At 40.3% G+C, this 278662-nt stretch overlaps 3 protein-coding genes and 1 non-coding gene across 6 annotated transcripts; 2 read left to right on the top strand and 2 right to left on the bottom strand.

Annotated features, from left to right (window-relative positions):
- The first annotated feature begins 1255 nt into the window (after positions 1-1255).
- Positions 1256-197350, top strand: Znf609 (zinc finger protein 609). Of its 2 annotated transcripts, none has more exons than XM_026384807.2 (10): positions 1256-1340; positions 24512-25385; positions 144804-145029; positions 181586-181673; positions 184901-187238; positions 188946-189312; positions 191518-191693; positions 191916-192132; positions 192616-192694; positions 192977-197350. In XM_026384807.2, exons 2-9 carry the CDS (start codon positions 24639-24641, stop codon positions 192687-192689), a joined length of 4233 nt encoding a protein of 1410 aa, XP_026240592.1. In that variant the 5' UTR covers positions 1256-1340; positions 24512-24638; the 3' UTR covers positions 192690-192694; positions 192977-197350. The 2 variants fall into 2 exon arrangements, with proteins under 2 accessions (XP_026240592.1, XP_026240593.1); XM_026384808.2 differs by lacking the exon at positions 1256-1340 and adding an exon at positions 1543-1587.
- On the top strand, positions 112932-113069 carry LOC144255595 (small nucleolar RNA SNORA42/SNORA80 family). The gene has a single exon (XR_013343862.1). It is a non-coding gene; the product is annotated as a small nucleolar RNA SNORA42/SNORA80 family (small nucleolar RNA).
- Positions 197351-198387: 1037 nt separating the features above from the next.
- On the bottom strand, positions 198388-210873 carry Oaz2 (ornithine decarboxylase antizyme 2). Its single transcript, XM_026384798.2, is given in 6 exon segments — positions 198388-199614; positions 200023-200108; positions 200859-201034; positions 201832-201912; positions 201914-201989; positions 210656-210873. Coding segments are annotated over 6 exon segments (570 nt in total). The 5' UTR covers positions 210676-210873; the 3' UTR covers positions 198388-199483.
- A 22901-nt stretch (positions 210874-233774) lies between these two features.
- Rbpms2 (RNA binding protein, mRNA processing factor 2) lies at positions 233775-258393 on the bottom strand. Of its 2 annotated transcripts, XM_026384836.2 has the most exons (8): positions 258050-258393; positions 242803-242880; positions 242185-242223; positions 241294-241356; positions 240826-240976; positions 240175-240326; positions 235108-235177; positions 233775-234846 (listed from the first exon to the last, which is right to left on the bottom strand). In XM_026384836.2, exons 1-7 carry the CDS (start codon positions 258122-258124, stop codon positions 235115-235117), a joined length of 621 nt encoding a protein of 206 aa, XP_026240621.2. In that variant the 5' UTR covers positions 258125-258393; the 3' UTR covers positions 233775-234846; positions 235108-235114. The 2 variants fall into 2 exon arrangements, with proteins under 2 accessions (XP_026240621.2, XP_077655918.1); XM_077799792.1 differs by lacking the exon at positions 242803-242880.
- Between the last annotated feature and the right edge of the window lie 20269 nt (positions 258394-278662).

A 278662-nucleotide genomic window follows, 5' to 3' on the forward strand; every position in this document is an offset into this window, starting at 1 on the left:
TCGATCCTCAGCACCACATAAAATAAATAAATAAAATAAAGATACTGTGTTCAACAACAACTAAAAAATAAATATATATTTTTTAAAAAATATTTACTGTGTACTAGTGTGCTGGGCGATATGAATGGCAGATAAATAAAGACAAAAGTTATAATCTATAGCAATAAAAAGGTCTGTTGGATGAGGACAGAGTAAGATATAGAATATAAGGGCTAGGGATGTTGCTCGGTTGGTAGAGCGCTTGCCTAGCATGTGCCCAGTAAGGGGGGAAAAATCTGAAAATAAAAAACAAAATTTATGATACAGGATGGTGAACTGAGCCAGGCTCAATGGCGCTAATCTGTAATTCCAGAGGCTTGGGAGGTTGTGGGGAGTTCAAAGCCAGCCTTAGCAAAAGCGAGACCCTAAGCAATTCAATGAAACCCTGTCTCCAAATAAAATACAAAATAGGGCTGGGGATGTGGCTCAGTGGTTGAGTTCAATCCCCAGTAACCCCCCACACCCTCCAAAAAGTATGGTATACTGAAAGAGATATTGAAGGGTTAGAAATGGGTACTCTGTAGAGGAAAACAAGTAATAAACCTAAAGAAACCTAGGAGAACAAAGGATTAAAAGTGAGGGGTTTTGCTGAATGAAGGTGTAAAATGATTGAAGCCAACATGAGCTCTGGTTGCCCTTTGTTGATGTTTATGTTCAGACATGAGGCCCTTTTCCTCCCCACGGCTGAAGGACATCTACCGAACTGCTCTTATGTACTTATGATACAGTACTTCTTCAGAGATACCTCTGCGAGAAGTCTGGTTCAGCAAGAGTTCTCCCTTCCAGGAGAAGAGAGCAAGAAGGGAGCGTTAGGTTGGAACTCTTCAACCCAGATTTCTTCGAGTTTATCTCTGCTGCAACTGGCTCGCCGGGTTTTCCAAATTCCCGGAACTCGACTTTAATCCGGGCTCCCAGTAGCAGCTCATTCCGAGACCTAGGATTTGGCTCATTCATCCAGGTTCCGGGTTTCCCCTGCGCTCACCCGCTCCAGACTCCACACCAGCACGGAGTCCAGATCCGAAGGCCCGACAGTCCAGTATCCGGGTCTTCCAGGCGGCCCTGCTTGTCCCGGATCGCGGCGGTGGTGGCGGCGGCGGCTGAGGGACCCGCGGCCCCGGACACAGCGGCACCGGCCGGGCGGGGCGGAGCGGCGCGGGGAGGGGGCGGAGAGCCGAAGCCGGGGTGGGGTGGGGGGGAGGGGCCGCGGGAACGGATGGAGGCCTGGGCCCCATAGCAGCGGCGGCTCTACGGCCCGGGGCCCCGGGCGGGCGGAGGTGGCGGCTCCCGGGACCGGCCGCGCGGTGAGTCCGGAGCTTTGTGTGGAGCCGGGGCTGGGGTAGGAGAGAGGCGGCGGTGCTGAGGAGGCCGGGGGCTGAGGGGGGCTGCGGGCAGTGGCGCCTGACGGAGGAAGTGGGGGTTGGGGGCCCGGGGCGGAGCGAGGGGAAGGTGTGTTAGGGCTGGAAGGGGGGTCGTTGCGTGGTGGGGGAGGGGACCTCGAGAGGCGCGAGGTGAAGTTCAAAGCGTGGCCGGGGCCGGTTCTGGCTGAGGGTAGGGGTGCCCAGGAGGGAATTAGGGTTTGGCAAGGTTGTGAGGGCAGGCCAGAGAGTTTCTGAGGCGAATCTGGATATGTTGAGGGGGCCCCGGGCGACTGGGGCCAGTCAGGGAGTAGGGGAGGGGGCTTCAGAGCCAAGGGTTGGAAGCAGGATGTGTGCGCGGCCCAGGAGGGGGGAGCAAGGTGGCTGGGAGCGCGCTGTAAGTAGGTAATGGGTGTGTGCCCCTTCCACTCTTCAGGTCACATTTACTCCTGTTCTTTTCTTCAAGATGGAGGGATCCCTGGGCCTGGACTTTAACTGCTTATCCTTGTACCCCCGGGAGGATTTGTGACCCTGTCCTGTTTGGAAAACCCACGCTGCTCTCTTTCCCCTTTATGTGTAATTACGGTTGGATCATCTCTAGTGCTTTGCTCAGATTCTCCTTCCTCCCTCTGGGGTTGAGGAGGAGGAGACACATCTGACCAATTAATGTGTGTTTGTGAAACAGGCAGCAGCAAACAGTCATTTCAGCTTCTAGGAATTAGGCTCACACAGGGTGGAGAGATCAGAGCCCTTCAGGGGGAATATTTCTGAACAAATCACAGATGATTAAATTCTCTAAGAAGCAGCTTCCTACCTAAATGAGAGTGGGAAAGATGGGGGAGAAAAGCCTGTCTGTTTCTAGCCATGTGTCCAGAACTCCAGGGGTGAAGGAGAGTCCCCAAACCCCCACAGGCCTCTCTTTTCTGTATTAGGCTTTGGTCTGCAGCCTTGAGTTAATTTCACCCCTGCTGCTTTGTCTTGGGGGAGGAGAGCTGGTTTAGGCTGTTGTGAGGAGATGACTGTTCTGCTGCCACACACAATAGTCGTGTCATTTTATCGGGAGTGCTACCCCAGGGCTGAGAACTGCTGCAGCAGAGATAAACCGGTCCCTCTCACCCGCCTATTGTGTACACAGTGAAGGTCATAGGTTCAAGTCTTGTCTGAGAGCTTTGGATATGCTCCATCTCCCAAGCTCCTCAGTGCCATTTTCTTCCTTTTCCAGACTGGGGCTTGCCATTGGAGGAGGCCAGACAGAAAGGCTCTTCTTTTTGAGTGAGAAACAATGCAGAGCTCATTGGCACACATTTTTCAGAAGAATAGGGAATGCCAGCCATGTTTTGCCTGCCTCTTTGGTTAGCCTTACTAAGTTGTGGAAAAATAGTGTCTGGGACACTGAAACCTAATGTTTGTGTGAGACCTTTAAAGAAGAAAACTGCAAGGGAGGTTTCTATTTGTACTTTAACCATCATATTACATTTCTTCCATATATATATGTGTATGTATATATATATATGTATATGTGTATATATATATATATATATATATAAGGGATACTCATGCAGTGATTTTTGTTTGTTGATTTAGGAGTACCACTAAAAACCTGTGCAGTGTTAAGATAGGGAGTCAAGGACCAAGTATTGTTTATAGTGGTGACTTCCTGGTCAATAATAATTGCACAACAAAAAAGCCACACAATTTGCCTGTAGAAACAGAACAACTTTATTTTATAATTTCTTTCAACTCTAATGAAAGGATATGACTTGCTCATTGTGTAGGAAGTTCATATCTGCCTCTCTATCAATGAGATGAACATTAAAATATCATTTAGGTCTTAGGAATTATTAATGAAAACAGCCTAGTAGTGATCCTATCCTTGTACGTATCTTATAGAAGTGTACAAATAGTATTTAGGTATTATTTTGTAAAAATTTATTGGGGTTAGAAAACATGTTTCTATTTAGAACATTAAAGAAACTGCAGAAAGAGATTAGATATAAAACTCATTGTGAGAGGGGAATTGTATTCAGTATATTATGTATACAGTAGCCAACCACCATTTCGAATAGGATGTTTTGAATAAGACTTTAGTAGTCTTTGGTTTTGGTAAAGGTCTTTCTAGGGCAGTGATTCTGATTATGTTGCCTCATCCCCTTATATCAGTGAGTCCTACAATGATGGCCCATTACTTAGTAGTTGGGCTTTTGAAAGGAGGGAAGAGTTTGTTCTGACCATCTTATTTATACACACACTGGGGATGTGGCTCAAGTGGTAGCGCACTCGCCTGGCATGCGGGCGACCCGGGTTCAATCCTCAGCACCACATACAAACAAAGATGTTGTGTCCACCGAGAACTAAAATATAAATATTAAAAAAAAATTCTCTCTCTATACACACACACATACATTTTTTTCCATTGGTGCTGGAGTTTGAATCCAGGGCCTCATGCTTGCTAGGCAAACCACTGAGCTACATCCCTAGCCCTGACCATTATATTTTTGGATAACAGAAATGTATATCTTAAGGCCTTTCTGGAGGTATCTGTCTAGTCTATTTCCAACTATACACTCTAGGTCTGTGAGTAAAACCTCAGCTAAACTAAGCCCAAAGCTTTTTGTTCTTGGCTGTTGGTATTTATTTCTGAATGTTGTTAGATGATTGACACAGAAGCCTCAGATTAAATTTTCCATGATTAGATACAGTAGTTTCAGAGTTGGACCCTTGCTACAGGACTCTTAGATGTCTTCTGATTGTGACCATCTTTCACACAGTACTTGATGTTCCCCCTAGCTTCTTGGTAGGAAATATTTCCTTGTGAGAGGTCTAGATAGCTGAATAGACTAGTGCTTATTTTTGTAGGAGGATAAGGAAGCATAATTTTGGTTCCTGGTAGTAATTATGTTGCAATTAGCATATAGCAACTAAATGACTGAAACAGGATAATTTATTGAGGGGTTTACTGATTGCTCTGTCTAGTGGAAGTGCCACTCCTTATTTATTTGACCCAACAGTACTGAGCTCTGATATGGAGACTTTTTACAGGATTGATATTTATTCTCCAGAAATTCCCAGTCTTCCTTCTGTCTCTGGTTTTTCTCTGCCAGATACTTAGTACTTGTACAGTCACTTTATCCTGCTTCAAAGGTAACTGAGCGATTATTATTTCCACTGTGGAAAACCTGGCATGGATGGGAATGCTGGCAGGCAGATGGGGCTACTCTGAGATAGTCTTATATTTATGGCAAATTTTATTTTCAGTAACTTAATTTTCACTTCTGCTTGATTTTCAAAAATCGGTTTCCTTTAGAAACAGAAGATCCAAAAAGTGTACAAAATACAAAACCACTTAGTATATTAAACATACCTTCATTATAACTGTGATAAACATCTGTGACAGACAAAATACAGATAGGTAATACTGATTGGCAGGTTCTGGGTCCACTAAGTGTCAGTGAAGGACTCTTTTCACTAGAGAACAGGTAATTCACCAAAGCACCTGCCTAGCAAAGCATGTGGAATTGGCAGCAGCTGTGCAGCTGAACAGGGATTATTGAGCAGGTGGTTGAAGAGTCACATGCCACAGTGACAAGAAAATACTTGGTCCTCTGTGGTTAAGGTTCAGTTCATATGTGTGAAATTGTACTTTGTTTCACATTTCTTAATGCCTGTTGTTGATTTGTTAGTGAGATGATAATGGAATAGAGAAGAGAGATTCTTATGTCACTTAGATTATTGAGAACCAGGCCCTAGACATGGTCCTACTTGATCCTATTGTATATCTTGGAGTTTTGGTTTTACCTTCTATGAATGGGAAGGAAATAGTGGTAATTCAGTGGTTTTAGTACTTGTTTATTAGAGGGGGAAAAAGGAAACAAAAGATCTTATGCTTTCAGCGTGGTAAAAATTATCTAGCTCACTAGGAGAATACCCAGTAGGTTTTATGCAAAGAATGTAATTGACTTTTTGTGGTAGATCTACCTGACATGCCTTACTCAAGAAATTTGCATGTGTTTTTATTTTATGATTGTAATTCTATACATGACATTTGCATCTCTTCATTTGTTTGTTTTATTCAATTTTCAGTTTTCCCCAACACTTTTGTAACTCTTTCCTGACATTTAGATCAACCTCACTTGTTAGAACCAAATCTCAACAGAGGACCAAATGATGTTAAAGAAATATGTTTACTAGAGCTGGGGTTGTGGCTCAGTGGTAGAGTGCTTCCCTCGCATGCATGGGGCACTGGGTTCGATCCTCAGCACCACATAAATAAATAAAGGTATCACGTTCACCTTCAACTAAAAATTTAAAAAAGAAATGAAAGAAAAAAGAAATATATCTACTAAATATTTATCCTAAAAACAAGTAGTAGCATTTCCTATAACTTGAAAAAAACCCTAAGTCTAAGGTTTTCTGAAAATTCCCAGACTTTTTTTTTATAGGTAATCATCATCTTTGGTTAATAGTTTATTTATTTGGTTATTAGGGATTGAACCGAGGGGCGCTCTAAATAGCTGAGGCTATCCTCAAACTTGCCATCCTCCTTTCTTAGCCTCCCAAGTTGCTGGGATTACACTGCCACTGTAGTAGGCAGTATAGAGCCTAAAATTTATAAACAAGTAACTTTTTTTTTTTTTTAAAGAGGAGAGAGAGAGAGAATTTTTTAAATATTTATTTTCTAGTTCTCGGCGGACACAACATCTTTGTTGGTATGTGGTGCTGAGGATCGAACCCGGGACGCACGCATGCCAGGCGAGCGCGCTACCGCTTGAGCCACATCCCCAGCCCAAAACAAGTAACTTGATGGCTATTTTCTGGACTTTTCAGTTCCCTGTAGTCATTTTCTGCATTAGGCCACAGAATATGTGCTTCTTCTTTTGAAACACACACACAATCTAAAGGAATTTACTAATTAAGAATAGATTAAAGGGAAAAATGTACATATGTATATATACACACATGTGTAATAAAATTGTTCACTAATCCCCCCCCCCCCTAAGTGGAGTGAAGGCTCTGACTTGTTTGTCAAAGATGGAGAGATTTTAGGGAAAAGGTGGCAAACTGTGGCTCTGAGGTCAGGACCCTTGGTCCACTGCATATATTAGGACATTTGTAAGCATCTGCTTAAATCTAATGAGTAACCTGGCTGTAAGTTGTAGCCTAATAATAGTAAATTATTTAGTATTGACTTCTGGGAAAGCTTATAAACTTCTTGATGTTCCATATAAAGCTATCATAGTTTTTTGTTTTGTTTTATTTAAATTGTTCACAAACCACCATGTCCTTTTGTAGCATTCTCAATAGTTTGCTTCCTTGTGTTTCCCCCCCCCCCCAACTCTCATCCCATTTCTTTGCTCTGAAGACTTCTCTAGCAGCTTGGAAACACTCTAATTACTGTAGCTATTATAGTCACAACCCATATCCTCCACCTCCTTCCCTCACCTCTTTCTATCTTCCCTCCCCCCTTTCTATAGCAGCAGGAGTTGACTGCAGTTTCATGAGCACAGTCAGATCTATGAATGAGCTTTATATCTTGTCAAGGCAGAACTCCAGATCCAACAGGGCTGATTTTTCATGGTTCTCTTGCTGTTTGTTCTTGGATCAGAGTCCCAGAAATAAGAGGTGGCAAATACCTATTAGGTCATATTTAGTCCGTCACTCAAGTACAAACCTAGGATTTTTCTCTTGTCTCTGTGAGAGTTTTTTCTTCTTTCTTTTGCAGTTGAGAGCTTTCTGATGCCAAGCAAGCTCTGAAATTGCCTTCTTTTTATTGTGCTCTTTGGCCAACTTCTTCCTTGGATTTTTATTCTTATTCCATTTTCAGAATTACTTGCTCTTAGCAAATAGCTCTACCCCTTCCACTTCAGCCCTTTCTTTTTGGTTGTTGGCATCACATTTGTGGGTTTCTTTGGGGCCATCAGTTATCTATCTATACCAGATAGCTAATAACCCTTTTTTTGCTGATAATCATCACTTTTCAGACTTTTCAGCCTCAAGGTTCATGTGGCCTCCTCTTAGGGAATTACATTTGATGAAAACACAGAACATATATTCTAGCAGCTGGTAATTAATAAAATGCCTCAGAAAATATATGCCACATTGTACCCCTAAACCTTTGTACTTTTGTATGTCGTGCTAGGGATTGAACCCAGGGCCTTGTACATGTTAGGCAAGAACTCTACCATTGAGCTACATCCCTTCCCACCCACCCACCCACCCTCCCTTCATCTATTTATTTATTTATTTGCTTGTTTGTTTATTTATTTATTTATTTCAGACAGGGTCTTGCTGAATTGCCCAGGCTGGCCCCAAACTTGTGATCTTCCTGACTTAGTCTCCCATTTGGCTGGGATTACATGCACCACCACACCCAGCTCGGGGGATTAATTTTTAGTTATTTATTTTGCCATGCTGGTAATCAAACCCCAGCTCGGGGGATTAATTTTTAGTTATTTATTTTGCCATGCTGGTAATCAAACCCATGGTCTTATTTATGCTAGTAGGAAGTACTCTAACTACTGAACTATAACCAAGTCCAAAATGAATTTTATTTTTGTGTAGTTTAGTATCAGTTAAGATATCATCTTTGGGCTGGGGGTGTGGCTTAGCAGTAGAGCACTCACCTAGCGCATGCGAGGCCCGGGGTTCGATCCTCAGCACCACATAAAAAGAAATAAATAAAAATAAAGGTATTGTGTTCAACTACAACAAAAGATATCATCTGAGCTAATAATGTCGTGTTTTCATTACTAGTTTAACTTTTCAGAGCATAGAGATAAAAACATAATTGGGAGTCATAAAATTCAGGTTCTGATCATAAGTATGCCTCTAACTAGCCACGTGACTTCGTGAAAGCCACTTCTCTTGTTTTTACTTTCCTGATCTGTAAAATGGCATATTAGACCAGATGATCTCTTAATGAAATGAAAATGATGATGGAAGAACTGTGCAAGATGGCTGACATTAACAAATGTCAAAAACAATCAGTATTCAGAATAGCTAGTGTATGCAGCTTTAGTTCCCTGGGGCTTGACCCTTACTTTGATATGTTTGGAAAGCTGTATTTTTTATTGAGCAGCCTTTTTTTTTTTTTTTAAGAATGTTATACCTTCATTTTGTAGGTTTACCAGCTTGCCACATATTCTTTTTCTAGTTAATGCTTAAGACAAAAGAGTGGGAACCAGAAAGCTACAAAAAAGGAACCTCAGCCTGAGGGAAGGAAATCATCTAGAAGGATGTGGCAGGTTTATCAGTAAGAAGTGACGTCAAACCAGGTTCAGTGGTGCACGCCTGTAATCCCAGCAATTTGGGAGGCTGAGGCAGAAATACTGCTTTTTTGTTTTTGTTGTTACTTGGGATTGAACTCAGGGACACTCAACCACTCAGCCAGATCCACAGGTCTGTATTATATTTTATTTAGAGACAGGGTCTTACCACGTTGCTTAGCACCTCACTTTTGTGGAGGCTGGCTTTAAACTCTCCATCCTCCTGTCTCAGCCTTGTGCCACTATGCCTGGCTGAGTATTGCAAATTTGAGGCCAGCCTTAGCAATTTAGTAAGATCCCATCTCAAAATTTAAAAAAAGATCTGGGGATATAACTCATAGTAGGGCTCTTGCCTAGCATGTATGAGGTTCTGAATTCAATCACCTGTACCACCACCACAAAATAAAAAGTGAATCTGACAAGAATCGAATAATCTTATCTTTGAGCTTTATGGAACTGATTGTTGAAACTCTTGGACGTTTTCCCAATTTTGGCCAGTCAGTGGAAATCCTGCTTTGAATTAACTTCTTAAAATTGAATATGAATTGCCACAATAGTTTGTTTGAAGACACATTTATGGTTTTTATTTGTTTCTTTGTTTTGGTGCTGAGGATCAAACCCAAGGCCTCAAGAATTCCAAGCAAACACTCTGCTGGTTGAGCTACATCCCTGGCCTCCAGGCAGGTTGTTTTTGTTTTTGTTTTTGGTAGTACCTAGAGGCAATCTACCACTGAGCTACAGCCCAAACCCTTTTTTGTGACTGGATCTTGTTAAATTGCCCAGACTGGCCTTGAACTTGCACTCCTTCCTTAGCTTCCCAATATCCTGAAATTACAGGTATTTATCACCAAGCCTGGCTCCTCAAGCAATTTTAAGGAAATAAAGTCGCACAACCAATTTTTTTTATTTTTCCCTTCCTTTTTCCTTTTGTTGTTATTGGAGATTGAACACTGGGGGACTTTACCACTGAGATACATTCTCAGACGTTTTTATTTTATTTTTTTCTATATTGCTAGGATTGGCTTTGAACTTGCCATCCTCCTACCTCAACTTCCTGAATCATTGGGATTACATTCCAGGCTCAACCAAGTTTTAAATTCTGAATTAGGATTTTTATCAGCATTTCCAGACTTTGGATTTGCAATAGCAGATATTGGGCTTGAACCCAGGGACCCCCACATTAAGAAAGTGCCCTGCCAATAAGCTGTATCCCCAGCCCTTTTTATTTTGAGACAAGCTCTAAATTACCCAGACTGACCTCAAAATTGTCAGCCTTCTGCCTCAGCTTTTTAAGTAGCTGGATTTACAGGCATGTACCACCATGCCTGGTTATGTAGCAGCTATTTATTAAATATTAAGGGGATGATGGTATTCTAATTGTTGTTAATATAGAGAAATCACATGTTTACTTTACCTTTGAACACTGGAAAATAGAATTCACTATTTTTAAATTTGTACTCAAAACATCCATTGGTCTGTAATAGGAAATTTGGGTGGAACTGTTTGTTTTGGATTTACAAGAAGTCTTGGGAGTTCTTTTCTTTATTTCCAGCCATCTGTAGCACATCAGGTAATCTAAAGGTTATTTTGGGAAGTGTTCCACTTGAATGCAAGATTTTAGAAAGATTTTTTTTTTTAAAGAGAGAATTTTTTTAATATTTATTTATTTATTTTTTTTAGTTTTTAGTGGACACAACATCTTTATTTTTATGTGGTGCTGAGGATCGAACCCAGCACCCTGCACATGCCAGGCGAGCATGTTACTGCTTGAGCCACATCCTCAGCCCTAGAAAGATTTATATTAGAAATAGCTTTTGAGGCTTAGTTTAAAAAAAAAGTGTCAAATGGAACATGGGTGATTGGATTGGCAAGTGTCCATTGTAGGTACCACATAATCTTTGGAAATCAGACTACAACATGAAATTGAGATCCTGATAGTTAGGCCACATTGCATACTGGTACCACCTTGCTTGCTGATACCTATAGTCTACTGTAGTTAAGTATTTGTAGAGGAAGGCAATGTCTGTTCCATCCTCTGTACATAGTGTACTAATGGACTTTTGCTATATTATCAGCAACATTTCTAGGTGGGGCACTTTGAGTCTGGTTTTGTTTGTTTATTTGTTTGAGTTTGATTTTGAAGAACTTTCATTCATTTGAGCTGAAGTGGTTCAGTATAAAACTCTGGTATTTATCTTTGTTCTAGGACTGATAACTTCAACAACAGAAAAAAAAAAGAAAGAAAATAGAACTGATGCTTCTAGAGTAGGGTCTTAAAGAATGGTATAAGAAATCAAACTATAAGAAGAGAAATGGAATTATTAACCTTATGGGGTATATAAGTCTGAAAGGTACACAAGAAAGGGGGAAACTTTTTTCTCCTTGGCACCTGCTTTCATATTTACTTCCAGTCCATAGCTTCTGAAACTTTCCTACTCTATTCTCCCCTGAGTATTACTATTTAAGTTGCTGTGGCTCAAAACTTTGACTCTTATTTGGTTCTTTTTTCTTTCTCACAACTTCAGTTAGTTGTCCACTAAATTGAATATCTTGCTGTTTTACCTCACTTTTCCATCTGCTCTAGTTCAGGTCTTCATCTTTTATACATTATAACATGCTCATGGTTAATGTTCTTTTTATATTCCATACTACATGCAGCTGCTATATTATAATTTTTATTTATTCACTTAACTAATAGTTATTGAGTATTTCATGTACTAGCCCAGTCATGATCCCTGTCCTATTAGGGCTTATAGTCTATCTAGTGAGGGTGATAGCCAACTAATGAATATATGATTATGAGCTGAAGAAAAGAATTTTATTCTAGAATAGTATGTAACAAAGAAACTCAGCAAGACTTTTACAATTGCTATTCTAAACATTTCTTTGCTGAAGAATCACTAATGACCCATGTCACTAATAGTGTTCAAGATATATGTCCTGACCAAACCTAGCCTTCCTCAGCCTTATTTCATGTATGTCTCTATCTGCACGTTTTCACCGCTATTCCTCCAACTTACCCCCCCCCTTTTTTTTTTCAGTTTTTATATTTTAGTGGGATTTTTTTTCCCCACCCTTTTCTCTCTTATTGGAATACCCTTTCTTGCTCCCAAGGCATTTACCTTTCAAAACTAGCCCTTACCCAGCAAAAAAGCTATCTCTGTCCTGAAGACTTTTACACCCACTTTTTCCCACTAGCCTCTCATCAGAATTAATTTCACCTTCCTCTCTATTCTTTAATTTTCTTGCTAGGGTCTTTGTTACAACACTTTATCACATGGTTTTCTTAAATCATAATTATTTATGATTATATATTTTTTCCTCATTCCAAGCTCCATAAGAAATCTGTTTCCTCTGTTCTTTGTCTCCCTATAACTCCTAGCCCAATGTGTTGAATATAACTTTATCTTTAATTAATGCTTGCTGAATTAAATTAGAATTTGTTTTTTGAAAAAAGAAACTTCTTGTGGATTTTGTTTTCCAGACTCTTTTTATGCAAAAGTAAACTCTTTCAACACATTTTATCCCAAATTGAATAAACTAGGAAAAAGGCAAACTGTGCAAATCTTGAGAAATCCTTCAAATTCAAGGACAAATTTTGTCACTTTTATTGCTTAAAATAGTACATGGTTCTGTATATCCTAAGAGATGTAAGACTTGCGTAAGTGGGTGGGGGTGGTACATGGCAGGTGGAAGAAAGGTGGGTTAGTCACAGTAACCATTCTGGTTCTGTTAGAGGAATGGAGTCATTATTGGGCCCTTGGGGTATTGTTGACCTCTGAAATTTTTTTTAAGCTTTTCTTACTTCTTTTATTCTATACATGGATATTGAATACCTACTATATGTGAAACTGTTGTAGCTGCTGAAGATCTGCCAGTGAATAAAATAGACAAAAGGAAAAAAAAAGTGCAGTCTATTAGTAGAAGGATATAGAGATAAGCATAATAAATAAATATATAATAAATGATGTAGGGGAAAACAGAGCAGAGTTGGGGGATTGGGAGTATGGAGGAGGGTCAAGTGGGAGAATTGCAGCTTTCAATAAGACAATTCATGTTACTGCATTACTATACTGTGAGGTACTTTCCTGAGGTTGGTGGATATACTTTTGTGACGAGCAGAAAGAGGCAGTGTCTGCAGTTATTGAGTCCAGCTGACACTGAGGGGAAATAACTACTTGATATGTTCTTTTCTCCTGGCTGCTTCTCTGGCTGGCATTCCTGGAAGTTAATCAGGGTGAAAATTGCAGTAGGTTATGTCTGGAAGACACCAGGGGTGGAACTGGAGGCCTTATAACCAGTTCCCTGAGGGGTGAAATATACTTTTCTGCTTACTGGGCCCTGGGTGCCTCTGGTAATAGGTGAGTTAAACCTTTGAGTTCTCTCCTTCCACAAAGGAAAAAGCCCTAAATCGTGATTTTTTTCCTCTTTCTAGTAAGGCCTCAGCTATTTTGAGGTAGCTCTTTAAGCTTTCAAAGAGTATGCACTGTGCTCCCAACTTTAGTGTTATTTTCAGGTTTGTGGTACTTTATGACTTCCTCTCAACACATAAGCTATGTTTTAGAAATCTCAGTACCTAATTCAGCAGCTTGAGAATGAAGATGTCATATGATGTCCAGATTCTTCTGTTTGACTTGTGTATTATAAATCTTGTTATAATATTTTTACTTGTCCTTTCCTTGTCCTACTTCTTCATTATTTTTCCTGTTATCTCTTCACTCTTTTCCATATGTGAAAGTGATAGGAAACAGAGGTCTCTTAGGTTAGACTGCTGTTTTTGTAACTGCTTAGAAGCTAAAATTCCTACATAATTAAGAGATGGAGTGTCTTATTTCTGTCCTTGTAGACATCAAATTCAGCTTGTTTATTGTATATCATTTGAGGTAGCTGAGGTGCAGGTCATACTGGGATCTGTTTACTATGTTAAATTATTTATACCACCAGATTGTGCAGTTGCAATGAGCAAGAAGTCATTAAGCATTTTGCTTTAGCCATTTTGTAAAAGTGTGATCTTTTTTATTTTAGAGTGAAAAAAAATTTTTTTCTTTTTTTGTAGTGCTGGGGATGGAACATAGGACTTTGCATTCATGAACTCAGATCCATGTTAAGGAAAATCTTTTACTTTTAGGCAACATTTGGGATCTAAAATTGAATAGACTTCTAGGCAAGTTTTACATTATGTATTTTTGTATATGAAACTTGATGTAATATATTCTCATTATATATGCTTAAATGGTACAACAACATTGCAGTATTGTGAACTTAATTTTTTGGTATTTATTTATTTATTCATTTATTTCTGTGGTGCTGGCATTGAACCCAGGGCCTTGTACATGTGAGGCAAGTGCTCTACCAACTGAGTTATATCCCCAACCCCTAATTTTTTTTTCATTTTTAAAAGTATTTATTTATTTGTTTTTGTAGTTGTAAATGGATAGAATGCCTTTATTTTATTTGTTTATTTTTCTGAAGTACTAAGGATTGAATCCAGTGCCTCACATATGCTAGGCAAGCACTGTGCCACTGGGCTACAGCTCCAGCCCTGTTATTGAGAACTTTAAAGCCAGCAAGTATATGCTTTTTTTTTTTTTTCTTTAGTGGTTATTTTGAGGGTTTTTTTTTCCCCTCCTGTAATGTTTGAAAGAATCAAAATGTAGATCATTTTACTGATTTTTAAGTTGTATTGCTCTTATTAGTAAAAGAGCATTAGCATAGCTTAGTTTGCTACTGTTTTCATTGTAGTAATGTTTCTGTGGTTTGTATTAGTAGGCCCTTTCAGTCCTAGCAGAGTTACAGATCCAGGCAATGTTGATTTCAGATGAGTTCCTTAACATCATCTGACAGACCAAGAAGTACAGGGCCATGTCTGGCAATATTCTCTCTTATGGATCCTTTCCATAAGAAAGAAATTTAGTTTTAACAAGGTCACATTTGGGTTAGCAACATAATGGTAAAGTGACATTTTATTCCTACAACAAATCTGTTATAGCTGATTGTATGATCTTAAGCATTAGATTTATTTCAGAGAGTTGCAAATATAAACATTATTAGTGTCATTTTCTCACCCTTATATAATATTATAATGTGTTTTCTAATTTCTGTATAGGAAAAATAATGTTATAATGATTTAATGCACATCACAGATACTTGTTGGAGGGATACTTACCATTGAGATGTTGTATTGCTCAGAGGAATGATAGAGGCAGCGAGGAATCTTATTTTTATATGGAATAACAAACTGTTGATATTTAAAAATCTTTGATGGGCATGGTGGCATGTACCATTAGTCCTAGCCATTCAGGAGAGTTAGACAAGAAGATCACTTAGCCCAAGAGTTTGGGCCGTATCCTGTGAATAGACACTGCATTCCAGCTTGGGCAGCATAGCCAGACTCTGTCTTTTTTTTTTTTTTTTTTTAAAGAGAGAGTGAGAGAGAGAGAGAGAGAATTTTTTTTTAATTTATTTTTTAGTTCTCGGCGGACACAACATCTTTGTTGGTATGTGGTGCTGAGGATCGAACCCGGGCCGCACGCATGCCAGGCGAGCGTGCTACCACTTGAGCCACATCCCCTGCCCCCAGACTCTGTCTTTTAAAAGGGGGGGGGGAGAGTTAAATAATTAAAAAACTTTTTTCCTATATCAAAGTAAGGGGTATGGAAGCTTGAAGGGTTGAAATTCTTGCTTAAATAAACATGTCATAGTTCTAATCAAAATAGGGTGACTGAGCTGGAAATGTTAACTGAGACTGGAAAAGTTGGAAAATTAAGCAACTAATGAGGGGCTTGTTTGTTTGTACATAGATTGGTTAAATCATCTAGAGCAAATGTGAAGATGTGATTTTGAGGTTTTGATTAACATAAATTACTCCCTCCTATTGACAGTTTTAGAAGCTACAAAGCAAAGAACCTGCATTTTACCTTGACAAACAGCAAGAATGATGTAGTCAAGCATTCTAATAGTAATCATGTCAATTAAGTTCAGCATTCTTCAGTGAGAGGAAGAACAAAATCTGTCATAGGGATTCAGTTTTAAGGAACTTGAGCTGTGATCGAATATCTACTTTAGGATGTAGGAAAACTAGAAAGATTTTTAAAAGTAAATACCTACTAGAAATTAAAAGACTTAAGAACTACCATATTTGAATTTTATTTTATAAGAAAGCAAAAAATCAAAAGGACCACACCAAAACAGTGGTTATTTGAAGTTGTGATACCACCACACCTGGCTTATTTGACATTTAAATAAATGTTTTACATAAGTGAAATATTTAGGTTTTCCCATCACATTAAGCTCTTTCAGGTAGTTAGGTATCCAAATTGTTCAGACTGCACTTATGGAATATCTTGACTATATGAGAAAGATGAAAAATAGATGAACACAGTGTGGACAAGAATGCATTTAAAAATAGGCAGAAAGTTCAAACCACTTTCTAAGAATGGGTAACTTCTAGCTAACAATTGCAGGCCCCAAAGGAAATTAGGAATCTTGATATGCCATTTATTAAAAAATTAACTCAGTGTGCTGCCAGAGAAATGCTGGGTGCTATTAGGAAGGGAAACATAACTAAATAAAGTCCCCTCTATCAGGTGCAGTGACATATACCTGACCTATATCACTTAGAGGCTGAGGCAGAAGGATTGAAAATTTGAGGATAGACTCAACATCTTAGCAAGACCCAGTATCAATCAGTCAGTAGACTGGGGCTGAGGATATAGCTCAGTGGTAAGGTACTCCTGGGCTCGGTCCTTGGATGGATGGATAGATAGATAGAAAAAAAGAAAGAAGTCCCCTCTATGTAAAACCAAGGTTTGTCTAATATTTGTGTTACTATGCATTTTGGTGACACTAAGAAATACATTTCAGAGCAGATAACCAAAGGATATGAAGACTTTAATGTAGACATGTTTAAAAAAAAAAACAACTTTCAACTTTTTTTTTCCCATGATGGTGCTAGGGATGGAACCGAGAGCATCTTGAATGCTGGGCAAGTGCTCTACCATCAAGCTATATACCCTGAAGTCCAACATGGTTTTTTTTTTTGTTGTTTTTTTCCCCCTTAAGTGCTAGAGATTGAACCCAGGGACTCATGTATGATTTGCATGCCCTCTACCACTAAGGTAAACCCTTCCAGCCCCATAGCTTCTAAAAAACAGAGAATATTGTCAAACCCTGTCTAGTGATGAACCAAATCTATAGACTTGATCACCTGTTCTTAGCGTTCTGTTTTAGAACTCTTTCAAGTTAGAAATAAATTTTATCTTACTTATTGGGCTACTCTTATGAATAGTAAGTAAACAAGATGTATTAACCCTACAGGTGGAAAAAATTTTTAAAATAATGTCATTTTGTATTTTTTAATTAAACTTTTGTTTTGAGCACTTCATGCAGTTGTAAAAATAATGCAGAGGGATCCCTTGTATCCTTTATCTAGTTTCCTCCAGTATCATAACACTGACATTGATTAAAATTCACTTATCTTCTTTAGATTTCCATTTTACTAAGATTCATTTACATGTGCTTATGTTCATATACATGATCTTACGCAATTTCTTTTCTTTTTTATGGTACTGGGGATTGAATCCAGATATACTCTACTCCTGAGCTCCACCCCCACCCCTTTTTATTTTTAATTTTGAGACAAGGTCCTCAGAGTTATCTAGGTTGGCCTCAAAGTTGCTATCTTCCTGCATTAGCCTTCTGAGTAGCTGAGTTTATAAGCATGCACCACTTCCCGCAGGACTTAATATTATTTATGTCATTTTTTTGTCTGTGATATCCTTATCACTAGTTTTCCAGACTGCAACAGATCCATAATTCTCATAATAGTCAAATATGGAAATCTATTGTTTGTTAGTTTTCTTTCTCTCTTCCTTTCTTTCTCCTGTCCTTCCTGTCATCCTAATATCCTAATCATGATGTCATGATTCCCTTTTCATAAAATGCTACTTTAAGGAGGATATAGTTCAGTGGTACATATAGTGCTTGCATAACATACAAGGCCTGGGATCAATCTCCAGCACTGCAAAATAAATAGATAAAATTAATAAAATACTATTTTAGGACCAGGAGTGATCTAGGTCAGCAGGTGTTCACAGGTATTTACTCCTTTACTTAAAAAAAGAAAGTATACTGTGCATATATTAACGTACAGTAAGTATGTAAGTGTTGTGTACAAGTCCAGTTTTATATATGTATATAGCCATATACACGATCCAGTTTCAGAAACAGAACATTTGTAACACTCTTTAAGACTCCCTCATTTCATCTCAGTCAGCTTTCCCCTTTCAGGCATTACCTCTTTGTGTGTGTGTGGTGGGGGTACTAGAGATTGAACCCAGGGGTGTTCTATGGCCGAACTACATTTCCAACCCTTTTCTTTTTTTAGACAGGTTCTCTACATTGCCACAGCTGTCCTCAAACTTGTGATCCTTCTGCTTCAGCCTCCCTAGTTGCTTCAATTATAGGCTCCATTACACCTGGAACATGATGTCACTTTTCATAACCTTTGAATTATAGATGTTTAATGTGACAGGTGGATGGTTTAAGTTTGGTAGAACCTTTTCATTTATTATACATTTAAGTATGTACAGATGATCCCTGATTTCTGATGGTTCAACTTATAATTTTTCAACTTCACGATCATGCAAAAGTGATATGCATTCAGTAGAAATTATACTTCAAATTTTGAATTTTGGTGTTTATGCAGGCTATACCTCTGTGTAGCATAATATTCTCAGTAGGATATGTGGTATGGTGCTGGACCACTGCAGCTCCCAGTCAGCTATGCAATCACAAGGATAAACAACCAATGTTCTACAGTGTAGAAAGTTTCAAAACTAGAAAGCTCAGTTGGTAGATTAGGCATATTAAATACATTTTGGAGCTGAGTGTGGTAGCACATAACAGTAATCCCAACTTCTTGGGAGGCTAAGGCAGGAGGATTCCAGATTTGAGCCAACCTGGACAATTAAGGAGACTTTGTTTAAAAAAAAAAAAAAGCTGGGGGGGGCATGGCTAGGGGGTGTAGCTCAGTGCTAGAATGTCCCTTGATTCAATCCCTAGCAATGCATGCGTGCGCATGTACACACAGATCAAATAAATGTATATTGGACTTAGGATATTTTCAGTTTATGGGTTTATTGGCACATAACCCTATTATAAGTCACAGGTCATCTGTACATGGAGGCTACCAGGAATTGGGTATATTTAGAATACCTGACTTGTGGACTAGCCCTGTTTTGGAATCAACTGTGCAATAATGAGAATGAAGTTAAAACAATACTCTGGAGCAGTTGGCATTTTAATTGTGAGGACTGCTCTGTTTTCTAACCTCCCTTAACCTTTTTATAGCTGGTGGAGAGGGGGCAGAACCAAGGATTGAACTCAGGGCCTTATGTGTACTTGGCAAGTGCCCTCTCAGCCTTTTTTTTTTTTTTTTTTTTTTTTTGAGGCAGGGTTTCATTAAGTTTCCCAACTGGCCTCAAACTTGCAATCCTATTGCCTCAGCCTCTTAAGTAGCTGGAATTAGGAGGTGTGCACTGCCACACATAGACCCACTGTTCACTTTTTTCTTGAGAATTTTTCATTGCCTTCTCTTTACTACAGAAAATTTTTACCTTTGGGAATAAGAACCAGATTATAAAGGCCTGTGTAGCCTCTGATTATAAGAGGAAGAGAGATGGCATTTAAAAAAAATTTTTACTTTAGACAATCTTTGCCTTCTATTTCTTCACCTCCATATACACAGGTCTTAGAAAAAGTTTCTTGAGTGGATCAGTTTCACTAAGTGAATCCCTCTGGAGTTGAGGCTGAATTATTTACAGATTCAGTATGCTGTTCAACCTATTGAGTTTTATATGCTGACACAGAACAGTATTGACAAACATCAAGGATCTAAACCTGAATCCTGTTGAGTAGCTTCGTCCTGATGAAAGTGTCAGCTGTTTATGTGAAATGAAACAGGTCAAACCTCATAATCTTTGTCTGAGACTAGCAGCCTGTGAGGACCATATGAGCTGTAGTATATAAAGACTTGGAGCCAGAGATGCTACAATTTTATTCTTCTGTCCTTATGTGACATGTGATCAGATGAGCTCTGTTGAATTGGATGTCTTCTCAAATTGGCACTGTTTGTTCTTTATCTAATCTCCATTGGAGCTATAGGCTGAGAGCTATGGTACTTGAGATGACACAGTTCCTTTGTTACAGTAATTAATGTAATAAATTAAGGGGAGGCCCAAAGGGAAGTTGATTGTTTCTCGTTAGAGCCTAGGTGGAAATTCAGTTGATTAGTGAGCTCCCTTGAAGTGTGGCAGGTGGAGAGGAAGATTCCTGTTCTTCCAGCTGGGTAAGCTCAGAGTCATTTAGGATGGTTTACATCTTGTACTACCTCTACCTGAGGTGGGCTAAATATGAAGTGATTTCAGGACAGCATCTGGAATTCAGGGAAGATGATATAATAGAGCTCTTTTAGCAACTTTGTTGTATCCCATGGTTTATTGACAGCAACCCCTTCACACAATTGATTTGAAGGCTTAGCTGGTTGGTGGGGTCAATGACCTAGTAGGTTAGTAAGAAAGATATTCTGAATGTAAAAATGTGAGTCTTGAGATTGGTACCTTAGCCCTGAGACAAGTTTTATTTTGTTTGTTTTTTTTTTTCCTGTTCTGGTGATCAAACCCAGAGCCTTGGGCATGCTTGTTGGCAAGAGCTACTACTGAGTTATACCTGCTCCCCACAGCCTGATCCTGAGAGATTTTTGAAGCAAAATGCAGTCATTCTTGTCAGTGTTAAGTGTTACGAAACATATCTGAGGGAGGAGTAGTCTAAAAGGAAAGCCCATAACACAGAGTTCATGGAAAAAGAAAGAATTGTTATTTCCCTTTATAGAACTCAAATAAGTATCAATACAACCTGTAATATAATTTATAAAACAATTTTAAAACACTTTCTTTAAAATTTTTAATACTGTTGATGTCTGTGAAAGGTAAATGACTCTTTTTTTTTTAAAGAGAGAGTGAGAGAGGAGAGAGAGAGAGAGAGAGAATTTTTAATATTTTATTTTTTAGTTCTCGGCAGACACAACATCTTTGTTGGTATGTGGTGCTGAGGATCGAACCCGGGCCGCACGCATGCCAGACGAGCGCGCTACCGCCTGAGCCACATTCCCAGCCCATAAATGACTCTTAAGTTGTCCTTTAAGTTCAGACATCAGAACTTTGTAAGAATATTTGTCATCTTATATTTTTTGAGTTGTCTTACATTTTTCAGTTTTGTATCCTTATAATATGCTTTAGAAATGATGGATTCTCCCTTTGTTGTTTTGTTTTGTTGGCTGGGAATTGAACCCATGGGCACTCAACCACTGAGCCGCATCCCCAACCTCTTTTTTTTTTTTAATCTTCTGCATCTTTATTTTTATGTATTTCTATATGGTACTGAGGATTGAATCTAATGCCTCACATGTGCCAGGCAAGCACTCTGCCACTGAGCTACAACCCCAGCCCTTTTAAAAAATATTTTACTAGAAAAAGGGTCTTGCTGAGTGCCTCAGCCTTCCAAGCTGCTGGAATTACAGGCATGAGCCACCATACCCAACTATATATTTGTTCTTACATAATTGAAAATATGTTGTTTTTCCACAAGACAAATAACTTGTCTTATTGTAAGTTGCTTAACATTTTCTCCTCAAAATTCTGTAACTTTTCGTTGTCTTTTAACATTTAATATTGTTGAGTATTCTGAGAGCAGTCCAAGTTTTGTCCTTTGTAATTTAAAATTTTTCCAGAATGTGTGCACATTTGTCTTTTTTAATTGATTTTGCCAAAAATATAGTGAACTTTTCCAGTCTGCAAGATTTCTTCTGCTCAAGGTGTTATTCATGTATTGTTCTAATCTCTTATTTTACTTTAGTGGTAGGAAATGTTCTCTCTCAGTTTCTTTCTTTCCTTCTTTCTTTTTCTCTTCACTGTCCATTTCCCTTGAATTCTGGAAAAAATTTCTTTGTTTTCTTATATTTCAACAGATCTCTTTGTACTTTTCTGATTTCTGTATGAATTTTAATTGAGTCTGCATTTTTGTTTACTTGCATTTTTTTTTTTTTTAATGGTGCTGGGGAGTAAACTTGTGGCTATTAAAGTGTACTACCAATGAGCTCTACCTCTAGCTCCCATAACTTTTTTTTTAAATGTCATATCTTTTTGTCCTTTCAAGTAAATTGTATCTTTTCATTTCAGCATGTTTTTGTTGTTGTTGTTGTTATTGTTGTTGTTGTTTCTTTTATTTTTGATACTGGGGATTGAACCCAGGGATGCTTTACCACTCAGCTATATCCCCAGTACTTTTTATTTTGAGATAGGATCTCATTAAGTTGTTGAATCCTCAAACTTGAGATCCTCCTGCCTCATTCTCCCAAGTCACTAGGATTACACAAGTGCACCATCTTGCCCAGCTAGTTTGTTACCTTCTTAATATTTTCTCTCCCTTAGTGGCATAATTTGTTCTGTCCCATAGAAACAGGTCAACTAATATAATAGTATAAGAATTGTCAAAAATTCAGTGAATACTAACATTTTTGAATGTTTATACTTTTCCTTTATATACTACTCCAGAGTCTCTCTTCTTTGCCATCCTGTTTTCTAAAGTCTTGAATCTATTGGAAGTTTTACTGTTTTTCCAAAGATAAAACAACATTTTAGTGGTTAAATTCACACTGATGATAGTGCAGTTCTGGAGGACAGTGGATAGATCTTAGATTAATGTGGATTATATGCTAAACCCAGCCACAGTTAGAAAAATTATAGAGGTGATGAATTATTATTTTGGAAAGAAGTTTGCACTAATAATCTTTTTAGTGAAGATTCAGTTTAGCATTCCCTTTTCTAGAAATGCCCACAGCCACTAATGTTTTCAATACCATATTCCATTGTCTTCTTCACTATTTTATTCACTGCTGTTTTCCCAGCACCTCGTTTAATGCCTAGCATTTCGTAGGCATTATGAATTTTTTAAAAAACTTGAAATGAATGAACAAATTAGCTACTACATTATTCTTCCACAGAGGCCAATTCTTGTGTAGTATTGAGAATTTCAAACTAAACTATTTACTAAAAATTTCTTAAGAGTTCTTGATCATTTTTGAAAGTATCATCTCTCACTCTTTTTAGGGATCATGTTTCCTTTACCGTGTGCATGACTTTTTTTTTCATAATTTCTACATCTTATCCAGTGCCTGTCCCACTCCCCTTTTTGTTCATCTTTTCTGAAGGAAGATCCAGACAGTCTTCACATTTGCTAATAAATAGTAATTGGGGCTGTTAACATAAGTTTTCTAGTTGAGTAATCCATATATTTTCATATGGGTCTATAACTAAAAACAGATTAATGTACATACCACTCTCTCTCTCAAATCCCATTTAGTAGGCATTCATCTGGTACAACTTAGCTTTCCTGGGATTCATCTTTTTTTTGCTCGTGCACTCTGGTTCTTTGACATTGTTTTGAGGGAGTAGGTGAAAAGACACAGTTTGTCTTTTCTTTATCCTATCTATAGCATTTGTCTGTTAGATAGCCATTTTATAGGATACACTGTGACAGTACTGATTTGCTCTTTCTATTCAGTTATCTTAGAAAAATTATTTTCTAAATGGATATGGAAAGATAATGCACAAAGGAATAAGCAAGAACAGAATTCCTTGGCTTTATCATTAAGTAATATTTGAATGGTATCTGTTAACTGCTGAGTTTTCTAAATGATATACTCTCCAGATCTCATGAGTCAGGACATTAGAGATAAATTATCCTTTTAATAATCTCTCACCCCCTTTTAAGCCAATCTGTCTCTCTCTTTTTTTAAAAAAATATTTTTTAGACGTTGATGGGCCTTTATTTTGTTCATTTATTTATATGTATGTGGTGCTGAGAATTGAACCCAGTGCCTCATACATGCTAGGCAAGTGCTCCACCACTGAGTCACAACCCCAGCTCCAAGCCAGTCTCATAAAACCCTCTGTTTATCAATACAGTGCCATCAATCTTATATAAGAAAGTAAAAGTTATTCTACATCTTGGTGTTAGGTTTTTAGTAGTGGCCAACTTTGACAGGGTAAGAACACATTTCTGGTTTTTTTGTTTGTTTGTTTGTTTTTTTATCTTGGGAAGTGGGAAAGGCCACATTGAACCCTACTTTTCAGACATGATTTGAAATCTGTAGTTTGATAAGGCTGATATAATTTAATTTCTCTGGATTTAAGTGACTAATTGATAGATAATCTTCTCAAAATTATTTCCTATGGTTGCAGTCTTTGCCCCTATCCTGAAATTGCATTTTCTCTTACTCTGCTTGTTTTTCTTTTCCTTAACCATAATAAGGCCTTTTCTCCCAATGGTAGAATGGTTTTTAGTAAGTACTGGCCTATAAGTAGAATGTTAAAGCTTCAGTTAAATCGTTTTCTGAGTCTCTGATAAATCAAGGAGGAGGAGAAAGGGGGTTTGAATAAAGTTGTGCTGGAGCTTGAATCTGTGTTATGATAGGGCCTGTACTGATTGAAGGAGAATTGCCAGCTAGTTGTGATTGTAGAAATAAGTCTCAGGAAGGGGAAACTAACTAATAGTTAAGACTTACTATAGAATCTCTGGGTAATTGAAGATATTGCATTATCCCCATGAGGAGATGGAATGGGAATTAACTTTTCTCTAGGTCCAGTATGACTTGGTTAGAAATACAGTTGAATCTGTTTGGTCCATTGTGATATGATAGTCACACAGGAAGGGTCTGTTTTATGTGGGAGTCTATTTCAGGCTGTTTCCTTGCCTGTATTGTTTCTTTTAACAGCTTTTTAAATTTTCTTTTTCCAGCAATGATGTTGTCCACTGGGCATGTACTGACCAATGTGGCAGGTCTGAGAACATAGCTGAAGCTGAAAATAGGAAAGCTGGGGGCAAGGAAGAGCCTTGAATCTTGAGGTGGGACGTTGACTCTAAGATGTCCTTGAGCAGTGGAGCCTCCGGAGGGAAAGGAGTGGATGCAAACCCTGTTGAGACATACGACAGTGGGGATGAATGGGACATTGGAGTAGGGAATCTCATCATTGACCTGGACGCCGATCTGGAAAAGGACCAGCAGAAACTGGAAATGTCAGGCTCAAAGGAGGTGGGGATACCAGCTCCCAATGCTGTGGCCACACTACCAGACAACATCAAGTTTGTGACCCCAGTGCCAGGTCCTCAAGGGAAGGAAGGCAAATCAAAATCCAAAAGGAATAAGAGTGGAAAAGACACTAGCAAACCCACTCCAGGGACTTCCTTGTTCACTCCAAGTGAGGGGGCAGCTAGCAAGAAAGAGGTGCAGGGGCGCTCAGGAGATGGTGCCAATGCAGGAGGCCTGGTTGCTGCTATTGCTCCCAAGGGCTCAGAGAAGGCCGGTAAGGCATCCCGCAGTGTAGCCGGCTCCAAAAAGGAGAAGGAGAACAGCTCGTCTAAGAGCAAGAAGGAGAGAAGCGAAGGAGTGGGGACTTGTTCAGAAAAGGATCCTGGGGTCCTCCAGCCGGTTCCCTTGGGAGGACGGGGTGGTCAGTATGATGGAAGTACAGGGGTGGATACAGGAGCTGTGGAGCCACTTGGGAGTATAGCTCTTGAGCCTGGGGCAGCACTCAATCCTTTGGGAACTAAACCGGAGCCAGAGGAAGGGGAGAATGAGTGTCGCCCGCTAAAGAAAGTCAAGTCTGAAAAGGTAAGAGGTGGCCGGATCTGGCTGCCCACTCACTGCCAGTCAAAACTGCCCTGGACTAACTGCCAAATGCTGTATACACTCTGTTGGAGGTTTATTAGTTTGTGGGTAATGACCAATTACAAGGTCAGAGCAGCTGGTAATGATAATGTGGTTTTGTTCCAAATTAGCGGATTCCCTATAGGCTCATTTACAGCAAGAGAAACATTTTGGAATAGGATATCTTAGAATTCTACTTGGTAGAATGAGTTTTCTCACACCTTGTTATTGTTCCATCTTGGACACTTGTTGCTAGAGGCTGGCACCAAACTTTTATGTGGTTTCCAGCTTGAATGATATTTTATTATTAGATTCATAATAATTGATAAACTTAATTAGCTTTTGTTTACATGTATAGGGCTGTTCTTAATGGAATAATTGATGGTGTTGTATTTCTGGAAGAACTAAAAGATTGATTAAATTTCATGGCTTATCCACCAAGTGTTCTATTGGTGGCTACCAAAGAGCATTAAGGACACAGTTGCTGGTCTGGTAAACAAGGGGGCAGGAGGTCCTGACTATACTATGAAATACTTAATCAGGCTTTATGAGTTACTGTTGTAGCTTGGAAGTTTGCTGGTGCCCCTTCGGCTGTGGCTCTCAACAGTTGTAGCTATGAAAGTTTGGCCTAGGAAGAATTTTTGGCCACTGAAAGGGTATCTCTTTGCCAGGTACCTTCTGCAATTATTGGGAATCAGTATCCTGGTGGTTTTGTAGCTGCCTAATAGCATAATGATACCTTGTCTTTTGCTTGACTTAAAAAGATAGGTGCCTGCAGCCCCAGGATGGGTTAAGATTGCGTCGCTCCTCTGAGAAGATGATCTTAGTTTATATCTCAGTAAATGTCTGAATGTCTCTCAGTGCTAGAGAAGAATAGGTGTGCATCTGGGGCCAATTCAGGCTGCCTTAAATTTGAGCAGCTTACAAGTTTCCTATGAAGCAGCTGGACTGGTGATGAAGCATTCATTGGCTCTTGATTTTCTGCTCTGTGTTCTGCTCACCCTGTGCTTTTAGCTGATCCCAGCAGATGCAGTATAAATTAATTTCTCTGTAATTAATCAGCTACAGCGGGAATATCTATTTCCATATGTAAGTGTTAGTAAATAAAGGCTAGATGTGCATGTGTGGGTGGTGGTGCCCTCTTGGTGCCTAGATTTTAGTGGTAGCTTGTGCTTTCTTTGCTCTAGGTACATTGGTCTTTTACTCTGGCACATCTGTAGCTTTTAGCAACATCTGGGTTTTTCTGGTTAAGAGAGCTATGAATTTCTTTCACTAAACAATGGCTCATTCCTTTTTACAAATGACAGCTGCCAGAGAGCCTGCCTGCTTTAGGTGGCAGATTCCATAGTCCACCTTAGTAGAGTCAAGTTCCAGCTGGCTATAGGCATTGCTCATCTTGCATTGGCTGTGATTTGCCATTTTCTCAGGGGTATAGATGGATAATACTGTTTTAAAGAGGCCTTGGAGTACCAGGAGTTCTTGCTTCTGTTCCAGGCCTATTAGATTGTTCCCTACATCTGGCTTCAAGAAACTTTTACCATGTATCCATATTCATAATTTTTGTTCTTCCTGTACCCAAAAGTACTTTTGAGGGTGGCTTTCATTTTTTTAAAATTTACTTATGTTGTAATCTTCTAAGCCCAGTTGTAATCTATGAGTGAAAGGATGAATATTGCTTATTGTTTAGCTTTATACTGGATTTAAATCTAAATGTCCGTGGTTGTCTCCAATAGAAAAGCAAATGGAACCCATTTTCTCTCATTGGTGTATGGACTGGTGGATAACTGACCTTCAGATTAAAATTGCTGAAAGATGCAATCCATTCAGCTAAGAATATATCTTGGTCTGGCATGTACGAATATGTAACAACAACTCCCACCATTATGTACAACTATAATGCACCAAGAAAAACGTTGGGGGGCGGAGATCAACTCTTAAAAATAATAAAAAGAATACACCTTGGTGCCAGGAAAATTTGACCTTTAATAATATAGCTTTGCTATTAAGCTTTGCCTCTCAGACTGTAAGAATGGGGCAGTGGAATGAAAGACAAAAAGGAGACAGACAGCATCCGTTTTTGGGAAGAAATGTAAAATTGCTGGGAAGTACTTTTAGAAGGAGAAAATTTACTGTGCAGTTTTATGTTACCATAAGCAAGAGCCTGTTTTCACCATTCCTTCCTGTTCCTTAACCAGTTTTAGACATACTGGTTTTGAGGGTGCTTTACCATATTGCCTTTGGCCAATAAGATAATTATTTAAATAAATGTTTGGAAGTTGCTAAGAGATAGAAACGCATGATTCAGGAAGAGAGCATTTCTGGGACCAGAGCAGGGAAAGAAGAGTTGGGTGTAGCTCTTAGTGGGAGAGTGCTTACCTAGAAAGCAGGAGTCCCAGGGTTCAAAACTCAGGATTTTGGGCATCATAGGTACTCAGCCAGCATTTGATGATTAGTATTATGTTTTAAAGCAAAGTCTGTGTAAACCTTTTAAGAATTTTTCTCTGGGGCTGGGGATGTGGCTCAAGCGGTAGCGCGCTTGCCTGGCATGCGTGCAGCCAGGGTTCGATCCTCAGCACCACATACCAACAAAGATGTTGTGTCCGCCGAGAACTAAAAAATAAATATTAAAAAAAAAAGAATTTTTCTCTAAAATGAAGGCCTAGCAAGATATGGCAATGCACTTCTGTAACCCCAGCTACTCAGGAGGCTGAGGCCAGAGGATCAGGAGTTCAAGGCTAGCCTCAGCAATTTAGAGATCCTGTCTCAAAATAAAAAATGGCGGGATGGGGATATAGCTCAGTTGGTAGAGTGCTTGCTTTGCATGCACAAGGCTCTGGATTTGATCCCCAGCACCTAAATAAATAAATAAATAAATAAAGGCTTGGTATAGCTCAGTGATGTTAAAACATCCCAGCGTTCAATCCTCAGGATCCTTAAAAGAAGTGGAGGTTAGGTTAGGTTTGTTGCCAGGTAGCAAGGTGCACATCTGTAATACTAGGCTAGCTTGGGCAATTTAGGAAGACCTTGTTTCAAAAAATAAAAAGGGCTTGGGATGTAACTCAGTGGTACAGCACCCCTGGGTTCATTTCCAAGTACCAAAAAAAGAAAATAAAAAGAAAGAAAGGCGGGCTTGTCTATGGCCTAACTGGTTTGGAATGTTCTTTCTTTGTAGGAGCAACCAGCAGAACCAAAACAGCAAAACAGATGTTTTGATGTAATCTGAAATTGCATATCCTTAAGCTGGGAACTGTCAAGAAAAAGAGAAACTCATAAAATTCAGAGCTTGTTGACTGGAGTTCCTTTCACATATCACCCGCTGCCCCTTGGAAATAGGAAAGAAAACAGTAGATTCTGTGGTGCAGGGTAAAATTGTCAAGACATTGACTACTATCTAATGAGGCAGATTTGAATATTCAAATTACTACCTCAGGACTTTCTCTCTCATCAAAGTAGATATCTCAGGGTGTGGCCAAGGATATTTTCTATCAGTCTGGGACGCAGATTCCCCTTAATGGCATCCACTTTTACTCCATTACACCTTTCTGTCAGGTGGCTCATTGTGTTGTTTCCCAGGGTTCTAGGAGATAACCTGAGATGGCTCAGCAACTACTGTTGCCCTGAATTGTTGTTGAACACACCTGCCTCATACTTCTTGCCAACTGAAGAGACTGGGAGAGGGAATGTTGAGGAATAAAAAGATAGAACCTTCTGGCTCCTGCCTGCTTCCTTGTGTTTGGTTTGATTGATAGGTTGTTACAAGTTTAGGGATGGAAAAGAAGGTAGGCAGGAGGGAGGGTGTCTGTCTGAGTGTTCTGAGCTTAGTGCACATGTGGCCACTCTGACAAACAAGGAAAAAGGAATTTACAAACCACAGACAGCAGTGATCTGTCTGTGCTGTCAGAGCTTATGTCCAAGAGTTTAAGGTGAGACCTCTTTCCTTTTTTTCCCCCCTCCAAATGATATGAGTTTTACTCAGAGGCTCTAGTGCATGAAGAGTTTTTTGCAACCAGGAGATCCCTGACCTTTTCTTGGCAGCTGCTTTTGATCTTGCAGGGTAGGAATACTTCACTGTGCTTTCCCCATGTTTGTATGTCAGATTCTGCTTATTTCAGAATGATGCATACGTTTGCCACTTTACCCATTCATTTAGAATATAAAGAAAATGACATAGTATGACTTTTAGTCTTTTGTATTCTGATCATGTGTGCTATCATATCCATGTTGTAACAGCATCTTCCTTTGCCCTTGGTTTTGTATTCCTGCCCTAGTTTATGCCTTCCAGTTCATTTCTCTCTCATTGCAATCACTCATTGCCCAGTCAAGGTCAGATCTCTTATTCCTTCTGATCCAAGGCTTTCTCACTTAACACCTTCCTCCACTTTGTACAGCTGTTGACAAGCATAGCAGTCAGCCTTGCTTCCTGAAGTCCAGTGCCCTCAAGTGTTTACCTTCATGGAAAAAATAAAGAAGTTGATATTTTTATGGTACAGAGTTGCAATCTTGAACTACAAGCTTAAATTATCTTTTCAGCAGTTCTGTTTTCCTTCTAGGTATTGTAATTTAGGGAGAGCCCCAGAGAAAGATTATCTTGCCCAATTTCTTCACTTTATAGAAGAGTAAATTAAGACCAGGGAGATCATTACCTGGATCTCACAGATAATTACTGGCAAAACCAGGCACGGGAGCCAGATTTTTGGACACCAAATTCTTAGGGCATGTTGCTATTCTGGATTTCTTTTTTTTTTTTTTAATTTTTTTTTTTAAGAGAGAGAGAATTTTTTAATATTTATTTTTTAGTTATCGGCGGATACAACATCTTTGTTTGTATGTGGTGCTGAGGATCGAACCCGGGCCACACGCATGCCAGGAGAGCGCGCTACCACTTGAGCCACATCCCCAGCCCTATTCTGGATTTCTTAACAAATCTTTAACTGGCATGAAGTCTCCAAGACTACCTTTAGAAACATTGGATGTAAATGCCCAAGTATTCCAAGACCATTTTCACTTTGTTTTCATAGAAACTTCAACATTATAGACACTCAGTAAACAAATGATCTTTCAAATTAAAGGTACTTAGGTGAGGTGATGATATTTGCAATGAATAACCATTTACAGCTAGGAGAGAATCTATATCCTGTTGGATATAAAGAGGAAAAGTTGCTTTTAAAATGTCTTTGAAGCCAGGCTTTGTGCTACCTGTCTGTAATCCTAACAGTTGGGAGGCTTAGGGAGGCCCTAAACGACTTAGACTCTGTCTCAAAATAAAATATAAAAAGAGCTGGGGATGTGATAAGTGGTTAAGCACCCCTGGGTTCAGTTCCAGCAAACCCTACTTCTCCAACCACCCCACACCAAAAAAAAAAAAAATAGAAAAAAAAAGCTTTGAGCTTAACTCATTAATGGGGGACGGAGGGATTTTGTGTCTTCTGGAATATTTTTTGTAATTATTTGAGGCATTGCTAGTTCTAAACTGACATAATAATTATACCTCTTTATGGAATACAGTGTGATAATTGAATACATACATACAGTGTGCAATGATCAGGTTAGGTCCATCTCCTTAAACGTGTCGGGCTAGGGTTGTGGTTCAGTGGTAGAGCAGTTCCCTGGCATATGTGTGGCCCTGGGTTCCATCCTCAGCACCATAAATAAACAAATAAACAAACAAACATACAAATAAATAAAAGGTCTATTGACAATTAAAAAATATTTTTTAAAAAGTGTCTTTTCTTTTTATTAGAAACCTTACTCAACTCTTCTGGTTCTTTATAAAATATATAATAAATTGTGAATTATAGTCATCCTGCTATGCTTTAAAACATTAGAACTTATTCCTCCTATATAACTATATCAATACCAATTATGTAATGCTAGTTTTTTCTTTATTTGGCAATTGCAGATAAGGAAAAAAATTATCCTGTTCTGGTGCTTCTTACTTGAACACATCAGTGATAGGCAGATCCTCAAATGATTGTGATTATTATTAAGTGAGTCTTTCTTTTTACCTTTTTCATTGCTGGGGATCAAACCTAGAGCTTTGCACATGTGAAGCAAGCTGGTTCCAGTGAGCTACATTCCAATCCTTATTGTTTATAAAGAGAAGATACATTATGGATACTCTTGTCACTTTCATTCAATACAGTAAACTACATTTTATTTATTTTACTTTATTGGGTAGTGGGGATTTAATCCAGAGGCACTTGTTATTTATTTTTTTTGAGACAGAATCTTGCTAAATTACTTCAGGCCTCACTAAATTACTGAGGCTGACCTTGAACTTTTGATCCTCCTGCCTCAGCCTCTGGAATTGATGGGATTATAGACATGCCCCACCTCCCATCCAACCAGCAAATAAGTGCATTTAGGTTTTAGGTGTTGTACTAGGTGATGGGTTATACACACTGGTGAATAAAACAGAGATGGTCCCTGTTTTTTGAAAGCTTACAGTATACCAACTACAATGGAGTATCTAAAAGGGTATTCCATAAAACCATGTATATCAATCACATTCCTTGAATTTAAAGAATGCAGATTTCTGGGCCCTACTCCAGATCTGATAAATGTACTTTGGGGATAAGAACCCAGAAATCTGCACTTCCATAAGTCTCTATTTTTCCAGAGCCTCACGTATGCTAGGCAAGTACTCTACCACTGAGCTACATCACCAGCCCCAAATAATTGCTTTCTACATTATAGTTTGAGTGTCTTTGCAAATTTTCTTATAAGGTAGGTTCTGGAGCCACCTCTAATTTTAAATGCCATTCTTCAAAATTTAAATTTCACATCAACTCATATATGACTTAGTACTTAAGACTACCTGAGTTTGTATTCTAGCTCTGCCACTTATTACCTCAGTGATCTTGACCAAATTACTTAATTGCTCTGACTCATTCTTTTCATCTGCAAAATGAAGAAAATTATGAACATAAGGTTGTTGCAAGATTAAATTAATTAATTCAGAACAGGAAACATTCAATAAGTATTAGAATACACAGGTTGAATTAAAATATGGTTTCATCTATCCTAAGCAATAATGGACTAAAATATAACAACATTCCACTATACAGGAAGCCCAGAATAAAAAAATAAAACATGTTGGATAAGATTTTCCGTACTGTGCTTACAGGTTCCAAAACTGGGTTGGGAAATTTGCATGTTGGTGATGTTCTAAAGTTCCTGGTATTTATAGTTGGAAAGGGGGGAAAGACCAAAAATAGGCTTCAGAGGATATTGAAGTGGTCTTGTTGAATTTCAGATGTCACATGAATTAAGTTTACTTTTTGGCTCCATCCCTGGAGTGGGTTAGATGGGCTGTTACTGTGGGTTTGCCAGCATATGCAATCTTATGGAAACTGAAAGAGCACTAAATGTTTTTGTTTTTACACAAGAGTACATGGAAAATCTTAAGTCTTAGATCTTAATTTTGCTCCCCCGTGTGCACTTGTATATTTTCCATTTGGGTATAAGAGCTTTTGCCAGCTGAGCTTATCCAGACAGGCAGCAGGACTTGGGCTTTCAGGCTAGAGGTGACAGTAACATACGCAGCTGAGATCCTGCCACTTGCTGGCTATCTGAGCCCTCCTCTCTGTGGTTTGCACTCTTCAAGCTATGCTTGAGTAACCTACCTCCAGAGCTGCTGACAGGGCCGTGTTCAGAGGCCTTGGAAATTACACTGTTCATTTCCTTATCATCCCCTGACCTACAGTGCAGAGCCTTCTGGTGCAGGAACAAGGCAGCAAAACTCCAGACGGCTCCTAGCCAGCATGTGTCAAGAGCTACAAAGAAGGAAATTGGACTTGCTCACTTAAAAACCATGGGGTTAGACTTTGATTTTGAGTTCCTGCAGAGAGTTATTTGTGTGTGAGAGCATGTTTTATCTCTGTATATCTATAGAAGGAGTCTGCATAGCAAAGCTAGCTAGGGAGGAGGGACATCTGAAAGTAGAGAGCAGAGGGAAGATTGCTTTTCTCTTCAGTTAATTTCCCAGTTGTGCCATTAGGATGGGCCTGGAAGCATTAGCATCAGGAAGGTGCCAGACCATATTAATATTTTAAAATATATTTCTCTCAGTACAATTTAGTCATGGTTGAGAGCACCTACACAAGAAGCCTTCTTGGATGGCTGAGGAGACATCTTTAACAAATTCTTTTCCCTGAAGTCATTCATCCTAGATGACATTGGCATAATCAATACTTAAGCTATCTAAAAAAGAATAGACTTTGGTCACTCTTGAGTAAGAGGAACAGTTCTTTTGAGATAAGAGGACGTGTGACAAAAGAGAAACAGGAATTTTTAGAGCATTTTGAGATTTTTCTATTTATAGAGCAAAATTCTATTTATTTTGAGAACCTGTCTTCATTTGGGGGATTGGTATTATAAAACAATCTACTTCCTTTTTCTTTTGGCTTCTCTCTTGCCCTAGAAGTTCAAAGGAAAGACTTCTCAGGTTAAAGAAGAAAAGCATGAATGATAAAAGGCTTGGGCATATTTTATACATATTTTGTCCTTATTTTTTCTTTGCCTGAATTTATACTGCCTTAATGGTCACTGGTGCTATTATAGCCTTTGCAAAGTTAGAAAAAAGAAAGAAAAAGAAATCTTAGCATTTAGGTCTTGGAGGTATTTTTAAACCTTAAGTGGGTTTTTGTTGTTGTTGAGAATACTGTAGAGAAGTGTTTTCACATGAGGTGATAGCTAAGGTGAGAGTGATGTACTTCCTTTTCCTATCTAATAAAGCAATAGGTTATGTAAGAATATCAACAGTGTCTGAGAATTTGTTGAAATTTCAAATGTAGGGTTGGCAGAATGCTTGCCTGGGTTCAATGCCCAGCACCAAAAAAAAAAAAAAAAAAAAAATCTAATCTAAAAGAAAATAAATAAACCATATGCTACATTTTTAAAAAAATTCAAATTTAAGACCTCATCCCAGGCCCTCAAAATAGAAACTTTAGACTTGAGACCCAGCAATTTACATTATAACATTAGCTTTCTTGTTGTTTGTGACACTGAAATTTCATATCCAGTATTGTAGAGCACCTTGCTGTCTTAAAAGTGATAATAAAAATTACCAGGAATTTTAAGGAATGAAAAGTAACTCTGGACAGTAGGAGGGGTTCTTTTTCTTTAATGGTCAGATATATTTTTATTCTTTATGACTAACTCACAGAAATTGGAAGGAATATCTAAGGGTTTGGGACTTTGAAGGTAGAAGAGATATTTAAATTATTTACCCTAAGCTTCACATTTTTTATCTGTAATGTGGAAGTAATAACACTGACCTTTTATGGATATTGTGAGGGTTAAATGAGACAAAGAAGGTTAGGAAGGCTGGGATTGTGTGGCTCAGTGGTAGAGCGCACACCTAAGGCCCTGGGTTTGATCCTCAGCACCACATAAAAATAAATAATACACATTTGTTTGTTTGTTTATTTGTGTCCAACTATAACTAAAAACAAAACAAAAGGTTAAGCACTCAGCATGGTGCATAGATACTTCAGAATAGTGCAGTCCCAGCTACCTGGGAGGCTGAGACATGGGGATCTCTTGAGCCTAATGAGGTGCAAGGTCATTGTGAAATTAAGGGGAAAAAAATTCTTAAGAGAGTTTATTTTGAAAAAGTCTTCATTTTACTTCATTTTGAATTCTTTGGCAAATATGAATTTATGATAATATTCCAACTCCTACTGATTTTTAGGAACACTTGAAGGAGAGATGGATTCAGAGCATTTAGAGCCGCTGAGGTTTGAGATTTTATTATTTAATTGAATTGTTAGTATGGAAGTGTTTGTTGGACTCTTTTGTTTCTCTGTTAATCCTTGAATAGAACAGATTTAAGCCTTTTGATGGGATTAGCACAGGTAGCCTGGAGAAGAATGAGGATTGGGATTGTGTGTGTGTGTGTGTGTGTGTGTGTGTGTGTGTTACTGGAGACTGAACCCAGGGTCACTTTACCACTGAGCTACATCCCCAATCCTTTTTATTTTTGAGACAGGGTTTCTCTACGTTGCCCACACTGGCCTCAAACTTGTGATCTTCTTGCCTCAGTTTCCTAAATTGCTGGGATTACAGGGGAGTACCATCACAGCTGATGTCATGTCCCAATGTTTTATAGCATGCTCAAGGATCTTTTCGAATCTCTTTTTTTCATTGTTCAAACTTCAGGATCAGTCATTTAGAAATAGAGCTATAATGAACCTGACTTCTGAATTTCCTCTTAATTAGGAAAACTAATTATTGAATTTCTGAGAGTTATAAATCCTTTAAGGTATAGCCATCTATATTAGCATTAATGATTTAGTTTTAAAATATCATTTCAGAATTTTTAAGGCAAATTTGAGGAAAATTCTCATATTACAAGATATATTTATTATATATATAGGCAATTTTGGTTGCCCCACCCCCATCTCTGCCGTGTAGTTTAGTGGAGCAGAAGACAGATTTGGATAATCAAAATTTATTGCTAATCCAAAAGTAGTATCTTTTCTTGTTGTTTATTTGTTGTTGTGGTGATAGTGTTTTGCCACGTATACTGGGGATTGAACCCAAGAGTGCTCTACCACTAAACTACATCTTCACCACCTTTATTTTTTGTTTTGAATTAGGGTCTCACTGATTTTCCCAGGTTGGCCTCAAACTTTGAATCATCCTGCCTTAGCCTCCCAAGTTGCTGGGATTATAGTGTGTGCCACCACACCTATTTCTGATTGGTTTATGAATGTATTTTTGTGTTTATGTTGACAAAGGCATTTCTACTTTTCTGAAAATTTGTGACATTCCAAAGTAAAATAATGTTGCTATGCATAAAAGACCTTATTCCCGAGTCCACTGCTAGACACATTCAAATGAAACATGCTCTTTAACTCATAGAAACATTATCTTACAGAAATAGCAGAAAACCCTGTCTCTTAGTTCTTTATTGTTGTTTGAAGTCAAGAAGAGAATTAAAAGTTTGGGGGTATAAAGTATTCTCTGCTGATATTTTAAGTCGAATACATAAGGAAAAGTATTCATAATGCTAATTGTTATTAGAGATGAACACATACTTTTGAATATACTATGAACAGTCTTAAAAGCATTGTAGTCAATTTTTGGCCAAAATTATTATTCTCATAATGAAACTTAAAACTTGATTTTTAGTACTAGTACACATATTACCTTTACTCTCAGAATTTATATTAATCTATACTTTACATTTTTTTTAGGTTTTGGAGTATCTCCAATGTATATACTACTGAGTAGGATGAAAAATTGGCAAATGTAGGGGGGAAAGTAATCATACAAAGTGACTACACATTTATATAAACCATATTAGACTACATCTTAACTCAGTCCCTATGAAGATTCCTAAACATCTGGTAGAGTGTCTATTTTAGAAAAAATATGCCATAAGGCAGTTTTCATTTTGCTTATACATATGAGCTTGTATTTAGGGTGTAGGGATTTGAAATCAAACAAGCTGACTGCTTATTTCAATTTCAGAAAGAGACTGAGAAATTTTATTTTGTTATGCTGTTATCTCTCCTGTCCTTTCCTGACTTTCACACAGATCACATTTTAAAGTCAGAGTGCGAAGTTCTCAATCAAGAAACTACTCTTCAGAATTAACTTAGATTGACACCATGTTGGCTATAAATTTAACACAACTGATTCTTTTCTCTGGCACTGAAATTATTTCTTAAGTTGAAGTCTTCACATAAAAGTGGGATTGTGTTTAAGAACTGTATTAATGAGGGCTGGAATTTTAGTTTAATGGTAGAGCCCTTGCCTAGCACATGTGAGGCACTGTGTTCCAGCCTCAGCACCACATAAAAGTAAATAATTAAATAACAGTATTGTGTCCATCTTAAACAAAATTAATGAAAAATAAGTATTTACTTTTTCAATTTCAGACATCATGTTCTTCAGTACCTACAAATTCCTTCTCTTTAGGTTCCCTTGGTCACTGAAGAAATAAAATCATTTATTTGTGATAATATCAGGTTTTGTCCTTGAGTCGTACTCCAAGACCTAAAAAAAAGATGTAAAGTATAGATTAATATAAATTCTGAGAGTAAAGGTAATATGTGTACTAGTACTAAAAATCAAGTTTTAAATTTCATTATGAGAATAATAATTTTGGCCAAAAATTGACTACAATGCTTTTAAGACTGTTCACAGTATATTCAAGTATGTGTTCATCTCTGATAACAATTAGCATTATGAATACTTTTCCTTATGTATTCGACTTAAAATATCAGCAGAGAATACTTCATACCCCCAAACTTTTAATTCTCTTCTTGACTTCAAACAACAATAAAGAACTAAGAGACAGGGTTTTCTGCTATTTCTGTAAGATAATGTTTCTATGAGTTAAAGAACATGTTTCATTTGAATGTGTCTAGCAGTGGACTCAGGAATAAGGTCTTTTAATGAACAACATAAAGATTCCTGAGCCCAGTGCCTTTGGTAGCTCCTTTGAGGCGGCTCCCCTCACTTTCTTTCTTTTCTTTTTTTAAAACCGTGTTACCAGGATTGAACTCAGAAGCCCTGTTTTAGTCAGCTTTTTCACCACTCCACCTAAAAGATCTTACCAGAACAATTTTAGGAAAGAAAAGTTTATTTGAGGGCTCAGGGTTTCAGAGAAAGCTGGCTCCATTCTTCCGGGCTCTAGGTGAAGTGGGACATCATGGTGGAAGAGTGTGGCAGAGGGAAACACTCATGGTGATCAGAAAGCAGAGAGAGAGAGGTCTCTACTTGCCAGATAAAAATATATGCAACAAAGTCACACCATACCACTTCAGATACCCCTCATGTAATCCCTACAGGGGATTAATCCATTGATTGGGTTGACTCTTACAACCCAGTCATTTCTTCTTCAAACCTTCTTGCATTGTGTCACACAGGAGCTTTTGGGGGACATCACATCTAAACCATAACAGGTGTTTAACCATGGTGTAACATCCCCATTCCTTTTTAGTTTTTATTTGGAGACAGGGTCTGGTTAAATTGCTTAAGCCCTCACTAAGTTGCTGAAGCTGGCTTTGAATGTGCAATTCTCCTGCCTCAGCCTCTTGCGCAGCTAGGATTATAGGCATGCACCACCACACCTGGCTTCACTTTCTAATTTTCTCTTTCACTAGAATCTAAACCATGCTTTTTTATCTTGAAAGTATTTAAGAAAAAGCATTTGTTTTTGTTTTACTTTTGGCATTTGTTACATTCTGGGCAAAACATTGTCAAGACCACTGTTTTGTTTTGTTTTGTTTCTGTGGTGCTGAAGTTTGAATTCAGGAGCAGGGTGCTCTACCACTGAGCTACAAACACAGCCCTTTTAACTTTTTATTTTGAAACAGGGTCTTCCTAAGTAGTAACCAGAGCTGGCCTCAAATTTGCAATCCTCCTGTCTCAAATTTGCAAGCTAGGATTGCAGTCATCTGCCACCATGCCAGGCTTACTTTTATTTATTGATTCTGGAGATTGAACCCATAGGCGCTTTATCATTGAGCTCCATCCCCAGCCATTTTTATTTTTTATTTTGGCTAGCCTCCAATTTGCTATCTTCCTGCCTCAGCCTCCCAAGTTGTTGGGATTACAGGCATGTACCACTATGCCCAGCTACTTTTAAAAAATAGTTATGAGCTGGGATTGTGGCTCATCCGTAGAGCCACTCGCCCAGCATGCATGGGTTCCATCCTCAGCACCACATAAAAATAAATGAATGGAATAAAGGTATTGTGTCCATATACAATTAAAAAAATATTTAAAAAAGTTATGAACTCATTTTTATAATTGTTGTTGGTCCTATATATTTATAATTACCTATATATTTTATATATAGCTATATATTTATATATAATTAAAGAGAGGGGGGATGGACTCCTCCCTCTGCCCCGTTGAAAGTATTTAAGAAAAAAGCACTTGTTTTTATGTTTTACTTTGGCATTTATTACATTCTGGGTAAAACATTATCAAGACTACTGTACTACTTTTGACAATGAGGGTTTACCCATAGTCGAGAATTGCTGCTAGCTACTACTTGGAGATGACACATCAGTGGATTGTGTGTTGTATCTGAAGGCTTCTTGCCACTACTATACTTTTGGCTGTGTATTACTGGCTATTCTTGGACAAGATGCTGCATTTGCCTAATAGGACTGGAGAGACAGAGGTTTTCGTGGTGAAGGACTGCTTTCCTTGGCTTTGTTATTGTTGTTTGGTGCCAAAGATTAAACTCAGAGCCTTATGTGTGCTAAGCAAGTGTGGCCACTACTGAGTTATAACCCTAACCTCTGTGTTGAAGAACTGAGTAAAAATGACTCTGGATATAGGCCAATATAGCATCACTGAGGGAAAATAAATGTACAGTTTGCCTCTCCCTGGAAAGCAGTTTAGCTAGGACAAAAGCTCCCAGAAATAGAAATTCTGAGCTTATTGAGTCGAGAAGCTCTTGGTGTTTGCCTCTCAGCCTTTGTGAAATAGAGCTTCTTTTCAAAAGTGGTGGGGACAGGAGAGGTAGAATAGAGGAGACTTGACAACTTAAAATAATGTCACCTCCCAGCCCTCTCCTGATATCACAGAGGCTAAGACTGACTATTGTTTAGAAGCTAAATTAGGACTGGCTCCAATTTGTGCTCAGCTACCTGAGGCAGCATTCATGATAGAAAAAAGTATAGAAAATAGTGGGGAAATAATGCCAAATGACATTTTCATATCTGACTAAAATTTTCAGATTTCTTCTTGGCTATTGTTCCCTAGTCATATTCCACTCTCCTTCCTATTTTATATCTAATAACCCAAAGCAAGAGAAAAGGACCAGGCAAATCTCACTTTAATCTTTCCCATAGAGCTTTGATACTGATAAAAGCTTATTGAATTGCAACTGGTAAGCAGCCTGAGAGGTATTCAGAAGGTAGTGGTAAGAGGTTGGGCTTTGTGATGGTGAGGGATGAATGCTTGAATATAATTTTTGATGGTTTGTTTTTAAGAACAAACAAATCTTAGCTTTTTTCCTTACCACCTACTTGCTTCCTGTTGGGTCAGAAAAATAACAAATGTCTGGTTAACACCCACTAAAGGTGATTTTGGCTAGATTTTGTGATCAGTATAGTTCAGGTGCTGATAGCAAGAGATAATGGAAACTTAGATTTCGTTATAGATGGCCCCAATACTTTTATTTTATTTATTTATTTTTGTGGTGTTTGAGGATCGGACCCAGTGCCTCACACATGCTAAGAAAGTGTTTTACCACTGGAAACTTAGATTTTAATGTGGTATCTAGTATAAGCAGGCTCCACAGTAAAATTAAATTACCTTAGCCAGGCACATTGGTGCATGCCTGTAATCTCAGTGGCTTGGGAGGCTGAGGCAGGAGGATTGCAAGTTCAAAAGCCAGTCTCAGCAACAGCAAGGCTTTGAACAACCCAGTGAAATCCTGTCTCTAAATAAAACACGAAATAGGGCTGGGAGTATGGATCAATGGTTGAGTGGCCCCTAGTTCAATCCCTGCTACCAAAAAAGGGAAAAAAATTACCTGTATTTTTCTTTTCTTTTGAATGTCACCCATGCTAGGCACTGACCTAAATCCCGAGCCCTCTAAAAATATATATTTTTTGGGCTGGAGATGTGGCTCAAGCGGTAGCGCGCTCGCCTGGCATGCGTGCGGCCCAGGTTCGATCCTCAGCACCACATACAAACAAAGATGTTGTGTCTGCCAAATACTAAAAAAAAAAAAGAAAAAGAAAAATATATATATGTATATTTTTTGATATGTGATCTTGCTAAAGTTGCCTAGGTTGACCTTGAACTTTCAATCCTGCCTCAGCCCCCCTAGTAGCTGGAATTACAGGTGTGTGCCTGTAATTAAATTTATCTTGGCTTAAGACCTGGCTTAAATTATCTTTTTAAACATATTCTTGTATTGACCTTTTCTTAGATATGGTTCCTTATAATTGCATGTATTGTGCTTATATGCTTCTGTGTCTTTTAGAAGTGTTTCCAAAGTTCATTTTATAGGTACTGAATAATAAGTCTAACCTTTCAACTGTCAGGATGATTGTTATGGTATTGTTCCAGGTTCCAACAGTCTCCTTCCTCTCTACTCTGGAAACATTCATTTATTGTTTATATATTTGTTTTTGTGGTGCTGGATTGAACCCAGGGCTTTATGTGTATTAGGCAAGCACTCTACCACTGAGCTTCAGCCCCAACACCACTTATTTTTTATTTATTTTTGGTACCAGGGATTAAACCCAGAGCCATTTAACCACTGAGACATATCTCCAGCCTGTTTTTACTTTTTATTTTGAGACAGGCTCTCACTAAGTTGCTGAGACTTTGAAATTGCTGTTCTCCTGCCTCAGCATTCTGAGCAGCTGAGATTATAGGCCTGCACTCCTGGCCTTATTTATTTATTTGTTTATTTTTGGTAGCAGGGGTTGAACCCAGGGATACTCAACCACTGAGCCACATCCCCCACCTTTTTTTAAGAATTTTTTTAATATTTATTTTTCAGTTTTCGGAGGACACAACATCTTTATTTTATTTTTATATGGTGCTGAGGATCGAACCCAGCGCCGCGCGCATGCCAGGCAAGCACATTACCACTTGAGCCACATCCCTAGCCCCCCACCCTTTTTATTTTCTATTTTGAGATAGACTTTCACCAAGTTGCTTAGGGCCTTGCTAAATTTCTGAGGCTGGCCTGGAACTTGTGATCCTCCTGACTCTGCTTCCTGAGTCATTGGGATACACATGTGCACCTCTGCACCCAATTTAAGCTTCTTGTTTTAATAATTAGCATCAGCTGATTTTAAAATTCCCTATGCGGGGCTGGGGTTGTAGCTCAGTGGTAGAGCACTTGCCTCTCATATGTGAGGCACTGGGTTAGATCCTCAGCACCATATAAAATAAATAAATAAAGGTATTGTTTGTACATCTACAACTAAAGAAAAATATTTTTTTAAAAATTCCTCTAGGTGCAGTGGCACATACCTATAATCCTAGCGGCCCTGGAGGCTGAGGCAGGAGGATTTCGAGTGCAAAGCCAGCCAACTCAGTGACACCCTGTCTCTAAATAAAATATAAAATAGGGGCTAGGGATGTGATATCAAGTACCCCTGAGTTCAATTCTTGGTAACCCCACCAAAAAACAATTTCCTTTGGTTCAACAAATCCTACTTAGGATGCTTTATAACTAAATTATTGATTATTCTCAACTTAAACTCAAAGAGATAAGCACGAGTTCAACAGATCAATAGAGAGGGCAGAAGATGGGTTTCAGGCAGAGAGGAGCATAATCAAATGCTCAGTGGTGGGCGGGAGTTGTGGCTCAGTGGTAGAGCACCTGCCTGGCATGCGTGGTCCCTAGGTTCGATCCTCAGCACTGCATATAAAAAAATAGAAAAACAAATAAATAAAAGATCCATTTACAACTATATATATATATATATATATATATATATATATATATATATATATATATATATTTTTTTTTTTTTTTTTTTTTTAAAGGCTCAATGGTAAAACTACTCTTGGATACTCTTGGAGCATAGAAGAACTGTAAGTTTACTACCACTAGAGAATGAGGAATAGAATGGTAAAGAGATGAGACTGGAGTGCTAGAGGTCCAAAGTAGAGAGCCTTGAAACTTCATTAGTTTGGTTTTTATCCTAACATCTATAGAAAATTATTTTTGACTTTTTAGTGGATTGAAGTGATTGATTTTTTTTTTTTAAGAGGACTTCTTTGCCAGGTGTGGTGATATTTATTTGTAATCCCAGCAATTTAGGAGGCTGAGACATGATCCTGAGTTCAAAATCAGCCTAGGAAACATAGTGAGACCTTCATTTAAAAAAAATAATAATAACTTTTTTTTAAACTCACCTTTTTCTTTCTTTTTTGGGGGGTGGTGCTGGGGATTGAATTCAGGGCCTTGTGCATGTGAGGCAAGCACTCTACCAACTGAGCTATATCCCCAGCCAAAGGATCACTCTTGATGCCGTCTGCAGAGTAGTTTGCAGAGCAAGACAGAAGTAATTAGGAATCTGTTCACAAAAGCCAGTTGAGATTAATGGATCCCTGAATTGGAATAGTTATTAATAGGAAAGGATCAAAGTGGATGATTTAAGAGATTTTGAGTTCAAAATATCTTGATAGTATCTTGGTTACTGTTGGGATGAGACTAAAGAAGAAAGAAGTCAGGAGTTTATGTTTAGGTATAGCCACATTTTTGTTGGAACAGTTTACTAATAGAGTAAAAAGGCTAGTTTGTAGGAAAGGATAAGGAGTTTAACTTGCAACTTGTTTCAGATACCTACACCATATATGCTGAGGATGTGATGGTAAGCTAAACAGATTTGATTGCATCCTCCTTGGAACATACATTCTAGTAGAAGAGGCAGAATGAATCATAATCACATGGACATATATAATTATACACTATTAAGATTATAAGAAGCAAAAGTTACAGGGTGCTAAGGGCCCATAAATTGGGAGCTGACCCATTCTGAAAGGAGAAGAAGGATCAGTGAAAATATCCATGAAGAAGTTTGAGTAAATATCTGACGGATGAATAGAGTTAACTTGAAGGAGAGAATGAATGAACCAAATAAAAATCTCCTTTCAGAGCTGTGTATTGTATATTTCAGTAAACTGCAAATCTAATGTTTAGCTATAAGAGGTAATCAATGCCATGGAAGTGGGTGAGCTTACCCAAAAGGACTGTCTGTGCTGAATGAACAGGACCCTAGGATAAAACACTGAAGAATACCAAGGAGGAAGCTAACTTAGATAATTTATTAGAATGTACTGGAGGGCACATGAAACGCATAACTAGGGACATATGTCTTCACAAACATTTTATTATCCTCTGAAAGATCTTATAGAACTTGTTTGGTTTGGTAGTTTTATTGGATCTTAATAAAGACATATTAATAAGGCATATTTTAAGGAAGTTTCTTTTCCTTTTTTTAATCTTTATTTTATTTATTTATTTTTGTATGTGATGCTGAGGATCGAACACAGTGCCTTACACATTCTAGGCAAGTGCTCTGTCACTGAGCCACAACCCCAGCCCAAGGAAAAGTTTCTTTCCCATGTGATTTGTGAATAGTGAAAGAATAGTCTTTGCTTTTACTTCAGTCACTTTCCATATATTTTCTTTTTACTGCCAAGTCTCTAAATCACTCTCAACTTCCATAATAATATTAAAACAAAAAAAAGCATAGTCATTGTAATCAGACCTGTGTTTTAATCTCATCACTACCACTTACAGATGAAGCATCTTTTATAAATTAACTCTTTGTATCTCATTTTCCTTAAATTTTGTATGGATTAAAGTAGAGCCAAAATGCACTGAAAATACACAGTATATGAGAATCTAATAGATGTAGGCCAGCAAAAAATGTTTGTTCTGTTTTTCTTTTGCCTTGAAGCCTTCCTTTGTTTTTCAGATATATGGGTTTCATCTGTGATCATTTATGCTTTGTACCACCTCTTCATGTGATAACTCTTATATCTAAATTTGCAGTTTTCTGGAATATACAATACACATATCTCAAGAGACATTTTTATTTGGTTCATTCATTCTCTCCAGCTTTTATGCCAGAACAAAGTTGTATTGCATTTTAGTGGTAAAAGTTCTTTCTGGAGAGGAAGTACAGGGAGATTTCTGGGTAATTGTAATCCAGGATTTTTCAGCAACAGCACTATTAATATTTGGGGCTGGATAATTATTTGGTGTGGGGATGGTCCTGTGTATTACAGGATGTTTAGCAGCATTTATTTCTTTACCCACTAAAGTGTCAGTAGCATCTCCCTCACATGCTCAGAGTTGAGATAATCAGAAATGTCCCACACATTGCCAGATGTCCCCTGGAGGGCAAAATCTCTGGTTGATAACCATTTGCTAAAATATTCTGTTTCTTAATGTGGATGCTATTTACATAGCTGTGTTCAGCTTATGAAAATGCAGACTTCTACATAAATGATAGGCACAGTTTTCTGTTGTAAATGTTGTATTTCTATAGAAAGAAAATAAACATGCTCCCTAATATATAACTATACCTAAATACTAAATTCCTAAAATTTGGCAAGGTGGAAATAAGTGGGGAGAGAAGTTCATGGTAGGATAGAAAGACAGCAAAAAGTAGTCTTAAGACTCTTGACTTTTCAGGTTTTATTTTGTTTCATCCTTTAGCCAATAGGGTATGGAATTCAACCTAGAAAAATTCCTATTAGAAGATTTCAAAGTAAGTTCTGGGTGTAAGACAGATTGAATTATTATTTTTTCCAATTCTGTGTGTCAGCAAAAGAGAGAATCACCTGATTTTAGTCTTTTACTGATGACCACTAACGTTACTTCTGAAAGGGTTTGCTTTTTACTTTTAATATAAAATCTTTTCAATTTGTCTTTACTTTGTATGGATGGGTAGAAATTCCTTTGATATTAGATGATGTTGACGCTCCCTTAAGAGTTTAGTCCCTAGAGACATTTTTAGGTAGGGCCCAGCTGAAAGCAATAGACTAAGTAACCCACCTCAGTGTCTTGAGAGGAGTCCAAGAAGATTCTATTTTGAAGTTTGAAAGATCCTGTAAAGAGAGAGCAGGCCTTGGGCCAAGTATCCCTTGAGGTGGAAACTAGCTCATAAACAAGAGCTGGCATGTGCCAGCAAAGTTTCTCATCCTGACTCAGAATTGGCTGAAGAGAGAAATGTGTGGAAGGCTCTGTAAGTGGAATTGTTAATGGCTTTAGCTGTTGTGTGGCTGGAAATGAAGCAGGGAGAGTTTAGACCTAGTCTCTGGGGTCTGGGCATTGCCCTAAGAGGAATTTTTTTTTTTCATTTCTTCTTCCTTGTTTTATTTTTTTCTTCCCCTACCCTTTAGTATTAACATTTCAAGGTACAGGAAATAGTTGAATATTGAGTGTTTTATAGCTCTCCTATATGCCAAGACTAAAGCCAGAAGAGGTTTAACTCGGTAAAATCAAGGCTCATAACCTTTATGAAAATACCCAACACAGGATCCTCAATTTATTTGGAAGTTTTGAATTTTCCTAAAATCCCATCATTTCCAGCTTTTTTGTTTGTTTGTTTTTTAAGGGTATAGGCAGTCATGGTAGCTAAGGCAAGGAGACCAGTAAGAACTGGAGCTGGCAAACAGGGTAAGCCATCTGGGGAAAAAGGGAAGTGGGGAAGGTGGGAGCAATGTTGTGGGAAAAAGAAGTGTAATTATGCCTATGGACCCCTGTCCCCTCATTATTCTTTTATTGGCTCTGGCAGCTCCTGAAGTTTGCTCAATAGAGTTGTGGGCTGGAGATTGTTTCTTAATGCCTGTGTAAGAATACCATGCTCCAGCTGTGTTATCTAGGTTCTGGGCCTCTGGCATTTGGCTAACACTGAGACATCTGGTAACTTTAGACAAAAGGTTATTGTCAAAAAGAAGACTGGGGCAAAGTGTAAGCATTGCTATCTCTGATGCCCTCAGGGTCAACTGTCTACTTGGCAAGTGGGAATGCCTTGACCTTGTCAGTTTACAGCTTCTTGTCCACTTGATTTTGTGTTTCTTTGAGGATGTTCTCTACTAATGAGATTTCAGCATTCGGGCATGGCAACCAACATTTAATGTCTTCTAAAAAGTTTTAGTTGGGCACAGTGGCATTCACCTGCAATCCCAGCTACTCTGAAAGCTGAGGCAGGAAGATTGCCAGTCTGAGTCCAGCCTGGGTAACTCAGTGAGACCTTGTCTAAAAATTTTAAAAAGTTTGAAAAGAGCTGGGATTGTAGCTCAGTGGTAGCGCACTTCTGGGTTTGATCTCCAGTACCACCAAAAAGGAAAAGAAAAATCGTACTTAATTCTATTTTACTCCCACCAACCCATGCTGAGGAAATCATGCATGCTATGCAGGCACTCTACCACTGAACTATATCTGCAACCCTTTTTTAATTTTTTATTTTGAGACAGTCTCACTCAGTTACCCACACTGGGCTTAGACTTGGAAACCTAGCTTAGCCTCCTGAGTAGCTGGGGTTACCATTATGACCACCTGCCCAGCTCCATATTTTTTCTTAACAGAAGAAAACAATAATGGCAGACATTATTGGTTTTGGACTGACTTGGGCATGTTCTATATCTCATGGGCATGTTCTATATCTCAATTTGTTTCTTAAAGCATCTTTAATTTTTCTCATTAGAGAACTGAACTGATTTGGCCCTGCTTGGCTAGATTTTATTACATTTGCTGAGATCATACCCTGGAGTAGGAAATTCATCTTCTGTATTTTGAGTTTTTATTTAGTTTTCTTTTCTTTTCTTTCCTTCTTTCCTTCCTTTCTTTCTTCTTTCCTTCTTTCTTTCTTTCCTTCTTTCCTTCTTCCTTTCTTTCTTTCTGCTGGGGATTGAACCCAGTGCCTCTCACATGCTAGCAAGCATTCTATCACTGAACCATGACCCCAGCCCTGAGTTTGTTGTTGTTGTTGTTTTCCAAAAATAGTTTTAGTTATACATGGACACAATGTCTTTATTTTTTAAATTTCTTTTTATGTGGTGCTGAGGATCAAACCCATTGCCTCACATGTGCGAGCCAAGTGCTCTGCCACTGAGACACAACCCCAGCCCAGCCCTGAGTTTTTATAATTTGTCTCAAAACAAGTTTTTTTTATCTTCATTGATGATTGCCTTTAGAAGTCTGGGTATTTGATTTTAAATTGATGGTGGTAAGTGAGTGTGTAGGGAATAGTAGTTTTGTTATTTTAAAGGCTTAATGTTGATCTGGTATCCCTCTTTGGAAAGAGGTGTCAGTGGTATCAGTTAATGTAATAATTTGCTTTCATCAATGAGTTTGGTCAAGAAACAAGCTTATGATATTTCTTGTTTTATAAAAAAGAAAAAATCTGACTTTCATGGAATTTTTTTAATCTTTATTTATTTTATTAATGTGATACTGAGATCAAACCCAGTACCTCACACATGTGAGGCAAGTGTTCTACCATTGAGCCACAACCCTAGGAAACTTTCATGGATCCACAAATAATCCACAGGGACATTTTCTTTTCTCTTACAGAACATTTTAGTTAATGAAGCTACCCAGAAACAAGTTCATTTTTTTTCCTATATTATTTTCTGGGAGGATTTATATGTTGACCAGTCTAGAGGTTCTACTTTTTAGATGCTTACATAGATATATAGATTTATGTTTATAGATTCAGAGTGTGTAGGGGTAGGGGTTCTAGGGATCAAATCCAGAGCCTCACACATACCAGGCTATATTCCACCACTAAGCTAGATCCCTAGCCCTATGTTCATTCTTTTACATGTAAATATCTAATTTTCCAAGCACCATTTGTTGACAAAAGATTTTTTCCCTGTTGCATTGTCTTATCATCTTCATTGCAGATCAGTTGACAATAAATGTATAGGTTTTTTGTTTGTTTGTTTGTTTGTTTTTATGGATTCTCAGTTCTGTTCCATGAATCTGTATATCTATCTTATACCAGTATTATAGTCTTTTTTTTTTTTTTTTTTTTTTGCAATACTGGGAATTGAACCCAGAGGCGCTGTATCATTAAGCTACATCCCTAGTCTTTTATTTATTTAATTTTAATTTTTATTTATGAATTTTTAAAAATTTATTTTATTTAGTTAGAGTCTCGTTGAGTTGCTGAGGCTGTCCTCAAATTTTCAATCCTTTTGGCTCATCCTCCTGAGTATCTGGGATTACAGGCATGCACCACTGCACCCAGCTACAATTTTTTTTTTTTTAGAGAGAGTGAGAGAGGAGAGAGAGAGATAATTTTTAATATTTATTTCTTTTTTTTTTTTTTTAGTTCTCGGCAGACACAACATCTTTGTTGGTATGTGGTGCTGAGGATTGAACCCGGGCCGCACGCATGCCAGGCGAGCGTGCTACCGCTTGAGCCACATCCCCAGCCCCAACAATCTTGATCACTGTGTCATTGCAGTGAAGTTTTGAAATTGAGAATTATGAATCTTCAAACTTTGTTCATCTTTTCAAAATTGTTTTTTAGCTATTCTAAGTGCTTTCTGTTTTCATATGAGTTTTAAAATCAGTTTTCCCATTTTTTGCAGAAAAGCCAGTTGAAATTTTGATAGACATTTTGTTGACTCTGTCACTTAGTTTGGAGTACACTATAATTTAGCAATATAAAGTCATCCAATCCATTGTCTTTCCATTATGTAGGACTTACTTAATTTCTTTCAATGATGTTTTATTGTACTTCTTTTGTTAAATTTATTTCTAAATCTTTTGTGCTTTTAAATGCTTTTGTAAATGTGATTGGGTTTTTTTTTTCAATTTTATACTTGGGATTTTTATTGCTAGTATATAGAAATACAGTTGATTTCTGTACATTGGTTTTTTTTAAGAAATACCTTTATTTTATTGACTTATTTTTTCTGTGGTGCTGAGATCAAACCCAGTGCCTCACACATGCAGGGTAAGCACTAAGCTACAACCTCAGACCTATGCGTTGATATTGTATCTTGCAGTCTTGCAAAAATTAACTCTGATAAGGTTTTTGTGTGTTACTTTTGATTTTCTTTTTCTTTCTTTCTTTCTCTTTTTTTCAGTGCTGGGAATTAATCCCAGAGCCTCGTGTTACTTGCTAGGCAAGCATTCTACCACCAAGTTATATGTCCATCCCCTCTTAAGATTTTCTACATATGATATGCCATTAGCAAACATAGATAGTTTTACTTCTCTCTTTCCAGTATAGAGGTGTGTTTTCTTGCCTAGTTCTTTGGCTGTACCCTCCAGTACAGTGTTGAATAAAAATGGCAAAAGGAGATAGCTTCACCTTGTTTCTTGATTTAGGGGGAGCTGGTACTAGGGATTGAACCCAGGGGTGCTCTACCACTGAACTACATCCCCAGCCCTTTTTATTTATTGTGAGACAGGGTCTCACCAAGTTGCCAGGAGTGGCCTTGAATTTGAGCTCTTTCTGCCTCATTCTTCCAAGTTCCTGGGATTACAGTGCTATACCACCTTGTCTACTTGTTTATGATTTCAGGGAGAAACTTTCAGTCTTTTATTGTTAAGTATGATGTTAACTGAAGACTTTTTCATAGATGGCCTTTATTAATAATGTAATTTTAAGGGAAACTCTTATGTGAGTTTAAGAGTAATTGGATGACTATATCTATACACACACACATATATACATATTTATATACAAATACACACATTCAAAAATATATAAATAAAATAATAAAATCCATGAGGGACATATTGGGAGGGTGACTTGGTAAAGAAATCTGTGGAATATAAAGCATACAAGATTGAGACATTTGAATTCTGGTGTCCATTCTACTTTTTAAACCGTGTAACAGGGCTGGGGATATAGCTCAGTTGGTTGAGCGCTTTCTTAGCATGCACAAGACCCTGGGTTCAATCCCTAGTACCACCTAAAAAATAAAGAAATAAACTGTGTAACTTTGGTCATTCTGCTTGATTTCTCTGTTTTCTTCCTTCATACTTTCTGTTCATCAAATATTTATTGAATATTCAGTTTGCCATGTATTTTGAGTATATAAGGGTCTTTGTCCTCAGATATCATTTGACACTCTATTCCAGCAACCTCTTTTTTATCTGTGAAAATAGTAGGATTGGGCACATTGATTTGTAGATATGTGTTACAGCCTTGCTTGTTTCAGAATTTAGTATGATCTCAGTGTTAGGCTTGGCCTGACATGTGAGATGCCATGAGCGCTATCTCATTTGCACTCATTGTTTCAAACTACTATTGTTATAAGCAATGACTCCTAAATATCTATCCCTTTGCCCTGATCTCTTTCCTAAATTCAACAATGATATCCAGCTGCCTGATAGATTTCTTTGTTCAAATAAAGTTCAGACTCACCAAGTCTAAAACAATTATTATTTATCCCTAAAGACTACCTCTCTCAATTGCCTTCTCAGTTTCAATAATGGGAATACATCTTCCTAATCACTGAAACTAAAAATTTCAAGTAATCCTTGATATCTTTTCCTCACTTATTACATCTAGTATATTCAAAGGCTCCTTGATTGACTATCTCCTACTCTCCTACACATCTTTTTACTATACCTCTTCTCTGTTGTTGTTTTTCTTTCTTAGAAGTTGAAAATTTATTTTGGCTTGCAGCTTCAGAGGTTCAGTTCATGGTCAGCTAACTGCATCATACTGGGCCTAAGGTAAGACAGAACATCATGGCAGAAAGGCATAACAGAAGCAGAGATCACCTCTATTTTATACTTGCTGCTAGTTCCTGTGTTCAGACTCTGATTTGTTATCTCAACAAAACTTTACTTTGTCATTCAGGACCAAGCTTAAATGTCACTTCCTCTTTACAGCATATTTTTGTTAGCCAACCCCTGAGACTTGCAAGTGAAATTAAACTTTTCTGTCAATGTTATGGAAATATTGGATATTGTACAAGACTTAGACAGACTTGAATTTTAATCTGAATAGATGTTTTGACCTTAAGCATATTAATTAGCCTCTTTTAGCCTCAGTTTTCTCATCTGTAAAGCTAATATCTACTTCATAAAGCAAAAATTAAGGTTAAATGCAGTTATGGAGATAATTATGATAGTCATGGCCTCAATATTGAATGTATGTTTTTAAAAATATTTTTTAGTTGTCAATGGACCTTTATTTTATTTACTTACTTGTGGTGCTGAGAATCAAACCCAGTGTCTCACACATGCTAGGCAGGCACTCTACCACTGAGCCTCAACTCCAGATATATGTTATTCTCAAAGCACTGGGCTAAGTGTAATATTTGATAGATATTGCTCATGAAAACCAGTTAGCTCAGGTCAAGCATGGTGGTATGCACCTTTGGTCCTAGCTACTTGGGAAGTTGAGGAAGGAGGATCACTTGAGTCACAAGGACTTTGAGACCAGCCTGGGCAGAATAGCAAGACCCCATCTGGAAAGGGAGGAAGAGAGAGAACAGCAGAGACAGGGAAGGAAAAGGCCATTAACTTACTGCCTAATGTATAGCAGGAACAAAAGCTAATATTTCTTGTGAGGTCTTCTTTTGCTAGGTCTTGAGTTTTCAGGGTAAGAAATTATGCTTGTCTTTGCAATTAACAGTATAGTAGTTCATTAAGAAACAGTTGTTTAGTTTGAATTGATTTAGTGATTGTGATTTGAGGCAGTGCTAAGAAGTCCTTTTCAGAGTAATAATAATAATCCCTGTTAATTTGACTGCAGTTTCTTTTTCGGGGGGGCTTTTAGAGGTTTTCTGTTTCCTATTAAAACTCACATACTCTTTGAGCTATTATCAACAATTATCTTATGAGAATTAGTTGTTTATCAATTGCTTTCTTATTTGAAGAACTTGCAGGGTGAAGCTTAAGTGGGAAAGAGGAGGGGAAGTGACCTGAACACACAGTATCATATGAAGCAAAATTGCTATTTCCCATTCACCTCAGAATTAACTTTGTTCAAATAAACTTCAGACTCACCAAGTCTGAAGTCTTTTTCTTAATTTGTAATGTATATCACTCCTCTTAATGTACATAAAATGCATTTTGTAGCCTTGGCTTTGCTGTGGATTAGATAATGTAAAAATGAAGATAACATAAAGATCTGAATTTGATTATTTAGCACTTTGTGATATTATAGATATGTTGGCAGACTCATTCCCTGTATAGTTACATGACTTTGGGAAAATTCACTTAACTTTCCAAAAGACTTGGAAGAAAATTATTTCCAAGGCCTTTGTCAACTCTAAAATTGAGATTCCATTCCCTGTCTCCATTTAAGATACATTCTTTACTTCCACACAGTCTCTTTTCAACTTAGCAGCAATTGTTTCTTTGAAACTTGTCCAATGTCACTCCTCTGCACAAAATCCTACTTTGTCTCTTCATTTCATTTAGAGAAAAAGCCAGTGACCTCTAAGGCCCTACATGATCCACACTTCTCTCTTCCATACCTTTGTGGCATTATCTTGTTTTTCCTCTCTCGTTTCCCTTCAGTCAAACTGGACTTTACTATTTAATGAACAGTAGATTCTCAGTATGGTTCTTATAGTGTCAATCTGTGACCACTAGAATTCTCTTATAGATTGGTGGCATCAACTCCCTCATCGCCAAGTCTTTATTCAGTTGTCACCCTATTTTAAATTTGCAACTGGCTCTGCATTCTCCCACTCCCCATTCCATTACCCTGCTCCATTATTTTTTCTCAGAGCACTAATCTTCTAATTTCCTATATTTGTACTTTGTTTATATTGATTGATTTATTGATTGAGTGTGGTACTGGGGAATTGAGCCCAGGGCCTCACAATGCTAGGCAAATGCTCTATCACCAAACTATATCCTCAGCTCTATATATGTACTTTATTATGTTTATTGTCTAACTCTACCTGCTAGAACATAAGCTCTACTAGGGCAGAAATTTGTTTTATTTTGGTTTGTGCATCTTTGTTTCTCAAGCACATATCTGTAATAGTACCTGGTCCAATAAATATTAACTAAATGTATGAATGAACTGTGCACTGTGATGAATAAGAATTTCAGTTTTAGCTAATATGAGCCTTAGTTGATTAATTTATGAAATGCTAGTTTTGATCTCTTCTGTATCAGAGGCTTTTCTCAGATGTCTGGAATCCTTGATGTCTATTCATGTTTTAAATATCTTTAAGATAGGGTATTGAGAGATGAATTGGAAGTTCTGAGTGCATCTGCAGGACACATCTGTGGAGAGCTTCATAGTGAGATGGCTGTTAAGTAGCTATCAATATCTATCAATATCTCTAGGTCTTTACTCATGGGATTTCCACATTCCTTAGAAAAGCCTCTTCTAATCTTGCAGAAAGATGAAGACTGTCTACCAGTTTTCTTTGAGCCAAGTGAGAAAGGATTCCATAGGCTCAGTTGTCAGCAGTCAGTATGCTTATATCTACTTTTTTTTTTTTTAAAGAGAGAGAGAGAATTTTAATATTTATTTTTTAGTTATTGGCGGACACAACATCTTTGTTTGTATGTGGTGCTGAGGATCGAACCCGGGCCGCACGCATGCCAGGCTTGAGCCACATCCCCAGCCCTATATCTACATTTTATACCCTTATTTTAGGTATGGTACTTGTGTCCTCCACTATGCCCAAAATACTTTACTCCAGAGAATTAAACCTTCAGTCTTCTGAGAAGAAGAAGGTGTCTAAAGGAGAAAAAGAATTAAGGATATAGCTACTGCTTTTTTGTTGTTATTTTTTTTTTTTGGTTCTGGGGGCTGAACCTAGGGATGCTTTACCACTGAGCCACATCCCCAACCCTTTTTATTTTTTATTTTGAAGTAGGGTCTCATTATTATGTTGTTTAGGGCCTTGTTAAATTGCCCAGGCTGGCCTCAAACTTAAGATTCTCTTGCCTCAGCCTCTCAAATCGCTAGGATTATAGGTATGTTCCATTGCATCTAGCCAAGAATTTAACTACCTATCCCCTGCCTTCAGTACCAGCAATTGAACCCAAGGCTGCTCAACCACTGAGCCACATTCCTATCCCTTTTTTTTTTTTTTTTTTTTTTTTTTTTGGAGACAGGGCCTCACTAAGTTGATTAGGGCCTCGCTAAATTTCTGAGACTGTCTTTCAACTTGAGATGGCATTTGAGATGCCATCTTTGGGGTTGTTTCTGCTCTTTTTTTTTTTCAGTTTGTTCACCTATTACATCATCATATTACATTTCTTGATGAAATGTAATGTCTAGAAGGAGGCATAGCATGATAATTAAGAGCTTAACTCTTATTTAGGTCAGTTGCCTAGTTGAATGTTAGTAAATGCTAGCATTTACCAGCTAAATGACTTAGTGCAAGTTATTTAAATTCACTGGACCTCAGTATCCCCCTCGTTAAAATAAGGAACATACATTTTGGGTTATTGTGAGAAGAAAATGCATTAATATATGTAAAACTCTTTTAATTTTATATAACAAAGTAAATACTATGTAAAAGGTTACTGTAGCAGGGCTTAGTTGTCTTAATATCCTTTGTAGACTAACTTTAAAAGTGTGCTTATATATTCTTCCCATAATATAATTTAGCTATTGATTGAAGTTACACTAATTTTATAGATTTAATTTGAAGGAGATGTTGTCCTTTTTTTAATATTTATTTTTTTAGGTGTAATTGGACACAATGACTTTATTTTATTTATTTATTTTTACATGGTACTGAGGATCGAACCCAGGACCTTGCACATGCTAGGCAATCGCTCTACCACTGAGCTACAGTCCCAGCCCTTATATTGTCCTTTTTAGTACTGTAATAAAATATTGCATTATCATTACCATAATAAGAATGTGGTACATTTCTTCATTTTACTCATGGTCTTATATCAATTCAATAACAATTTGCTTTCTTTTCCTACCTAATCTCAAAACACAAGAAGAAAGAAATACTAGGACTTATGTAAGCTTCATGAGTGTGTCATTATTGGCTTGCTTTTCTCCGTGGAGAATAATAGCAGAGAAAAACATGATGCTATAGATTTTATCCTTAAATGCTATATAAGTGTTTTATATTGTATTAGTGGCTTAAGCAGGTCTTCTCAGTGCTGTCTCACATTTCTTCACTCAAATATGTTCCAGTGTTTAAGAGAATAAAAATGAAAATCCTAAACTGGGCATAGTGGCACACATCTGTAATCCCAGCAGCTATGCTTAGGAAGCTGAGGCATGAAGAATTCTGAGTTCAAAGCCAGCCTCAGCAACTTAGGGAGGCCTTAAGCAACTCAGTGAGACCCTGTCTCTAAATACAATATAAAAATAATATTTTTATTTATAAATAAAAATATCTGGCTCAGTGGTTAAGTGCCCTTGGGTTCAATCCCTTGTACCAAAAAGAAAAGAAAATCCAGCAAACAGTAACCTCTGGAATGGTAATGATAAAACTCTGAATACTACCTGAGTGAGTAGATGCAAATGAAATGTGCAAATATAGTTCCTTCTTCTAAATTTCAAATTGGGATTTTCCCAAGGGAGAACCTACCAGGAAATCCCTGCTGTTGGAGAGAATGCTGGTTTTTCTAGCAGAGTGTGTTGTTTTATTTTGCAGTCATTGCCCTCTTTTCTTTCCTCAGTTTTTCTTACCACCTGCCTGTGAATTCTAGTCAGGTTTTTTGTTATTGTTCATTTTTGAAGGAGATAATAGAAATTTTGATTGTATATAAATTGAGCTGCCTGAAACTCAGAAGCCAACCTGCTTCTGTCAGGTAACTGCTTAAGCAAAATAGCAAGTGGGGAAAAGATTCTTTGATTCCAATGAACACTTCAGGAGAAGTCATATACCTGTGCTTTTAAATCATTTCTGTTCCTATTTTCCAGATTCTCCCCTGCTCAAAATGTTTTTGGTTTGATAGATGGTTATGTTTGCACTAGGAAGACCGGTGTATTAGGGTTTGAGCTTTTTTGTTGTTGTTGCTATTGTTTCTTTTTTCTTTCTTTTTTTTGGGGGGGTGGCAGTACTCAGGAATGAATCCAAGGGCACTTTACCACTAAGCTACATCCCCAGCACTTTATTTTTTATTTTGAGACAAGGTCTTGCTAATTTGCTTAGGTTCTTTGCTGAGTTGCTGAGTGGCCTCAAACTTACAATCTTCCTGCCTCAGCTTCCTGAGTAGCTGGAATTACTGGAGAGCACCTGGCCTTGTTTCTTTTTTTTTTTTTTTAAGAACTGGAGAGTGAATCCAGGGGTGCTTAACCACTGAGACACATCCCCAGCACCCCCCCCCCTTTTTTTTTTTGTATCTTATTTAGAGACAGGGTCTCACTGAGTTACTTAGGGCTTCGCTAAATTGCTAAGGCTGGCTGGTGGTCTTCCTGCCACAGCCTTCTGAGCCACAGGGATTATAGGTATGGGCCACCACATCCTGCTTGTTTTGTTTTTTTAAGACTTGTTTTAAACTAAGAATTGTTGATCTGAAAGATAGATAAGTAGAGACACTAATCAAAATAGAATAATATATACAATTCTATTTTTGTGTATGACAATTGAAAACATTTTGTGGGTATACATAAATAAATAAATAAATAAATGGGGTAATAATTGTCAGTTATAGAATAATATGTACTTTATTTATTTTTGCAATACTGGGGATTGAACTCAAAGCACTCTACCATTGAACCACATCTCCAACCCTTATTATTTTTTTATTTTGAGACAGGGTCTTGCTAAATTGCTTAGGACCTCACTGAGTTGCTGAGGCTGGCCTCAAACTGGTGATCTTCCTCCCTCTCAGTCCCTCTAGTTGCTGGGATTATAGGCATAAACCATGATACCTCGTGAATAATATGTATTTTTAAAAATGTTTTATTAAACATACAAAATGGGCTGGGGATATCACCCAGTGGAAAAGTGCTGAGTACAAAAAAAAAAAAAAAAACCTTCATTTGGGCCTCTTCCAATCTCAGACTTCCTAAAACTAATCACTCTGCTACTTTCATTTTTATTTGCTTGTGTTTGATTTTTATATAAACAGAGTTATACATTAGATACTTTTGAGGTTGGGAGAGGCATACATATGGGTGCATGTAATTGTAGTTTCTTCACTTGTTGCTCTTTAGTATATTGTAAGAATGAACCACATTTTATCTAGTCATTCTATGTTGATGAGTTTTTGAGTACTTATACTTTTTAGAGCACCTCTCACCCATTTTTTTTTTTTTAGTGACTATGTACCTTTTCTGAAATATGCTGATGAGAAAATCTGAAAATTCTTCCTTATTAGTTCTCTGCTTTAGAAATTCCATAATGGTGAATAAAACCTTTGATTATAGAAACTTATCTGTCTCTATATTTTCTAAACTAGCCAACCATTACATCAGTTACCTTTCGCTGTTTAAGAAAGCATCACATTTACAGACTTATTTGGCTTTTTATTCTGAAGGACAGCAAATTAGTTTGAGTTCAACTACTTGGTCCTAGTAATCTGGCCAATTTGGCTTACCTTGGTTGACAATTTAGCTGCCTTTACCATGTGGACTTTCCTTTTATAGCAGATTATATCACAGTTATTCATATGTTGATCTTTTTCCCCAAGAGGAAGTGTGAGATATGTTTAAGGCCTGTTGAATCTTGAGCCTTAAACTGACAATTTGTTGCCGTCACCTCTGTTGACCAAAGCCAATTAAACATTGCCAACACAGATTCAAGAAGTAACAAACTGAGCTGAGATTATAGCTTAGTGTTTGCCTAGCATGGCCTTGGGTTTAATCCTCATCACACAAAATAAAATTTCATGTTTTGGTGAGAATAATCCAGGGGCAGGGATTTGGGAAAGGGAAGGATTTATGACTACCACACCCATATTATGCATTTGCTTTTAGGAAAATTAATTTTGGTGATCAAATTGCCTAGCATCTCCTTTTGTACTTGATATGCGCTTAAATAAGCTTCTATTTTTACTTCTGTTTTGAAAGAATGTTTAAAGAGATATATGGATCTAGGACTATCTTGTATTGAGGTGGAATTTTAATTTTATTTGTTCTTCCTCTAACTGCTTTTTTGTCAGCTATTCATCTTATCATTCAAGAGCTTAAGACTACTTCATTAAAAAAGCATTTTCTGACTTTGTATCATTCCTTCTGGCATCATACCCCACTCCATCTGTTATCATTCCTTTGAACCCTCAGAGAAAGCATAGTATCCATAACTTTTTATTATGTTCAGTTGTTTACACGTCTGTTTTCTCTAAGCTTCTATTTGTATCCCTAGTGTCTGGCATACACATCTTTTTAAATGATGGATGAAATTATGAGAGAGCTGCTAGAGTTTTTCTTTATTAAATCATTCTATCTTTTAACTCAAAATTGTTCATCTTCATGCTTTTATATGGATGTAACTGCTTTTAAATGGCTGTTAATACTTAAAGTTACTGAGAAAAGTTTCAGATATCACTATCCATCTATGTGAGTTGCTATAATTTGGGTTTTTTGTTGTTATTGTTTTTGAGGTACTGGTGATTTAACTCATGCCTTGTGCATGCTAGGCAAGCACTCAATCTCTGAGCTACATCCCTATCCCTTTTTTAAAAAATTAAATTTTGAGATACAGTCTTGGTAAGACACCCAGGCTGGACTCAAAGTTGCAATTCTCCTGCCTGAGATTCCCAAGTACCTGTGATTACAGGCATGTACCATCATGTCTGCCTTTAGTATAATTTGTTCAGACCCACTGTGTCATTTGATACAAAAGAATTTTTCTTCAATGATACTTACTTTTATTTGGAATATAGCATTTTATATAAATATGCCTTTAACACTTTGAAAGATGGAATAATTCAGTGCATAGAGAGAAAAAAAAAAGTACAAATATTCATTATGTTACCTGAACCTCTGGCCCTTGGGGTTATTCCTCATCTGATGAGTCTAGTATAAAATCTGAAAATGCCAGATGCTTCCTTTTTCAGATATATCTACCCCTACCCCTCCCCTCCCCTCTTCTCTCTCTCTCTCTCTCTCTCTCTCTCTCTCTCTCTGTACTGGGGATTGAACTCAGGGGCACTTGACTACTGAGTTACATCCCCACCCCTATTTTGTATTTTTTTAAAGACAGGGTCTCACTCAGTTGCTTAGGGCCTTACTGGCTTTGAACTCAATCTTCCTTCCTCCGCCTCCCAAGCCTCTGGAATTACAGGTGTCTTCCACTGCACCCGGCTCCAGATCTCTTAACAAGATCTAAGCTTCATCTACTAGGATATGTCATTTTTAATCAATTCCTGATGCTAAGGGACATTGTAGAATTGCTTATTTTGATGGTAGTGACAGCACCCTACAATCTCCAGTAGTATCAATGATTCAGTTGTAGAAGTGGTGTAACAATGATCCACTTTATGCTTTGAATATAGCCCCTGCTGCTCTGCCATTGCAGTTTTTTAAATGCCCATGATTCTTTCTCTTTCTCTGTCCTGCTCCTCCCTAATTTACCCCCCTTCCTAATCTCAGAGGAAGCAGGATTACCTTTCTTCTCCATCCTTGCAGAGTTATCTGTCCTTGAGTACAAATATACCACTGGAACAAAGTAATATTCAGACTTTGGGGATAGCCCCAGGAGATCTCAGAAATTACTATCTCCCAAATTAATAAGTGAATTACAACTCCTGACAAAACACATTGGGATAAATCACCTCTTTAAAAGGACCCTGCTCCCTTTGATGGGCAGAATCACAGCCTCTAGGATAGGAGTCCCCTGTGCTTCTCTTTTGCTAGCAAATCAGTAAACCTTGTTTTTCTTTTTTCAAAAATATGTCCACATTATTGGATTAAAATTTGGGACAAGGACTTGGCTATCAGTAACAGTAGCAGTGTCCTTTCCATACTGATTCTTTAGAATGATTTTGGAAGTGAATCCAACTGTGTAATCTTTTTCTATTCCTGCTAATTTTTTGAGAGTTCCTGGGGGTTCTGTGACTCACTCACTAACCTTTCATCTTTTGCATAAATCAGCTGGAGTTTACTTCTGTTAGCAGCAGTTGTTGTCGAAATTTCGGTCTTTGTCACCAATGCCAGTCCAATAACAGCAAAGTTTTGTTAGCAAAAGAGAAAAACAGGGGACTCCTGTCCCAAAGGCTGTGATTCTGCCCATCAGCGGGAATAGGGGCCTTTTAAAGAGGTGATTCAAAGGTTATATTCCACATGTTCTCTGTTGGAGTTGTAATTCACTTGTTAATTTGGGAGATAGTCATTTCTGAGATCTTCTGATTCCATCCCCAAAGTCTGGATTACTTGGTCCCTATGGTGGGTGTGTACTCAAAAGACAAATAAATCTGCTTAAAATGGGAAAGAAAGGTAATCCTGTTTTCCCTGAGATTAGGGACCAGAGGGATTAAGGAGAAGCAGGGAGAGAGGAATGGAAATAAATATGTCCATTTTAAAAATGAGTTGTAGTGGCAGAGCAGCAAGGGTTATATTTGAAGCATAAGGCGGATCACTGTTACATTTGCCGCACTATCAATTTCTACATTCCATTTCTATGGAAAAATGGGCAAAGACATCTCCAAACTGCTTCCTTCTGAAAGTGAGGGAAGTAACCCAAAGTCCTTGTTCTCTTGTCAGGTAGAGAATGGACAATTAAGAGTATTCAACATCAGAGCAGTCCAGAGGTCCACAGCAGCAGATGGCATGTGACTGGACAGGGCATAGGTAGAGCAGGGATTATTGCTAAACCAACAATAAACAGGACAGAAAAGCATTACTTTTTTATAAACAATTAGCACAAAAGCAGTTTTCAGCCAGTCTGAAAACCAAGAGGATAGTAACTCATAATCTTAACAATGAAAAACAAACAAGTTTATCAATGTTAGGAGGTTAGAAGTTTTGTAGGTCTGAGAACAGACTCAAATTAATTCTGGACAAATATGCAACTCTGGAGTCTTTTGTGATCCTTATTATTAGGCACTCACTCTTACACAAGAACCCTTCCTTTATAGCCTTCAGCTTTACTTACAATCTTTTGAACTCAACTTTAAATGAGCTGAAGTCTAGCCTATTTTGGAGCCATTCTAATATGGAGTAAGGTGGGAGGCAAAGCCTTATCTCAAGTTAAGGTGGGGTTCTTTACAAATAACACAATACAACATTATAAGTGGCAGAATGCTGCCATATTTTACAGTGTCACATTTAAGCAGATCAGGCTCTCCTTAATACCTTCCAAAAATACATTTAAATTCCAATTCCAGTGTGAAGAGTAACACCAGATTGTATGTATAACTTATTGACAACAGGTTACTTTATCTATAAAACATCAAATACATGAATAAATATCAGTCAAATTTGTTATTTCTCTACAAACCCAAGACTTTTGCACATAATTTTAGTTTAGAGAACACCAATTTGACAGTGGTCTCCTAAGCTTTACATCTAACTAAGTTTTTTTTTTAATTATTTATTTATTTTTTAGTTGTTGTTGGACACAATACCTTTATTTTATGTATTATTTTTTAATGTGGTGCTGAGGATCGATCGAACCCAGAGCCTTGAGCGTGCTGGGCGAGCGTTCTGTTGAGCCACAACCCCAGCCCCTACATTTAACTAAGTTTAACTTTCAAAATATAGAATCCAGACTGTATGGTAACAATAATCACACGTCTGCATGGGTTAACAAAAATGAAAGAATAGCCTTAAATCTATTATACATTTAGGAAACGGTGTTAATAATCAAAAACTGACTCAGTCAAATCAAACATTAAGACAGGTCTTCCTACAACAATGTGGCCCTTCTATGTATAAAAGAGCACTTATTGATTATTTTGCCAGAAACTTACATAAATTTTTATAAACTTTTACATAACATTTAGACAAGGCTTAGACAAGTATAGTTCTCAGATGCATGCATACACCTACTCACATATATTTATGGTGTAACTATATTGTTATAACCTAAATAACAGTTGTTTGTTTATCCTATTACAAGGTGATCATTTAAGACTTTAAAACAGGTACAAACCCTAATTCCTTTAATGGTTAGTTTTCCCAAATAATAAAATCTAACAAATACAAGAAATTTATCTTGATAGGTAAGAGCAGATCAATGTTTCAGACTTTGTTTCATATCAGTACATTAAAGTTAAATAATTTTGACTTGACTGTGCTAATTATAGCAAATTAATCAAAAACACAGACTTTTTGAGACTTACCTTAACCAAATCTTCTGTGACTTACTTAGACATTCACAACATTACATCCTTAAATTTTGTCCTTTCTCATCTTGGACATTTACCTAATAATATTACTTTACCAGACAAAATATTTCTCATCCAGAAACATTTCTTTTACCTTCTAATTTTCCATACTAAAATTATTCCATGCCTATAACTTTCTTTTATCTTTTCTAGTTTTGGACCCTTTATATATATATATATATATATATATATATATATATATATTTTAGGTGTAGATGGACACAACATAATGCCTTTATTTTTATGTGGTGCTAAGGATCGAACCCAGGTCCCACCCGTGCTAGGCGAGTGCTCTACCGCTGAGCCACAATCCCAGCCCCATGTGGACCCTTTCTTAAAGTCATATTCTGAAACAGTCTTTAAGAATGTTATCTGTGCACTTAATTTACACAACAAATTTCATCCCAGGAGACGGTTGTACAAACCAGTACATATAAAAACTGGATATTTTTAAGCCTGACCTATCTTCCTTATCATTATCACAATGCCATCAACTTTTGAGTTTCCTACTATCATTTGTACCCACAACTCTTTTGGGGATTTTTTCTCATGATGGTCATACTGATACGCAATGGAGGAGGCCCTCTCTATCTTCTTTAGGCTTCCTTGAAGATCTCTTTGCAGAGGCTGCCTACAAAACACAGGTTAGCCTTGGTTTCTTTCTATCTTTTTCTTTTTGGGTTCAGTTATTTGTTTTACCAGTCTCCCCAGGCATTTAGTTTGATGGGATACTATTACAGCAAGAATTGCTTTGCCTCAGTGATGAATATTCCCCAGCCAAAGCGGGTGTTCTGTTAGATCCTAAGTGGTGAGACTGTTCTTGTCCCCAGGTCGTAAACTAATAGTGCTGAAACCTACTCCCACTTCCTACAAAGCCAGCAGCCTCTATCCTGCAGGGGCAAAAGGGGCTGGAAGGCAGAGCAGAGACCAGGTTCTCTTTGGCCATTTTTCTACAACCCAGGCAGCTTTTCTGGGATTTTTTTTTTCCCCACCCAGTTTAGGGCTGGTATTCTTGACCCACAATGAGATATCTGCAGTTACCTGGGGCCAGGCTGAGAAACAGTACTGTGACTGACAGCACTGAGTTTAAAAGATTGAAATCATTTTTTTAACCCTTTCTTCTTGTGTTCTGCTATCCTTGCACGCCAGAGGCAGTGCCTTTTGACACCTTCAGCTTAGTCCCTGACAGTTCAGACCCCTTATCATACTTGTACATACAGAATCTCTTTCATATATTTTACCCCTGACAAACCAACTTCAACTTCAGAATTGTATAATAATCCAGAAAAACCATTCAAAGGCCAGATTGTGTAACAGTAAATCATCTTTCTCTTAGATAGGCTTATACCTTCCTATAGGTGGTCCATTCAGCCAAGATCTCTGCTCAAGAGACTACTGGTAAGATCAATATAGTATGGCCCATGACTTAAGGGGCCAGTAACAGATACAAAAAAAAAAAAAAAAATAGACAACAGAGGATCACCAAAAGGCTGACAGACAAGACCTTTAAAACAGACAAACCTGCGTGCACAAATTTCTTTCATTTACTTTTCCATTGACAGATCAACTCCAACTGCAGGATTGTACAATAATCCAAAAAGCTATTCAAAACCCAGATTGTTATAGTAAAACATTATCTTAGACAGGCTTATACTTATAGGTGGCCCTTTCTTCAACTTACTTTACTTCTGAGAGACCAACTCCAATTGCAAGATTGTACAAAAAAGAAACACAGAGACAACCAGAGAGAAGCCCCAAAACCATGGTCTACAGACAAGAACCTTTAAATTGACCAGCCAAGATCTTTCCCAAGAGACTACCTATGGGATCAGTTCAGTATTGGCAATGTCTTAAAAAGATCAGTAACAGTACAAACAAAACAGACAAGTAGAGGGAATTCCCAAGCTCAAGGCCAACAAACAGATGAAAACCTAGAACAGATCGCAAGGGAGTAAATATCCCTAGGTTCTTGAATCCCACTTAACTGTGACTCCTACACCAGTGGTGCCACAGATGTCCCTAGAAAGAGGGATTAGATGTTCCCATAAAGAGGAACCAAATGAGTAGAATCAAGGGTCTTTAGTTGTCGAAACTTTCCTGTGTTGAGTTTCCTTTTTCTCAAAGTGGACCATAATGGAGCAATCTGTACTGTTCACAGAGAAAGGTAGGAGTTCCCTGAAGCAAAAGAAGCTTAAGCAGCTACTGGGATAGTCCCTCAGTCCCTCCCTTTATTTACAGGAATAGCTTCTCTGGTTGGACCTGAGGCAAACTCACTGTCTCCTAACTCTCCTGCAGTTGGCTCTCAACAAGTTCACCAGCATCTTGCATTTTCAGTGTAGAAATGGGGTTCCTTAGAGATTCAGGCCTGCCCAAGAAAGCTGGATTGGAGGCTGCACTTGGGTCCTATTTGAGTCATCAAATTTGAAAGCTTGGTCCTTGTCCCCGAGGCTGATTTAATAATGAGGACACAGTTTTGAGAAAAAGATTTATTGTTTTGCTAGCAAAAGTTAAACACGGGGGACTCCTGACCCTAAAGGCTGTGATTCTGCCCATCAGCAGGAATAGGGGCCTTTAAAACAGGTGATTCAGCCAGGCATGGTGGCACTACCCTGTAATCCTGGGGAGACTGGGGAGGCTGAGGCAGAAGGATCAAGAGTTCAAAGCCAGGGGCTGGGGTTGTGGCTCAGTGGTAGCAGCTCGCCTGGCATGCGTGAGGCACTGGGTTCGACCACATAAATGAAAAATAAAGATATTGTGTCCACCTAAAACTAAAAAATAAATATTTTTTTTTAAAAAAAGTTCAAAGCCAGCCTCAGCAACAGCAAGGTACTAAGCAACTCAGTGAGACCCTGCCTCTTAATTAAAATACAAAACTGGGCTGGGGATGTGGCTCAGTGGTTGAGTGCCCCTGAATTCATTCTCCAAAAAAAAAAAAAAAAAAAAAAAAAAGAAGGAGGTGATTCAAAGGCTATATTCCACATGTTCTCTGTTGGAGTTGTAATTCACTTGTTAATTTGGGAGATGGTCATTTCTGAGATCTTCTGGTCCCATCCCCAAAGTCTAGATAACTTGGTCCCTATGGTGGGTGTATACTCAAAGATAAATAAATCTGCCTAAAATGGGGAAGAAAGGTAATCCTGTTTCCCCTGAAATTAGGGACTGGAGAGGTTAGGGAGGAGCAGGATAAAGAAAGAGAAATAAATATGTGCATTTTAAAAATAAGTTGCAGTGGCAGAGCAGCAAGGGTTATAGTCAAAGCATAAGGTGGACCACTGTTACAGTATGAATCTCAAATGTTACACTTTTTGAATTTTCAGAGTAGAAACCCCAGTACACAAGAAGAAAGGCACCATCTTATCAGAGTAAAAGGATTCATGAAATACTGTATTACACAGAAATATGATGGCTTTATAACCAGGTTATAAATTATATGAAGAAAGGGAGAAATCAGTGGCAAGAGTCTTTGGAACAGGTTTACAGAAAAAATGAGCTAAAAAAATAGAATTTGGGTAAAAAGAGGAAATGTTCCTGTGTTGTGTCCCTTTGGCTGAACATAAACCATTTTAATATGATCTCCCCCTCCCCCATATTGCCCTCATTAAGAATGCACACTCTGGCTGGGGATGTGGCTCAAGCTGTAGCGCGCTCCCTTGGCATGCATGCGGCCCGGGTTCTATCCTCAGCACCACATACAAAAAAACAAAAGATGTTGTGTCCGCCGATAACTAAAAAATAAATATTAAAATTCCCTCTCTCTCTCTTTCTCCCTCCCTCCCTCTCTCACTCTCTCTTTAAAAAAAAAAAAAAGAATAAAAAGAACGCACACTCTTGGGCTGGGGTTGTGGCTCAGAGGTAGAGCGCTCGCCTACCATGCATGAGGCACTGGGTTCGATCCTCAGCACTACACAAAAATAAAATAAAAATATTGCGTCCACCTATAACTGAAAAATAAACATTAAAAACAGAATCCATACTCTTGGATAGTGTTCCAATTAATTTCTTCCTTTTGTTGCATTAGAAGCTAGAATATTTTTTCAGATTGGTTAGATTTTTCCTTAGAAATCTCTCAAGTTGTGAGATCTCCTAATAGTATTGGCATCTACTATTAGATCTCTTAGTTATTTACTAAAAGATTTGACTGTCAGCATGAGCTTTTTAAACCATCATGACATTTTAAGTTTTTGGAAAATGAAAAATAATTCATCAAAATGTTTAAGGTTTTTGCCTTAATTCATAGGCTGGTTAACCATGAAGTTTGCTAGTAAATTTGGCTCTTCATAGAGTTATTAAATTTGACTATATGCCAAAGTCAGAACATTTAAATTTTTTAAAAAAAATTATCTATAAAATGAGGAGTTTTATTACTGGAAGGTTTATGATGCTAGCTCTCTACCCATCTCCTTTATTTCATAGTACATCAGGAAGAGTTCCTTCTCTCCTGTCTTCCCCCATTCTCATCTTCTCTTCAAAGCCTATGTTCTGTGAGAAAAGGAATAGACAAGAGTTTATGATTTAAAGGCAGAAGGGCAGGCTGGGAATGTGGCTCAAGTGGTAGCTCGCTCGCCTGGCATGCGTGCGGACCAGGTTCGATCCCCAGCACCACATACAAACAAAGATGTTGTGTCCGCCGAGAACTAAAAATAAATAAATAAACATTTAAAAAAAAATAAAAAAAAATAAAGGCAGAAGGGCAGAGTTGATCAAAAGAAGAAACCACTAAGAACAACTCTCCCTGCTTTTTTTTTCAATTGAATAACTTCTAGTTATACTTTAAGAGTTACTAGATTATAAGATGTTTTTAATTAATTAATATTATTAATTCATTTTGATTGGTATATTAAAAGTACACATAATAGTGGGTTTCATTATGCATATACGCAGTGTTCATATGTGCACATAACACAGTGATCAATCTCATTCCCATGTCTTCCCTAACCCTCCACTTCCCCCTCCCCAGTTAATTTATATTAAGTAATATTCCTTAGAACCACAGTCCAGCAAAACCAGTGAATTTATTTATTTACTAATTTGTTTATTTATTTTTTGGTCCTGGGGATTAAACCCAGCCTTGTGCATGCTAAGCAAGCACTGTACCAACTTGAGTTATTTCCCCAAACCCAAATCAGTGAATTTAAAAGGCCTTCAGGACCTGTTGTAAAATAATTTTATGTGGTTTATATATTTGCCAGTTTTGGGTAACCAGATTAATGTAAAATGTGAGTAAGATAATTTTTTTGGCTCTCAACATCAACCAAATGATGCCGAGATTAGTTTTCCAGCTGTTTTTGTTGTTTTTATTAAAACTTCAGGTAGCATTCCTTTTAACTCATGATAAAGACAAGAGTTTTTTCTACAGCCTCATTTCCAAGGCCAAGGATCACTGGTCAGACTTTGTTCAAAGTTCTCTCAACAGCAAATCAGGACTAATCCCTTCTTAAATCCTCCTCTAAGTTGTCAGCAAATAAACCTCCTTCTTTCCAGTTATCATGAAAGCCATGAGATAAGAATACATGGAAGGTACCTTGGTTGTTAAAAGGCATTTGGTTTTTAAAAAATTCTGGATTGTAAATTGGTTCTCTCTTCTTGCTGTCACATTATAAAGTTGAAGGTGCTGTCACATGTTTCAAGATGGCCCATGAATATTGGATAATTGCAGAAAGCTGCAGTCTCCCTACTATGAGAGGTATGTACCTGTAGGTTCCACCATTCTGATTAGCAGGTGAAAGAGATTAAGTCTGTCTACTAAGCAAGATTAAATAGAACTAGAAAACCATTTTTTGAAGTCATTGTGTTTCTCGGCTATACTTTCAACCCTTTCTTTTCAGTCAGATCTGCTTGATAAAAGATAGGAGAGGGGTTGGTATAATGATCGTAGGATGCGGATGTACAGATTCTTTGGGGTGTGTGTGTGTGTGTACAAGATTTTTAAAAATCCATTTATTATGGTATAATATTATTCATTCATATGATAAAAATCAGAGATTTTTGCCAGGCACAATGGTGCACAGCTAAAATTCCAACAATCTGGGAGCCTCAGGTAGGAGGATCAAAAGGTCAAGGCCAGCTTTGGCAAGTTAGCAAGGCCTGGTCTCAAAATTAAAAGGAATGGGGGTGTAGTTCAGTCTCAGTGGTAAAGTATCTCTAAATTTAATCCCCAGTACCATTGCCACCACCACCACCACCATCACCCATAAAAGGGAAGAAAAATCAAATAATGTAAATACACAGCTTAATGATTTTTTTAAAAATTGGGGATTGAATCCAGAGTCTCCAGCATGCTAGGCAAGTGCTCTGCCACTGAACTACATCCTTAGCCCCAGACTTTTGACAAGAGGGTGTACCTGTTGCACCACCACTCAAAAGCAAGATGTAGAACTTTTTTTCAGTATTGGGTATCAAATCTAGGACAGGCTCACCCTATATAAGCACTCTATAAACTGAGCTACAGTCCCCAGATGAAGATATAAAATATTTTAATTCCCAAAGAATATTTTTGTGTCTGTTTGCAATCAGCCCCTCTGTTGGAATCAACTAACCTGATTGCTAGCACCATAGATTAGTTTTGTCTGTTCTAAATTGTGTATAAAAGGAATCACACAGTGTACATTTTTGTATCCAGCTTTTTCCATTCAGTATAATGTCCTTGAAAATTATCCCAAGTTGTTGCATATATTAGCAGGTTTCTTTTCTTTTTTAATCGTGCTTGTGATTGAACCCAGGGCCTCATACATGCTAGGCACATATTCTACCAATGAGATATGCCCCCAGCCCTAAGCAGTTTGCTCCTTTTTATTGTCAAATATCATTGTGTAGACGTACCACCTTTGTTATCTGTTTACCTGTTGAAGGAAAGGTAGATTTGTCTTGTTTTTATACCAGGGATTGGGTCTAGGGCACTTAACCACTGATCCACATCCCCAGCCCTTTAAGACAGGTTGCTGAGACTGGCTTTGAACTTGGAATCCTCCTGCCTCAGCCTCCTGAGTCACTGGGATTATAGGTACACGCAACTGTGACCAGCTTGGTTTGGAATTTTATTTTTTAGATTTTCCAGGATTTTCTCTATAGACATAAACAATCATGGTGTTGATATTACACTTAGCTTATTTAACTTTAGGCAGTGAGGCTAGGATCTGCAGTATTTGAATTTTGGGCTTTTTTGATTTTTCTGGATATTTGTGGGTTGTGTATGGCTGTTCCCCCCCACACACACACACTCACAATCTCCCCCATTACTGGCAATTAAACGCAGGCAAGTGTTCTGCCACTGAGCTACATCTCCAGCCTGATTTTTCTGGATATTTGAAAGCTTCATCTTTGTGAGCCTTTGCATATATGCTAGAATGACATAATAGGAACATAAGACATTAATATGAAGTAGGTAAATATGGTTGCATAATAGTCATGTAGAATTGGCATGACAGATGGTAAGCAAGATGACTTTCCCTCTGGGCTTTTGAAAATTTAGACAGTAGACCCTGTACTCTTGAGAATAATAAATTTTGGGTCTGACCCTTTTCAAAAGAAGTTTTTTCTTCCCAGCACCACACACACAAAAACAAAAAAGTAGAAGAAGCAGCAGCAGCAGCAACTTGTCCTAAAACCAGGTTACTTGGGAGGAAAATGATATTACCTCACCTACCAAATGATATTTGTAAAGCCATTCACTAATTTATTCATTGGACAACTATTTAGTGAGTGCCCACAAGGCTGGTACCAAGGACTATGTACTGTTTGGTGCCTGGGTTACAGCAGTGAACAAAACCCTAAAAACAAAACAAATCCCTATTCAGTTGTAGGGGAAATACACAATAAAGATTAATCATGAAAGTACTATCTTTATTAAGACTGAGATGGACTCTGGAGAAGAATGAGCCAAAGAAGGAGTGTGGGATTATAGTAGAAGTATACTAATTTTAATATACTTATAGACTACTTATTGATTAAAGCTAGTAACTTTTCAGATTTACCCTACAAAGTATCGGGGGAAAAATTAATTCATAATTGTTCAGTCAGTGATGACCCTCTAATGAGGAATATCTTATATATACACACACTCTAATGTTTCTCTTCCCCAACTTTATTGTCTTATTTGCAAGGACGTTTTCAGAAGAAATAGTTCTAAGCAAAGCACACTTAATCCCTCACTTACATGGAAAAAGATGAGTTTTTTTCAGCATTAGCAAACACATCATAGTCTTAATACAATTACAGTTTTGCTCATTATACCAACCTGCTTATGAATGTTCAGTATTATGTTTGAGATGATAATGTAAAAGAAATAGAAAAGGTGCTGCTTTTCAGTGATTCTACTTGTGGACACTTGAACAAAACATCAGATACCACAGAAATAATGTTACACCAAATGGCTATTAAATTAGTTGCTTTTCATTAAAGATTGATTAGTAAATGTGTTGTAATGCTGGTTAGAATGCTTGAAGAGAAAAATCTTAGGAATTTATTTGTTCTGCTTATCTATCAAAATAATCTCCTAGATGAAATATTCAAGGTTGTAAATGAAATCCTTGCAAATATGAGAAGATATGGAAATATGTTCTTAGTTTATGAACTGGGGTAGTATTGTAACTATGACAGGTGTGCAGATATAAAGCTTTATGTGAAGTATGCACTCAAACATCCTGAGATTCAAGGACATGAACTGTTTTATTCAGCTTTACATAGAAGAAACTCAGTTTTACTCATAAGTCTGAATTCCACATGAAATTATATGTTGAAATGGAACCTAAGGGCTGGGGTTGGAGTTCAATGGTAGAGCACTTGCCTAGCATGCATGAAGGACTGGGTTTGATTCTTAGCACCGCATATAAATAACCAAAATAATGGTCCGTTGACAATTAAATATTTTTTAAGATGGAACCTCATAATAACAAGCACTTAAAAATAGTACTTACTATATGCTAGCATTGTTATAAAAAGTTTACCTCACAAGTTGATTAATAGGTACTATTGAAATTATCCAAATCATCCCCATCTACAGCTGAGGAGATAGAGGCACAGAGCAGTTAGGTAATTTGCCCAAGGTTTACATAACTAGAAAATAGCGGAGCCAAAATTTTAAGCCAAGTTGTCTGGTTCTAGAGTTTATACTTTTTGTTGTTGTTGCCCCCCTCCCCCACCTTTTTTTTGGCACTACTAAGGATTGAATCCAGAATCTTGCACATGCTTAGCAAACACTCTGCCTCTGAGTTACATTCCCATCCCTTTTAATTAATTAATTTATTATTTTGAGACAGGGTCTGGCTGAGTTGCCCAGGCTGGCCTCGAACTTGTGATTCTTGTGTCTCAGCCTCATTAGCTAGAATTACTGTCCTGTTCCACCATGCCCAGCTAATATTTTCTTTTCCTTTTTATTGTGATAAAACTCACATAACATAAAATTTACCTTTTTGTTTGTCTTGTGCTGGGAATCAAACCCTCTCCCTTCACATATAGGTAAGTATTATACCACTGAGCTACATCTGTAGTTCATTAACCATTTTTAAGTGTGCAGGTCAGTGGTGTTTAGTATATTCACATTATTTTGTAGTCAGTCTACAGAACTATTTTCATCTTGAAACGTTGAAACTCTGTACCCATTAAATAACAACTCCCCGTTCCCTCCTTTTCCCAATCCCTGGTAACCACCATTCTGCTTCCTTGTTCTATGAATTTGACTATGCTAGTTACCTTACATAAGTGCAATCATATGTTTAAAAGAAGCTAAAATAAACTGGTTTATTTCATTTAATGCCTTCAAGTTTGGTCCATGTTATAGTATGTATCAGAATTTCCTTCCTTTTTAAGACTGAAGATTTCATCGTATGTAATATACAACATTTTGCTCATCCATTCTTCTGTTGATAGATACTTGGGTTGTTTCCATTTTTTGGTTATTATGAATAATACCTCTGTAATCATAGGTGAACAAACATCTATTTGAGTCTTCCAGTTCTTTTGAGTATATAACCAGAAGTAGCATTGCTGGATCATGATAATTCAATGTTTAACTTTTTGAGGAACTTCATACTGTTTTACTGTTTTCTATAGTGGCTGTGCCATTTTATATTCCTACCAACAATGCAAAAGGGTTCCAATTTCTCCACACCCTCACCAACATTTGTAATGTTGCATCCAATGGGTGTGAAGTGGTGTTTATTGTGGTTTTGGATCACATTTTTTTTCCTTTGTTTGTGTGTGTGGTGCTGGGGATTGAACCCAGGGCCCTGTGCATGCAAGGCAAGCACTCTACCAACTGAGCTATATCCCTAACCCCTCTTTTTCTTTTTCTTCATTCTTTTCCTTTTTTTTTTTAATGTGGTACTCGGGATTAAATTCAGGGGTGCTTTATCACTGAACTACAGCCCCAGCCCCACATTTTCTTCCTTTGTTTCTTTCTTTCTTTTAGCTGTAGATTTACTCAATACCTTTATTTTTATTTATTTATTTTTATGTGATGCTGAGGATCAAACCCAGTGCTAGGTGAGCCACAATCCCATCCCTTGACTGCATTTTCTAATAGCTGGTGATGCATCTTTTCATGTGCTTATTGACTATATCTTCTTTATAAAAATACCAGTTAAGTCTTTTGCTCATTTTTGAATTGAGTTGTTGAATTGTATGTGTTCTTTATATATTTGGTTTTTGTTTGTTTGCTTGTTTTTTTGTTACTGGTAATTGAAATCAGGGCACTTTACCACTGACTACATCTCCAGTCCTTTTATTGTTTATTTTGAGGTAGGGTCTTACTACATTGCTGAGACAAACCTCAAACTTTTGATCCTTCTGCCTCAGCCTCCTAAGTTCTTGGGGTTACAGTTCTGCACCACCGCATGTAGCTATAATCGGGATATTAATTACTTACAGATGTATAGATGTATAGTTGGAAAATATTTTCTCCTATTCTGTAGGTTGTCCTTTCACTCTTTTTTGTTGTTGTTTTTGGTACCAGGGATTGAACTCAGGGACACTCAACCACTGAGCCACATCCCCAGCCCTATTTTGTATTTTATTTAGAGACAGGGTCTCACTGAGTTGTTTAGTGCCTTGCTTTTTTGCTGAGACTGGTTTTGAACTCAAGATCCTCTTGTCTCAGCCTCCCAAGCCACTGTTATTTGTACTTTTTATTTTATAGCTAAGAAATTATTGATTTTTTCTGATGTATTCTTCTGTGAGTTTTATACTTTTAGTTCCTACATTTACTTCTTTGGTCCATTTTGTATTAATTTTTGTTACAGTGTAAGAGAGGGATTCAACTTTCATCCTGTGGTTTCTTTCAATTTCTAATCCTTTGCTTTTACCTACAAGTGTACATCAACTTGAGTAGCATAAACGAAGTGGGGTGGTACAGGTTTGTAATCCAAGGCAGATTATAAGGTCAAAGCCAGCCTGGGCAATTTAACAACTGTCTCAAAATAAAATTTAAAAGGGCTAAGGGTATATAGCTCAGTGGTAGAGCACTTGTTTAGTACGTACAAGGTCCTGGGTCCCATGCCTAGCATTACCCCAAAAAAAGAAGAAAAAAGTTAGCATAAAGGATTTAGGAAAAGTGGCAGGTAAGAATGGTAGTAGCAAGTATAAATTACTCATTGAGAAATTTCAGTCTTTAGAAGGGGGAAGAAAAGGGAGGATAGCTAGGGTTGTTTGTTTTAAGAGTCAGATTTTACTGTATCAGCGAAGCCTACTAGCTCCTGGGCTCAAGCAGTCCTCTGGCCACAGCCTCATGAGTAACTGGTACTATGGGCGTATGCCATTGTGTGTGTATGTGTTGTTTTGGTTTTTTGTTTATTTGTTTTTGATATAAGGAATTGAACCTAAGGCTTCACACATTAAGTTTAACATGTGCTATGACTCCCTGGCCCCTTGGATTGCTGTTTTTAGAGTAGGGAAATTTTAACAATATTTTTATTGAAAAATGAGAAAAGCTGAGTAAATATAAAGATGAAAAACAACAATATATGATGTCTGTATATTTAAATATATAATAAATACTTAAAACTTATACTTGTCAGTAATAAACTGAATCCATGATAGTGGTTCTTCTTGAGATGGGAGCATAAGGAGAACAACAACACAAAATAGGGTATATAGGTTTTAGTCTATAATGTTTAATGTTAAAAACTAGTAGAGATATTAAAGCAATATCACATAATATTAAAATTCAATAAAACTATTGGATGGGGGCTAGGGATATAATTCAGTGGTAGAGAATATTTGCCTTGCATACATAATGCCCTGACTTCAATCCCCAGTAAGACGAGGGGGAAAACAAAAAAACTCATCCTTTTAGGCATGGTGGTGGAATCCTGTAATCCCAGCAATTTTGGAGGCTGAGGCAAAAAGATGACAAGCATAAGGCCAACCTCAGCAACTTAGATTGTTTCAAAATAAAAAAGTGAAAAGGACTCAGTGGTGACTAAGTGGTAGAGGGTCTCTAGGTTCAGTCCCTAGTACTGGTGGGAAAAAGAGTTCAGTATATTTAGTAAACATATTTTCAGTTTTATGTGTAAGTATGTACTTACTGCAATGTGGAATTAATTCAGCACATTTGTTAAGTGCCTACTATGTGCTGCCACACTATACTAGGTGCTGGGAATACATTATTAAACAAGCTTAAAATTCTTGCTCTTATTTCTTTGTCCCCATGAACACCTAGTGTAACTCAGATTAGATAGAGTTCAGTTGATCAATGGAGAAGAAAGAGGAGCAGTGTGAGGGACAGAGTAAAAAGGTTGCAGGAAACTTTCCTGACCAATGTAGATCTTGTACTAGGTAGGAAACAGGTTTGTCTGCCACTGGAGTAAAGCTCCATCCCTAAATTTCAGGCACCCAGGGCCTAAGGCATGAACTGAATGGAGCAAGAGAATCATGTTTTCATGTGCCAAGTAAATAGCAATACTAGTCTGACACTGGGGTAAGGGCATGAGCACAGAGAGATACCTGCTCTATGGCACAAGTGAGCAAGACTCTGAAAACTGAGGATGGTGTGAAAATTCAGAGGGGTGGGGAGCTTCAAAAAATAATTTCCAACTCTGTAAAGGCAGTCTTCTTTCAGTACTGGAAGAATTTGAAGGCTTTGATGCACTGTAGCTAACTAAAGCAACAACAGAAAACACACTTAGTTCACCTTCTCACTAGATTAATTTAAAACCCACACCCTTGTGGCCTGGCAGAAACAGATTTGCTCAATTCCAGGTATAAATATTGTTTAATTCAGTCTGTATTGTTCTTTTACACATAATGTCCACTTCATTCAAACATTTAAGAGATATTTAGAAAAGCAAGAAGAAAATATAAATACAGCCAGACATAGAGATTGTTCAGATGGTCAAACTATGAGTTAGGGATATTAAGAAACTACTTTTAAAGGATCTGGAGGGAAGATCCTGGCCACTTTGGACAATAAGCAAAATAACTACATAGCATAGTAGATGGTGATGAGTGCTTTGCAGAAAAATAAACTAGAGAAGCAGGTAAGGGATTTGTAGATCAGAGAAGGTGTCATTTGATAAAGAACAATATACAAAGAGATAAGGAAGTGAGATGAGGAAATCCAAAGGAATAATGTCCTAGAGGGATTAAAAGCATAAAGTGCAGAGGTGCTGAGGTGAGGGGGTGGCAACATGTTCAGGTAACAATAAATTCCTGTGACTCAGAGCTAAATTAGTTGAGGTGGAGGACAGGAGATAAAGAAGTAAATGGTTGGTATGGAATACATTATGACTTTAGTTTGTGCTCTGTGATTTGAAACATTTTTATTTTATTTAAGCAAACATTTTAATAGCTTTATTGCAAGACAGTTAACATATAATCAGTTGCACATACTTAAGTATATGGTATGTTTTGACAAACCAGTGGAACTTAGCAAAATCAAGATGATCTGCATTTCCATCACCCCTAAAAATGTCCTCATGCCCTTTTGGAGTCTGTTCCTCCCAACCCTCTCTGCTCCTTGTCTTAATCTCCAGGCAACCTATAGGTCTGTTTTCTGTCATTATAGATTAACATGTATTTTCTAGAATTTCATATAAATAGATTTTTTTCTTTGTCTAGCTTATTTAATCATTTGAAATTACATCTGTAGAAAACATTCATTTTTATTCATGAATAGTATTCCATTTTACAAATTGTATACCATAAAGTAAGTCCCCAACAAATTTGCAAAATGTACTATATTACATTCCTACCAGCTGCATGTAAGCATTCCATTTGCTCTATATCTTTGTCAACAATTGCTGTGATCTTTCTTTTATATATATATTAATGATGTATAGTTGTATCTCTTAGTGACTTTAATTTTTTTTACTAGTGATGTTGTCTTTTCATGAATTTATTTGCCATCTGTATATCTTTTTCATGAAATATCTTTTTAAAATACTTTGTTTAGGGCTAGGGATATAGCTCAGTGCTAGCGTGCTTGCCTAAGTAATGTGAGACCTAGAATTCCATCCCTAGTACCTCAAAAGAAAAAATCTTTTATTTATTATCTAAAATCTATGTCTAATGAAGTTTACAAATATACTACCTTGTGTTTTCTCATGGAAGTTTTATAGTTGTTGGTTTTATATTTAGGCCTGTCATCCAACTTGAATTAATTTAAATTTTGTATTTGATGCAAGGTATGGATTGAAATGCTCGTGTTTTTTGTTTATGGCTGTTCAGTGTTCCAGCACTGTTTATTTAAAAGACCATTCTTTTTCTCCAACACACTGCATTTCCCTGCTTTTTTGAAAAAAAATTAATTGATCATTTATCATAGATGCATGATTCTATAATTTTAGATTCTATTTTGATTCAGTGTATTATCTTTAGCCAATTACACTGTCTTGATTACTATTGTATTACAGTAGATTTTGAAGTCAACCAAGTATAAACCCTTCAGGTTTGCTTGTCTCTTTTAAAGTTGTCTGGTTGGGGGCTGGGGTTGTGGCTCAGTGGTAGAGCGCTCACCTAGCGTGTTCAAGGCCCTGGGTTCAAACCTCAGCCCCACATAAAAAAATAAATAAATAAAATAAAGGTATTGTGTCCAACTACAACTAAGAAGTAAGTATTTAAAAAAACAATAAAGTTGTTTGGCTGTTCTAGATCCTGTGATTTTCTTATAAATTTTAAAAATCAGCTTGTCTTTGTCCTAAAAAATAAGCCTGGCGGGGCATGGTGGCACATGTTTGTAAATCCCAGTGGCTCAGGAGGCTGAGACAGTATGATTGCAAGTTCAAAGCCTCAGCAAAAGCAAGGCACTAGCAACTCAGTGAGACCCTGTCTCTAAAATACAAAATAGGGCTGGGGATATGGCTCAGTGGTCAAGTACCACTGAGTTCAATCCCTGGTATCCTGTTGCCCTCCCCCCCAAATAAAGTCTGTTGCATTGAATCTTTCAATAAATTTGTGGAGAATTGTCATCTTAATAAGATGGTCTTCCAATCTATGAGCACAGTTTATCTCTTTTATTTTAGGACTTCTTTGATTTCTCTTAGCAGTTTTTTTTTTTTTTTCAAAGTACACATTTTGCATATTTTTTGCCAGATTTGTTCCTAAGTATTTCCTATTTTGGTGCTATTGTAAATATTTTTTGTTTTGCGCTGCTGGGGTCTGAACCCAGGGCCTTGTACATTATAGATAAGCACTTTTATTACTGAGATATACCTATAAATGATATTTTTAAAATTTAGTTTCTGAGTATTTGTTTATAATAGAAATAAAACTTATTTTTATAAATTGATCTTTATCCTATAACTTTGCTAAAACCTCATATATCAGTTCTTTTTCTTAAGATTCCATACAAGCTAGGTGCAGTGGTGCATACCAGTAATCCCAGCAACTAGGGAACCTGAGGCAGGAGGATTTTAAATTCAAGGCTAGCCTAGGCAACATAGCAAGACCCTGTCTCAAAATAAAAAATAAAAAATAAAAAGTGGTAAGAGCACCCAGGGTTCAATCCTTAGTAACACAGACACACACATACACTTACACACATGAATGAATTTGTTAGCTAGAAAACCATGTAATTCTCAAGGAGAGGGATTTCACTCTTACTCTCTCTCCCCCCTCTCCTCTCTCTCCCCCTCTCCCCCATCCTGTCTCTCTCCCCCTCTCCCCCATCCCCTCTCTCTCCCCCTTCCTCTCTCTCTCTTCCCCCTCTCCTCTCACTCCCCCCCTCCCCCTCTCCTCCTCCCCCCCTCCTCCCCCTCCCCCCCCTCTCCCCTTCCCCCTCTCTCTCCCCTTCTCTTCTGCGACTGGCCGCTATGGTCCTGCTAATAAAATCTCGGACAGGTTAAAAAAAAAAAAAGGAGAGGGATTTAGTTCTTCCTGTCTTTCTATTTTGGATGCTTTGCTTTGTTTGTTTGTTTGTTTGTTTTTGCTTTTATTGAACTAAACAGGATCTCTGTTAATAGTGGTCACTCAACAGTAAGTGATGAGAGTAGGCATTCTTTCATCAGGGGAAAAGCCTTTTATTTCCACCTTTAAATATGTTAGATACAGGATTTTCATAGTCACCCTTTATCAGATTGAGAAAGTCCTTTTCTACTCCTGCTTTGCTGAGTGTTTTATCGGAATGAATGTTAGATTTTGCCAAACGTTCTTTCTGCATCTATCAAGATAAATTTATACTTTAAAAAATTTTAGTCTGTTATTATGGTGAATTATATTGATTGAAATATTTCAGATACCTAATCATATTGTGATCCTAGGGTAAACCTCACTTGATCATGATGTATTGAACTTTTTATATATGCCTAGATTTAATTTGTTAATTTTAAAATATTTTTTTCATGTATGCTTGTAAAGGATATAAATCTAAATTTTTTAATGTAATGTTTTTGATTCAAGTACTATAGAATATGCCAAGAAGTATTCCCTCTTCAATTTTCTGCAAAATTTTAATTTCTGATAGTTTTGTAATTTCTCTTCAAGGTTTACATTGTTTTGGACAAATCTATGGTCACTCTTAAATTTGTTCCTCTATACATAAGGAATCTGCTTTTTAAATTTAAGTAGACTTAGTCACTTAAAATTTTTGCTGGACCTGGTGGTGCATACCTAAAATCCCAGCAACTCCAGAGGCTGAGACAGGAGGATTGCAAGTTCAAAGCTAGCCCCAGCAACTTAGTGAGGCTGTAAACAATTTAATTTAGCAAGATCCAGTCTCAAACTAAAACATAAAATGGGTTGGGAATGTGGCTCAGTGTTTAAGCACCCCTGGGTTCAGTCCTTGCTACAAAAAAAATTAAAAATAAGTTGAAAATTGTGTTTTTTCTTTATGCTGCTTTTGCCAGGAATTAGTTGAGATTCTTGTTAATGTGATTTTATAGTTTTCATCAACTTTGGAAAAATGTCAACTTTTGTTCAAATACTTTTTCTTTTCCACCTTAGAGACTTGAGTTACATGCTTATTATTCCAGTTAAAGCTCTTCTGTTCTTTTTTTTTTAATCCTTCTTTTGTATAAGCTTTATTTTACATAGTTTCTATTGCTGTGTTTTCAGTTTCAACAATCTTTCTTCTTCAGTATCTAATCTATCATTATTTTTTTTTTTACAGTGTGTTTTAACTCAAACATTATAGTTTTCATCTAGTGTTTACTTAGGTTTTCTATTTTTGCTTTCAAATCTTTACTTAACATGTTCTGTCTTCTGATGCAAATCCTGATTCAGGATCAAGTATTTCTCTTTGTCTGCTTTTATTTTGTCCCTTCTACATACCTTTTCTTCCATGAAAAATGTTTTCATTGGGGGAAGTGTATATGGTTTGGAAAACAAGTAATAACTTTCTCTCACTTCGGCTTTACTGCCACCTATAGGCCATAAATGATTTTGGTATGAAGACAGTTTTTGGTGAGGTTTTCTGTTATTGTTGTTGATTTTTGGGAGGGGGGTTGGTGGTGACGGTAGTGTTTGTTGTTGTTATTTTGGTTTGGTTAGGGTTTTGTTTGTTTTTTGTTTTGAGCCAGGACTGTGTTGTTCAGGCTATCCTTGAGCTGGTGTGCTCAGATGAGCCTCCTGACTCAACCTTCTGAGAAGCTAAACTACAGGTGTGTACCACAGCACCCAGCTTTTTGCTTTTAATTTAAAGTTTGATGTAATATAATTAATAATAATAAATAGTTTTACTCAGAACTCTGTGTATCTAATTCTCTGCATAATGGAACCCTGAAAATGTTTATGTATTTGTTACTAAACTGATTTGTGCTCATGTAGAAAACGTGGAATATAAATGAAGTATAGAGAACAAAAATTACCCACAACCTAACATGTAGCAATAGCTCTATATCTATTTATTTATTTATGTATATTTTGAGAAAAGTTTCATGAAGTTGCTAAAACTGGCCTTCAATTTATAATCCTCCTCCCTCTTTAGATTGCTGGGATTATAGGCATATGTTACCAAACCCAGGGCATTTGCCAGTTTTTAACATTAGATACATTCCCTCATTATATGTGTATTGTTTTGTACCATTGAACTCCTCCTGTTTTTTTTTTTTTTACTTTCTTTTTTATTCATTAAAAATTCTTTACAAACATTTTTAGTTATTGCTGAATATTTCGGAGTCAGAGTATCCTATCATTTCCTTAATTTTTAATGTAAAACTTTAAAGTTGCTTTTCAGCTTTTTACTTACAGCCCTTTTTATTTTTTATTTTAAGATAGGATCTTGCCAAGTTGCCCAGGCTGGCCTGGAACTTGTGATCCTTCTGCCTCTGCTTCTCTAATCTCTGGGATTACAGGTGTGTGCCACCATGCCCAGTTTGTATTTCATTTATTTTTAATATGAACTTCATTTATTTATTTTTATATTTTTTTAAAGAGAGAGAGAGAATTTTTTTAATATTTATTTTTTAGTTTTCTACGGACACAACATCTTTGTTTGTATGTGGTGCTGAGGATCAAACCCGGGCCGCACGCATGCCAGGCAAGCATGCTATCGCTTGAGCCACATCCCCAGCCCTCAACTTCATTTATATCTAAGATAGCTTTTTTCCACTATTAGGGATCAAACCTAGGGACTCAGCAAGTATTCTACCACTGAGCTATATGCCCAGCCTTCTAAGATACATTCTTAGATATATTACAATGCACATCTTTATAAGTACATCTTAGTTTGCATTTAGTTTCTATCTTTAGTAGATTTGTAAAAATAAAAATAACTGTTATTAATTTTTCAAATTTTGTACCAATTTAAAATAATTCATTCCTTCCTTCTACCCAGTGCCTCTACTGCTAGTTACAATCCCCCAGCCCCTAATTTATATTTATTTTGTAAATTATTTTGGATTTTAACAGAAATATTTGTCCTTCTTTCCTTGTCATTAATACTTAATCTTTTTTCACTGGTATGCCATAATGCCAGTGTATTTAGTCTGTATATAACTACATGACCCTATGTTGACCAGCTGTCAATACATATTCACCTTTCAGTTATAGCCTCCCTCCTATATTTGTAATATTTCCTTGGTTTGTTGAGGGTCCCCCCCTCATAGTGACTAGATTTATTATGTATTTACAGTTGTCTACCACTACTTGATAATTTTGTAAGTGTTTTTAATACCCTGATTTTTAAAGTTGAAACAAGATAATTATACCCCAAAACTAGGCTCATTTAGAAATAAACAATTTAGTACTAAATTTAGTTCTTATTACTGGCATATTTAATGAAATTGAGATTCTAGGTCTTGGAAGTAACCACAATTCATTAATTTGAAGATATGGCATGTACAGGCAGTCATTTTAAGGAATATCAGGTACATATTAAAGAACTGGTTCTGTTTGTACAAATTCACTCTTTTACTCCCTTCTACATATTTATTCAAAGTTGTAAAACTGTAGACGTGTGGTGTATTGTTTGAAGGTTGATGTATGATATGGAAATTGAAGTATTTCTTCCAAATTTTTATTTAGCTATGAGTGTTTGTTCCAAGGGCAAAATATAATTCTATCTAGAATAGAAATTTGTGACGTGCAGGATTGGTGGAAGCAAAGGTTAAAAAGAGATGGAGCCCACTTTGTGAAGCTTTATAATTTGGCATGAATCTCATACCCAGCAAGAGCTAAGACTTTTTGATCATGATAGTGATAATATGCAATTATCTTTTAGGATGTAGAATTCTGTTAGTAGTATATAGAAAGATTATCTCAGAGGAAGAACAGGAAATCATTTCATAGACGAATTGCTGTAATTCACATGTGATTGATTCTTGAGTTTGATTTTTTTTCTTTAAATTTTTAGTTTGATATTGACTGCTCAAATCTAGTGTAATAAAGATTCCCAACTTAATCTGGTTTCTCTTAAATTTCCTTCTTACCCTCTCTCCAGAGCCCACCATACTGAACTTTCTTACTTGGATATAGAGAGCCTCTAGAGTGCCTGAGTTCCAATCCCAGTTTTGCCCCTTCTTAGTTGTATGACTTCAGCAATTTGCCTAATCTCTCAATTCCCTCGGTTTTATAATTTGATAATAATAATAGTTCCTGTTTAATGAGGTAGTTGGGAGATTTAAATGGTAGATATGGAATACTCTTAAAACGGTTCTTGTGCTAGACTCAGTGGTTCATGGCTATAAAATATAAAATGGGCTGGGAATGTGGCTCAATATAGTTAAGCGCCCTTGGGTTCAATCCCTATTGCCAAAAATTGAAAAATAAAAAATAAAAAGGGTTGAGGATATCGCTCCATGGTAAAATTCCTTGGTTCAATCCTCAGTAACCTCCCCCCCCCACCCCCAATAAAAAGAAAAGTCAAATTCTTGTCACTTAATAAGCACCATATAAATATCATTCTGAGAAATCTTTTGTGACCCACAGTTGAGTTAAAAACATCTTTCTATACCCATAGATTGCTGTACTTCCCTGGCTGAATTATATAAGTGTTGCCTAATTGACTATCTGTCACATAGTAACTATTCAATAAATATTTGTTGTGTAGCACACTCATACAATTTGAATAGAAAACCAAATGGGGAAATTCTGGCATTTAAAAAACGAAACTGTTTTTTAAAAATATTTTTTAGTTGTCAATGGACCCCAGTTTGGTTTTTTTATATGTGGTGATACGAATCGAACTCGGTACCTCACACACACTAGGCAAGCACTCTGCTTCTGAGCCACAACCCCAGCCCCATGGACTAAATTTAAAAAGTGTATTTTTAGTTGTAGTTGGATGCAATAACTTTATTTATTTTTTATATGGTGCTGAGAATCAAACCCAATGCCTCCCACGTGCTAGGCAAGTGCTCTACCGCTGAGCTACAACCCCAGCCCTGAACTAAACTATTAAAGTTTATTTTGAAGAGTTTTATTTTGTAGATTGTTTTGTGTAGGTAGAGTTTATTGTTATTGTTGTTGTTTGTTTTGGTTTTGGTTGTCCTCCCCACCATGCCTTTTTTTCCCTCCACCTACAGTTGATATATCACTTTTAACTTTGGCTGAAATATAAAGAAATGCTCAAAGAGTAGAGGTGACTCCCAGGCCAGACTATCTTATGAACCATTTTAACATGGGACCTCAGAAATGAAAAATTTTAATTTTAGGTCAAGAAAGTGCTGGAACTGGGTCTGTAGCTCAGCAGCAGAGCGCTTGCCTAGCATGCATGAGGCATTGGGTTCAATCCTCAGCACCACATAAAAGTAAGTAAATAAATAAAGGTAAGCTGTACAACCACCAAAAAAAAAAAAAAAAAAAAAAAGAAAGTGCTTGTGATTAGAAAGAAAAGATCCCTTAGTTTGAAGAGGAGTCAATATCCAGACATTAAAAGTTGAAAGTGGAGCAAAAGATGGCTTGATTAGTCAGCCAGGGATGGAGGTGGAGGAAAGCTTCAAAGATTAAATGTGGCAGTGACAGCAAACAAGAAGGAAGTGATTTTGCACCAAAAGGGGGACCTTTGGTGGCTAAGAAAGAACCTGAGAATGGGCCTTAGAATTTAGCATTAGAAAAGCTTTGGTGTAAACTGGGTATGGTAGTACCCACCTATAGTCCCAGCTACTCAGAAGGCAAAGTCTGGGAGTTCAAGCTAGTTTTGCAGAAAAAAGTAACACCCATGTTTAAAAAAAAAAAAAAACTTTGTGGAAAGTATTCCCAGTACTGACATTTATCTTATCATCTTCTGTATCTTGTCATTGTTAGAGGGATTTTAAAAAGTGACATAGCCTCCCAAAGAATCTCAGTATCTGGTAAGAAAGATGGCACATAATAAAACCTTTGGCTTTCTATAGTACATCAAAGATTTGTCATCTAGATAGAATTAATTTAGTTCTTGTCCATGTTTAGCCCTTACTCAGGGAACTCCTTATTTTCTATTTCTGAAAATGGAATACTTTTTCATTCTCATTATTTAGATTCTAACATAGAAAACCCTTTTTTCCCCGATAAGAGTTGTCTCAAATTTTTTGCCCATCTGTGTGCATTTAGACACATGAGCATGTATTTGGAAAAGAAGAGAAAAAGAATAGAGATGGGGAAAAGTTTAAGATGCTTGACAAAAGGAATAAACAGATGATGATTATGAAGGGAAAACTGACAGGGCTTTTAAATTAGCTGGGGGAACAAGGAACAGAAAAACAGGCCGGAGAATGCTGAAGTCCATTGAATTTTAATTTAAGTGCTAAACTTCCACCCACCGTACCATTTTTTTTTTTTTTAATTTGAGGGATATGTTGGCTTGATATGGACCTGTGAACTTTAACAGGAAAATAGCATCTTCAGATGTTGAGAATAGGCTCAGTGTCACTAAATCTTGTTTATAAAAATCTTACATATGTGAATGTGACTGCTTGTTTGACTGATCTTAATACTTTTCTCACCCAGATACTATCCACTCAGACCTTTTACATGCTTGCCTCAGTCTTTACACTTTCTACTCCTCCCTAGTACCTGGCTTATTCAGCCTATCAGCTCCTTTATCAGACTCCTTTATCCAATCCATTACTTTTATTTTTTAATACACATTACTTTCTTATTGTCTTGTTTTCTTGTCAGTCTTTATTCTCTAATTAATCCTTGTGAGGGTGAGTGCTTATCTCTTCATTGATTGCTGGAGTTCTGATGTCCACCCTTTTTATTGTTTCAATTTTATTTATTTATTTATGGTTCTTTGAATAGATTTATTTTAATTAATTGATAAAAGAAGGGGGATTTATTTTCTATCCCAATGTCACCTGTCTGCTTGTTGTTATTACTCAGGAAGGGAAACTGCCAAAATCAACAAATCCCCCAGATAAATTAACTGATCCTCCTACTGATTGGCTGGTACCATCAAAAAATCGACAAGGTCACCAGATAATTTGATACTAGACACTGAAGTCATAGCCAAAGACTGAGGTGTATGGGTTGAAGTGTTTTGGTTTGGACTGGCTTTGTCCCTTATATAATGTGATGCTGCTCCGAATGGTTTGGGAAGGATTTGTACTTGTGTCTAGTTATGGTAGTCTTAGTGTGTGATATGGATATACTTTGTTGTTTTTTCTGTGTGTGTGTGTGTGTGTGTGCGTGTGCGTGTCTCCCTTTTTTTGGTTCTGGGGATCGAACCCAGGGGCACTTGACCACTGAGCTACATCCCCAGCCTTATTTTGTATTTTATTTAGAGACAGGGTCTCACTGAGTTGCTTAGTGCCTTGCTTTTACTGAGGCTGGCTTTGAACTTTCAATCCTCCTGCCTTAACCTCCCAAACAGCTGGGATTACAGGCATGCGCCACTGAGCTTGGCTTTTATTTATTTATTATTTTTTGCAGTCCTAGGGGTTGAACCCAGGGTCTCTTGCAAGTGCTCTACCACTGAACCCCCAGCCCTCCTCTTCATTTCTAAATTCAACTTTGGGAGATTTGCCTTTTCTCACTTTCTTTTCCTTGTCATTGTCACTTCCTTGAGAGTCTCCTCTATCTTTCCATCAGAATTTGCTGATGGTTTCATCATTTGTGCTTCCAATTTTATCACTCACTTCACCTAATCTATCACTTAATTGATGCCTCTATCAGCACTCTTTTTTTTTTTTTTTTTTTTTTTTTTGCAGAGGGAGGGGGATTAAACACAAGTGTCCTTAGCCACTGAGCCACATCCCTGGCCCTTTTATTTCTTCTTTTGAGACAGGGTCTTGCAAGGTTGCTTAGGGCCTCGCTAAATTGCTAAGGCTGGCTTTGAACTTGGGATCCTTCTGTCTTAGCTTCCTGAGCCGCTGGAATCATAGGCATATTTCACCTCGCCTAGTCTCTCAGCACTCTTGTTTTTTCAAACCAGCCTCCGCAACAGCAAGGTACTAAACAACTCAGTGAGACCCTGTCTCTAAATAAAATACAAAATAGGGCTGGGATATGGCTCAGTGGTTGAGTACCCCAGAGTTCAATCCCTGGCACAATAAATAAATAAATAAATAAATGCCTCCAAATGAATGTAATGTTCACTTATAGTCATTGTAATTAGTAATAATAGTTCTCATGTACTTGAATAACCTTCAAAGTGAGCCATACCAGGCAATAATTTATCTTGATAATCTTACAACCTTGACAAGTAGGAAGTAATTGTTCTCATTTTATTTGAAGAAACTTTGATTTAGAAACATCTATATCCCCAAGATCACACAACTAGAAAGAAGCAAAAATTGATTTATCATCTATGTCTGTGTGATTTCAAAGATGACCATTTTACCACCATGCTTGACTGCCTATATCATTTAATGTGATAGAAGCACTAATGTGACCCCCACATTGGCTCATATGTTACTAATAACCCCTGTGATACAGCCATAGACATTTACAGTTCTTGCCTGAGTAAATCTACATAATTAAACTTCTCGAATTTAACTAATAGTGCTAATTAAATAAGAGTGGGGTTTTAGTGGTGGTGCATATCTGTAGCCCCAGCAACTTGGGAAGCTGAGGCAGAAGGATCCTAAGTTTAAGGCTAGAATGATGTAAATTATTAATTTTGTTATCACTATCATTATGTACATGTTCATTTATAGGTTAAATTAAGTAGTTTTGATAATTTATAAAATTGTTCCATATTTACCCTTTTTTTTTCTCAATGGTCCTAGGACTTGCTACCCAGGGACTTGCACATGCTAGGCAAGTGCTCCACCATTGAACAACATCCCCAGCCCAACTCTTCATATTTGCTTAGACAGGAATTCCCAGCAAATTACATAAGCATTTTAGTAAATGAATACATTATCTCTAAGTTTATAAACATTGAGAGAAGAATGAACCACTACCAAAATCAGATTTGGCAAAAATATTTGAAGTCATTTATTTAATTGATTCACAGTTTAAAATTAGATGTGAGTAAAGCCAACAGATCTAAGAGATGGGAGAAGGTTTAGAATTGGAAGGTGATCATCTGTTAGCAGAAAGAGTAGTTAGTAGGGACAGTTTTCCCACTTCCCAGATATATGATTTTATTCATTCATTTTTATGTGGTGCTGAGAATTGAACCCAGGGTCTTGCACTAGGCAAGCACTCCACCATTGAACTATGACCCCAGGACCCCCAGTTTTATCTTAAATAACCCTAATTACAGCTCAGTGTTTTTGACTGCTGTGGAGATAGATTGTATTATACCCAGAGAGTATGTAGCTCAGTTCTGCAGGAGGCTAGCATCATCTTCTGTCATGGGTGGTATTTCTTAGTGTCATTCAGAAGTGAGGACTATTTCACGGCAGGCAGCCTTAAATTGCTGGCAACACACAGAAGTCTTTGGTGATAAGCTTTGGGAAATCTAACTGCCAAAAAGAGTGAAACACCAGAAACTCTGAAGAGTGTATGAGTTTTACCGATTATTCAGTAATAAGGAACTAACAGGCTAAAAAGGAACAAGGAAGTGGATAGAGTTGAGAATTTTTTATAAACTTCAAACTATTTATTTATTTATTTATCTATCTATCTATTTATTTATTTATGCATGCATGCATACAAACCAGGGATTGAACCCATGGGTTTTCAATTACTGTGCCACACCCCCAGCCCTTTTTATGTTTTTTGTTTTTTGGGTTTTTTTTGAGACAGGGTCTTGTTAAGTTGCTTAGGGCCTCACTAAGTTGCTGAGACTGGCTTTGAATTTGCAATACTCCTGCCTCAGCCTCCAAAGCTGCTGGGATTACAGGCATGCCCCACAATACCTGGCTTCTTAAAATATTGTTAAGGCAAGCTTTTATTATATACTCTTTTCATTAGGGATAATGTAGACTGGCACTCCTTCAAAGAATCTGACATTGCATCATAAAAAATTACCAAGAAGATAACTTTCCAAACATGATGGACTACTTATGTTGTGGCAAGATATTTACCTCCTCCCAGCAAAAATTATGAACAATTTTAAACATACCAAAAAATTAAGAGGACTGAACTGATCATCTACCATTTAGATCCAATAATTGTAAGAGTTTTTCATGTTGGTTTTACTTATATATATATTTTTGTTATCCAAGCATACATAACAAGATGTGTTATTTAGTCATTTATTTCAGTGTGCTTCTTCACTCTAATAGCCCTACTTCCTCAAGGCTTTATTTTTCCTTGTCATTTTGCCATAGACTTGAAATCCAGAAACAATTGATGAGATTGTTTGAATGTTGATCTGGTTTTAAACTTGGGGACCTCTAATGAAGTGGTTCCCCATTTGGGCTGCATATTAGAAAAACTTGAGCTTTTAAAACTCCCAGTTCCCCTATATCCTAGACCATGTAAGTCAGAATTTCTGGGGGAGAGGGACCCCGATATATTTTAAAGTTTTCCGTATGATTCCTATGTACAACCAAGATTGAGATAGTAATCATCTTCAGTGAGAGTACATGTTTTCATAGACAGTTGACATTTTTCTGATCAGAACAGGAATCAATATTGGTATACTGAGATGTTTAAGACTTTTTTCCTTTTCTTTCAAAAATGTATACTGAACAAAATAGTTACTGAACATCTACAACATTTAAAACATTTAGCCATTGGGGCTGGGAATGTTGCTCAAGCAGTAATGTGCTTCCCTGGCATGCGCGGGGCGCTGGGTTCGATCCTCAGCACCACATAAAAGTAAAATAAAGATGTTGTGTCTGCCGAAAACTGAAAGATAAATATTAAAAAATTCTCTCTCTCTCTCCTCTCTCTCTTTAAGAAAAAAAAAAAAAAACATTGAGCCAGGTTCTATAATGATGAGTAAGATATATTAACTGTGGTGTTCTAAAAAGACTGTGAACTTGAAAGTCTTTTGTTGAGTTAAATTCTAGCTTTGCTGAGTGTGAGTTTTAAGTCCTAAACCTCTCTGCGGTTTTAACATGACCTGACTTACCTTTCAGGTATTATCTTTATCACTCATATTACTTTTTGTTCCATCCACATTAGCTTTCATTTTATTCCTCAGACATACAAAGCTTGTTTGTATCCTAGGAATTTTTCACTAGTTTGTTGTTCCACTTCTTCCCTCACCTCTGGAACACAAACTGGACTTAGCAAAGTTTAGGTTTCAGTTTAAATTTCGTCTCCTCAATGTGGCTTCCCCCAACCACTTAATCTAAAGTAACCTCCCAGATGGTCCTATCGTATTATTGTGTTTGGTATTTGTTTTGGCACTTATTCTTTCTTTTTTTCTTTTGCTGCACTGCAGATTAAACCAGGATGCTCTATCACTGAGCTACATCTCCAGCCCTTTTATTTATTTATTTATTTATTTTGATTTTTTGGTAGTTATAAATGGACAGCATGACTTTATTTTACTTGTTTATTTTTATGTGATGCTAAGGATCAAACTCGGTGCATACAATTAGTAGGCAGGCACTCTGCTACTGAGCTACAGCCCAAGTCTCCCTTTTTATTTTTTATTTTAAAACAAGGGTCTTGCTAAGTTCATGGGCTTCAGGTATTTAAGATATTTCCCTTGTTGGTGATTTGTGTAGCCAGGATTAATATCCAGGTAATCTTACTTAATATTCAGCAGTTTAAACCATACTTCATCCCATTTATATACTTTTCTATACTAATATTTAACATTTAAATTTTCTATGAAAGGCATTTTGAGATAGTTCAGTGTAGACTTATATCTCAAAGCAATGAATATAAGGAAAACAATTCCTGGTAGCCTTGTTCAAAAGCCACATTCTTATCAAAGATTCTCCTCCACCTTTCCCTCCTGCTAGGGAGACCCTGTCTCAAAATGAAAGAATACAAAATGGGCTGGAGTTGTAGCTCAGTGGTAGAATATATGCATGCTGTGCATGTTCCTTTATTAGGATAAGGTATAGGTACTTTGTTGATAATTTACAAAACTACTCTATATTTATCCTTCTCCCCCCACCACACACATACACACACTGGAGATGGAATCCAAGGGTGCTCTACCACTGAACTACACCCCTAGCCCTTTTTTATTTTGCATTTTGATAGAGTCTCATTTAGTTGCTCAGGCTGTCCTTGAATTTGCATTCTTCTCCTCAACCTCTCAGATACCTGGAATTGTAAGCATGTGCGTGTGCCATTCCACCTGGCCTAGATCTACCCTTTTTTAACCATTCTTTCTGTCTCTCATTCACATGTCTCAATCATTTTTTCCCTTCTTTTCATGCAAATCATATTTCTTCAAAACTTACTTTATGAACTTTTTTGGGAGGATGCATGGTGAGACTGAGCCCAGGGTCTCATGCATGCTGGGCACATATTCTACCACTGTGCTACATCCCAGCTCTTTTGTTATTGTTTTTGAGACAGGGTCTCCTTGAGTTGTTGAGGCTGTCCTAAAACTTGTGATCTTCCTGCCTTAGCCTCTTGCACAACTGGCTAAGAACTTCTTTAGATATTAGTTACCACTCCCTTTTCATGTTCCATATTCAGCCTTGTAGCTTAAAGAAATGGACTCCCAACAGATATCCCCCCATCCTAATTTCTGAAGCCTGTGAATACTACCTTATATTGAGAAACTGTCTTCACAAATGTGATTAAGTTAAGGATCTTGAAACAAAGTTTATCCTTAAGTATTCAGCTATGCTTGAAATGCATTTACATGGATCCCCTCCCCAGAGGAATGGAGAGGGATGTATGAATACAACCAGAAGAGAAGGTGATATGAAGATAGAACAGAGAGAGGTTGAAAGATCTTGGCTTTGAAGAATGGAATGATAAGGCCACAAGCCAAAGAATGCTGGTAGGCACCAGAAACTAGAAGAATCAAGGCTCTTCTAGAGCCTCCAGAGAGCCTTCTTGACCCTTGATTTCAGTCCATTGAAACTGATTTTGGATTTTTGGCCTCCATCCTATGAGAATTAATTTATTGTTTTAAGCTACTAAGTTTGTGATAATTTATTTTAGTAGCCATAGTCATAAACTATCTTAGTCCATTTTCTGTTGCTATAACAGAATGCCTGGGACTAGGTAATTTATACAAGGAAAGACATTTATTTAGGTGAAAGCTAGAAGACTAAGATCAGGCTGGCTACACCTGGGAAAAGCCAGATAACAACCCATTCTCTCAGTAACTAATCTAATTCTTTGAGAATGAGAACTAATTCACTTTTGTGAAATGGCATTAATCTACTCAAGAGGTTTTTGCCCCCATGATCCACATAACTCCCATCTCATAGCACTACTACATTGAGGAATTAAGCTTTGTGTTGGTGGGGACAAGCCATACTCAAACAGTAGCATTTACCTTCTAGATTAGTTAGCATTTTTTAATATGGTATATCTGGACTGTTTATTTTTTATAGGGCCGAACTCCAAGAGGTTCATTTACATGCTGACAAAGTTCTCTTTTGTCAGAATGATCTACTGGGGGAAAAAATGCACATCAAGCCAGGCTCAGTGGTGCACACCTGTAATCCCAACAACTTGAGAGGCTGAGGCAAGAAGATTACAAGTTCAAGTCCAGCCTCAGTAACTTAGCAAGGCCTTAAGCAACTTAGTGAGATCTTGTCTTAAAAAATAAAAAGGGCTGAGGATGTGGCTTAGTAGTTATATGCCCCTGGATTATTAATTCAACAAATTTTGAGAACTTGTTATGTGCCAAGCACCGGACCAAGTAGTTTTTATGATTAAATAGCTTCCATAAAAAGATCTATTCATACATTAATTATTGTACTTATTCATTATAAATCATGAATATTAAGCCTTAATAATTAATAATTCAAACTGTTTTTTCCCCTCTCTTCCCTCTTATTTAAAACTATTAGTTGGGGCTGGGGATGTGGCTCAGGCGGTGGCGCGCTGGCCTGGCGTGCGTGTGGCCCTGGTTCGATCCTCAGCACCACATGCAAACAAAGATGTTGTGTCTGCCGATGACTGAAAAATAAATATTGAAGTTCTCTCTCTCTCACTCTCTCTTTAAAAATAAATAAATAAATAAATATAAAACTATTAGTAAACCCATTGTCTTAGTCTGTTCTCTATTGCTATATTTATACCACAGATTGGGTAATTCATAAAGAATTAATTTATTTTTTTAAAAATCAGCTCACAGTTCTGGAGACGAGTAGGTCCAATGTCAGTAGGCTAGATCTGGTAAAGGCCTGCCTGCTGGTAGAGCTCTGCAGAATCTTGAAGCAGTGTAGGGCATTATATGGTGAAACAGAAAATAACTTGCCTCGGAGAACTCTATTTTATAATAAAACTACTCCCTTAATAGCTCATCAATCTATTAATCCATGCACAATTAATCTGCTCATGAAGGGAAAGCTCTCTTGACCCAAAAGAACTTCCCAAAGGTTCCACCTCTGCTGTATTTGGGACCAAATTTCGTACAAATGAAATTTTGGGAGCATATTCAAACTACAGCAGTGATCTTGCTATAGTTAGGAATGAAATCATATTGCTAATGCTAAACTGATGTGTTGTTCTGTATTTAATCTTTTTTCCCCCAAGTCTTATTTTTTAAAAATTTATTTATTTTTTTGTTTGTTCTACTTAGTCATATATGACAGCAGGATGCATTTCAATTCATGGTACACAAATGGAGTGCAGCATTTCAGTTCTCTAGTTGTACACATGCAATCATACGTGTACCTAGGGTAATGACGTCCATCTCATTCCACCATCTTTCCTACCCTCACAACCCCTCCCACTCTCCCCTTTGCCCAATCCAAAGTTCCTCCATTCTTCCCATGCCCACCCCCATCATAAATTAGCATCCACTATCAGAGAAAGCGTTTGGCCTTTAGTTTTTTGGGGGATTGGCTTACTTTGCTTAGTATAATATTCTCCAAGTCCCATCTATTTACCTGCAAATGCCATAATTTTATTGTTCTTTAATGTTGAATAATATTCCATTATGTATGTATACCTCAGTTTCTTTATCCATTCATCTGTTGATGGGCATTTAGCTTGATTCCACAATTTAGCTATTGTGAATTCAGCTACTAAAAACTTTGATGTGGGGCTGGGATTGTGGCTCAGCGGTAGAGCACTCGCCTGGCACAGGCGGAACCCGTGTTCAATCCTCAGCACCACATAAAAATAAAGGCATTGTGTTGTGTCCATCTATAATTAATAAATAAATAAATACATGAATACATAAATAAATACACAAACAAACATTGATGTGGCTATATCAATATAGTATGCTGATTTTAAATCCTTTGGTTATAGATAGCTAGGTCAAATGGTGATTCTATTCCAAGTTTTCTGAGGAATCTCCACACTGCTTTCCAAAGTGGTTGTACCAATTTGCAGTCCCACCAGCAGTATGAATGTACCTTTCCCCCCCACATCCTCTCCAACACTTATTGTTTCCTGTATTCTTGATGATTGCCATTCTGACAGGAGTGAGATGAAAATTTTTTTTTTTTAGTTGTAGATGGACAGAATACCTACCTACCTTTCTCTCTCTCTCTCTCTCCCTCTCTCTCCCCCTCCCTCCCTCCCTCCCTCCCTCTCTCTCTCTCTCTCTCTCTCTCTCTCTCTTCTCTTTTGAGAGAGATTGCTTTTTTGAGTTCTATGAAGAATGTTATTGGGATTTTAATAGGAATTGTTTTAAATCTGTGTAACAGTCTTTCTTTTTTTCTTCTTTATACAAAATTCTTTTTAATGTGTAAAAGAGGAATTAATGTGGAGAATCTCAAATGTTCTGTGACATTTTTCATGTTCTCTTAATCTAGGGATTTTTACTACCAGTTTTGCACTGCTTTATTGAATTACTTGCCCTTTAGTGGACCTTTAACACACATGATCCATATAGACAGTCGTATCTTTTTTTAAAGTACATGCTGATGTGAAGAATGAGAGATACTTTACACAGAGTACTAAGGTTAATCATAAATTTCTTCTTTAGAGTGTTAATGGAAGAGGGGAAAATAAGGAACTTTTAGGCATAGATACTTCAGTGGAATGTTCATCAGAGTGCTGGTACCTCAGAATAGATAATGCTGCCACCAGTTATAGTAATGAGAATGGCAGCAAACATTTATTTACTGTGTTAATTATAGTACTAAGCAATTTGAATGTATTCAATGAGTAAATTAAATGTGTTAATGTAGAACACAGAATAATGCTATATAAGTAGCTCTCACCATAAAATGATAATATTATCATTTTACTGTTACATTTTTGAAAGTTTTTTGTAATAAATATTCACAGCAATCTTTAAAATTAGCCAATATTATTATTCATTTTCAGTTGGTTAAGCCAGGAAATAATTGAACATCTTTAGTTATATGTGATTCTTTCATTTGGTTAAGAATATCTAGGGATATTGGTAGCTATTTTACTAAGAGGTGCTGGGAATAACCCTTTGAGAAAATGAAATTAGGCTGGACCTGAAAGATTAAAAAAAAAACAAAAAACAGTGATATAAAAATTAGACAGGGTTGGAGAAGGAGTTCTAGGCAGAGAGTACAGCAAGTACAAAGGCCTGAAGAGAAAATTATTTTTTAACATAGTTTTGTCTTTAATTTTTTTTAATTGTAAATGGACAAATATCTTTATTTTGTTTATTTATTTTCATATGTTGCTGAGAATCCAACCCAGTGCTTCATGCATGTGAGGCAAGCGCTCTACCACTGAGCTACAACCCCAGCCCTGTAAATGTAGTTTTAAACATAGAAATATCACCACCTATGTGAAGCCTTCCATGAATACTCTGTTTAAAATTACACAGCTGGGGATGGGGTTGTGGCTCAGTGGTAGAGCACTTCTCTAGCACATGTGAGGCCCTGGGTTCGATCATCAGCACCACATAAAAATAAATAAATTAAAGGTATAGTGTCCAACTACTTCCAAAAAATAAATATTTAAAAAATAAATAAATAAAATAAAATTACACACCTACTCAAGTTTTCTGATTTGTTTTTCTCCCTAACTGTAAGCATCTGATATAATTTATTTTATACCATACCATGTAGTTATTTCATTTATATGTTTATATAAATGAAATGTATTCATATATTTTTATCCTATAATACAGTACAAACTCCATGAGGACAGGCATTTCTGTCTGTTTTTGTTCATTAGCTAGAGTAGCTCTTGGAGCCATGGAACTTCTTTCTGCAAATTAACAATAAGTCTTTCCTAAAGGTTTTGGCCCCACATCAGGACATGCAGTTTAGGTAGGAAAACATGACTTGGATTTTAGTCTCCTATTGCCTCCTAAACAATTTTACAAAAATAATTGAATAACAATTTCATGGCAGCTCTGAGTGCATCCATAGTACCTAGAACAGTGCCAGCATATATCAGGCACTAAGTATTTGTGGAATGGCAGAATAGAGAAAGGAAAGAGGGGTTCTGAGACAAAAAGGTAAGCAGAAACCAGATCTGGTAGGGACTTCCAAGGAATTCAGTTTCTTTCTCCCTAAATAGCTACACTCTAGTGGGAAGTTCCATGGAATACTTCTCATTGAATCATTGTCCATAGTTTTAATAAGTGGTGCAAATAATTCTGCATAGACCAAATTGGTGTATACTTTTGGGCACCTCTTACCTACTTCATCTTTGTCTATTTCATATTTCATTTTGCCTGCATATATCAACCTACCGCATTCTTTCAAGAATTGAGCTATGGACTTGAGGATGAACTATACATAAAATGATCCTTTTTAAACCAGATTATTATAAAAAACCTAGGGCCTCTGGTTCTTCTGATTGAAGTGAATGATGAGTAAGGAAGAAACTGAGGGAACCTGAATATTATTCTGCTTAGTATCTTCCTCTATGAAATAATCACAATTCTCTGATTCTCATCAACTCTTACCCTCACCCTTCATCCCCCCAAAACCATAAACCTTCACTGGTATAAGTTAAGGTTTCCTGTTCACTAAGGAGATGACAACTGGAATCTTGGCATTAAATTACCCTTGCTTTTCTTTCTTTTTCAAGCTGATTTTTGGGGGTCTTGGGGGCACTTGAGAATTCACTTTTTAAGGTTTTTTGTTTGTTTTGAGTTGTTGGTTGTTTTTTTTTTTTTTTTTTTGGCAATTTTTATCTTACTGCCTCATTCAAACTATGTCCTTACCCTATTACAGAAGAGAAAGACAGTAAGATAAAAATTGCCCAAAAAAGGAAAAAATTAGAAAAAGGGATTTATTGATGGAGTTCCATCCCACCATGCTCTTAGCCTATTGTGTACATGCTTCTGATGAATCATTGCTCTTAGTATTTAGTGATCCTCATATTCCAATATTGTGAAAAACATAGAATCTGCTCAAGGAACTTAATAACTAAATCACCCACTTGATCTGTTGCCTTTTTCCCTCCCTCACCTTTGTTGGTATCTTCAGGGAAAAATATGGGAGATATAAAACTGTAAGCAAGAGGAAATTAGACTTTGTAGCTTTATTGCTGCCTGGGAAGTGGCCTGGGAGTTCAGATGCAAGGATTTGATGTATTGTGCAGCTACCATAAATAACCTGCTCTCATTGGGGTGAGGATGAAGTATTTCCACATGGTTGCACAAGTTCCTTTTCTCTTTGCCCTGATGCTCCCTCTTTCTCCCTCTCATTAATTGCTTAGCAGTTGCTGATGCAATTAAAACAAGATGTGTCTGCAGCCTCTGTGGTTTGCTGTCAGGGCCCTCTTACTGCTAGGGATGGGTGAACATCTGATTTTCAAGCAAAGAAAGGGACTTGTGGCTGCAGTTTAATGAATTTTTCTAAAAGCAGCAGCTTGCAGAGTTGAATTTCTCCTGACACGCTAATCATTTTACCAAGCCAAGCCCTAGTCCCTTGAGTTGTTCATTAATGAGGCTTATATTTGGTAGCACAGTATATAAAAATGAATCCTGTTGAATTGCTTTTGTTGGTGATATAGAAAGTGCTAGGAAAGAACATGAAGGAAAAGGCAGCCTGAAAGTGCTAAACTCAAAACCAAATCTAAGAGTTTCTGGAAAACAATCTAGATATGTTTAAGAGGGCTGGATTACAGCACTTAAGTACTCAGGAAGTGCTGATGCTGCTAGTATGAAGACTACACTTTGAATAATTCTGACCTAGGGGTAACTCCTTACATTTAGCTAAGACTCAATTATTGATTTGATTTTTCTGGTAAGTAATTTTCTTTTAGGGTGTGATAGGTTCCTAAGGTTATTATTAGTTTTTACTTTCAAGGAAAGCTCTGATCTAGTGAAGTTATAATCTGAAGCCCTGTTCAGGGACAGCTGTAATCCTAGAGTCTCTAGAAGCTGAGGCAGAAGGATTATAACAAGACCCTTTTAATAAAATATTAAAAGGACTAGGGATGTAGCTCAGTGACCAAACACCTCTGGGTTCAATTCCCAGTACAAAAAGAAAAAGAAATTATAATTTTTTACTTGAAGCTATCTCCCCCACAATTCTCTTGTCAGATCATTCATGGTTTTGGCAAGACCAGATGTTCAGATGCTTGATTCTGATATGCAAAGATATATAGTTACTATGAGACTCAAGTGACTTTGTGGTTAGACAGCTGATCTAACCACAACCAGTTGTGGTTAGACAACTGTTAGTTATATGCCTGATATATGTTATATTTGATAGGTTCCAAATTTTTCCTAAGGTAAGAGAATATGTGGCTTTTTTCTTTGTGAACTCAAATTTATTAAATGTCCTCATTCACCCTAACTTGATCAAATCCCATTCTGACTTGGGGAGAGGGATCCTTACTAATTTTTTTCTTTTTAATAGACTGTTTGTTTTTTAGAGTTACAGAAAATCTGAGAACATAATATATAGAGTTTCCATATACACTATGCCTTGTTTTTCCTATTACTAATATTCTGTATTGGTGGTATAATATGTGTTTTACAATCAATAAAATGTTACTAGTATATTGCTGTTAACTAAAGTCCGTAACTAGTATAGACTAAGTTTCCTTCTTCTTGCTCCTTTGAAATGTTCTCACCATAAATGTGTGTTTTTGTTGTTGTTGTTATTGTTTGAGGACTTCCTTATTTTATTAGCACTGTAAGATGCTAAACTCTCCTGGTATAAGACCTATTCTAAGAATTAGCCATTTCTCCAAGGAGCTCTGCTTTTTTTTTTTTAATTTAGAAATAAATATCAGAAAATAAGATTTAGGCATTTTAAACATTAGGCGTGTTCCTTGCTTAACAGGATAGAATAAGTATTTTTTATTTTTTATTATTTTGATACCAGTGATTGAACCTAGGGATGCTTAACCACTGAACCAGATTTGCTGTTGCAGTTAAATATAGTTCTTATTGAAGTTGAGGCTAGCCAGATGCAGTGGCACGCACCCCAATCCTTTTTATTTTTTGTTTTGAGGTGGAGTCTTACTAAGTTGCTTAGGGCCTCTCTAAACTGCTGAATCTTCCTTTGAATTTATGATCAATCCTCCTGCTTCAGCCTCCCAAGTTGCAGGGATTATGGGTGTGTGCTACCATGCCCAGGTCAATTATTTTTAAGTAATTGTTTTATTTGCCTTGATTTTGTTGTTGTTATTTGTTTGTTTTAGTTTTTAATAGTATTAGTAATCAAATTTGTTGTTACAGTTAAATATAATTCTTATCAAAGTTGAGGCTAGGGGCTGGGGTTGTGGCTCAGCAGTAGAGGCCCTGGGTTTGATCCTAAGCACCACATAAAAAATAAATAAATAGGGCTGGGGATGTGGCTCAAGCGGTAGCGCGCTCGCCTGGCATGCTTGCGGCCTCGGGTTCGATCCTCAGCACCACATACCAACAAAGATGTTGTGTCTGCCGAGAACTAAAAAATAAATATTAAAAAAAATTCTTCCTCTCTCTCTCCTCTCTCTCTCCTCTCACTCTCTCTTTAAAATAAACAAATAAATAAAATAAAGGTATTGTCAACTACAACTAAAATATGTATATGTGTGTGTATATATATATATATTTTTTTTTTAATTGAAGCTAGCTGGGTACAGTGGTGCACACATGTAATCCCACTCACTTTGAAGGCAGGAGGATCTTCAATTAAAAGCCAGCCTCCGCAATTTAGTGAGGCTCTAAACAACTTAGTGAGACCCCATCCCAAAATAAAAGTTAAATAGGACTGGTAATGTAGTTCAGTGGTGAAGCACCCTTGGGTTCGATCCCCAGTACCAAAAAGAAAAAAAGAATAATCAAGGGCACATGTTATACAGTCTACATTAATCCTTCAAATGCTTATTAATGTTTTAGATACCTTTAAGTAGATTTATGATCATAATGCTTATTTCTCCAGACCTCAGTTTAAATTTGTTATTCTTTTTTCCTATTTATTCCTAAAACTATTCTGTTTAAAAATCTGGATTCTTTTTGAGTATCTCATCAGGCAATGGTGAGTAATAAGACCTTAGAGAACTAAGGGAAAGGGTAGAATATCCTCTACTTACACATTTCTCATTAAGAGAAAAAAAGGAAAGATTCTTCCTTGAACACCAGTGATTTGAACATTGACCTCTATAGTTTGGAGTGTGGAGAGTGAATAAGAGATGTAGAGGTTGCCTATAGGCAATAATAGCATGAGTATCTGTCCACCTTTCTTTATTTTTTCCTTCTTTCTTTTCTTTCCTTCTTTTTAATGGTACTAGAGATTGAAACCAAGCATTATCTACCAATGAGCTATATCCCCATCACTTTCTATTTTTTTTTATTTTGAGACAGGGTCTTGCTAAATTGCCCAAGCTCCCTCGAACTTGCAGTTCTCCTTCCTCACTCTCCTGAATCACTGGAATTACAGGCATGCACTGCAAATAAATCTTTTGGACACTGCTAGGGAACTTTTGTTTTCTCAGGAAGGTAGATTTATTTTTATTTTTATTTTTATTTTATTTATTTTGTGATACCAGGGATTAAACCTAGAGGTTCTTAACCACAGCCACATCCCTAAGCCCCCCTCCTCCCCCCACCCCAGACAGGGTCTCACTAAATTGCTTAGGGCCTCACTAAGTTGCTGAGGTTGGCCTCTAAACTTGTGATCCTCCTGCCTCAGCCTCCCAAGTCACTGGGATTACAGGCATGTATCACCATGCCCGGCTTTACTTTTTCTTGAATCTGATTCCCCATTTTTATTCAGGGTTCTTGTGTGTTGTTAATTGTGTAAATTAATAGGATCCTGGGCCATATAGTATGTATAGGACTGTATTTATCAAAAATTAAAATTAAAAAATAACTTAAAGACAGAGCTACTTGAACTTTGCCAAGATTTGGAGCTGAATCTACATTCCAGCCAAGCTGGGTTTTACCCAACTGAAAACATATAAATTTAAAAAGAATTACTTGATATATTTGAAAAATTAGTAGAAATGAAAACTACTTAGGAATAGCTATCTTGAAAAACTAAAACCCTTGGTTTTTGTTCAAATTTATCTACTTCATATGTATTGGAACTTGCTAATACAGAAGTAGTGTTTGTCATTAATAACTGCCATTTATTTAATGCCTACTTCTTGTTTACTTGACTTTCTTCTCTCTCCCCCACTCCACACTCCAGTACTGGAGATGCTTTGCTACTGAGCTACATCCCCAAACTTACTTTTATTTTGAAACAGGGTCTCATTAGAGTGCATGGTCTGGCCTTAAACTTGCCATCCTCTTGCTGCCTCAGCCTCCCACATCACTCAGATTACAGGTGTGTACCACCATACACAGCTCTTTAAACATTAAAAGTGATTTTTAGCTTGGATATTTTACAAATTCTGATAGAGCTTCTCTAGTCATGTGCTTCTCAGTTAACTATGTCAGTTCATCCTTCATCAGATTTATGTTCAGTACATATCAGTATCTCTATTTTTTTTTAATATTTATTTTTTGGTTGTAGTTGGACACAATACCTTTATTTTATTTATTTTTATGTGGTGCTGAGGATCAAACCCAGGACCTTGCATGTGCTAGGTGAGCACTCTACTGCTGAGCCACAATCCCAGCTCATATAAACTGTAGATTTTCTAGAGATAGAAAAAATACAAGTATAATATACAGGAGAAGATAAAGTAAATCATTATCTTCCAAACTGGTGCAACCACTTTACCACTGAGCTACATTCCTCCCAACACCCCCACCCCCCGCATTTTTTTTTTTTTTTTTTAATCTTGAGACAATCTCCTTAAGTTGCCCAGACTGGCCTTGAACTTCTTGTGATCCTTCTGCTTCCAACTCCCAAGTAGCTGGGGTTACAGGTATGTGTTATTGCATCTAGCTTCAGTTATTCTTTTTTCTTCTTCTTCTTTCTTTTTTGATATTGGGGATTTATCACTGAACTATGTCCCCAGCCCTTTTGATTTTTATTTTGAGACAGGGTCTCACTAAGTAGCTGAGGCTGGCCATGAACTTTAGATCCTCCTGCCTTAGCCTTCCAAGAAACGAAGATTACTGGCATACATCACCACATCTAGCTTCAGCTACTCCTAAACAGGTAATTATATTGTATTGAGAATCCATGTTCAGTACATATATCCATTTCTCAGATTAATCTATTTTTGTGCTTTGGGCTGCAAGTAACAGAAAGCTTGTTTTAAGATGGCTTAGTAACTTTATTGCTCATATAGCAGGAAGTTTCAGAGGTAGTTTTCTTGTTTTGTTTGTTCTAGATAATGCAGTGACAACAGTTTTTCTAAGCTTTTCATCCAAGTACCACATGAAGGTAACAGGGGTTAGAAATCCTTTCACAGAAGCTCCCAGTGGGCTTTTATTCTCATTGACTTGCCTCAGCCTCCTGTGTAGTTGGGATTACAAAAATGTGCCTCTACACTGACCTTATTTTTACTTAAAATTAACCTACAGAGGCCATTGTATTGATAAAAACAGTACTTGGCTTTTTTTTTTATCTTATAAGTGATTAGTAATAAAACCCAGATTACCAGACCATGTTTTTATGTTTGGGTTTTTGGATGATGATGTGTTGAAAAGTATGATTTTAAGATAATATTAAATAGAGGTCTTAAAACAAAAAAAAGTACACATTTTTATAAGAAATAATGTCATTGCATAATAAATGTATTAAAATATGAAAGAAAGAAAGAAAGATAAGAGGTCTTAGCCAGGCACAGTGGCACATGCCTGTAATCCCAGCTACTTGGCAGAAGGATGGAAAGTTCAAGGTCAACCTTGGCAACTTAGTGAGACCATGTCCCAAAATAAAATAAATAGGGTTGAAGATGTAGTTCAAAGCTACAGTACTACTGGGTCAATCCCCCAAACCAGAGAAAAATAATACTAGTCCTTGTAGACTTTAAAAAATAAAACGGCCTTGGGGCTGGGTTGTGGCTCAGTGGTAGAGCGTTCGCCTAGCATACGTGAGGCACTGGGTTCAATCCTCAGCACCACATAAAAATAAAATAAAGATATTGTGCCCACCTATAACTAAAAAATAAATAAATAAAAAAGAAAGAAAAATAAATAAAACAGCCTTGCTGTTAGCTTTAATTTCTAGGTAAAATGTTACCAATTCAGTTTTTATGGAGCCCAAACTATGTGTTCAGGGCTAACAAAATAAATAAGACTAGTCTCAAGGACCTCCCTCTCCCTTTCTAAAAGTAATTTAGGAAGACAATTATCTAAAAGCATTAAAGTGGAAGAGTATTAAGGATCTTGAGTTTTAAACAACTGCTATGATAATACAAATGAGAGGAACAAATAAATTCAGGGACATCATGAAAGGATAATTTGAGTTATGTCATGAAAAGAAATACTGTGTTTGTATTGAAGAGACTAAGGGAAATAGAACTATTTTAGGCAGTGAGAATGGCGTATTTCTCATTGCTGGGAGGTAAAATATACATGATGGGTCTAGGCTTTTTCTTTTTGACGTATGGTAAAGCACTCAGGGTAAGTAGAGAAAGGAAAGATAAGCCAAGGCCATATTGTGAAAGGCTTTCAATCCTATGTGGGAGTTTGGATTGCATCTTAAAGGCAAAAGGTAAATAAGATTTTAATAGCCAAACCAAACTAGGTGGCACACACTGGTTGTCCCAGCAACTCAGGAGATGAGGCAAGAGGATCTCAAGTTCAGGGGCAACCTGGGTAATGTAGTGAAACTCTGTCTCAATATAAAAATAAAAAGGACTAGTAGGTATATAATTCAGTGGTAGAGCCTCCCTGAGTTCAATCCCCAGAACCACATGCACATACACAAAGATTGTAACAGAAGTTTCTGTTTCTCCACGTCCTTATCAAAACTGAGTATTTATCATTCTTTACAGTTATGCTTATTTATTGGACGGGATGTTATGCTGTTTTAATTTGTACCTTGCTAATTATTAGTGCAGCCGATTTTTTAAAAATTCTTTTTCTTAGTTATAGAAGGACACAATACCTTTATCTTATTTATTTTTATGAGTGCTGAGGACTGAACCCAATGCCTCACACATGCTAGACAAGGGCTCTACATGAGCCACAGCTCCAGCCCTGAATATTATATTAAATGTATATGTATTGGTTATTTGTATATATTTTGTGAATCACTTGTTCATTTCTTTTTATCATTTTTCTACTGAATTAATCACCTTTGCTTTTCTTACTGATTTATAAGAACAATTATGTAAACTATAGATAGAATGTTTTTTAGGGCTATAATTCTGGCTTTTATGGTAGTTGGATTAGAAAGATAAAAGGTTATTGTCATCTTGACCAGTTGGGAATAATTACAATAACCTATAGCTGTGGATCAGAGAGGATATGGAACTAACCTGTGGAACTAAATTCTCTCTCTATGAGGAAGGTTACCACTTAGTCACTTGGTAGCAGAACTTGAATTAAATGTCAGCACTGCTGCCTTTCTTTTTTTCTTTTTTTTTTTTTTAAGAGAGAGAGAGAATTTTTTTAATATTTATTTATTTATTTATTTTTAGTTTTCAGCGGACACAACATCTTTGTTTGTATGTGGTGCTGAGGATCGAACCTGGCCACACACATGCCAGGCGAGCGCCATACCGCTTGAGCCACATCCCCAGCCCAACACTGCTGCCTTTCAATTTAGTGCTCTTTCAGCATTTCTTCCTTATTTATTCCTTTTTCCTTTGGAATCTATGGAAGAAAAAATAAGACAGATTCCCTCTGCCCCCTTAGTGGGAATTGACCCAAGGGTACTTTACCACTGAGCTACATCCCCATCCCTTCTTATTTTTTATTTTGAGACAGGGTCTCAGACTAAGTTGCTTAAGACCTCACTAAATTTGCTGAAGCTGGCCTTGAAATTGTGATCCTTCTGCCTCAGCCTCCCAAGTTGCTGGAATTATAGGCATTTACCACTGCAACCAGTGTATTATACCTCTTGAATCTATGGATTTATGTAAATGGAATCATTAAATGTATGGCCTATGTGCCTGGCTTCTTTCACTTAACATAGTATTTATGAGATTCATCTAGCTGGACACAGAGGTACATACTTATAATCTCAGAAAGCTGAGGCAGAAGAATCACAAGTCAGAGGGCAGCCTGGACCACTCAGCAAGACCCTATCTCAAAATAAAATTAAAGAAAACAGGCTCTAAGTGTAGCTCAGTGGCATAGTACTTGTCTAGCATATGCAAGACCCTGGGTTCAATACCCAGTACCACATTAAAAAGAAAAAAAAAGATTAATCCACATTAACAATTGGCCCATTATATCCATGGGTTCTATCTTCATGGCGTCATCCAATCAAGGGTCAAAATATTTAGAAATAATAAACACTCCCACAAATTCCAAAAAACAAAACTTTGAGTTTGCCACATACAAGTCCTATTCTAAATTCATGCAAATGAAGGTATTGTATTAAGTATTTATAAGTAACCTAGAGATTATTTAAAGTTTATAGGAGGATGTGCATAGGTTATATGCAAATACTAAGCCATTTTATATAAGGGACTTGAAAATCTTTGGATTTTGATATTTGTCAGGGGTGGAGACTGCAACCAATCCCTCACAGAAATGGAAGGACAACTGTACCTTCTTTCTTTTTATAGCTGAGTACGCTGTATGGCAGTATCATATTTTGTTTATCCATTTATCACTTGTTTCAACTTTTTGCTTATTATGAATAATGATGGTCTGAATGTTCAAGTTTTTGAGTGACATGCATCTTTAATTCTCTTGGGTATATACCTAGGAGTGGAATTGCTAGTTGTTAGTAACTCTGTGTTTAACTTTTTTGAGGAGGTGCCAAACTGTTTGCCAAAGTAACCGTACCTTTTTATATTCCCATGAGAAATGTACAGACATTCCAGTTTTGCCACATTCTTAACCAGACTTGTTATCATTCATCTTTTTGTTGTTGTTGTTTTGGTGCTGAGGATTGAACTCAGGGACACTTTATCACTGAGCTACACCCCCAGTCTTTTTGTGGGGGGTGTTTACCGGGGATTGAAATCAGGGCCATTAGGCCACTGAGCCACACTCCCAGCCCTATTTTATATTTTATGTAAAGACAGGGTCTCATCAAGTTGCTTAGCACCGTGCTTTTGCTGAGGCTGGCTTTGAACTCACAATCCTCTTGCCTCAGCCCCCTGAGTCACTGGGGCCCTTTTATCTATTTATTTATTTATTTTATTTTGAGAAAGGGTCTTGCTAAATTACTTAGAGCCTTGCTAATTTGCTAAGGCTGGCCTCAGATTTGCAATTCTCTTGTCTCCTGTTTTAGCCTTCCTGGCCACTGGGATTACAGGCATATGCCACCACACCCAGCTATTGTCCACCTTTTTAATAATAGCCATCTTAGTGAATTTGCCTTGGCCTGGGGATGTGGCTCAAGTTTAGTCCGCTAGCCTGGCATGCATGGGTTGGATCCTCAGCACCACATACAAATAAAGATGTTGTGTCTGCCGAAAACTGAAAAATTCTCTCTCTCTATCTCTATCTCTCTCTCTCTCTCTTAAAAAAATAAAATAAAAAATAAGCTTGCCTTAATAATATCCTAAAAAGCCAGGTACAGTGGCACACACCTGTAAATCCCAGCAGTTTGGGAGGCTGAGGCAAGAGAATTGTGACTTCAGAGCCAGTGAGGCCCTAAGCAATAAGCAACTTGGTGAGACCCTGTCTCTAAATAAAACATTTTTAAAAGGGGTTGTGGCACAGCTGTTAATTGTTCCTGGTTTCAATCCCAGGTTAACACACACACACACACACACCCCGACCCTGCCACCCCCCTGGGGGTAGGGGGTGGGAATAGGTAAGTGTATTTGGCTGGCCACAGTGATGGATTCCTGTTATTTCCCCGCAGTTTAGAAAGTTGAGTCAGGAGGATTGCAAATTTAAGGCTAGCCTCAGCAATTTGATAAGACCCTGTCTCACAATAAAAAGGCCTGGGGAATGTAGCTCGGTGGTAGAGTGCCCCTGGGTTCAATCACCTATACCTCAAAAAAAAAAAAAAGTTTGATTCTTTTTTTTCTTTCTTTCTATATTGTTGTTTTGGGTTTTTAGTTTTGATTTTTATTTTGTTTTTGTTTTGGACCAGGAATTGAACCCAAGGTCACTTGACCACTGAGCCACATCCCCAGCCCTTTTTGTTTTGAGACAGGGTCTCACTGAGTTGTATAGAGCCTCATAAGTTGCCTCAGCCTTCCAAATTGCTAGGATTACAGGTGTGTGCCGCTGTAAAAAGTAAGTATAAAAATGTTTACAACTTTTTTTTTAAACTTGTACTAACAGTTTTTTTACTTTTTTATATTTTTCCTGTATTTTAAAATATTTTGGCATCTGGGGATATAGCTCAGTGGTAGAACACATGTTTATGAGCATGCACAAAGCCCTGGGTTTGATCGCTGGCATAAAAAAGAAAAAAAATTGCCACAGACATTTTTTTATCATATTCATATCGTATTTTCATCATTCATTCATACATAGGAATATATATATTTTGTTTGTTTGTTTTTGTTTTTGTTTTTTGGTCCTGGGGATTGAATCCTGGGTACGTTACCACTGAATGTGAAAGCCACCACATCCAACCATTTATTAGTTCTGATAGTTTTTTTGGATAATTTAATTTCTTCCTTGCCAGTTTGGTTGCTAGTTTCCTTTTGGAATATTTTTTCTTAATAAAACAGATTTAGAAGACAGGAGCAGTGATACACACCTGTAATCTCAGCAACTTAGTGAAGCCTTGAGCAATTTAGCAAGACCTGGTCTCGAAATAAAATAAAAAAATTAAAAAGGGCTGGGGATATCGATCAGTGGTTAAACATCCCCAAGTTCAGTCCCTAGTAAAAGAAAAAAAAAGAGAGAGAGAGAGAAAGAAAGAGAGTGAGAGAGAGATTTGGTAGCTGGGCATTTTGGTGCTCCTTAGGAGGCCAGGGCAGGAGGATCATGAATTCAAGTGAGTTTCTTATCTCAAAATAAAATGAAAAAGTCTGGATATAGCTCAGTGGTAAAGAGCCCCCAGGTTCAATCCCCAGCACACCTATATTCCCAATGGCTCAGGAGGCTGAAGCAGGAGGATCTGGAGCAACAGCAAGATGCTAAGTAACTCAGTAAGACCCTGTCTCTAAATAAAATACAAAATAAGGCTGTAGATATGGCTCAGTGGTCAAGTGCCCCTGAGTTCAATCTCTGGTTACCCAAAAAAAGAAAGGAAGGGAGGAGATTTGGAGATAAATAGCATCATTCCAGAAATCAGCTCAGCATCATGCATTTTATCTCATGGTCTCATCAGATAGTCACAACATATTTACCTAAGGAACAACCCAACCCCATTGATCAAATTTTATTTTATTTTTTTGATAATTTTTAGTTATACTTGGGCATAATACCTTTATTTTTTTATTTGATAATTTTTATGTGGTGCTGAAGATCGAACCCAGTACCTTGCATGTGCTAGGCGAGCGCTCTACCTCTGAGCTACAACCCCAGCTTGATCAAATTTTAAACATTCAAACTCAGTGTACTTATGTGGTCCTCTCATAATTAATTTTGATGATTGTCCAAAAGGGTTAGCTGACTAAGGGATTTACATGCAGGTTGTTTAATGAAATTATATTTAATTTAGCATACTGCTTCGCACTACTTATTAAAGCAGTGTCTGTGTATAGTTTGATTGTAATTCAGGGGGTACAACCCAGGGTTTCTTGCATGATAGGCAAGTACTGTACCACTGAGCTACATCCCCTGCCCTATACATTGTTTAAAAAATTAAAAGTACATTTGGTTTATAACAGAACAGTAGCATGTCATCCCTCCTTACTACCCAGAGGCAACCACTTTCAAATCTTTTACTTGTCTCCTCCTCCTTCTCTCCTCCCCCACTTCTTTTTTTGGGGGGAGGGGGTGTACCAGGTATTGAACTCGGGGGCACTTAACCACTGAGCCACATCTCCATCCCGTTTTTTTGTATTTTACTTAGAGACAGGGTTTCACTAAGTTGCTTAGGGCCCCACTAAGTTGCTTAGGGCCTCGCTAAATTCCTGAGGCTGGCTTTAAACTGGGGTTCATCCTGCCTCAGCCTCCAGAGCTGCTGGGAATATAGGTATATACTACCACACCCAACTTTTTCTCCTGATGTTCACTTCTGTAGTTCAAAAACTACGCTTGTTCTGTTCTCCCAACCCACCCCCGATACAGATTGTGTATCCCTTATCCAAAATTCTTGGGTTCAGAAGTGTTTTGGATACTGGATTATTTTTGTAGACTTTTGTAAAGGTACGGCGAAACTTCGGAGGGAGAGACCACCCAAGAGACTGACTCCATGCAATTGGCAAAAGGGGATTTATTGGGGATCCATTCCAGTGCGCTGGGGCTCTGTGCTTACTCAAGAAGGGAGAGCAGCCCAGAGCCCCCGAGCAGAGGTTCAAACAGAGCTTAAGTACACTTTTTGGGGAGGGCGGGAGGCTTTGCATACATCAGAACAAATCATCATGAGGCACGGGAAAATTGAACAACAACTCTGAGACGCGATTGGCACATTCATTGGTGGGAACAGATCGGGCAGGGGTGATTGGTCATTCGTAAGCGGGTTACACATTCAAACTGATTGGTCCGGGCCCTGTGATGAACTGCACAGGGCCCTAGGCTAAATGGTCATTAGGGTGTTGTCTTAACTATCTCAGGAATCTGGGTGTAACAGAGGAATTTAATAATACCTAATCTTTTATATTCAAGCTTTCCAGCTTAGAAACTTTACCCTTTCACTTTACTCATCTGAAAATTTGAAATATTTCAGATTAGGGATTTTCAACCTGCATTTCATATGTATTAATGTATTTGTTAAATTTACTACACTGAAAGATAAAATTTTGCTCCTCTTCTCACTCCCTACCCTGTTTTATGCACTATTCTCTCCTATGCTTCTTTTCTTGTACAGTCTTTTTGTTTTGTTTACCCTGGATTTTATTTTTGGTTTGTTTGCTTAGAGTTTTATGTGTTCATCAGTATTTCATCTCTAGGTTTTTCAGTAAAACAAAAAAAAAAATCTCAATACATTCAGATACATGTAACAGTTTTTTCAGTTTTTTTCCCTTAAGAGACATCACTCCTTGAGGTCCCTGAACCTGAATGTGAACCCTTAGCTTTCTAATCCAGCTGCACAGCTTTTGTCCTACAATGTATCCTTGGAATTTTCTTCTAGATTAGAAACTATCCTTTTGGATATCAAGGCTGCTTCTTCCTCATTATTTCCTTGTGGTACTAGAGCATTATCCTTCAGTAGTAGCTTTCTGAGGGAAACTTTTCAAGACCTGATAAACCTGGAAAGTTTGCCTGGATATTAAATTCAAGAATGAAAGTATTCCTTTGGGCCATAAGAAATTGCTGGCGTGAGGGCAGGAGTTGTAGATCAGTGGCAGAGCACTTGCCTAGTCATGTGTGAGGCACTGGGTTCAATACTCAGCACCACATAAAAATAAATAAATAAAAGGTGCCCATCTACAACTAATAAGAAAGGAAGGAAGGAAGGAGGGAGGGAGGGAGGAAGAAATGAAATGCTGGTGTGTATTAGTGTATACACCAATTCTTGGTATGTAAAAATGACTTTGCAGTATAGTAAAAGGCACACACCAGTAATCCCAGCTACTAAGGGAGGCTGAAGCTGGAGAATCACAAGTTGAAGGCCAGCTTTGGCAACTTAGAGAGACCCTGTCTCAAAATAAAAAATACAAAAGAACTGGGGATATTGCTTAGTCATACAGTGTCCTTGGGTTCAATCTCCAGTACAAAAAAAAAGAAAAATTAAAATAAATAAGTTTTAAAAGGCTGGCAGTATAGCTCTTCGGTAGAGTTCTCCTGGATTTACTTCCCAATACTACTCCCCCGGGGCCCCAAAAAAGGACAGTTTTACTTCAGAATTTTGAAAGTATTATGTCCTTGCTTTCGGTCTTTTTATTCTTATTATTCTAAAACTTTAGTGCAGTGTACTTCAATTTGGAATTCTTTTCATCTATACTACTAGGAGCTAACTTCTAGATTGCCTTTCTAGAAATTTCTGTCTGGAAATTTTCTTGGGTTTCTCTCCCCTTCGTTTAAAAAAAAAAAAAAAGTTTCCTTCTTTCCCTTTTTCTTTATTTTATTTTTTTTCCAACTCTGTTTGTTGCATATTGCCCTGCCATACTGCTTTTTAAATTTAAATTTTTTCTTATTTTTCCCCATTTTTCATCTCTCTCTTCTAGAATGTCTCCTCAATTTTCTGTGATACAATTTTAAATAATTTTTTGCTGTTGTCTTCTCCCCTGCCCCCCCTTAATCAAACCCAGGGCCTTGTGCATGCCAGGCAGACACTCTACCACTGAGTCACATCCCCAGCCCCCTCTTGTCTTTTTAATTTCCAGTTTTCTGAAATTCTGAAATTTCACAATTTCTTGTTTTTGTTCCTGGATTCAGAATGTCATCTAATAAGATTGTTTGTTTGTTTGTTTTTCTGTTTCTTCATGGTCTCTATTTGCTACAGGTTCATTCTTAGACTTAAACAAAAACATGGTGGCACATGCCTGTAATCTTAGCAACTCAGGAAGCTGAGGCAGGATGATCCGCAAGTTCAAGGTTAGCTCTAAGAAACTTATCAAGACCATGTATCAAAATTTGAAAAAAAAAAAAAAAAAAAAAAGCTTGGGAATATGGATCAGTGGTCAAGCACCCCTGGGTTCAATTCCCAGTACTTCCCCCGTAAAGAGAGAGAGAGAGAGAGAGAGAGAGAGAGAGAGAGAGAGAGAGAGAGAGAGAGAGAGAGAGAAATATGACACTATAGTACAGTCCTTTTTTAGAAGGTTTGAGTGGCTTGTCAGTTGGTGGCCCTTATTATAGGAGCTATTTGACCATTTAGATAGGATAACCAACCTTCCAGCTTCTGTAGGTCTTTTGTCAGAAGCAAGTCATTTTTCCCTCATCCAAATCAGTCTTTTACCTGCTTTCTCAGAGCCCAGTGAGGGAAGAAAGGGTTTGTTTCACTGTTGCTTTCAGGGTTGTGTTATTTCTGTCCTCAGTTGAACATAGACATGGTGTGAGAACACAGCTTTTCTTGTCAGCATATTCAAAGTAAACCTTCAGATTTATGCTAGAATCATCAGGGACAGGTAGGTGGGGGGAAGCTGCATTAAGTGGTGGAGATGACCTAGAGGTCTGATTTTATCTTTTGAGACTTTGAGCATTCATTCATCCTGTTTTGAGTCCTACAATCTTTTCAAAGTACTGTTGCCTGCCATGCAGGAGCCAACTGTGGCCCTGAACCGTTGTCTGGCCTCTGTGCCTGTAGGCTGCTGGCAATGAAGTGGGTTGCATAGTGGAGGGGGGGAATACTGATGGCATTAATCCCTAGCTTTTCCTGGGTTTTTGTTTGTTTTTGATTTTGTGGAGTTTATTTTGTTTCATTTTTGTACTGGGTCTTGAACCCAGAAGGCTTTTTACCACTGAGCTACATTTCCAGTCCTTTTTATATCTTATTTTGAGACAGGATTTCACTGAGTTGATGAGGATCTTGCTAAGTTGCTTACACTGGTCTCTATCTTGCAATCCTTCTGCCTCAGCCTTCCAAATCTCTAGGATTGAGTATATGCAGAGTACACCCAGCTTTTCCTGGATCTTAAATGTGTGCTAACACAGTTTCTTCACTTCTATCTCTACCAATCTCTTACAGGTTTAGGTTTCACTCTTCTTTGGTCTGCTAAGTTAACATTTATCCATCTGCTTTCCAGTTTCCCATGTTTTTAATGTCTGTTGTCTGCTATCTCTTCTCTGTTGCTCTTTGTCCTCAAGTATTACACCTATTTTCTGTTTGTTTAGTTTCATTTTAGTGAGGTTTTGGAAGTGAGAGGAGAGAAACTTAGAAGTACAGTAAATCATCTCAGTTGTACAGGGAGTACTATTCAGGAGGGTGCCCTGATAAAGGTGCCCTGAAGGGTTGAGATCCAACCTGTGTTTGAGTTATAGTAAGTACCTTGAACCTGGTCAGCCAGAGAAAGGGAGCTTCTTTGATTGTCAAAAGCCTTATGCTGATGAGAGGCCTGGGCTGCTCTATATATTTGCTGCTCTTGCCTATAATGGTAATTTGAAGTATGTTTCTGCTGATGATGTGTTTTTTTTTTAATTCTATAAACAAATTGTGAATAGTTTTTACTAGATAAATTGAATATAGTAATAAATTAGTTTTATTTTCACCCATTGATTAGTTTACAGTATAGCAACCTATTAGGTATTCAGTTAACTTTAAATTCATGCTCACTCACTTTTGTCTTCTGAACCATGTACATATTCAGTAAACATATTCACAGTAAATTCAGGCATGACTGAATTACTTCAGTATCTCAAGTGTATATTGTTCTCTACAAAGATATCATGTTGAGGGTGCTAATTGTCCACTTACTAATTTCACTACTCACCAGCTTTAATTTCTTAACTTTTAGGTTGGCTTGAAGAAGAGGGAAAAAGGAGATAAGGAATAACTTGAGCAAAATTTTCTGTTGTAGCCTTTTTTTTTTAAAGGAACACTAGGTACAGTGATGACTGTTACAGTGGTAGAACATAAATATTTCTCAAGTAATGATTAGACACATTGTTTATGCTTTTTCATTAGTTATCTCTAATTTTAGCCTTTGTGCAGCTGTAATGTGGCAACATAGGACTCTTCAGAATAGTAATGTTTGTCTTCAAGATAATAATTTCTTTCCTTTATACCTTTTTTTTTTCTTTTTTCTTTTTTTCTCCCTGTGTGTTGCCTCTGCCTGTTGCTTTCAAGAACAGGTTCCATGCTGGGTGTGGGATGTACACTGGTAATCCCAGCAACTCTGGAGAGTAAGACCAGAGGATCCGAAATTCAAAGGTAGCTGCAGGAACTTAGTAAGACCCTAAGCAATTTAGCGAGACACTGTCTCAGAATTAAAAGGGCTGGCGATTCGGTTCAGTAGTTAAGCGTCCCTATGTTCTCTCCCAGTACCAAAACAGAAAAAGGACATGTTCCAACAATTAAGAATGTGAAGAGAGAGGCTACAAAATGGGAAAAAAAATCTTTTGCTAACTACTCTTGACAAAGGATTAGTATCTAGAATATATAAAGAACTCAAAAAGGGCTGGGGTTGTGGCTCAGCAGTAGAGTGCTCACCTAACACATTCGAGGCCCTGGGTTCAATCCTCAGCACCACATTAAAAAAAGAAAAAGAAAAAAGAAACTTAGTGAGACCCTGTCTCAAAATATTAAATAATGAAATGAATAAAGGTATTGCGTCCAATTTCAACTAAAAAATAAATATTTTTTTAAAAAGAACTCAAAAAGCACCCCAACTAAATCCCCAAATAACCTATTTAATAAATGGGCAAGTGAATTAACAGACACTTGCCACAAGAAAAAATACAGCTGGGTACAGTGAAATATGCCTATAATCCTAGCAACTTGAGAGGCTGAGGCAGGAGGATTACAAGTCCAAAGTCAGCCTCAGCAATTTAGGGAGGTCCTAAGCAAATTCAAAAGACTCTCTGTATCAAAATAAAAAGAACCAGAATGTAGCTCAGTGATAAAGGACCCCTGGGATTAATTCCTAGTACCAATAACAAAAAGAAGAAGTACATTCACCCAACAAATACTGAACAAAATATTCAGCATCATTAGCAATTAGTGAAATGCAAATCAAAATTACTTTGAGATTTTTATCTTGTCTGAATGACAGTCATCAAGAATGTAAACAATAATAAATTGGAGAGGATGTAGAGAAAAAGGAACCTTTTACACTGTTTATTCTATTGTAAATTAGTTCAACCACTATGGAAATCAGTATGGAGGTTCCTCAAAAAATTAGGCATAGAACCACCATATGACCCAGCTATACCACTCTTCAGTGTTTATACTTAAGAATTAAAGTCATTATACTATACTGATATATGCATGTTTATAGCAGCACGATTCACAATAGCCAAACTATGGAACCAGCCTAGGTGTCCATCAACAGATGAATGGATAAGGAAAATAGTATATATACACAACGGAGTTTTATTCAGCCATAAAGAAAAATGAAATTATGTCATTTTCAGGAAATAGGGTGGAACTTGAGATCATTATGTTAAGCAAAATAAGCCAATCTTAGAAAGTCAAGGGTCATATATTTTATGTCAAATTTGGAAGCTAGATATGTAAAAGGAAAAGAAAGGTGATCTCCTGAACAGCAAAGGGAGAAGCTGGACATGGAAGGCACACACCTATGATCCTAGCAACTTAGGAAGCTAAGGCAGGGAAATTGTAAGTTCAAGGCCAGCCTTAGAAACATAATGAGGCTAAAACAAACTTAGTGAGACCCTGTCTCAAAATATAAAAAAGGCTGGGGATGTAACTCAGTGGTAAAATGCCCCTGGGTTCAATCCCCAATACCAGCCTCAAAAAAAAAAAAAAAAAAAAAAAAAAAACAGAGAGAAAAGGTAAAATAGAGGAAAGGGACCAAGGGAGAAGGGGAAGAAGCAACAGAAAAATGCAGGGGAGTGAAATTGGCCTAGTTATATTATTATATTGTGGGCATGTATGAATATATAACAACAAATCCCATCATTATGAGCCAATAAAAAGATGTAAGGCTGGGGGATCAGTAACAGGTTCCAGAAGGAAAATACTTAGTTGTTTATTCAATATTTTAGGAGAGTCTATTCTGCAGAACAGAGAATGGTGATAATTTTAATTCACAAGGATGGCAAAAACTAAAAGAATTATTTCATGGTTGAGAGCAGCCGAGGAAACCCCTTTGTTCTCTAAAATGGATCTTGCCACCTCCAGTTGTTGCAGTCTCTGCCTTGTCTTTGTAGATTTCAGTATCCTAAAATGTCAGGGGGGAAATCTTATCTTCCCATCTTCCTTTATACATGGAGTGGTTGTTATATAGATAAATGAGACTTTGTCTATCTTGTCAGTGCCATATTTTTACCTCATGCGGTAGTATGGTGCCTACTTGTAGGAGGATCTTTATTTTTTTTTTAAGTTGTATATGGAAACAATACCTATATTTTATTTGTTTATTTTTTTATGGGGTGCTAAAGATTGAACCTAGTGCTTCACACATGCTAGGCAAACACTCTACTACTGAGCCACAACCCCAGCCCCAGTAGGATCTCTATTAAAAAAATTGTTTTGCATAAGTTCTAGTAAATTCTAGAATAGTGGTTCAAAGGACCTAATAACATGAGGATGGAACCTCAATGGAAAATTGAGGCATATTTCTTTTTTTTTTTTTGTACTAGGAATTAAACCCACCACTGAGCTACATCTCCATCCTTTCTATTTTGAGACAGGGTCTTGCTCAGTTGCTGAGGCCATCCTTGAATTTGTAAATCCCTTAGTCTGCTGAGTGCTGAGATTACAGGTATGCAGCACACATCTGGCCATGTATTTTCTTATATAGAGAGAGAGACTAGTAAAAGTTATCCCAACTTAATTAAATTTCAGAGACATTCATTTATTATAGTCATTCAAAAAGTACTTATTGATTACTTCCCACAATCAAGCATGCTACTAGAGGATGAAGACAACATTTAAGAGACATCAAATAGGACAAACTCTCCATATAAAAGAGTTATTTTGCCATGCATGTATGAACTAGTCAGAATGAACCCAACTACTATTTATAACTATAAAGCTTTAATTTTTAAAAAGTTATTTTACATGAGATAAATGCTACAAAGGAAAATAATATTTGTGAGATTCTATGGAATCCTTTCTGGCTTTTTTTTTTTTGAAACTAATTTGAGTATTAGAATCTCTACATAGGTTATCAGGAAATCTTGGCATGTTTGCTCACTATAACCATGCATAGGCATTATATTATAAGGACTATTTTGCCTTTGAATGTAATTTGTTCTTCTTGGTCTTGAACTGTGAAATATATATAGAGAGAATGACAGTAAAAAGCACACCTGTACCCATCAACTACCTTAAAAAGAAAGTATTAGCAACAATTTATGTTTGTAACTTCCTGCGTGACTTCCCTCATACTTTCTCCTTCTATTTCCTATTGACTAGAATTTTATATTAATCATTTACCTATGTATATTTTTTTATTTTTCTGTATTCTTAAGTAGTTTTTTTTTTCTTAGTTTTGTCTGATTTTGTTAAATGGAATCATGTTGTCTTGTCTCCCCACCATCCCCAGAACTGGGGATTATCAACCCAGGCATGCTCTACAATACCTCTGGGTGCTGTATAACACTGAACTGCATGCTTGGCTCATTCTTTTTATTTGTTTGTTTGTTTGTTTGTCTTTTTAGCGGTGCTGAGGATTGAACTCCACGCTTCACACTTGCTAGACAAGCATTCTACCATTGAGCAACATCTCCAGCCCCTATTTATTTATTTTTTATTTTTGAGATAGGATCTAAGAGACTGTCGCTGGCCTCAAACTTGCAATCCTTCTGCCTGAGCCTCCTGAATCATTGAAATTACAGGCTTGTACCTAGAAATCTTGAGGATGTTAGAAAACTATGTGATATATGCCAGGAAATTTTCTTTTCAAATTAAAGTCTACTTATTATAGATGGAAAAGGAATAAAGAATTGAAGGAGATCTTTTTAAATAAAGTCAGCTAAAAAGTATATTCATGCTATGTGAATCCCACTGTATGGCTGTCCTAGCTATTTGTTTTTCTGAAGATTTCTCAGCCAAGTGATTAACCAAATTCCTCATTAAAGCAGGATTAAGTGTCTTTTCTCCAACTCCTTAGAGATTTATAGGATTATTTCCACATTATCACCTGTTGACCGGTTTTAGCTATTGTGGAAATTATGCTTTTGGATTATGCAGTTTATTTTATTTTGATACCAGGGATTGAACCCAGGGTTGCTTAACCACCAAGAAACCTCCCCAGCCCTTTTTTATATTTCATTTAGAGACAGGGTCTCACTGAGTTGTTTAGGACCTTACTAAGTTGCTGAGGCTACTTTGAATCCTCCTGCCTCAGCCTCCCAAGCCGTTGGGATTACAGCTGTGTGCTACCATGACCAACTGGATTATGCAGTTTATTTTATAATCCAAAGTACATATATGAAGACAAGAATTGGTGTGAATATAATTTGTATAACAACCAGAAAAAAAAAAAAGAAGAAGGTGAAGAAGCCGATGTAGGGGCTGGGGCTGTAGCTCAGTGGTAGAGTGCTTGCCTCACACACATGAGGCCCTGGGTTCGATCCTCAGCACCACAAAAAGACAAACAAATAAAAATAAAGATTAAAAAAAAAGAAGAAGAAGTGGATGTAGCTAGCTAGCCCTTGCCTAGCACATGAAAGGCCCTGGGTTCAATGCCCAGCACTGCCATTGGAAAAGGAGAGAAGGTTGTAGAGACTAGTGGAGATTATGACAACCTCTTTCTTTATCTAATAGTGCAACAAAACCAATGTTTTAGCCACCCAAATTGGACAGGTGGTTTAGTGATACATCAGAATATTATTTTGATACTTTCTCTCCTAGGTTTGTTTCTGTCTTACTGAGATGAAAACTAGCATGTTCAATTTTTTTTAATTTTAATTTGTTGTATAACAACAGAATGCATTATAATTCATATTACACATAGATCACAATTTTTCATATCTCTGGTTGTACACAAAGTTGAGTCACATCCTTCATGTCTTCATTACATGTACTTATTAGGGTAATGATAACCATTGCATTCCACCATTTTTCTGCCCCTATCCCATCCCCCTTCACCTCCCTCCCCTTTTTCCCTTTGCTAGAGTTCATTTAATCCTCCCACCCCCTCCCCACAGCATATTATGGATCAGCATCCTTAGCATGTTCAGTTTTTTAGCTCTTCTTCTGATGGAGTCCAAAGTGGAGATACTCTTGTCTTCTATTCCAACCTGAAACAAGAATAATATTGAAAAGAAAGAAAAAGAGACAGAAACTCATTTGATTATTTCTTTTTACCAGTTCTTAACCCGAAAAGAGCTCTGATGCCTGGGTCACATGCCAGGCAACAATGCTAAATGCTTTTTATATGTTTAATTCTTGAAATAGCTCTGTTAGATAGATACAAGTATGATTTTTCATTTTAATGGGAGGGAGAGCATGGGAGGATTAGATGAATCCTAGATAGGGAAGAGAGGGGTGGGAAGGGAAAGGAGGGGGCAGGGGATTAGCAGGATGGTGGAATGTGATGGACATCATTATACAAAGTACATGTATGAAGACTTGAATTGGGTGTCAGCATACTTCATATACAAACAGAGGTATGAAAAATTGTGGTATATATGTGTATTAAGAATTGTAATGCAAAAAAAAGTATATGTATAAAGGCATAAATTGGCGTGAACATACTTTATATACAGAGATGAAAAATTATGCTATATATGTGTAATAAGAATTATAATGCATTCCACCGCTGTCGTGTATTTAAAAAAATAAAATAAAATCAATAAAAGATTAAAAAAATAAAAGGAAGTTAAAACAACTTGCCCATATTTGCACACAAGCCAATACTAGAGATCTATCTGAACTCAGCATGGCTTTCTTCAAAGTCCATTTCTCTTCATCATTATCTCCCTTACTTATCTTCATCCTTTACTTCTACTTGAAGAAGTCTTTCTTCCCTTCCCTCTTCTCATTTAAACCCAAGCCCTCTACTCATTTCTAAAATAGTCCCTCTCTGTGGAGCTTTTCAAGGACATTCTTTTATGTGAGATTTTCTTTTCAACAAAGCTAAAATTATAAATAAAATGATTAAAATTGTTTACATCTTGGAAACAGACTCAGATATTTAAGAGATTTGTTCATTATAGGGATTTGACAGGAAAAAACCTATAGAAAGTTCTTAATAGTATTCAAGCTCTTAAAAACTCTTAGACAAGTAACAGTGAAAATAGACTAATAGTTGCTGGTTAAAAAAAAAGCTGTAGTATGATTAATCATTGATTTTGATAAAAGGTAAAACATTATTTCAAAATAATGGGGTAAGAAGAGCTGAATTTGGGATGATGTGTCAGGAGAAGTTAAGAGAAAGAAAAAACATACTATACATTATATACATGACGCCCCCCCTCCCCCCACCTTAATTTAAAAATGTTAATCTTTACTGGCTGCCAACTACTTGTTGATTAAATATCTTAACTTCCAATCTCTATGCTAAGAAATCTAATCTTTTATTGTCCGAGCTTAAGAGGAACTCAGACTCAGCCCAGTATTTAAATTTCAGGGTCATAATTGTTTGAAGATTGCCTATGGCTAAATATAAAATCATACATATGGGTGGGGTAGGGGAATGTGAGATAAACGTGTGTGGGTTTATCTGTTTTGATCAGGATTCCTTATCTCAGGAAAAGGAATCAAAATCAGTAGACCTCCTTAAGACAGAAACAGTGGCTATAAATGTCAATTTACAGGGTTATTATTAGGAAAATTTAAAAACAAAATGTTTTCAGCCTTTGTGAGTAAAGACAAGATCAAAAATAGAATACTTTGGCCAGATGCAGTGGTGTATGCCTATAATCCCAGTGGCTGAGGCATTAGGATGACAAATTTGAAGCCAATCTTAGCAGTACAAGGAGACCCTGTCTCAAAGTAAAAAAAAAAAAAAAAAGGTCTGAGGATGTAGTTCAGTGACATAGTGACCCTGGATTCAATCGCCAGTGCCACGGTGGGGGTGGGGGGCTTACGCTTTTACTCACTTAGCTAATATATAGAACTTTAATAGTGCATGAAACAGTGCTAAGGGAAGTATCTCAGGGAAGGCCCTAGATTCAGTTCCCAGCACTGGGAGAAAAAAAAAGAAATCTGAATGTCTCTAAGCCAAGTAAAAATCAGGATAATCTAAATGTCCATCTGGAGGGAACTAATTACATGTTGTGGCTTGTTCAAGAAAATTCTGTTCGAACATTTAAAATTATGTGTTTTTCGTTTGTTTGTTTGTTTGTTTTTTTGTGTGTGTGGTACTGGGGACTGAACCCAGGGCCTTGAGCATGTGAGGCAAGCACTCTACCAACTAAGCTATATCCCCAGCCCTTAAAATTATGTTTTAGATTATAACATTTTATTTAAATTATATTTTATCAAAACATAATTGACAAAAAATATGTTCATGATGTAGTGAAATTCTGACATCTGATAAATGGGCTTTTCATTATCTGAAAATTGTAGTTGGTCTTCAGTAAAGTTTCCACCATCCAGGGATCTAGCCAAGCATGGTAGCACATGCCTGTAATCCTAGTGACAGAGGATACTATGCAGGATCAAGAGTTTAAGGTGGGCCTTGGCAATTTAGTGAGACCCTATCTCAAAAATAAAAAGGGCTGGGATGTAGCTCGGTGGTGGAGCACCTCTGGGTTCAATCTCCTGTTGAACAACAAAAAAAAAACTTAAAGTAAGCAAGTTCCCATCTTCAAGAGTAATTCAGAATGTTTTGAGGATCCAACCATACTCATTTCTATAATAGAACTAAGCTGATAAGGATTGATATTTGCGCCCGGCCTTATTAACACTTGTGATAAAACTCCCTTCACTCTTGCTTAAGTATTATATTTCAGGAGTATACAAAAAATAAATACTTTTAGGAGTAGATGGAGTATGAAGGTTTTGATATTATGAGTATGCACATTAAGAATGAAGCATGGGGCCAGGCGCCAAGGCACAGGCCTATAATCTCAGTGGCTCAGGAGGCAGAGGCAGGAGGATGGTGAGTTCAAAGCTTAGCCTCAGCAAAAATAGTGAAGGCTAAGCAATTCAGTGAGACCCTGCCTCTAAATAAAATACAAAAAACAGGACTGTAGATGTGGCTCAAAGGTTGAGTACTCCTGAATTCAATCCCCTGCACACTGCCCCCTTCTTCCCCCCCAAAAAAAATATTGAAGCATGGGGCTAGGCTCCATGGTGCATGCTGTAATCCCAATGGCTCAGAGGATCGAGAGTTCAAATCCAGCCTTAGCAATTTAGCAAAACCCTAAGCAATTAGCAAGACTCTGTCAGAAATAAATAAATGAATAAATAAAAGGGCTAGGGATGTGGTTCAGTGAGTAAGTGCTCAATCTCTTATTACTGGAGACAGGTGGGGTGGGGCGGGGGATGAAGCATGGCTCTTCCTCTAAAAAAAAAAAAAAAACAAAGAAATATTTCACCAGCAGTTTATTTATTTTTTTGTTTTTTTTTTTTAAAGAGAGAGTGAGAGAGGAGAGAGAGAGAGAGAGAATTTTTTAATATTTATTTTTTAGTTCTCGGCTTACACAACATCTTTGTTGGTATGTGGTGCTGAGGATCGAACCCGGGCCGCACGCATGCTAGACGGGCGCGCTACCGCTTGAGCCACATCCCCAGCCCACCAGCAGTTTATTTTAGAAGAAATAAAGGGATAGATTGATGCTTATCCCATACTTACAGAGACAGTGATTGCCCATTTTACTCAGGACACACAGATGGGGAGAGAAGGAGCAGTTTTCTTCTACAGGAAGTGTGATGCTGGACAGACAAAAAGTAAACATGTTCCATGGTTTTAAAGAAAAAATGAATAGGCAAAGACTTAGAGGGGATATAAATATTTACAAAATATAAAATTGGTGCATGCCAATTTTATTTTGTTTTTGTTTTTATTTGGCCGTACTGGGGTTTGAATCCAGGGACCTTCTACCACTGAGTTATATCCTCAGCCCTTTTTTTTTTTTTTTTTTTTTTTTAAGTTGTAGATGGACACACTAATTTACTTTCATATGGTGCTGAGGATCGAACCCAGTAACTCACATGTGGGAATGTGGGAAGCAAGTGCTCTACCACTTAGCCACAACCACAGCCCACCCTCAGACCTTTTTATTTTTAATTTTGATAAAAGTGTTTGCTAAGTTGCCAGTCTGGCCTTGATGTGATCCTTCTGCATCAGCTTCCCAAGTGGCTGGGATTACAGGCTTTTACCACTACACCCAGCCAAAATATAAAGATTTTTTTTTAATTCATAGATGCTTTATTAGTAATAGCCAAAACCTGAAAACAGTCCTAATATCCACAAACAAATAAATGCATCCAGGTGGTAAATCCTTACCATGGAATAATATTCAGCAGTCAAAATTAATTAACTATAGAGGCTGGGGTTGTGGCTCAGTGGTAGAGTGCTTGCCTCGAATGTGTGAGGCTCTGGGTTCCATCCTCAGCACCATATACTAATGAATTAATTAATTGATTGATTGATTAAAGATATTGTGTCCATCTACAACTAAAAATACATATATATTTTTTAAAAATTAATTATTGATACATGCAGTCCCTTTGGAAATATTTCAGAAGAATCATGCCTAATGAGAATTCAGACAATAAGAAAAAGTATATTGCATTATTCAATTTATATAAAAAGTTATAGAAAATTCATACCAGTATATGGCACAAAGTAATCAGGGTTGCCTCTGGCGTGGGGGTAGGATTCAGAGGGGCCTGCAAGAGATAACAAAGCAGCATGAAGTAATATGATAAAACTTCTGGGTGATGGGTATTATATTCATTGTCTTCATTATGACAATGATTTAAAATATATATGTGTGTGTGTGTGTGTATCACTACTTATCAAATTATATTATCTAACTATATGTAGTTCATTATATCAATTATATATCAATAAAAATGTCAACTTTAAAAAAAAATCTCTCCCCTAATAATACTTGAAATTTTCCTGATTAGCTTTCATTGTGTTTGCTTTATTAGTTGGTCAGTTGTATTAACTGAAGTTTGTATACCACTTCTTTCTTCTGCCTGGATTGTTTTTCCTCTTAGTTGCATGCTTTGCTATATCACAAAATATAAAGATTTTAAGGAACATTAGCTTTTAAACTCCATAAGCTGCTTCAATTAGAATGAATCTAAGGATTTTTGTTAGTGTGGTTAGGGAAAAAAACGTCTAGAGAGGCTTGAGGCAGGCGATTCACAAGTTCTTTTTGTTTAAGCCAGATTGTGGTTTTTCTGTCACATGTACCTGAAAAAGTCACAAGACAGTCTCCTTAGAGATAAAACAGTCCTACTACTTCATTTCTTAAAGCTAAAGTTTGGAAAAGTGAATTTACTTGCCTAAGATTATACATAATAGCTTAATGGTGGAAAATAGAGACTAAAGCTTGGACCTGCTGTTAAGGATTTGAGGATGCCATTTAAGATGACTAATGGAAGTCAGCCTTACTTTCATACAAAGTGTCTCTTGGAATATAGTAACTGTTTTCAGCAGAAAACTGACCCCAGTATTGTAGCTCTTATTTCTCTACAACATTGGATTGGTGAACGATTCTTATACTATAGTCTTCTCATGATTGATAATAAAGTCATTTGAACTCAGTGGATAACATTTGGTTCTTTTTTTTTTTTTTTAATATATTTTTTTTAAAGAGAGAGTGAGAGAGGAGAGAGAGAGAGAGAGAGAGAGAGAGAGAGAGAGAGAGAGAGAGAGAGAGAGAGAGAGAGAATTTTATTTTATTTATTAGTTCTCGGCGGACACGACATCTTTGTTGGTATGTGGTGCTGAGGATCGAACCTGGGCCGCACGCATGCCAGGCGAGCGCGCTACCGCTTGAGCCACATCCCCAGCCCTTGGTTCTTTTTTTTTAATATAGTTTTTAGTTTTAGATGGACACAATACATTTTACATTTATGTGATGCTGAGGATCGAACCCAGTGTCCCATGCATGCTAGGCGAGCACTCCACCACTGAGTCACAACCCCAGCCCCAACATTTGGCTCTTTTGATGTTGCCCAGTCCCTGAGCCTCCTAAACATCTAAAATCAGCAAACTCATTTCTTCCCATGAGTATGTTTAGTAATATGAAATGAAATATAGACCTCAAATTTATACCAGAATCTTTCCTGCCTTAGGGGTTTTTATAAATGCTGCTCTCTCTCCTAGAAGTGTTTATCCCTGGGTTCTTTTTTTTTTTTTTTTTTTTAATATTTCTGGTTGTGGGTGGACACAATACCTTTATTTATTTTTATGCGGTGCTGAGGATCGAACCCAGTGCCTCATGCATGCCAGGCAAGTGCTATACCACTGAGCCACGATCCCAGCCCGCCCTGGGTTCTTTTTTAAATTTACATAATACATTTTACTTAACCCAGTCAATCCAAAATATTACTTCAACATATAATCAACATAAAACCACACCAAGACGTTTCACAGTTTTTTCTCTGCTACCTTGTTGAGATCCAGTGTCTGTTTTCTGCTATCTTGTTGAGATCCAATGTCTGTTTGACCCAAGCCCACCTCCACACAGACCCACTAGCACTCTGCTGCCCCATGTGGCTTTTGGCACAGAGGACCTATCTCTTGGTTGTTCATGTGACTGGCTCTTTCTCATCTTTCAGGTTACAGTTAAAATCCAACCCCTTTACTAGATATCTCCCAATGTATATTTTATTATTCTATGTCCTATTTGTTCCTTAATAGCAGTTTTCAATTCTGTGTATTTATCCATCTCTTTCTTTTTTTTTTTTTTTTAATATTTATGTTTTAGTTTTTGGTGGACACAACATCTTTATTTACTTTATTTTTTATGTGGTGCTGAGGATCGAACCAAGCACCCCGTGCATGCCAGGCGAGCTCTCTACCGCTTGAGCCACATCCTTAGTCCCTTATCCATCTCTTTCATTTACCATTCTACATCCATTGCCTCGCCCAGGAGTTTCACATAGGAGGTACTCAATAATTATTTGAGTTTTTTTTCTTTTGTTTTGTTTGTGGGGGATATTTGTTTTGTTTTGGTATTGAGGATTGAACCCAGGGGCACTTAACCACTGAGCCACATCCCCAACCCTTTTAATTTTTTATTTTTAGACAGAGTCTTGCTTAGTTGCTAAGGGCCTCACTAAGTTGCTGAGGCTGGCTTTGAATTTGTGATACTCCTGCTTCCCAAGCTGCTGGGCTTACCTACACATGCTACTGCTCCTGGCTATTATTTCTTAAATTATTGAATTATGTGTAGCCAGTGCTTCAGAAACAATAAGAAGGGGTTGGGGATGTGGCTCAAGCAGAAGCACGCTCACCTGGCATGCGTGCGGCCTGGGTTCGATCCTCAGCACCACATACAAACAAAGATGTTGTGTCCGCCAAAAACTGAAAACTGAAATATTAAAAATTCTCTCTCTCTCTCTCTCTCTCTCTCTCTCTTTCTCTCTCTCTCTCTCTCTCTCTCTTAAACAATAAGAAGCACTAAGAGTTTGGGCCCTCCCCCAATCCTGGTCCCAAGTACTGTAATAATTGCCCTCATAACCTATGCTGACTATACTCATGGCAGGAATCCTGAAGAGGGAGGAAATAAGAAGCTATGCTGGCCAAAAGTGGTAGCTCATGTCTGTAATAAGAGTGACTTGGGAGGTTGAGGCAGGAAGAACACAAGTCAAGGTCAGCCTTGGCAACTTAGACCCTGTCTCAAAATTAAAAACTAAAAAAGGCTGGGGATATAACTCAGTGATAAAACACCCCTGGGTTTAATCCTCTGTACCCCCTCCCCCCAAAAAAATCACTATGCTGATATTTGTCTTAGGCAGCTTTGAGCTAATTTTTGGTTATCCGTACTCTTTAGCTTGTCATGCCTTAATTTTTCTTTTCTGTAACTTCTCACCTACCCACTTGACTCTGACTCAGCTTCCTCATGCTAAAAGGATGTATCAGAGAAGTGAGGTGGCTGTGAGAGCAGGAGAGGAAGGATGAAATGACAAGGGCCACCAAAAATCTTTTTCAGAACTCTAATCACTGTCAGGTCACTGTTTAGAGTTTGAAGGAGAGCGACTTTGAGTGTCTCTTTTTCTTGCTCAGTGCCCTCAGCTTGAGTGCTTAGCTGGCAGATGGGCACCTTTTCCTCCTCAGTTACTGTCAGAGCAACATGAAGGTCAGACAGAGAGAGACAAATAAGAGCAGCTCTGGGAAGGGAGGTTACCACGGTAACAAGCAGAAGGAACTGCTATTTGGAAACAGGCCTAATCATTCTCCTCTTTCTCCCTTCCTTCTCAGCACATGAAGATGGGTATTGTTTAGCTGACCTGCATCCTTGGGATGGGAACTGTAATCCCTTTCTGACAGTTCCCAGTGACACTGGAGTGTACTGCTTTGCATTTTAATTTGATAAGCAGAAGCCACAGTTTTCTCAGAAGTGTTGGAAACGGGCCTTTTTTCTGGCCCTGTTCCAGGCAGAATTCTGGTTACCACAGAGAGGGGTTTGGGATTGCTATTTATTTCTCAACAAAGATTTTGCACATATACATATGCATGAAATATGCCTGTTTGTTCTAGACAACTAGAATTAGATGAATACAATCTGTCCTTAGATTATAAATATATATATTTGCCTTATGAAGGTTATTGAGCTACTGCCCCATCCCCAGCTCTTAGGAACCACCCAGATGTTACTATTCTTGTTACCCAGTGACCTGTACAACAGATGTTCTAATCCTTCTGCCTCTACCTTCTACTAAATACTCTAAAGTATTCTTAAGTCTTCTCCTACCTGCTTCATTTCCTATTAACCTAGGTCTCTGTTCCTGCAATAAATCTTCACATATGTAAATATTCTCCCCCTTTCCTTCAAAATAAAAATGAACTTTAGGGGCTGGGATTGTGGCTCAGTGGTAGAGCGCTCACCTAGCACAGGTGGGGCCTGAGTTTGATCCTCAGTACCACATAAAAAAATAAAGGCATTGTGTTGTGTCCATCTACACCTAAAAAAAAAAAAAACTTAAAAAAAGAACTTTAAACTAAAATATAATTTTTAATGTAATAAATGAAATTGGAAAAAAAACATAAGAGAAACTAAAAATCTAGAATCTCACTACCCAGAGATGAAAACTACAATATCCTTCCAGTTCTCAACATCTTAATTCTATCTGCTGTTCTACATATTGTGTTGGAATCACATATACATAGTAAGAAATCACTAACATTAATGAACTAATATAGTTCATTCTACATTATATCCTTTTTTCTTTTTATTCACTAAAAATATGGCGTAGAGATATAGTGTTGAGAGATTATTTTGGAATGCACATTTTAGATTTTTTCTAATTTTGTTTGTTTTTACATACTCTTGTCTACTTGGGTATATTACTCAATTCTTTCAACTTTGTCAGAAAAATAGGTGAAAAATTATGTGGGAGGTATGTGTATGCAAGTATAATTTTTACATCATTAAAAATACTCAGGTGAGCCAGGTACAGTGGCACACACGTAATACTAGCAACCGGGGAGGATGAGATAGGAAGATTATAAGTTCAAGGCTAGCCTGAGCAACCTAGCTTGTCTCAAAATAAAAAGGACTAGGGATATAGTTCAATGGTAAAGTGTCTCTGGATTCAATCCCCATCATCTGTCAATCAATGTAAGTAGGTAAATAAACAAAAGGGCTGGGGATATGGTTCAGTGAGTTCAAACCCCAATCTGGGGGTAGGGAAGACTTCAAATAACCCCTTCCGATTATGCACCAAAAATCTATGTACCTCTTTTCTTCTTTTTCTACAGTATTGGCAACTGAGCAAAGTTCATGCTTATCTGTTCCCTGCACTCTCCCTCTAACTAAATAAACCTTTTCTTTTTCTTCCAGTTAGTGGAATACCATCTACTCAAATTTCAGCTCCAGTGGTGGTTTTTTATTGCTATGGTTGGTTGGTTCTAGGAATTGAACACAGAGGTGTTTTACCACTCAGCCACATATTCAAACCTTTTGATTTTTTTTTTTTTTTTTTTTTTTTTGAGAGAGGATCTTGCTTAGTTGCTGAGGGCCTCCCTAAGTTGCTAAGGCTGGCTTTGAACTTGGTATCCTCCTGCTTCAGCCTCCAAAGTCCCAGGCCTATGCCACTGCACCTGGCTGAGACTGGGGTTTTTATCTGTCTTGCTCATTCTTGTATCCTCCAAACCTACAATAGTACCTGGCATGTTTGAGGTGCACAGTAAGCATTTGGAATGAATCACCTCCCGGCTATCTGAACCAGAAATTCTAGTCATACCTAACTCCTTTACTGATCACCTACATGTCTGATGCTTCTCAAATTGCTTATAGGTCCTAAGTGTTTGAGTCCTTCCTGTTATCTCCTCACTTCTAACTTTTATCATTTACCCTGTTTATTCCCAGGAGTCCTCCTTTTCAATCCCTTCTGTTTATTCCCCTTCTTCCATTAATTTTACCTTTAAACATACAAATACGATAACATCATCCCTTTGTTTTGTTTCCTGAGTGGCTTTGTAGTATTATTTTCTCTATACTACAAATTTTATTTTTCCTATACTCTTTACTCCAGCCAACCAACTTGCTGTACTTTGAATTTGTTGTGTTTGTTCATGCCTTTGCATTTTTGAGCAGGCAGCTCCTTCTGCTAGGAGGATGCTTTTTTTTTTTTCTTTGAGAAATTGCTACTTATCCTTTAGGTCTACTTCTGTATGAAGTCTTCCCTATTCCCTCTGGTAGCCACACTCTGGGCAAAATATTTGTAGCCCTTTGTTCACTTTTGTTATGATTATTTGTTTACCAGTTCATTTCCTAATCTAAAATGCAGTTTGGGGGCTGGGACTATAACTCAGTGGTAGAGCGCTTGCCTCACGTGTGTGAGGCAGGCAATCCTCAGCACCACATAAAAATACATAAATAAAATAAAGATATTATGTCCATCTACAACTAAAAAAAATATATTTAAATGAAGTTTTGCAAACAAGGAAATAAAATTTGTGTTGACTCTAAAAATACAGGATATGTGTTTTTCTGAGACTTACGAGTTATATGAGTCTCAATTTTATTGCTATTGAATGAATTTGGGAGTGTTAGAATAAGGACTATATTTAATAGTGAAGGTAGTAAAAATCTGTTAACTAGAATGTAGTGACTTTTTTTTCTTTTTAAACCGGGGATTGAAACCAGGGGAGTGTTTGTCCACTGAGCCACATCCCCAGCCATTTTTTACTTCGTGATAGGGTGTTGCTAAGTTGCTGAAGGCATTGCTTAGTTGCCCAGGCTGGCCTCCAACTTGTGATTCTGCTGCCTCATCCTCCGAAATCTTTGGGATTAAAGGCATGTGCCACTACACCCAGCAAATACAGCAAATACTCATACATTGTTGGATTTGCCTAATGCCCTACCTTGGTTAAAAGGCTTTTTTTCCCCCCATTGTGATTCTGTTTTTGACTTTTTTTTGGGGGGTGGGGGGTGCTGGGTATTATTAACCTAGTGGAGCTTTACCACTGAGCTACATCTCTAGCCATTGTGTGTGTGTGTGTGTGTGTGTGTGTGTGTGTGTGTGTTTTGAATCAGGGATTCAATGCAGGGGCACTCAACCCCTGAACTACATCTCCAACCCTAGTTTGTATTTTATTTAGAGAGAGTGTCACCGAGTTGCTTAGCACCTCACTTTTTGCTGAGGTTGGCTTTGAACTTGAGATCCTCCTGCCTCAGACTCCCAAATCACTAGGATTACAGGTATGCACCACCACGCCTAGCTGGATTACTACTACTTCTTCTTTTTTAAAATTTTTTATTTGTTTTAATTATTTATACATGACAGTAGAACGCATTTGTGCACTTTGATATACATAAATGGGATATAATTTCTCATTTTTCTGAATATATGTTGTAGAATCTTATTGGTCATGCAGTCACCTATATATATACATAATGTCCGTTTCATTCTACTGTCTTTCCTATCCTCACGTCCCCTCCCCTCTCTTCACTTCCCTCTACCTAATCTAAGATAATGCTATTCTTCTCTACTGCCCCCTGCCTTACTGTGAATTAACATCCACATATTAGAGGAAAACATTTGAGTTTTTCAGGATTGGCTTATTTCACTTAGCATGCTATTCTCCAACTCCATCCATTTACTGGCAAATGCCATAATTTCATTCTTCTTTAATCACATTTTCTTTATCCATTCATTTACTGAAGGACATCTAGGTTGGTTCCACAGTTTAGCTATTGTGAATTGTGCTGCTATAAACATTGATGTGGCTGTGTCCCTGTAGTATGCTGTTTTTAAGTCCTTTGGGTATAAACTGAAGAATGGGATAGCTGGGTCAAATGGTGGTTCCATTCCAAGTTTTCTGAGGAATCTCCATACTGCTTTCCATAGTAGTTGCACCAATTTGCAGTCCCACCAGCAGCGTATGAGGGTACATTTTTCCCCACATCCTCACCAACATTTATTATTGCCTGTATTCCTGATGATTGCCATTCTGACAGGAGTGAGATGAAATCTTAAAGTAGTTTCGATTTGTATTTCTCTAATTGCTAGAAATGTTGAACACTTTTCATGTTTGTTAATTGATTGTATTTCTCTTTTTTTTAATTTTTTTAAATATTTATTTGTCAGTTTTCAGCAGACACAATATCTTTGTTTGTATGTGGTGCTGAGGATCGAACCTGGGCTGCACGCATGCCAGGCGAGCGTGCTACGGCTTGAGCTACATCTCCAGCCCGATTGTATTTCTTTTTCTGTGAAGTGTCTATTCAGTTCCTTAGCCCATTTATTGATTTGGTTATTTTGGTGTTAAGTTTTTTGAGTTCTTTATATATCCTAGAGATTAATGCTTTATCAGAGGTGCATGTGGTAAAGATTTTCTCAATCTGTAGGTTCTCTCCTCACATTATTGATTGTTTCCTTTGCTGAGAAGAAGCTTTTTAATTTGAGTCCATCCGATTTATTGATTCTTGATTTTTACTTCTTGTGCTTTAGGAGTCTTGTTAAGGAAAGTAGATCCTAGGCCGACATGGTAAAGATTTGGCATACTTTTTCTTCTATTAGGTGCAGGATCTTTTTAACTCTTTATACCGTATCGTTGGGCTGTTTCACTGAAGCAAGCTCAGGCTTCTATTATTTACTACTCTGATTTTTCCCCTAGTTCCAGTCCTACTTTAAACTTGTATCTAGGGTTAAAGTCTTAGTGGTAGAGCTCTTGACTAGCAAGCATGAGATCCTGAGTTTGATTCTTAGCCCTGTGCTTGGGCGTGTGCGCATGCGCTCGCGCGCGCGCGCGCGCGCTCTCTCTCTCTCTCTCTCTCTCTCTCTCTCTCTCTCTCTCTCTCTCTCTCTCACACACACACACACACACACACACACACACAGTTAAGTTTTTGGCTTGTTTTCTGATTCTGTCCTGACAATAATTTGTCGTTGTTCTTTGCTGCTGTTGTTTTCTTCTATTTCCTGTCTGACATGATAGCACCAACACCTTCAAAGTGAGCCCAGGTCTTTTCTTACCTCCTGAACTTTGAGTCCATCATTGAGTCTCTTGAGTCTTATTGATTCCACCTTTAATTTATTTCTTTCTTTCCTTTACAACTTCTGTCTTGGTTGAAGTCATCTTGTCTTACTTGGGCTGTTATAGTGGGCTCCTAACTGGTGTCCTTGCCTTCTGATTAATCTCCTTTTAAAGCAGTGTAAAAATTTAAAAAGCATATTGAATCGTGTCATTTTTCCTTTTTTATAACTCCACAGTGACTTTTCTTAACCATTACATGTAATCTCCTACCATTCTCTCTAGCCTTTATGCCAAACTAGTGTAGCTTCCTCTCAGGCCATATAATTGGTATTTCATGAGACCAAAATAACCTAATTTTCCTTATCTTTCAGTTAATTGATTTCTTAAGATTCAGGTGAAGCAGGATTCAGCTATAATCCGAGCTACTCAGGAAGCTGAGGCAGGAGGATTGCAAGTTGCAGGCCAGTCTGGGCAACTTAGCCAGACTCTGTCTCCGAATAAAATAAAAAGGGCTGGGCTCAGTAGTAGAGTACTTGCCTAGCATGCATGACAGCCTGCGTTCAATCCCTAGTACCACAATATATATAGATATATAGAGAGAGTAGTGAAATGTCACGTGCCTTTCTCTCAGATAGACATAAGTGATTTTGCCCCTTTTATACCTACCTCTTCTGTATCTTTTGACATTGCTTTAACTATTTGTTCACTTGGTGAGGATACTGGGAATTAAACCTAGAGGTGCTCTACCACTGAGCTACATTCCTAATCCACCACGAAACACTAGTTCACATGTGTTTCTACTGACCTAATGACCTAAAATAAATGAAATGTTTTTATTTTATTTATTAATGACTTACCATAATATAATCATTGTACCGCAGTAGTATTTAATGTTACAAAGTGAGGAAAGAAATCCAGAAAAAGAATATTTATTAGGAACCAAATTTAATTCTAAATCAAGACATGCTAAAATCTGTCCCCCTTCTTTTCACTCAATAGAGTTGTTAGGTGGGGAGATTAGAGTGCCTTGATTTTTGTCAAGGTATTTCAAAGAGCCTTTTATGATATTCTGATTGATATATGGATGAAATGTGCAATGGATGGTGATACAGTTGGGTGATTCTATATTTGTGTGAAGAGCTACATTTAAAGAGTATATAGATTACTAGATTTTTGTCAGCTAGGGTGGATGTGGTGTATCACAAGTCTTGTTCAACATTTTTATTATAACTTCAGTGACTAAATTAGGAGTATGTGTATAAACTTGTGGATGATATAGTGGTCATGACTTTCGGTTGTGACAGAACCTGGCTCAAACTAGTATAAATAAACCATCAAGGAATTTATAGGTTCCCAGGCATAGAGTTTATTAGTTTTAAGCAAAGGATCAAATAATGTTATTGGGATTCTGACATTGCTCACCTCCCTATTTTGCTTTCTTCTAAATAAGGAGGCTTTCTTCATGTGTAAGGTAAAGTGGCTGCTGGCTGCTGCTTGTTTGATTAGTCCTTCTAGCTTCAGGTACCAAAGGAAAAAAGAATCCCTATAGCCTGTGGAGTACCTATTTCATGTAGTTAGGGTAGGTCTGGGCCCACTTCTATAATAGAGTGAAGTTGGGAGAATGGGTTTTCCATAAGAAAGAGATTCTTCCATCAGAAGGAAAAGTAAGGGAAATCATGATGAAAAGTCAAAACTATACTACTATTATTATTATTAACTTATATGTATTGAACTTTCACTGTGTATAACTGGATACTGCATACTAAGCATTTTGGGTTCAGTTAATCATTAAAATGACCTTATAAAATACTTTGTTTATATACACATACACACACACACACACACACACACACACACGCGCGTTTTCGTTTTTGCAGTACTGATTGAACTCGGGACACTGTATCACTCACTGATTTACATCCCAGCCCTTTTTATTTTGTTTTGTTTAGTTTTTTTGTTTTTGTTTTTGTTTTTTTGTACTGGGGATTGAACTCAGGGACACTCAACCACTGAGCCACATTCTCAGCCCTTTTTTTACTTTATTTAGAGACAAGGTCTCACTGAGTTGCTTAGTGGCTTGCCATTGCTGAGGCTGGCTTTGAACTTGTGGTCTTTCTGTCTCAGCCTCCCAAGCCACAGGCATTACAGACGTGCACCACTAGGCCTGACTTTATCTAGTTTTAATACAGAGTCTCACTAAGTTGCTGAGGCTGATCTTGAACTTGCAGTCCTCTTACCTCAGGATGCTGAGTAATCAGGGTTGTAAGTGTATGCCAGTATACCTGGCTCCAATTTTTTTTTTTTAATATTCACATACTACATGGTGGCATGGTGGTATATGCCTATAATCCCAGCAACTCAGGAAACTGAGGCAGGAGGATGACAAGTTCGAGGCTAGCCTTAGCAAATAAGATAGGTCCTAAACAAATTAGGAAGACCCTATTATAAAATAAAAAATAAAAATAAAAAGTACTGGAGATGTGGCTCAGTGGTTGATTGCTCCTATGTTCAATCTCTAGTACAAAAAAAAAAATCTACACCAATTGATTTTTGATTGAATTGCTGAAATTTATTAATATCTAACCTGTAAGCATCCCTGACTTATAAAATCCTTTGTATTTGGATCCTAGGGATGGCTCTTTCCTACACCACTCTTGTTAATAATTTTCCCTACTTTCTTGTCTTTTTTTCCTTATCCTTTCTTCCATACTACCCTGTTATAGTACTTTCATATTACCCTTCCTACCAGAATCCCAGTTCTATTTAGGAATCAGGTGGGAATATGCTTTTGGAGTGCTGGTCTCTTCCTCAAATCCAGATCATGAAATTTGATTGGTTCTCAAAATATGACCTTCAGATTCTGTATATTCCTGAAAGCTTTTTATTTTTAGGTGGTTGGTTGTTTTGTTTTCAGGGATTGAATCCAGGGGCTCTTTATCATGAGCCACATCCCAGCCCTTTTTTTCTATTTTATTTAGAGACAGGGCCTCACTGAGTTGCTTAGGGCCTTGCTAAGTTGCTAAGGCTGGCTTTAAACTCATGATACTCCTGCCTCAGCTTCCCCTGCCACAGTGCCTGACTCCTTTTTAGGTATTCTGCAAGGTCAAACTATTTTCATGATATTACTACACGTTTTGACTTTGTCACTCTGTTGACTTATGGTACAGAAGTAGTAATGTGTAAATGGCTGGTATCTTGGCATGAATCAAGGCAGTGATGACAAATTGTACTCATAGTTATCATTTATATGCAAAGTAAAAGATAAAAAATAATAAGAACCAGTTCCACATTTAAATGTTCTCAATGATGTGTTAAAATTTTATTAAATCTCAACTTTTGGGAGTTGGGGATGTAGCGCATTGGCAGAACTCTTGTCTCACACAAGACCCAGGTTCAATTCCCAACAAAATAGGAAGTACATGTCTCTAGGAAAAGCACTTGTGTGATTTAGTTGCAAGCTGAACTAGCCAGTTTTTTCATGAAATGCCTTTTTTTGTTTTTTGTTTTTGTTTTATACTTGGAATTGAACCACTGAGCTTCATTCTCAGCCCTTTTCACATTTGAAAGAGGGTCTCCCTAAGTTGCCTAGGCTGTCCTCCAATTTGGGATTCTCCTGCCTCAGCCTCCCAAGTTGCTGGGATAACAGGCATATGCCACTGCATCTAGCATTCAATTTTTTTTAAATCACTCTTTTTATTTTAAATCATTATTGTTGTGATAAATAAAACAGACCTTCTTTACCCTTTACCTAGTTTTCCCCCAGTGGTAACATCTTGCAAAACTATAGTACAGTGTCAGAACTGGAGGGTTGATACTGATACAGTCCACCTATTTAATTTAGGAACAGCATTTTCCCTATTTCACTCATAATTATTTGTATGTATCTGTTTAGTTTCATGCAATTCTGTCATGGGTCAGTGTGTTAAAACAAATCCATCACCCTAAGGATCTCTACAGTGTTTCATAACCACACTCACCTCCCTTTCTTTCTCCCTGGTAACTACTAGTCTGTTTTCTGTCTCTCAACTTTTCTCCCTCCCAGTGCTGGGGCCTTGCACATTATAAGCAAGAACGCTTATCACTGAGCCACACCCTAAGCCTTATGTCTCTAATTTTGTCTCATACAAAATTAAGTTATTAAATAAATTTCCTGGGCTGGGGATGTGGCTCAAGCGGTAGCGCGCTCGCCTGGCATGCGTGCGGTCCGGGTTCCATCCTCAGCACCACATACAAACAAAGATGTTGTGTCTGCCGAGGAGATGTAAAAAATAAATATTAAAAATAAAGTTATCTCCCCTCTCTCTCTCTCTCTCTCTCTCTCTCTCTCTCTCTCTCTCTCTCTCTCTTTAAAAAAAATAAATAAAATAAATTTCCTGCTATATATTAAGTATCTTTTAATTTATAATGTGGTAAATACTAATAGATACAGTCTATATAAATATAAGCTTTTTAAAGTTCTCAACTTTTGCCAGACACTATGGAGCACACGTAACGCCTATTATCACAACAGTGGGGAGGCTGAGACAGGATAGCCTTAGCAATTTAGCAAGGCCCTAATCAACTTAGTGAGACCCTGTCTCAAAATAAAAAGCAAAAGGATCTGGGGATGTAACTCAGTGGTAAAGCACCCTTGGATTTAATTCTTAATACCAAAATAAAGTTCTCAATATTTGAAAATTTAAAGGATTCCCAAGACCAAACAGTTTGAGAACAACTGGCATAAGAGCAGGAAGAATCATGTCATTTCTCTTTCCTGTACTACAGCAGAGGTTTTATTTTAGAATTTTTATGTTTTTTCATATGACCATCAATATGAATGATGATTAAGTTCTTTAGAATTGTTTGGTCCAGCCACTTAGAGATTAAGTTGGTTTGTGTCAGCTAGATTAGGAATCACTATTGAAGGTTTTTCTTCTGACATCTGTAATTCTAAATGATTCAAAAAAAGAATTTAGCTTTCTGTTGTGTTCACACCTTATGTGTTTTATGGATTTTTTGTTTGTTTGCTTACTTGTTTTTATATTCAGAGATACAATAATGTAGTAGAGATAACACATTTCTGCCCTGACTTTTTAGGAAATGTGAAAGTATTATGAAAGGAAATTAAAATAGTAGGAAAATAGTTACAGCCGAAAAATGAATTTTGCTCAAGTTCTTTATTTTTAGGAAGCAGTTCTTACCCTGGAACAGTACAGAAATGGAGGGATCATTGGCCTTCTGTGGTTAAAAATACAGTCAGCCCTAGAGGTAGTAACTTAGGTCCCTATCATCACTTGTCAGCTGTAAAAGTAGATTTTCAAGGATAATGTGAATTTCTTCCTAAGACTTAGTGCAGAGGAGATACTTCATTCAGCAAAAAACTTTGCCACAGTACTGGACACTGCTGTGTGATTTGTCTTATGTATTGCTTTTGCTTATGATATTTTTTTTCTTTGTTACATTTCAAACATAATTTTATCCATTCCCACATGCTGGGAATTTAAACCAGGTAGAATATTAGAATTGTTTGATCTGCTATCTCCTTTTCTCTCTTCCTTTCTCTCCGGGTACTAGAGATTGAACCTAGGGACCCTTTATCACTGAGCCACATCCCCAGCCCTTTTTATTTTTTACTTTGAGAGGTGGTCTCACTAAGTTGCTTAGGGCCTCAGTAAGTCTCACAGTCTGTCCTTGAACCTGTGATTCTCCTGCCTCAACCTCTGGAGTTGCTGGGATTATAGGCATGCACCACCACCCCTGCCTGTGCTATCTCCTCTTTTTTACCAAAAGAGTTCTGTAGGGTCTAAGCTGATGCTATATAGGGATCACAATAGGATAACTCCCCCATGGCAAGCCTGTGGTCTTCAAATTATAAATTCTTTGCACTTGCATCTTCTAGTATACACTAGAATAGGCTTCACTGCTGACCTGACCAGGTACAGATTGGTAAAATTAAGTGCTAAAGTAATTCTGTGAATAATAGAACATGTAGCTTCTAAAATTGTTGAAATCTGGTTATGGTACCCTATTGTGTCATCATCTTTTTTCCCCCCCTCTTTGCTTTTTTCACAATTTGTTTTCAATGTAGCCTAAGTGAAATCTGGAAGCTCAACAGACCAGAAACCTCCTCTTCTTTTTCTTTTTTAAAGGGAGGAACAGAGTCTAAGTGTACATTTTATTTGCAAAAAGCTGGTTTCTTCCATCAGTACTTGGGTTTTAAGATTTACTCAGGATATTTTGTTGCATCTGACAAGAGCTTTATGTAAAGGAGAAGTTCTTCCTACATTGTCAATTATTCTGTAATTTCTACCTTCCAACCTTTCAGAAGGAATTGTTGATTTTTCATAATAAGCAAAAGTAACCTTTAATTATTAAAATAAAATATAGTAAACTTATTTTGTCTCAAAATTCCACTCAACAGAAGGCAGTTCAAACAATTGAGGATTTTTTCCCCCCTCTGTATTTTAATTTGAAAGACAAAAATATACAACATAGAGGCTGGGTGTATAGCTTAGTAGTAGAGCACATGTTTAGTATGCACAAGACCTTGGGACACAAAACAAACAAATACGTTAAAAAAATAGGATTTTAAGTTACTTCCTCTTTTAATAATCTACAATAAAAACTGTGAGACAATGAAGTTTTCATTTAATACTTTGGCAGAGGAAGTATTTATTTGTCCATGGATCAGTAAGTTTTCATTTTAATCAATTTGCCTTGTGCACCTATATTATTATTAACATTACTAATTCACTATAAAATTTTGAAGGACCTTTGAGATTATTGAAAAATTATAACATCTTTTCTTTTCACCAGTGCTGGGGATTGAATTCAGAGCTTTGTGCACTTCAGGCAAGCACTCTAGCACCCAACTACATCCCCAGCTGATGACATCTTATTACTAGTGTATTTGATGACATTCTACTTCCTACAGTTGTACTTTCTACACAATCTTATCTGATAATTCTGAATAAATGTAAACATTCATCTAACCATTATCCCCAGTTATCTTTCTATTCTTGAATAAATGAGAGTAGAGCTACCCCAGTTAATCAGTAAAACTGATTTTCTTTCTGCCTTTTGACAGTGTACATGAAGATGTCAAACTCACATTCTGAAGAGGAGAGGGAAGATCTCTGTTCCAAATATTTGTTTGTTTTTGTGATCTGAAAATTTAGCCCAGGAGTGCTGTACCACTGAACTACATTTCCAGCTCTTTTTTGTTGTTGTTATTGTTGTTTTTAATATTTTTTTTTGTGCTGATGGACCTTTATTTTATTCTTTTATTTATATGCAGTGCTGAGAATTGAACCCAGTGCCTCACACATGTGAGGCAAGCACTCTACCACTGAGCCACAACCCTCCAGCTCTTTTTTATGTTTGAGACAGGTTCTCACTAAATTACTGAGGCTGGCCTCAAACTTGAGATCCTTTGCCTCAGTTTCTCTAGTATCTGGGATCATAGGTATGTGCCACCACATCTGACTGATCTTGGAATTATGATTCAAAATGACATTAAATAATTATCAGTTTTGATACTAGATTATACCCTAAATTTTACTCAGGTAACGTAAGGCAGTAATTCTGTGGTCCCACATAGCAATGCCTGAAGTTTATACACTAGTTATTGTAAATTAAATTTAGTTGATCTCATTTTTCATTTTTACATCTTCATTGTCTTACATTTTGGGTGTAAATAATGATTACTTAAGTGGCCAATAAAAAACTGGGATTAACAAGTGTATAGCCAGCCCAATTTTTTTTTTTTTTGTACCAGGGATTGAACCCAAAGACACTCAACCACTGAGCCACATCTCCAACCCTTTTTATTTTGAGACAAGGGTCTCACTAAGCTGCTTAGGGCCTCACTAAATTGCTGAGTCTGGCCTTATACTTGTGATTCTCCTGCCTCAGCCTCCAGAATTGCTGGGATTACAGGCATCAGTCACTACCCCCTTTCCTAAAATTATGTTGTAGCCTTGAAGATTTTTCTCCATCATTGCCTCTCATGTATGAGAGTCAGTTGAAATCAGTGTATAATTACTTCTTGAAAGATTAATGGTTCTGGCTTTTCTTTATTCTTCTTAGTCTCTTTCTCTATTACATGCCTATCAATACTCAGATCCTACTAGTTGCTTTTTTTTTAATATTTATTTTTTAGTTTTTGGCGGACACAATATCTTTGTCTGTATGTGGTACTGAGGATCGAACCCGGGCCGCATGCATGCCAGGCAAGCATGCTACCCCTTGAGCCACATCCCCAGCCCCTACTAGTTGCTTTTAAATATCTGGAGTTGAATTGAAAACATGTATCATTAAAACATAAAGGACTTGAACTGTTGGAAAATTCCAGAGGTTTTCTCTTTAAGTACTTTGTCTTTTTTCAGGCTTTTGTTTGTCTTGTTGTTTACCTCCCTATTCAGCAGAGCCCCAGGAGGCATGGTGACAGTCTTTTCAGAGACTGGGAATTGGCCTAATTTGTGTTGTTATTATAGTTATTAAGGTGTGTGTTTGGGGGAGAGAGAGGTGAATTATAGATAGAGTGGTGGTCATGCAGTAAATTATCCCAGAACCAGGTATTTAACCTTAAGGTATTTAATAACCTTAACTTTTTCATATTACTATTCCTTCTTTTCCATCTTGGCATCAATCTCTTGACAGTCTGCTTTTGTATCCTAGGCATATGAGAAAGATAGCAAAATAAATGCTTTTCTGTTTTCTATTTTCTTCTGAAGAGTAATAAATAAGACTATGTTTTTTGCAATTAGTAGTAGAATATGAAGTCCTGTAAAGCAGACTAGGTTATTAAATGTATATCACATAGTTGCTTATGGTGCACTATGGCTTAATATATATTATAGATATGACTAAATGGTAATTAGCAGAGCTGGATCTGTAATTAAATGAAACATTGTTGAACTTCTTTTATGATCTCTTTTTAGATTTCTATTACAAAGTAAAAGGAAACCCATAGTTTCACACCCATAGGTGGATGTCTTCATTTTTCGTACCCCAAAATATATTTTTAATTAGGTAAATAATGAGGTAAAGTTATTTTCATATAAAGATCTCTAACTCTACTTTCTCTGATCTAAAGGGTAGTCTTGGTGTACAAATGTTAATAAGTTTCTCATATGGTTCAGGTTTTTTAGTGATCTATTCAGCCAATGTCTTTTTAAATATTCTATAACAAAGTTTACATCCCAGTCCATAATATTTTATTAATCTAACTATTTCATGTGTTTGATTACATTCTACTTTCCAGACATACTGTTTGAAAGTAATTGGGGTTTCCAACTTACGTCTTAGATGTTGTTTTCTGGATTTCTCAAGGGCAGAATTGGGGGCTTGACTTTATCTAGAACATAATAGCATATCTTCCTCTTGATCTCCCAGGAGGGAGATATGCTATTATGTCTAAGAGCCATGAATAACCTAGCTGAAGTGCCTGAGAGAAAGAAAGGAGCTAAGAAAAATCTGGACTGACTTCAAGGTGTTTGGCACTATATGTCAGATAATAAATACAAAAAAAAAAAAAAAAAACAGCAGCAGCACAAGGACAACAACAAATTGTTTGTGAGACAGAACCAGAAAACAAGCTCGGCAATGGACTTTTTTTTTTTTGTATTGTTTTTAATGGTGTGAGGGATTGAACCAGGGCCTCATACATGCTAGGCAAGTGCTTTACCACAGAGTTATACCCCCAGCTCCTCTATTTTTTATTAATAATTTAACTGTGCTTAGCTAAAAGTATTTATTTTAAGTTGTGTTTTTCAATTTTTCATTTGTGGTGACTTTCTAAGCTAGCAAGTCGGGGCCAGTTGTAAAGAAAGCAATATTCGTACCTCCACTTCTAAACTAGTTTTCAAAGCTAGAAAGGTGTGTGTTTGGAGGAGAGGGAGTGGTGGTCATGCAGTAAATTATCCCAGAATCAGAGTTCCATTGCAAAGCTGTCTAGCAGCTTGGACTGTGAATGCATCTGTAGTTCCCTGAATTTTCTATTCAAAGACTACAATTAATCTGACTAAAAAATGTAGTTTTGGTTTTCATTTGGTACTGGAGATTGAACCAGGGGCACTCTCACACTGAGCTACATACCCAATCCTTTTTTTTTTTTTTTTTTTTTTTTTTTTTTTTTTTAAGAGAGAGAATTTTTTTAATATTTATTTTTTAGTTCTTGGCGGACACAACATCTTTGTATGTGGTGCTGAGGATCGAACCCGGGCCGCACGCATGCCAGGCGAGCGCGCTACCGCTTGAGCCACGTCCCCAGCCCCAATCCTTTTTAATTTTCATTTTGAGTTGGAGTCTTTCTAAAAATTACTGAGGCCGGCCTTGAGTTTGTAATCCTCCTGCTTTAGCCTCCCAAAAAGCTAGAATTACAGGCTTGCGTCACCACTTCCAGTTCAGAAGTCTTTGATAAAAATCCCAAGAATCTCACTCCTTGACCCATTTTCTATGTCTGATGAAAGAGTTAAGGGATCATCACCTGCTCCATTACAACTTTTATGTTCTCTCTAGAAGTGTTTTATTCTTCTTGGAACCTAGTAATTATGTTTTTGTGAGAAGTTATAGTTTTAGAGGTAGATTGCTGGTGTTTAACATTTTTGTTTAGGTATGTATAATCAGACTGCTTTGGATTGCTGTGGATTGGCTTCAGGATTTGTATTAGTACCTCCTATTTCAGAGAAAGAGAGATTGGTGGGGGAAGCAGGGGGACAGTTCTGGGGACTGAGTGCCTGAACACTGACCCAACCCTTTTTGTATTGGATCTTGGTCTCACTGAATTGCTTAGGGCCTCACTCAGTTGCCCTAGCTGGCCTCAAACTTGCAATTCTCCCACCTCAGCTTCCTGAATTAATGGAATTATAGGTCTGTGCTACTATGCCCAGCCTCACAAATAGATTTGATGTTAGAGTCCTACTCCAAAATGCCATTCTCATTAACCAACCACCACAATCAGATTAATCCCAACTCTCCTATATCTTTTAAGTAAATTTCCTTCTAGCTAGTCGTACTAAAGCTCCAGAATCATTAGGAATTATAGCTTTCCTAAATCTGGATATTTCTTCTTCTCTTTATCCCCATCTGTATTCATGGCTTTTATACCTAACTAATATAATGACTGTTGAATGTTAGATTGGGTGAATGATAGATTGGTAGGAAGCATAGTGGTAGCAGAATATGCCTGAAAAGCTGGGTCTTTCACATCAGTCTTATTTGTTCTGCTATTGAAATTTGGCACTAATTCTTTTCCACTGGAGACTTTTAAATGAAATAGGAAAAATACAACATACAAAAGACCACTTTTAGCCAAGCACAGTTCATGAGAAAGGTCTTTCATAAGAAATAGAGGAGCAGGAGGTATAACTTAGTGGTAGAGCATGTGCCTAGCATGTGTGAGGCCCTGGGTTTGATCTAAGTACTACAGAAATAAAGAAAAGGAGGGCTGGGGATAGAGTGGTAGAGTGCTTGCCTCACATGCACAGGACCCTGGGTTTAATCCCCAGCACCATTAAATAAATAGATAGATAGATAGATAGATAGATAGATAGATAGAAAGAAAGAAAAGGAAATAGAAAAAAAAAAGAAAGAGATTATGAAAGAAGAGTGGAGGGGGGAAGAAAAAAATAGAGCTTCTCCTAGGACTGGGTATGGTTTGTGTGTATGTGTGTGTGTGTGTGTGTGTGTGTGTGTGTATGAGTTTGTTTGTTGGTGTTCTCATCTAAACCACAAATTTGTAATGGAATCATGACCTAGAACTTGAAAGGAAGGACCACAGTCTAATATTTAGAGCCTCTGTACTCTGACAGCAAAGCATGTGGGACTAGATTAAATACTGAAAGGTACTTATCCTAAATAATCTTGCTACAACTCAGTTACTGCTTTGTCTTCCCCCACAGATGGAGTCCCCTGTCTCCACACCAGCAGTGCTGCCTCTGCACCTTTTGGTGCCAGTGGTCAATAATGACATCTCATCTCCCTGTGAGCAGATTATGGTTCGGACAAGATCAGTTGGTGTCAACACATGTGATGTGGCTTTAGCCACAGAGCCTGAGTGCTTGGGCCCTTGTGAACCTGGAACCAGTGTCAACCTCGAAGGCATCGTGTGGCAGGAAACAGAAGATGGTAAGTGCTGTATATGGCTTTCTCACCCCTTCTCAACCTGCTTCTACCAAGCAGCCAATAAGGGCTTATTGCTGTAAATATTGCCAGGTATTTATAAGGAGTCTCCTGTGTCAACAGGTCTGCTAGCAATACCCATAGGATGGCAGCAAACCAAACAGAATAGCAGAATCTCATTTATAGAGATTCCCAGTGCCAGTATTTGTTTGTTTTTGCAGTGCTGGGAATCACAAGTAAGTAACCACTCTACTGCCAAGCTGTATCCTGAGCCCCCAGTGCCAGTTTGTTAAATTAATTATCTCCCATTATAACTCTTCAGCAGTGTTGGCCCTTGTATTTAGGCAGTCATTTAATAGGTGCTGGCATTGTGATTCAGATTGTTTCCACACTCTCCAAACCCCCAGTGCTGGGGATTGAACCCAGAGCCTTGTGCAAGCAAAGCAAGCACTCTACCAACTGAGCTATATCCCCAGCCCCGCTCCCTCTATCATTTATATGGGAGATTTAGGTAATAGATGAAATTTGGGTTCAGGCTTTAAGAAAAAAGTAATAAAATGGCAGCTGAGAGAGTCAAGAGAATGGAGAACACTCACTCTAAATTGAATTAATCTTGGCTCATTGAAGACGCAGCTTGTGCATTTCCTTTTTTTTTTTTTTTTTTGGTATTGGGAATTGAACCCAGGGATACTTGATCACTGAGCTACAACCCCAAGTCTTTTATTTTTTATTTTGAGACAGGGTCTTGCTAAGTTGCTGAGGGCCTTGAGTTTGTGATTTTTACACATCAGCTTCCCAAGTGGCCGAGATTACAGCTGTATACCACCATATCCTGCTCAGCTCTTGCCTTTTTTTAACATTTAGTGTAGTCACCTCCTTCCTCCCATTGGTTGCCTCATTGCCCAGCCACCTGTACCACTTCATGCATCTGTCAACTTAATACAGATTTTTATGGGCTGAGTCAACAGGGAAATGTTTACATAGACTTATTTTCAGACATCCACCAAGTCTTTGGCTTGCTGTAAGTTGCTGTTGTCCAAACCTTCCATCCAGACAGACTTCTTAAGTTTCATTTGCCCTGAGAACAGAGTTTCTGTTTTGGAAATTCATAAGCCTAAAAAAATGAGGGCTGGGTTGTGGCTCAGTGGTAGAGCTTCACCTATCACATTCGAGTCCCTGGGTTCAATCCTCAGCACCACATATAAATAAATAAATTAAATAAAGGCATTGTGTCAACTACAACTAAAAAATAAAAAAATAAAATGAAATAGGAATGCAAAGGTACCTTAGCAGGTAATAGGTAATCAAGATCCCTTGATAACAATGAGTTTGTGTGATCCAGCTCATTCTCCTGGATTTTTTGTTGTTGTTGTTGTTGTTGCTTGTTTGTTTGTTTGATTTTGCAGTGCTTGGAATTGAACCCAGGGTCTTGTGTGCATGCTAGGCAAGCACTCTACCGCTGAACCACATCCCCAGCCCTTTTTATTATTTATTTTGAGACAATAAGCAAGCTGAATTGCTTAGGGCCTTACTAAGTTGCTGAAGCTAGTTTTGAACTTATGATCCTCCCTGCCTCAGCTTCCCAAGCCACTGGAATTACAGGCATACACCACCGTGCCCAATGCTCCAGCACATTCTTTTAATAAAGAATCGAAGTCCTTGTCAAAGTATATAAAGTATATATGGTAGAAAGGCTGGGTCTCAGAGTGCCATCATGTCTCTACATTAGTAACAAGACTTTTTTTTTTTTTTTTTTTTTTTTGGTGGGGGTGGTGGTGGTGGTGGTATTAGGGAGATTTAATTCAGGGCACTCTACCTCTGAGCTACATGCCTAGCCTAGCTCTTATTATTTTGAGAGGACCTTGATAAGTTGCCAAGACTAGCCTTAAACTTGTGGTCCTTCTGCCTCAGCCTCCTGAGTTGCTGAGATTACAAACATGTGCTACCATGCTTGGCCACCTGTTAGATACTCTTAATGTTTTCTAGACTTTATTTCACAGTATTTATTCACAGTTTGCAGTTTTGTTTATAATCATGTAATTCTTCCCACTCCCTACCCCACCCCAACCCACAGAATCAAATCCAGGGTCTGGCACACACTGGCCAAGCATTCTACCACTGACCTAAAGCCCCAACCCTAATTTTTCTATTAATGTCTGTCTCTTCCCCTATGTTAGAAATTCTGAGATTGGGGATTTTTTTGTGCTCACCATTGGTCCCCCAAAACTTAACACCTGGCTGGACATGGTGGTGCACACTTGTAATCATAGTAGCTAGGGATGCTGAGCAGGAGAATTGAGAGTTCAAAGCCACCCTTAGCAGCTTAGTGAGGTGCTAAGCATCTCAGTGAGACTCTGTCTCTAAATAAAGTACAAAATAGGGCTGGGAATGTGACTCATGGTAAAGCACTCCTGGGTTCAATCCCTGGTACAAAAAAAAAAAAAAACTTAACACCTGCCACTTGTAGTGGGCTATCAGAAATAAATTTGTTTGAGCTAGGCATGGTGGTATATGCCTATAATTTCAGTGACTCTAGAGGATGAGACAGGAGGATTACAAGTTTGAGGCCTGCCTCAGCAACTTAGAAAGGTCCTCAACTATAAGATTTTCTGTTCTATTAATATCAGATTTCTCCCACTTAACATATCGTATTTCAAAACTTACCTTCACTTTTTTTTTTTTCCTTTTTATTCTGTGGGAAGATCTTTTATATAGTGATATGCTCTACTTTTTTTTTCCTTCTTCTTTTTGGACACCTCAAAGGCTCTTCACCTGAATTGTCAGTTGATGAAGGTCTGATTGCACTCTACCAACTGAGCTATATCCCCAGTCCCCATTACATCTTAAAGTAACAGATATCCTACAATAATCATTCTCTGAAGATCTATAAGATGGGGGGGGGGCTGGAGTTGTGGCTCATTGGCAGAGTGCTTGCCTAGCATGTGTGAGACACTGGGTTTGATTCTCAGCACCACATATAAATAAATTAAATAAAAGGTCCATTGACAACTAAAAAAATTTTAAAAAGATCTATAAGATCTAGGCAGGGGTCGGGGGTGATGGGCTATAATCACAGCTACTCTGGAGAATAAGGCAGGAGAAGGATTGCAAGTTCAGAGCCAGCCTGGGCAATTTAGTGAGATGCCATTTCAAAATGAAAAGGATTGGGGATACAGCTCAGTGATAAAGTGCTTGCCTAGCATGCACAAGAGCTAGGTTCAATTACCAGTACCAGGAATGGAAGGGGGGACAAAAAAAAGTAAGATCTAGAGTACTAGGTCATTCCTCAAGTTGATCATAAGAACTACATACAAATACTTAAAAAAAAAAAAATTTTAGGCTTCTAGGTTTTGTGTTTGCACCTGACTTTTTGCACTTCTATCTCTGCCCAGCAAACTATTATTTTCAAAGGGAACAACTTTCCAGCTTAGAAAGAAGCTATGAATGCTTGGCCTCTTGGGGAAAATGGAGGATGCTAAGAGGTTCCTGTAGAAATTAGTTCCTGCAGGGCTGGGACTGGGGCTCAGCGGCAGAGCACTTGCCTAGTACATGCAAGGCCCTGGGTTTGATCCTCAGCACCACATAAAAATAAAGGTGTTATGTCCAACTACAACTAAAAAATAAATATTTAAAAAAGAAAAGAAAGGAAATGAGTTCCTGTAGGTTGCTGAGAACAAGTGTAGTGGTCATAGCAGCAGTAATTCCTGGTTTTTGGTTTTTTTGGGGGGAGCTGGAAGGGGGTTGCTTTGTTTTGTTTTGCCTCCCTGCCCTACCAGTGTTGCTCTGTTTTTCCTTTACTCTCCCTATCTCTCATTTTGAATTTTGCCTTGAAGGCGTTTTTTTATTTAATTTTTTGTAGTTGTAGATGGACAGAATGCCTTTATTTTATTTGTTTATTATTACATGGTGCTGAGGATTGAACCCAGTGCCTCACGCATGCTAGGCAAGCGCTCTGCTGCTGAGCTACAGCCCCAGCCCGCCTTGAAAGCATTTTGAAATTCCTGCAGATTCCATCTCTTTTTAGGCTGTTCATAATTCAGTCAACTCTGCAAAGATCTATCCATGACCAGGTTCAATTTTGGGATTGTTAAGAACACCTAAGGGACTATGCACAGTGGCGCAACTGGGAAGGCTGAGGCAAGAGACTTTGAAGTTTGAGACCAGCCTTAGCAACTTAGTGAGGCCCTAAGAAAATTAGTGAGACCCTCTCTCAAAATAAAAATAAAAAGGGCTGGAGATGTAACTCAGTGGTAAAGTGTCCCTGGGTTCAATCCCCAATACCCCAATCTCAGCCTCTCTAGAAAAACACACCTAAGTGTAACCCAGAATATTTCCCTTGGATTTTTGTTTTGTTTTGATTTTTTTGTTTTCATTGAGATTGATTTTTACCACTGTGCAAGGGTCTGATTCCAGCTGATTTCACTTTGGCCTACCTCACTTCAAATCAAAATATCAAGTACCAAGTCTATTCCAGGTTTACAAGGCCTAATCTTTTTTTTTTTTTTTTTTTTTTGTGTGTGTGTGTGTGTGTGTGTTTGTGTGTTTTGCCAGGGATTAGAACCCAGGGCAAGCACTCTACCAACTGAGCTACCACCCCAGCCCACAAGGCTTAATCTTAACCCTGGGCCCTAAATACAATTTAAAAAAAAAAAAAAAAAAAGCCTTAAAGAGGACATATGCTTTTGCTAAGGCAATCTGTGGTATTTTAAAGAAAGGCAAAACTGACTTTAGATAAGAATTCCAGGACGGGCTGGGGATGTGGCTCAAGCGGTAGCGCGCTCGCCTGGCATGCATGCCTGGGTTTGATCCTCAGCACCACATACAAACAAAGATGTTGTGTTGGGCGAAAACTAAAAAATAAATATTAAAAAATTCTCTCTCTCTCTCTCCCCCACTCTCTTTAAAAAAAAAAAAAAAAAGAATTCCAGGAGGTTCCATGGATTCAGTTTTGTGATAGCAATACTAAAGCCAAAGGTAATACGGTTTACTTTGGCATATATTTTAAAAGAAGAGTTTGTAATACAGTTGAAGGAGCAGTGGAGTGAAAATCAAGCGATTTCTGTACCTCTGCCACTATCATTGTGACCTTGGCTTTTATTTTAAAAGTTTACCAACACTAGGCTGCATGTATTATATCTAATATATTGAAAACCCCATCAGGCCAGGCGCCTTGGCGCATAGCTGTTATCCCAGCTATTCGGGAGGCTGAGCCCCGAGGATTCCAAGTTCCAAGCCTCAGCAATTTAGCAAGGCCCTAAGCGATTTAGTGAAGGATCTCAAAATAAAAATAAATAAAAAGGAGTGGGAATGTGTCTCAGTAGTTAAGCGCCTCTGGGTTCAATCCCCAGTACCAAAAAAAAAGAAAACCCCATCAGACAATTTAAATTTTTTTTCCCTTTCAACCATTAGATATACCATAAAGAGCTCAAGAGAATAATTTGTTACCTTTACCCAGATTTTAACATTTCCGTTGCTCTTCTTTCATTCCTGAGATTCTTAAAGTCCTATTGTTTCCCCTCTGTCTGAAGAACCTCCTTTAGTAATTCTTTTAGAACAGCTCAGTTGTTATGAATTCTCTGAGAATGCTATTTTTTATTTTATTTTACTTATTTTTTTGGTACAGAAGATGGAACCTAGAGGTACTTTACCACTGAGCTAAGTCTCCAGCCCTTAAAACAGGATCTCAGTTGCTTATGTTTTTGCTGATTTGGCCTTGAACTTGTGATTCTCATTTTAATTGTTTCCTGTGTCATTTTTCCCTGGTTGCTTTCAAAGTGAGTATGGTAGCTTTTGTTTTTTGTTGTTGTTGTTGTTTTTCCAGTTCAGGGAATTGAACCCAGGGGTATTTTACCACTGAGCTACATCCCTAGCACTTTTTTTAAATTTTATTTTTAAATTTTGAGACAGGTTCTCACTAAGTTGCTTAGGATCTCACTAAGTTACTGGACTTGAACTTGCAATCCTCCTGCCTCAGCCTCCAGGAGGCTGAGGTGTCATTTACCACCACACCCGGCTTTTTTTTTTTTTTTTTTTTTTTAATGGCTCCCATCATAATTTAAAAAAAAATCAGAGCTAGAACCTTCATATACTTTTTTTTTTTTTTTTGGTACCCAGGGGTGCTTAAGCACTAGCCACATCCCCAGCCGTTTTTATTTTATTTAGAGACAGGGTCTCACTGAGTTGCTATTACCTTGCTAATCTGCCAAGGAGGCTTTGAACTCACAATCTTCCTGCCTCAGCCTCCCAAGTTATGGGCATTACAGGCATGCACCACTCTGCCTAGCCAAATACTTTCAAAAAAGTTATACCCTGAAAAATCTGAGCCCAGAGAACCACAGTGGCATTCATAGGAATGAAGGATACCAGACCCTCGCTCCCATCTCTGCTACCAGGTGCAACTCAGAGCATTTCTACTTTTAGATCACTTACATGTTAGGCTCCTTTGAAAACCCTTATTTAAATGATGCCCAGTATCCAAAAAAAAAAAAAAAAAAAAGATGGGAGCTCTGGCCAGGTGCAGTGGCACACTCTATAATCCCAGCCCCAGCAAAACGGCTGAGGCAGAAGAATCACAAATTCAAGGTCAGCCTCAGCAACTTAGTGAGACCCTGTCTCAAATTTTAAAAATCAAAAGGACTGGGGATGTAGCTCAGTGGTAAATGTTTCTGGGTTTAATCCCCAGGACTGGGAAAAAAATTAAAAGTTTGATAATAATTTATCTAGATTAATCCTCTCATCCCATGTAGAAATTACTTTTATAACATCTCTGAAATTAGTCTGGTCTCTTTCACCAGAATATCAGTAAGAAAGAAATTGTAGTAACTTAAAACCATGTTTCTGAAGCTGAAGTAAGTGCAACTCTCTTGGATGTCAGTGGTTATGAAAATCTATACAGTAATCTTGGTCTGTCTTCCAACACTGAATTCTCATTCAGTTTAACAATTTGGTAGAAAAAAAGGAAGTTTTCCACAGAGATTTGTCATTTAGAGGTAAAATTAATTTCTATTCCAATGTCTGGAACTATTTGAGAAGAACTATTTGAAGAAATAATAGTGCTATAAAGGCATTGTAGTACAGTAAACATATTTCTGAACTGCAGTTAGTTATGTTCTAGAACTTATTGTACCTTTAACTGTGTGATATTTAGTTAGTTAGTTAGTTAGTTATTTTGGTACTAGGGATTGAACCTAAGGGTGCTTTACCACTGAGCCACATCCCCAGCCCTTTTTCTTTTTTAAATTTTGAGACAGGGTTTCGCTAAGTTGCTGAAGCTAGCCTCAAACTTGTGATCCTCCTGTTTCAGTCTTTTGAGTTGCTAGGATTACAGGCATGGGCTACAGTACACCTGGTTTAAAATTTAAATTGCCATGTGTAATTAGTAGCTATAGTATTGGACAGTGAATGTTTGTGTAGTGTTTGTGTGTGTATTCTCGGATGAAAAGAACAGTTATTGTGTCAGAAGGTGAAGAGAGAGGGTGAGTAGCTGACATGACATCTAAATAGTCCAGGAAGACTTCTGTATACTCTGACCCCTGTTACCCAGGAAAACATTTGGTCCTGCTTTAAATTGTGGATGAGCACCGCTCTTTGGTCTGTGGTTGTTGTTTTCTTATTATCAGAGTAATAGGCAGTTTGCTTAAAAGGAAGTTAGTTTGTCCTTGATAGCTCTGATGAGCAACTGCCCCAGTGATTCTTCATCCTTATCTAATTGCAGATCCTGACTGTGGGTCTTTATCCTTCTCTCTAAAGGGAAGGGTCTCTCCATTAATCTTATTTCATGAAAATGGTAACCTTGGTAGTTCCCTATGGTTTATTCTGTTGATTCTAATGTAGGAGAATACGTGTGTGAACTGTGAAATATCTGATTTTAGATATTTGTACTGGAAAAATGAGGTGGTACTCAGCTACTGGCTTTTCTTATAGGCTATACTTAATGCCCTTTTACCTTCAGTCTCACCTCAGCACTCACCTAGAGAGAGATGCTGCACTGGGACCAAGCTTTCTCAACTGCTTAGCCAGAGGCACACTAGCCTAACTTCTGCAGAAAGAGCGCTACCAATAGCATGGTCATAAAGAGTCTAGCAGCCATTGTCTGGCACCACAGATCTTCATAGCAACAGACTACCACATGGCAACAGCAGCCACACAAAGGAAACATTAGGGAAATCAATACCTACTTTTTCCTACCCCTCCCCCATAAAAAAACAGGAGCCAACACATTCTTCCCACCTAGCAGTTTACTCCCAGGGGGTGCTTTAAGGTATGATGTGTTTATATACCCTTGGTGGATTATGTTATCTGCCCACTGTCATATATTCAAATCCTGAAGCTCTAAGGAAAATTTTCAGTCACAGTTTTTTTTTAAGTTTCAGATTACAAAATGGATTAATCTCTAAGGAAAAGAGATGTATGTACTCTTTGTGCTTTCTCACCCACCTCTTCTCATCCCCTCCCTCCCAGGGACAGCAAAGCAGAGTCTGGCAGTACAGGTGACCAGGCTGTGGACTTGCCAGACAGGGAAGGTTGTTTCAAAATGAGATCTTTTGATATTTCAGTAACAAAATCCTTGCAGGCCTATTTTGTTCCTGATACTTATGCATGAACTCAGGTACAGTAGATACAGTTATGGTTTGACTTGGGATTAATCACTATGCTGTAGATAATTTAGCTTTCATGTATGATTCCAAGGGGAAAGGGCCCCATTTGATGGCCTTCCTTGGTGTTTTCCTGCCCTGTCAAATGGTCATTTTACTAGTTTGGGCCTTAGTTTCCTCATTGTACAAATGAGGAATTTAGATTTAGGAGCTCTGTTGTCCTGTCCTTGTAGAACCCTCTGCCTCCTCCCATATGCTATTGCATTAGCTCAGATATTTCCACTTCTGTAGCATTGTGTGGGAGAGAAGAGGGATTGTCTTTGTTAGTCATTGGTTGTGACAGAGTGGAAAATGTAGGACTCTCTGGTCACAGAGTGTATACAGCTAAAAACAGGTCCTGGCCCTGCCTTGGTTGATAAAGCTGCTGTAACAATGATGGGCACAAATTTGCAAACTAGCCTTGGTTCCCATGGCAGTAGTTTTAGACCAGTTCAGGCAGAGATTTGCTCCCAGGTTGCTGCTACTGAGGCTTCCACTGCCTCTAAATGATACCAATGAGAACTAACATTCTCTTATATTTTCTTTCTTCCTCTCTCCCTCTCTCTTTCTCTCTCACTCACTCACTGAAACAAGGGGCTGTTTTCCACCTCTTCTGATACCTTATTATCCCGTCTCCTTCAAGCTTTACAGAACAAAGAAATCACGGGGCATCAACTTTATAATTTAAGCAGCAGGAGATAATTTCACCAAATAGGGTGGGTAGGTAGCTGATTCTTCCTGGCATGAGGTGGCATTGTTAAATGGCCTTGTATTTTGTCTGCTGGGTTTAGGCTTTGTTAGGCCTATTCAGTCCTCTCTGTTTTTTGAGTTAAATTATAGTGGCAAACTAGGCCCATGTATTTTCAGAAGAGTAGAGATTAGAAAAACATGGAAAGTATGTCATTTATAGGTCCTTTTACTTGCTAATTGCTTTAGGAATTTTTCAAAATTCACTATCCCTATGTTTACTCCTGCAAGATCCTTTAATTCCCTCAGTTGCTGCCTTCAGAGTCTTCTCCATAGCAACAAACGATGTGACAAAAAGGCTACTCATTGAATAGGCACTCTTCCCAAGTTGTACTGTAATTTTCTCTTTAAGGTATCTTAAAAAAAACAAAAAGACTATCATAATTTTCTACCTTCATTGAACTCATAATCAAATGAAACTTTTAACCCTAAACTCAGCCTGTTTCATATCTGACTGATTATCTCCACCTTTTAAAAATTTCCCATATTGTGTGCATGTACAAATAAATGTGTAACAACAAATCCTATCATTGTGTACAACTATAATGCACCAATAAAAATATGTAAAAAAAAAAAAACCTTCCCCAATCATTCAGTATACTGTGCATTTTCCCATTTAAAATTCAAGCTTCCTTCTGCTTTTTAGCTCTGTCCTTAAAATCATATTTAAAATCTCCCAGAATCAAGTATCAGTATAGAGAAAGAATGGATGAACAAAGTAGAACCCTCTGCCCGCCCCCACACACAAACACCCGCCATATGCTGTTGCATTAGATACTAAACTAGTCTGCTGACCTGGAGGTTGGGCAGGCTGCCTAAAATATGTCATCTCAAGCTGATCCTGGCACTGCCTATTTTGCCTACTTTATCATCCTCTTTTTCACTGATCTATAGGATTCATAAACCCAAAGGTGTTCTGATTTGTTTATGATAATCAGGCTTTTTTTCCTTTTTTTTTTTTTTTTTTTTTGGTGAGGAAGCTACCGGGGATTGAACTCAGGGATACTCAACCACTAGCTGGGATTACAGGCATGTACCATTGAGTCCAGCTTGTTAATAGGTCTTACTGAATAATAATATAAATATATTCATGAGTCATAAGTGTACAAGTCATTGAATTTTCAGAGTGAACATACCATGTTACCAGCACCTAGATAAAGAAACAAATATTGTCAAAATCCCAGAAGCTCTTTTGTGCCTCCCTTCCAATAGTCTGTTTATTTTCCTTTTTAATTGATTTTATTTCTTTAAATACATAACAGCAGAATGTATTATAATTCTTATTACGCATATAGAGCACAGTTTTTCATATCTTTGTATAAAGTATGTTCACACCAATTCATGTCTTTATACATGTACTTGTTTTTTTTTTTTTGCATTATAATTCTTATTACACATATACCACAATTTTTCATATCTCTGTTGTATTTAAAGAAGGTTGACACCCAATTCAAATCTTCATACATTTATTTCGGATAATGATGTCCATCACATTCCACCATCCTTGCTAATCCCCTGCCTCTTTCCTTTCCCTCCCTCCCCTCTTCCCTATCTAGAATTCATCTATTCTTCCTATGTTTCCCCTCCCTACTCCACTATGAGTCAGCCCTACTCCACTATGAGTCAGCCTCCTTATATCAGAGAAAACATTCAGCATTTGGTTTTTAGAGATTGGCTAACTTCACTTTGCATTATCTTCTCCAACACCATCTATTTACCTGAAAATGCCATGATTGTATTCTTTTTTATTGCTGAGTAAAATTCCATTGTGTGTATATATACCACATTTTTTTTATCCATTCATCCACTGAAGGGCATCTAGGTTGGCTCCACAGTTTAGCTTTTGTGAATTGTGCTGCTGTAAACATTGATGTGGCCGTGTCCCTGTAGTATGCTGTTTTTAAGTCCTTTGGGCATAGTCCGAGGAGAGGGATAGCTGGGTCAAATGGTGGTTCCATTACCAGTTTTCCAAGGAATCTCCATACTGCTTTCCATATTGGCTGCACCAATTTGCAGTTCCACCAGCAATGTACCTTTTTCCCCACATCATTGCCAACACTTATTGTTGTTAGTCTTCATAATAGCTGCCATTCTGACCAGAGTAAGATGATATCTTAGAGTAGTTTTGATTTGCATTTCTCTGATTGCTAGAGATAATGAGCATTTTTTTCATATATTTGTTGATTGATTGTATATCCTCTTCTGAGAAGTGTCTGTTCAGGTCCTTGGCCCATTTGTTGATTGGGTTATTTGTTTTTTCAGTTCTTAGCTTTTTGAGTTCTTTATATACCCTAGAGATTAGTGCTCTATCTGATGTGTGAGGGGTAAAGACTTGCCCCCAGGATGAAGGCTCTCTATTCACCTCACAGATTGTTTATTTTGCTGAGATAAAACTTTTTAGTATGATTCCATCCCATTTATTGATTCTTGGTTTTAATTCTTGCGCTATAAGAGTCTTATTAAGGAAGTTGGGGCCTAATCCCACATGCTGAAGATTAGGGCCTACTTTTTCTTCATTACAAGCAGAGTCTCTGGTTTAATTCCTAGGTCCTTGATCCATTTTGAGTTAAGTTTTGTGCATGGTGTTTAATATGAGTTTAATTACATTTTGTTGCATATGGATTTCCAGTTTTCCCAGCACCATTTGTTGAAAATGCTATCTTTTCTCCATTGCATGTTTTTGGCACCTTTATCTAATATAAGATAACTGTAATTTTGTGGGTTAGTTTCTGTGTCCTCTATTCTGTACCATTGGTCCACCAGTCTGTTTTAGTGCCATTTTCCAGTAGTCTTAACAACACCCCCACTCCCCAATCAGTTCTGACCTCTGTCATCAGATTTGTGTAATTCACTTTGAACATTGCATAAATAAAATCATTACAATGTGTGCTTTTTAAATCTTGGAGCTATACTCACCATTAAACTAGCAGGATTCATCCATGTTGTTGTATGTACTTAACTTTGTTTATTATCATTATTGTAGTTTGTTGTGGGTTTTTTTGTTGTTGTTTGTTGTTATTGTTGGTTGGGTTTTTTTGTTTTGTTTTGTTTTGTTTGTTTGTTTGTTGTTTTGGTACCAGGGATTGAACTCAGAGGCATTTTACACTGAGCTACATCCCCAACCACTTTTGCTTTTTATTTTTGAGACAGGGTCTCACTAAGTTGCCAAGACTTTCCTCAAATTTGAAATACTCCTTCCTCAGCTTCCCAAATCACTGGGATTACAGGTGTGTGCTATCACTCCTAGCAATTGCCTATCTTTTTATATTCTGGTTATGAGTCCTGGGTCAAATATATGTATTATAAATATCTTTTGTGTCTCACCTTTTCTATTAATTGTATCATTTCTTGAATAGAAGTTCTGCATTTTTATGTAATCTAGTTCGTCTTTTGTTTTATTGTTGGTAGTTTTGGGTTCTGTTTAATAAAATTTTATCTTTTCTATGATAATAAAGATATCCTATGTTTTTTCTGAGATACTTATTTTTCCTTTTATATTTAGATCCACATTTTATCTGGAATTGATTTTTGATTAAGGTGTGACTTGAGTCAAGGTTTTTTTTTTTTTTCATGTGGATATTTAATTGCTGCAGCATCTATTGAAAAGACCACCCTTTCCCCCACTGAACAGCAAGAGTCATATTTCTCAATCAGAGGATATGTGTGGGTTTATTTTTTAATTCTCTTCTATTCCTTTAATTCTTTTGCCTATTCTGTCAATAATACATTGTTTTAACTCTATACCTCTATAAATCTTGATATCTAGTAGTGTAAGTCCTCCAGCTTTATTGTACTTCCTCAAGATTGCCTTGGGGCACTTGGCCTTTTGCATTTCCACAAAAATTGTAGGATCAGCTTGTGAATTTTTTTTTATGAAAAAGGCATGCTAAGATTTTGATTAAAGTTACACTGAAACCACAGATTATTAGAATCAAAGTTTATTATTTTACTTAAGCTAGTGTTAAGTGAGAGAAAGTTGGGGGGAAGGAGCATCAGAGCAACTCACTAATAGCACTTAGAGAGCCTTTTAAAATATATGTTACCTCTTCCAACCCTCATAATCTAAAACATTGGGCATGTTTACTGTGAAAAACCTCCCCAGGAAATTATCATTTGCAGACTGGTGATGTAGCTCAGTGGTAGAGCGCTTATTGAGTATGCACAGGGTCCTCAGAAGGAAGGAAGGAAGGGAGGGAGAAAAGAAGTAAGGGAGAAAGGAAGTTGGTGCTGCCATTACCACTATTCTCTATATACCCTACTTGAGAACCACTGATCTAGACTGCAATGTAGCAATGAGGCTAGTTAAGATAAAAATTTGAGTGATTTAATCAACACTAGGTCTGAATATGGTGTTATATTAATTTCCTAGAACTACTGTAACTGAGTACCAGAAGCTGACTGCTTAAAACCACAGAAATTTATTATCTCTCAATTCTGGAGGCTAAAAATCTGAAATTAAGGTGTTAGCAAGGTAGCTCGTGGGGAGAGATCTTCCTTGCTTTTGATGTTTGCTGGTAATCCATTGTATTCATAGCTTGTAGATGGATCATTTACATAGCTATCTTCTCTGTGCATGTCTATGTCCAACTTCCACACATCCGCCCTTTTTCCAGTGGTGCAGATACTGAACCCAGGGGTATTCTACCACTGAGCTATATCACAAGCCCTTCCTATTTTGTATTTTGAGACAGGGTCTCTCTAAATTGCCTAGGCTGGCCTTGAATTTATGATCCTCATGCCTCAGCCTCCAAAGTCAGTGGGATTAGAGTTGTGTGTCACCACACCCATTTTTTTTTAAATTTATTTTTTAGTTTTAGGTGGATACAATATCTTTATTTTTATGTGGTGCTGAGGATCGAACCCAGAGCCTCACATGTGCTAGGCGAGCACTCTACCACTTGAGCCACAACCTCAGGCCCACCATACCCATCTTAAATGTCACCCTTTTATTTATAAGGATACCATTTTATTGGATTAGGACAGATCCAAATGATCTTATTTTATTTTTTTTTAAGAATTTTAATATTTATTTTTTAGTTTTCGGTGGACACAACATCTTTGTTTGTATGTGGTGCTGAGGATCGAACCCGGGCCGCACGCATGCCAGGCGAGCACGCTACCGCTTGAGCCACATCCCCAGCCCAAATGATCTTATTTTAAAGCCAGTCTGGGTAAAAGAGCATTCATCCTCAGACCCCAACTATTATTGGGTTCCTCTTTCTGTGTTACCCCTTCTTTGGCACTGAGAGCCAAAAGATGCTTCAGTTCTGCTCTGTTAACAGACCTGAAACTACCAAGGAGAGATTTCCAGAAAGGAAAACAGGCTGCACCTTTCACAGCCTGTGGTTGAGGAAGGCTAGAAACAAAAAGTGCTGAGCCAGCCTTAGCCATCTTGTTATCCCTAGGTCTTCCTTCTAAGTCATAAAGCAGTAAAAATGTGGACATTGTGATTCCATCTCAACCTGAGAATATGAACCTTCTTATTCATATCCTCAAAACTGAGAATATGAACCTTCTTATTTCTAGTGATTTTCAGACCAGGATTCCAGTTGACCCTGATGACCTCTGTTGATCCACCTCCTCCAGCCATGGCTACAGTATGTGGTTATCTCAGCAAGAGGAAAGGGAGGATGAACCATTTAAGGGTGTAGTGAACCAGACTTTATTGTACTGTTTTACAGTTTCCATGGTGCAAGAACTTGTAATGGGAAGAGGAACTGTATCAGATCTTGAGCATTCCTCTGCAGCCTCCCCTTTCTCCACAGTCTGGACATGGAATAGTTTACATTTGATGGAGGTTACACTTTGGCCTTACTTCTATAATCCTATAACAGTTCTTTTTCTCCTTATAATGCCAGATCTAGCTAGGTATGGTGGCCCATGCCTGTGATCCCAACAATTCTGGAGGCTGAGGAGGAGGATTGGTAAAGCACCCTTAGGTTCAATCCCCAGTACCAAAAAAGAAAAGGGGCAGGGGAGACATTCACACACACCTAACCATTCCCCAGATTGGTACTTGCCTTGATAATGGTTTCAATTGGCTATTTTCTTTTGTCTAAAATTCTATAGAAAGACAATACCATTCTCCTGTGAAAAGATTGCAGGATAAATATTGATTACCTTTGAGCTTTCTTTGGCTTATTCAATCCCAGAAGATCCCAGAAATAAGGGCTGTGAGATTGTTTCCTGTCAGTGGCAGACTTGAAGGCAGAATAATTTGAAGACATCATTTTCTCTGTCAATGTTCCTAAATTTTGCTGCACATTAGAATGTTGGAACAGGAACAGGGATTTTAAAATCCTGATGCCCAGGTTTCACTCAATTAAATGATATCAGAATTTCTGTGGGTGGGAGTCAGAAGTCAATATTTTTTGTTTTTTAATGGATCTTCAGGTGTTTCCATTCTGTAACAAAACATCATAGCTTCTCCATAGGTTTCGAACATTTCTGGTTTAATACTGCAAATTAAACCCAAGGGTGGTTTACTGCTGAGCTATATCCCCAGCCCTTTGTTTGCTTATTTATTTGTTTTGTTTTTGAGACAGCATCTCACCAAGTTACCCAGTCTGGCCTCCTCAAACTTGAGATCCTCCTGCCTCAGCCTCCCAAATTGCTGGGATTATACACATGCACCACTGGGCATGGCAGCTTCAGACATTTCTGTGGAAAACTATCCCAAATTGCTTTGTTGCATCATCTGAGAGATTTATATTTGTAATGTTAATAAAGGACTCTTAGCAAAGGTTCTCTTGGGAAGTACTCTAAAGAAATAATAACCACTTTTCTGCCTTGGATTTTTGGTTTTAGAAGACCCATACATAATTTGCTTCTTTCCTGTAGTCAAATCAATCAGATCCATGACTTGAAGATGAATAAGGTTTACCAGGATAAATAGGATTCAAAACCTAGAAATGGGGCTGGGGTTCTGGCTCAGCAGTAGAGCATTAACCTGGCATGTGCAGGGTGCTGGATTCAATCCTTAAAAATAAAATCACATAAAAAACACATAAAAATAAATAAAATATAGGTATTGTATCAACTACAACCAAAATAAATATTTAACACCGCCCCCTAGAGATGTTGCTGTTAAACGATTTGGGGTTGTGCCTACATGAGATCTGGCAGGCTTTAAGAATTTATTGTGTGGCAGAAATCTTCTAATAATTTTCGTTGTGGTAAACAAACTTGGAACTAGAGTTTTCCCTGAAGTATGGCTATTTTTACCAAAGTTTCTAATATTACCCCATGGCAAACCTGTAAAAAATGAGTAGTTCTCAGATAATAACTGTACATAATTTAAGAAGAAAATCTTATCTAGTTCAAGAACCACAGATGGTCCTAGTTTTTCTAGTCTCTTCATTTCTGAAGGCTACTCACTCTTTTGAATTTCTAATCTTTAAAAAATATTTTTAGTTGTAGATGAAATAAAATACCTTTATTTTGTGTATTTTTTTATTTTTTAATTTGATGCTAAGGATTGAACTCAGTGCTTCACACGTGCTAGGCATGTACTCTACCACTGAGCCACAACCCCATCGAGTGAATTTCTAATTATATTTATACTATCCCTACATCTCTGATTGGAACTTTTGTCCTGTAATAAACAGTATATTCTCCAAGGTTAAATATTAGACAATAACATGCTGGAGATCAGCTGTGGGAAGTAAAATAAGTCCTACATTCCCCGGTTGAGGCTTTTGCAGAGATAATAATACCCAGAGTTTAAACAAGCCTTCCTCACAGGCATTTTCTTTGCATTCTCTCTCAGTTCTAGCCAGTTTCCTGCAGCATTACTTGCTTCAAGCCAAGATCCAGCTTTATGTATAGGTTCCAGAAACTATGAATGACTTATTTTCATCTGATCTCTTCTTTTACCTCTGTCTCAAAAGAGGACTGGAAAACCTGAAACGATTATTGACTGGGAATGGAGCAAATGGAATTTGTTGCAGTTGTATTCTCCTCCTTTTTGCTCCAGCTCCTAACATCAGTAGACAAACATGTCGGTTGTTCTTTAGAAAAAAACTGGGAATACAAATAATCTATTAACAGGTTTTTGATCATTTAGTGCTGGCTAAAAGGATTTGGCCATTATAAGAAGTATGAGGGGAGTAAAAAGTACTAGGAAAGCAAATAGGAAAATACAAATGATAACATCTTTCTATAGAGTAGGGCCATATTGAACAATTTGGCATCAGTGTAGTGTGTCAGCAACGACTATTAGTGTTTATGGTTACTTACTCACATTAGCACTGGATATTAGGCTGAGTACTTTTTATTTCTCTGACTAAGCTAAGGAAATATAGCTTTCAAGGAAACCTTTTCTGAGGTGAAAAGCTTTTTTTTTTTTTTTAAAGTAAAAGGCCAGGGGCTGGGGATGTGGCTCAAGCGGTAGCGCGCTCGCCTGGCATGCGTGCGGCCCGGGTTCGATCCTCAGCACCACATACCAACAAAGATGTTGTGTCCGCCGAGAACTAAAAAATAAATATTAAAAAATTCTCTCTCTCTCTCTCTCTCTCTCTCTCTCTCTCTCTCTCTCTCTCTCTCCTCTCTCACTCTCTCTTTAAAAAAAAATAAACAAATAAAGTAAAAGGCCAGGCATAGTGGCACATACCTATAATCTCAGTGACTCAGGAGGCTGAACACGGGAGAATCGCAAGTTCAAAGCCAGCCTCATCAACTTAGCAAGGCCCTGGGCAACTGAGCAAGAACCTGTCTCAAAATTTAAAAGAAAAGAAATTTAAAAGATTAGTGGTTAAGTGCCCCTGGGTTCAATCCCTATACCAAAAAAAAAAAAAAAGAAGAAGAAGAAAAAGAAATAGGTATTTTATAACAAATGATGGATCCTTAGTCCTTTTTATATTTTATTTTGAAACAGGGTCTTCCCAGGCTGGCCTTGAACTTGTGATTCTCTTGCTTCATCCTGTCAGGTCATTGAGACTACAGGCATGTGCCACTGTACCCAGCTCAAAACAGTTTAACACAGTGGCTAACAAAGTCTGTTTTTAAGTATCCACATTCCTCCTCTGACTGGACTGTAACCTAGTAGAGGTCAAAATATGCATTATGAGCCTGGTGTGGTGGCTCATACCAGTAACCCTAGAAACTATTGAGGCTGAGGCAGAAGGATCACAGTTCAAGGCCAGCCTTGGCAACTTAGTAAGGTCTTGGCAATTTAGCAAAACCCTGTTTCAAAATGAAAAGTAAATAGCACTGGGGATGTAGTGGTAAAGTGCTCCTGGGTTTAATCCTTAGCACCCAAAGAAAAAATAAAGTATAATGATAATAAAACAAAGCTATCCACAGGTTCAAGACTACATCAATTCTGCTTACCATCCTATAGATAGTGTTACAGGGCATTTATATAGTATCCACTTTAAACTAAAAAGCAAAAGAAAATAAACAAAAAATCTTAGCAAGAGTTCTTTGGCCCCAAACCATTTTATATGTTTTATGCAGTTTACAATTGACCTCTAAGACTCACATCTTAAGTCAGAAACTCTGGTAAGGGGATTTTATTTCCCAAGGAGGATGACAGGTGTATGCCACAATGTGTGGCTTCAGCCCTGTTACTTTTTAAAAATGGAAAGCGTTGGAGAGGATATGGAATAATCAGAACTCTTATGGATTTCTGGTTCAAGTGTAAAATGGTGGGGCCATCATGAAAAAGTCTGACAGTTCTTCAAAAGTTAAACATATAATTAACCTATGATCTAGCAATTCCACTCCTAGGTACATATCCAAAAGAATTGAAAACAGATATTCAAACAAAAACTTTTATGTGAATCTTCAAAGCAATATTATTCACAACATCCAAAAGGTAGAAACAATCCAAGTGTGCATCCCCAGATGAATGGATAAACACACAATGGAATATTATTCAGAAATAAAAAAGAAATGAAATTCTAATATATGTTATAGTATAGTTAAACCTTGAAAACAAATGTTAAGTGAAATAAACCAATCACAAACAGCCATGTATTCTGATTTTCCACTTATTTGAGATATTCGAATGGGTGAATTTACATAGAAAGTAGATAAACCAGGTACGGTGGCACACACCTGTAATCCCAGCAGCTCTGGAGGTTGAGGCAGGAGGATTGAAAGTTCAAAGCCAGCCTCAGCAAAAGCAAGGTGCTAAGCAACTCAGTGATGCCCTGTCTCTGAATAAAATTCAAAATAGGGCTGGGGATATGGCTTTGTGGTTGAGTGCCCCTGAGTTCAATCCCCAGTACCCTCATCAAACAAAAGAAAGTAAGTAGATAAAATACTACTAGAGAGCAAAGGAAGTTACTGCTTTCGGGAGAAGACAATGTAAATCACAAAGAAGAAAATAATATATCAACCAGATAAATAGTATAGTTTTTTTGTTGTTGTTGTTTGGGGGGTAGTAGTTCTAGGGATTGAACCAGACCCTCAGTGGTAGGGATACTCGACCACTGAGCTTTTTAAAAAATTTTGGAGACAAGGTCTCACTAAGTTGCTGAGGCTAACCTGGAACTTGTATTCTTCCTGTCTAAGCCTCCTAAGTCACTGGAATTACATGGCCATATTTTGTGTTCTACAATAATAACTTGGCAGCTTTGAACTTCTGAGTTTCTGACCCCTCTCCATTGCTGCTTTCTATCCTCTTGCTGCTTTTGCTGACTTTGACATTTCTTTTTTACTTCTATGTCATTTGCTCTACCTATCTCTGCCTCCCATCAGTCTGAAGTTTGATTGCTGCTTCTCTTTTCTGGTAGAGAGCAGTCAAGCAAAATCAATAACCTGTTTTTCAGCCAAAAATAAACTTATACATGTTGATATCTTTCAGTTTTATCCACAATTTTATTCTCTAAGTGCAGTACATAGAACCTTTTATGTTTTACACTTGGAATTATGAACTTCTGAGAACCAAGAAAGTATATTCTCATCTTCTGAAGCAGCATAGTTAAAAATACAGACGTTAGTTTAGAGTTGGACTGATTTGCATTCAGATTTTGGCTTGCATCTTGTTTAGGTATCTAACACAAAAGAACAGATATCAACTCTTCTTCAGCCTGATTATTTTAAACTAGGAAACCAGGTTATTGCAAAAGGTACCTGTTAATGTAAGGGATTAGACAGGAGCAATGAGTCACTGCTCAGCTCCTCTTCAACACTGGCATTGGAGGGGAAAGACTATAATAAAAGATGTCAAGAGGACTGTGCAAATCAGACACAGGGGTACATGCTTGTAATCTTAGCTTCTTTGGGGGGCTGAGGCAGGAATTTTCTAAGTTTGAGTCAGTCTTGGTTTTAAAAAAAAAGCATGAAGAGACTGGGGATGTAGCTCTGTGTTACAGTGCTTGCCTAGCATGTACCAGATCTTAGAATTCAATCCACAGTATTATAAACAAACAATCAAAGAGAAGAAAGAAAGCAGACAAAAACAAGGAAGAAAAGGAGTGAGGGAGAGACAACATAAGATGACCAAAAGGCTTGGAGGCTACTCTGGGAAATGATAGCTGGTGGAGAATGCCTGGGTAGAGGTTTTTCAGAGGTGCTGTTCTGGACCCCTATGCTATAGTTTTGTGTAAATTGCTCCCCTCTTGGGGAGGAAGTAGGAATGTTCTATTTCTATTCATTTATTATGAATAATAATACTGTTATTCCAATTCTGTGTACTAGAAGTTCAGTTATTGAGAAAGTTTTTGAAAAGTCATGAGTCAACCCCATTCCCCAGTTTACATTTTTGTACCATTTATACCATATTACTTAAATACTACAAATTTGTGTAAGTTTGTATGAAATTTGTGCAATATTGTTTTCCAGCTGTGTTTCCTACTTGGAAACCAGGGCTTCCATCTGGCTCCAGATGCCCAATATAACAGAGCTGAGGGTAGCTACTATAATGTACAAACAATAGATGCACACCTGTAATTCCACAACTCAGAAGGCTGAGGCAGGAGGATTGTAAGTTTGAGACCAACTTCAGCAGCTTAGCAAGGCCCTAAGCAGTAGTGAGACCCTGTCTCAAAATAAAACATAAAAAAAGGGCTGGGGATGTGGCTCTGGTTAAGCACCTTTGGTTCAATCCCCAGTTCCAAAGAAATAAAATAACGTACAAACAATTGTATGTAATTTTGTTTTAAATATGTCTTTTTTTTTTTTTTTAATATTTATTTTTTAGGGCTGGGGATGTGGCTCAAGCGGTAGCGCGCTCGCCTGGCATGCGTGCGGCCCGGGTTCGATCCTCAGCACCACATACCAACAAAGATGTTGTGTCCGCCGAGAACTAAAAAATAATTTTTTTTTTTTTTTTTAAAGAGAGAGTGAGAGAGGAGAGAGAGAGAGAAAGAATTTTTAATATTTATTTTTTAGTTCTCGGCGAACACAACATCTTTGTTGGTATGTGGTGCTGAGGATCGAACCCGGGTCACACGCATACCAGGCGAGCGCGCTATCACTTGAGCCACATCCCCAGCCCTTAAATATGTCTTTAAAAACTTATTACTAGTCTGTACAAACAATTGTATGTAATTTTGTTTTAAATATGTCTTTAAAAACTTATTACTAGTCTTTCAAGAACCCTCATTTCCTTAGGCTGGTTGGAATATTCATTCTCTACCCTATGCATCCTGTGATCTTATGGATTAGTAGTGGTAATGATTGCTCATGACAATGTTTTCTGCTTTATCATAGAGTTTTTCTTGTTTACTGCATTCTAAATTACAAACTTTCTGGAAGTAAGAGACAAATTTATTCAATCCTACTTCCCCACTCTCAAACACATACAAATAGAATATCACTTTGACTTAGTAGCATTTTGTAATTAAGAGGTTACTAAGGTTTGCATTATCTGTGGTTTTAATTTCTTAGTAATGTTCAGAATTTCGAACTCTCCTAGACTGGGAGCCAAAGGACTATAAAATTGGTAGCAGAGCCATCAGGGTGCTAATGAGTTATAAATTGCCCTTACTTTTAAATGTAAAAGGAAATTTTACTTATAGACGATGATATGGCTACTTCAGCTTTACCTAGAGGAAAGTCTAAAAATATTTACAGTACTGTTTTACAACTTCACCATCAGTTCATTTATATCCTTTTTTTACTGTGTCATAATATGTCACTCAGCTATTCAGCCAAACTTTACTTTCTTCCTTATCTAATAGGAGTATGTTGTCTGTGTGTTTATTTCAACCAAGTTGTAAGATGCATGAGAATAGATTGGGATCATGTCTTTTTTAAGTTTTAAGTGGACACAATATTTTTATTTTACATTTATGTGGTGCTGAGGATCGAAACCAGAGCCTCGTGCATGCTAGACGAGCACTCTACCACTGAGCCACAACTTCAGCCCCTAAAAAAGTAAATTTAAATACATGAAATCAAAACAATAATGTGCATAGTATCCATTTTATGAAAATATAAACAAAAAGCCAGGTGCAGCAGCACACACCTGTAAACCCAGCTGCTTGGGAGACTGACATAAAAGGAAAAAAATTCAAAGCCAGCCTAGGAAATTTAGCAAGACTCTGTCTCAAGATAAAATAAGGAAGGCAGGGATGTAGCTCAGTGGTAGAGTCCCTAGGTTCAATCCCTAGTGCTTTAAAAAAAAAAAAAAATGCCTGTAATTACATGCCTGATCACAAGTTGGAGGCAGCCTCAGCAACTTAATGAGGCCCTAAGCAATTTATCAAGACCCTATCTCAGGGCTGGGGTTTTGGCTCAGTGGTAGAGCGCTCGCCTTGCATGTGTGAAGCCCTGGGTTCTATCCTCAGCAACACATAAAAATAAATAAATAAATAAAATGATTGTGTCCAACCACAACTTAAGGTGGGGGCTAGGGATATGGCTCAATGAAGTGCCCCTGTGTTCAAGCCCCAGTACCCCCACTCCAAAAAAAAAAACAAGAGGGAACTGAAGGTAAAATTTACTCTTCCTGGGGCTGGGGATATGGCTCAAGCGGTAGCGCGCTCGCCTGGCATGTGTGCGGCCCGGGTTCGATCCTCAGCACCACATACCAACAAAGATGTTGTGTCCGCCAAGAACTAAAAAATAAATATTAAAAATTCTCTCTCTCTCTCTCTCTCTCTCTCCCCCTCTCCTCCTCTCCTCTCTCACTCTCTCTTTAAAAAAAAAAAAAATTTACTCTTCCTACTTTTGTAGTTGGGTCAGTTTTTTTTTTAATTTTTTAATATTTATTTTTCAGTTTTCGGTGGACACAACATCTTTATTTTTTTATTTTATGTGGTGCTGAGATCGAACCCAGCGCCCCGCGTATGCCAGATGAGCACGTTACCACTTGAGCCACATCCCCAGCCCCATGGATCAGTTTTGACTACATAAATGTTTTGAGGTTATGATGTGTCCCCTGAATCAAAGCACTGATGCTTTGGGATTAGTTTGTCTCAGCATGGCACTCCTCCTAAGAACTGGGGGGACCTGACAACTTCCTTGTATTAGGTCATTTTCCCTTTATCTTGCTGCAGTATTGATCAACTATAAAAATGGAAAATAGTCAGCCACTCTAAAATTTAATAATGGTTAATAAGATTTTCTGTATGACTTTTGGTGAAGATGACAGTAACCACCTAGAGAAACAGGACTATTGTTACAGAATTTTTAGCAGAATTACTATCATCTCCAAACATGCTAAGGTTTTCCTTGTTTTGTGAACACTATGAAAAATAGGAAGCTTTCTAAAATGAAGACCTATTTTTCTCTTTCTTGTCAGCCTACTTATGGCCCTAAAGCTACTTTTAGTAGAGAAACTAGATCTGTTAAGTGTTATTTTCTGCTTTTCCTTCCTGTCCTCTTATTCTCCCAGCTGACTCAACTCAGAACCTTATAGGGAGAGTATTACACTTCAACAAAATGTGTTTCCTTTGACATTTAAACAACCCTCCATTTTGTCTTTCCATATTAGAATTTTTCCTCTTCCCCTTCAGCACTCTGCCTGACCTGTCTTTTTTTCAGTTCATTTATTATTGCTAAGGTTTGCAGATTGTACCAGAGGAAGGAGCCACTTTTATAAACATGTGTTCTTGCCGAGCTATTTTCAGAAATAGGAATAACATTCATCTTCTGATTGTATGCCTGCTCCCTATATACAGCTGTGCTCATCCACCCTTATAAATGAGGTTACTCTAAGTCTTACCTTATCTAGAAATAAATGGACACTGTTCCTGTTTAAAATTGTTATGCAGGGCTGAGTTGTAGCTCAGTGGTAGAGTGCTTGCCTAGCATGTCTGAGGCACTGGGTTCGATCTTCAGTACCAAGTAAATATAAACAAATAAGGGGCTGGGATTGTAGCTCAGTTGTGGAACACTTACCTAGCCCATGAGGCCCTGGGTTCAATCCTCAGCACCACATAAGGATAAATAAATAAATAAAATAAGAGTATAGTATCCATCTACAGCTCCAAAAAAAATCTAAAAAATAAATAAATAAACAAACAAAATAAAGGTTAAAAAAATCTAGCATTTAAAAAAAATTGTTATGCATTAAGCAGAGCAGCCCATCACTGACGGGAGATGGCCACATGAATTCACTTTGCTAATAGCCATGGAGAATTTAGCTTAATTACTACTTCTTATACAATATGCTATTTCTTTAAGATGCCAGAGCCTTGAAGAGGGATAGGAATCCTATCCTTCTCCCCCTCTGGATCCCCACACCCTGCAATTCTACGTGTGTCTTTTAACCAAAATAAAGGGACATTCTAAGGAAATTGCATGAAAAGAATTCATTAGAGATAGCTATGTCATGAGCTAAGGCTCTCAACAGTGAGGTGTTCAGTAAATTAATTATCCTTTCTGGACTTTAATTTCCTCATTTTAAAAGTAGCTTTTTTTTCAATAACTTTATTTATTTGTATGTGGTACTGAGGATCGAACCCAGTGCCTCACATGTGCTAGGCAAGCACTCTACCACTGAGCCACAACCCCAGCCCTTAAAAGTAGCTTTAAATGAGGGTCAGGTGTGACGTATTGGTAGAGCATTCATCTCACATTGAGGAGACCCTGGGTTTGATCCCTAACATGTGTCGGGAGGAGGATTGTGCTTTCTGTTTGGGTTTTTGTTTTGTTTTGTTTTGTTTAGGGTACTGGGGATTGAACTCAAGGTTACATCCCAATCCTATTTTGTATTTTATTAGAGACAGGGTCTCACTGAGTTGCTTAACACCTTGCTGTTGCTGAGGCTGGCTTTGAACTAACTATCCTCCTGCCTCAGTCTCCCAAGCCTCTGGGATTACAGGTGTGCACCACCTCGCCAAACAAGATTGTGCTTTCTATCTCCTTATGACCTGCCTTGCTTAAAAAGTGATGTTAGGGGGCTGGGGATGTGGCTCAAGCGATAGCGCGATTGCTTGGCATGCACGGGGCGCTGGGTTCGATCCTCAGCACCACATACAAATAAAAATAAAGATGTTATATCCACCGAAAACTAAAAAATAAATATTAAAAAACTCTCTCTCTCTCTCTCTCTCTCTCTCTCTCTCAAAAAAAAAAAAAAAAAGTGATGTTAGGACTTGGTATGTAGCTCAGTGGTATTGTACATCGTAGCAAATACAAGGACCTGAGTTCAATCCCCAGCACCAGGGTGAAAGAAAAGATGATATAAGGTTGTAAATATTTATTCAGAAATATAAAAACACTTCCCAAGTTGGTAGGATTGTAGACATGTGCCACTGTACCCAGTTTAGCAACATAAATTCTGATTCCACAATAAGATTATTCTTAAAGCAATGTCCAAAAATTTGAGGCTGAATTCTTAATACTCCATAGTTTGGTCTAAGCATTTTCTTTGTATTGCACTGTTAGCTAGTTGTCTTATTAATAGTGTTATAATTGTTTTTGTTTTAATCCTGTATTACTGATTAAAAATCTGAGATTCATAGAAGCCAAATGACTTGTCCAAGGTTATACTGTAACAAAGCAAGGTTTTGGTCTAAGGTTTTCTGATTCTAGGTACTGTGATCTTTTACAGCGCTCTAGATCAAAGAAAATGAAAATAGGTGAATTACTACAGAGACCTTGAGAGTACTAAACAAGTAGTATTTTCTTAATATGTGACCAAAGACAAAAGATTAATTCTCTTTGATACATAGAAAATATATTTTGGAAGTTCCAATCAAGGTGATTTTACAGAGCTGAATGTGATGGCTGTAATCTGGGGCTCCTAAGGCTAAGGCAGTAGAATCACAGGTTTAAGGCCATCCTCAGCAACTGAGTGAGGACCTAAGCAACTTAGTGAGATCCTATTCCAAAATAAAAAGGACTGGGGATGTAGCTCAGTGGTAATGTGCCCCTGGGTTTAACCCCAGTACCAAAAAATAAAAAAATAAAAGAAGAAGATGATGATTTACAGAGCCAGGCATAGTGATGCACACCTATAATCCTATGACTCAAGAGGCTGAGGCAAGAGGATCATGAGTTCAAAGCCAGCCTGGGCAGCTTAACAAGACACTTTCAAAAATTTAAAAGGGATGTTAGCTCAGTGATACGAGCGCTGCTGGGTTTAATCCCCAATGTTTTAAAGAAAAAAGAATTACTTACAGGGCTCAAACTTTTGACATATCTTCTCCTCCAAGCACTTACCAAGAATTTAAAGTAAAATATGAAAAAGAGAAATCAAAGAACATATGAAGACAGGGGTGGTGCAAACCTGTAGTCCCATCTACTGACTACTATTGCTCAGGAGGCTGAGGCAGGCCTGGTGTGGTGGCACACACCCGTAATCCCAGTGGTTTGGGAGGCTGGGGCAGGAGGACCACAAGTTCAAAGCCAACTTAGAGAGGCCCTACGCAACTCAGTGAGATCCTGTCTCTAAATAAAATATTTAAAAGGGCTGGAGATGTGACTTGGTAGTTAAGTGCCCTGAGTTCAATCCCTGGTACCAAAAAAAGGATGAGATGGGTAGGAAGAATACTTGAGCCCACAAGCTTGACACTAGCCTGGGCAACATAGAGACTGTCTGAAAAAGAAAAGAAAAAGAACGAGGCACAGTGGTGCACACCTGGCCTGTAATCCCAGCAATTTAGGAGGCTGAGACAGGAAGATTGAAAGCTCAAGGTCAACCTCAGCAATTTAAGGAGACCCTGTCTTAAAACAAAAAAAAAAAAAAGCTAGGGGTACAGCTCAATAGTAGAGTGCCCGTGGGTTCAGTCCCCAGTACATACCCACAAAAGAAAATGTTTGGTTTCAAAAACAAAATAACTATCTCAATGAACCAAAAACAGAAGAGTTGGAAGTCACTAGTGTGGCTGAAGCTGTGGACTTGCTGAGTTTCTGATGGGTAAATAATTATTACAAATGCCCCAGAAAGAGATGAGAATTTGGGGCTGGGTTGTGGCTCAAGAGGTAGAGTGGGGACTGAGTGGGGACCTAAGCAACTTAGCATGCATGAGGCACTGGGTTCGATCCTCAATACCACATAAAAAATGAAATAAAATATTGGGGCTGGGCTTGTGGCTCAGTGATAGAGTGCTCACCTAGTACTTGTGAGGCACTGGGTTCTATCCTCAGCACCACATAAAAATGAAATAAAATATTGTGTCCACCACCTACAACTAAAAAATAAATATTAAAAAAATAATAAAATATTGGGTCCACCTATAATTAAAACATAATTTTTTTTTTAAATGAGATGAGAATTTGCCAGGGATGGTGGCATATGCTTGTAATTTCAGTGACTTGGGAGGCTGAAACAAGAGTATTACAAGTTTGAGGTCAGACTAAGCAATGTAGTGAAACTCTGTCTCAAATAAAAAATAAAAAGGGTGTGGGGTGTAATTCTATGGTAGAGCTCCCTGGGTTCAACCCCTAATACTGTAGAGAAAAAATAAAGAGAGAGATGAGAACTTGAAGCTAGGGGAGTAGGATAGTAACCCCCAACCAACCTCATGTAGGGAATCCTTTAATTGGGGGAAGAGAGAAACCTAAGGAGAGCTGGAAAAGACAATATCACGCTGCCTCTTGATTCACTGATTTAGAATTATGATATTTTAGGCCTAGGGTTGTAGCTCAGCGATAGAGCACTCACCTGACATGTGCAAGTCCCTGGGTTTGATCCTCAGCACCACATAAAAATAAAATAAATATGTTGTGTCTCTCTACAACTAATAATAATAATAAAATATTTTATTAAAAGAATTATGATATCTTTAATTTTACTGTGACACACACCATTTCAGTAGCTGTTTGGGTTGGGTCCTTAGGGTACCAGAAGGAAGAAACTGCAAAATTATTAGAGAAAAGGTGGGAGTTAATAACAAAGTCATATCACTCAAAAAATACCAAAAAAAAAATTCCTGAAAACCAAAATTTTATATAATAGAAATCTTGTGCTAAGGAAAGTAGCCAGTTAAAATTAACTATGACTTCCACTTTAGGCAAGATGGAATAGACAGATTTTTCCCTGTTCTTCCCATTAATTTCAACTAAAAAACTTAGATATAAACAAAAACAACAAACTGTGGAAGGTACAGAAGAGAAGGGAGACCGGCAAGGGAGCCCAGAGCCAAAGACCTAAGTCCCAACATGGTGGTAATTCCCCGGGGCTTTCCTTTTGCCTCCCACATCCCATATGTAGAATAATTCATGCTGAACAGGAATGAGACAAGTATATTTACCTTTATTGCTTTTAATCCAACATAGTGATAGAAGTTCTAGCCAGTGTCAATAAGTTAAGAAAAGGAAATAGAAGACATAGATTAGAAAGAAAGAAATTAAAACTGTTCCTGTTGGCCAGCCTCACCAACTTAGCAAGACCCTATCTCAAAAATAAAAAGGGCTGGGGTAGCTATGTGGAAAGCACCCCCTGGGTTCATTCCCCAGTACTAGAGGGTGGGGGAAAGCAAAAAATCGTTCCTATTTTCAGATCACTTGATGTCTTTAGAGAAAATCCTTACAATTATACAAAACTCCTGGAATTAATAAATGAGTTCAGCTAGATCAAAGAATATAAGATAAACTTACAAAAATCAGCTGTGAAGCTATTATACACTAGCTATGAATACATGGACACTGAAATTAAGAAATATAATACCATTTACAGTAACCATCCTAACTATAAAATATTTAGATATAAATCTAAGAAAACATCCATGGGATTTGTATGCTGTAAGCCACATAGTGCTGATGAAAAAAAAATAAAGAATATCCATATAAATGCAGAGACATGCTGTTTACAAATTGGCAAACAACATAGTAAAGATGATGGTTTTCCTCAAATTAATGTACAGGCTTAACAGAATCCCTACCAAAATTCCAGCAAGTCATTTGTTTGTTTGTTTTTTGTACTGAGGATTGAACCCAGGGGTGCTTAACTACTGTGTTACATCCCCAGTCCATATATATATATATATATATATATATATAGAGAGAGAGAGAGAGAGAGAGAGAGAGAGAGAAAGAGTTGGTTTCATTAAGTGGCTGAGGCTAGCCTCAAACTTGTGATCTTCCTGCTTGAGCCTCTCAAATTACTGGGATTACAGGCATGCACCACTATACCAGCAGCAAGTTTGTTTTTTTGTTTACTTTGTTTTGTTTTGATACTTAGATATAAAGAAGATTATTTTAAAATTTACATGGGAAGGCAAAGGAACTAGAACAGCTATCACCACTTGCTTAACATGTGCAAGGTTGTGGGTTCAATCCCCAGAACTGGAAGAAAGAAAGAAAGAAAGAAAGCGGGGGGGGGGGGGGGGGGGAGAAAGCTATAACAAAAGAATAATAAAATGGGAAAGTACCCAATTTTAAATCTTGCTGTATAGCCACAGTAATTAAGACTGTGTGGAGGCCTGGGGATATAGCTCAGTTGGTAGAATGGTTGCCTTTCATGCACAAAGCCCTGCCTTCAATCCCCAGCACCATTAAAAAAAAAAAAAAAAAAAAAAAAAAAGACTGGAATTGGCAGAGGGATAGACATATAAATTAATGGAACAGGACAGAGAATTCAGGAATAGACTCACTCAAATGTGCCAAACTGATTTTTGGCAAATGCGCAAAGGAAATTCTTTGGGTGAAAGATAGCCTCTAGGACAAATGAACATAGATGGAAAAAGAAAAAAAATAATCTCATTCAAAAAGTGACTCAAGCCCGGCGTGGTGGGGCATGCCTCGGGAGGCTGAGACAGGAGGATTGAGAGTTCAAAGCCAGCCTTAGCAATAGCAAGACGCTAAGCAAGTCATTGAGACCCTGTCTCTAAATAAAGTACAAAATAGGCTAGGGATGTGGCTCAGTGGTTGTGGGTACCTAAGTTCAATTCCTGGTACCAAAAAAAAAAAAAAAATTGACTCAAAATGAGCTGGGTGTGGTGACATACACTTCTAATCCCAGTAGCTTGGGACCTGAGGCAGGAGGATCACAATTCTCCTTTAGGAATTTAGGAGGCCCGTAGCAACTCAGAGACCCTGTCTCTAAATAAAATGTAAAAAAGGGCTGGGATGTGGCTCAGTTGTTAAGTGTCCCTCGGTTCAATCTTCAGTACCAAAAAGGGGGGGGGGGTATGGAGATTGACTCAAAATGGATCAAGGACTTACACAGAAAACAAAACTTTTAGGGAAAAATCTGGAAGAAAATCTTTAGTTAGGGCCAAATATCGTTCTCAATCTTGACACTAAAACATGATCCCATAAAAAGAAAATTGATAAATTAGATTTCATCAAAATTAAAATGTTAGTTCTGGAAAAGACTGTTAAAATAATGAAATGACAGAGCTACCAAATAGGAAAAAATATTCCACCAAGGCCTACTGTCTAGGATACATAAAGAACTGTCAAAATTCAACAGAAAACAAAAAATGTAATCAGAAATGGGCAAAAGATATGAACAGACATTTTACCAAAGAGGCAAATAAGTGCACAAAAATATATTCAATATCATTAGCCATTAGGAAAATGCAAATTAAAACCACAATGAGATGTTACTTCCACAGCCATCCTAACACCAAATACTGACAAGGATACAAACCGACTAGTGGTGGGAATGTTAAAAGGTACAGCTGCTCTGAGAAGTTTCTTTAAAAAACTAGATTTGCAACTTTAGTGTAACCCAACAGTAGCACTCCTGGGTATTTATCCCAGAGGAATGAAAACGTGTTCACACAAAAACTTGTACATATATATTTATAGTAGTTTTATTCATAATAGCCCAAAACTAGAAATAATCCAGATGTCCTTCAAAAGGTGAATGGTAAAACAAACTGTGATACAACCATACCATAAATACTGCTTAGCAGTAAAAAGCAATGAACTGCCAAGAATGGTGGCACAACCCTGTAATCCCAGTGATTTGGGAAGCAGAATTGTAGGTTTAAGGATAGCCTCAGCAATTTAGCAAGGCCCTAAGCCACTTAGTGAGACCCTAAAATCAAAAAGGGCTGGAGATGATGTAGCTGAGTGGTAAAGTGCTCCTGAGTTCAATCCCCAACACCCCTGTCCCACTCCCCCCAGCAAAAAAAAAAAGGCAGTGACCTGAACTGCAAGGTGAGGTGGGATATGCCTATAATTCCAGCTACTTAGGAGGCTGAGGTGGAGGATTCCAAGTTCCAGGCTAGCCTGGGCAACTTAGGGTGACCCTGTCTCAAAATAAAAGGGGCAAAGGGGTGTAGCTCAGTAGTAAAGCACTTGGCTAGCATATGCAAGGACCTAAGTTTGATCTCCAGTACTGAAAAAATAAAAAGGCAAACAGATTAGTAATTGCCCTGTGTTAAGGAAGGGTATGAGTGGGAGGGAAGTGACTGTAGCCTAAAAGATACTGTAGGTATCTTTGTGCTGGTAGAAATGTTTTGTACCTTCCCTATATCAATATCAGCTTCCTGATGGGGATGTTGTACTATGGTTTTGCAAGATATTACCATTGGGGGAAAACTGACTGAAGGATACATGGGATCTCTATTATTTATCATAACTGTATGTGAATCTATAATATCTCAAAATTTTAAAATGAATTAATTTAATAAAAACATCAAGACTGGAGCTGGAGTTATAGCTTAGTGGTAGCCTGTTTGCCTGGCATGCACAAGATCCTGGGTTCAATCCCCAGGACTGTAAGAAATCAATCAATCAAACAAACAAGCAAGCAAGCAAACAAAAAGCCATAAAGTCCAGGTATGGTGGTGCACACCTGTAATTCCAGCAGCTTGGGAGGTTGAGGCAGGAGGATCACGAGTTCAAATTGCTAGCCTCAGCAATGGTAAGGCCCTAAAGCAACTCAGTGAGACCCTGTCTCTAAATAAAATATAAAATAGGGCTAGGGTTGTGGCTCAGTGGTTGAGTGCCCCTGAGTTCAATCTCTAGTACCCCATCCCCACCACCCCCAAAAAGAAGCCATCAGGACTTACATGCATAGCTAAGTAAATTGATTTAATTATTTTTAGTTTTATGAAAGAGAAACAAAAATAATGTCTATTAATAAGATGAAACTTTTACTCAAACAGCCAAAAACTAAATAATGTCACATAGATATGAAAAATTTAGCCAGTTTAAAATCTTGGAAATGAAAAATAGTCATTGAAAAAAAATGTTTTTAGCTCAGTACCTTAAATTCAAGAAATTAAATTTATAGATAATTGCTGGCAATATGCCACATAGCCTCCTGGCTGAGGCAGGAGGAAAAAAAGTTCAAAGCAAGCCTGGGCAATTAAGTGAGACCCTGACTCAAAATAGAAAAGGCTGGGATGTAGTAGTAGAGTGCTGTTGGTTTCAATTCCCAGTACTGCAAAATAAATAAATGTACAAGTAATGACTTATGTAAGTCCTTAGAAAATAAAAGAATGAATAAGTGACAAACAATAAATGAATATAAAATAAGTGATAATTTTCCTAATTCGAAATTTAAGTATTTAGATAGTGCACTCCAAGTATCAAATAGGATAAATAAAAGTAAATAATATTCTAATTAAACATAGTGGATCAACCTCCTCCCTTATAACTTACTTAAATGTCAGTAAAGAGACTTGTTTTTAAGGGATGAACTCACAAGTTTGAAAAGTATACTGCAGACAAGTATGATCAGTAGAACTGATTATAGCATGTACAATTCCCTGGGTTTAATCTCCAGCACCACATAAGGGGAAAAAAGAAAGAACAAAGGGCAAGTAATTGATAAGAACAAGCAAGCAGAAAATTAGTAGGGATGTAGAAGAATAACACTGTCAGCTTGACCTTTCATTTATAGAACACCCAACAACTGCAGAATATATACTTTTTAATATTCTTTTCAGGTGCACATTGTCCTTCAAGAAAGACCATATTTTAGAACATAAATTAACTCTCACTGAATTTAAGAGGATTGAAATCATATAGCATATGTTCTCTGACCACAGTAGAATTAAGTTAGAAATCATTAACAAAAAAATATTTAAGAAAGAGCATTTGACAAGAAGGGTAAGGCCCTGCCTTTAAGCCCCATCACCCCAAATTAAATATTTTTTAAAAGCTGGAAAATCCTCATATATTTGAAAATTTGACAATAGCTTCAGGATCAAAAAAAAAAAAAAAAAAACAATTGTCAGAGAAATTAGAAAATATCTTGACCTAAATGACAATGAAAACTGATCAGTATTTGTTAGGATGCAGCTAACATAGGTCTTTTTTTTTTTTTTTTTTTTTTTTTTAATATTTATTTTTTTTTAGTTCTCGGCGGACACAACATCTTTGTTGGTATGTGGTGCTGAGGATCGAACCCGGGTCGCACGCATGCGAGACGAGCGCGCTACCGCTTGAGCCACATCCCCAGCCCCTAACATAGGTCTTAATGGAAATTTATATGCATTTTGGCAGTGTTTATGAAAACTCTAAATACAAATTCTTTATAGCAGTTTTACTACAGGATTTTAATCTTATAGATACATTTGTATAGGAAAGATAAAACATTTGTACAAGGCTGTTTATTGCCATTTATTTATAATAATAGCAGAAGAGTGAAGCAATAATCAAGAAAAATAAAATAGCTCTCTGCATACTCATAGAATGATCCAAAATATATGGATATGTGAAAACAACAATGTTCAAAACATTTTGTATATATAGGGCAGGTGTTGTGGCTCAGAGGTAGAGCGCTCGCCTACCATGCGTGAGGCACCGGGTTCAATCCTCAGCACCATATAAAAATAAAATAAAAATATTGTGTCCACCTATAACTAAAAAATAAATTTTATATATATATATATATATATATATATATATATATATATATATATATATATATATTTTGCTACCATTTAAGGATGAATGTACCAATATAGTTCCTTAACTACTCAAAAGCATTTTTAAATAAGATTAACAACATGTCAGGAATATTCACTGTGCCTCATTTTGGAATGAAATTGTACCCAAAAAACCTAAGATGTCCACCAAAAGGAGACCAAATTGTGATAAGTATTTTAAAGAATAAATTGTGGGGCTGGGGATGTGGCTCAAGCGATAGCCCGCTCGCCTGGCATGCGTGCGGCCGGGGTTCGATCCTCAGCACCATATACAAACAAAGATGTTGTGTCTGCTGAAAACTGAAAAATAAATATTGAAATTCTCTCTGTCTCTCTCCCCCTTTAATAAATAAATAAATAAATAAATGTGGTCAAATCATGCATTGAAATAAATACTTTGCTCACTTGGGAATGGTACCAGAGGATCTAAGAAATTATTATCTCCCAAATTAACAAGTACATTACAACTTTGACAAAGAATACCTGGATTGTAGCCTTTGAATCACTTCTTTAAAAACCCCCTGTTCCCCGTGATGGGCAGAATCACAGCCCCTGGGACAGGAGTCCCCTGTATTTTCTCTTTTTCTAGCAAAGCAAGGAAACTTCTTTTTCATTTTTCTAAAAAAAAAAAAAAATCAACAAGGATAAATCTCACGTCCATACTGTTACATGAGAAAGGTAAGTTGAATTGCCAACATGATTGATCAACATAAAGCTTTAAAATATAATGCTTTTGAATTATAATATTTTACTATTTAGAAATGAAATCTGATGCACATATGGCACAAAATTAGTAGATTCATTGAGCTGGGTGATAGGTACATGGTGTTGTTTTTTTCCCCCAATATGAGGATTAAACCCAGAGGAGCTCTACCACTGAGCTACATCCCCAACCTTGGTTTTGGAGACAGGGTCTTTAAATTGCCAAGGAAGGCCTCAAGCTTGGTATATCCCTGCTTCAGTCTCCTGAGTCCTAGGGTTATGCTGCCACACCTGTCTTTGTTTATTGTTTCATTTTGTTGATACTGAAGATTGAACCCAAGGGTTCTTTATTACTAAGCTATATCACCAGCCCTTTTTTATTTTTTATGTTGAGACAGGGTCAGAATTCCTCAGAACTTAGCTAAGTTGCTGAAGCTGGCCTCAAATTTTTGATCCCCCTGCTTCAGCATGTGCATTACCAAGGTTACAGGCATGTGCCAACACACCCAACCATGCTTTTTTTTTTTTTTAAGAGAAAGAGAATTTTTTTTTTATTTTATTATTATTATTTTTTTTTTTTTTTTAGTTTTTTTAGTTTTCGGCAGGCACAACATCTTTGTTTTTATGTGGTGCTGAGGATCGAACCTGGGCTGCTCCCATGCCAAGCAAACACGCTACCGCTTGAGCCACATCTCCAGCCCCCATGGGTTTTTATTAGGTTATCTTTCATACTTTTTTTTAAAAGAAATATTGCTTCTGCCCACCCCCACCCCCACCCCAGTATTGGGGATTGAATCCATGGGCACTCTACCACTGAACTACATCCCCAGCTGTTTTTATTTTTTGAAGACAGGGTCTTGCTAAATTGCCAAGGCTGGCTGTACACTTACAGTCTTCCTGCCTCAACCTTCTGAGTAGCAGGAGTTACAGGACTTGCACCCTTGCGCCCAGCTGCATAATATTTTTAAAAAATATTTAATTATAGATGGGCACAATATCTTTATTTTAATTTATGTGGTACTAAGGATCAAACCCAGAGCCTCGAGCATGCTAGGCAAGTGCTCTATCTCTGAGCCACAACCTCAGCCCCTGCATAATATTTTTAAAGTTAAGAAATTGTGTTTTGCATTGACCATGAAGTCTTTGCAGCTATTACCTATCCAACTGTGCCTATCCTGTTCGTCCGTTGGTGCCCAGTGCAATTCCAAGCCCTCCCACAGAAGTCAGAGTGCTCAAATGAAGAATACCCTTTCCAATGGCCAACAGGGTTTGCCTTTTCTATATTTCTGTCTTCTTGTTTTTCAGGTATGTTGGTGGTAAATGTAACATGGAGGAACAAGACATATGTAGGTACACTTCTTGACTGCACACGGCATGATTGGGCACCCCCAAGGTGAGCACTTAGTCTGTGAACCCTTATACCTTTATCCTGCTAGAGCCGTATACCCATCTTTTTTTTAAAGGGCATTATAATGTAGAAATAAGAGAAGGCACTGTGTTCATCTCGCATTTAAAAGAGTAAATGGGGATGGGACAGTAGCTCAATGGCAGAGCACTTGCCTAGCATGTGTGAGGCACTGGGTTCGTTCCTCAGCACTGCATACAAGTAAAATAAAGACATGTTGTCTATACACACTACAAAAAAAAAAAAAGAATGAATAAATTATGTATTAAAGTGTTGGCTGGGAAATAGGGGTAGAAGATTGGGAAATAAATTCTTTTCTTAATTGTTTGGTCGTTTTTTTGTTTTGTTTTCTTATTTGTTTGGTATCATGGGCTCTGAACCATATCCCTAGCCCTTTTTATTTTTTATTTTGAGACAGGGTCTCACTGTGTTGCTTAGGGCCTCACTTAATTGCTAAGGCTGGCCTCTATTTATGATCCTCCTGCCTCCAGAGCCTCTGGGATTACAGTCATGCAGCAACAACAGTGAAGAAATCCTTTTTAAACCCTTGACTAGAATTAAATTCTAGCTTCTTCCTTTAGTCACCTTGAGACTAAGGATATAAAATCTAACTATCAGTGAACAAACATGCGTTGATGATGCTTTTCAATGGTAAGTATCCCCCCTAGAAACTCATCTCAAGAACATGTTTAGTGGTTGGGATTGTGGCTCAGTGGTAGAGTGCTTGCCTAGCATCTTCGAGGCCCTGGGTTCGATCCTCAGCACCACATAAAAATAAATAAATAAAGCAAAGGTATTGTGTCCAACTACAACTAAAAAATAAATATTTAAGAAAAAAAAAGAACATGTTTAGTTTTATAAGCCCTACTAGACTAGACCATGTAGGCAAGGACCTTTACAAATTGCCATTTTTGCAGGGGGAGGGGGTACTTAGAACCCATGTACCCATGCTACGCAAGTGCTGTACCACTGAGCTGCATCCTCAGCCCCTCAAATTCTAATTTGAACTGAAGAACATTTCCCTAGCATGTGCAAGGTCTGGATTCAATCTTCAATCCCTAGCACTACCAAAAAAAAAAAAAAAAAAGATTAATATTTCAGTGAATGGCATATTACTTTTTAGTACCCAATTTGCCAGGGCTTGGGGTGCCTGAATGTGGGAGAATAATTTACAGCTGTCATGCAGATAACATCCAAGGAGCTCAACACTTAATGCAGTTCCCACACATTTACAAGTTTCTTTAATGACTCATAGTCATTAAAAATGATAGTTACCAAGTAGGGTATATGGTGCACACCTGTAATGGCAACTACTTGGAAGACTGAAGTAGGAGTATCCCAAGTTTGAAGGCCAACCTGGACAAGAAAGCTAGACCCTGTCTGAGGATGGGGGTGCGGATGAAGAAGAAAAGAAATTGGTAGTTACCATCTAGACATCTTTTACAAAAACTATACTGCTCATTATTCCCTTGAAACAAAGATCGGCAAGAATGTCCCAAGGAAAATTATTTTTGAAGTTTTTTTACTCCCTATCACTTTCTTTTTGTCTACTGTAATGGTGCTCTACCTGGGATTATGTGGTTATTTATGCCTCCTAATATTGAGAGAGCTAGGCCAGGCTTCTAGAGGCTTAGCATATTATAAAACTGTTCAGATGAGCTCAGACCAGTTTTATGTGTGTTTGTTTATTTGTTTAAATATTTATTTTTTAATTGTAGTTGGACACAATATCTTTGTTTTATTTATTTATTTGTGGTGCTGAGGATCAAACCCAGGGCCTCTCACACACTAGGGGAATGCTCTGCCACTAAGCCATAACCCCACCCCCAGTTTTTTGTTTGTTGTTGTTTTTGTACTGGAGATTGAACCTAGGGGGCTTAATCACTGAGCCACATCCCCAGCCCTTTTTACTTTTCATTTTGAGATAGGGTCTTACTAAGTCACTGAGGCTACCTTTGAACTCATAATCCTCCTGCCTCCTTCCAAGTCACTGGAATTACAGGCATGTGCCACCATGCCCAGCTAAGACCAGTTTTTAAAGTTCTCTATATCCTCTCTTTTTATTTCTGAGAAATCTTTTGGAAGGATTTATTTCTGCTTTGGGATATGTAAGAATCTAGAGAAACAGTGGGTAAGTAGGGCAATAATAAAAATAGTAACTTTATAATATGAATGTTCTGGGGGCCCAAAGGAGATAATTGACAAAAATTGTCTTTTTTTTCTGCCATAGCTGTGGCACTCACAGTCTTAGAAACAATCTATTCCACCTGCCCCTGGAATAAGAGTCAAAACCATCTTTAGATCTAAACAGGAACCATCTTTAGCTAAGTGTTTTATTATTTTAGATAGTATTTTGGGGTCCATGAAAAGCTACTCTAGGGCCAGTGAAAAAAGATCCATAGGTGCAAATCTCTAGATTGCAAACATTCAAAAAAATTCATATACTATTTATTGGCTGACATTGTGTTTAGAACATGTTTAGGAGTGTTTTAAATGAATGGATGTTTGATTTGTTCTATCAGTCTATACCTTTATGGTAAGGTATTTAGGCAAAAAGCATTAGGCTGAAAGCAGAACTAAATTCTGGTTGTTTATTGCCATTAATCAGCAGTGTGACTTTGAGTCAGTTACTTTGCATTCCTGGTCTCAATTTCCTGAGTGATCTTTAAAGTCGTCTCTGAAACCGTGATTATGGCTGCATATAGGAAATGCAGAATGACTATTCTTTGTGTGATGAAACAAATGCAGGCATGACTACTCTTTCCCCACATGGCTTTAAAGAGAAATACTGGGGAATAATTTGTAACTGGCATGCAGGTAAAATCCTAGGAGTTCACCACTTAATGCAGTACCCACAAGCACAAATTCTTTCAACAAATCATATTTGTTGAAAGCAATAGTCATCATCTGGAAGGTTCTTCTGGAGGCTACAACTAAACTGGTTTAAAGACTTTTTTTTCCATCATGCACAGTGGCACACACCTGTAATCCCAGCTACTCAAGAGGATGAGGCAGGAGAATTGCAAGTTCAAAGCCAGCCTCAGCAAACTAGTAAGACTCTGTCTTAAAATAAAAAATAAAATAAGAAAAAAAAGGTCTGGGGGTATGGCTTAGTGGTTAAATGCCCCCGGGTTCAATCCCCAGTACCAATAAACAAATAAATAAAGATGGTTTCTCTTCTTAATACTATCCTGTTATATTTGTTCTTTGCCAAGATTCTGTGACTCACCCACCAGTGACTTGGAAATGCGCAATGGTCGAGGTAGAGGCAAACGCATGCGTCCGAACAGTAACACACCTGTCAACGAGACAACCACAGCCTCTGAGAGCAAAGGGACCAGCAGCAGCAGCAAAACCCGAGCAGGAGCCAATAGCAAAGGCCGCCGGGGCAGCCAGAATTCTTCAGAGCATCGCCCACCTGCCAGCAGCACTTCAGAAGATGTGAAGGCCAGCCCTTCCTCAGCTAATAAGCGGAAAAATAAACCCCTTTCAGACATGGAGCTGAATTCTAGCTCAGAGGACTCCAAAGGGAGCAAGCGTGTCCGTACAAATTCCATGGGCTCAGCCACTGGCCCCCTCCCTGGGACCAAGGTGGAACCCACTGTTCTAGATAGAAATTGTCCCTCTCCAGTTCTAATTGACTGTCCCCACCCAAACTGCAACAAGAAGTACAAGCACATCAATGGACTTAAGTATCACCAAGCTCATGCCCATACAGATGATGACAGCAAGCCTGAAGCAGATGGAGACAGTGAGTATGGAGAAGAGCCCACCCTCCATGCAGACCTCGGGAGCTGCAATGGTGCACCTGTCTCACAGAAAGGTTCCTTGTCCCCTGCCCGTTCAGCTACCCCCAAAGTTCGGCTCGTGGAGCCTCATAGTCCCTCTCCTTCAAATAAATTCAGCACAAAAGGCCTCTGTAAGAAAAAATTGAGCGGGGAAGGGGACACAGACCTTGGGGCCTTATCCAATGATGGCTCTGATGATGGACCCTCAGTAGTGGATGAAACAAGCAATGACGCCTTTGATTCTTTGGAAAGGAAGTGTATGGAAAAAGAGAAATGTAAAAAACCCTCTAGTTTGAAACCTGAAAAGATTCCTTCCAAGAGCTTAAAGTCAGCCCGGCCCATTGCCCCTGCTATCCCCCCACAGCAAATCTACACTTTCCAGACAGCTACCTTCACAGCAGCAAGCCCAGGCTCCTCCTCAGGCTTGACCACCACAGTGGTTCAAGCCATGCCTAACAGTCCTCAACTCAAGCCCATTCAGCCCAAGCCCACTGTTATGGGAGAACCTTTTTCAGTCAACCCTGCCTTGACTCCAGCCAAGGACAAGAAAAAGAAAGACAAAAAAAAGAAGGAATCTTCTAAGGAACTTGAAAGTCCTCTGACCCCTGGGAAGGTATGTCGAACAGAAGAAGGCAAAAGTCCATTCAGGGAATCATCAGGAGATGGGATGAAAATGGAAGGACTCCTGAATGGCTCATCAGACCCCCATCAAAGCCGACTGGCTAGCATCAAGGCTGAAGCTGATAAAATCTACAGCTTCACAGACAATGCCCCCAGCCCTTCAATTGGAGGCAGCAGCCGCCTAGATAGCACAACCCCTACCCAGCCCCTGACTCCCTTACATGTAGTGACCCAGAATGGAGCTGAAGCCAGCTCAGTCAAAACCAATAGCCCTGCATACTCTGACATCTCTGATGCTGGGGAGGATGGGGAAGGCAAGGTGGACAGTGTCAAATCAAAGGACCCTGAACAGTTGGTTAAGGAAGGGGCTAAGAAAACTCTTTTCCCTCCTCAGCCACAGAGCAAAGACTCACCATATTATCAAGGCTTTGAGAGTTACTACTCTCCAAGTTATGCACAGTCTAGCCCAGGGGCTCTGAACCCCAGCAACCAGGCAGGAGTGGAGAGCCAGGCCCTGAAGATGAAAAAGGATGAGGAACCTGAGAGTATAGAGGGGAAAGTGAAGAATGATGTCTGTGAGGAAAAGAAGCCTGAACTGAGTTCCAGTCAGCAGCCCTCAGTCATCCAGCAACGGCCCAACATGTACATGCAGTCCCTGTATTACAACCAGTATGCCTATGTGCCCCCCTATGGCTACAGTGACCAGAGTTACCACACTCACCTCCTGAGCACTAACACGGCTTACCGGCAGCAATATGAAGAACAACAGAAAAGGCAGAGCTTGGAGCAGCAGCAGCGGGGACTGGACAAGAAGGCAGAGATGGGCCTGAAGGAACGAGAGGCAGCACTCAAGGACGAGTGGAAGCAAAAGCCGTCAATTCCACCTACCCTCACCAAGGCTCCCAGCTTAACAGACCTGGTGAAGTCAGGACCCAGCAAAGCCAAGGAGCCAGGGACTGATCCTGCCAAGTCAGTCATCATTCCCAAGTTAGATGACTCTTCAAAACTCCCCAGCCAAGCCCCTGAAGGCCTTAAAGTGAAGCTGAATGAGACCGGCCACCTAGGCAAGGAGGCCTCTGAGGCTAAGACAGGCACAGAGTGTGGCCGACAGGCAGAGGTGGATCCAATACTCTGGTACCGACAGGTAACTCTTGCCCTTGGGAGGAAGTGGAAATACTGTCTAAACTTTGTCTCCCTCACAAATGAGGGCTATCCTTAGATAAGGGTTCATTTGAGATTAGCAAATGTGGGTATGGTGGATAATTCTGGAGGCTGAGGCAGGAAGATCACCAAGTTCAAGGGCAGCCTCGGCAATTTGGCAAGCCCCTGTCTGAAATAAAATAAAAAAGTAGAAGGACTGAGGATGTAGCTCAGTGATAGAGCATCCCTGGGTTCAATCACCAATACCTTTTTGTTGTTATAGATGGACACAATATCTTTATTTTGTTTATTCATTTTTAAGTGATACTGAGGATCGAACCCAGTGCCTCAATGTTCGAGGCATGCTCTCCACCACTGAGCCAAAACCCCAGCACCCCCAATACCTTTAAAAAAAAAAAAAAAAACAGTGCTCGCTTCGGCAACACATAGACTTTAAAAATTAGAGTTTTAGAGTTATGATTTTAGGAATTTTTTATCTTTGTAAATTGTTTTCATGATTTTTTTAAAGGCTGTGATAGGATTGCAAGTTTGAGGCCAGTCTCAGTCACTTAACAAGACCATCTCAAAATATAAAGGAGTAGGGATGTAGTTTTGTGATAGAGGGCCCCTGGATTCAATCCAGAGTCTCAGGGAATGGGGGTAAACACTATATAGCTCTGTAAAAGAGGTTTTTCCCATTTGATAAGAAAGACCTAGGTACATTAGCTTGATTTGTCTAAAGTTACTTGAACCTTCACTAGCAGAGCCAGGACTAGAACTTAGATATCTTATTTCCTAGTATAATGTTCCTCCCACTGTTTAGTTCCTTCCTATGGAATGAGTTAATGGTATCTCTTCATTTTTTAGAGCAGGTCAAAAGTACACTACTCATTTTCTTTAAGAACAATTTTATAGCCACTTGTGATAATGTCTGTAATTCCAGCTACTTGGGAGACTGAGACAGGAAAATCGCAAGTTTGGGGCCTACCTGGGCATCTTAGCAAGACCTTGTCTGAAAATAAAATTTATAAAAGGACTAGAGATGTGGCTTAATGGTATATCACTTGCCTACCATGCATGAGGCCCTGCATTCAATCTTCAGAACTGAAGAAGAGGGAGAAAGGGGATTTAGTAGGTGGAATTAGAACAGAGAATGTAGAGTCTCACATCTTTGTTCATGGAACTTAGACTATCTTCCCTTCCCTACTGGTGAATGCTTACCCTCCTTCTCTGACCTGGCAGCAGTGATAGCTTTCTACCCATTGAGCTTACCCTGAAGAAGGGAAACAATGAAGCTGGGGATATAGCTCAATTAGTAGACTGCTTGCCTGGCATGTATAAGGCCCTGGGTTCAATCCCTAGCACACCATACACACCAAAAAAAAAAAAAGTGTGCTGAAGAAAGGAAACAATCTAAATGTCTTAGAAGGAGGTAGCCCCTTCTATTCCAGGAATATTTGTCCCAGAATGTTTGTGCTTGCCTAGAGAACATACACTGATAGGTTTTCTTTTTCTCTCCCCACATCTTGTCTCCTTGAGTGGGGAGCTTTTTAAACAAGAGAAACCAAAATTGGATTGTAAACAAAGATCAATAAAAGCCACGATCCTACCCTGCCCCAGGAGTCTAGTGTGCTTGTATTTATTCTGGGACTTGGGCTTGAACTATATCTCTGTCTTATGTGTACAACACCTCATTCTGTGATTATTGTAGGAGGCAGAACCCCGGATGTGGACATATGTTTATCCTGCCAAGTACTCAGATATAAAGTCAGAGGATGAGCGGTGGAAAGAGGAACGGGATCGCAAATTGAAGGAGGAAAGGAGTCGGAGTAAGGACTCTATCCCCAAGGAGGATGGGAAGGAAAGCACAAGTAGTGACTGCAAGCTGCCCACGTCTGAGGAGTCCCGCCTTGGGAGCAAGGAGCCGCGACCAAGTGTCCATGTGCCTGTGTCCTCTCCCCTCACCCAGCACCAGTCCTACATCCCTTATATGCACGGCTACTCCTACAGCCAGTCCTATGATCCCAACCACCCCAGCTACAGGGGCATGCCTGCTGTGATGATGCAGAACTACCCAGGTATAGCATCCTAGTGCCAGCTCTGCTCCATTTACCAGGAAGGGAGATTTCAAACCCAGAGTTTTGTTGCTTGGCACTAAGACTCAATGAGGCTTGTTTAGTTGACAGCCCTTTTTAGATTGTATCATTCTGTGAAGTGGTCACACTTTCCTGTAGCTCCTTATATGACTCCTGATTATAGTCTGAGGGACCGGCTCTCCTTCCTTTGTTGAAGCTAGAGGGTTGCCTCTACTGTCAGTTCTCATTGATACTCTTAGTATCACCATCTAAGCTGGCTTTTTTTTTTTTTTTTCAGACATATGCTCTAAATTTTGCAATGTACAAGGCACTATGGAGAATATAAAAGACATTAGTTCCCACCTCTCAAAAACCTTATAACTTGATAGAGTAGAGACATGTGGAACAAATAAAATTCAGATCAGAACAATGTACATATTCAGTTGCAAGATCATGCTCAGCTGAAAGTTTGGAAGGCAATCGAGAGACAGGAAGAACTGTTTGAAGTAAGGGGATGTCTGGCTAGGTTCAACTTGAGAAAGATTAGCTCTTTATGCTGGTATCCATGAGTTCCTAGAGGGGTGGGGCAAGTAGAGTTGAATAAGAACATTTTCTTTTTTAAAAAGTTTTTAGGGGCTAGGTTGTGCCTCAGCATAGAGCTCTTGCCTAGCATGTTGCGAGGCACTGGGTTCGATTCTCAGCACCACATATAAATAAATTGATAAAATAAAGATCCAAAAACATCTAAAAATTTTTTTTAAAAAAGTTTTTAGAAGAAAATGTTCTTAGTCAACTCTACTTGCCAATTTCTATTGCCCAGAGTCATGTGGGATTCTTCTGGGGTAGAAGGGCATTCAATTTAACTTTGTCTTGATATTTATCTTAACATGTAATAATTATATATATATTAATAGGATATAATGTCATATTTCAACAAATGTATACAGCATGCACTGATCAAATCAGGATGATTAGCATTTTATGTTTGAGCCTTCAAATTCTTTTCTTACAGATTTTCATAAAATATAGGGTTATTGTGAATTTATGAATATAATATTCATAAAATATAATAGGCTTATTGTGAACTATAGCCACCCACTTTTCTGTGGAAAACAAGAATATATTCCTTCTACCTGTGTTTGGATACTTGTTATCCAACTTCTCTTTATTCCTTACCCTTCCCCCAACCCCTAATAATCACTATTCTACATTCAGATTCGCTTGGGCTTTTTTTTTTTTTTTTTTTTTTTTTTTTTGCAGTGCTGGGGATTAAACCCAGGGCCTCATGCATGTAGACAAGCACTCTACCACTGAGCTACATCCCCGGCCTTGACTTGGGCACTTCTTTTTTTTTTTTTTTTTTTAAAGAGGAGAGAGAGAGAATTTTTTAATGTTTATTTTTTAGATTTCGGTGGACACAACATCTTTATTTTATTTTTATGTGGTGCTGAGGATTGAACCCAGCGCCCCGCGCATGCCAGGCGAGCGTGCTACCTCTTGAGCCACATCTCCAGCCCCAGACTTGGGCACTTCCTAACTTACTTAGAGCTTCCACCTTCCTACAACCTAAATAATCATGACATCTGGTGACATTGTTTTTAAGACAGACTCTAAGTAGAATAAGTAAGCTTTTCAAACAGAAATGGAAAATTTTCTCACTCCTTGAGCAAGGTAAGGTGTTCCTTACTTCCTGTCACATACACTCATATATATAAAAATAATAGTTCTGTGTATTGTGAAGGCTTGCTCCAATCCAGGCACTATCCTGAGATATTTATGAACATTATCTTCTTGTCTTCATTTTGATGAAGAAACTAAAACTCAAAAAGGTTGTTAATTTGCTGAAGATTACCCAGCTAGAAAGTTTCAGAGGTTTAGTTAATCCCAAGGCCAGTTGACTTTATATCTTTATGATCTTTCTACTTTAATATCACCCCTCCAAAAGAATCTGAGAGTCCTTCAAAGAACCATACCAGGTCAGGGGAAGTCAGCTCCAGGAAACTAAAGGCATATTCCTTGCATCCCTTCACTCATTTTCCCTGTAGAGTTCAATAAAGAAAAGACAAGCCAATAGTCTTATCCCAAAGATACCATGGTAGGAAATACCTCAGCCTATGCCTAGGAAAGCTAATGCCCACTTAACCAAGCTCACTAAAGCAGTTTCTTCTACCTTTCACTTCTTTGACCACTTGATTTCTCCTTCCCCAGGTTCCTATTTGCCTTCCAGCTATTCTTTCTCCCCATATGGCAGCAAGGTCTCAGGTGGTGAAGATGCCGACAAGGCACGAGCCAGCCCCAATGTCAGTTGTAAATCCAGCTCAGAGTCCAAAGCCCTGGACATCTTGCAGCAGCATGCCAGTCACTACAAGAGCAAGTCTCCCACGGTAAGAGAAGTACAGTATTATCCAAAAATAACAGAGATCCAAAATCTTGGAGGCAGTGGGCAAGTTCAGGTCCTAACCACAGTGCAACTTGACTGACTCATCAGGGCAAGTTCTTGATTCATAGGTGTCCTGCATTTTCAGGAAATCATAATGTGGGGCTCTGGTTATATCACTCATGTATGTCTCACTCTGGTGCTTCTCTGTGTTTCCTTTCCTTTCCAGATAAATGATAAAACTTCTCAGGAGAGAGATCGGGGAGTCTGTGGGGTGGTTGGGGGTGGCAGCAGCTGTAGCAGTGTTGGGGGATCAGGCGGGGGTGATCGAAGTGTCGACCGGCCCCGTACCTCCCCTTCCCAGCGTCTGATGTCCACACACCACCACCACCACCACTTGGGGTATTCATTGCTCCCAGCACAGTACAACCTACCCTATGCAGCAGGTAAGCCTATTATCCCCTATCATCTATATTTTGGTCTGCATCCCAGTAGTAATGCTCATAGTAAGGTCCCCCCCTACATATGAATCTTTTGTCTTTTCAAGCTTCTAATCTATCCAAAGTACTTGCCTCCTGCAAATACTTATTAAAACATGACATTTATTTACTCCCTTGGAGCTGGGGGATTCTTAGACTCATCCAGAATGTTGACTTTGATATTCACAGAATAAGGAACAGGTATTCCCACAGCCAAAATAAAAGAAGCATCTATTTAATTAAAAAAAAAAAAAAAAAACTATATACTGTCTACCCCCAGCCACTGTATCTGGCCAAGAATCAGATTTTTTTTTTCAGTCAGTACCCAAAACTCAGTGGAGCTAGGAATTTAAGGGTCTCTCCTCCCTGTGTCTAGCCAGCTGTTGAAAAGGAAATGTGAAGGGGAGGTTTCTGTGAATGCCGGACTAACATGTCCTCCTACTTGCCCAGGGCTTTCTTCTACAGCCATTGTTGCCAGCCAGCAAGGCTCAACTCCCTCACTGTACCCACCCCCCAGGAGGTGAGAATGGTAAGTAATTTTTGTTTGTTTGGGGCAACATAGGGCCCAAATACCTGGATCACAGCATCCCTGTGGAGCCTAAGTGAGGGATAACTGAGGTGTCAGCAGTCTGGAAATAGTGGAATCCTGCCAAGCCTATTGTAGGACAGTCTCCTGTGAAGCTGTATGCATCTACGAGACCTGTGGCCCCTAGGGATTAATACTGGCCAGTTAATTTTCTTGGAGCGCCATCTTGTGGTTGTCATGCCAGCAAGCTAAGTGCCTGGTTACCTGTCCATGTTTCCCTTGCAGAACACCAAGTGCCCGGATAAAGTCAACTTCACGGGCCTGGACTGGCTCACCCAAGGAGGTGCTGGACGTGCCATTTAGACATCAGTTAAATGGTGTTGATCATCCTGTTTGCCGTTCCTACCATGACTGAAGGCAGACCCTTGGCTCTCTCGCCTCCACCAGACCCCTGGAACTCCCTGACCCTCCCTCTTCCTCAGGACCTGGAGAGCTGATACTTAGCAAAAATATTTATTCTCTAAGCCACATCATGGCTTTGTCACCTCTGTGGAGATGAAGGCACGGGGAGCAACCAGGGGAACAACCAGGGGAACATGGCCTCAGCCCAGAGAAGTCACTGCTCTTTTCCCCAAGGCCTTGGTCTGCTACCGGAGCAGTACACCCCCAGAGAGGGGACCCCACCCCCACCCCGCAAGCGCTGGGTAAGGTCTGAAGACAGCACAGCAGCCATACCCCCTCTACCATCATTACCACCATCATCAGTTCCTGCATCTCCCCAGTGGTTTGGGCCCTGGGAACAGACAGCATGTGGAGGAATTAGAATCTCAGGAAAAGATATTGGGGGGCTGTTTTCTCTGTGTGAAAACAAGGTCTTCAAACATAGAGGACCAGGACCCCTCCCCCCACCCCGCCGCCCAATGTGAGCACATATAAACGCTCAGAGCCTAGCCTAGAAAGGAAGACCAAGGCATTTGCCCCACCATAGCCTTGAAGCTGCCTGTCAAGCAGAGGGGCAGGGGTTTCAACACCAGCACAGGGCTCCCCAGGGATACCCTGAATGAGTTGGAGCATGAAATTGAAACTGCATCCCCACTAGGTCCTGCTGCTTCTTATCTCCCAACTCCTTGTCTTTTTCTCTTCCCTCCTAACCCCTTGGTGCTTTTCCCAGGGGGATCCCCACACTGATCTTGCCTCTTCTTTTCCACTGCTTGGCTCTTAAGACTCAGGCAGATAAAATAGTATTCCCCCAGCATGGGGAAGCTTGGAGTCTACTGGGTCACTTTAGGGCAAGACCCAGAAGGCAGGCCCTGGGAGCACCCAGCAGTTCTTGGAGATGTCCTGTGCATTCAGCCATTTGAGTAACTTCCTCATTTAGGGCTACAAATGTATACAGCCCAGTTCTGTCAACAAGTACATGACTTTATATAGCTCAATCTATAACCTCCATGTGTGCCAATATAAACTGTGTCTTTGTAACACAAGTTTTTGTTTTAGGGGCCACTGGCCATAGGAGGCCTTTTGTTCCTCAGACCCTGGGAAAATACATCCTAGCATTGCTTGTCAGAGTTGTAGTGAATTCAGTGGAGCTGTGCTTTGAGATAGCAAACATTTCTCTGCTTTCCTTAGAAATTCAGTCTCTCTGGGTCCAAGCTTTATGCTCTGTACACTGGGAAAATGATAATGATTCAGTAGCTTTATTGGAGTCACTTCTTCCCTGGAGTGTGGGAAGTATTAGCTCTTTGCTTTTGTGAGGGGTCATCTCTTTGTTCTCCTCCCCTCCTATCTTTCTTTGACCCTCTGGATTGAGAGAGAAAGATTGACAGACACTTGCCAAGGCTAGAGAATTTGTGACCAGAGTGCCAAAAGTGACAATTTAAGAGCAGGAATATGACTGTGACTTAATTTGGAGAATGAGAATAGGAGGACAGTAAGCACAATGCCCAGTTGAGGGTGGTTTCTAAAAATTCTGCAGCCCTATACATAGATGGGCCTAGGTCATTTGTCCAAGAGGAGAGCCCCTCTGATCTACAGACCTTTTCTCTAGACTCTCAAGTCCTTGTTTTTTGTTCATGTTGGGTTCTTAGCCTTCCCCAAAAGCCCCTTACTTTAGACCTGTTGACAAGGTCCCAAGCAGCCTCCCTCACAGCCATCATCCCTCTGCCTCCTGCTGCCCAGTGGGTAGTGCCCTGAATAGTGACTTCCCTTTTATCTATGGAAGTAGCTGGAAGACAGCTTCATTCCACCTAACCTGAGTCACCCCTACCAAGAGAGTGACTAAATTTCAGCCTAATTATGCCTTCCCAGGCTCCTGTGGGGTGGAGCCAAGAGCCCATCTCTGTTGTTTTAAAATATTGTGTGTTTGTATCTGTGGCGCTGGCCTGCAGCGTGCTCTGTACATATTGTAAAGAAACCGTTGGAATAATTTTCTTTCTCTTTGGGCAGGCATGGCCCCACACTCCTGCCTTTCCACTTAGTTCTGTGACACAGAAAGGAGGAACTTCTGTATTTGTAGAGCAGCCTTGGATTTTGCAGAAGGGAACAGCTGCTTCCCCCCACCCTTTAAAAAACATTTAGCTCTTTGATCCTTATATCAAAAGTCTCCCTCAAAGAGTAGGAGCTGCCCAGAAGAGCAGGTGAAAACAACAGTGGCAGAATGGCACTGCCTGCCTTCTCTTCACCCTGATCTTTCCTGGGTACAATCTTCCCTGAAATAACATGATGCAGAAGTAGAAGCAGCAGCTGTGGTGAATCCTTGACAAGTGCTAAGTGAAAGATTTGCTGTCCACCTCTCCTATATGGGGAGGAGCAACACAGGTAAGGGCTACCTGTGGCACCCATGACCTAGTCAGAGGGATGAGACACTCAACAATGATCTCTACCCCCACCAGCAGAGGCTAGAAAAGGTTACTGGTCAAGGGTCCAGACACCCAAACCAAGCCTCTCTCTGAGCCATCCCTGCCCAGGTCCCTACAAACATAGCTCCCTGGGCACTCCCATGGAAGAGAAGCTACAGGGAAAGAGGACCTCATCCCCAGGAAGGGCAGCTTGGAGAGCTGCTCTTTAGGATTCATGACCGCTTCCTCATTTAAGGTGTGCTGGTTCCCTTCATCCTCAGTCCCTGCCTTATTCATGTGTGTGTGTGCGTGCATGGAGTTTCCTTCTTTCCCCACTTTCTCCACACATCTCAAGGACAAAGAACCACACACAGACGGGTAAGAAGGCACCCAATGAGATGAAATGGTCATTTCTTGACTTTCTTCTCCAGACTCCAGGGTGTAGGGGTAGGAGAACTTAGTTTAAGGAGTTGGGGATTAAGACTACAGAAGGGCTAGAGAATTGTATAGAAGCTTTGAGGCCCCTTCATGTCACATACTTCCCCATTTGTCCCATTTCCATCCCAGTGTCTACTTTGACGCCCCCAAGATCCAACTGGGCAGCTAGTTGGCTCCAGAATTCTGGGCCTTTGTCATTTGTTTTATTACTAGGGCATCCCAGGAAGCTTTCCAGTGATACCCTGCCATGGGCTCCTTCTGAGATTGAGCTCCTCCCAGGCCCTGTCCCCCAGCCCCTCCTGCCCGAGCCCACCCGCTTGCCTTGGTGCTCAGCCCTCCCACTGGGAGCAGGTTGGGGCAAGCTGGAGGCCAGGGCTGGAGGGGCAGTGTTGCTGTTCATAGCTTTTATTCCATTGGCGTTGCTCTGTTGGATTTAATTTCAGTCTTCCTGATTGTTCCCTTCTGTAAAAGTGTAAATTACCAAGTTCCTTGTTTTTTTTTATATATATATATAAATATATATATATACAAACTGTACTCTTTTTGCCTTTGTACATTCAGGCAAGAAGAGAAAATAAATCTTTTTAAGAGACAATCACAAATCTGTGAGGGCTGCTGGTTATTTCTCCTGGAGTTTGCTGCTAAGCTGCCTCTTCCTTCCTCCGAACTTTTCTGTTTTCCCTCAGCTTTCCCAGTCTTCTGGTCCTGCTACATGTGCATCCTCAGCTTCCCTGGCTAATGGCAAGCTGTTGAATCTAGTGTCCCAACTACCTGCCCTGTAGCCCTTTCCTGCCCAGCATTGTTTTCTGACTTGGTCACTGGCTTAGCCCAGAAGCTCTGTCCTAGCCTCTCCTCTTTTCACCCTTAGACCCCACTCACCAAAGTGGCTTTGGACCCCTTGGTATTCTGGGACCAATCTCCCAGAGGCCCTAGTTTGGATGCTCACCCAAGAACTATGCAGCTGGGAGCTCTCTACCTAAGAGTTTGCACTACTTGAACCCGCCTGGGGGGTTAGGAATGACTGGAAAAGGACTCCTATTGCTCTACCCATCCCACCCTCACACATTCCAGTCTCCAAAGTGCTCTGCTCCAGAGCCCAGAGAATCATTCTTTGCTGGTGGACTCCTATGTTACCCCATCAGAAAAAGGGCTAAGGGGTTATGGATCAAGAGCATTTGATCAGAATTTAAAAGGGTGGTATCTTCTGAAACACAGCCCAACCAAACCATTATTCCCCATTTCTCCTTTCCTCTACCTTCCTACTTCCCTGCTTTTTTTCCCTTTGCCTCTACTTCCTTTTCTTAATTGGCTTTGGAATTGAAATATATTTTTAAATTATTTGTTGTATTTATTGAATAAAGTTTTTAATGTCCCTGTTCTTAAATTTAGACTTAGTTTGCCTTTCACATCTCTATCCCTCTCTCCACCCTCCCCCCAAAAAAATTCTACCAAGTTGCTTTTTTAACTGGAGTTCAGACTTTGAATACCAAAATTTCTTTCCTGCAAAGCTATTTTTTGGGAAATCTTGACAGGGTACCTGGATTTCCAATTCAGTCCTTCCTTTTATCTCTGCAACAGGAACCACCAACAGATGGCAGGAGAATCTCAAGCATCTTTCCTGTCCATTCTGCTAACTTTGGAGGAAAAAGTAAAGGACTGAGAGGTTTTCCCTTATCCTTTCTACTAGCAGATTCCTTGGATTTAACATCTGAATCCTAAACTGCCTATGTCCCCTTTAGGCTGCCCCTAGAAATCATCTGCTTAATGGGGGACAGCTTTTAGCCACTCTGATTTCAATTTAATGTGTCTAGTCCCAGACTTGTTCTAATACTACTATGTGTGGGGAGTGGGGGTATTGACTCAGGTCTTTTAAGGAATACCTACTTGGTTATTAGGTTAATGGTTTGGCCCAGAATAAAACACAAGTAAGCTCTGTGAAATACGGTGTGAAAATTGGCCAGAGACCCACATATAAACTTAAGAATCAAGAGTAGTTACAAAGCTATAGGAGGTATAGGAAGTAGGAAAAAAAAAAAAGAGAGAGAGAGAGAGAGAGAGAAACAATAGGGAACGTTATGTGGCAGTTCCATGCAAAAGCCAAAAACCCAGTTTTAGAACTCAGACTTGTAATATAAAAGGAAAAACAATTTGGATCCTAGGGAGAGAGCCTCTATTAGACGAAGCTGATTTTGTACATGCCTCTCTAGGGGGCTCTCGCAATGTGTCTTAGACTCCTAGCAACCCCACGTTTCACAGTATAACACAGCCCCAGAGACCTTGGCCAGCTTATCTGCCCTACTGCATTGCAGCTTTCTCCTTGAGAAGCATGTTTGCACACCCCTATTAAGTTAGGCTCTGGGCTCAAAAGTCAGTAGTGGTAAGAAGTTGGTCCTGGTACAGGAATAAAGAACAGACCAACCATAACTTTAAATCAGTTTATTGACACAGTAACACAACACACTTTCCTCCCTGACACCCCCACTTCCCTTCACCCAGCCTAGATCTCCTGCCCCTTCCTTTCCCCTTAGAACAAGCTATTCAATGAAACAGAAAAGAAGGAGCCACTTTTAGCCCCTTTTCCTATTACCTCTAGGCCCTGCAGGACAAGGTATTAAAGCACTGCTCAGAACCTGTTAGGGGCAGTCAGCACTATGCTCAGCCAGCCAGAGGCATTAGGTCCCTAAGAACAGATTCCCCACGATTCCCAGGCCCTGAGTTGCTATTTCTTCTCTCTGCTCTTTGTGACCCTAGGAAGGAGACCTTGGAGCCTGAGCCACAGGAGCAAGAACTCCTGGCAATAGTTTGAGAGTTGGAATTTAGTTAGTGTTTCTTAAGGCCCAGGCACCCCAAAAAAAGCCCTGTCATGGGAGTGAACTTCAATGCCCTATTTAAAATGCACTGATAACATTAAACAGATTAAGCCAGCTTAACCAAATGCCAGAATAACACTAAGCTGTAAAGGAGGAGGGGTCAGACCTGCTTACACCAGGCCAGACACAAATGCACACAGAAAAGCCCAGGTGGAGTCAAAAAACAACCCAAGGACACTGCCCAAAAGCCTATTCAGGAGCCCCTGGGGTGACAGGAAGCAAAGAAAAAAAATACATTAAGTCTTAAAAACCAAAACAGAAAGCCCAACAGTAGGGGAACCTGAGCCTGACAGTGCTGTCCACCAGCCCTTGCCCCTGGACCCAGATAGCCCTTCCCCCTCTAGGCAATGTCCTCCCCTAGGCTAGATAGAGCACATCACACAGCGCAGTTTAAAAAGCTTCTAATGCCAGTTCATAAACATCTTCATTTACTATTGGTGATTACATGTGAATAATATGTTTATACTGTTCTTTATGGAAAACAATTTCAACGAGTCAACTCCAAGAACACAATAGGCAACCCTCACCCTGAGCCCCTCAGCGTCCTTCCCTAGACAGTAAGGAGCCCTCTTCTCCTCTGTCCCAAGGCTGCCTAACTTCCCCTCTTCCCCCACTGTGGCTCTTGGGCAAAGCATCCTCTATGACCATTAGTCCTCATCGGACAAGTTCTGGTCCAGGGGGTAAACCATGAACATCACATCTGGCCGAGAGGGGACGCAGGGATGACCTGGACGCACAATCTCAAAGCCCAAGAAGCTGAAGGTCTTCAGGAGTGGAGCTGTAGAAGATAAGAGCATAAAAAGGATTCTGATGAGAAAAACAAGGACAGGCTTAAAATCAAAGGAAAACTCCAAAAGAAATGGAACAAACAAGGTTGTTAGTAATCCTTGGGCAACTCCCTTCCACGCCTGATTTGCCAGGGGCAGGTGGTGGCAGACACCAGTAATCCCAGATACACTGGAGGCTGAGGCAGGAGGATTCTAAATTCAAGGCCAACCTGGCCAACTAGAAAGACCCTGTCTCAAAATTTTAAAAAAAGCAACTCAGAGATAAAACTGTCCTGGGTTCAATCCCTGGTACTAGGTGGGGGAAGGAGGAGTCCCTACTTACTAAACAGGAACCCTGTATCCTCCTCCCCAGACCCTGCTGCGCAGCCTGGAAGTCTTTGGCTGCTTTGACTCCTCACCTCTGTCTTCACGGCCCTTCCTGAAGCAGATGAAGACATAGTTTACTTTCATCTTCTCTTCAGCAAACTCTAGCAGTGCTAACAATCTGTAAGAAGCAAAGAAAACTAATCAGGCCCTCCTACTCCAAACCGTCAAAAAGAGGGGTTTTCTGAGCCAAACCGCCAGCAATATAATATAGAAGCTCCAGAGAAGGTTCTCATTTTGAGATCTTGAGAGCCCCGAGTTCAGAAAAAAATAAGCCACACAGAGTCTTAAGAAAAATGTTATTGAATTATCTCTTCCTGTGACTAGTTCATCATTTGAAAGTAACACTGACCATCTTAACTAATGCAGTTCATAAGTCAGAGCTTGAGACCTAGAAAAAGAACCCAGTTCTCCAGAGATTACTGCCAACTTTGATAAGGTCACCTGCCACTGAGCAGGATACTGTGGGCCCTGCCATTGCCTATTTTCTCAAGAAACTAGAGCCAGAACTCTGTCCTCAGGACTGCTGCTTACATGGGCTGCTTGGAGGGCCTTGCCCAGTCCAATGGAATCCCACGGTATCTGCACCACTGTAAGGTGGCTCAAGAGAGACTTGGTATCTGCTTGGAAGCATGAACCAGGGGGTGATTAACTAGTAGGCATTTGGTTAATGTGATAAAGATCTGCTTTAATTATAACCTAGAGCAGGCCTGTTTTATTGGCTAAAAATAACCTGTTACAAAATGGAATCTACTTGGGAAATCTAGAGCTAGGGAAGAAAGCATGGACTTTGGTTAATTATCCCAGTAAACATAGGTCTGGGGACCTTCTTTTCCTCATTTGTTCCTTTCCCTTAGCACTTGCTCCTTACCCTTCTTTGCTCCCATCAGCTAATAATCCATCTGGGATTTCTACAAACAGACTCTGGCTGGACAGGACTGCATCCCAGCAAGAGACCTTCACCTCGGTGACCTCATATTGGAAGTGGACAATGTGAGGTTTTCCATCATTCACAGGGAGGTCCTGGGTCACAGTGAGCTTCTCGTCCTGGGAAGGAAAGCAGGACAAAGGACCATATCACTGCTGCCTCTGGCATGTCATATACTTTCTAACTAGGTGGAACTAGGAATCCCTTAGGCCAAAAGAGGGCATAGGACAAGAGGGTATGCTGGAAATATAGACCCACATCTGGCTAAGTGAAGCCATTGTTAAAACCAGTTGATGTTAAGAAGGGAAATGTATATTGAAGCATATACCAGGTACCAAGTATGGTGCACAATATGGTCCCATATATTAGTTTGACAAACACTTAAGGTGAGCATTAGTATTTCCATCTTAAATCTGACATTTAAGAACAATTAAGAATATCAACCAAAGCTCTCAAGGTAATAAATGACAAAGCTGAGATTCCAACCTAGGTCTGATTTGAAAGCCTATACCCCCCCCCAAAAAAAAAAAAAAAACATGTTCTTTCCCTTCCCTCTGAAAGGACATTTGTGACGGTTTGGCTGGGGACTTGACCAACCAAAACCTGCTTTCAGGTGGACTGTACAATTCATATTATCACAGTGTCAAGAAACTAGAACTTAGCTGTCCTGCTAACCTTCCATCCCAGTCTTAGAAGCCAAACCAACTTCTGGGCCTCAGTCACAGCAGATCAAAAGGCAGCAAATGGTGCCTCCCTCTAAAACTCCTGAAAAGCCACATAGCAGCCTCAGCTGAAGAGTCCTTCCCAGTCCCACTACTGGCCTGGAAGACTATGAAAGTGACAGCTCCCTCTGAGCAGCAGCTCAATGGTATCTGAGAACTCTGCCCACAGATTCCCATCCCAAGTTCTTCCTTACCTTATATATTAGAGCTGAGAGAGAAGGATCCCTGCCGCCCCCTCGCCCACCGGGGATCTTCGACAGTGGGTGAGGGGCATCAGGAGCACCACAGAGGCCCCGGAACAATGTGCCTGCAGCACTGGAGCTGGGGACAGTTACTCAAAGGCAAAATACTACTGCAAGAGAAAGAGAAGATAATACAGTAAATGCCAAAACTTGAAAATTTAACTCAAATCCCACCCCAACCTTTCCCCTAAACAAGTGTTCTAAAGGCCACACCATTGCCCCAGTTCTTCCAAAATTGCCATTGCTCTCTTGAAGGAGCCCACCATCATGAAGAGAGAGAAAAATTCCTGAAGGCCCAAGGGAGTTCAACTGCATATGTCTGACAAGGGGAACACCTATCAGATATCTTCATACAAACACTGTGGCACTGGCCATATATCGTGGAAGGAACCACCAGATGCTAGCTTGCCTAGTAGGACTCCAGACCTGTGCCCTGCACCGGTACCCCTCCTAAGCCACCAATGCCTCAACAACCTATGAGGCAGAATCACAAAGCCTACATTCAGGCTCAGGAGAGGCAGATGGACTTTGGGAAGTACTGTGTCCTTGAGGAATTCCCAAGGCTACGTTCCAGTGATGGCCCCATCCTCCATCTGAACAAAGGAATTAGAATGAGAAATCACCTACTGCACATTCCTCTAGGGTTAAGAACAAAATTAAATACGGAGATTTGGCTCCCAGAACAATATAACTATGTCTGACTTTGTCCCTGATCTGCCACCAAATGCTGGGCCCACTTGCCTCTCTTTGCTAGTCACTTCATGACCCAAATGTGGGAATGTAGTCAGAACAGATACTCAGTTGTAGGAAAGGGGCATGCTGGGAAAAGGTAATATATGCTGTGACCTGAATAAGGAAGCCAACAATCAGATGGACTACAGAAAGTCAAAAGCCCTTACAGGAGCTCTCCATCACACCCAGGTACCCTTACTGGGCACCATGACTTCCATGGAGATCCAATGGGACTCCAGATCTGTTCCACTACCTTCTTTGAATGGCTCCTTAAGCTGACCCCCAAGCCAAGGGCAAATGAAGCAAGACTTCATTCTGCTTGTCCACCAGGACTAAGCAACAGGTCTATCCTTTAGCCATCATATACCAGCCTCAAGATAACTGGAAGGTGGTGGACAGAAGTGTTGTCGTGGTGTGCTGGAACTAGCAAGCATTCCAGTTGAGACTAGAAATCTAAACCCATCATTGCTCAGCTTCTATGGTCTCCAGATTTTAACTGGAGGCCTAAAAGGATAACTGAGAATTTCCTTGGGAAATGGAGTTCCCAGAGAAATATCTGTAAGCCTGAAGTAGCATTAATATCTAGGGATTATAAACCCATTCCCTACCTCTTGCCTATTCTGGAAAACCTTGGGGCATCCTCATCTCTACACTTAGCCTTTAAGTGAAAGGGCAGCTACACTTAACTTACACTGTTTTCAAATCTCTGTGCCTCTGAGGTTTGCCTGAAGGAGTTACTTTCTGCTGGGGACAATAAATTATTATATTTTCCCTTCCAAAGTTTTAAGGGGCAGAAGAATACTGTCCAGGCAAACAAAAAAATAAAACAAGTGTGAGGGGTTTCCCTACACAATGGTGCACTCTACATACCATTCCCTTCTCATTCCCCAGTGCCCCTTTTGGCATATAATGAGGTTCCTTTAGAAACACTAGGAAGACTGGGCCACTGGAGAAAGCTGGCCTTCTTGCATTGATCAGCAGGGTTACCCAAGAACTGGGCAAATCCCCTCTGGAATGGATACCAGAAGAATTGCTTGGATTCACAATACAACTAGATCCAAAGCCTTGAAATTCTAAAATTTTGGGGCCAGACTCCCACTTCTCAGAAGAAATGTTTCTCAAAACTGTTTTGGTTTTTTGGTTTTTTTTTTAAGTTGTAGATGATTTTTATGTGGTTCCTAGGATCGAACCCAGTGCCTCATACATGCAAGGCAAGCGCTCTACCACTGCCCTCAAAACCATTTTTTAAAAAGTATTTATTTTTTAGTTGTATTAGTTTAAATACCTTTATTTATTTATTTTCACGTGGTGCTGAGAATCGAACCCAGGGCCTCACGCGTGCTAGGTAAGCACTCTACCACCGAGCCACAACCCAGGCCCCAAAAACCATTTTTTACATGAGTGATTTACACTGAACCTCTGCCCTGCATTCCAACCAATATCTTCATTCTTGGCTAATTTGCACTTGTAAACAATAGAAACAAGCCAGGCACAGTGGCACATGCCTGTAATCCTGGCAACTAGGAAAGCTGAAGCAGGAGGAATGCAAGTTCAAGGCCAGCCTCAGCAACTTAGTGAAGCCCTAAGCAACTGAGAAAGAAAGAAAAGAAAAGCAGAAGCAATAGGGGCAATCCCCTGAAAAGATCAGAATATTGTGGGGAATTTGTTTTACATACAGAATCCCTCCTTTTTTTTCTTGAAATAATCTCTGAAACCTGCCCTGCGTCCCGCACTAACCTATAATAAACTAGTGATATTTCTGGTTTCCTGATCTTTCTAAATAAATGCAACATGTCCATCCTATGGTAGTAAATAATTTAATTCCCTACTCTCACACATAAGGATTCTGGAGAGGCTTTGCTCCTCCCCCACAAAGTGCAGAAAGAAGCATGTGTTTGAATGGGGGTGGAGTATGTCAGGACTCCACACTGGGATCCAGTTCCAGTTCCCTCAGAGAAACAGCTGGGGTTTAGGATAAGCTTGTTTGACAGTAGATGACAATAATTATCTTCTTCAGCCATTATAAAGCATCTGTTATTAGATACTTGTAATTAATGACAAATTGCTTCTCTGAAAGAAAATCTGACTGTCATTTCCTAGATGAGAAGGAAAGGAGGATGGGTATATATGCAGTAGTTTAAGTAATTAACAGGCATGTACTGGGCATGGTGGTGCGCACCTGTAATCCCAATGGCTCTGAAGGCTAAGGCAGGAGGATCACAAGTTTGAAGTCAGTCTTAGCAATTTTGTGAGGGCCTAGGCAACTTAGAGAGACCCTGTCTCAAAATACAAAAAAGGGATGGGCGGGGGGAAGGAGTGGGAGGGACAAAGAGGGTATTATGTATCCAGCATCCAGGGCAAGTCAGGAGATGATGGAAGATTGGAGGCTTTTGTACCTTTTATCTTCTCAGGTGTTACAGGACATGCCCTTAGAAACAGTCCTCAACAACAACAAAAAAAAAACGAAACAGTCCTCAAGATATAAATGAGAGCTACCATATTATATCCTGCTGCTTCTAATTTAAAGCATTTGTGAAACTCCTATCTGAAGTGTCCTTAACAGATCATAATTTCATACACTGACTACCAACAGGCAATATATGCAGCATGTATTCCTGGAAACATTGATGCTAAATCAAATTTGTATAATTTAAATCCTGTTTTTAAATATCTGGAGTACTTATTATTTAAAAGAATTAAATCACTTCCAGTTGATTTTATCAGTTTTGAATATATATATATTTTTTTTTTTGGGGGGGGGGTGATGGTGCTAGGGATCGAACCCAGGGCCTTGTGCATCAAGGCAAGCACTCTACCAACTGAGCTATCTCCCCAGCCCCCTTGAATTTTATATTTGGTTTGCTCAAAGAAGGGTACCTGCTGCTACACAGAATTGAGATTTAATATAAAAGTAATTCTGTAACCACAGAATCTAACAAACACTTGAATTCAAATACTCTGATAAATTTTGATCAGGTTTCTCTTCAATCAGTGGCCTCCTCAACCTATTCAAAGTCTGCACCCTTTTTCTCATTTTAATACCTACTAGAGATCAGATGGCTTTGGTATTACCTACCTTTGATATTAAGTAAGAGACATAAAAATCACATTTCCAGTATTATACATTCATTTCCCTCTTAACTACTTCTGACCCATTCATGTCTCAGGCCCTGCTTCACAAAATACTCAGAATGTCCTTATTTCCCTCACAGAGGCTGCTTTTACTCTAAGACTAGGAATATCTCTGATGACTAATCCTTATGTAAAGAGAGACCAATTCAGGGCTACCATCACACTTAACAAAAAAGAAACAGGAAGAAAGATGGGAGGTGATGGCCACCTTCAGACAAGTGTGACCATACAGGCTGATTCTCAGCTGCCAGTTCCCCCTTCTGAGACAGGGGCCTTGGGCAAATGCCAGACTAAAGTCATTTCACTAGGGCTGTTATGCATTCCAAAGGGAGTCTACTTGCTATGCATAATTATAAGAAAATGACATCACCAATCTGAATCACAGGCTAAAAGCAAAATTGGTTTTGGTTTATTCTCCACAAGAAACACATGTATGGTAGCAGCCAGAATATCTCTGCCCCTAAGGTTTGCCTATCATACAGCTGATGGTGTGATACATCTTCTACCAAAAGTAAATACAATCACATGTGCTATCAAAGGCAGCTGCATGGCTAGGATATCCTAATTTTTAAAAAAAAGATCTCAATTTTTTTCACTGCAATCTAGTATTATACTGTATTGTAAGCTCATCACAGTCTCCAGCCGCTTTTCCCAGGATAAAATTATTTCATTTTTCATATTGTATCAAAGACCTAGGAAATTTTCTGAAGGCTTATACAAAGCATTTTCTGCTGCTGCTAACAGGAAAACTACCTGTCTGTTCACTTAAAGTAACAAGATTCTTGCTAATCTAATGACATTTTTAATCTATAGTTTTCCATCAGCCTTCCAAACCATGGCATCAATTTGAATCAACACTGTATTGTTTCAAAAAGGGATGAAATACTTTTTCTTAAAAATGAACATTTGTAATATCCTTCTATCCCCTCCTCAGTACCCCCCACCTTTTTTTCCCCCTAAGCTGCTCTGGTGCTAAATTTGGATTTCTTGGCAGAATGAGAAATTGCTATTATTAGTCCACACTGTTTTCTGAAGCATCCAATCTGGAGGAATTCCTGATTATACAGGAGTTTCTTTCTCTCTGTAGGGTATTCTTGAAGGCACATCTTAGGAAAACTGGTTCTTCCACCCTACACTCAAAAAGCCATAATGCCAATAAACAAGGAAAATCAAATTCTTTGGAAAATCCCATTACCCACAAAACTGTGAAGCTACTCGAGGTAATTCTGATATGCTTTTTGTACCCTGCTCACCTCCACCTTCAAAAAACCACCTGTAGAACCAAATGCTTCTCCCCCAAAGTCCATGAGTAGACAGAATGATAATAACATGGCTATAAAGCCAGGGCTAGCTTTTCTCCAAATACCGTACTGTCAAAAGATATGAAACAAGCCCTAGACAGATACTGTCTCCCTGCCCCTCCAAGTCCAGACAGAGAAAGGCCAGGAAGCTTGATTTCCTCTTGGATTTAAACCTGATATTCAAAAAATATAATGAAGGGGCTTGTATTTCCGTCTTCTTCCCTCCCCCACCATCAAGAATTTTGACATTTTGGAAGCACCAATCAGAACAACACTGGAAAGGAAGAGCCTTGTTTTCTAAACATATTGCAAGCTTTTCAACTATTTCTTCCAGGAAACTAAGCCTCCACCTCCTGCATTTTTCACTGGAGCCAGGGAAGCTGGAAATCCCATCCCCCACCCAATGGGAGCTAAACTTCCAGCCAACTCCCCCTCTCTGCGGATACAAAACACCAACAACACTGACTGGGAAGAGCATCCGGCTCTTATCGGAATCCCTAGTTAGGACTCTTTACAGGATTTCTTTTAGAAAGTTAGAGGCAGGCCAGAGGAGGCTGGGAAACAGGATTGCAGTAACTCAAAGAAACCAGACACCCTGCACACCCCACCCCACCCCACCCCCAGGCCAAAGTGGAGGAGCTTCATCCAAGGCCCAGCTCCAGCCCAGGCCCTGGCAGGGCAGCTGGCTCCTCCCTCCACTTGCCTCTCACATAGCCAAGCCACTCAAATTACCCACACACTAAGCAAGGGCCCTGGAGACAAGCAAGCCTGTTTTGCCACTTAGGAAGCTGGAAAGAATTTTTAAGCTAAGCTAACCCAATCTCTCCCCCCACCCCGTAAGCATGTAAACACATGTAAGCACACTAGCTAAGGCAGAACTAGAACTCAGATCTCTCACACTCATTCAGTGAGGACCCTTATATGTTGGTCCCAAGTGCTCAACTCTGAGCTCAGCCTGGAAAGGACTTGGCATCTAGACCACATGAGTACAGAGGACTCTATAGACTTACTGCTCGGCCACCCCACCTTCCGGAGACCCCACCTTCTAGAGAACATAGAAAATTCATCTCACATACATACCCCTTGAGCAGGTTTTGCTGTAGGTTCCTCTGCTTCCCTCCACCCCTACACTTCAACCTGTTTTCTCTCCTACCTGCCCTCCATCTTCTACACAAGGCCCTCCAAACCACAGTTAACACCTTTTGCACCATTCAAGTGTCTATCCACCTCCACCTCCTCAGCTCCAGAAGGACTGGGTTATAGAAGATGGAAGGAAAGGGGAATGCAATGAGGGTTGGATGTGGATAGCCTCAGAAAAGGAAAACATAAAAGCAGAATGGGATTGTAGGTAAGAAGGGCTTAGGAGGCAGAGATAAAAGTCAAAAAGGAACAAACCAGGAATAGGGAGTGAGTTTTCTTTCAGTGTATGCAGAAAAGAAATGAAGGTGGGAAGACTAGATAAGAGTTTAAGAATTGAGGGAAGAAAATGGCTAATGGCTGAGAACCCAGTAACTGAAAGAGAATTTAAGAAGCTGTTGCATGTATCTCGGGTTCTTCTGGATAGTGCCTGAGAAAGACTGAGAAATCCCTGAGGAAGATTAGGCCCTTTTCAGTAAAGAAGAGACGACACTCACTAAAGGAACGTAATGATAAAAGTTAAAAAGTCTTTTGAAAGAAGAGAAGCAGGGTTTTTCAACTTCATTGGAAAGAATTGCCCGGGGAGCTATAAAAAATACATGCCAATAACCAGCCCTACCCTTGGACAGTTAGAGCAATCTGTGAAGATGGGGCCCAAGTGACTTTTTCAAATGTGCAGTAGGGATGAAAAATATTAAGATGCAAGAAAATTGAAAACCCAGTTGGAATATATAAGGATGGTGCTGATTAATAGGAAATGTTATGCTGGAGACCATTTAGTAAGAAGGGAACCATGAGTGGCAATTATAGCCCTATGTGAAGAAAAGCAGTAAGGCTATATTTATAAGAGAAAAGTAGAGCTTAGTTTAGTAAGGACCATGGCATGGTTTAAAGAGGATTTACAGGGAATGGATCTGCTTACAAAATAATGAGGCCTTACAGATGGGCAGAAGCCATAAGGGCAAATCTGAAGACAAAGGGTCTGGTGTGAGGAACTAATGAGCACAGCAACAAGTCTAGAGGAAAAATGAGGAAGGGAATTGGGTCTAAATTGCAAACAGAATTCACTCTGATGCAGAGGAACAACCAGGGCTAAAAACTTGAGAATGAGGAAATTATGGAACCATTTCAGAGAACAGTATCTGGGGCAGAATTTTGGGATATATTTGAGGGTGATAAGTGAGAAGAAACTGCCTAGAAAAAGAAAAGAGAAAGAAATTTTGAGTAATGAAGTCTGCTTAACTTAGGCAGGGGAAGGATAAAAGGATTCAAGTTTAGATATCCAGTGTCTATTTAGTATATTCAGTATTTAGATATCCAGTATCTCAGTTGCAGAAAGATATGCACCTTTCTCTTCATTTAATGCAGAGAAACTGGAATTGGGTTTGGGGATGGAAACTTGCTAGGTGCAGTGTCCAGAGTACAGGGCCTGATATGAAGGCATTGGATGTCCAAGGAAAGGAGGTGTTCCTTGAAAGTCTTTACTGGAAGAAGTACAGGGCTAAGTTCTGTGATCTGATAATCTTTAAGATGTGGTTCTGTGGGCTAGGGATATGCTTTTGCCTAGCATTCATGAAGCCCTGTGTTCAATCCCCAGCACTGCCCCTACCCCCCCCCCAAAAAAAAAAAAAGATGTGGCTCAATTAAGGTGAGAAAAGTTAAGAGTTAAGTTGAGATCCAGCTAAGAGAACGTATTTAAAGGATTTAAAGGAAAGAAGAGAAGCAGGGTTTGGGACACCCTTAGGGAGAAAAGGACAAGAACCCACTTCAAAGTATTTGAGGAAATAAAAGGAATGATACTGGAAGACAAGGGAAATGAGCCCTGAGAGAGGAGTGTGGAAGGAGGAAAGGAGAGAAAAGATGAAGCTGGAGTGAGGTGCCAAAAGGAGGGCTGGGCATCTTTGTAAAGACCATTAGTTAGGGTGGGGGGTAAGGGGTCTAGTTGAGAACTGAAGGATGGAACCTGACTGGTGGGAGAGAAGCAGTGACAAGAGAGGGGTCTGGTTGGTTGGGGCGTGCAGTTTTCACTAGAAAGCAGATTCAAAGCGGGGTCAAAGACTTACATGGGGAGTAAAAATATATATACGGGGAGGATATGGAGGAGGCGGGGATATTCGGGGTATCTATTGGAAGGATAAAGCCCAGTGGGGATAAAGGGACACCTTTAAGGAGGGCACAAGAGACCTGACTGAAAGATTGGGTCGGGGTTTGCGGGAGCTTTAGAGAAGGAGGAGGCCCGGATGAGGGGGATGGGCCGGGCTGGAGGGAGGGGGCTAAAAGACGGAAAGAGGCCCAGTTTCAGGTCTGGATCTCAGACGGGGTGGCTGAAGTGGGGAAGGGTCCGGTGGAGGCGGATGGAGCCCTGTCGGGGACCTACTGTGGGGGGTACGGAGACCAGCTGGTTGATGGGGGAGGAGGCCCTCTAGAGCCGAAGTAGAGAGGATGGGGGCGGGGAGCCTGGGCCGGGCCGTTACCTGTCCTGGGTGTTTATCATCCTCGGCGGCTCTGCTCAGGGTGGGAGGAGGCGGCGCAGGGAGTGGGTAGGTGGATGAGTGGGTGGGTGTGGGGTCGCGCGCGCGGGCCGATCTCGGCGGGCTAAGTCCCTGTCAGGCCGCGGGCCGAGAGCCCTCCTCCTGCCTCAGCGAGCGCCTGCCTCCAACTGACCCTCCCCGGCCGCCGCCGACGCTGCAACCGCCCCGCCCCCAAGTGGCTCATCTGCATAGCCCCACCCCGGAGCCGCGCGGTGTCCTGGGAAACTGGGGCCCACAACAAAGGGCAAAGCACCGCCCCACCTCCGCGCAGGCGCTCCTGGGGTGGATAGCGCTGGATAGGGATGCGGGTAAGGGGCTTCCGGTTAAAGGCTGCTTTTAGGGAGAAGCCGTAGCCCAATTGGTGGCGTGGCCGTGCACGGTAGCCTGAATGATGCATTGAATTTCAGGTTGTTTTCTGAAGACTAATCAAACCTAGTCCTAGTTCCCATTTCTTTTTTGCTGGGCTCAAGAGGGGCAGTGCCGTTTGTAAGCCTCTAAAGGATATTTTATTAAAAACCAAGTTGGAAATCTAAAGAGTACTACCCACATATTAGCACCATCCCCAGTCCAAGCCTATAGATCTCAGTTACCTCAGCTCATAATGCAGATCAATAACCTCAACAGCGAGCTGAGATCAACTGTCTCTTCATCTTGGAAACACATCTCAGGTCAATGGTCCATGCTCCAATCACTGGCCAGTCACATGGTTATCAGAAGCCAAATCTCTGTAGGTCATGATCACAGCCACATTATAACTATTGTGGAAGCCACCATCACTGACTTGTTCACAGTCACTTCAAGTCACAATCAATGCAGGCTACTTCAGTCAATCATGCAAGGTTACTAATGCACAGCCATCTCAATTCACTATTCCTGCTGGTCCTTATCACAGACAAGTGCCAAAGAGTCACAGTCACTGTGGTATAGACACCTCAAATCATAGTCATAGCAGGTCACAATCACAGGCACTTTAAGACAATCAGGTTTTTAACTCTGTTCATAGTCAACCCAAATTGCAATCAAGAGATAGTGTACTTTCAGCTCATAGTGGTTCACTGTCACCTCAAATCACATCCATTCATTTATTCAACAATAATTATTGAGCAACTACTTACTATGTGCCTCAAGCATGGGCTAGAGTCCAGGAATACTCAATGATCAGCTAGACAAGGTTCCTGCCTTGGATGTCACAATCTGCTCTGAGTGAGAGACACAGAGAGCCCATCACAATACAAGGTGAGTACTCAGTATGAAGGAGGCAACAGAGAAAGTAACTAGGGAAGAAGGATGGCTTCCCAGAAAGTGTGGTACTCCATACCAGAGGTCACTATGACCTCTAGTTCACAATAGCCCCAAATCACAAATGTCACACATCATGGCCATCTCAGGACACAATGTTGAACCCCGAAGCAAAGAAAAGACCACCAACTCCAATTTTAAATCAAATTAAAGCAAGCTTGTATTTGTGTACACAAAGAGAGCTGATCAGCGCCTGTCTCTCCTAATGCAGGCCAGCAACCTAGCTCTCCAATAAGGGGGTGCTTGAGAAGTTACAAATAACAGGGTTTTAACAAACATAATACAAAGGCAGATAGTAAGTTAATGATCTACATGGCATGATATTTCAAGGTAGGGAGTAAATTCAGATCCTAACAGCAGAATTTATGAGGCACCACTGAGGTTTCAGAGAGGGTTGCTATCTGGTCAGGGAAAGTCAGGTATGGGTGATTTCAAGGCACGGGCAGGAATTCCAAACAAGTTTAGAAATCTCAGTAATTTATAGTAAAACAGAAATTAACTTTTCATGACTTTGTGACAAGATGGCTCCCAATCTTAAAATGGAATTCGGATGGGTTCATCAACATTTATTCACAAAGCCTGCTTTTGGATTTTAGATGATAAGGATGTAGGGAAAAAAGAAAAGTTGGAGCAGGGCACAGTGATGCATTCCTATAAACCCAGGCTTAGGAGGTTGAGGCAGGAGGATTGCAAGTTCCAAGCCAGCCTCAGTAAAAGTGAGGTGCTAAGCAACCCAGTGAGACCCTGTCGCTACATAAAATACAAAATAGGGCTGGGGATGTGGCTCAGTGGTCCAGTGCTCCTGAGTTCAATTCCCAGTATCAGAGAGAGAGAGAGAGAGAGAGAGAGAGAGAGAGAGAAAGTGAAAGAGAGAGAGAAAAGAAGAAGAAGAAGAAGAAGAAGAAGAAGAAGAAGAAGAAGAAGAAGAAGAAGAAGAAGAAAGAGAGAGAAAGGAAGGAAGGAAGGAAGGAAGGAAGGAAGGTAGGTTGGTTGGAGCTACCAGACTAGAGCTTTTTCACAAGAATTAAAGTGGCAAATGATACCAGGACGGTCCCATCTCTGGCTCACTTTAAGATCCTCTATCTTATCACTTCAGCTATCCTTAGCTGGTCTTTCAAGTTCATGCCAGGTATGCTTTTACATGTATAACAGAATCAGACAAGTGAACCCAGCTCTAATCCACCTGGGCAAACCTCCTGGTTCTCAAAGGGAGCTGGGATGCCTAGTTTTTGCCAGTCCATGGACAAGTAACCCTTTGGTCTGAAGGAGTTTCTGGTCAATCATTTGGCAAATACTAAGAATTCACTATGTCATGAATAGCAATCATTTATTGAGCATCAAGCTATAGCACTACTTGTTACAATTCCTCACCATTATTGTATAATGAAGAGAATAAAACCTTAGGGAAGGGCTGGGGACGTGGCTCAAGTGGTAGCGCGCTCGCCTAGCAGCGTGAGGCACTGGGTTCTATTCTCAGTACCACATTAAAAACAAAATAAAGATATCGTGTCCACCTAAAACTAAAAAACAAATATTAAAAAAAACCTTAGGTGGGGCTGGGGATGTGGCTCAGCGGTAGCGCGCTCGCCTGGCGTGCGTGCGGCCCGGGTTCGATCCTCAGCACCACATACCAACAAAGATGTTGTGTCTGCCGAGAACTAAAGAATAAATATTAAAAAATTCTCTCTCTCCCTCTCTCTCTCTCTCTCTCTCTCTCTCTCTCTCTCTCTCCTCTCTCACTCTCTCTTTAAAAAAAAAAAAAAAAAAAAAAAAAAAAAAAAACCTTAGGAAGTTTTATTCTGTTAGCTAATATTTATTGAGGGCCTATCTATACCAAGTAAGTCAGTTTACTTGCCCTATTTCAAAGCTATTAAATGGTGAAGTTAGAATTTGGACCCAGGGTTGCCTAGTCCTGTGTTTTGCCTAGATTCATTTGGTGGAGGAATCAGAAGCTCTCTGCCACCAGATTGCTGTTTGAATGAGTGACCACTCTTATGGAAACCAAGTCAGCCAGTAAAAAATTCACAAAGATGGGAGCCATCTTCCTCTAACATATATTGTCCTATGATATCCCCTTACTATTTAAATTAACTAACATGAAATAGAGGTCGGGGGGCATAGCTTACTTAGTGACAGAGCACTTGCCTAGCATGCATGAAGCCCTGGGTTCAATCCCTAGCACAAACACACAAAAGCTATGTGATGCAACATGAATAAGACAAATCTAATCAAGCTGGGGATCTAGCTTAGTTGTAGACTACTAGCCTAGTGTGGGAAAGGCCCTGAGTTTGACCCCCAGCACCAAAGAAAAAAAAATGAGTAAGACAAATCTGAACTTGACCATTTGCTAGCTCTATGACTTTGGACTAGTCAAGGCTACTGAGGGCCTATCTTGTCCTCTGTGAAAAACAGGACCATAGCATTGCCTTCCAAGATTGCGGTATTACAAAAAAATAGTGTCTGTGAAAGCACCTAATCCAATGTCTAGAAGATGTTCTATAAACATAAATTTGGGGGGGGGGGCTGGGGATGTGGCTCAAGCGGTAGCGCACTCGCCTGGCATGCGTGCGGCCGGGGTTCGATCCTCAGCACCACATACAAACAAAGATGTTGTGTCCGTCAAAAACTAAAAAATAAATATTAAAAATCTCTCTAAAAAAAAACACTAAATTTAGTCCCACTTCTATCTGTATAAAAATCTGCTCTCCAGAAAAGATCTGATGAAAGCTAGTTTATAATGATAGAATTCATAAATGATTACCGATGCAAGATACAGAGGAGAGAGGGAAGGAGGTGAAATAAAAAAGGAACATCATTAGCCACCTTTCAAGCATTTAACGTGCCTTTCTTATATGAACTATACTCCAAGGTAACAAAATAGATGGATGTGAGATGATTCTGAAAACTATAAAGAGTGAGTAACAAGTATTCAACCTGGTTTTCTCTAGGAGTGAGTCTCTAGGTGACAATTAGGCAATGAGTGAAGAAGGAAGGTTAGAAAGTCTTTTTTTTTTTTAATCTTTTTACTTATTCATTTTTATTGTTGTTGTAAATGGACTGAATACTTTTATTTATTTTTTTAATTTTTATGAGGTGCTGCTGTGGATTGAATCCAGTGCTTCATTGTGCTATGCAAGTACTCTGCCACTAAGCTACAGCCCCAGCCCCCAATAAAGCTTTTCTCTCTCTCTCTCTTTTTTTTTTTTTTTTTTTCTTTTGGTGCTGGGGGTTTAACTCAGGGCCTTATGCATGCAAGGCAAACACTCTACCATCTAAGCTATATCCCCAGCCCTAAGTCTTTTGTAATGCTGCGAATCAAACCCAGGGCTGCCAGTGTGCTAGGAAAGCAGGAAAGAACGCTACCACTGAGCTATACCACAAGCCCCGATGCTACCATTTTGCAAACTCTTAAGGTAGGGCTGGGGATGTGGCTCAGCGGTAGCGCGCTCGCCTGGCATGCGTGTGGCCCGGGTTCGATCCTAGGCACCATATACCAACAAAGATGTTGTGTCCGCCGAGAACTAAAAAATAAATATTAAAAAAATTCTCTCTCTCTCCTCTCTCACTCTCTCTTTAAAAAAAAAAAAAAACTCTTAAGGTAATCATGAATCTACACAATGATTGTTGGTAGCTGTTAAAGTTACAGAGAGATATGTGAGGGTTATGCCTCATAACCACATCAACAACCTATGATGTATTCTTGCCAAAACTTTGAACCTGAATCAGAGCAAACTTTTATATCTGACTACCATTTACAGAAAAATAAAAAGAGACAAAAGAACTGTTAAATGTCACCCCAGGAATGCAATCAAGGGCTGGGATTGTAGCTCAGCAGTAGAGCACTTGTCTAACACATACGAGGCCCTGGGTTCGATCCTCAGCACCACATAAAAATAAACAAATAAGAAAAATGTATTGTGTCCAAGTGTGTGTGTGTGTGTGTGTGTGTATTGTATGTGTGTATAATTTTTTTAAAAAAAGAATGCAATCAGTGAGGGGCTATGGCTGTGGCTCAGTGGTAGAGCATTTGCCTGGCACATGTGAGGCACTGGGTTCTATCCTCGGCACCACAATAAATAAATAAATAAATAAATAAATACATTGTGTTCATCTACAACTAAAAAAATTTAAAAAAGAATGCAATCAGCAAAATCCCTAATGTGGGATCATTCTAAAGATAAAAAGTCTGTTTTTTCACTAAAGAAGTGGGGAAGGGGAGGGAAAACATGTAGCTTAATACAGACTTAAGATGGGCTGGGGATGTAGCTCAGTTGGTAGAATGCTTGCCTCATATGTACAAGGCCCTGGGTTCAATCCCCAGCACACACACACACACACACAAAAAAAAAAAAAAACTTAAGAGATATAAAAAAGTGTGTTGGCACACTCCTATAATTGCAGTGACTAAAGCAGCTGAGGCAGGAGGATCACAAGTTCAAGGCCAGCCTGGGCAACATGGTGAGGCCCTATCTCTCAAAATAAAAATATAAAAGAACTGGGGATGTAGCTCAGTAACAGTGTGCCCCTGAGCTACAAAAAAAAAAAAATTATATAGAGCCACCAAAGGTATAACATGAGGCTCCTCTTTTTGGTTGCTAACTCAAAGAACCCAACTGTTAAAAAAAAAACAAAACACCACCACCACCAACAACAACAACAATATATATATATATATATATATATATATACATATATATATATATATATATATATATATATATAAATATTTGTGTGTGTGTGTGTGTGTGTGTGTGTGTGTGTAGAGAAAGAGCTAAGGAAAGAATGAGAGGGAGAAAGAGAATATCAGGTGTAGTTATGACACAAAAGTATACCTCTGTAATCCCAGCTACTTGGGAGGCTGAGGAAGGAAGTTGGCAAGTTTGAGGACACCTTTGGCAACTCAGTGAGACTCTTTCTCAAAAAAATAAAAAGGGTTGGGAATGTAGCTCAGTGGTAAAGCAGTTATCTAGCGTATGTGAGGCCTTGGATTCCATCTGCAAAATAAAATAAAATAAAAATGAAGTCCTAATTCTCCTCCTCCTTCTGGTTATTGATCTCAAGTCAGACACATGTACTCTTTGTGCCAGTTTCTCATCTAAAATTTAAGGGTAGGAATAAACTCATAAAAAGTCATTCCCACTCTAAGACCTTTTAGGGGCTGGGAGTATAGCCTAGTAGTAGAGTGCCTGCCTAGCATACATGAGGCCCTGGATGTGATCCACAGTATCAGACACACACAAAAAATACCTTTGAGATTCCGAAATGACCACACATGTATGGTCAAGCTAAAAGGAGATGAGAATCATTTAAAGGGTGAAACCAAACATCAGGGGAAAGAGATTCAGGACTCATCTCCATTGTATCCTGGAACCATCTTGGATATGGCAGAAGGGTATGAGGTTGGCCTCTTGTGACACCTATCCAGAGTCCACCTCCCAGGGTCTATCTTGGATCCCACTACCAACTCCTGAACCAGGATCCATGGGGAAGGGGGCAGAATACCAGGTTTTGAGAGAGCAAAAGATTTGTAAGGAACCCTGCCCCTTGGCTCACAAGTCAGGAAGTGCCTGGCAGAGGTGAGGCAGTTGAAAGTACTAGAACTGGGAGGAAGCAATGGTAGTTTTGCCTGGGGCGTAGGGTTCCGGTCCCAGGAAGATCATTATTTTAGACCAACAGGAAAAACAAAATTAGCGGTTCCCACCAACTTCTCAGCCCCAGGAAACTGGAAATGCCTGGCGATTCCCTTCTGTTGCTCTGAGAATGGCCTCAGGGCCTGTGAGCACTTCCATTCCTCCTGCCAAGGTGAGAAGGCTTTGTCTAGAAGACAGAATGAGATCTCAGGACTCTGGAGCTTTTGTTCCAACAACTTCTCATTCTCAGGACATGCATTCCCTAGCCCCGAGACAAATGTGAGAGAAAAATGATCCTTTCTTCCTACTTGCTCCCCACTAGACAAAATTCCCACCAAATTCTGGCTTTAGCCCCTCAGACTTGGAGCTCCAAGTGGAGTGTGGGAGTGTGAATGAAAAAGGAAAGAGGCAAACCAAAGGAGGGAAAAGGAGTTGTCAGGCTGTGTGGAATCTTCTAGGGATGGAGAGGCTTGAGGAAGGCCACATTTGGGGAAGCCATCTGACAGGGAGCAAGGCAGCCAAGGGTCAGAGACCATGACCTATGAGGACTCCTCCTGGGCCTTGGCTCCAGGCTCTGTGCCCATTCTCTGATCTGCCACATTGTTCATCTATTTCCTCCTCTGGAAGTAGTAAGGGGGTGGAGGGGGCCAGGGATTCATGGCCTGGAGTAAATGAAGCAGGGTGGAGCTTCCACTGGGGGAGGGGGGGCCTGGGTTAATTCCCATGACTGGCTGCCCTTCCGGCTGTCCTGGGACTGCGTGGGAAAAGGTCTTGGGAGTGCACTTTGTGTGTGTGTGTGTGTGTGTGTGTGTGTGTGTGTGTACGCACATGCACACACTTTCATTTGTGTCTGACTGCCTTGCCTGGCTTTAGTCACAGGACAAAGCCCTTTGAAAACTAGTTACCAGTCTACGTTCCCACTGGGCTTTCTTCTGGGAGAGGCATACAAACATGCCCCAATGCCTGAGAGAAAGACACTGGAGGCCTTAGGACTGTTTCCCTGGAGGTGGTGAATCTAGATGGTGACTTCCCTGAACTTCTAGGATGCTTCTGGAACCATTTGCTAAGCTCCAAGCTTCCTAGCAGAGCTCTATGACTTGCTGGATATTGGAGAGGAGTAGGAGCCAGATGTGGAGAATAAAGTCAATCATTCCCACTGCATCTACTTAAGCTGAGAATCCTTCACAGCCACTTAGAGCTTAGAGCCAAACACATGATAGCAGACCAAAGGCCATATGCAGCCTGTAGATACATGCTTTGTTTGGCCAATATACAGTTTAAGAATTTTGATCCAGCTACTCAGGAGGCTGAGGCAGGAAGATGACAGGTTTAAGGTCAACATGGGCAACTTAGACCCTGTCTCAAAAGAAAGAAGAAAAAAAAGTGGGTGGGAGCATGGATGATGGATGTAGTTCAGTGGTAGAATGCCCCTGGGTTCAACCCTCAGTGCTGGGAAAAAAAGAAAAAAAAAAACTTTTTTTTTTTAGTCAATATTGAGAGATTACTAAATTCACTAAAATTCACTAAAATCCCAATTATTACAGTCTTTTGAAAAATCAGAAGATACAGAATATTGATACACACTGGCCTAGGACAATAGCTGACTGGACTCAATAATGGCTGTTCCCATTAGAAGGAGCTTGGGCAATTGATTTTATCACAGTCCACATCACTCCCCACTTGTCCCCAAATCTGAGGCTGAGTATCTGTTGCTGCTGCTCCTCACACTGGCATGATTATTCCATAGTTTTCTGTGCTCTTGTCTTTATCAACAATGAGGACACAAAAGAAACCAAGAGAGCCACCTGTTTCTAGAGCATACTTCCACCCAACCAGGCACATTTCTAAGCAAGCCAAGATGAGGTTTGATGTCCTTTTACCACCTTTTCTGTCCCTCCCCTTCACTTTCCAGTGGCATAGTGTGGTTTTGTTTTTTTTTTTTTTTTTTTTTTTTTGTGGGGAGTGGGGCAAGTACTGGGGATTGAACTCAGGGGCACTCGACCACTGAATCACATCCCCAGCCTTATTTTGTATTTTATTTAGAGACAGAGTCTCACTGAGTTGCTTAGTGCCTCACTTTTGCTAAGGCTGGCTTGGAACTCAAGATCCTCTCATCTCAGCCTCCTGAGCCCCTAGGATTACAGGTGTGTGCTACCACACCTGGCCTCCAGTGGTATAGTGTTTAATGTCATTCTTTGGCTATGAAATGTCATAGGTCTTGTGCTAGAATTACCCCCTACTCCTTCCCTTATTCCTAAATCATAATTCTAATTTTCTCAGTGAGCAAAGCATAGTTGCAAGACACGAAAGAGTAATAATAAAAATCTAGTAGTATATTATCAGCTCATCCCCCAGCCTCAGGTTGCTAATGACCCTGTGAGAAAGCTGACACTTCTTAGCTTAAGTGTTCTCTCATGCAGAGACATGTGACATGTGCTTGGGAATACAAGGAAATACATCCAAAGGAGTTTACGCCAAACTGAAAACGAAGGTCACCTCCAGAGAAGTAGAGAAGGAAGCAGAAATGGGGGTGATGGCTGGGTGCAGTGGCACATGCCTGTAATCCCAGTGACTCACAGGCTGAGGCAGGAGGATTGCTGAGGCAGGAGGATTTGAGGACAGCCTCACCAACTTTACGGAAGCCCTAAGTAACTTAGCAAGACTGTCTCAAAATAAAAAAGTTAAAAAGGCTGAGGGTGTATCTAGCTCAGTGGTACAGGGACTCTGGTTTCAATCACTAGTACAAAAAGAAAAAAAAAATAGAAACTATGGTCCCAGGCCTATCCTTAAAACTTAAATTTTTCTTTATAAGGAGATTATAATCATGCATAATTTACTTAATTAAAAACAATAAAGAAGAGAAATGTCTCAGCCTCATACCTGTTAGTATGATCCCAGCTTTCTTTTCTCTCAGATGACTGCCCTCCATGATCTGGTCCACTCACAATTCCCTGAACATGCCTTAATTTTTCTTCCATACTTAATCTCTCTCTTCCTTCTATTCAAAATACCTTTCTCCTGGGCTGGGGTGGTGGCTCAGTGGTAAAGCACCTGCCTAGCATGTGCAAGGCACTGGGTTTGATTCTCAGCACCACATAAAAATAAAAAAATAAATAAAGATCCATTGACAAATAAAAAATATTTTTTAAAAAGAATACCTTTCTCCTACTCTTCTACTAAGCCATCTCCAGCATAGCTCTCAAAACTGTGGTTTTTTTAATAATTCGGCTCATGCATACCCTAAACACTTTTGGGGTGGGGAGTACTGGGGATTGAACCCAGAGGTACTTAACCACTGAGCCACATCCCCAACCCTATTTTGTATTTTATTTAGAGACAGGGTCTCACTGAGTTGCTTAGTGTCTCACTTTTACTGAGGCTGGCTTTGAACTCACAATCCTCTTGCCTCAGCCTCCAAAGCCACTGGGATTACAGGCATGTGCCACTGCATCTGGCCCTAAGCACTTTTTTAAAATTATGTAGTCCTGGATAAAGTTTATTTTAAAAAATATTTTTAGTTGTTGATGGACCTTTATTTTATTTATTTGTATGTGGTGCTGAGAATTGAACCCAGTGCCTCACACATGCTAGGCAAGCACACTTCCATTGAACTACAACCCCAGCCCTATTTTTTAAAAATACTTTTTAGTTGTCAATGGACCTTTATTTAATTAATTTGTTTATTTATATGCAGTGCTAAGGATTGAACCCAGGGTCTCACACATGCCAGGCAACTGCTTTACCCCTGAGCCACATCCCCAGCCCGCCCAGCCCTATTTTTTAATATATATTTTTCAGTACCCTTGGGATTGAACCCAGGGCATTCTACCACTGAGCCTTTTTTTTTCTGATTTAACTTTTGTTTTTATTTTTTATTTATTTCTTTTAAAATATTTATTTATTTTTCAGTTTTCAGTGGACACAAATCTTTATTTTATTTTATTTGTATGTGGTGCTGAGGATCGAACCCAGGACCTCGTGCATGCCAGGGGAGCACACTACCGCTTGAGCCATATCCCCAGCCCTTAACTTTTGTTTTTAATCTTTATTTATTCTTATGTGGTGCTGAGGCTTGAATTCAGGGCCTTGCACATGCTAGGTGAGTGCTCTACCGCTGAGCCACAACTCCAGCCCTGAACCTTTAATTTTTGAGACAGAGTCTTAGTTGTTGAGGCAGCAACTTAGTTGTGATCCTCCTGCCTCAACCTCTGGAGTTGCTGTAATTTATTGAAGATGACTTTCTGGAAATTGATTCTCTTAAACATAACCCTGCCCATCTACCCTTGGAAAAGTCTTCCTACAAAGCTGAATGCCTGTAATTCCAGCTACTCGGGAGGCTGAGGTGGGAGGATTGCAAATTTGAGGCTAGTCCAGGCAACTTAGCAAGAATTTGTCTCAAAATAAAAAATAAGAAGGTCTGAGATTTAGCCCAGTGGTAGAGGTGCCCTAAGTTCAATCCTCAGTGCTGAAAAAAAAAAAAAAGACTAAAAGTCCTTTTATGCCTCTGGAGACACAGAACTTTAGTTGAAGACTGCTACTCCCTTTGTGGAGCCTGTCCTGACCAGCCTCTGATATCCCTATAATTGTTATTGCCTATCCTACCTATATTGAAGCCACTGGGAGTTGGTTACCTTTCCATAAATGTGTATTATGTTTTCTTTATTTTATTTTATTTTTTTAGTTATAGGTGGACACAATATCTTTGCTTTATTTTTATGTGGTGCTGAGGATCGAACCCAGTGCTTCACGTATGAAGGCAAGCACTCTCCCTCTGAGCCACAACCCCAGCCCGTGTATCATGTTTTCTTAACAACCATAGTCTCTTAGAGGATGTGAGCCATATCTTCAAGTTCACTATATGCTCTACACTATCTAGCAGGGATATTTAGAAAATGTTTGAATTCTTTTGGGCTGAATTAGACTCTTTTCTTCTAATCAATGAACTTGAAATAATAAAAGTTTGTTCTTAAATCACGATTGATTACGGGGTTCTTTTTTGTTGTTGTTGTTGGTGGTGGTGGTGGATTGAGACCCTGGCTTCATGGCTTGGCCACTGCCACTGAGCTCCATCCCAGCCCTTACAATTACAATTGAGATGAAAGCCAGGCTTCTCCATCCCATTCTCCTTCATATAATAGGGATGCACATCCAACTGAATGTAATGAGGAGCCCTTGAAGGCTTTTTTTTTTTTTTTAATGGTACTACAGATTGAACCCAGGGGCACTCTGTGAGCTACACCCCAGCCCTATTTATTTATTGTTTATTTTATTTTGAAACAGAGTCTTGCTAAATAACCTAGGCTGGCCTTGACCTTGGCAATCCTCCTACCTCAGCCAGCCAAGTAGCTGGAATTATACACATGCACCACTGTGCCCTATTTTGAAAGCACTTAAAAAGGTCTAGTAGGTGGGTTTTAGGCAGATCAGTCTGATACCAGAGACTGCTGGTTGGCTGGGGGACAGAGGTGGGATGAGGTGAGTGTAAAAGGAAAGACAGCTAAGGGCAAACATCCAGATAAAAAGTTGCTCCCAAGAGGTGAGGCGCGGCCCTCACTGGCAGGTATGTCGGGGAATGGCAAGCCACACTGTACCCTAAAGGAGTGACCCCAGCTGCCTTCCTGACCCTCCAAACCTGAATAAAAAAACTGAGATGACAATCCCCACTCCTTCACCAGCCACAATCAGTCTTTTTCAGCACCCATCCTCCCCCCTGGTGGCATTGTGGACACATCATAATAAGAAAGGCCTATTCTGGTTTTTCCTCAGAGATCAGGATTGATGTGGGTGAGAGGAAGAAACTCAGGTAACCCAGCCTTCATGATTTGCCCTTTGCTAGCTGTAGAAGAAGAACAGAACAATAGAGGGAGAGACTGGTGCCATACATAGAGGCAGGGATAACTAAGCCCTAGGGGGCTGATTTTTGTCCCCAAAACTCACTGCACAAAATGAAAACTAGAAGGCATCTTTGATCTGAAGTTGCAAAGTGACAAGCACATGCATCATTCTTTAGCCTGTTAAAGTTTCAATGTCTAGTTTTTCTGAAAAAATCAGAATTAAGCCATATGGGGCCCCCATCCTGCTAAACAGCAATTCACTGTGGCTGAGGACTGCTGCATGAGCTTGGCAGGGCTTGAGCTCTCCTGCCACTCAGACCCAGACCACCTCCCTCAGCCTCCTTATTACCCTACTCTGCAGGTTTGTAACTCTTGACCAAGCCCAGAGTTTCATGATAGAGAACAGGGTTGAAACCTGTAATCCCAGTGACTTGGGAGGCTGAGGCTGGAGGATACCAAATTTGAGGCCAGCCTCAGCAACTGAGGGAGACCCCAAGCAACTAAGTAATACCCTGTCTCAAAATATAAAATGGGATGTGACTCAGTAGATGAGTGCCCCTGGATTCAATCCTCAGTACCAAAAAAAAAAAAAAAAAGAACAGAGTGGAAAAATATCAGGTCAGGGGTCCACCCAGTCAGTCAGTGCTTAAATTGCCTCCAGAACATCCCCATTAAACATCATCACCCAGTACGTGCTGGAAGACCTTCAGGGACAAAAATGTCATTGCCTTAAGGCAGTTTGTTGTGTCTCTGGACAGCTTCCACTGCTTTCACTGGGTGGGGACTGCCCCGGAATCTGGGTTCCCATGAGGATGTGTGTCCAAAGATAGGAAGAGACTTGCCTATAATATGTCTCCGAAGTGAAGTTGCCAGTTAGCTGGCCGGGGTCAGATACCACCAAGGGCCCTGGACTGGGCTGGTGAATGAGTGACAACGCAGGATCTGTGCCCTAGAGGAGCTTCCAGTCTGGGTGGGGACAAGCCAGGCTTATGTAGGGGGACTTGAGAGAGAGGCCAGTGGGAATAACAGTACAATGAGATGGAACCGTCTTGAATCTGAGCTTGCAGGGGTCTGTTCTTGCCATTCCAGTGGGAATAAAACCTTCCCAGCATGAGAAATGCAAGCTCTGAAAATAGCAACTGTTACTCAGCCCAGTGTCATTACTGTGGGCATGTAGGGGGTTAATCAGTAAGTTGAAAGGGCACAGAGGTAACCAAATTGACTTTATTTATTTATTTATTTATTTAATGATGGTTGTGGTACTGGAGATTTAAGCTGAGGGTGCTCTACCACTGAGGGTGCTCTACACCCCAACCTTTTTAATTTTTAATTTTTTATTTTGTCACAGAGTCACATTAAGTTGTTGAGACTGGCCTCAAACTTGCAATCCTCCTGCCTCTGCCTTCCCATGATTACACCACATCCGGCTCTGACTTGAACTCCTATGACACCGTGTCAGAACACCATGAGTTTTATGTCAATTGTGCACATCCAAATGGATTTGGGTGCGGCTCTTTCCCTCCTAGGGCTGAAGCTTCTCCATTGGTGAACTGAGGGCACTGAATCAAATCTGTCAGTCTAATACTCACTTTTGTGTCCTCGGTGGCAGCAGTTTGTTATCATCTAGAATGTATATCTTTTGCAAATCCAGAAGGTTCCCCATGAATGTTTGTGACTTACTGCCCTACTCTGTCTCAGAGAGCATTAGACACCCAGACAGCTCAGAAAAACAGACCCTCAAGTAGCTCCAGGCAAAGCTCATCCTGGAGGACCAAAAGGGAGAGATCTGGGAGGCTTGTGAGCATTTTCAGCCACAAGAGGGTGCCCCAACTTCATGGCCAAGCCAGCTCCTGAGCAGAGGGAGGCTGTATCAAAGGCCACCGGCACAGTACTAAGTGTGAGGTGAGCAGAAACCTCACCTTGATCACCAGGAAGCCAAGACAAGGAGCCTGAGATGTAAATGCAGGTGGCCACAGAACCAGAAGGGGGCCAAAGAGAGAGAAAGGTACTTGTGGGGGAACTATCAGGCATGTCTAGAGCAACATAAGGAAATGAGACCTGGAGCAGTGTCACCCCTAGGTTTCCTGTTACCTGGAGGATGAAGACGATGCTCAGCCTAAAAGAGATCAGTGCAATGTCTTGACCTGAGGGCACAGGGAAAGAGGGACCAAAACCCAGAGTGTTGGTGGGTCCTGAATAGGCTTTAGAGAACCATGGGAGGAAGCTCTGAAACTAGGAAGGGGTTATTTTGGCACAGTTCATCAGGCAGCTATACACAGCAGATTGAAATATATAGATTAAGCAACGCATATGCAAATAAACACCTGGGAATGTGGTCTTTGGGAAAAATCTTAGTGGGGACACTGCTCCGGGGACTTTTCTGCCTTCCTATTTGCTGTTCTATGGTGCTTCTTGCTCCCTGTCTTTCCTCTGAGACACAGCTAACTTTCACGAAGCACATTCCTGATTCCAGGAGAGAAACAAGCACATCTGAGAATCCTGAGAGACTACTTTTACCAGGAGATGGATCCTGGGGGTACCCTGCTCTGGAAGCTGAGGAATTATCTTGGGATAGGGAATGGGGGCCTCTTCCTCAGTGCCCATCTCCTAAGTCACCTATGTAGCTATTCTGGTAGGTCAAGCCAAGAACAATACCCAGCACCCAAAGTCAGGTTCTGGACTCTTGAGGGAAGACAGGTGTAGAACAGTATCTAGGGGGAAAAGAGGGAAAGTGGGGCATTAGGAACCATTAACTCCTAACCCCCACCTTCCTGATTCCTTCCTACTTGAGTAGCTCCATGCCAAGACCCTCGGAATCCAAGCTGTGGACCCCCAGAGGGCAGAAAGTATGCCTTGTTCCCCACCTCAGCACCAAATGCAGCCTCCAGTTGAGAGCAAGTGTTCAATGTGCATTTAATGAAGCAGGGAGCAGTGGGGCATGCCTGAATCCTAGCTACTCCCAGGCTGAGGAAGGAGGATCACAAGTTCAAGGTCAGCCTTGGCAACTTAAGGAAATAAAGATCCATTAACAGCTTTAAAAAAAAAAAAAAAAGTTTTTAAAAAGGGAGTGGGGACTGGGGATGTAGCTCCACGGTAGCGGGCTTGCCTAGCATGCACAAAACTGAGTTCAATCCCTAGTACCACATGAAAAAAAAAAAAATGTTTGGAAAAAGAATGACAATGAGGGATTAAATGGGTAAATTGGTGTGTGGCCCTTCCCCTGATGTGACAAGATCCTCTGGCTTGGCTCATCAGAGCCAAACATGATATTGGAACCTCTCAGAACTTGAACTTTCTGTCCATTAAAAATTATCATTCCCAGATGACCTTCTCAGGATACTTTGAAGATCAGAAACAGGAATGCTTTGTGGTAATAGTGTATGGATTTAGCTTTTAGATCCTTCTCATCCTGCTTCATAATTTTAAGTTATTGAAAACAAATAATTCAGGGCTGGGGATGTAGCTCAGTGGTACAGAGTTTGCCTAGCAGGCTCAAGGCCTTGGTGGGTTCAATCCCAGAAGCATCAAAAAAAAAAAAAAGGGCTGCGGATGTGGCTCAAGCAGTAGCACGCTCGCCTGGCATGCATGCGGCCTGGGTTCGATCCTCAGCACCACATACAAACAAAGATGTTGTGACTGCTGAAAACTAAAAAATAAATATTAAAAAAATTCTCTCTCTCTCTCTCTTAAAAAAAAAGGGAAAAAGAAAAGAAAACAACAAACCAAATATATATATTTTTTAGACTAATAAAGCTATTCACACTCAGGCAGTATTGTTACAGTTTCTCAAAAATGTTAAATAATAAATTCAGATGTAGGTAGTTGACAATGGCACATGTAAAATCCAGTTTGACCAAAAAAAGAAGCAAGTCTACATTGAGATTTTATTTGGTAATTTTTTACAATTTTATTTTAGTACTGGGGATTGAACCCATGGGCGCTTAACCACTAAGCCACATCCCTAGCCCTTTTTTATTTTTTACTTAGAGACAGGGTCTTGCTGAGTTGCTTAGGACCTTGCTAAATTACTGAGGCTAGCTTTGAACTTGCAATCTTCCTGCCTTAGCCTCTGAAGCTGCTGGGATTATAGGCATGAGAGGCATGAGCCACTGCATCCAGCAAGATACTTTTGAATTTTGCTCACTCTCATTCAGGTTAATAAATTTTTCCCTCCCACAAATGCTCAAGGTTGTATTCTTTACTTTTTGTTTCATAGACTATCTCATCTTTTTTTGTTTTTTTGGTGGCACTGGGGATTGATTCCAGGGACTTGTGCATGCTAGGCACATGCTCTATCACTGAGCTACAGACACCCCCAAATTCCCTTTTTAAAATTTTGAGACAGGGCCTTGATAAATTGCCCAGGCTGACCTTGAATTTGTGATTCTCCTGCCTCAGCCTCCTGAGTTGCTAGGATTATAAGCGTGTGCCATCATGCCTAACTTCTAACATTTATTTTTTTAATATTTAATTTTTAGTTGTAGTTGGACACAATACCTTTATTTTATTTATTTTTATGTGCTTCTGAGGTTCGAACCCAAAGCCCTGCACGTGCTAGGTGAGCGCTCTACTGCTGAGCCACAACTCCAGCCCTAATGTACTTCTTAATCCGGTAACTAGAAACATTTGATAGCTCTTCTGTTCATTCTGGGTTTCTCTGGTGCCAATAGGATTGGTACTCCCAAGAGTTGAAGGAACCCTAGATTTTGTGGGTTTAGAATCACAGAGAATTGTTTTAACTCTGGATGGGGAACTGGAAAACCTGAAAATTGAGCCTTTGCTTTTTCTGGGACCTATTTTTTTTAAAGATGTTTATTAATTTTTTTAGTTGTAGTTGCACACAATAACTTTATGTGGTGCTGAGGATTGAACCCAGGGCCCTGCACATGCTAGGTGAGCGCTCTACCACTGAGGCCCAGCCCCAGACCCCCTCTGGGACCTATTAAACTTCAGTTTCCATAGATGCAAAAAATAGAGGAAAATGCATTTCTTGCTTATCTCATAGGGCTTTTATGGGTGATCGTCAGAGATAGCAGTGCATGAACATGTTACCCCTATTAGTATTACTACCCTGAAGTCCTGAGTGCTTGGATTAACAAGGCCAGAGTTAAAAGGCTAGTGGTAACTGGGTGCAGTAGCACATGCCTGTAATCCCAGCGACTCAAGAGGCTGAGGCAGGAGGATCCAAGTTCAAAGCCAGCCTCAGCAAAGGCCAAGCAACTCAGTGAGACCTTGTCTCTAAATAAAATACAAAATAGGGGGGCTGGGCTCAGTGGTAGTGAACTTGCCTAGCATGTGTGAGGCACTGGGTTCAATTCTCAGCACCACATACAAATACATAAATAAAATAAAGGCCTATCAACAACAATAAATAAATAAATAAAGTTTATTCTTTTTTTAATATTTTTTTAAAGAGAGAGTGAGAATTCTTTTCTTTTTTTTTAGAGAGAGAGAGAGAGAGAGAGAGAATTTTATTTTTTTTTAATATTTATGTTTTAGTTCTCGGCGGACACAACATCTTTGTTGGTATGTGGTGCTGAGGATCGAACCTGGGCTGCACGCACTCCAGGTGAGTGTGCTACTGCTTGAGCCACATCCCCAGCCCCAATAAAGTTTATTCTTAAAGAAAAAAATAGGGCTGGGGATGTGGCTCAGTGGTCGAGTGCCCCTGAGTTCAAATCCTGGTACCAAAAAAAAAAAAAAAAAATGGCTAGTGGTACATGCCTGTAATCCCAGCAATTAGGGAGGCTGAGGCAGGAGGATCCTAAATTCAAAGCTAGCCTCAGGAATTTAGCAAGGCCCTAAGCAACTCAGTAAAACCCTGTCTCAAGATAAAAAATAAAAAGGACTGGGGATTTGGCTCAGTGGTAAATTGCTCCTGGGTTCATCCCTGGTACAAAAGAAAAAAAGAAAAAAAAATGCTAGAGTTAGATCTAGTGCCAAAATGTCTAGGTATTATAGGTAATCTATAAGTTCCTGGGCTCCTCCTTTGTCTTTCCTTCTCCTTTCTTCTAGGGATTAAAAACCTTTTAATGACTATTGATCCATTGAAGAAATAATTAAGAAGGGCAGAAATTGAAATCAACTCAACTTCATTTTGTCAAAAAATGAGAGAAATATGAAAAATATGAAACATGAAAAATTATTTATTTTTAGTTGTAAATGGACACAATACCTTTATTTTGTTTATTTATTTTTTTATGTGGTGCTGAGGATCGAACCCAGTGCCTCACACATGCTAGGCGAGTGCTCTCCCACTGAGCCACAACCCCAGCCCCAAAAATGTGTTTTTAAGACAATCATGGAAAACAGTTGAGTACCTACTGTGAACATGTTTTTGTGTTGTCATTAATTCCCATAACCTTGTGAGAGAAGGAAAAGGAGTCACAGAGAAATACATTCACATTCAGAGAGAAATGGTTGGCTCTTATGGAATGAGAGTGTCGTCCTTGTTTGAGAGCCCTCCTGTATTACATTTTCTCTATTTCAGACAGAAACGCAGATAGACTATTTGGGTTCTTGCATAAACTGGGGCTAGATGGGTTTTATAAACTCAACAATCCTAACTTCTGTGTAAGAAAGCCAAGACTGCATAGGCTGGACTGAAGCTAGATGGGCCACTGAATGCTTCTATTTGTCCCTTAATCAAGTAGCAGGATCCAGTATCCCAGAGAAAGATCAGGTCATATTTAGACCAAGATACCTCAAGCAGAAAGCATAGTGTAGCATAATAGGGAGGGGTCTGCTGCCTCCCTCAGCATGCGGTTCTGGAATGGCCATGTGCAGTGGTAGAAGTAGAAGCCAGGAGACATGTCTTCATGCCATTAGAGCTGACCACTTGTCCTGTTTCAATTTGCTCAACTGTAAAATGGGGCAGGGAAATGGACTCAATACTCAGTGATGACATTCTGATTTTGGTTTTTCAGGGTCATCTGAAGCATTCTTCAGAAGACAGGTGTAGGGGTTTGCTCTAAGGTCATGAGGGCAATGACCAAGAGGCATCTGATCTCACTGAATCCCCTCCACACTATTGTAGGGACTCCCATTACTGACTCCACCCAGAGACCAGAGAGCAGGGGAGCCCATGGATGTTGTCCACACTGCCTCTTAGAGTGTGAGGGTGGACTGGGTGATGGGCTATACAGCCAGGGAAAAGCATCAGGACTCGGTCCCTTCTGGTCAACCCTGAGGTATGGTCATGACAGTGATCTGCCCAGCTTCTCTCTCCTCTCACAAGGGTGGCCCTCAGCTCTACCTTAGAGAACATGTCAGGGAGAGTCCTGCTCTTTTGAAGTGGGAGTCAGGGTGGGCCTGTAACTGGGGGTTTTTGCCCCCACCTGTTGGCTTTACAGGAAGTCTTTCTTCCCCATTTTTCACCTTTCTCTTCAGGATCGCCTTCTCTACTCAAGGGCTTAGCCCTGGGGTTGTTTTGTTTTGTTTTGTTTTTTTCTGTATGAGGGATTGTACCCAGAGGCTGTTAACCACTGGGCCACATCCCTAGCCCTTTTTTGTATTTTATTTAGAGACAAGGTGTCACTAAAATTGCTTAGGGCCTTGCTAAATTGCTGAGGATGGTTTGTAACTTGTGATCCTCTTGCCTTTGAGCCTCGCCAGTTGGCCAGTTGCAGAGATTACAGGTGTGCACCATAAAGCCCAACTAGTCCTGTTTCTGAAGGGTATTTGCATTCCGACAGAGAACTCAACATCAAAATGGTTTTATTCAAAACTTCAGGAAATGGAGTTCTGCAAGGCACACACAGGGGATAGGAGTCCTGATCCCTCCAGTCTTCTAGGTCCTCAAGCAGCCTGAACTTTTATCCTGCACTGATTTCTAGGATGCATGATTCAGACCTCATAGCCTGGAACCTGGGAACCTACTCTAGGTAAGGTCCTGAGATAAAACCTACCCATAAAAAAAAAAAAAAAAAAGGTGTATCTCCTAAAAGTTACTGGCCAGGCAGTAGCTCCCCAGAAAGGTACAGCTGGAGCCATGAGCACCATCTCTGTTGCTAGGAGAGCTGGTTCTGGCCAGGGCACAGGGGCTACAGGGCTGTACAGTCTCCCAAGCGTCTCTTTAGCACTGACCTCATCAGTGTGTGAAGGAGACAAGTACAGATGGCCTCTTCTGCCTCAGGGGAGACTTTAGTGCTACTGGGAAGAGACCCTGATTCAAAGAACCCTGGTATTCCCAGATGCTCAGATCCCTTTCAGGAAGGAAAGAAGCTTTACACCTACCACCAGAGATCAGGATGATACACCTCAGAAAGGAGTAAGTACCTTCTGGAAAGAGAATGGGACAGAGTCAGAACCCAGTGTTTCTGACCCCAGCCTTACTACACCCTTGCCAGGAAGCCCTTATTAAACTATGGGAGGGGCTGGGGATGTGGCTCAAGCGGTAGCGCGCTCTCCTGGCATGCGTGCGGCCCGGGTTCGATCCTCAGCACCACGTACAAACAACGATGTTGTGTCCGCCAAAAAATGAAAAATAAATATTAAAATTCTCTCTCCTCTCTCTCTAAAAAATAAATAAATAAATAAACTATGGGAGGCTCATCAACTCAAGCTCAAGCCAAGCATGACTGTCCATTGAGGCCTTCTGCAGATGCCCTGAGAAAAGCCCTCGTCCAGCTGGAGAGCCTCCTCTGGAATGGCTACAGGACTTCCTGCCCCTTCCTGGCTCCTCCTCTCAGACCCAGGCCTAGCCCCTGCTCAGTAAAGCATGAAGGAGGCCCCCCCAGGGAAGCCACAGGCGCAGGGGCCTTTTAAATTATGGAGCAGCTTTCTTAGCCCCTCTCAGAAAGGCCCAGGCGCCCCAGCTAAATAATTCACCACCTTGGGAAGACCCAGTGGTTCCTGACATAGCTGAAGTAGGTCAGGCACCGGCTGGGCCCTGTAAGGCTAGCAGCAGCTCTCCCACCAGCACTGGGACAGGTTGCAGGCTGGAATGACCTTGTTTGCTTGACAAGTGAGGTAAGGGGTCTGAGGCAAGAAAGGCACCAATGCCCCTCTTCCCAGAGCCTCCCTCTGGGATCCAGATAACCATCCACCTGCCACCCAGTAACCCACAGGGCCTGTGCCTGCCCAGGCTCTTCCCCCTCCCTCAGAGCACCTGAATGAACCTGTCACCTCTGAGTTTTTAACAGCTGGCACATGCACCAACAGGGAACACCGGAGACTCAAGCCACCTAGTGCAGAACCTGGAATGACACCAGGGTCACCCCAGGTGCAGGAGAGGAAGTGACCAGGGTAGCATACCATCCCCTCTAGCTTTTGCTCAGAGGAAGTCTGGAATGAACCCCAGAGGAGGAAGGCTCTGGTGGCCTACCCTGCCCTCTAATTCTAGGTACAGATTCAGGTATGGGGTGAAGGTAGGGTGCAGGGGTAGCTCTCCTGGGTGGATGTGGATGGAACTTGTGATCCTCCTGCCTCAGCTTCGCCAGTTGGCCAGTTAGAAATACTGGGTCATCCCTCTAGTAGTAGCTAGAAAGTATTTCCAACTACCAATTCACAGATGAGAAAACCGAGAGCCCAAATCACAGAAGGGCTGGGTGGCTACAGCATCCTGACCCTGATCCAGGCCAACCCAGGAGGCTCTTTAGCACCGCACAACACTGGGGACCTTCACACCCATCTGTTCCCCTCCTAGCAATCAGAATTGCAGTCCACAGCCTACACGGTGGCTTAGTTTAACCTTTTCTGACAAGGCTCCTGGGCCTTCTCCTTCCCTCCAGCACAGCACAAGATGTACACAAAGGTGGGACACCTCATGGGGCAGCCTGATGCCCACACCTCAGTCCTTTTCTACTGGAGGGCTTGAAAGACCACAAGCCATGAAGGGTGAAGCCAAACAGACACAGGGATGCTGAGAAAACAAAGGTCCCTTCTCAGATCCTGACCAAATATCAGGGTGTCTATTCTGGGTGCAGGGAAGCCCGTCCCTACCCTCAGAACCAAGAATGAGGAGCTGAATTCATTAAAAACAAGGTGGGCTGTCAGACACAGCTCCCAGCTGTGCAGCCCCTGGCAAGCTGCTTCCCCTCCAGGACTTTGTTTCATGAGTTCTCCAAGGGGGCGGGGGGGGGGGGGAGAAAGGCAACAGAAGCTCCACTGCCCTCCCACCACGACAGTCACTAGGCCAGAGCTCCAGGCAGGCGCACTCCGCTCCTTCCCCTTAACTCAGCACCTCTCTGGTCACACCCTCACCCTGCAGACACCCTGTGTCTCATGGAAGGTGGAAGCAAAGGCCAGAGAGCAGTCACTTTGGATTTTTTTATTTTACATTTCATATATTATCCAGTTTCACATTCTCACAGGATCAACAATTACAACAGCCACCTAGTCTCCCACATCTGAAATGGCAAGACAGTCACAGCTGTGACTAAAGGTAAAGCATTGATATGCTCACAAAACAAAATAAAATTGCACAATTTTTTTCTTTATTTTTCTTAAACCAACGCCTGACACAAAGGCTCGCTGTTGAAGAATGGAAACCCCGTTTCTTCTTCGTGCCTCAAACTAAACATTAAACTTATCTGACAAGGCGAACAAGGTCTCTTTAATAATTAATGGTACACACATGAAAATCCTTTATGATGCATAAATATTTTGTTACACAGGGTACAAAAATACTTTTCACGTTTTGGTTGACTTTAAGGTTTGGAAAGAACAAGGAGCAGTGGTGGGGGCAGGGCGCCCTGTGGAGAGGTCAGCAAGATGGGCAGAGGAGAGGGCTTTCTTATAATTATTGGCCCATCTGAGAAGGAAGCAGAGGACTGATTCGAAATGACAAGGCAAATGTCGTGTGGTGGTTCTGAGCCTGGAAGTGTGTGTGGTGCACGGGTCCTTGGGGGAGAAGTGGCCACAGGGCTCAGGCCTCTCTGAAGCACAGTGGGTGTAGGGGCGGGGTGTGGAGAGAGGGACCAGGCACCATAAGCTAGGACCTGTTGCTATGGAGACAGTGTGAGAACAAACTGTACACTCACATATACACAAGTTTAAGTGTCTTAATTCATGCCAGAAAACATGCAAAATTAAATGCCTCATTTTCTTGAGGGGGAGCTTAAAAAGCATGTTTGAGTGGGAGGTCAGGTCAGGTCTTGCTGGATCACAGTGAGGCCTCCTAGCTGGGTCTGGGTGTCCCAGCAAGAGGGCCCTCAAATCCTCCAGGGAGGCCTTGGAGAAGGGTTTGGGGTAGAACAAGCCTGAGGAAGAGGGAAAGGAACAGGAAGCAGTTCACTGAGTCAGGCTTAAGATTCACAGTCTCCGGAGAAGCAGCAGCTCTGCACAGGCCGCACGCAGGGGGCGGTGGAAGCTCAGGGCCCTATTCTGGCCCCACCACATAGTCCCAGAACCAACTTCCTGGCGACCAGACCTGGAGGGGAGAGGGGTGGCCATAAGCAGAGGTAAGGGAGTAGAGCTGGCCCAGGCCTCCCTTTGCGGAGGCTGCACACGGAGATGGCAGGCTCATGGGGGTGGGAGAAGGGAAAACCAGCCACATGCCCCAGTGACCAGGCTCCAGGTACCACCTCGCAGTAGCAAGCTCTGGAGACTTGGGCAGAGAGAGGACCACAGCCCTGCAGGAAGCCAGAGTCTAGAACATTTTCTGTCCCAGGCTTCTGGGGCCAACACTTACTGAAGAATCAACAGAACTGGCGATACTTCCATCCTTGCTGGGTGCCGTCAGAGGAGGGATACCAGCGCACCTGCAAGAGAACCCACCATCAGGAGCCCATCGTGCAGTCCTTTCCCTCAGCAGGGAACTTGATGAGCTCAGCCTTCGGTGTCCCTGCTGCAGTCCTAGTTGTGCCACTGACTGGCTGGCAAAGGCTGGGCCAGTTACTCACCTTAAATATGAGTTTCTTCATCCAGAAACGGGAAGACTGCCTGCCCCACCTCCTTTGCAGGATTGAGGCTCCGTGAGAGCAGATCATGCAGATGCCTTTAGACTTCACTAAGCCTGAGCCATGTGCCAGGTTAGGCCTGCCAGAGGGACATCTCGGCAGTCAGCAATCTGCCCCCCCTGCTTACTAGGAGAGCAAGACATTCCTAACATTAGTAGAAAAACAAACCTAGTAAATTTCTGTTGTGTTTCTTTGGGTCTCAGTATCCTCATCCAGTCATAGAACAGAGATGGATATGACAATCAGGTAAGACAGGACATAAGGTACATTATAAAACCAGGATCAGTCCAGGTGCGGTGGCCTGTAATCCCAGAGGCTCGGGAGGCTGAGGCAGGAGGATCGTGAGTTCCAAGCCAGCCTCAGCAACAGCGAGACGCTAAGCAACTCAGTGAGACTTTACCTCTAAATAAAATACAAAACAGGGCTGGGGATGTGGCTCAATGGTCGAGTGCCCCTGAGTTCACTCCCTAGTACCCACCCACCCCCGAAAAAAACAGGGTCATACCAGGAGTGGTGCACTCCTGCAATCCCAGAGACTGGTGAGGCTGAGGCAGAAGGATCACAAGTTCGGGTCAAGGCTAGCATCAGCAACTCAGTAAGACCCTGACTAAAAATAAAAAATAAAAAGGTCTGGGGATGAAGCTCAGTGGGAAAGCCCCTCTGAGTTCAATCTCTAGTATTCAAAACAAAACAAGACAAACAAAACAGGGTCATCTAAGAGATAAAACTCCTGTCCTTATACAATTCTTCAAAGCATCTACAGGGATGGCAGCCTCAAAGTATCCTACCAGTGCCCAGCAGCCACCTAAACTCTAGCACTTGCCAGAAGGCCCCACAGAGCAATGGTTCCAAAGCTGGATTCCCAGAGTCTGATCAAGAAAATGACATGCAAGGCTAGGCACTTGCCTTGTTGAGTGTGTTCAATCTCTAGCACCACTGAGAGAGAGAGAGAGAACCCTGTCCCCAAGGGGCAGTCATCTGGAAGGAGGGCTACACTGGCTGCGAGGCCAAGGCTGCAAGGAAGGCACCTGCCTGTTACACATGGCAGAGCATGTCTGCCCTAGCCTGCCATGGCTGTCTGGGAGATGGAAGGGGCACCACTCGAATGTGGTATAGGGATGAGAACTCAGAAGGAGAGCCCAGGGTCCCCTTAAAAAAGGAAGGAATGACACACGAAAGTGGGGGACTATAGAGAATGAGATTGAAGCCAAGTACATAGTCAGACACCCAGAGCAGGTGGTACCAGTTACCCACTTAGCAGCCACAATTCCTGCCTCTTGGGTAGACAGAGGATGTCCAAGGATGCCAGGCCCTCTGGGGGCGGAGGGGAGGTTTCCTAAGAATTTGCTCTGTGCAAATTCTTTTTTTTTTTTTTAAAGAGAGAGAATTTTTTTTTTTTTTTTTTTTAGTTTTCGGCGGACACAACATCTTTGTTTGTATGTGGTGCTGAGGATTGAACCAGGGCTGCACACATGCCACTCCTTGCCTTGGAGCTGCCTGTCCCACCTCAGAAGCCATGGTATTTCCTATCCTACCTCCTAAGTGTCGGGAAGCAGATCCTTCCCTTCTAGGCTGACAGCTGTGTGGAAAGCTTCTCTTGCCCCCAACAGCATGTCCCTTCCTAGATGTGGCCCAGGGGATGCTCTCTCAGCTGGCCATGTGGCTGGACACTACAAATCATTCCACATAAGAGTGACACATGAGAAACTGGCAGTGGTGCCACCAGAGAAGCCTTGGCTCAGTCCAGCTCAGGGAACCCATCAGTGGGCCCTGCCCAGATCCCTTACCCATCTGGGTGCCCTACAGGGCCAAATGAGGGGAGAGTGCGGGATGAGACTAGAAGGGACTAGGAAGCCTCTAGCTTACCTTTTTTTACATTGGAGAATCTGAGCAGCTGCTAGATCCTGTCTTATACTTCCTCCACAAGGTACTGTGACCCCTGCATCTCAAGCAGCAACTTTCCCTCCAACTTGGGTGAGTCAGGTGACTAATTGGGGGAAAAGAAGAAAGCTCCCATTGTGGGCTCAGGACAGACGTGTCACTGAAGTGGATGGAATGCACTTAGAGGGGCTGCTTCCCTTGGGGGCCTGGTTTAGGTCAGTGGCTCTCCAGAAGCAGCACGACCCTTCCTAGATTTCTTCCTTCTGCCTGAGACCCTCAGGCCTGGGGGCAGGACCAATGTTAGGGACCCAACTAAAGTCGAGGCCTCTAGCTATCCCAATGTGCTCCTGAGAGACCATCCCACAGGGCACAATGATGAGGCTATGGATGAGCCTATGGGGGGCTGCTTCCAACAAGGAGGGAAGGACATGGCCTCAGCTCGCTCTCAGATCTTAGGACTGACTAATGGAGAAGATGACACCAAGAAGAGGGTAAAGGAATTAGAAATATGAGTAGTCAAGAAAAATGGGAACCTCTCTCATCTGAAGGTCAATTAAACAATTCTTGACCCAGGTGACAGCCTACACTTGGACCCTGCAATAGGTCTGTGACAGGTGCCTAGACATGTGAGCAAAGCAAGGGCACTACAATAGAAAACAAGTATGCAAACAACTAACTTACTGTCCACCAGGCACCAGGTCCATTTCCACACCGCCATGCCAGCTAGGCATCCGAAATGCAAGTCTATACTTACTCACTAGGAAAACTGTCTTAAGATTCAAACTCAGAAAAGATTAACTATGTATTGTAATTTTCATAAAAGATCCACATCTGTGAATTTACCTACACACCTATTCCCAAATCTAAGGACTAACACGTTTGGTCCTAACAGACTCTTTTACTGCTGAGGAATGAATGGCTGGCTAATGACCACCTGGTTAACCTCTGGACATGAGTCGTCTTCTTCCCGAAAACTGCCACTATCCTTAGATATGGCAGATTATGGGAGGAAACCGGAAAAAAGAAAAATGGCAGGCACGAAACCCTGTGGCATGGAGCTCAGTGACAGGTAGCACCATGCCACTCCGAGCCAGTTGGGCACTCCAAGCCTCCCCTGATTCATTTGAACCCCCTTCCTGCCTCCCTGTCTGTCATGGCCTAGCATCTCAGGACAGAGCAGAACCTCTCCACCTGATCCAGTCCAACCGTCTCATTTTACAGATGAAGACACAGGACCAGAGGTGAGGAGCCCAGCAAGGCCAGTTCTGTGTCCCATCAGTGCCTCCTGGGGCCCCTACAGTTAAAACAGCTCAGCTCGCTGGAGCACTACAAGTCTGCCCTGGGCAGACACACAGGATGGGCTTTCTTGCTCCCCACTCTATCCCTGCCACAGAAACTAGTTTGTGGCACACACTCAAACCTTCAAAGGTCTTCCTCCAGGGAAAGACCTTTGCCCTCTTTCTAGGCTTTAATCAATTTTTTAGCGCTGTCTCTGGTAATCAGCTGGGAACAGTGGCGAGTCTATAACCACAATTCTTCTGCCCTTGGTACAATCAAAAGATGCTGTAGCCAAGGAATTCCCTGCCAGGGTAAAGTTGGCTCAGGTAGTGGTCCATGAATCTGAACTTTCTACCTTGGAACTGGTGAACCTCAATGTCATTAAGCCCCTCAAAGGGCCCAAAGAAGGATATGCATTCAGCTTTTAGCAAAGCACCTAGCTCCCCCCACCAGCATCTTCTGCTTCCAGTGAACTCTCCCTTTCTGGCTTCTCATGTTCTTTCGCCTTGTCCCCTTCCCTACTTCCCAGGTCCAAGCCACCTCCCTTTATATACTCCCTCAACAGCACAGCACACCCCACCGCCACCCTGCTGGGGGCCAGCTTGCTCCTCTGAGGCTCAGCTGTTGGTCATCTGGCCGATCAGAGGCTAAGATCAGAGGCTGATCAAGACTGCTCCTTGGCCTTCCTCCTGTGACTGTCTGGCAGCATCCTGTCCACACACCTGGTAGCTTCCTGTCATTGCCACTGTGCAGACCACTCTCCATACACACACACAGTATGGTGAGACATCACTGGTAGTATATCCCAAGGCCTATACTTATGGCAAAGTCAGACCAGAGTACAAGAGATATGAAAAATTATGTTCTAAATATGTAATAAGAATTGTGATACATTCTGCTGTCATGTATTTAAAAAATAAAAGCAATTAAAAAAAAAAAAAAAAGTCAGACCAGAGTAAACCTGGGTGGCCAGAGGCTGGGATCTGACATAGCATTTGACACAGAGCCCCCTGGGCCCAGTCCTCACCCTCTCCAACTCCCCCCAAGACATGTCTGCTCCCACTTTCCTGCCCTAAGACCGGAAATAGCCAGGTTCCATAAAAACAGGAGCAAACACTCAAGACCTCTTAGGACAACCAGGCGCAGTTCTAGAACTTCTTTGGTTAACATCAACCTGTCACAACAACCAAGGCAAAGTCTATTATTCTCATTTTCCAGGTGACTAAAAATTGAGGCAGAGAAATCTTTAAAAGCTTGATGAAGTTCATAAAGACAGGCAGAGGCACGTCTGGTTCCTGAGATCATGCTTGGACTGGGAATGGAATTGTGATCCTGTCACCACAGGGGAGCAGGGCAGAGCACGGTGGGCTCCGGGAGGCAATGCCACGGCCAGTCTTCTCAGCATTCCTGGCACTCTGCCTTACGGCCTCTACAGGAGCTCACCACTCACAGTCTCCCTCCCCTCAGTCAGATCCCAATCCTTATAGATCCCTGAAGCCTAGCCTTTCAGATCATCCTGACGGACAACAGTTCCACTGGAGCTCTAGGGATAGGAGTGGCCCCATGGCCAGGAAGGTACAAAGTCTAAGTTGGAAGAGCCAACTCAGAGCCCTTCTACACTTCCACCCAGAGGGGCTTACCTGAGCATGGAGGGCAGCAGCAGCAGCAGCAGTGGCAGCTGGGTAGGTGAACGCAGCATGTGAGATGGCTGGGGTCAGCTCTGTGGTGTACAGAGGATAAGGGGCCCAGGCCTCTGGGGACGCAGGGATCAGAGCAGCCCCCATCAGGTCATCTATAACAGGAGACAACAGCCTCCATCGTCAGAACACTGGTCTTTCTTCCTACCACCCCCTTCCAAACAGAGAAGGGGACCCAGCACTACGATTGAGCCATAACCCCCACCCCCAGCCTCTACTGAAGACCAAGACCAGGCAAAGAAGCCACATGAATTTGGCCTGGCATGATGGGCACCCTGATTGCAGCAATAAGTTCTCAAACAGGCCTCAATCCATCTAAAATAAGAAAAATCAGAGGTGGCTTCAAGAACTAGCTTCAAGAAGCTGAAAATCCCAATAGCTCAGGCACAGTCCCTCTGAGAGTCAACCGAGGCCACAGGGAAGGAAGTCTCAAAGGTAGCTCTGGATGCAAGAAGCCCCCTGAAGAGGGGAAGACAGACAGGACTGATTCCCTCAACAAGAATCTGAGCGTCTGCTCTGCATGCAACTCCAGTAGAGCCTGCCAGCTCTGACCAGGCAAAGGGGCAAAAGAAGGCAGCTCAGAGTACCACTCACAGGGATCCCGGGCGATGAAATGTGCTCCTAGGGCAGGGTGAACACTGGTGGGATTTGGTGTTGCCATTAACTTGCTCTTGGCCATCTTGGTGTTGGCTTTGGCAAACTCTAGCCTCAGGGTTTGCGGGTTCTCAGGATCAAAGCGAATACCCTACACAGGAAGGAAAGGAAGAGAAAGACTTACTCTGTAGGATCCACACTGTCAACTGCAGTGGATATAGAGGGCCCCGGAACCAAGCTCGCCTACAAGACTCATGCACATGGGGCCATGGTAGAAGAATGTGGCTTAGACCTGTGAGTAATGATATTTATCATAAACAGGGAACCAAGGACTCTGCCCTGAGATGAGTGGGAAATGAAGTTCACCTATGGACTTTTTTCTTGGGCGTGAAATAGGGGAAGGTTTGCAAAAGACAGAACAGGGGCACTCACTGCCTACCAGAGAAGGCCTACTTTCCACCTACTCACGTTCAATGCATTCTTGGCGGCTTCTGCTCCTGCCCGGCTGTCAAAGATGACAAAACCAACAGGCTAGTAGGAAAAAAGAGAAAACATCCTCACATCTCTCCCAGTATGCCATTTGCCCCATCTAAAACAACCAAACAAAGATTACTGGGCTGGGGGTGGAACTCAGTAGTAGAGCTCTATAGTATATACTAGGACCTTGGGTTCAATCCTCAGCACCACAAACTAAAAAAGGATCATCACCGAACTAGAAACAGTATTTGTTCTGCTGATAAGAGAACAGAGAAGAAAAAAACTCCTTGCCCACACCTCCCCTAAGGTACAGCTGGAAGATCCACATGCACCCAAAGTGAAGTCTCCCTCCATTGTACCACACCATGGGAAATAATGCCAACCAAGCTTTATTTCACTGCATTAAAAAAATCACCCTTTGGGGGGCTGGGGTTTTGGCTCCGTGGTAGCGTGCTCGCCTAGTATGCATGAGGCACTGGGTTTGATCTTCAGCACCACATAAAAATAAAGATTATAATAAAGTCCATCAACAACTAAAAAAATATTTTTTTAAAAAATCACTCTTTTGTAAAAGCCTGTTTAAATGCATAAAGATAGTAGGTCAGAGCTCAGCTACCTTCTCTACTATCCTCAGCCATGGGCCCAGACAGTGGTTCCCAAATCCCCAGAGTCAATCACAGAAGGCCAGGAGCTTACTGGACCCCAACAGCTGGTGAAGTGGGGAGGGACCTGTGGAGGCCATCCTTTTGTCAGCTGAAGACAGATATGGATGGCAGAGTGCGTTTCACTGTCATGTTAGGGGAAAGGAACCAGACCTCAGTTATAAACTCAGCAGTCAGTATGGGCTGGGAGGAAGAAAAACCTGCGGGTGGGGGAAATTACCTGTCTCGAGGTGAGCTTGATCAGGGACCCTTCATATCCCTGTAGAGAGAGGTGGCCATTACTGGGGAAGGTAAGAAGCCTCTATTATGCTAACCCAGCACTGCCCCCTCAGCCCCACCTTTCCCCAGTGACCCCTGAATCATTCTCACACCCTTCTCCCCCAACAAAGCCAACCCACTCTAACCCCCACCACTGTGGAGTTCCAACCGCCCTTGTGTTCTGAATCACATGGTCTAGCACATGGGGTGGCATCATGCGGTGGCATTCATCACTTCATGCGTAAACTGTTGTGCGCTCCACTAACTTGTAATTCGAAAGCACAGATCTTACCTTTTAAGCTCTCTCATCTGCAAATGGAAAAGCCTACACCAAATCTTAAGATTCCTTATATAGCAAAACTACTAAGATCCTTTATGTCTCCATTTTACAGATGAGGAAACAGAGGCTCCAAAGAGCTAACCAAGTGAAAGAAGTACACTAGCAGAACCAGACAGAACCAGGTCTGTGACCACAGCTGCTGATCCAACTGCCCGCACACAACTCTAATTTAGAGATTCATTCCTGTTACTTCTCCCTGGTCCAGGGCTCTATCTTGGGGGTGGCTGGGTCCTGACTCACCTTGAACGGCCGGAAGAGCAGGTAGAGTTCTCTGGGTTTAATGTCCACGGGGAGGCCACTGACAAACAATGTCCGAACCTAAGGACAGAGACCACAGTGGTCAGGGCCAGATTGGACAGGAAGGACAGGAATGGGTCTGTTCCTTCAGGCAGGAAACTAGAGTCCTTCTAGAGCTTAAGGAGGAATTCAGTATTTCCTGGGCCTCTTTTGGACACAGAGGCATATTTACATTTAGTCTCACAGCTTTAAATTTTTCAAAGCCCTTTCTATGCACCTTTCTTCTTTAGATTTATCCTGTAGGTGTATTCAGCAAGCACTTGATGAACACCTCTGCGCACAGACTGTGGCCAAAAGAGGCAAGGAGAACATGCTCTGTTGACAAAGTGTACACGCTCTTTGCAGATAAAGGTCCCACTCCTCTAAGAATCTGTAGAAAGCTATTATTGCCTCATCCCCCAAAAAAGCACACAGAAAAAAATACGTATATATTTTTCCTAAAGATACTGTGGTTGAGAGATTCTGTTTGGTCTGAGGAGAGGCAAAGAGGTACATGGAACTAAGTCCTATGCCACACTATGCCCTGGAGCTGCTGTGCAGAGTGGACCTAATCAGTCCTCTCCTCCTTCCTGTCCTCACCAGGAGGATGCATTAGGGTGGGTCAAGGACCCAGAGCCAGGGCTGGGGATGTGGCTCAAGCGGTATCACGCTCGCCTGGGTTCGATCCTCAGCACCACATAAAATAAAGATGTTGTGTCCGCCGAGAACTAAAAAATAAATATTAAAAAATTCTCTCTCTCACTCTCTCTTAAAAAACAAAAACAAAAAAAGGACCCAGAGCCAGAGGAGCCCCACAGAAACCTCTGCCTCAGTTCTCCCCAGAGGCCACCTATTTTGCTCAGACTAATTTTAAACCCTCCCTCAAATGGTTCCTTTCTGGCCAGACCTCCCCAGAGACCCCTTAAATAGCAAGTTCTCAGCACAAAGTTTCCTGCTTAGGGTCAGGGAGCGGGTGTGTAACAGGGACTCTTTTCCTTATTTCCAGCTCAGAGTCTTGTTTCTAGTCTTCCCTCCGGGTCACCAGGCCCTTTCCCACTGGTTTCCATCTTTTAGGTTGTAAAATACTCCCAAAGGCTACACTCTAGCCCCCAATCTGTCCTTGTCATCTCTCAGGAAAAGAGGCACCTATGGATTAGATGATGTGTCCCTATTTGCCAGGTCACAGACCCTTTGCAATCTGACTTGAATATACTCCTTGGTTCTTTCTAATTCTAGCAATCCCAGCCAATGACACTGCCCTCCTATCTCCCTTGTCCAGACAGTGAAACAGGGCCCAGCAAAGCTCAGTAACTTGTCCAGGGCATGCGGCTTAGTTCACCAAGGAGCAGAGGTAGGTGAGACCCAGGTTGTAAAAGACCCTGACTGCTGTCTGACACCATCCACCTGGGCAACCTAATTCAGCCCCACAGCTGAATAAAGAATTGTCACACATGTATTCGGTAGCCAGTCCCTTCTCCTGGCACTTGTTTCAGATGACTGTAAGGCTAGAGTGATGAAGGTAGAAAAAGTCAGAAACTGGCAAACCAGCGATGGGGTAAGCATGAGCTCAACAATCTCAGCCACACGTGGACAGGACAAGTCTCTACTGCACACCCACCTTCCTGCTTCCGACCCCATCTGACCCCAAACCCTTCCCAAGGACCCTGACAAACACCTGCAGTGTCCCATCTCATAGCAGTTGCTTGTGCTGTTGTCCTCTGGCCCACCCTTTCTGTAGCTAAAGAGCACTAATGCTTCAGGTCCTGATTTCCCGGCTCCCCTTTCCATCCCGAGTCCTGCAGCGGTCCTTGGCACCCTTGCCTTATGTTATCCCCAGCCTAAGCGGACCCTCTCATCCTGATTGCATCAAGTCTGAGAGACAGGAGCTAAGTAAGACACAAGACTTTTCAATCTTCCAAAGTGCCTCGAGTCAGGCCTTGACGTTTGAGATCTCCCTCCCCATCTCTACACACTAAGTCCTTCCAAAGAAAAAATGGCCAGAGACCAGATGTGGCTGAGGACTACAGAATGGCACTGTAAATGAGAAAGAACAGGCTTTCCTTAGACCAGAGTCTGCATCCCAGCTTTATGCTTGGTCTGGAGAAGTTTCTTATCTTTCTGAATATATTCTTTATCTGTCACCACCACCACCATCCATCTCCAAGAGAAAGCTCACCTTACTCCATGCCTGGCACACATGCAGGGATCAACCAAATGCTGTTTCACTTAGGGCTCCTGTCATCACTGCCCTATAGGCCCTCACCTATCGGGTACCATTTTTTTCCATGGTTGTCTTGTAAGGCTGGATCAGGCCCAGGTCAGTCTATAGTTGGGAATGTGGGTACGACAACCTTAGGTGGTCGCTGGATTCTTATTTTTCCTCTTCCCTGCGGGGTGGGGAGCAATGTTTGAGGTCAAAGGTATCATAGAGAGTATTCAGTTTAACCCCATCATTTTACAAATGAGGGGAAACTGAGGCTAGGGACAGTGACAGCATAAATGATGGCACAGTCAGGATCCTTTGAGACATGCAGTCACGTCTTCAAGGCCTGACCAAGTAGTCTTCATGTCTCAAGTCACTACCGGAGCCCACTCCTCCCATGGCACTTTCTGGTGCCAGCCTCAGGACCTGGATTCAGGAGGGAAGCTGCATGCAGGCTGGAATCAGACCTCTATAGCTACTGATGCCATGATGGAAAGATCAACCAACAAACCCAAAGAACTCAGGTGTCCTGCTGATTCCACAGGATGACGACAATAATTCAACACACGGCTGGGGGTTAAGTCAGTGGTAGAGCACTGGCCTACCACGCATGAGGCCCTGGTTTAGATCCTCATTGTCACCAAAACAAACAAACAAACAAACAAACTTGTTTCTTGGGCCCTTCTCCTTACATAGACTAGCCCCTTCTTCTTCTTTTTTTTTTTTTTTTTTTGAGAGAGAGAGAATTTTTTTAATATTTATTTTTAGGTTTTGGCGGACACAACATCTTTGTATGTGGTGCTGAGGATCGAACCCGGGCCGCACGCATGGCAGGTGAGCGCGCTACTGCTTGAGCCACATCCCCAGCCCCAGACTAGCCCCTTCTGCAGAAGCCTCCACACAATCCAAGGGATTGTCTCCTTCACATTCTAAAAGGTGAAGAGCAACCACGGACCTTTAAGAATGGTCCCCTAAGAATAGACACCTTTAGGTGGCACATGCCTATAATCCCAGCAGCTCGGTAGGCTGAGGTAGGAAAATGGCAAGTTCAAAGCCAGTTTCACAACTTAGTGAGACTCTGTCTCAAAATAAAAAATATAAAAAAGAGCTGGAACTGGGGCTCAGTGATTAAGCATCACTGGGATCAATCCCTAGTACCAAAAAAAAAAAAAAAAAAAAAGAATGGTCACCTTCAGAGCAAGAAAGAGTAGACCGTGCTTGCTAGGCCCACAATCCTGTCCTTTATCAGAGGTGAAGGGAAGTGTATAGTCAGTGGAGTGGATACTGGGAAGTAGATACAGAATCTTGAGAACTCACTAAAAGATGATACATGCTGAGGAAGAACACTTCTGGTAGAACCTACTGGAAGCACCAAACTTTAACATGAACAGGGAAACTTACTAGGGTTGTACCCCATACAGGACATCACAGACATAGATAGCTGTGTACCCCCCATGACAACTGGGAACAGACCAGCCTTGCTGCAGGTCCCAGCCAGTTCCTGGCCTGTTGAGTAGAAAAGACCAGCTTTTGTCACAACTATGTCCCTGCTCCCAGGCCATGGGGTTCCCAAGGCTTCTCTCCTCTCACTCAAGCCCTGTTGCCTGTCTTTCCTCTAAAGTGCTTGGGAGTCAGGTGGGGGGAGATGTCCAGCACCTGCCTGTTAAGTCTACACCACTGGCTACCACTTGTTAGCAGACTTCCTACAGTCATCCAGGTCTTTCCTGTCCCTCAGAGTAAAAGGTCTAAGGGCTACTTTCCCCCAGCTAGTGCTGGACCAACAACCCCCTGACCTCTTCTCACCTCCTCTGGGAGGCACCTCAATCTCATTCCCAGTGCTAGGGTCTCCAGGAGCAAAGAAGGGCAGCACCTGAGTGGCATAGGTAGTATCAGCTCCCGATCTTCAACTCTGTTCTTGAACCCCTCTCAGTAAGAATAAGCCTGTTTACTTACTAATATTTTGATGCTGGGGATTGAACCCAGGGACTCATGCATGCTTGCTTCATACCCAGCCCAAAAAACAGGCTTAAAAGGAGCTTCTTCACCACACTGTCTAATTCCATTACAGCCTTACAAGCTACCCAGCCTTTTCCTTCAGGGAGGTGTTGGTTGCAGGCCACCATCCGGGTTTCCCTTCTTCCTCCATAGCCTCTGCAGCCTGGAGGCAAGGGATGACTTTCTAGAGAGAAAAGTGGTAGGAAGAAAGGGGCTCAGACAACCCATCCATGTGCCAGTGAAGGTCTTCCTTCAGAAAAACTGACACTTGTTTAAAGACCTTCAGAAAAGATTAAATTAAAACAAGCTTTCAGGAACAAAGTGCTAGTGATCCCCAAGGAACCAGCCCAATGCACAAATCCAGGTTTATGTGGAACAGGCTTCCAGGCAGAAACCTCTCTAGGCCCTGGATACCCCTAGGGTAGAACTTTCATTCTGCCCGCCTGAGGAGTAGCTGTTCAAGTCTCCCTCCTCACAGGGGCACCCAGAGCCCAGTAGGAATAGAGAAAGGGCTGGCAGGGAGTTGGAGTGGTGGATGAAATACCTAGACGAAAGCAGCTAAGCAAAGCCCAAGAGGAAGGACCAGGATGCAGGGTTAGCTGCAGGCCACTAGGCCCAGTGAAAAGGACACACACTTGGTCAGAGATGTGGCAGAGGCCCCTCTGCTCACAAGACCTGTGTCCTCTTCTGCAAGGGAGGAACAGACCAAATGCAGAAGGCACCAACTTTCCCCAACCTTTCACGCCAAAAGACATCCTTCATACTGAGCATTAAACACTCAGCTTCTCAGTTACTGTGGCTAAGAGGATGGGCTCCATAAATGCCAGTTTTTATTAGTGATGGAAAGGGTAAACACTGCTTTCAAAGACACCCAGAGTCATTAAGTCCTCTTACCATTTAACTGTGAAGGACAACTACAGTCTTCTTCAAATCCCCATCTTAGAATCACCAAGACTGGACTCTGGACTCAAGGGACCATCATGCAGAAGACAGTCCTTTCTCCAACAAGGATCCTGAAGCAGGAGAACATCGAGGCCAATCCCCACTCACAAAAATCCCATCAACCCCCAGGGAACAGTCTCCCCTCAAGGCCAACTCCAGCCTCTCATAAATCCCTACCCCATGAGAGCTGAACTTGGGGAGAGAACCCTACCAGAAAAATTGTTTCTGGGCAATTAAAACATCATACAGCGGTGTGCAGTAGCGCACACTTCTGTAATCCCAGGGCTCATAAGGCTGAGGCAGGAGGATGAGTTCAAAGCCAGTCTCAGCAAAACCAAGGCGCTAGAGCTGGGGTTGTGGCTCAGCAGCAGAGCCCTCACCTTGCATGTGTGAGGCCCTGGGTTCCATCCTCAGTACCACATAAAAATAAATAAATAAAATAAAGGTATTATGTCCAACTACAACTAAAAAATAAATACTTAAAAAAAAAAAAAGCGAGGTGCTAAGCAACTCAGTGAGACCCTGTCTCTAAATAAAATACAAAATAGGGCTGGGAATGTGGCTCAGTGGTCAAGTGCCTGAGTTCAATCCCCAGTACCCCTGTCCCCCAAAAAATCATCATACAAAGGAGATAAAAATGATTTCTGAATACTGATTTCTGGTACTGATCCTTTAGGATATCTGAAAGTTAGAATTTTATTTGGAAAAGAAAAACTGCCTCCACAGTCCACTTCATCAACGGTTAGAGTAGCAGGCTTGCTCCAGGCCCCTCCTCCTCGATGCTGGGAGTGAGCTTTCCTAGTGTCAGCTGGATGGAAAACACTACTTAAGAGAAGAGGGTGGGGAGAGGAGGGAAATCCAAACAGGGAAAAACAAGCCTCTTATAAGCCCTTCCCACATCCTTCCCCTGCTCCCAGTCCTTAGCAGCAACCCAAATACAGAATATTTGAGCTGAAGAAACCTTATTTTTAGATGGAAACCAGGGCCCAGAGGTCCAGTGAGCTGTTCATGGTCACTGTGCTTACCAGAAGCAGCCCCAGGGTCCTCAAGTGCCTGGCTACTGAGTCAGTGCTCTTTTGTAAGCCTTGATTGCTTGCCAGCAGCATAGACCCCAGCGGAATAACTCTGAGGCACCCAGGAACAGGTATCTTCATAGCAAATTGCAAAAAGATGGGGTGGCAGGGGTGATGATGCTGTGGTTAGTCCTAAACAAAGCTGATTCAGTTATAAAAAGGTCAAAGGAAAGACTCAAGACTGCCAACTCCAATGCTGAGTGTGAGCAGCCTCGCGCCCCACTGGGGGGAGGGAGACAGACACTCCACCAGCCTAGACCACAGGTATTTATGAGCTGCAGCCTACGTTATATAGGAAGCTTATGGTTTTCCTGATATAAAGATACTGAATGTTCTTTTTAATTAGTTAATTTCTGTTCTTCTGTAGTGCTGGGAATCAAACCCAGGGCTCTACTACTGAGCTATACACCCCTAGCCCCAGCCCAGACATCCTTTTAAGATGGGTAGCAATCATCCTCATGCCCAGATCTGATCTGGCTCCTCCAGGGAAGAGAGATCCACTGATGTGCTAAGATATCAGAATTTTAAGGGAAAAAGGAGAAAGTGATGAGGTCTTAGGACAAGACTCGGACAGTGTCCTCATCTGCTTAGAGCCCCAGTGCTTTCTTCTGCCCACAAGAGGGCAAAGGATATGGTGAAGAAGGGGAAAGAGAACAAAACTGGGAGGGAATAAGAAGACAGAAGCCAGGGCCTGGACCCCTACGCCAGCTTGGGCCTGAAGTATGTATGTGGGTCACTGCTGGCCCAATGCCAAGGTTGCCAGGCAGAAATCTCAGGGTAATCACATACTGGGTGTGACCTTGGTAGCCAGGGGGGGGGGTTTGTTTTTGTTTTGGGGGGTGGGGGTGTGTGCCTGGGTCCCAAGCTTAGGCCTGGCATAGCAGGTTGCTCTCTCCCAGGGGGAAAGCCAGCCCTCTGAGTGGGGCCACTTGACGCGAGGTGGATGGAATGTGGCGACATGGCCAGCAGACCCAGGACTTATAAGGTGCTGAACAAGGGCACAGGGAAAGACGGCAAGCAGCATACAGCCAGAAGGTGCATATGAACCTAGACACACACTCCCCCAATGCCCGTGTGTCTAGGTTCATATGCACCCTTGCTTCCAGATCTTTTCCAGGCAGCCTCCACCTGGATGACACCTTGCCCCAGAGCTTACCATCAGCATCACAACCCAATCTGGTGTGAAATTCCCAGGCTCATGGTCAGTTCTAGTGTTCTGCCTGCTCTACTGATTCCAGCCCCAGAGCACATGCCACCAGAGCTTGGCTTCAAGGCCAATCTGGGCCACACTTTATAGTTTCATTCTTTCACCTGAATCATAGGCATGTAAGCATGATGGTCTCTTTGATGTAACAGGTAAAACAGGTATGTGGCCCATTTTACAGGCAGAAAAAACAGCTCAGGGATTAAATGCCTGACCAGTTGGTGACAGAGCTAGAGGTCAAGTCCAGTTTGCTTGGAAAGTTTAAGGCTCTTTGCTTATAGCCTACAACATATCCTAGAGTTCCTACAGGATGTGTAGGGTTGAAGGGAGCAGAGATTGGGGTAACCAAACTGGGGTGATGAATTCTCTAAGAGGAGGGACAGACTGGTCACATATAAAGTACTAAGTAAACCATGAGCAGTAGCACACTCCTATATTCCCAGTGACTCAGAAAGCTGAGTCAGGAGGATCCAACTTTGAGTCCAGTATCAGCAACTTAGCAAGAACTTGTCTCAAAAATAAAAAGGGCTCAGTGGTAAAGTGCCCCTAGATTCAGTCCTGCAAATCAACCAACCAACCAACTAATACTAAGTAAGGGAGCCTCAGACCTCAGTATCTAAGCTGCTCCTTGCCCCAGAAACAATAGGCTTCATAGTAGAAACACACTAGGTCAAAGCCCACCAGGTGCACTGACCTACACCTCATTTAGAGATCTACAGCAAAGACACAGCAAGAACTAAGCTGTGCAGATTTGGTACCACAAGAAGCTGCTCAGAGGTGGTACTAGGCCTGCTTTAAGTGTATCTCCAGTCAGAGCAGGAGGCCAGGACTTAGAAGCAAGACTTGCTGGACCCCCAGCAGGGAGACCTCCCAGATCCATTCACCTCCCCATCCCTCTGGGCAGTGAGGTCTGCCAACACAGATCTATTATCACCTGCCTGAGTGCCTGGTGAGAGTCATACTTGCCACCACTGCCACACACCACTGCACAGAAGGGACTACATACAGGCTTACTGTGGTCCAAAATTAATACCACCAGCTCTTAAACCATAAGATGCCACACCAGCGTGAGCACCAGCACCGGCACCACCACCTGTGCCCCATCACTTGACTAAATCTGACAAGAGTGATGATCCCCAACATGGTGCTCCTGTTGAGAAGGCTTCTGCTCAGGGACCAAAGTTGCTTCTGGACCTTTCTGATCAGAAGGTCCCCTAGCAAACACATCAGAGATCCCTCCATTCTAAGCTGTGCCACAACTACACATCTAAACCAGAACAATCTGGGCAGAAGGTGGAGGGTACATAGAATCTTCATAGCAATAAAAGTTTTCAAAAATAGTCTCAGGTTGCTGGGTGGGATGGGAGACCAAGGCAGAAGGATGTCAGGTTCATGGCCAGCCTGGGCAACTGACTCAAAACAAAGAACAAAAAGGTCTGGAGATAAAGCTCAGTGGTAGCATGCCCCTGGGTTATCTCCAGAACCAAATACATATATACTCACAGTCTCGGGGTCTTTCCAGTATCCTCTCCTGACTCCTCTTCTCCCCCGACTCCCAAATTAAAGCAAGGTCCATATGGGGGAAGGTTAGCCAACCACAAAGAAGGGTTAAATGCTCCAGATACTGCTACCATGGCCTGGTCCAGGTCAAGCCCTGCTCCTTCTCCCTGGGGGACTAAGGCAGCCTCGACAGCTTGCAACAGTCAAGTGCCTCTACGCAGCTGACCGTGAGTGGCTAGCCCTGGCAGGTGGGCCTAGGCAAACATTCCCATCCCCCAGGCCCTGCTGCAGTCCAGGACTCTGGCACCAATGGACCCACAAGTGGATTCTTCTGCCTCAGAAAAGGCTGAGTCTCGACACATCTCAGAGGTGACATTTCTTCCAACCAAGGAAGAAGCAGAAAACAAGGAGGCTGTGCAGATCCCTGGAAGGCAGTGGAAAGGGTTCTGGCATACAAAGCCTGAAGGGCTGTCCAGGTCCCACCCACCTTATGGCAGCATGGTTTCTGAAGTGTAAGTGACAGGCTTTGCCCCACTGTTTGTCTCATAGCTTTGCCATGGTTAAGAGACAGTCAAGTGGCTGCTGCCCATAACCAATGGCAGAGTAGAGGCAAGTAGCAACCAAGCAGTGCCAGTCCCAGGACTCTGAACTGAGTGACCAGAGGTGGGTAGCCTTGGACCAGCAGCTCAGCCCTCAGGGCAGGCAGGAGGAACTTATCTACCTCTCAGGACTGTCTAAGGCCCAATTGGATAAATGGTTTGAGAGCATGAGAGCAAAGGGAAGATTCAGCATCTCAGTCCATGTTCTGCCCCTGCTTGTGGGTTTCACCAGCACCACCCTCGAGAGGGAGGCAAAGAAAGCCACCATGTCCAAAAGTTGAAATGGGAGTTAGAAGCTGGTTCTCTTGCTGGGTAAGGTAGTGCACGTGTGTAATCCCAGCAACTCAGGAGGCTGAGGCAGGAGGATTGCAAGTTCAAGACCAGCCTCAACGACCTAATGAGACCCTGTCTCAAAATAAAACATAAAATGAGCTGGGGATGTAGCTCAGTGGTAAGGCACCCCTGCGTTCAATCCCCAGGACAAAAAAAAAAAAAAAAAGAAAAAGAAAAAAGAAACTAGCCAGGCTGCCCACATATGGGAAAGGAGGAGACAATGATCCAACAGTATGGCCTCCAGAATAACAATCACTTGAAAGTGAGTAACATTTCTTTAGAAGCCTAAAGCAGCCTGTGGCAGTGAGGTGTGAAAGCAGTCAGTCTCAGGTACAGAGAAGGAGGGGTAGGCCATCTGTAGAGAATTTAAAATAAAATTGACTTGATCTGTTTTTATTATCCTATGGGATGGTGGTTCTAAAGAATATCTGTGATAGAATGCTCCTCCTGGCAGGGGTGAACAGTTCTCATCACCCAGTCCTAGGAACACCACAGCCCAAAGGAAAAAGCCTAAAATCAGTTTCTGGTCTTCTACTTGGGACTCAAGAAGTACCCAGAGGTCAGCCCTTAAAAATTTGGGTTGCAGACACCTCTCTGCCACCTAAATCTCAGGAAAATCTAGTATGTGGTTAAGAGGTAATTTTGAACTCAAATCCCAACCTCCCCACTTCATAGCTCCATGAAAGTTTTAACCTCTCTTGACACGTTAATATGAGATGATAGTAATGTAAGCACTCAGCCAGGCACAGTGGCACACTTTTCAATCCTAGCTACTCAGGAGGCTAAGGCAGGGGGGTTACAAGTTTGAGTCCAGGCTCTGCAACTTAGTGAGACAGGTCTTAAAATTTAAAATAAAATGGGATGGTGATATATAGCTCAGTGGTAGAGTACCCCTGGGTTCAATCTCCAGTACCACACACGTTAGTACTTCACAGTGCTGTTGTGAAGGTTCAATAAGATAAAATAATAAAGAGTTTAGCACCATGTCTGCAGCAAACACTACATACAGGCTTACTATTATTAGTACATCCTCTCCATTAGGTTATTTGAGCAGAGGGGAGGCACCTACAACACCCTCCAGAGAGGAAGGGAACTTGCCTTCCTACCAGAATCCTCCTGGATCCACCTGCCTGAGTCCTGTTTCTAGTTAGGGTAAGTGCTCAGGTAATCATAGAAGTCTCCCTTTCTTCATACTCAAAAAAGACTGCAGACAAAGCACAAAGATGTTCCAGGTTCCTTCAAATGCTTTCAATGTCAGAAAAGAAAAGGTACCCAAGTCACACACACTGGACCCTGGACTTCCTTCACACTCCTCTAGACAAACTCTGACCTTTTCCACCCCCACAGGTCTAACAACCTCCTACTCACCCATACCTCACTGACTTCTAACCTCTCAGCACTGCCAGGAATCTGGCTGTCTCCTGACATCCCTCTGAGGACATATGATGAACCCTAGGTAACAGTTACAGAAGGAACAGTCTTGATCCAGTTACACTAGGGTAAGAAGGTAGCAAACTTAAGTCAAATTATACACCCTTTGGCTGCCATTAACCCCTGCCTTTCTATATATAGCTTACCATTAGGCTGCTATTTTTTTTTTTTTTGTAGTTGTAGATGGACAGAATGCCTTTATTTTACTTTTTATTTTTATGTGGTGCTGAGGATCGAACCCAGTGCCTCACTCATGCTAGGCAAGCCTTCTGCCACTGAGCTACGACCCAGCCCCCAACTTTTTAATTCACCTCTTAGAAACTTATTTCCCCTCAACCTAAGAATCCAAATACCCACTACCCAGGGATGCCCCACCCCAACTAAAAATTGCCATAGGGGCTAGGGATATAGCTCAGTGGTAGAGCACCTTTGTAATGCTGAGTTGAATCCCCAGCACCAAAAAAAGGTGGCGGGGGAAGTAACCAATCCAAACTCACCAAGTTAAATGCAATAAATATAATAAATATATATTATAGCTTTTTTGGTGTATCAATCATACCTCAATAAAGGCTTGTTTTTCATGGCACTGGGTATAGAACCCAAGCCCTCACATGCCAAGTACTTTACCACTTATCTACATCCCCAGTCCTGGTAGTTTTTTTGTATTGTGGTGCTGGGTATGAACCTGGTGCTTGCACATGCTAGGCACACACTCAGCCACTGAGCTACACCCCCAGCCCTCAATAACATTGTTTTTAAAAATTATTATAACTTATTACTTTGTATTATAAAAGATCTCCATTTACTCCTCTCCAGAGACACAGTAACTACCTAGCTATCCATGGAAAAATCACTTGGGACAGGACAGGCTTGGATATGGGATTCAGCAGCAGGGACATAAAGCCTGCCTCAAGCAGGATTCAGGTTCTGTGTCCAGCAAGACCCACCTGAGGGATGGTATAGGCTCAGATTGAAAAGGAAACTCATGGGGCTGGGGTTGTGGCTCAGTGGTGGAGTGCTTATCTAGCATGTGTGAGGTCCTGGGTTCTATCCTCAGCACCACACATAAATATATAAAGTAAAAGTCCACATACAAATAAAAATATATTTAAAAAGAAAAAAGAAAAGGAAATTCATCTCCTCTCTTTAGTTCCCTGTTGTCCTCTTTAGCTTTCAAAGGGTATCAAAGCTTTTAACACATAACACATCTCCTTCCCAAGTGTAAAGAAAATGCTTTTCTTCCTAACCCCACATGGTATCAGGCTCTTCATAATATGGACCACATTATTGCTGCAACACCGCAAATTCCTGGTAGTTACCTAAAAAAGTCATGAGGTTCTACCATGCACTTACCCTACCTTTATACATGCCAGGCCCTCCTCTTAGAATGCCCTTTCCACCCCACTATGGCAGAAACAATCTACTCACCCCTAACTCAGAGAGGGCTGATCTCTAACCTCTCAGTGGTACCATGTTACCATGTGCTGACATTCCTTTATTCTAACATACCATCATTTCCTCCTGGCAGGTCCTCCTCACCTCCTAGCCTGCAACCTTTCACCTATATTCCTAACCCACAGTCCAGAAAAAGAACCTAATGCATGTGATACAGATGAAGACTACAGGTAAGATGGGCAAGGAGGAAAAGCCAAAGCCATAAAAAGCACTTTAAGACAAGCAGCCTCAGAACCATGGAAACAGACCCCTTCTCCAGTGACCCAGCACCTTTAGGAATTAAAGTCTTATGGTGGACAGTATTAGGATTCTTTGGTTTTCTATGCTTGCTCTAGCTAATCTCTAATAGTTGACTGGAAAGAGCCAGCTTAGGTCAGCTATAGCAGTTACCATCATTGCTAACAACATCTTCTGGATGATGGATCTTAGGGATTGCAGAACTGACTGCTAGGCAGCGTCTAAGCTAAAGGAAAGAGATCAGTTCCAAGCGCACAAAAAAGATGGAGCCCCAAGCAAAGCTCTTGGCCCACTGTTCAGAAGCTGATGAGTGGAGCAGACTGACTCTTGCTCTTACCAGACCAGAATACACACTGGGCTTCCAAGAGGAAGGCTAACAGAGGAGGAGGTGGTTTCCAGGAGAGCTAATGGAGGCCCTTAGATTTAGACCTCAGCTAAATACAAGTCCATGTTCCTTAGCAAGTACCCTCTTACTGAATCTACCCTTAGCCCCCAAAGAGGAATGTAGGGACCCCACTTTTTAAGGAGCCTGCCCTCTCTCCCAGAAAGGCAATTAGGAGAAAAAAAAAAGTGAAATCTCAAATGCTTTTTTCAAGATTTACACTGTTTATTCTTCCCACCCAGAGCAGTGGGTCTGAGGATTGGGTTAGCCTAGCCCAACTTTCAAGCACTGTGAAATCCCTGCTGAAGTCAACACTTTAGAGCAGTAATGGGGTTCAGGGTTCCTGCTCAGCTTCACAGTAGATACTGCCCTCCCAATTCTAGCCTGCAAGGGTATGAAGGCAAGCAAACACACCAGCAACCCTGTCACTCTTCCCCTAATCTCAGGGAAGGTTCTGAACAACCACATACCATGATGGTGCCCAAAGTGAAGGGTCTGTGGGCATCAAGGTCAAAGGATGACAAAGTCCAATGGAGTCAAAACAACCCACCATCCAAGAGCCATTACTGAACAGCCATCAGGCCTTCCCTCTTCACATTCTTAATAAAGAGTTGTATATTCTTCCCTTGCTCCTCCCAGCAAAAGGTGGAATCCAGACAGACATTCTCAAGATGTCACGCCATTGGTGGACTGAGGCTGTCAGGAGGCCTCTGAATTGCTAAGACAAGGAGCTGGCAGTGCGGGAGTTTGGCCCAGCAGTGCATCTCAGAGCTATTCTGAACCAACCCCATAGTCCAATGGGAGGTGAAAGCAACCCTGAGCCACCCCGCCCCACACTCTGCGGTTTCTCCCCCATACCAAAAGGAAGAGCGCTCAAGATGGATAACTGGCCCCTGGTTTCCTGGGCAAGAACATTCCAGGACCAGGCAGGAAGGGTCTTTCAGCCCTGGGTGACACAGCAGAGGCCCTTCGTAGGAGCTAAGAAGGCTGTCCCCTTTCCACACCAGTTCTCCTCTCTGCTGGCCACCCTCACATTTACTGAAAGCTTTAAGATTTTTATCCACCGCCTCACCCCCACACATCCACTTCACCATCCCATCAAGCTGCTGGGGATTCCATGAAGCCATCTCATACTCCCTATTAGCACATGGCCAGTGGACAAGATGATGTCATCGCTTCTCGTAGGATCCCACCCAGGCCAGCTTTGGGGTCCTGACTTGGCTACCAGTGCAAAATCGGAAAACCGGGAACTGAATGTATTTAGTCATCTCTTTCCCAACTCCAGTTAATTGCCGGCTCACCTATGCCAAAACCCAGGTTCAGGGGTTGTGAAGAAAGCCTGCCCGGTCCCATGACTACAACTCTAGTGAACCCAGGTGGGGGCGACCGGCGCAGGCCTCCAAGGTCATGGGAAGGGATCAGGGTGGAAAGGGTAGGAAAGTGAGGGTGCCGCCCGCCCGCCGCTCCGCTTGTAGTTGAGACGAGGGTCCCGGCCACCTGGAAGGTGCTCCCCAGACTACGGCAGCAAGTCGGGCTGGGGGTGGGGTGCGAGGGACGTGCGGGCAGCAGGCGTGGGACCGACGCGGTGCAGCCAACCCACCGCTAGACGCACGGACGACGCGCGGCCCTCCTCGAGCCCGGGAGGGCGGGGAGACAATGCCTGCCCCGCGAGGCAGTCCAGGCCGCACGCCCCCGCCCGCAGGACACGGGCTGCTCCTCCCCGGGCGAAGGGCAGCAGCGGGAAGGCGCCAGGAGCGATGGCCCGACCGACCCCGAGCGGCGCAGAAGGCCCCGCACGTCCTCTCCCGCGCCCACCTCCGCGTGCACTTCACCCAAGTCCCGGGGCCACAGACCCACCTCCTCCTCCAGGGTGGTGCCGGAGCCCGTGCCGGTGCCGGTGCTGTGCTCGCCGTCCGGCTTCAGGTTGCTCATGGTGAAGGGGGAAGGGGTGGCGAGGGAAGGGAACGCGGAGGGCGAGCGCGGCGCCCGGCCCCGGCCGGGAGGTGGGAAGGGGCGCGGTGAGCGGTGCGCTCCGGGGGTGCGGGGCGGGGTGGCGGTGGGGGCCCGCGGGGCCGTGAGAGGGGCAGCCGCCGCGTCAGGCCGGGGTCACATCAAGTTTGGCGGGTGCGGGAGGTGGGGAGAGGGTGCGGCGGGGGAGGCACTGGGAACCAGAGCCGAGCCCGAGCGGCCGCCGCCTCCGCCTTTTCACTGCGACCGGCGAGTGCGCCCGCGGCGGCGGCGGCGGCGGCGGCGGGGGGCGGGCGCCGGGGGAGGGGGCGGGCGCCGGGGGGCGGGGGCCGGAACCGGCCTCAGCTGGGGCCCGGCCAGCCCCTCCCCCGCCCTCCCGCCGTCTCCGGGGGAACGCACAGCCAATCCCGGCCGCCCACTGCGGTCTCGCCCCGGTCCCGGCCGCGACGCGCCGGCCTTCGGCGCGGCCTTTCCCTTCTCCTCTTGGTCACCCTCTCCTTCTCTGCTTCCCTCATTCCCTTCTCCACGACAAGTTTTTAAACTTTGATGAACTGGCCCACCGAACTTTCTTAAAGGAGCCGCGCGCCGCCGGAGGTGGAGCCGAGTGCCAGGCACGCCGCATCCCCGCCCTGTCTGCCCCACGCGAGGTGCGCCCTCGGCGAGGCCCCGGGATGGTGGGCTCCCCTTTAACCTAGTGTAGGAAAACGGGGTGTTCGACGCGTTGCCTTTGCCCCCAGAACTACTCGCCGGGTCGCAGTTCCAACCGTCCTTCCCACAGCTCAGAGCTGCGGGGTCCGGGTTCTGAGGATGATAGGCGGGGGAGGGGGGGAATGGCAGACACCTGGGCTTTGGTCTGCCTTGGGCGTTGTTTTGCTGAGTGACCTTGAGGAAATCACTTCCCCTCTCTGGCATCAGGCTCCTAGCCCAGAGGGTGGGACTTAGGAGGCAAACTCCTTTTCCGCTCTCAATCTCTGAATGGCGCTCAAGGCTGGAAAATACGTCTCGTGGCCCTAATGGCTATTAGCCCTATGAGGGGATACCTCGAAGGACCTAGAAGGTTCCCCACTACCACTACCCGGCTTTTGGGTCTTCTCACTCCACGCCTGAACTAAGTACCCCGTCCATGCCGTTTCCCCTCCAATTCAAAGACGAGCTCGGGGGGAGGGGAGAGCAACCTGGCTGCTCGGGTGGAGTCGCGGTGACTCCCACCCGACGGGTCTCGAGCCTCTTGAATTTGAAAACCCGCGCAGACCAGGGCTGGCCCCTGCCGCCAGTTTGTTAAAACCCGCGCCCGCTTCGGGTCCCGCTGGAAGCGCCCGAATCCCGATTGTCCGGCGGAGCAACCTGAGGGTTGGGCTCCTTTCCCGCGTCCCCACCCCAGAATTCCTGTTGCGTCCTGAGGGATCCAGGTCTGCAGCACCTTCCGGCCTTGAGTAGCCACTGCGGAGAGGCGAAGGGACGCGGAGGGGTCAAGCGTCATCGGGTGTGATCCACGGCCCGCGCCTACTCTCTGTGCTGACTAAACTAGAACTAGCTAAGCTAGATCTTGGGTTCGGGTCTGGAAGCGACGCGCAGCGGCGGTAGACTTAAAAGGTTTGCAGGTGCAACCAGGAGGCACCCCAGACCTTGGGCGAATAACTTGGCCCCTGAGAATCTCAGTGTACCGGCTTGGTAAATAGGGGCAGCACCACCATACTGGTGTTGGGCTATGACTCATTCTCCCAGGTAATTTATAATCACCTCAACCTACCACCTCACAGGTAAGTAAATTGATCACTAAAGATGGGTGATATGTTTCCCAGTGACATTCATTTATTTGGTAAAAATTACTGAGCACCTACTTTGGGACAGGGGACCACTTTGCTGTGGCAAAAGGCCAGAAACACCTGAGAAGAATCAGGCACTGTCAATCCATGATGTGCTTATCACCTTTTACACAGAATTTTCGAGCCTCCGTCCAGTCTGGATTTGTCACCAGCCTTCTGCCCTAGAACAGATCTTCCCATCAGGCATGTCTCAGATGATTTTGATATAGTAATATTTAAAAGAAATTTCCCTTTCTCTCCCAATCCCCAATCCAAATCCTCCCTTCCCTGGAGATCCTGCTGTAGGCCTGCTTTTTCCAGGAGTAGGGGCCTGACCTGGTCGGTTTTCTAAGCTCCTGTAGCCCCTTTATGGTTAATTTAAATTTTTTCCTTTTTATTTAATTATTTTTGTTGTTTGTAGTATTGGAAATTAAACCCAAGACTTTGCACATGCTAGACAAGCACTCTACCACTGAGCTACATCCCCAATAAAGTTGAAGGGGCTTTCATCTTGTGGTTTTGGTCTCCATTTTATAGAGGGTCAAGCTGAGGCCCTAAGAGGTGACAATGACACAGGGCCCACTATGGGGCCCCAATCACTGATTTCCATGATAAGATGCTGATACTTTTTAATAAAAATCTTTATTAATTTTATGATGATAATAGCATTACATCCCCATTATTGAATACTAGAAGTGAAGCTTTGGTTTATTTTGTTTTGTTTTTGGCACACGGGATTGAACTCAGGGGTGCTTAACCACTGAGCCACCTCCCCAGCCTTTTTTATTTTTTATTTTGAGACAGGGTCTCACACAGTTGCTTGGGGCCTTCTAAATTGCTAAGGCTGGCTTTGAACTTGCAATCCTGCTGTCTCAGCCACCTGAGTCACTGGGATTATGGGTGTGCACCACTGCACCCAGCAGTATACTTATTTACTTATCATGAGCATTTTTTTTTTTAATTATTTGCTCAGTTTTTAATGATTGAGGCTAGTGTTTAACTCAGTGGTAGAATGTTTACCTTGCATGCACAAGGCCCTGGGTTCAATCCCAGAACCATCCCCCCAAATGTAATGATTGTTTATTCCCCAGTATATTGCCTTCATTTATTTATCCTATCTTCTGTTAGACATTGACATTTTTTCTATTTTTTTTTTCCTTTTTGCCTTCATAGGTGTTATATGAGAATTCTTGATGCCTCCAAAAGATTCTCCTTTGTGTGACCAGCCCTTAAGCATTTTGGAGGCATCAATTTTCTGATTCCACCCTGGGTCCCACACAACCCCTGAGTGGGAGAATCTCCAACCCCACAAGGATATAAAGATCATGAAAATGCAAAGTTTTCACCAGCCCACGCTTCCCTGAGTTGTCTTATACCTTCCCTTCTGATAGTGGGGTATAAGATGTAGATGGAGTTGAGAGTGGAGTTCAGGGTATTCAATTCTGTTTGAAAGGTAGGAACTTTTGTGGGGTGTGGTGCCCATGCCTGTAATCCCAGCTGCTAGGACTGGGGATATGGCTCAGTGGTCAAGTGCCCCTAAGTTCAATTCCCAGTACCAAAAAAAAAAAAAAAAAAAAAAGGTACAAACTTTTATTTCTGTTTCCCCCAGTTGCAGCCTCAAGTAGTCCAGCCTCCAGCAATCTTCCGTGCCCCCATTCAACCCCCAGCATTAAACTACATGTCACCTCTGAGCTTCTCACATTTCTATCCCCTTTGCTTAGAGGCCCCCCACCCCCAGTTTCCTGACCTTCGCCAGCAGCCCCCCCTCACAAACACCCACGTTCTCAGTTTCTTTTTTCTTTTTTTTTTTTTAAGAGAGAGAGAGAGAATTTTTAATATTTATTTTTTAGTTCTCGGCGGACACAACATCTTTGTTGGTATGTGGTGCTGAGGATCGAACCCAGGCCGCACGCATGCCAGGCGAGCGTGCTACCGCTTGAGCCACATCCCCAGCCCCCTCAGTTTCTTTTTTTTTTTTTTTTTTTTTAGTTCTTTCCATTATCATTTATTCTCTCATAGGAAGATAAAAAACAAACTCCGAAAAGCAAAATAACCACACATTGGTCTAGGCCACATTATAAATCCAAGCACTGGTGTGGAATTTCAGTGGAGAGAAGAAAACTTGTAAAAACCCCCCAAGTCTTAAGAAAGTCTTCCAATTTAACTGTCTCTGTTTACCCATCCTTATTCACCACCCAAGACCATCAATTCTAGACTAGTCTGATCTGTAAGAGGGGTCAAAGCAGCAGGAGCAGGCATGGATGGAGGGAAGCCCCCTCAGTTTCTTTTTGGTATCCTGTTGAGCTTGGGCACATCATGTCTTGGAGTCTCACATACCACATGGGAAACTCTGTCTCCAAGGTTGTCCATAAACCCTGCTGAACAGTAGAGCTTGATGAGTAGTGGCCATTTCCTCTCATAGAAATGGTATCTAATCATCCTTTGTTGAAATTATATACTGGGATGTTACTAAGGCCTCGGATTCTAATGTTTATGGCCTTTTTCTTTGATTTGCTATACTTACATTATTCTTTGGAATTTCATTCTCAGGGTAGGGAAGAATCGGATGGTTCACTCCCAAGAAATGCCACCCCAGGTATGCTTTGTTACTTCAGGTCAGGTCCCCACTATATGTATAAAATTATTTTTAAAAATTTTTAGTTGTTGATAGACCTTTATTTTATTCATTTATTCATATGCAGTGCTGAGAATCGAACGCAGGGCCTCATACGTGCGAGGCAAGTGCTCTACCATAGAGCCACAACCCCAGGCCCCAGGCCCCAGGCCCCCACTTCTGACTCCAGCTTCCCCGCCATCAGGGCAGTAAGATGACAGATAGGCAGGGTAATCTTGAAGCTCAAAGGGTGGGTATTTTTGAGGCTTATTTTCTTGATACTTATAGGTTTAGTCTCCACTCTCTTAAGTACAAGAAGCTCAGGAGGGGAAGGGGACAAGATGCTGTTCCATGCTATTAATGTGTCATCTCCCATAACCCTCCCATTGTTCCTGCAATCCTTAGTTATTTTTAGGAATCTGCGGTTCAGAAATATTAGAGGAATTCTCCTAGCCACTAGAGGATGGCTTGGGTGGTGGGGAAAGCAGGAGACAACTTTGAGACAGGATTCTGATTCTGTAACCTTGGACAAATTACCAACTAAATACTGGTCAGTTCATCTGTAAAATGGGACAGTAGTGCACAACTGCATAGATGTGTTGTCAGAGAAGAGCTTCATGATAAGGTCTTAGTGGTTGTGGTTATTACCCGTGGTCCTACTCCTAGTGTACAGGTGAAGGTCAGAGAATGGGTCATTTCGATCAAAGTCCCTGAGATCTCCTCTTCTTGCCACTCTGGGCCACATTCTGAACCTGAATCTCAGGTTCAAATCCAAGACAAACACTGTATCCAGGTATCTGTGCCAAAAGATCTGAGTTTGCATCCAGGTGACCATAGCAACATGGGTGGCTATAGGCAGGTAGTTTAATCTTCCTGAGGCTTTGTTTTCTCAAAGTTTGTACTAGAGATACCTTTCAGGCTCTTATGAGTCTCACTCAGGTTTTCCTGAATATTAGATGATACCCTAACTCTGAAAGTTCTTTGATGGCTACAGAGCTCCAGGGCAACAGAAGAGATGATTATGACATCAACAAAGGAATAGAATATAAACTTCACTTAAGATCCAGCCTTCCAGAGAGACAGTGTTTCCTCCTGCAAAAAAAAAAAAAAAAAAATTCCTGCTCTATCACATGGCTAAAAATTAGTGGGGTACTGCCTGAGAAGAGGGGAAGGTATCTCTTTTTCATATTTGAATCTTCAGTGTAGACACTGAAGATCCCAGGTCCTGGCAAAAGAAGTTCAAAAGTAACAAAACTAGGCTTGGTGGCGCAAGCCTATAATCCCACCTTCGGGAGACTGAGGCAGGAAGATTGCAAGTTCAAAGCTAGCCTCAGCAATTTAGCAAGGCCTTAAACAATTTAGCTGGGGATGTGGCTCACTGGTTAAGCACCACTGGGTTCAATCCCTGGTTTAAAAAAAAAAAGTGGGCTGGGGTTGTGGCTCAGTGGCAGAGTGCTTGCCTAGCATGTATGAGACACTGGGTTTGATCCTTAGCACCACATATAAATAAATAAAACAAAGGTCCAGTTGACAACTAAAAAAAAAAAAAAACTATTAAAAAAAAGTGAATAACAAGTGTTTGAAGGCCAAGGTTTCCATAGGAAAATCCGTGAGATTATTTTTTATACTCACATGTTAATGACTGCTTCCCATCTCTCCCAAGATGGGAGAGTAGAATAGAGGGAACCTACATGGGAAAAGTATAGAGGATTAAGAAACAACAAAGAGGGGTTGGGGAATATAGCTCAGTTGGTAGAGTGCTTGCCTTGCATGTCAAGGCCCTGGGTTTGATCCCTAGCACCACAAAAAAAAAAACAAAGAGAAGCCCAAATGTGGTGCATAAGCAGGCCAAAGATTTTTGGTCTGAGCTCTCTACTTGGACCTTCCTCTCAGCAGCCCACTCCTTCATTTTGTTATCACAACAGGGCCAGTAGCCTTTGCTGATTTGGAAACTGAGGGTTAATAGCTGAAAAGCTCACCTGAGTATACACAGGAAGGTACTGAGTACCTTTCATACTTCTGTTTAATTTTAAAAAGCAGGTACTAGCCAGGTGTGGTTGCACACGCCTGTAATCCCAGCAACTCAGGGGGCTGAGGTAGGAGAATCGAGAGTTCAAGACTAACCTCAGAGGCTGCAGTTGTTGCTCAGTGGTAGAACATTTGCCTAGCCTGTGTGAGGCACTGGGCTCCATCCTCAACACCACATATAAATAAAATAAATGTGTCCATCTACAACTAAAAAAAAATGGCTAAGCAATTTAGGGAGGCCCCAAGCAACTTAGCAAGACCATGTATCAAAAGATAAGTAAATAAATAAAAAGCAGGTAGTGCTACATTTTGAATATGTCCCCCAAAACTTTATGTGTTAGAATCTTTATCCCCAAATTAATATGTTAATGGTATTTGTTGATGCTTCAGCAAAAAGGCAGATGTAATGCCGTTCTCTTGAACTTCCCAGACTCCAGAACTATGAACTAAATAAATTATTATCTTTTTGGGGGGATGGAGTTCCTAGGAGTCGAACCTAGGGGCACTCTACCACTGAGCTACATTCCCAACCCTTTTTAATTTTTGAGACAGGGTCTCCCTAAATTGCCCAGGTTTGGAACCCTTGAACTGGAGATCCTCCTGCCTCCACCTCAGAGTCTCTGGGATTATAGGCATGAAACAGCACACCCAGCATAAACCTCTATAAATGCCTGATCTCACTGGATGCAGTGGCACACGCCTGTAATCCCTGCAGCAGTTCGGGAAACTGAGGCAGGAGGATCACAAGTTCAAAGCCAGACTCAGCAACTTAGCAAGACCCTATCTCAAAAGCAAAAAATAAATTAAAAAAAGGGCTGGGGCGGTGGCTGGGGTTGCAGCTCAGCATTAGAGCGCTCGCCTTGCACATGAGAGACCCTGGGTTCGATCCTCAGCACCTCATAAAAATAAATAAACAAAAAAAAAGATACTGTGCCCATGCATAACTAAAAAACAACTTTTTTTTAAAGGGCTGGGGATGTGGGTCAGTGGTTAAGTGCCCCTAGGTTCAAACCCTGCTACCAAAAAGGGGGAGGGAGGGAATTACCTAGTCTCGGATACTTTGTTACAGCATCAGAAAGTGGACAGAAAGATAACTTAGCAATTTTCTTTCTAGGAAAAAACTAATTAAAGATCTGGAGTTGTAGCCCAGCAGCAGAGGGCTTTACGCCGCTTTACTCCCTCGTGTGAGGCACTGGGTCTGATTTTCAGCACTACATATAAATAAGTAAATAAAATAAAGGTTCATCAACAACTAATAAAAAATTTTTTAAAAAAGATCTTTTCAGGGCTGGGGATGTGGCTCAAGCGGTAGCGCACTCGCCTGGCATGGCGTGCGGACCGGGTTTGATCCTCAGCACCACATACAAACAAAGATGTTGTGTCCGCCGAAAACTAAAAAAATAAATAAATATTAAAAAATTCTCTGTCTCTCTCTCTCTCTCTCTCTCTTTAAAAAAAAAAATAAATTAAAAAAAAAAAGATCTTTTCAGGGGCTGGGGATGTGGCTCAAGCGGTATCGTGCTCTTCTGGCATGCGTGCGTCCCAGGTTCGATCCTCAGCACCACATACAAAGATGTTGTGTCCGCAGAAAACTAAAATGTAAATAAAATATTAAAAAAAAAAAAGATCTTTTCATATGGAACCCTCAATAATCTTTTTTATCGTCCAGTAAGTGAGTGTTTGTGTGTGTGTGTTAACAGTTTTAAAATCTGGCATCTGGCATCGATTAAATAGTACTTGCTAAAGTTTTACTGGATTTGAGCCTTCCCAGTGAACCAAAGGTCACTGAAAGCGCCTCTCCCTCCTGCTTCCCTACCTGAGACACGGGCCTCCCTGAACCTGGGAGAGGACTCTCTAGGCCAGAGGAACTGCAGAATTGCCCAGCATGTCTGGGAGATTGGCACTAGTAAGCGTTTTCCAAGAAAAACCCAGGGGCTTAAAGTAGGAATAGTTGTACTTGACCAGCATTTGATGGGCCAGGTGAGTCTTGGGAACTGGGACTCTGCCTGAAGGGAATGAGGACACGAAGAGGGTAAGCTGGCTCTACCCTCAGCGCTGAGTGTGGCAGTTCACCTCCTATGCCCTCTATCTTTACCACGTTCTTTGGCATCCAGAAGAGCCTATCTTCCAACACAGGAAGGGAGCAGGTACACTCCTTATCTCTAATATATTAGGGATTTAACCAGGCAATAAGGGGGAGAGGGCATTAACCTAACTCAAATGCTTCGCCAGTGGTGGAGTTAGGACGTTAATGATCACAGAATCTGTGTTCAGTGGAGCCCAAGAGGTCATCCAAGCCAGAGACTCCACTCTTGGCTGCAGACCAGAATTGCTTTTTGAAAAAGACTGATTCCTGGTGCCCATCTGAGTGCAGCTACATCCAAATCTCTGGGAACAGACCTTGGCAATCTTGTACCCCAGCAACTGGAACCCTGGGATCTGAATCCAACTGTTTGCACCAAACACTTGAATCTCTACCAAACACTAATCCAGCCTTTGCCTGAACTTGGGGATAAGTAACTGGTAGCTCCCACCCATTTTTCTACTGCCACATAAGTATTATTACCAGATAGTGATTAGTGCTAAGTAACATTTTTGGGAATGTGGTCATTGACCTCTTAACACAGTAATTAACCTTTCAAGTTCTGGACTGAAAAGGGCCTGGGGGCAAACCTTGCTTCACTTTCTATTTATTCTGTGGCTTTGGGCAAGGGAATAAGAACTCACCCTCAGTTTTTTCATCTGTAAAATTGGGTAGTGCCTGTATTACAAGCTTTATGTGGAATCAAAAGATGTAATGTTGTAGGAAGTGCAAGTTGTCTTCAAAATCTGTCCCTGTGCCTTTTTCTAACTCCTCCATACATGATGTCTGTGGGCTCCACAGCTCCATAGAGCAAACCCATGTTCCCTGTCACTAGGCAGCTCTTGACAGACCCCTTTCCTAGTACCTGACCCCATTTCCTGTTGCCTCAAACCCTCTCTTCTACCAGGTACAATGGCACACACCTGTAATCCCAACAGCTCAGGAGGCTGAGATAGGAGGATCCCAAGTTCAAGGCCAGCCTCAGCAACCTAGCAAGACCCTAAGCAACTGAGTGAGAACTTGTATCAAAAATAAAAAGGGCTCAAGCTGGGGATGTGGCTCAAGCAGTAGCGCACTCGCCTGGCATGCGTGCGGCCCGGGTTTGATCCTCAGCACCACATACAAACAAAGATGTTGTGTCTGCCGAAAACTAAAAAATAAACATTAAAAAAAATTAAAAATAAATAAACAGGGCTGGGGATGTGGCTCAATAGTTGAGTGCCTCTGGGTTCAGTTCCTGGTACCAAAAAATAAATAAATAAACCCTCTCTTCTGGACTGTTTGGCACTAGAGGTGGTGAAATAATTTGTGAGGGGGCTTATGCCCAGCAGGGCCAGGCCGCTGGAGTTCCTTGAACATGAGGGAAATCAGAGCAGTTCTGTAGACAAAACTGTAGAAAACAGGGATCCCAGGGGAAAAGAGAATGGCTTTTGGCCTGCTAATATAAGGCCACCAACACAGGCCGCCAGCTGTATGCCAGCACAGAGCTAGGCATATCTCTTCTCTGAGCTCATTCAACCTTTATAGCTGCATCATGAGATGATTTTCCTGTATTTTACATTTGAAATGCAGAGGTTGGTAATCTGCATGATGACACATAGCTATAAATGATAGGACTGGGATTTAACCTACAGTTTGCTGTACCTCACTCTTGGAACTAAGTGGAAGGAAAGAGTTTAATTTGAGGTCTAGAAGCTGGATATGGTGGTACAAACTTGTAATCCCAGTGACTTGGGAGGCTGAGGCCAAGGTTGGGGTTGTAGCTCAGTGGTAGAGCACTTGACTAGCACTGATGAGGCACTGGGTTCGATCCTCAGCACCACATAAAAAAATAATAATAATAAAATAAAGGCATTGTGTTCATCCACAACTTAAAAAAAAAAAAAATTTAAGGCCAGTCTGGGCTAATTAGGAAGACCCTGTCTCAAAAGAAGGGGGCGGGAGGGTGGGTGCTGGAGCTGTGGCTCAGTGGTAGCGCACTTGCCTGGCAAAAGTGAGGCACTGGGTTTGATTCTCAGCACCGCATATGAAGAAATAAAATTTAAAAAAAAAAAAAGAAGAGAAAGGGCTGGGGATGTAGCTCAGTGGTAGAGTGCCCTTGGGTTCAATCCCCAGTATTGTTTAAAAAAAAAAAAAATGAGGTCTAGGGTCAAAAGTGAAATGTACTTCCAGGAATCATGTGAGTAAGTATTTGCTAATTTATTATCTAACAACACTAGTACTAAAAACAACCCTCTGTGTTTTTAGTACTCTTTATTATTTTATTTCCATAAATATAAACCTTTATTTTTTCCCTTTTTCTATAGCTCTATGGTAGAATTTATGAAGCACACTTGAGGCCCTGTGTTCAATCCCAAGCATTGCCCCCAAATAAAGAAGGATCAACGTGAATGAACATCAAAAAAACCTGCAAAGTTTTTATTTTATTTATTTATTTATTTATTTTTTTTTAAAGAGAGAGTGAGGTGGGGGGAGAGAGAGAGAGAGAATTTTTAATATTTATTTTTTAGTTCTCGGCAGACACAACATCTTTGTTGGTATGTGGTGCTGAGGATCGAACCCGGGCCACACGCATGCCAGGCTAGCACGCTACCGCTTGAGCCACATCCCCAGCCCCCTGCAAAGTTTTTAAAAAGCCAAATTCAAAAGCTCACTTGTTGTATGATTCCATTTATATAAAATATCCAAAATGGGCAAATCCATGGACAGAAAGCAGATTAATGGTCATTGGGGACTGGGGAGATACAGAGTAACTGCTAATAGATATAGGAGTTTCTTTTTGAGGAAATAAAAATATTCTGCAACTAGGTTGAGATGATGATTAAACAACACCATGAATGTACTAAATTATATACTTTAAAATGGTTAATTTCATGTTATTTGAAATTACACCTCAATTTGGAAAAAAGAACATTGAACATTAATATTGAACATCATCCCCCACAACCAGCCCTGTCCCCCAGAAACCAGTACAAGTCCCAGAGATGTTCTAAGCATTTGTAAACATTTGTGTGTATAGTTTTTATAACTGGTAGCATCCCAGAGCTGGGGATATAGCTCAGTTGGTAGAGTGCTTGCCTTGCATGCACAAGGCCCTGTGTTCAATCCCTAGAACCATACACACAAAAAGTAAACAGTAACATCCTGTATACATTGTTCTGTACCTTGTTTCTTTTCCTTAGAACTTGGACATTAGTCTGCATTTTATAGACTTGCTAGATCCTTTTTAACAATCCCGTACTGTTCCATTTGGTGGATATGTTCTAGTTTATCTAGCCTGTTCCTGTTGACAGCTTATTTCCAGTCTTTTCGCTATTTTAAACAAGGCCGCTGTATTGTACATTTCACACACTACTGGGGATTGAGCCCATAGGTGCTTTACCACTGAGCTATTTCCCCAACACTTTTTATTTAATTTGAAACAGAGTGCCACAAAGTTGCCCAGGCTGGCCTGGAACTTGCAGTCCTCCAGGTGCATTGCTGGGATCACAGGTATGTACCACTGTGCCAGCCTTGATTCCATCTCTGGGCACATACCCCCTGGCCACTGGCCTGCAGCTCTCACATCTCCCAGAGACAGCCCTGCCTGCCCAGGCCTGCAGCCTGATTCCTGGATCTCCCTCCTTCCCCACCCATTCCTTTTCTCATCTCTCAGTAGAGCCATTGCCACCCATCCCCAAAACCTGGGCTGGGAGTAAGGCTCACAGCCAAATCTAACCTCTATCCATCAGACCTAGCAATGGCAGGTCCCCAGCAAGAGATTTCAAGACAGAAGATGCAAAGCCAAAATGTTAGGGGTTTCACTTCTGACTCTCACATTCCATTCTACATAGAAGGCAATTGAGGCCCAGAGATGAGAAATGTGGCTCAGCAAGAGGGTTTAGAGCCAGAAAAGGAAGCCCCATCATCTGGTACCCTGTTTGGGTCATTTCACTCATTTAATTAATGGTTATTGGGGGCTGGAGACATAGTTCAGTTGGTAAAATGCTTGCCTCTTGTGCATGAGGCCCTGGGTTCAATCCCCAGCACCACACACACACACACACAAAAAAAAAAAAAAAAAAAAAAAAAACAATAAATGGTTATAGGATGCTATGAATGCTCTGTACACCAGACACCATGCTAGTCAATGGGTTTCAGCAACAAATAAAACATAAATCCCTGCCTTCCTGGAGCTCACATTATATTCAGAGAGACAAACAAAAGCTGAACACATTGGTATCCATCTGTAATTTCAGCTACTCTGGAGGCTGAGGCAGGAGAATCGCAAATTTGAGGCCAGCCTCAGCAACTTAGTGAGACCCTGTCTGAAAATAAAAAATTATAAAGGGCTGGGGATGTAGCTCAGTTGTAATGCACCTCTGGTCCTGACTCCAATACCTTGGTGTATAGTAGGATCCTTAATCCAAGTGGACCAATGAGGTCTTTCCCTGAGAATGTATGCTTGAGCCTAAGGATGGCAGGAAGCCATTTCAGCATCATTCAGAGTAAGTAAGCCTGGAACACTCAAAGCTCAAAAGTAATAACTTTTTTTTTCTGCCATATACATGGGGGGGGGAAAGCAAAGAAAGGGGATTAAACAATCTTTATAACTTTCTGAGGCATTTTCTTTCTTCCCTCACAAAGCTTGCTGCCTTTGCTTCTTGTTAAATTCCCCCCTTGTGGTTTAAATTAGCACTTACTGCTTCCATTACTTTTTTTTTGGTTTTGGTAATTCAACCCTGGGCACTGTACCCTGAGCTACATCCCCTTTTTATTTTCTTATTTTGAGACAGGGTCTTGCTAAATTTCCCAGGCTGGCCTTGAACTTCTAATCATCCTATCTCAGCCTCCCAAATTGCTGGGATTCCAGGTGTGTGCCACCACAACCTAGTACCATTACTTCCTGACCTTTATAGGAAAGAAACTCAGACTCAGAAAGGCTTAGCATTTCACCTGGGTTCATGAGGCAGGTTAGCAGCAAAACATCCCATCATATACTCCCCTATATCATGTTTTAAGCAAATTTATTAAGGGGTAAGTGGCATACAATGAAGTGCTCTGAGGATAGAAAGGAAAAAGCTAACGTGTTCTTTCACTCATCAAGCGACACAGAAGACTCCTCTGACTTCTGGTCACCAATAAATATATGAGGATTTCTCCCTCTAACAAGGAGTCAGTTCTAAGTTGGACACAAGCTGGTGTCTTCCAATTCAAATCAATTCTGACACCCTTTACCTTTACGTGGAGATAGGGTCAGATCCCACAGGTTGAAGACTTGTCACAAGACAGCCCCCATTTCCCTTGCCAGTCACAATCTCCTGTTGTTTTACCAGTGCTTCTCACCAGCTAGCCTCTTCAGCCTCAATTAATTTGCTACGGTGCTCCATGGATCTTCACTTAACATTATCAGTTCACTCTAAAGGCAACTGTAAAGGCTACCAATGAAGAGATGCACAGGGCAAGGTGGGAAGGGGCCTGGAGCTTCCATTCCTTCTTCCATCATAAGGAAGCATATGCCACTGGATGTGGTGGCACATACCTTTGATCCCAGCAACTTGGAAGGCTGAGGCTAGAGGATCCCAAATTCAAGGCCAGCCTGGGAAATTTAGCAAAAACCGGTCACAAAAAATTAAAAAGGCTGGGAAGTAGCTCAGTGGTAGAGAGTTTTTGTACCGCCCCCCCCCACCCCTGCCCCCCGAAAAGGGGAGGTATATGCAGTTTGTATCTTTGCTGTTACTGTATTATGCAACCCCAGGCATGTTGGCAAGCTTTTCTGAGATAGCTACCTTGTTCTGTTTTTTTTGGAGGGGGGTACTGGGGATATAACTCAGGGGCCCTCAACCACTGAGCCACATCTATTTTGTATGTATTTTATTTAGAGACAGGTTCTCACTGAGTTGCTTAGCACCTTACTTTTGCTGAGGCTGGTTTTGAACTCACGATCCTCCTGTCTCAGCCTCCTGAGCCTCTGGGATTACAGGCGTGTGCCACCACACTCGCTTATTTTGTTCTTTTCTACTACTGGGGATTTAATCCAGGGCCATGCATATGCTAGGCAAGTGTCTTATATCTGAGCTACATTCCCAGCTCTCTTTTATTTTTATTTTGAGATAGGGTCTTGGTAAGTTATTGGGGCTGGCCTCCAATGTTATCCTCCTGCCTCAACTTTCCAAGTTGCTGGGATTTATAGTCATGGGCCGCCATGCCTGGCTGTGAATTACTTTTTCTCTAATGGTGAAAATGTAATAGAACTAACAAGTGCTGATTTAAGCCAAAAGGGAAATTTATTGGATGAATTCTAACGTGACTCCAGGAAACACTGCCAGCTGGAAGTTTACCGAACAGTGTCCTTTTGGATTTATTGTTGTTGTTTTGGTACTGGGGATTAAATGCAGGGCCTTGTATGTGTCAGACAAGTCTCTACCATGAACAACACCCCTAGCCCCCAACTTTTGGGTTTTAATGGAGGATTTTTTTTTTCTGTGCTAGGGATTGAACCCAGGACCTTATAAATGCCTGGGGCAGGGCGTATGGCTCAGTGGTGGAGTGCTTGCCTCTCAGGTGTGAAGCACTGGGTTGAATTCTTAGCACCACATATAAATAAATGATTAAAATAAAGGCCCATTAACAACTAAAAAAATATTAAAAAACAAAAACAAATGCCTGGAGCAATATTGAGCAATATCCCCAGTCCTAAAGGAGATTTCTTTACATAATCAAATAAATCATTGACCATCCTGCCCCTTTTCCTCCAGGAGGTTGAGGGAATGAACTGAAAGTCTCAACCTTCTATTCCAGCCTTGGTCTTTCACCGGACTACCTTTTGTCCTGAGGCCACCCTGGGGAAATTAGCCATCAATTAGCATACAAAATGACCTAGACCACTTTGGAGATTCCAAGGATTTTAGAAGTTATATGCCAGGAAGTGGGGGTGAAGACCACACAACAGTATGTCCTTGGTATCCATGAAGAATTGATTCCAGGGCTGGGGATGTGGCTCAAGCGGTAGCGTGCTCGCCTGGCATGCGTGTGGCCCCGGTTTGATCCTCAGCACCACATACCAACAAAGATGTTGTGTCCGCCGAGAACTAAGAAATAAATATTAAAAATTCTCTCTCTCTCTCTCTCCCTCCTCTCTCACTCTCTCTTTAAAAAAAAAAAAAAAAAAGAATTGATTCCATTAAAGGTGAACAAAATTATGGCTTTTGCAGGTAAATGGATGGAGTTGGAGAATGTCATGCTAAGTGAAGTTAGCCAATCCCAAAAAATCAAAGGCTAAATGTTCTCTCTGATGAGTGGATGTTGATCCATAATGGGGGGTACAGGCATGGGAAAAATGGAGGAACTTTGGGAAAAGGGGAGGAAGAGGTAAGGAGGGAACACGGGGGCAGGAAAGATTGTGGAATGAGGTGGACACCATTACCCTAGGTACATGTATGACTGCACATATGGTGCAACGCTACATCATATACAACCAGATAAATGAAAAGTTGTGCTGCAATTGTGTACAATGAATCAAAATGCATTCTGCTGTCATATACACCTAATTAGAATAAATAAATCAATTCATTAAAAAAAAAAAGAATTGGTTCCAGGACCCCCAAGGACATGAAAATCTTCACCTGCTCAAATTCCTTGTAAAAAATGACATAGGAGCCAATGCTGTGGTGCATGCCTGTAATCCCAGCAATTTGGGAGGCTGAGGCATGAGGATTTCAAGTTTAAGATCAGCCTCAGCAAATTACTCCACAATGTATAGAAGAGCAGTTTTCAGGCTGTACTTGAACGTTGGTTTTGTAAAGCAGTCGTTGTCATAGGCTACTCCATTTTGAGTTTAAGGACTGAGTTAGTTGGAGTCACTCCACCCTTGTTTGTACAAGCAAACAACCACCAACTGCCTGGTACAACCATAATGCATAAACTTATAAATAAATTAATCACGCTAATAAGAATGATCACCTGGGCTGGGGATGTGGCTCAAGCGGTAGCACGCTCGCCTGGCATGCGTGCGACCCGGGTTCGATCCTCAGCACCACATACCAACAAAGATGTTGTGTCCACCGAGAACTAAAAAATAAATATTAAAAATTCTCTCTCTCTCTCTCTCTCTCTCCTCTCTCACTCTCTCTTAAAAAAAAAAAAAAAGAATGATCACCCATGGTTGGGCATGGTGGTGCACACCTGTAATCCCAGCAGCTTACTTAGGAGGCTGAGGCAGGAGAATTGCAAATTCAAAGCCAGCTTTAGCAACTGAGCAAGGCCCTAAGCAACTTAGTGAGACCCTGTCTCAAAATAAAAAATGAAAAGGGCTGGGGATATGGCTCAGTGGTTAAGCACCCCTGGGTTCAATCCCCAATACTGGAAAAAAAAAATGTGACCACCCATGAACTTATCAAATTAATCAGAAGCACATGGTTATGTGTGCATGCCGCAGTCTGGCTGGGCACAAATAACCGAGCGGCTGCAAGGCACTTGTAGGTTCAAACAGGAACTACTTTATTGCCCGAACTCTCACCCGCACTCCACACGCACTCCCCGGGAACTCTCCCAGCCCTCAACCAGGGCTCCATGCAGAACTCAAAAGTAGCGGGTGGCTGAGGCAGCAGGAGCCTCCCTATTGCCGGACAGCAGGGGTCTATATACAACTGAATACACAGCCTGTTTCAATCCAGCATCATCCAGTCACAGCAATTATACACAGCTTAACTTAATTATCATCATCTTAATGGCTCGATGGCTGGGCTGGGGATGTGGCTCAAGTGGTAGCGTGCTCGCCTGGCATGCATGCGGCCCGGGTTCGAACCTCAGCACCACATACAAACAAAGATGTTGTGTCTGCCGAAAACTTACTGGCTCGCTGGCGTCACCTCTCAACCACTCCTTCTGGCAAAATGCCAGGTGCCATCCCTACTGACTGTGGCTCTCAACATGTGCATATCAAACTGATATGGGAAAAAATAAGCTCATGAGTTTACTGAACACAGCAGATCACCAAATGATGCAGCCACCTCACTTAAGACCTGTAAGAAGAAGAGCACCTCAGAACTGGACATGGTGGCCTCTTGACCTCATCCTCTGGTCACTTGTTATGAGCCTTGCCCAGGAAAATCGCCACGGCTACAAACCTCCAAATCTCTGTCCTTGGGCTTTAGCAAAGGGTGGTTTCTCCTGCCTGTGTCAATGACACAAGTCCTACTCCAAACCAACACTCCATGCTGACACTGTGGAACTGCCACTGTCAGGACCTTGGCCTACAATCAGTTCCTGCATTTTGATAGCTTTGCCCCTGAACAAATTCTTCTGCTGGTTCCATGTTGTGATCTTCTCTGACCACCTACAGTGGCTCTGCATCCACTGCGCTCCCTGCCTTTGCTCTCAGTCCAGCCTTCTGGACCCTGTGTCTGCCTTGCCTAACCCTTCCTTAGCCTTTCTGTGACCTATATGTGTAGTTGTGTAAAGTGTGATGTGTGATTTGAGTGCTTCAATATTAGCAGTTAAGATTGGAATGAAAGAATCTGTGAGTGCCCAGTTTATGACTACCAGATGACCTACAAGTATTCAGTGACTGCCACTGATAAAGGTGGTATAGGCTGTGAATTTATGGTTATTCAATAAATTCTGACATTATGGAAAGACACAAAAGTGTTTGGTCCATGTTAATGACATAGGATGTTTATGACAGAGACCCTGTCTCAAAATAAAAAATAAAAAGGGTCAGGTTTGAATCTAAGTGGTAGAGCATCCCTGGCTTAAATACCGCACACACTCATACACACACACACACACACACACACACACACACACACACACATACCTAATACTACAGGGCACTGTGACACATACCTGTAATACCAGCTGTTCAGGTGACTGAGGCAGGAAGATCACAAGTTGCAGGCTAGGCTGGGTAACCTAGACCCTGTCTCAAAATTAACAAATATATATATATATGTGTGTGTGTGTGTGTGTTTATCAGGCGCGGTGGCACACACCTGTGATCCCAGCAGCTCGGGAGGCTGAGGCAGGAGGATTACAAGTTTAAAGCCAGCCTCAGCAACAGCAAGGTGCTAAAGCAACTCCATGAGACCCTAAATAAAATACAAAATAGGGCCGGGGATGTGGCTCAGTGGTTGAGTGCTCATGAGTTCAATCCCTGGTACCCTTCGCCAAAAAAAAAAAAAAAATAATAATAACAATAATTTTTTATGGTACTATGGATTGAAATCAGGGGTGCTTAACCACTGAGGTATATCCCCAGCCCTTTTTACTTTTTGAGACAGGGTCTTGCTAAATTGCGTAGGCCTTTGCTAAAATGCTGAGGCTGGCATCAAATTTGTGGTCGTTCTGCCTCAGCTTCCCAAATTGCTGGGATTATAGATGTGCACCACCTCACCAATAGAGCATTCTTTTGTTGTTGCTGCTGAGTAATAATCAATTACATGGGTATTTGCCTATTGAATTGTTATTAAGTTTTGGCTATTACAAATAAAGCTGCTATGAACATTCATGTATTTTGTTATGATTTATTTATGCAGTACTAAGGATTGAACCTAGTACTACATAAAAGGAAGTACATGGATGTCACCTTTGCTGCTGACTTGCTCTGGTAAGCTTTTCTGACACTAAGTTACTTTTTTTTTTCCTTTAAGTACTAGGGATAGAACTAGGACCTCACACATGCTAGGCAAATTCCCTGCCACTGAGCTGCATCCCCAACTCTTTATATTTATTTTTTATATTTATTTAGTTTGGTACAAGGGACTGAACCCAGAAGAACTTAATCACTGAACCACATTCCCAGATCTTGCTGGTCTTGAATTTGCAATCCTCCTGACTCAGCTTCCTGAGTCACTGGGATTATAGGCATGTGTCACCACCACCACCAGCACACCCACACCACGCCTAGCTCTTTGTTTTTTTTTTTTTTTTTTATTTTTAATTTTTTAAATATTTTTTCAAGTTGTAGATGGACACAATACCTTTATTTATTTATCTTTATGTGGTGCTGAGGATCATACCCAGTGCCTTACACATGCTAGGCAAGTACTCTACCACTGAGCCACAACCCCAGGTAACTTCATATTTTATGTGTGTAAAGTTTCAATTGTTTCACCATCACTTATTGAAAAGATTGTCCTTTTTAAAATAAATTCACTTTATTTTTATTTATTTTTTTTTTAAAGAGAGAGTGAGAGAGGAGAGAGAGAGAGAATTTTTAATATTTATTTTTTAGTTCTCCGCGGACACAACATCTTTGTTGGTATGTGGTGCTGAGGATGGAACCCGGGCCGCACGCATGCCAGGCGAGCGCGCTACCGCTTGAGCCACATCCCCAGCCCATAAATTCACTTTAGATACATGGATATTTAGATTATTTCTTCTTCTTTTTCCCCAATCCTGGGGAATAAACCCAGCAATACTCTGCTACTGATTATAGCCCCAGACCTCTGCCTTTTTCTTTGAAATAAGATCTCACTAGGTTGCTCAGGTTGGCCTTGAACTTGTGGTTATTTCTTCTTGGGTAAGACGTCATACTTTTACTAATATGTCCATTTTAGGTCTGGGTGTAGCTCAGTGGTATAGCACTTGCCTATCATGCTCAAGGCATTGGGTTCCATCCCCAGCACAGAAAAACAAATAATTATGCAAAATATGTTCACTTCATCTACAGTGTCACAATTTTTGGCATAAAGATTTTACTAATGTTGTCAAATATATTTTCATATACTTATTGACCATTTGTATATCTTCTGTAGAGATATCTGTTCATATGCTTTGCCAAATTTTCATCTTTTAATTTTCCACAATGTTGGGGACTGCACCCACACATGCTTCATTCCCAGCCTTTTGTGTGTATGTGTGTGTGTGTGTGTGTGTGTGTGTGTGTGTGTGTGTGTGTACTGGGGATTGAGCCCAGGGGTACTTAACCACTGAGCCACATCCCCAGGCCTTTTTTATTTTTTTAATTTTGAGACAGGGTCTCACTATGCTGC

Source organism: Urocitellus parryii, chromosome 6 (genome assembly GCF_045843805.1).
Source record: "Urocitellus parryii isolate mUroPar1 chromosome 6, mUroPar1.hap1, whole genome shotgun sequence".
NCBI lineage: Eukaryota > Metazoa > Chordata > Mammalia > Rodentia > Sciuridae > Urocitellus > Urocitellus parryii.

Bases quoted from the DNA above. Each gene is read 5' to 3' on its own strand.
- Znf609 (XM_026384807.2), top strand. From the start codon at position 24,639: ATGTCCTTGAGCAGTGGAGCCTCCGGAGGGAAAGGAGTGGATGCAAAC. The intron at 25,386-144,803 runs GTAAGAGGTGGC...CTTCCCCCACAG, and splicing joins AGAAAGTCAAGTCTGAAAAG to ATGGAGTCCCCTGTCTCCAC. The intron at 192,133-192,615 runs GTAAGCCTATTA...CTACTTGCCCAG, and splicing joins CAACCTACCCTATGCAGCAG to GGCTTTCTTCTACAGCCATT.
- Rbpms2 (XM_026384836.2), bottom strand. From the start codon at position 258,124: ATGAGCAACCTGAAGCCGGACGGCGAGCACAGCACCGGCACCGGCACG. The intron at 240,977-241,293 runs GTGAGTAGGTGG...CTTCCTGTGTAG, and splicing joins CCGCCAAGAATGCATTGAAC to GGTATTCGCTTTGATCCTGA. The intron at 235,178-240,174 runs GTAAGCCCCTCT...GTTCTCTTGCAG, and splicing joins CTGCTGCCCTCCATGCTCAG to GTGCGCTGGTATCCCTCCTC.